This window comes from Pipistrellus kuhlii, unplaced genomic scaffold (assembly GCF_014108245.1).
Source record: "Pipistrellus kuhlii isolate mPipKuh1 unplaced genomic scaffold, mPipKuh1.p scaffold_m20_p_8, whole genome shotgun sequence".
NCBI lineage: Eukaryota > Metazoa > Chordata > Mammalia > Chiroptera > Vespertilionidae > Pipistrellus > Pipistrellus kuhlii.
This window is the reverse complement of record NW_023425584.1, coordinates 69,217,979-69,492,243: the sequence shown is the minus strand read 5'-3', so window position 1 is coordinate 69,492,243 and position 274,265 is coordinate 69,217,979. Positions and strand designations below refer to the sequence as shown.

The 274,265-nt window shown below is 54.3% G+C and overlaps 16 protein-coding genes, 3 non-coding genes and 2 pseudogenes across 46 annotated transcripts in view; 7 read left to right on the top strand and 14 right to left on the bottom strand.

Moving 5' to 3' along the window:
- LOC118711781 (myeloblastin-like) overlaps window positions 1–762 on the bottom strand; it is a 3,974-nt gene extending 3,212 nt beyond the window's left edge. Inside the window, exons 1-2 of the mRNA XM_036425171.2 lie at window positions 676–762; window positions 245–401 (exon numbers count right to left, since the gene is read on the bottom strand). Coding sequence (XP_036281064.1) covers window positions 245–401; window positions 676–742 — 224 coding nt within the window. The 5' untranslated portion in view covers window positions 743–762. The remainder of the gene's footprint in view (window positions 1–244; window positions 402–675) is intronic.
- A 14,300-nt stretch (window positions 763–15,062) lies between these two features.
- Window positions 15,063–20,645, top strand: PLPPR3 (phospholipid phosphatase related 3). 2 transcript variants are annotated; one of them, XM_045576820.1, is made up of 8 exons: window positions 15,063–15,179; window positions 15,493–15,602; window positions 17,760–17,945; window positions 18,028–18,169; window positions 18,272–18,467; window positions 18,563–18,620; window positions 18,791–18,964; window positions 19,186–20,645. In XM_045576820.1, exons 2-8 carry the CDS (start codon window positions 15,528–15,530, stop codon window positions 20,533–20,535), a joined length of 2,181 nt encoding a protein of 726 aa, XP_045432776.1. In that variant the 5' UTR covers window positions 15,063–15,179; window positions 15,493–15,527; the 3' UTR covers window positions 20,536–20,645. The 2 variants fall into 2 exon arrangements, with proteins under 2 accessions (XP_045432776.1, XP_036280963.1); XM_036425070.2 differs by having other exon boundaries at window positions 15,161–15,179; window positions 15,508–15,602.
- A 342-nt stretch (window positions 20,646–20,987) lies between these two features.
- PTBP1 (polypyrimidine tract binding protein 1) lies at window positions 20,988–34,583 on the bottom strand. Of its 6 annotated transcripts, XM_036425103.2 has the most exons (15): window positions 34,432–34,581; window positions 31,271–31,301; window positions 27,676–27,751; window positions 27,206–27,378; window positions 26,957–27,103; window positions 26,699–26,869; window positions 26,517–26,627; window positions 26,261–26,435; window positions 25,927–26,004; window positions 25,095–25,243; window positions 23,882–23,915; window positions 23,371–23,463; window positions 23,072–23,288; window positions 22,658–22,735; window positions 20,988–22,570 (listed from the first exon to the last, which is right to left on the bottom strand). In XM_036425103.2, exons 1-15 carry the CDS (start codon window positions 34,437–34,439, stop codon window positions 22,438–22,440), a joined length of 1,674 nt encoding a protein of 557 aa, XP_036280996.1. In that variant the 5' UTR covers window positions 34,440–34,581; the 3' UTR covers window positions 20,988–22,437. The 6 variants fall into 6 exon arrangements, with proteins under 6 accessions (XP_036280996.1, XP_036280995.1, XP_036280998.1 ...); XM_036425102.2 differs by having other exon boundaries at window positions 26,699–27,103; window positions 34,432–34,583; XM_036425105.2 differs by lacking the exon at window positions 25,927–26,004.
- Window positions 34,584–60,233: 25,650 nt separating this feature from the next.
- On the bottom strand, window positions 60,234–70,202 carry LOC118711756 (mitotic spindle positioning). 3 transcript variants are annotated; one of them, XM_036425078.2, is made up of 6 exons: window positions 70,069–70,202; window positions 64,661–65,248; window positions 63,394–64,531; window positions 62,511–62,641; window positions 61,534–61,572; window positions 60,234–60,996 (listed from the first exon to the last, which is right to left on the bottom strand). In XM_036425078.2, the coding sequence occupies exons 2-6, from the start codon at window positions 65,192–65,194 to the stop codon at window positions 60,907–60,909; spliced, it is 1,932 nt and encodes a 643-aa protein (XP_036280971.1). In that variant the 5' UTR covers window positions 65,195–65,248; window positions 70,069–70,202; the 3' UTR covers window positions 60,234–60,906. The 3 variants fall into 3 exon arrangements, with proteins under 3 accessions (XP_036280971.1, XP_036280972.1, XP_045432638.1); XM_036425079.2 differs by lacking the exon at window positions 70,069–70,202 and adding an exon at window positions 68,462–68,589; XM_045576682.1 differs by lacking the exon at window positions 70,069–70,202 and having other exon boundaries at window positions 63,394–64,015; window positions 64,049–64,531.
- PALM (paralemmin) lies at window positions 69,148–96,377 on the bottom strand. 5 transcript variants are annotated; one of them, XM_045576684.1, is made up of 11 exons: window positions 95,202–95,275; window positions 85,494–85,545; window positions 85,019–85,099; window positions 84,713–84,843; window positions 82,649–82,775; window positions 81,023–81,044; window positions 79,773–79,835; window positions 77,496–77,627; window positions 71,775–72,342; window positions 71,513–71,519; window positions 69,148–69,160 (listed from the first exon to the last, which is right to left on the bottom strand). In XM_045576684.1, the coding sequence occupies exons 1-9, from the start codon at window positions 95,258–95,260 to the stop codon at window positions 71,810–71,812; spliced, it is 1,200 nt and encodes a 399-aa protein (XP_045432640.1). In that variant the 5' UTR covers window positions 95,261–95,275; the 3' UTR covers window positions 69,148–69,160; window positions 71,513–71,519; window positions 71,775–71,809. The 5 variants fall into 5 exon arrangements, with proteins under 5 accessions (XP_045432640.1, XP_036281015.1, XP_045432639.1 ...); XM_036425122.2 differs by lacking the exons at window positions 69,148–69,160; window positions 95,202–95,275 and adding an exon at window positions 96,120–96,377 and having other exon boundaries at window positions 70,250–72,342; XM_045576683.1 differs by lacking the exon at window positions 69,148–69,160 and having other exon boundaries at window positions 70,250–72,342.
- LOC118711907 lies at window positions 75,805–75,907 on the bottom strand. Its single transcript, XR_004985866.1, has one exon. It is a non-coding gene; the product is annotated as a U6 spliceosomal RNA (small nuclear RNA).
- FSTL3 (follistatin like 3) lies at window positions 94,533–113,979 on the bottom strand. 2 transcript variants are annotated; one of them, XR_004985829.2, is made up of 6 exons: window positions 113,766–113,979; window positions 112,217–112,402; window positions 109,985–110,200; window positions 108,902–109,386; window positions 94,778–94,783; window positions 94,533–94,545 (listed from the first exon to the last, which is right to left on the bottom strand). XR_004985829.2 is itself a non-coding variant. In XM_036425165.2 (4 exons), the coding sequence occupies exons 1-4, from the start codon at window positions 113,866–113,868 to the stop codon at window positions 109,013–109,015; spliced, it is 879 nt and encodes a 292-aa protein (XP_036281058.1). In that variant the 5' UTR covers window positions 113,869–113,979; the 3' UTR covers window positions 107,911–109,012. The 2 variants fall into 2 exon arrangements, 1 of the variants encoding a protein (XP_036281058.1); XM_036425165.2 differs by lacking the exons at window positions 94,533–94,545; window positions 94,778–94,783 and having other exon boundaries at window positions 107,911–109,386.
- LOC118711908 lies at window positions 98,802–98,906 on the top strand. The gene has a single exon (XR_004985867.1). It is a non-coding gene; the product is annotated as a U6 spliceosomal RNA (small nuclear RNA).
- Window positions 102,185–107,461, top strand: PRSS57 (serine protease 57). Its single transcript, XM_036425168.2, has 5 exons — window positions 102,185–102,310; window positions 102,742–102,895; window positions 104,083–104,227; window positions 105,890–106,153; window positions 107,155–107,461. Exons 1-5 carry the CDS (start codon window positions 102,232–102,234, stop codon window positions 107,365–107,367), a joined length of 855 nt encoding a protein of 284 aa, XP_036281061.1. The 5' UTR covers window positions 102,185–102,231; the 3' UTR covers window positions 107,368–107,461.
- Window positions 113,980–119,367: 5,388 nt separating the features above from the next.
- On the top strand, window positions 119,368–130,353 carry RNF126 (ring finger protein 126). Of its 6 annotated transcripts, none has more exons than XM_036425146.1 (9): window positions 119,371–119,552; window positions 125,919–125,977; window positions 126,341–126,404; window positions 126,926–127,170; window positions 128,223–128,291; window positions 128,365–128,434; window positions 129,063–129,156; window positions 129,384–129,499; window positions 129,587–130,353. In XM_036425146.1, the coding sequence occupies exons 1-9, from the start codon at window positions 119,478–119,480 to the stop codon at window positions 129,734–129,736; spliced, it is 942 nt and encodes a 313-aa protein (XP_036281039.1). In that variant the 5' UTR covers window positions 119,371–119,477; the 3' UTR covers window positions 129,737–130,353. The 6 variants fall into 6 exon arrangements, with proteins under 6 accessions (XP_036281042.1, XP_036281043.1, XP_036281045.1 ...); XM_036425148.2 differs by having other exon boundaries at window positions 119,376–119,552; window positions 126,959–127,170; XM_036425149.2 differs by lacking the exon at window positions 126,926–127,170 and having other exon boundaries at window positions 119,368–119,644; window positions 126,278–126,404.
- FGF22 (fibroblast growth factor 22) lies at window positions 121,374–135,493 on the bottom strand. Of its 3 annotated transcripts, none has more exons than XM_045576994.1 (3): window positions 135,197–135,493; window positions 130,346–130,484; window positions 121,374–121,888 (listed from the first exon to the last, which is right to left on the bottom strand). In XM_045576994.1, the coding sequence occupies exons 1-3, from the start codon at window positions 135,408–135,410 to the stop codon at window positions 121,480–121,482; spliced, it is 762 nt and encodes a 253-aa protein (XP_045432950.1). In that variant the 5' UTR covers window positions 135,411–135,493; the 3' UTR covers window positions 121,374–121,479. The 3 variants fall into 3 exon arrangements, with proteins under 3 accessions (XP_045432950.1, XP_036281089.2, XP_045432951.1); XM_036425196.2 differs by lacking the exons at window positions 121,374–121,888; window positions 130,346–130,484 and adding exons at window positions 130,739–132,397; window positions 132,484–132,590; XM_045576995.1 differs by lacking the exons at window positions 121,374–121,888; window positions 130,346–130,484 and adding exons at window positions 130,740–132,397; window positions 132,484–132,587.
- Window positions 135,494–142,670: 7,177 nt separating this feature from the next.
- On the top strand, window positions 142,671–165,314 carry POLRMT (RNA polymerase mitochondrial). Of its 2 annotated transcripts, XM_036425056.2 has the most exons (21): window positions 142,671–142,817; window positions 143,335–143,433; window positions 147,504–148,099; window positions 155,955–156,085; window positions 156,245–156,437; window positions 158,945–159,094; window positions 159,351–159,515; window positions 159,605–159,775; window positions 160,045–160,269; window positions 160,528–161,316; window positions 161,775–161,897; window positions 162,212–162,334; window positions 162,584–162,763; window positions 163,060–163,146; window positions 163,217–163,330; window positions 163,415–163,467; window positions 163,583–163,681; window positions 164,647–164,719; window positions 164,875–164,966; window positions 165,043–165,101; window positions 165,201–165,314. In XM_036425056.2, exons 1-21 carry the CDS (start codon window positions 142,730–142,732, stop codon window positions 165,248–165,250), a joined length of 3,660 nt encoding a protein of 1,219 aa, XP_036280949.1. In that variant the 5' UTR covers window positions 142,671–142,729; the 3' UTR covers window positions 165,251–165,314. The 2 variants fall into 2 exon arrangements, with proteins under 2 accessions (XP_036280949.1, XP_036280950.1); XM_036425057.2 differs by lacking the exon at window positions 162,584–162,763.
- A 79-nt stretch (window positions 165,315–165,393) lies between these two features.
- HCN2 (hyperpolarization activated cyclic nucleotide gated potassium and sodium channel 2) lies at window positions 165,394–197,388 on the bottom strand. Its single transcript, XM_036425059.2, has 8 exons — window positions 196,729–197,388; window positions 186,169–186,592; window positions 185,344–185,505; window positions 183,877–184,095; window positions 182,569–182,715; window positions 168,924–169,164; window positions 168,536–168,700; window positions 165,394–166,750 (listed from the first exon to the last, which is right to left on the bottom strand). The coding sequence occupies exons 1-8, from the start codon at window positions 197,370–197,372 to the stop codon at window positions 166,056–166,058; spliced, it is 2,697 nt and encodes an 898-aa protein (XP_036280952.1). The 5' UTR covers window positions 197,373–197,388; the 3' UTR covers window positions 165,394–166,055.
- A 6,940-nt stretch (window positions 197,389–204,328) lies between these two features.
- On the bottom strand, window positions 204,329–213,367 carry BSG (basigin (Ok blood group)). Of its 5 annotated transcripts, none has more exons than XM_045576606.1 (9): window positions 213,181–213,367; window positions 211,313–211,315; window positions 207,546–207,699; window positions 206,795–206,880; window positions 206,503–206,639; window positions 206,158–206,431; window positions 205,432–205,456; window positions 205,211–205,279; window positions 204,329–205,119 (listed from the first exon to the last, which is right to left on the bottom strand). In XM_045576606.1, the coding sequence occupies exons 1-8, from the start codon at window positions 213,245–213,247 to the stop codon at window positions 205,219–205,221; spliced, it is 807 nt and encodes a 268-aa protein (XP_045432562.1). In that variant the 5' UTR covers window positions 213,248–213,367; the 3' UTR covers window positions 204,329–205,119; window positions 205,211–205,218. The 5 variants fall into 5 exon arrangements, with proteins under 5 accessions (XP_045432562.1, XP_045432561.1, XP_036281051.1 ...); XM_045576605.1 differs by lacking the exon at window positions 211,313–211,315 and adding an exon at window positions 212,354–212,356 and having other exon boundaries at window positions 205,202–205,279; window positions 213,181–213,365; XM_036425158.2 differs by having other exon boundaries at window positions 205,202–205,279; window positions 213,181–213,365.
- An 8,853-nt stretch (window positions 213,368–222,220) lies between these two features.
- Window positions 222,221–236,371, bottom strand: GZMM (granzyme M). 3 transcript variants are annotated; one of them, XM_036425162.1, is made up of 5 exons: window positions 236,241–236,371; window positions 224,549–224,708; window positions 223,358–223,493; window positions 222,973–223,236; window positions 222,221–222,521 (listed from the first exon to the last, which is right to left on the bottom strand). In XM_036425162.1, the coding sequence occupies exons 2-5, from the start codon at window positions 224,641–224,643 to the stop codon at window positions 222,348–222,350; spliced, it is 669 nt and encodes a 222-aa protein (XP_036281055.1). In that variant the 5' UTR covers window positions 224,644–224,708; window positions 236,241–236,371; the 3' UTR covers window positions 222,221–222,347. The 3 variants fall into 3 exon arrangements, with proteins under 3 accessions (XP_036281055.1, XP_045432558.1, XP_045432559.1); XM_045576602.1 differs by lacking the exon at window positions 236,241–236,371 and adding an exon at window positions 226,859–226,963; XM_045576603.1 differs by lacking the exon at window positions 236,241–236,371 and adding an exon at window positions 226,859–226,963 and having other exon boundaries at window positions 222,221–222,459.
- LOC118711980 lies at window positions 229,198–229,300 on the top strand. The gene has a single exon (XR_004985917.1). It is a non-coding gene; the product is annotated as a small nucleolar RNA U13 (small nucleolar RNA).
- CDC34 (cell division cycle 34, ubiqiutin conjugating enzyme) lies at window positions 231,344–240,575 on the bottom strand. Its single transcript, XM_036425181.2, has 5 exons — window positions 240,399–240,575; window positions 237,402–237,488; window positions 237,183–237,280; window positions 236,241–236,375; window positions 231,344–232,461 (listed from the first exon to the last, which is right to left on the bottom strand). The coding sequence occupies exons 1-5, from the start codon at window positions 240,573–240,575 to the stop codon at window positions 232,254–232,256; spliced, it is 705 nt and encodes a 234-aa protein (XP_036281074.1). The 3' UTR covers window positions 231,344–232,253.
- A 2,280-nt stretch (window positions 240,576–242,855) lies between these two features.
- Window positions 242,856–250,659, bottom strand: TPGS1 (tubulin polyglutamylase complex subunit 1). The gene is made up of 2 exons (XM_036425164.1): window positions 250,286–250,659; window positions 242,856–243,668 (listed from the first exon to the last, which is right to left on the bottom strand). The coding sequence occupies exons 1-2, from the start codon at window positions 250,621–250,623 to the stop codon at window positions 243,131–243,133; spliced, it is 876 nt and encodes a 291-aa protein (XP_036281057.1). The 5' UTR covers window positions 250,624–250,659; the 3' UTR covers window positions 242,856–243,130.
- LOC118711997 lies at window positions 244,792–244,887 on the bottom strand (annotated as a pseudogene).
- A 982-nt stretch (window positions 250,660–251,641) lies between the features above and the next one.
- Window positions 251,642–258,050, bottom strand: MADCAM1 (mucosal vascular addressin cell adhesion molecule 1). The gene is made up of 5 exons (XM_036425198.2): window positions 257,900–258,050; window positions 257,157–257,429; window positions 255,691–256,006; window positions 253,844–254,232; window positions 251,642–251,978 (listed from the first exon to the last, which is right to left on the bottom strand). The coding sequence occupies exons 1-5, from the start codon at window positions 257,958–257,960 to the stop codon at window positions 251,869–251,871; spliced, it is 1,149 nt and encodes a 382-aa protein (XP_036281091.1). The 5' UTR covers window positions 257,961–258,050; the 3' UTR covers window positions 251,642–251,868.
- Window positions 258,051–267,406: 9,356 nt separating this feature from the next.
- On the top strand, window positions 267,407–268,320 carry LOC118711790 (annotated as a pseudogene).
- The last annotated feature ends 5,945 nt before the right edge of the window (window positions 268,321–274,265 follow it).

Sequence of the window (274,265 nt, the reverse complement as noted above, 5' to 3'; positions counted from 1 at the left end):
CCTCAGACCCTGGAGGGCCCCCTCCCCACTCAGACCAGGCAGGGCCCCCTCCCCCACCAGACCCGGGAGGGCCCCCTCCCCCATCAGACCCGGGAGGGCCACCTCCCCCTCAGATCCAGCAAGGCCCCCTCCCCCATCAGACTCATCAGGCCACCTCCCCCATCAGACCCTGCAGGGTCCCCTCCCCCATCAGACCAGGCAGGGCCCCTCCCCCTCAGACCCGGCAGGGCCACGGGGCACTCACATGTTCTGCAGGCAGTGAGCAGCGGTCAGCACGAAGCTGGGGTGGATCAAGGTGCCCCCACAGAAGTGGGAACTCAACATCTGCAGGGACGCTATGTAGGGCCGCGAGTGGGGCTTAGCTGCCCGCCCGCCCACAATCTCTGAAGCCCATGCCGCACCTGCGAGCGAGGAGCATCAGTGGCCGTCACTCCCCCTGCCGCGCCCGTCCCACCCCCTCCCTGGGCGGGAGCCCCGGGCAGACACGGAGTCCAGGGCCCCGGAGCCCCCCCCCCCCGCCCTCGAGGCATTCATCCCGCAGCACAGGGGCCTGCCCCGCTCCTGCTCAGCCTCCCTCTGTGCAGAGAAGGTGCTGGGCCGGCCGGTGAGGGTGGATGTTCCCCAGAATCCACGAAGCCTGGGCAGATGGACGAACGGACGTGTGGCCCCACTCACCGCCCAGCAGCGTGGCCAGCAAGACAAGGGCCAGGGCAGGGTGGGAGGGCCGGGGGCTCGGGGTCATGGTCGGTCGGGGCTCCCTGGCCTCCCCAGCCCCTCTTATAGCCGAGGCCTGGGGGCCGTTGGGGTTGCCCCACAGCTGGACTGGGTGTCCTCACTTCCTCCTTTCACCGTGGGCCACAGGGAGCTGGGGGTCAAACCACACTCCAGGGGGACAGGGAGCACTGGGCTCCGGGTTCCAACTCCCCTGTGAGTAAGAGGAACTTCTCCTGCCCACCCCAGGCCTGGGCGCATGGACGCGGGCCAGCGGGCCCGGGCGCAGAGGGGCGCACTCCGCCCTCCGCGCCTCCCCACAGGCCCCTGCGGCTGGCGTGTCCCGGAGCTGTGTGAGCCCGCTCCTGGGAAGGAAACAGCGGGGGGCCACGGAGCCATGTGCCCTCCTGGGACCCAGAGGGCTCACTGTTCCCTCAAAGGCTGGTAGTTCCCCGGGGGACACAGCCTGGGGCAGTGACTGAGATTGTCAGGATGGACTGACTGGGGATGCTCCTGGTATGGAGGATGTGGGGCCAGGGACCATTCTCAACCCCCCACAACGCCTAGGGCAGCCAGCTCTCCAGGGGTGATCCGCACGTGTGCACACACACACACACACACACACACCAGTGTAAATAGTGGAGAAGTCCTAGTTAATTATTTGGGGACATTTTTAAAATATATATTTTATTGATTTTTTTACAGAGAGGAAGGGAGAGGGACAGAGAGCTAGAAACATCAATCAGCTGCCTCCTGCACACCCCCCATTGGGAATGTGCCCGCAACCAAGGCATATGCCCCTGACCGGAATCGAACCCGGGACCATTCAGACCACAGGCCGATGCTTTATCCATTGAGCCAAACCAGTCAGGGCTATTTGGGGACATTTTGATTCCACTTCCTGCTCAGAGTAGCCGCCAGAATAAATCATGACGTTCAGACGATATAAACCAGGGTGACCCCAGCATCTGCGAGCCACATCCCCCTCCCTCCCACTCAGGCTGTTTATTTACACATGGGCAGCCTCCCAGGACTCAGTGGTCAGATGGTCACGAAACGCAGAGTCTCCTGGGGTCCGCGGGGTCCCCCGACCCAGGGGTTAAAGGAACAGGGCGCTGGCCTTTGCTGCAACGTGGATGAACCCTGCAAACACGTGCTCGTGAGAGAAGCCAGACCCAAAAGGACAGATGCTGTGCGATTCCGTTTATGTGAAATGTCCAGAACACGCAGATCCAGGGGCAGGAAGTGGGCTGGCTGGTGGTTGCAGGGCTGGGGGAGGGAGACGGGGAGTGACCGCTGATGGGGAGGGGGAGTTCTTTTCGGGGCGATGGAATGTTCTGGGACTGGGTAGAGGAGGTGGTTACAGTTACACAATATTGTGGATGCATCAAATATCACTGAATTGTTAACTGGGTGAGCCGTACGGTTTATTAAAGGATATTTCAATAAAGCTTTAACAGTAACAAAATGAAACGTACACACAAACCCCGCTGTAACTCGCCCACCCCGGGGAGCCTCCCTGGAGGTCTCGGGGTGCTCCTCTCCCAGCGCTCTGCTCCGGGTGCACGCTCCCCAGGGCTGGGGGGCCAGGCAGGGAGTGTGCAGGGCGGGGGCTGCCTGGAGGTCTAGGGGATGGGGTGTGGGAAAGCTCCCAGGGGGGCTGTGGAGAGCCCGGGGGGGGGGGGGGCGCAGGGCAATAGGAATGACCCCGTGGCAGGGGGGCTGTGGCAGGCGGAGGGGAAGTGGGGCTGGGAGCTGTTGCCCCGGCCCCTGTCCATTCCAACCGTGGGTGGCACAACAGGCAACCGCCGCTGCCGGCACCCGGGCTGTTGCGTCACCTGGACCCGAGGGAAGGAGAGGGAGCAGGAGGTCCAGCCTCTCTCCTCTCCGTCCCGGCCACTCTCTCCTCTCCTCTCCTTAAAAGAGAAAAATATGGCCCTCAGCGGTTTGGCTCAGTGGATAGAGCATCGGCCTTCGGACATAAGGGTCCCAGGTTCCATTCCGGTCAGGGGCATGTACCTTGGTTGCAGGCACATATTCAGTGGGGGGTGTGCAGGAGGCAGCTGATCGATGTTTCTCTCTCATCGATGTTTCTAGCTCTCTATCCCTCTCCCTTCCTCTCTGTAAAAAATCAATAAAATATATACTTTTAAAAAGAAAAATATGCCAAAACCGGTTTGGCTCAGTGGATAGAGTGTCAGCCTGCGGACTGAAAGGTCCCGGGTTCGATTCCGGTCAAGGGCATGTACCTTGGTTGCGGGCACATCCCAAGTAGGGGGTGTGCAAGAGGCAGCTGATCGATGATTCTCTCTCACGATGTTTCTAACTCGCTATGCCTCTCTCTTCCTCTCTGTAAAAAAACCTCAATAAAATATACTTAAAAAAAGAAAAATATGATTTTCTTGAGTACATAGTGGTATGTAATAAATAATATGTTGTTAAAATTTTTATTTTAGTAAACTATATCATGTAATATGTGATTCTATGTATTGCTTTCATATAGTTGCATTTGTTATTTATTTTTATTTTTTATTTTTTAAAAATATATTTTATTTATTTTGTACAGAGAAGAAGGGAGAGAGATAGAGAGCTAGAAACTTCAATGAGAGAGAGTCATCAATCAGCTGCCTCTTGCACACCCCCTACTGGGGATATGCCCGCAACCAAGGTACATGCCCTTGACCGGAATCGAACCCGGGACCCTTCAGTCCCCAAGCCGACGCTCTATCCATTGAGCCAAACCGGTCTTGGCTGCATTTGTTATTTAATAGCTGTGTTTTAGGTCTTTCTGTGTTAGTACATTAGCCTCTGTGAGTCCAGTAGCAGTCTTTGGCCAGTGTCTCGTGTGCTCCTTGACTTGGCTGCACAACATCTTTTGGCCAAAATGAGAGGCGGGTGAGGTGCCTGTCTGAGAGGGAGGGATAAGGACAGCCCTGGTTCTCAGGGCTGTGAGTGAATTCAGCACTGCCCCAGCCCCTGCCAGCCTGGCAAAGCAGAGCTCAGGTGCAGAGAGAACAGGTGGCTTCTGTATTAGCATCCTAACGGCACAGGCTGGGGTGGGAGTGGGGGACAGGCCTGGAGATGAGAGGTCACAGTCCCCCCACCACGGGCTAAGCTCAGGGCCTCCCAGGCCAGTGTTAATCCAATGAGGGGGTTAGAACAGAATCCATCCAGTATCCAGTCTGTGTCGGTGTTGTTTTTTTAAAAATATATTTTTATTGATTTCAGAGAGGAAGGGAGAGGGAGAGAGAGATAGAAACATCAATGATGAGAGAGAATCGCTGATAGGCTGCCTCCCGCATGCCCCCCACCGGGGATCCAGCCCACAACCCAGACATGCGCTCCTGGCAGGAATCGAACCCAGGACCCTTCAGTCCACAGGCCGACGCTCCATTCACTGAGCCAAGCCACTAGGGCCCGTACCCGGTCTTGGGAGAATGGCACTCCGGTGAAGAAGTGAGGGCCCTGCCACAGGGGCTCCATCGAGGAAGCTATGCCGCACGCCAGACCATTACAGATGGGGGCACCCGTCACCAGCCCATCACCCTGGACAGGTGGCAGGCCAGCCAGGGGGCCCCAGGCCTACTCGCCCACTGTCCTCCCACCACAGAGCCTCTGAGCTGGTAGCTCCCCCCACAACTTGAGCCCTTCTCCTGCGACCCCCAAACCTGTCCCAACCCCACCTGTTCTCATGCTGCTCAAATGCTCAATGGTTAGCCACCCAGTTCTAATTCCGTCCTCAGCATCATACTGTCCTGGACTTGCTCTCTCCCACACGGGAAACTCATCATCTCTAAGACCTCTCCTCCCACTAGGCTGCACCTGGCCTGTACCTGGCAGATGCCACCCAGCAGGTAAAATGCCAGTGCACACGTTGTTGGGGTGACACTAGTCCAAGGGGTCATGGTGGCATTGGGAACCCTTGGGAAACTGGAGATATGACCCCCTATGCCAGTGGTTGGCAAACCGTGGCTCGCGAGCCACATGCGGCTCTTTGGCCCCTTGGGTGTGGCTCTTCCTCAAAATACCACGGCCTGGGTGAGTCCATTTTGAAGTGGCGTTAGAAGAAGTTTAAGTTTAAAAAATGTGGCTCTCAAAAGAAAGTTCAATCGTTGCGCTGTTGGTATTTGGCTCGGTTGACTAATGAGTTTGCCGACCACTGCCCTATGCCGTTGGCTCCCCCAGCCTACCACCCGGAAGCTGGTGTTGGCTTCCACCGCGGCACTCTGCCAGGGCAGTGGTCCCAGCGCCACGCTGCTGGTAAGGTTGGCCTCACCCTCCAGCTGGGGAGGGAAACCAAGTCAGAAGGGACTGGACCCTCATGGGGCCCCGTTGGGAGCCAGAGTGGCAGCGAAATAAATTCTGGTCTGTAAAGTGGTTTGGGTTCAAGTCCCAGCTTGAGCAGTAACCTGGCCCGGTCCCTTTACCTCTCTGGGCCTCTGGTCGCTGCACCATAGAGAAAGAATAATCAGCCCTAGCCCTAGCCAGTTTTATTTATTATTAAATAAAAATATAATAATAATAATAATAATAATAATAATAATAATAATAATAATAAAAGAATAATCAGCCCTAGCTGGTTTGGCTCAGTGGATAGAGTGTCAGCCTTCAGACTGGAGGTCCTGGGTTTGATTTCAGTTAAGGGCACATGACAGGGTTGCAGGCTCATCCTCAGTAGGGGGTGTGCAGGAGGCAGCTGATCAATGATCCTCTCTCATCATTAATGTTTCTCTCTCTCTCTCTCTTATCTCACTCTCTCTCTCTCCCCTCCTTTCCTCTCTGAAATCAATAAAAATATATTTTTGAAAATGTGGGCATGTCTGGCCGAGACCGGTTTGGCTCAATGGATAGAGCGTCGGCTTGGGGACTGAAAGGACCCGGGTTCGATTCCGGTCAAGGGCATGTACCTTGGTTGCGGGCATATCCCCAGTAGGGGGTGTGCAAGAGGCAGCTGATCGATGACTCTCATCGATGTTTCTAACTCTCTATCTCTCTCCCTTCCTCTCTGTACAAAATCAATAAAATATATTAAAAAAAAAAAAAGAAAAAAAAAGAAAGAAAAATAGCTGTTAATTAAAAAAAAAAAAAATGTGGGCATGTCTGAAAATAAAAGATCATGATATCCAGTGTTGGTAACACTATGGAGAAAGGGGCAGTTTTTATTTAATTCTGCTGGTGGAGAGGGTAACTATTGGTCTACCTGGGAGAAGCTTTTGCAGGACACAGATACAAAGAAGCTCAGTGTAATTCTATCTGGAAACAACTAAGTGTCCACCAACGAGGCTAAACAAGTGGTTGTGGGATGTCTGTGCGCTTTGCTACATGAGGTGATCGAAACGCAGGCTCTCTCCCTGAGCCCTCAGCCTCTGCCCTTTCCCCACCGCAGCCCCAGCAGGCCATCGGGTTCTCCTGAGGATCCAGCCATCCTTGCTGACGCCCCTGATGGAGAATGTCTGCCGGGCACTCTCTCAGCCTCAGGTCACGGGCCCCAGCACCAATTCCGGGGCTCCTGGGAGTGGGTGGAACGCAGGAGGGGAAGACACCGGCTGGGGCAGCCCTGGGGGTTTGTGGAAAAGCCCCAACTCAACCTCCACTTCCACCCTGGGATCTGGGCCTGGCCTGAGAGCAAGCTTGCAAAGAAGGTGGGGAATTACCGGCCCCGGACCCAGCAGCCAGGATGGCCAGGCCTCCTTCCTTCACAACTGTGTTCCCCTCCGCTCAGAGTCTCCTGAGCCTCTCTGGGACCCCCCATTTCCCTCTCCAATCCCCTAACCGTCCCTGGGCCTCTCCTCTCATCTACCAGGCAACCCCCTATGAATCCTGAGGTACCTCCCTCCCTGAGAACCCTTCCCACTCTGAGCCCCCCACGCCTGCGGCACCATCTGCACCCCGTAGCCGCTCATCACTGACTCCGGAAGCAGCTGGCTGCTGTCCACACAAAGCGTGTGGTCCAGGGCACCTTGCAGAGGCGCCAATTCTGCTGCAGAAGGGAGGCCAGGAGCAGGCGCTCCAGTGCCTTAGCCTTCCTGTCCCCCCACCCCGAGGATGTCCACAAGGGGGAGCTGAACCACGGGTGGGGCATTGTGCAGCTCCTCGTCTCATCCCTGTCCCTGGAGAGACACCCGCCCCCCCCCCCCCCCCCCCTTTCCCTAAAAAGACAGGTGGCCTCAGGCCCGCTGTCCCCTTCCAGGACTGTTCAGGGCCCCAGCAGTCCCCTGGGTGTGACCTGAGCCAAGTAATTTCCCCTCCCTGAGCCCTAAGGCAGGGGAACAAGGAACGGCTGCTGCTCCCTCCCCTCGGGGCCCCTCCCTCGGCACCCGGACCCCCGGCAGAGGTGGGCACGGATGGGCACGCCGCCTGGCATGGGAGTCTGCATACTGGCGTGGCAGGGCAGCCGGGGTGGCTGGGGATGGACCCCCCTCAGACCTGGGCAGTACCCCAGCACGGGGTCAGCCTCTCCGGGTGAAAAACAAGACGTTGCCCAAGGCCTCCGCTGCCAGCTGCTCCTGGAAACTGCCTAGCCCCTGCCAACTTGTTAGATAGGACAAGGGTCTCAAGGTCTGAGCCATTCTTATCAAATATCGTTCTTACTAAGTGTTAGAATGCAGCACAGTATTTTGCAAATCAACTGTAAACAGAAACATGACAGGAACCCAACCCCATGAGTGTAGCCAACAGCAAAATAGAAAACATGTGATGGACCAAGTGGTGCATATAAGCACTGGCTAAGCCGCCCTTTGGGGAGGCAGAGCTTTAGATATGAATCTTCTGTCTCCTTTACTTGCTGCAAGTAAATAAAACTACTTTGTGATAGCCAACTCTTTTTAAAAAAAATATTTTATTGATTTTTTACAGAGAGGAAGAGAGGAATAGAGAGTTAGAAACATCGATGAGAGAGAATCATCGATCAGCTGCCTCTTGCACACCCCCTACTGGGGATAAGCCTGCAACCAATGCCCTTGACCGTAATCGAACCCGGGACCTTTCAGTCCACAGACCAATGCTCTACTACTGAGCCAAACCGGTTTCGGCCCAACTCTTGATATATATATATATATATATATATATATATATATATATATATATATCTGTAGCCCTGAGCAGGAATCCGTGTGCCAGTAGCTCTGCAGGGCCTGGCCGCTCAGTGCCCGCTGCCAGAGGCTCTCCGAGGCCCAGAGGCCCATCTGCGGCCAGGTGTGGAACACTTGCCTCGTCACCAGGGTGACAAAGCAAGCATTCTGCCAGGCCGTTCATGCTACCTGCTCTCAGTGGTTGCTCCCCAAGGACTGGGGGACTCTGGCGGAGATGAGAGGACTGGGTGTGGCCATCTTATGGCTATGGGCACCACCATATTTGTGACTGAGTGACATTTAATTTGCATATCACCCTTTTATTAGATAGGAGATATATATATATATATATATATATAATTGATTAACTGCTTTCTGCATGCCCTATACTGGGGATCAAGCCAGCAACGCAGGCATGTACCCTGACCAGGAATTGAACCCGCGACCTCTTGGTTCCTGAGTTGATGCTCAACTGCTGAGCCACCCAGCCAGGCCAAGTCTCATTTTTTTAATAGAGCACCCCGAGTGGCAAGCCCCTTGAGTTCGGTGCCAAACTGGCAACTCCAGATGGGACCCTTCTAAAAGGATTTCCCCTTGGCCTTGTGTGGACACTCGGCCGAGTGGTCAGCAGCAGCAGTTCGCACCCAGGACTAATTTGCCTGCATCTCCCCTGGACGAAGCACCTGTTCCAGTGGATACTCCCACTTGGTGCCCACAGCACCGGCCGCCTGGTCTGCCTGGTGGCAAAGCCGAAAGGACACCTGGATCTGTGTCATTCAGCTCCTGTGGTCTCTAGAATTGGTGTTTCTATTCCTGTTTTGGGTATCGGTTTTCGGAAAGGTAGTTTTGGTTGGTAAGTGCTTGGTTTCTGGTTGCTTAGGCAGGAACTTATCTCTGGGACCCCAGATTCAAGGCCTGACCGGGGGCTAACGCTGGAGGGCTGAGGAACGCTGTGAGGCACATCCCTGGGTGGCAATCTCTGGTTTGGTGGTCTGGCCATTTGTCCTGCAAGAGTGAGAGTTTGTTCTTCGTGTGCACATTGGTGTTTGCCTTGTTCGCCTTCTATGTAAATGTCTCGGCTGTGGGAAACTCAAATTTGATCCCTCAATGCAGCCTCTTGGGGTGCATTCTTCAGAATTGGATAAAAAGAGCTTGGTTTAGCCCTGACTGGTTTGGCTCAGTGGATAGAGTATCGGCCTGCAGACCGAGAGGTCCCAGGTTTGATTCCGGTCAGGGGCATGTGCCTTGGTTGTGGGCACATCCCCAGGGAGAGGGGTGCAGGAGGCGGCTCATCGATATTTCTCTCTTTGGTGTTTCTGGCTCTCTGTTCCTCTCCCTTCCTCTCTGTAAAAAATCAATAAAATACATTTTTAAAAAAAAATTTTAAAGAGTTGATTTGAGCCTTACTGTCGACATATGCTGGGAAGCAGAACCTCAACGGATTGAGATAATGCTCCCAATAAAATACATTTTAAAAATATATATATTTTATTGATTTTTTTTTTTTTTTTTTTTTTTTTTACAGAGAGGAAGAGAGAGAGGGAAGGAGAGTTAGAAACATCAATGAGAGAGACACATCGATCAGCTGCCTCCTGCACACTCCCCACTAGGAATGTGCCCGCAACCAAGGCACATGCCCGCAACCAAGGCACATGCCCTTGACCGGAATCAAACCCGGGACCCTTCAGTCCGCAGGCCGACGCTCTATCCACTGAGCCAAACCGATTTTGGCAATAAAATACTTTTTTTTCTTTTTTTTAAAGAGCTTGGTTGATTTGACTTAAATAAATTAAGCGCTTAAAATCCATGAAGAAATATAACACATGGACTAAGGGAGGGAAACTGCCCGTCCTGTTTAAGGCAGCCTTGCTCAAAGCCGGGGTTCTACTTTGGACTTAGGAGGCATGGTTTTCTAAGTGCAGTTTTTCTGTAAGGAGCGCACTTTCTGGAGCCGCTGCAGCCGGGGGGAGCTGGTGGGAAATGGGGATGGCGCCCCGCAGCTCCCTGAACAGCCTCCAGGTTCCCTCAGACCAGGCCACACCTCCTTCTCCGAGGAGGGCAAGCAAGTGAGCTCCTGGCTCTGATCTGGGACAAGCAAAGCTTTGGCTGTGGGACTCAGGGGCCAGTCTATGGCTCATGATGTAAAGAGATATGCTTGGGGTTATATGGGAAGAATCACTGGTTTTATATATGAGCTGTTTGAATAAGACTCCCAATTTATGTATCTGTCTGCCTCTCTCCCCCACTTCATCTGCGAAATCAATTAAGAAAAAAGAAAAAAGGATATCTGAAGGATAAGGGGAAAAATTACATGCCACATCTCTTCAAGAGTCTCATTGATATAAAGAGATGTTCGTCCGGCCGGTGTGGCTCGGTGGATTTGGCACCGTCCCAAGCACCAGGAGGTCACAGTACAATTCCCGGTCAGCACATACCCAGGTTGTGGTTTGATCCCTAGTTGGGGTGCGTACGGGAGGCAGCCAATCAACGTTTCTCTTTCACATTGAAGTTTCTCTTTCTCTCCCTTACTCCCTAAAAAATCAGTAAAAACATATTAAAAAAAAAGAAAAGGAATTGACATTAAAAAAGCTGCTTGAATCAGCTTTAATGGACTTGCAATATGAAGCGAGTAGAATCAACCACATGTATTTTGAGTCACAGAAACCAAAAGGGTGGGCTCGCTAGCCACATGGTGAGGGAGGACGGTGCAAATGACACAAGAAAATGAATTCTTTCAGGAAGACTTCAGAATGGTCTTAAGAAGCCAGCTCTTAACCAGGCGTCCTGGGCCTGTCCTGCCTCTCACAGTCCCATTTGTGGAGAATATTGGGGGGGGGGGGGCTTCTCAGTTCATCTTCTCTAACAGCCCAGACGCCGGAGGACTGCGAGGGGCCGGGATCGGTAACTGCGGTGGAGACTCCGCTGATGTGGGCGTCTGCGGCCAGAGAGGAGGGGAGGGCGGCCGGTGCTCCTGGGAGCAGCTCCTCATGGCATTGCCGACTCCCTTTACTCCCCCCCCCTCCTTTCATTACAACCTGCCTTCACTCTAGTCTTGAGCTCCTAATGTTTCCAAACGGGGGACAGGGGGTGGAGGAGCCACAGTCCGTAAGAGCTGGAAATTGTGGGTTCTATAGACCTCGGGTGGTCTGCTCAAATCGAGGCTCATCCCAGTGCCTGCAGGGCAGCAGGTTTGGGTGACAAAGAGGCAGCGAGTGACTGGTGCTTTCTCCCTGTGTCCTCTTTTTCAGACGGGCTTTAAGTCTCTGAATTGCAGCTGTGTGGCTGGCTAACTAGGGGATGGTCTCCAACAGGACGGCTGGTTATGGAGGGCCTTGTGCTGTGTGGGCGTGTTTGACCTTACACACACAGACACACGCGCGTGCGCACACACACACACACACACACAGTGTGTGGTCCCCGGAGTGCCTCCTGCCACCATGGGGTGTGGGCGGGGGCTTTCCCTGGCGCACTGTCTGCTGCACAGCTGGTTCAGAAAGCTGTGCCAGGACTTCCTCCCAAACCGTCTCCCCTCCCCAGGCCCAGGTGCCTCATGGGATGCAGCTCTCCCCTCAGCCATGTAGAAGCATCTCTGTGCTTGAAAAACCACGGGACACCCACTGGGCATGGTGTACAGCGGTCATACCCAGTGTCCGTACCCCCTCTGGGACACCTGTGCTTCATCCCGCCCGGATCCTACCCTCCCCCAGCGTCTTGGGTAGACGACATGGCGTGCGGACATCTCACTGAGGGCAGCTGTCCCTCTGCTCTCTCTGGCGCGTTAGATCCCCCCGGAGTGTGAGTTTGTGAGTGACTTTTGTCAGTGATTTTTAAGCTCTGTGGGTCTCAGCTGCCCCATTCGTCAATAAGGGCCCAGGCCTCAGTCCGTCCCCACCCTACAGGGCTGTGTGTGGTGAGGAGGAAGGGACTACACACAGGTAAGAGCTGCCTAATTGTAAGTCAAAAAATTCACTGGGAGCCCTTGATTTTTCCCTCTTCCTTCTGCCTCACCTCTGATGGCTCCTATCTCCTGTTAGAGCCGTGCTGCCTCCATCCACTCCTCTTCTCGGGAATCTCAAAACCGAGGGGACCCCGTGACTTTCTTAAGTTGGGCAGCCAGATCATCTCCCTCCTCTGGCTCAAAGACACACTGGGTCCGTGTTCAGCAGAAAAGTTACAGAAGAATGACCCTTGTCCCCATTCCCTCGAAAATGAGAAGTAAAAAAACCCCTGGGGGAACTGTTGGATAGGACAAGGGTCTCAAGGTCTGAGCCATTCTTATTAAACGCCGTTCTTGGTAAATGTTAAAATATATAGCACAGTACTTTGTAGACCAGCTGTAAACAGGATAAACTTACAGGAACCCAACCCATAAGTGTAGCCAACTGCACAGAAGAAATCAGCATGTGACGGACCAAACAGTGTATCTAAGCAATGGAAGCCTCCTTTGGGGAGGCAGGGCTTTGGACAGGAATCCCCCGCTCCTTTTCTTGCTGTAAGTAAATAAAACTACCATGTGCCAACCATGTCTCATTTTTTAATAGAGCACCCCAAGTGGTGAGCCCCTTGAGCTCTGCAGTAAACTGCCTGCCCCGTGCCTCAGTTTCCCTAAGGGTACAATGGGGGTATGAACAGCCCACCCTTTCAGTATAGCTATGGTATCGAGTTAATGCGAGCATGAGTCTCTGGGCAGCACCTGGCATGGTCACCCCTCTTGCCTGCTCTGACCTCTCGGCGGCTCTCTGATGCCCCAGACTCCAGGGCAGGCCCTCAGCTGGACAATGTGCCACCGCAATCTGGTCTTGCCCCATCTCCACCACCAGGAATGGATGGCAAGAAGGACATGTTCCTCCCTCTCCCCAGATCCTGATAATCCCCTACTGGTCGGCAAACTCATTAGTCAACAGAACCAAATATCAACAGTACGACTGAAATTTCTTTGGAGAGCCAAATTTTTTCAACTTAAACTTCTTCTAACGCCACTTCTTCAAAATAGATTCGCCCAGACTGTGGTATTTTGTGGAAGAGCCACACTCAAGGGGCCAAAGAGCTGCATGTTTGCTGACCACGGCCCTAGACTATCAAGCAGTCAAGAAGTTTCTCCAGCCCTAGCTGGTTTGGCTCAGTGGATAGAGCGTCAGACTGTGGGCTGAAGGGTCCCAGGTTCAATTCTAGTCAAGTGTACATGTCTGGATTATGGGCTTGATCCCCAGTTGGGGGCATGCAGGGGGCAGCCAGTCAGTGATTCTCCCTCATCATTGATGTTTCTGTCTTACTCTCCCTTTCTCTCTCCCTTCCTCTCTGAAATCAATAAAAAAATATATATTTTAAAAAACGTTTCTCGCCAAAGTTGGTTTGGCTCAGTGGATGGAACGTCAGCCTGCATACTGAAGGGTCCCAGGTTCGATTCCGGTTGGGGGCATGTGCCTTGGTTGCGGGCACATCCCTGTGGGGGTTGTGCAGGAGGCAGCTGATCGATGATACTCTCTCATCAATGTTTCTGACTCTCTATCCCTCTCTCTTTCTCTCTGTAAAAAATAACATATATTTAAAAAAAACACACAAAAAAAAACCAACACGTTTCTCCAGGACCCCTCTTCATGCTCCTGCCCCCAGGAGTCACCCAGGAGCGACTGCCACATCTTCCCCTCCTCCTCCTGCCTCCCAAAGGCTGGTGGGCTGGAGTCACCTTCCAACACCCACAATCTGGTCTTGCCCCATCTCCACCACCAGGAATGGATGGTAAGAAGGACATGCCACTCAGTCCATGGCAGCCCAGCCCCTCCCAGCCGGGAACACTGGGGCCTGTCCCCACCGGCCTGGTCCGCCCAGCTTCTCGGACAGCCTGGGCGGAGTGTGGGCGGCTGCCCAGGGGTAGAAACCAGTGGTGAGCTCAACAATGCAGCCCTCGTGCCCCCGACACGTAAGGACGGAGTTGACTGTCCAGGTCTGTCCCAGTTCCCAGGGGCCCCCAGGGACTGTTAGGGCCATGTATACAGTAGTTGCTCAAGAGATGGTGAATCTATGAACTGAATAATATCCTGCCGTTTGGGGGCCTGGTGACTGTTGTCAGTGATTTTTAAGCTCTGTGGGTCTCAGCTGCCCCATTCGTCAATAAGGGCTCAGGGCTCGACCGTCCCCACCCTACAGGGCTGTGTGTGGTGAGGAGGAAGGGACTACACACAGGTAAGAGCTGCCTAATTGTAAGTCAAAAAATTCACTGGGAGCCCTGGCCCGTTTGACTCAGTGGATATAGTGTTGGCCTGCAGACCGAAGGGTCCCGGGTTTGATTCCGGTTAAGGGCTCATGCCTCGGTTGCAGGCTCCTCCCTGGCCTGGGCAATAGGCAACCATTCGCTGTGTTTCTCTTACATCGATGTTTCTCTCTGTCTTTCCCGCTCTCTAAAAATCATTGGGTGAAGATATATATATATATGTAGTCAATGGAGCCATATTAAAAATTCATCGTGAGCCGAAGCCGGTTTGGCTCAGTGGATAGAGCGTCGGCCTGCGGACTGAAAGGTCCCAGGTTCAATTCCGGTCAAGGGCATGTACCTTGGTTGCGGGCGCATCCCCGGTGGGAGGTGTGCAGGAGGCAGCTGGTCGATGTTTCTCTCTCATCGATGTTTCTGGCTCTCTATCCCTCTCTCCCTTACTCTCTGTACAAAATCAATAAAATATATTTTTAAGAAAAAATCACCGCGAGCGCGGTGCCTGGCTGGGGCCTGGACTCTGGCGGCTGGTCTGCAGGTCGGAGGGTGGACCGGGCGGGCGCGGGGCGAGGCTGGGTTGGGGGAGGGCGAGCCCCCGCCCAGCTCCTTTGTCTGCGGAGGCTCCGCGGCAGGTCTCTCGCCATGGAAACGCGTGCGGGCGGGCGGTGGGCGCGGGCAGAGGAGGAGGAGGAGGAGGAGGAGGAGGAGGAGGAGGAGGAGGAGGGGTGCTGAGATGAGGGTTGGGGTGTGAGACCCGGAGAGACCCAGGAGCTCAGACCCGCGCCCCGCGCCCCGGAAAGGGGGGGCTCCGAGGCCTGCTCCGCGGGGAAGGAGACCGCAGCTCCCAGCCGAGCTCCCTCCTCCCGGACCCGGACCCCTGAGGCCGGAGGCGGAGGCGGCGCCGGGAGGGAGGCGGGCGCACACCGGGCGCAGACAAAGAGCCCCCGCCCCTCGCGCCGCCGCATCTGGGCCTGCGGGTGCGGGGTCTCCGGGCCGGGCGGCCCCCTCCGCCTCCCCTCCCCTCCCTCCCTCCCTCCCTCCTGCGCTCTCCCCTCCGCCTCCCCTCCCCTCCCCTCCCTCCCTCCTCCGCTCTCCCCTCCGCCGCCCGCGCCGGGAGCGGCTGCGCTTTGTGCTCGGTGCCTGGAGGGGCCGCCGCGCCGCCGGCTCCGCCCTCCGAGCAGCCGCGCCAGGTGAGGGGCCCCCGGCCGCGGCGGGGACCCTCCGTCCTCCCGGAGACCCCCGCCCTGACGCGGGGACCGCCCCGGACTCAACCCCCCTCGAAGCCAGGCCGGCCCCGCCCTCTCCGCCGGCCCCCGTCCGGAGCGTGGGGGTGCCCGCGGCCGATTGTTCGGGAGGGACTCAGTGCGCGGGGCGGGCCGCGGGGACCCCCTCTCCCTCCCCTGGCCTCAGTGTCCCTGGGCGGTTCCCTCGCATCCTGGCCCGCCCCTCCCCCGCCATCGCCGGGTCCCGGGTCCCCGGACTCAGGCTGCGCCTCCCTCCCAGCGCATCCATCCACAGCCTGTGGCTCCCGCAGCACCATGCTCTCCGCCAAGGAGAAGAATAAAAGCCCCAAGGACAGCATGACGCTTCTGCCCTGCTTCTACTTCGTGGAGGTAGGGTGGCGGGGGGCAGGGGGGCGCGCCGGGGCGGGGGGGGGGGCATGGCAGAGGCCTCAGTCCCACCGGGACCCCCATGCTGAGGCAGGGGCGACCCTGCTCGGATCACCCTCGAGTTGGGGCACAGCTAGAGAGGGCCTGGGGGTGGGGCTGTGCCGGGGGGCAAAAGGCTGTTCTGTGCTTCCCAACCAGTCTGGCCAAATGCTGGGAAAAAGGGGGGGGGGGGACCTTCAGTCTGGGGTTCAGGCCAGGAGCTCACCTGAGGGGCTGGAACAGGTATAGGGAGGCATGAGGGCGGTGCAGCGATTTCCTCCAGGACTTGAGCTCTAAAGCCTGAGGTCTGAGCTCAAATCCCTCTTGAGCTGATACCGGGGGCTGGTACACGATAGAACAGTCCAGGCACATGATGAAGGCTTAGTGAGTGCCTGAAACGTAAAAGATAGTAGGTTCAGCCTTGACATATGCTGAGGATGGCACCGGGTGACCCTTGTCCATCCTTTGAGGTTCAGTGCTGACTTGAGTCCCCCTCGACATGCCAACAGGCACTCAATAAAGGCTCCTTGGGGAGGAGACCTCCTACAAATCCAACTTTGGCCTTTCCCGCTGAGAGCCCCCACCCTGATCCCAGCCCTGGCCACGGGCCTGGGGTGGTCTGTCCTGCCCTGTGCCTTCTCCAGGGCTAGATGGATGGCTGAGGCCCCTCTTAAGGCGTCATTCAAGGCAGGAGTTAAGATGGGAGCCTCTCGTGGCTTTATTTGTGTCTCAGTTTCCCCGTCTGTAAAATAGAGGGGGGGGGGGTTTGCCGAAACCGGTTTGGCTCAGTGGATAGAGCATCGGTCTGCAGACTGAAAGGTCCCAGGTTCGATTCCGGTCAAGGGCATGTACCTTGGTTGCGGGCACATCCCCAGTAGGGGGTGTGCAGGAGACAGCGGATCGATCTCTCTCTCTCATCGATGGTTCTATCCCTCTCCCTTTCTCTCTGTAAAAAAATCAATAAAATATGTATTTTTAAAAATAGAGGGGGTTTCCGGAGGCAGCCAGGCCCCCTTAGGTTCTTTCCTATCCTCTGGCCCCCACAGTGTCACCCCTCCGTCTCCTGTGGTGTTTGATTTTGAGACCCTCGGACCAGAATGGGATGCAGAGAACACTAGGCGGGTTTGCTTCCTCAAAAGGAGTCTGCCAGCCCAGCCTGTGTGGCTCAGTGGTTGAGTGTCCACCTATGAAGTAGGAGGTCGTGGTTCGATTCTTGGTCAGGGCATTTTGCCTGGGTTTCAGGCTCAATCCCCATTATGAGGCGGGAGCAGATCAATGATTCTCTCTCGTCATTGATGTTGCTCTCTCTCCCTCTCCCTTCCTCGCTGAAATCAATAAAAATATGTATTTTTAAAAAAGATTTTGTTAGAATCTGTGCCCAACAACTATTTGTGGCCCACGTAAATGAGTGAGTGATCTTCCTTCAGGCACCACACCTGTGATGTGAACAGCTCAGCTTTCCCAAACTCAGTCTCACTTTCTCTACCTCACGGGGGGCATGAGCATGCAGGACTGTCATGTATGCTGTTTGCCCCACTTGTGCGGGGCACAAGACAGGCTGTGTGGAGGACAGTTGCATGAATTAGTGACTCAATGGATTCAGTTGTTCATTCATCCAGCACCTGCCATGTTCTCGGGGCTGAGTGGCAGGTTGGCACTTAGGATATGAGGCCGGAGGAGATAAAGCAGTACAAGGGATAGAGAGATGGGTAGCCAGGGAGGGCTCCACCGAGGAGGGATATCGAAGGGCATCCATCCATCCTTGAGAGAAAAAGCTGAGAGGCAGGATGGCAAGGATGGCTGGAGGGAAGAAATGGATGAATGGGGTGGGTGGGTGGAAGGAAGGAAGCATGGGTGGATGAAAGGATGGATGATGGGTGGGTGGGTGAGTAGGTGGATGGATGGACGGAAAGAAGCATGAATGAATGATGGATGGGTAAATCCATGGATTGATGAATGAATTCATGGGTGCAGGAATGGCCGTGATGAATGGGTAGACTATGGCTGCTACACAGAAGGATGGGCGGGCCACTGCATGATGGGTGAACTGCAGCATGGATAAGTGGCGTGAATTGGTGGGCGGGTCAGTGGATGGTGTGACTGAATAGCCTTCTCCCGTAGCTGCCCATTGTGGCATCTTCCATTGTGTCCCTGTACTTCCTGGAGTTGACCGACCTCTTCAAGCCGGCCAAGGTGGGTTTCCAGTGCTACGACCGCACGCTCTCCATGCCCTACGTGGAGACCAACGAGGAGCTCATTCCACTGCTCATGCTGCTCAGCTTGGCTTTCGCTGCCCCTGCAGCCTCGGTGAGTCCCAGAGTCCAGGGGTCGCGGCCAGCCTGTGGGCACCCCCGGCCAGGATCCAGCTGAGCCACCCCCCTGTCGGCAGATCATGGTGGGCGAGGGCATGCTGTACTGTCTGCAGTCTCGGCTCTGGGGCCGCGGAGGTGGCCCAGGTGGGGCTGAGGGCAGCATCAATGCTGGCGGCTGCAACTTCAACTCCTTCCTCCGGCGCACGGTGCGCTTTGTGGGTAAGTCCCCGGAAAGCACCCCGACCTCCCCCATCGGTAGCCAGGAGTGGGCGGGGGCGGGTCCCGGCCCCTGGACGGCGGCCCTGACCCTCTCACCTGCAGGAGTCCATGTGTTCGGCCTGTGTGCCACGGCCTTAGTGACAGACGTCATCCAGCTGGCCACGGGCTACCATGCACCCTTCTTCCTGACCGTCTGCAAGCCCAATTACACCCTGCTGGGCACCTCCTGCGAGGCCAACCCCTACATCACGCAGGACATCTGCTCTGGCCAGGACACCCATGCCATCCTGTCCGCAAGGTGAGCGGGTCCAGCCCCTGTGCCACTCAGGAGGGAGAAACTGAGGCGCAGAGGGGTCTCAGATACAGCAGGGCTTACCCGGGTGACTCTTACAGGAAGACCTTCCCATCCCAGCACGCCACGCTGTCGGCCTTCGCTGCGGTCTACGTGTCCGTGAGTCCCCAGGCCCAGGATCTGCTCATCCTACCGCCCCTCCCCTCCCCCTGCTAGGATGGCCCACACCCACCCGGCCCTCCTTCACTCCACCCACCTCCGCCCCAGCTCCCCTGGACCCGCCCCCCCTCCGCCGCTGCCCCACGCCCTGACTGCTGCCCCGTCCCCAGATGTACTTCAACTCTGTCATCTCCGACACGACCAAGCTGCTCAAGCCCAGCCTGGTGTTCGCTTTCGCCATCGCAGCGGGTGTCTGCGGTCTCACCCAGATCACACAGTATCGAAGCCACCCCGTGGACGTGTATGCAGGCTTCCTCATCGGTGCTGGCATCGCCGCCTACTTGGTGAGAGGCTGACCAGGGAGGCCGGCAGCCACTGGGCAGGTCTGAAGGAGCAGGCTAGCCCCCACGGGGGAGGTCAGAGGAGGGGAGAAACAGGTGCCAAGGCCTAGCCCTGTTCTGAGGAGACTTTGATAAGACTTTTGCTTCCCCTCAAAACCCCCCAAGTCTTTGCCCTGTGGGGTCCCTGACCTGGCCTCACAGCCATCCTGAAATCTCACCTCCAGGCCTGCCATGCAGTCGGCAACTTCCAGGCCCCACCCACAGAGAAGCCAACGGCCCCAACACCTGCCAAAGATGCTCTTCGGGTGCTGACCCAGCGGGGCCACGACTCGGTGTACCAGCAGAACAAGTCTGTGAGCACGGATGAGCTGGGCCCTCCAGGGCGGCTGGAGAGTGTGCCTGGGCCCGTGGCCCGTGAGAAGACCTCCCTGGGCAGCCTGAAGCGGGCCAGCGTGGACGTGGACCTGCTGGCTTCACGCAGCCCCATGGGCAAGGAGAACATGGTGACTTTCAGCCACACGCTGCCCCGTGTCAGCACGCCCTCGCTTGATGACCCTGCCCGCCGCCACATGACCATCCACGTGCCACTCGACGCCTCACGCTCCAAACAGCTCATCAGCGAGTGGAAACAGAAGTCACTGGAAGGCCGTGGCCTGGGGCTGCCTGATGAGGCTGGCCTGGGGCATATGCTGGTGCCCGCAGAGCCCATGGCAGAGGAGGAAGAGGAGGAGGAGGAAGAGGAGGAGGGAGGAGAGGAGGAGGGCCCAGCTCCACCCTCCCTCTACCCCACAGTCCAGGCAAGGCCAGGCCTCGGGCCTCGGGTCATCCTCCCACCGAGGCCCGGGCCACAGCCACTGGTACACATCCCTGAGGAGGGGGCGCAGGCAGCAGCTGGCCTGTCACCCAAGGGCAGCGTGGCTGTGCGGGCCAAGTGGCTCATGATGGCTGAGAAGAGCGGGGCCCCCGTGGCCCCAGCCTCCACCCAGCCCCGCATGGCCAACCCGCCCCGACTGCTGCAGGTGATTGCCATGTCCAAGGCGCCCGGTGGACCTGGCCCCAAGGCGGCCGAGACAGCCTTGTCCTCCAGCTCCAGCTCCGACTCCTCACAGTACAGGTCGCCATCAGACCGCGACTCGGCAAGCATCGTCACCATTGATGCACACGCGCCTCACCACCCTGTGGTCCACCTGTCTGCTGGCAATGGGCCCTGGGAGTGGAAGGCTGCTGGCAGTGGGACCAAGGGGCTGGAGGGCGAGGGCACTTATGAGCTAGGAGACCTGGCTCATGGCTTCCGCGGTGGGCCCAAGCCACTGGGTGTGTCTCCTGGCTCATCTGTCAGTGATGTAGACCAGGAGGAGCCAAGGTTTGGTGCTGTGGCTACAGTCAACCTGGCCACAGGGGAGGGGCTGCCCCCACTGGGCACAGACAGTACTCTGGGGCCAGCCAGCCGGGAATCAACGCTGAGGCGCAAAGCGGTTGGCCTGGCACTGGGTGAGCGGGACCCTGCCTCTTGTGAGTCAGAGGCTGAAAGCTACTACCATAAGATGCAGGCAGCACGCAGATTCAAGGACTGAGCGCCCAGGAGTTCAGCAGGGTGGGGTGGGGGTGCAACAGCATGGGGGTACTGGGGAAAGAGGGCCAAGTGGAAGCATTTTGCAATCAGACAATAAAAATTTGAATTGAAGTCCTGGCTGCAAAGTCATCCTGATCTGAGGGTCCCCCATGTAGGCAATGTGACCAGGGCCTGCAGAGCACTGAGAACAGGGCACCAGAGCAAGGTTCTAAATATGGAAAGGCTTTAGTGTGGTTTGAGCATCTGGAGAGTTGCCCCACTTGATTCATGCTTGCTTCCCAGGAAAGGCCACCCGCACTGGCATAGGATAGGCGAGACTCCCAAGCAGGGGCCACTGGCCCATAAAATTTCCCGAAATCCTAAAGTCATGGGGGTAGGGGGAGCACAAAAATGTCTGAATTCTCAAAGAAAACAGCAGTGAAGACAAGCAGGCCCAATAAAGAGGGAAATGAGTGCAGGATACAGAAGAGTTTATTCAAAGTCCAGTACAGACTAGCCAAACTGCCTTCTACAATGTGAATAGAAAGCCTGCAGAAAAGGCAAAAGTTGTTATAAAATCGCTTTTAATTCAGTTTTCTCAACATTACAAGCTGTAAGGCAGGCAACAGAATGTGCCATGCTCCACATTACAATACTGAGCCTGTAATTGCTGGTATCAAAATATACATCTGTGTCACCATAAAAAACTGTATTTGCTGCCCCTCATGTCTTACAACAGGTATAAAAAATTATAAATATTTAATCCCTTGTCCCCGCCCCAACATGAACACTTGGGGTCCAGGCCCAGGAAGAGGAGCCAGCCAGCACAAGGTTTGTGCACAGGGAAGCCCCTTGGACCCATGAGTAAGGACTATACAAGGTATAGGAGACAGTTAAGACTTGAGGGCTATTGTCCCACCTTAATGGGTCTGAGTTAGAGGCAGAAAAAAAAAAAAAGAGAAAAAAAAACAACTTTGGTCCATGATTTGCAGGAAAAAAGAAACCCTGAAAGTTTAAGAGTCCTTGTCCTCCCAGACAGAGGACAGGCTGTGTGTAAGGCATCTGAAGGTCGCAGGCCTGGGGCTTTCTAGGAAGAACCCAGGCTCCACAGTGGCCGGCCCCACTGCGTCTGCCCTGAAACTAGATCCTGCCCTGCAACTTAATTACAAGGAATAAAATAAAAAGTACAGTATACAGGTCATATAAGGAAGAAATTTAGATTACACATACCATTTTTATCATCTTGCTATATAAAAGGTTACTTAAAACTATTTCTTTTGCATATAAATGAAGATTAGAATATTTGGTCAACTGGAATATTGCTAGGCACAGATGTCTGCAACTGCATAAAAGCACAATACAAAGACTTATTATAAAACAAAGCTCCAAGCTGAAGAAGTGCCAGGGATGCACCCTAGAGGGTCTTGGCCCAGGAGGGGCACCTCAAGCCAGGGGCAGGGAAAGGAGAGAATCAACATTCTTGATTAAATGGAGGATTAGGATGCCTGCAGACCCTGCAGCTGGCAGCCTCCTGCCATGCTAGGCACATGATCCCTGTGGGGAAGCAGTCTCCTGTCCCCAAACCCCTATGTATTTGCTACTGCAAAAAAAAGGCCCTGCCAAAGCAGTGGGTTTTAAGGCACAAGAAAGCTGAATGGAGGCTTGGGAACACCCACCCTGCAGGCTGCAAAGGGGTATTGTCCGCGGGTCACCAAGAGCCTGAGGCTGGCACCCTATCTCCCAAAGGTGAGCAAGGTGAATTAGATTTAATTTTTTTAAAAACAGGTAAACTGATTTTCTCTTTAAAAAAATAAAATCTCTGGTCTTTTTAAGGTCACTTCAGCTGCTTTTTAAAGTGGCTATTTTCTGGAATGATGGAAGTTGTTGCCAGGACTACCCGGCAGGCTGGTCCTTGGTGGGGAGCCTAGATAGTGGACTTGGAGAAGGACACCCGCAGGTGGTGGTTCTCTCCCAGGTCGTGGTTGTGTAGGTCGATGAGTGCCTGGATGGCCTCCTCCACTGAGCCCATCTGGATCAGCGCCATCTTGCGATCCTTCCTGCAGGACAAGGGGTATAAAGACAGCATGAGGTGGAGGGGGGAGAGAGGGGAAGGAGGGCAGGTGGGGAGAGGGTTTCATGCTCACTGGAAGAACTTGAACCCTTTGACAATTCCGCCGTTGCTAGAGAAGAGCATCTTGAGGTCGTCCTCAGTTATGGAGGGCCTGTAGGGAGAGGGAAGACCTGAGCGAAACATCTACCACCTTGAGGACAATAATTCTCTCAGAGAGGTGAGGGAGAGGCCTGGGGGCTGTTCACTGTTTTAGGTACCCATAGATATTGCAGAACCACCTTATCTTAAGACAAAAAAATAAGACAAAAAAAATAATCCACTTGGCTTCAAAAAATGACACCAAACAGGTTTGCAAAAACTGCCAGCCCCTCCTTCCTTATTTGTTTTGGGAGTGTTTCAGGAAGTACAGAGGCAGCTTATAGCAGGACCACCTGTCAGAAGGCCCTCCTACCCCTTCCCTTTGCTCCCCCCACCATGTGCCACCTACGGGATGTTGGAAAGGTGCAGGGTGGCTGAGGGTGGGAAGATGTTCTGGAAGTTCTTGGAGAAAGGCTTCTTGAAGCGGTGGAGGGGTGAGTTCCCATAGTCTTTGGTGAGGCCCTGGTCCTCCTGGCCCTCCCGGGGCAGCTGTACGTTTTGGTGTTTGGAGAGGGTAATGCGCACAGGCTTTCCATGCAGCTTATGTCCGTTAAGGTGGCTTATGGCTGGAAAGGTAAGACCATTATGACCCAAGGCTCCAGGCACAGGCCTGGTTCCCCACCCCCATCTCGGGCCACCACCACTTACCCAGCTGGGCCTGGCTCCCATCTGCCATCTGTACCAAGGCATTCTCCTTCTTATTGAACAAAATCTTCACCCGTTGCACATCGCCATACACGCCTTCAAAAGTGTGGGGACAGGGCTCTGAGCCTAGGATCTGATTTCGCCTCCCACACCAGCCCCCATGACCCGCACACCCTCACAGGACTGGCTCTTCCTGAAGGTTTGCTATTCTGCCTCTGGGAACCTGCGTCTAGTCACAGGGATGTTACCAGGAGGACTACCTTCAGCAAAGAAGTCATAAAATCCAGGAAAGTCAATTGCCAGAGCCATCACTTTACATGCTACCAACACGCTTAACTCTGCGAGAGCATGCAGGGCAATAAACCATGCGTGTCTACAAAAATCCAAATAAATACACAAACCGAAGGCAAACCAAGTAATGAGGCAGAACTGCAAACTCACAGTATATCTTAGGGCATAAAAATAACCTCAATTAAATGAAAACAAGATAATAAAAGTGTGAATGATAACATACCGAAAAGAATAAAGAGGCTTTGGGGTGTGACTCTCTTTAGAGGACAGCAGAGCAAGGCAGCGGAGGGACAGGGAAAGGGAGAGGTCAGGGGGCGAGTTGCCATCGTCCACCACGAGGAGGCAGCCCCGCAGGCGTGCAGGTTGATGGATGATGAAGTTGTCAGGATGTTAATATTCAAGGGCAGGTTGGTTTCCGGAGAGCAGGGTTTGAGGGGGAATTTTGTTTTTATTTATTTATGGTTTTGTTTTGTTTCAAGCAACAACAGGAAGCAGAAGTACCGTGCAGTCAGTTGGCAAAGAAATTCCGGATCAGAAAAAAAATTGGGAAAGGGGAAGGGGAGAAAAGAAAAAAAGTAGCAAAAAACACAGGTCAGTAAATACATAAGAAAATCCGCAGTGTTCCATCAGTCAGATCTACACACATTACTAGTCACAGGACCACCTCGTGGAGCAGGCAGGAAAGCACCTGTCCGCACAGTGAGCAGGAGACGCTGCTGCCCCTCCAACCTCGCCCTGTTCCTGCCAAGCCCCTTGCTGGGCTCAGCTCCCCGGGAACCTGTCTCCTGCTGACTGCTGCGGGGAAAGTATAAACGCTCACACAAGCACGAGGGGTGGAGTCTGTTAGTGAGGCTTCTAGAGCATCTAATAACTCAGTCAGACAAGGCACCGGCTGCCCCAGGCCAAGAGATTATAGGAGTGGTCAGACAGATGAGAAAACAGTCTGAAATGCTAACAGGACATTAATCCCATCTCTGAATAGTTAAATATTTTGAGCCTTGATCTTACCCATGCTCTCTGAGCCAAACTTGGCCCTGAGATAAGTGTAGGTTGGCTATAGTAGGACTATGACTCAGTTGTGGGGGCAGCACAGACCATGGCCCTCCTGAGCAGAGGTGCCCAGAGACCTCCTCAAACAGAGTTGTGTTTGGCTCGAAATTTTGATTGCTTTCATGAAAGTATCAAAAACTATTTCAACTCTATAAACACTATGAAATTGGAAATTAAACTAGGATGTTCAGGGACAGAGCTTCCAGCACAGTGGGACGGGCGAGGAGGATGCGAGCACAGAGTGGACCTGCATAAGGATTGGCCTGTGTATGAGCTCCAGGAGTTACAGGAGCGTGGCCTGCTGACAGTTTGCACTAAGACCCGAGATACACAACTCCCCTGCCTGAGCCTCCAGGAAAAACAGCCTGAAAGAAAGAGCTACATACCTCAGGGTTGAGGTTGCTGACCAGCAGAACAGAATTTCCAGCCCCTCCCAGGCCTGGGATGGCGATCCGGCCAGCTGCCGCCGCCGCCGCTGCCGCTGATGGGATGGCCAGAGGGGCCAGGGCCCCATGCATATTGGGAACAGAGAGGCCTGCAGGAAAAGGCAGTAAGATGAGCAGCACAGCCTGCTTTCCACCAAAAGGGGAGCGAAGTCCTGCCCATCCTCATGCAAAAGACACACAGGAGGTGTCTGCACTCGGCCTGTCCTGGCCATATGGCTCCTTCATCTTCCTAAGAGCAGACTGTACTGGGTTTGGACCAGGCTACATGCGCCCATACAGCACAGAAGCTCCAGCTCCATGAATGCAGAAACGAGCCTCGGCCTTGTGTGCATGCAGGTACCCATCACCATGCAGATGGCACACTGGGCAGGACACAGCAGGCTCATGACTGTCACATGGTAGTTGTTACATTGTGGGGCGCCCAGCCCCCAGGAGGGACGCTCAGGTGTGCCCACCCAGCTCATGCTGACTTCTTACCAGGACACTTAATTCACCTACTAGGGACACAGCCCTCCAACCATTGTGTGTACACGTCCTTGCCCGGGAGGTGCTTGAAGGAATCAGACCAGAGACTGTGGGGTTAGAGTATTCTCTGCGTGGCCCTGTCCTACAACTACCCTGTCCAGGCTCCTCAGGGAACCCAGATGCCCGCGCCCAGGAAGATGGGCTCCCCCCGTGACTGCGCCCGTCAGCTCGCTTGTCGGCAGAGCTACTGAAAGGTGTGTGGGCATGCACAGTCAGTTATGGGGACCAAGACCAAGTGTTTGAGTACCTGCAGCTTGAGGAATGGCAAAGGTGGGAGGGAAACCAGCTCCTGCATAAGGAGAGGCTGACATTATACCAGGTGCACCTAGAAACAAATGAGACACTAATCATTGCACCCACAACCTCCGCCACCAGAGCCGAGTGAGCCAAGCCGGCGCACCCCACACCCAGCAGGCAGGTCCAATGTCCACCCAAGCTGGGTGCTATGGCCATGTAAGGTGCGATGGGCGCCAACCTCCCTGGGCGCAGGGCGGGCATCCTGGGGCCTGGCCACTTAGACTGAGCTGCGCGTCCTTGCCTATGGCACACGGCAGTAGTGGGAACCTTCCCAGAAATCTTACCAAAGGCTGCGGCCATGGTCTGGTCCAGAGAGGGTTGGCTGTCACCAGAGGGCAGGTCAGGACGGGTGTAGTCTCGGCTCTTGTCATTGTTGTACTTCACATTGAGGCTGGTGAGTTTAGAGAAGTCGATGCGGAGTGTACAGCAAGCATTGTAGATGTTCTGCCCATCCAGCGACTGCGGGGGAGGGGAAAGCTGTGAGTGGCTGGGGCCCTGGAGCTGAAGAGGGCAAGCAGGTGGCCCTGGGGACCCACTCACCAGCTTAGCATGCTGAGCGCTCACGGGTTCAGCATACTGCAGCAGTGCCTGGAACTGATTGTTCTTGGTGAAAGTGATAATCTTCAGAACTGTGCCAAACTTGGAGAAAATCTGTCAGAAAAGAATAGTCAGCCTCTGCCCAGGGTCTGGGTGGAAAATGGGGCACATGGACCCCACCTCACCTGGTGAAGCACGTCCAAGGTGACTGGGTAGAAGAGGTTTTCCACAATGATCCTGAGCACTGGACTCTGGCCAGCCATCGCCATCCCAGCATCCACAGCAGCAGCTGAGGCAGCCAGCGACAGGTTCCCAGACTGAACCGAGTTCACTGCCTGCAAGGCGGCCTGGGCCCGCTGTTGGGGGGAAAGCCATGAGTCCCAATGCCCCCAGGCCACACCAAGAGCCCAGTCCCACCCCAGACCTGAGAGGGGATGACGCACTGCCTGGTTGGGTGAGCTGTCAGTCTTAAGTTCCTTATGGTTGGAGAACTGGATGTAGATGGGCTGGCCACGGAGCACAGGTGTCACCGAGGTGTAGTAGTTCACCATAGTGTTGGCTGCCTCCTCTGTGTTCATCTCAATGAAGGCCTGGTGGGGGTGGGGGCGTAAGCCAGACCCAGATTCCTGAGGAAGCCCGGCACCACACTCCTAAAGCAGGCCTAGGGCCCCTCCTGACATGTGCGCACATACCTGGTTTTTCCCTTTCAGCATCAAGAGGTTGGTGACCTTCCCAAAAGGCAGTCCCAGGGAAATGACCTCGCCCTCGGTGACATCACTGGGAAGCTTCCGGATATGGATCACTCTGGAGGGCACACCTGTACTTCTGTTGTCACCTTTGAACTTTTTGCTGTCATTTCCGTTTGCTGAGAAGAAAGGTGGTAAGTCTAACACAGAGCACCTCCCAGGCTCTCACACAGCAACATTCCATTCCCCGCACCTCCTCAGAATCAGCTTCCTCCCGGACAGGATCCAAGCAGAGTGATCTCCACATCTGGTGCACACATAGCTCCCCAGTAAGTGCCCATGTATGTACCAGGGCTCAAGGTCACAGCCCACGTCAGTTCACCTCAGTGTCCTTGAAGCCCACTTGGGCACAGAGAGACCCGCTCTCCCCTCCCCGAACCCCGTGGCAGGGACAAAGGGTTATGGTCAGCAGTTACCTGCAGAGGCTGAGTTGCTGCTCATGATAAAGGGTCCGTTAGTGACACAGGTAGAGAAGAGCTCGTCCGATCCCCGCTGGAAGAGAGGGTGTGCCAAAGTGGGGCTGGGGGTGGCCTGGCACATGGCTGCAGACACCCTCCTCCCAGAATACCCTGCTGCTCAGATGTGAAGATACTACCCTGCACTGTGTCTGTCCCACCTCAAGATGGCCTCACAGCCTCAGATATGGCTGCTTTTCCACGGCGGGGGAGGGGGGACTGTCACCTACAAAGGGCTTTTCTGGGGAATCCTTACAGGGTCTGTGGACAGGCCTAGCTGGCCACCTTGAGACTGTTAGACTGTCTTTAGTTATCCCAAAGCTGCTTGCAAACTTGAGAACAAAGCCCCCTTGTCACACTGCAGCTATTCCCGTGGCCTCGGGAGCTCGGCCTATTTTCCAGCTGTGTGAGGACACCTGAGCTGCAGCCTCCTCACTCACTGACTAGAAACACTACCTCTCTGTGAGCCAGCAACACTATCCAATGACAGAAAACGGTGTGAGGGCAGCTCTAGACTGCTCATATGTAGGCAGACCCCTGTGACTTCTGACCTGCCTGTTTTCTTTTCAGAAACAACCTATTTACTCCTTAAGTCTCAATCTAATTAAATCAACTCCCTGAGCATGTTAGACTAACTCTGGGCTCAGAAAGCAGGCAGACAGGCATCCCTCCTGTGGACTGAGGCCCAAGGACAGGACTTTTATTTGGGGGGTGAACTGTATGAGACTGCCGTACACTCGTGCAAGTGGAGACTCAGGATGCAGCCCCCACCCAGGACAGGCTCTGCTTGGAACAAGAACGTGAGTACTAGGGACTGGCAAGCTCTAGGACCTGTCTGGGGTTAAGGGCGGAGCTGTGACAGTACTTCATCAGCATGAACTAGGACCAAGGGTGGCAATCAGGGGAGGGTATCTCCCCCCCACCCCCTCCCGAACTTCAGTGCCCCCTCAGGCCTGAAGCAGGAACAGGAAAGACCAGCTCAACTGGGCCTTTGCTCTCAGGGCTTACGAGCCTCGCCCCTCTCCCTCAAACTGCCTTTTTCTCAAGGACACCTTATCTTTGCCCTTCCTCCAAACTGCCAATATAGTTGTTAATCAAACAAGCATAACCATCACCCAGGGCTGCCATCTACCACTGGCAGAGCTGAGGTGCTCTAGAAGCCCTCAGAATCTCCACACACACACACACACACACACACACACACTCCGCTGCCACTACAGGCGGATGCCAGTACCTTCTGAAGGGAGACAAAGTTTACAAATTCTTCTTCAAGAAGAGGATCAGGAATGGCCACACCACCATTGGTCCCTGCTATGTGGGCATATCTCCCATCCCAGACCCCTGACTAGGCAAGCACCCAGAAGCCCCACAACCCTGCCTCCCCATAGCCCAAGGCTGTGAGGGCTGCCCACTCCCAGTGGTGCTTACAGCCAAGGAACAGAAAGTTAAAATTGCTGGTTTCTGAGCACTGGGGTCTACTATAAAAAGGTCTGTCAAGACTGAGCTTTTCCTGAGTGAATACCAGCTTCAAAGCTCAGTATTGCAGACAGATAGGCCTCAGTGGGGACAAAGTCACCAGGCAGAGTGCACCCTCTGAACCTCCTGGTGACACCAAGGGCAGATGAGTCCTACCTGGGCAAGCCTCAAGAAGGTTCTTGCCTATGGACTGGGAGTTCTGGCCCATATCCCTGCCCCCTTTATGCTCACAAAGGTGCCTCCCCCAAAGTTGGACAAGAGCCAGGCACTATGTGGCTCCACCGTGCTGGCTGCACAACCTTAAAAAGGGACTTGACTGCTGTCTCTGACCAATGCCAGGTGGGCCATCATTTAAATGGCAACACTCCTGACTCTGTGTTCCCATGGCAATATGACCTGGTGCTCCCACATTTGTGGACAAATTGTGACCACTTGTCTGTCCACATTCCCCTAGGCCCCCCCTTCCCCAGGACACAGGTCAGGTCTGCTAAACAGCAACTCCGCCCTCCCCAGAGCACAGGGACACTGAGATCATGACCTGGGCATTTGGGGAGACCCAATGGTTCCTTATCCAAAGTAAATTAAGCACCTATTGGAAAAGCCCCCAAGCTGCATGCTTCCTGCTGGGAACAAGGCACACCTGCTCCCAACAGTATGTTAAGGGGAACCTTTACTTCTTAATCAGTAGCTAAGCATTGTTAATCTCTGGACACTTCTAAATTATCGCACAGCTTGTTCTGTAGCTGGGGTGATGGTCAGTGGTGGCCAGAACCCAACGGTGCTGCCTCCTGGTAACAGGCTGTGCTGCCCTGCTGATGGCAAGTAGCCACCCACCCACTCACTGGAACCTCAGTCTGTCATGTACAGGTCTGATTCTGAAAGCAGCGGTCCCCTGGGGCTGGCCAGGAAGGACCACTCTTAAGGACAACCCCAGACAGAGCTGCTCCAGCTGGAAACAGGCAAAGCCAGGATTATGGGAAGGCCAGACATTTTCTGTGCTTCAGATGGAAGTCCCTCTCCCCTCCTCCTACCACTGAACAAACAGGTTTTATCTGCAGAAAGATCAGGACAGGCAGCATGTGAAGACAAGACTCCACCTGGAAAAACCCATCCCAGCCGCATGGCTCACTGACCAACCCACCTGCAGTGGATTCCCCAGCCCCCAATTCCTGCCAGCACTGTACCAAATCTATGTAAGCATTCAGTCAGCACCAGGCATCCCTGGATGCCACTTACTGCAGTGCACAGGCCTGGTCTTCACCTGAGGGGAGAACTGAGGACCACCATGGCCCCACTTCCTGTGGAGACAGCCGCTGCCAGCTCTGCCCTTTCTACAGCTTAAATGTCCCAAGTACCAAGGATGGCATAGAAAGGGGACACGGCACTTTCATCTCATAAGAAGCTATAAGATGTTTAGACCAAATCACAATGCCATCAAAAGTAGCACCTCTGGCCCTATCTGGTTTAGCTCAGTGCATAGTGTTGCCCTGCAGACTGAGGGTCCCAGGTTTGATTTCAGTCAAGGGCACATGCACAGGTTGTCAGCTCAATCTCCAGTGGGGGGTATGCAGGAAGCAGCCGATCAATGAGTCCAATCACTGATGTTTCTCTCTCCCCCATCCTCTCTAAAATAATATATTTTCTTTTCTTTAAGAGCAGCACCTCTATACCCTCCTATCCTACCAACCACCTCATAAACCAATAAACTACTTGGGGTACAACCAAGCTTCAACTTTTTCTGTATCAAACCAACAGTACTTAGAACACTTGACAAATATCCTGTCCCAATCACAGGACAGGGAGGAGGGGTCCCATATTAAGGCCAAAGGTGCATTTACCACTGAGAGGCCACGGAACCCACAGTTAGAAACACAGTGCCTCGAATTAGCTGGATGCAGGCAGGACAAAGGAAAGGTGCCTGAGTGCCCAACCTGCAAACTGTCAGCCCTACACACACTATAGACCATGGGAGTGCCGTTAGAAGCCCCAGTGCTCAGCAGCAGGAGGGAAGGGGCCTGCAGGGCAGCACCAGATCAGAGGCCATGCCAGCTAGAAGGGTAGCAGAGTCAGCAATGCCTACCTTTGTACCAACTGCTATGTCTGGGACAATGCTGTAGAGAGAGAAAAAAAAGAATGTTAGCAGGTGTACTACAGCAGCTGCTGCTAGGACTCTCAGGATAGGCCGGCCAGCGAAGGGCTCCTCTGGCTGCACAGTCCACCCAATGAAGTCCTCAGATAACTAGTAAGCTTAGGGCAGGGAAGTGAGCTGCCGCCCCTTTAATCTCAACTTGAAAAAGGAGCCATCATTGTCCTCTAGCTCCCCTCCCTCCCAGCAGGCCACCAGACAAAAACACCCCCTCCAAAAGCCCCAGGAGGGACACTTGATGCTTATTGTTAAAAGCTGAAGTGCTGTTGTTTGCTTTCTAAAAACTGGAAATGCTTGGAGAATGTTTCAAGCAGAGGAGACTAGTGAGAAGGTAGCTCACAAGGCCTTGGGGTCATAGCTCCAGGGAGATGAGAAAGGGGCTCAACAAGGGAACTCTGTTCAAAGAATGGCACCCTTCAGAGTAAGGAGGCAGCAAAGATGAAATAATCAGATAAAATTAACACAAGTTACTCATCAACCTGGCTCCATGTGACCGGACTTTCTCCCTGCTCCAGGCCCGGCTAAGGAAGGTGAGAAAAAACCATGGCTGCTGAGGTCCCTGCATTCCTCAACTGCACACCAGCTCTCAGTACAAACATAAAACCCTCCTACGGCTTCTAAATGTAAACTCACAAGGTCCTTCATGACTCAAGGAGAGGAACTTCCACCCTCCACCAGGTCACCTGGCTTAGTGGTGTGTGACCAGAGCCTCCATGATGTCACACAAAGATGTCCCCCTCACTAGCCAGGAAAGGCTAGTCTCAGAATGAGCAGAAGATCTGACACTCCTGCCCCCAAGTGCTACACCCTAGTCCAGCCATTTGCTGCACATCTCACTGGCTCATTCTAACCCACTGCCTCTACTGTAGGGCCTTCACCTCTTCAGTATAAAAAACACTATGGGCTAGTGTCAAGAGTTTTTAAAACCTTATAGCAATGGTTCTCAACCTTTCTAATGCCATCAACCTTTAATACATTTCCTCATGTTGTGGGGACCCCCAACGATAAGATTTTCGTTGCTACTTCATAACTGTAACTTTGCTGCTATTAATGAATCATAATGCAAATATCTGTGTTTTCCGATGGTCTTAGGCCTTACAGCAGCAGTTTGCAACTCATAGGTTGAGAACAGCTATCAGGGTTGCCTAAGACCATGGGAAAACACAGATATTTGCATTATGATTCATTAACAGCAGCAAAGTTACAGTTATGAAGTAGCAACAAAAATAATCTTATGGTTGGGGGTCACCACAACATGAGGAAATGTATTAAATGGTTGTGGCTTTAGAAAGATTGAGAACCACTGCCTTATAGAGTGTCAAGGAAAAACTCAGAAAAACGGAAAGAATGAAAAACATGCAGCTTCCCCTCTGCTAACCCAGGGCAACACATTGCTCCCTGGGAGGGAGCCTGAGGCAGTTTTACATAAAATGGCTCTTCTTAAAAAGGGTTTCAAACCTTCCAAAGAGAACCTGGCTGCCTCGTAATACCTCACAATTCAAAAGTAGCTGCAGATGGAACTGGGCCACCAAGCCACACGTGGGGGACAAAACACTCAAAAGTCCTTGAGGGAAGAAAAACAGAACCAGACCAGACAGTCCCCACTTTCCATCAAGATTTCTCTGCAGGGCCCCTTAAACTCCCACTCATGTGCACCCACAGTGCAGGCCAGCTGGACTGGCAATTCCCTGGGAGATCCACCCAAAACGGAAGGTGGACCCCAGATCACATTCCTCATGCACCAGCAGTTTCTCTAAAAGGCTGAATTTAATTAAGCCTGAAACGTATCATTTAAAACCAGAGGCACAGAGATAGTGACCGTCCAGACATTCTAACTACACACACCTCCAGATCTAAAGATAAGAACTGCCTTTGGAATCTTCTGGCTCCCTTTTTAAAAACCAGAACCTAACCCTCCCAAGGGGAAATGAAAATAATCACACTAACACGAAAGAAGAAAAGGCCCTGTTTCAAGTTAGTTTCATTTTTAACAAGTCCTATCATTTTTTCCCTCAGACCAGAAAAAAAAAGAAAAGTCCTTAAACTGGACAGACTCATGTCCAGTTTAAGGACTTTACAGCTTTGTGCGTTGGCCCTAAATCTCAACCGTCAAGTGGATAAGCCTTTTTGCAACCTCAGATCTGCTTAAGGTTATGATAATCTACAACATAAAATCTAATTACCCACCGCCCTCCCCATTTCTCTCGTTCCTGGAACACACGCAAGCCCCGGAGAGACCCCTTCCCTCTCCCAAGGCGGCCGAAAGGCCGTTGGCCGGCCAGCCGGCCCCACTGCCCGCGAGCTCGGGGTCCGGTCGCGCCGGCCCACGTGGGCCGTTCCGCGGACTCCAGGGCCTGTAACTCCGCGGCCCGAGGGAGCCAACTCGTGCTTAAAAGGACTCCCGTACAAGGAGCTCCGGGACGGCGGGAACAAAGGGAGCGCGAGGGCCCCTCCCCGACACCCCCGGTCCAGGAGCTGAACCGGGAGCGCGGCGGTTCTTTGTGGGAAGCCGGGGAGGGGCCGGGCGGGGGCGGAGGAGAGCCCGCGCCCTTCCGGACAGAAGGGCGGCGTCTCCCCGGCGCGCCCGGGACCGCCGCGGGCGGGGGAGGCCGAGAGCAAAGTCGGTGCGGCGGGAAAGGCTGCGCACGCGCACCGGGGCCTGAGAAGAGTCCGAGGAACTGCGCACGCGCGCGTGGGGGCCGGACGGGGAGCGGGAAGAACCGGACGGGGACCGGGAAGGGCCGCCCGGATAGCAGGAAAGGGCACGTGGAAAGCGCAAAAGTTAGCGCGGGGTTGGGGAAGACCAGCGGAAAGGGTCGCGCGGCCGCCCCGTGTGTTCGGGACAAACCGCGGAGAGACCGGAAACGAGCACGACAGTGGGAAGGGCTGGGCCAGCCAACCCCCGGCTCGGGAAATACCCGAGATCTCTCGCTCCAGGGAGCTTCCCTTACCGCCCGCGGCCGGGAGAGAAGAAAGATCCCGGAGGCGCTGTGGCCCCGGCAGGCGAGCCCTTTCTCCGAGGAGGCCCAGTCGGCCGCAAGAGTAAGGCTGGAGCGCGAGAAGAGGGGCGGGAAGCGCGGATAAACATGACTCACCCGTCCATTGCACACAGAAGAGACCCGCTAGGGACGGAGTGGAGGCGCTGGAATAGCAGGAACCGACCCAACGGCTCCGAGTTATAGACTCACAAAATGGCGGAGACGCCTGAACACGTCCCTCGCGCGCTCTGCCCATTGGCTCCCTCTGCTCAGGGAGGCGGGGCGAGCGCTGCGGACCCCCACCAGCGCCGCCCAGTGGCTAGGAGGCCGTCTGAGGGGTGGAGCTAAGAGGAATGGCAGGCGACCATTGGAGAGCGTAGCCGTCCGTCAGGGCTCAAGGCGGAAACGGCCCATGGAATCGGGGGAGGGGAGAAAAGGTGGGAGCACGTGACAAAGCCTGAACCAATGAGCCAGCATTCCTCCTGCCTTGGGCTTTGCGGGAGTAGCCATCTTGAGAGTGGGTACGTGGCGAGTCTGGCGGCGGAAAGCGTGCTCCCCTTAGGTTGCCACCATCTTGCAAACGGGCAGGTTGTTGTCCCTCTCACGCGGGAGAGCAAAGGGAGGCTTGTCGCCATCTTAGGGTCGGGCGGGACACCTAGTAGGCTCCATCTTGCTTGTGGGCACGTGGCAGAAAAGTCTGATTCAAATTGAGACGCTGTTCCTAGATTAGCAGGCGGGGAGGCAGAGGCTGCCAGCTTAACGTGTCCCAGACACCAGGCCCCAATTCTCACTGCTGGCCACCGAGCCTGCAGGCGCCTATGGACAGGGATCGCCCGGACCGGCCTGTTTTAGAGCAGCGAAGGCCCGGTGCACACGCGGAAATTGAGGCTCGGGGGTGGGGTGGGGTGGGGCGGCACACAGGGGACAGCCTCTGCCCTGCACACCGGGAATCTGAGCCGGGGCTGCAGAAAGCAGAATCCTGCCATCACGGGAAATTCAGAACCGGGTGCGGCTCCATCTCAGCAGCAGGAAAAAAACACCCTAAACATATTCCCAAGAGTGCTGATTCCAGGACTTAACAGGGTTGTCTGTGACAGGGTTGCCCCTTTGGAGCGATGACGGGAAACCAAGGCCAGAGAGGTGGGGAGGGGGAGTTCCACGTGCGACCTGCGAGGCCGAGCCGGGAGGCTCGCGCGGGTGGGCTCCCCCGGCGCTGCAGGTCGCACAGGCGGCGGAGCCGATGGTGAGGTTCTCGGTGCGAAGTAGAAACTCAATAAACAAAACAAAACAAAACAAAAAAAAATAGAAGCTCAATAAACAGAGGAAGCTGAAGCTGTTGTGATCATAGCCCCCCGGAGAGGGGGGCTTTTAAATGGCACCAGCCTCGAGAGGGAGAGGCCATGACATTTTTCTCTGCCTCTCGGGTTGGTGTCATGTCACCAGCCAGCGCCCGTGGTCCTGGCAACAGCACTGCCAAGGCCGGCGGCCTGGACGCAGCCCAGGGGTTGTAGGAGCTGGAGGGCTGCCGCGGGCGAGGGGCGGCCTCGGGTTTACAGGGAGCCTCCTGCGCCGCGGCTTTCTCTCGCGTCTCAGAATATCTGAAGCCCCAGAATCACTAATCATGAGGAACGTTCCAGGGGATTCTTGGGTTTGCTCCCTCCCAGACTCCCATCCAAGCTGGGACGTGGGTACCACCAGGGCCAGTTGCTCATCTTTTGGTGACCAGTGCCAGGGCTGCCTCCCCACCCCCAACCCTAAATGGCAGGAGTGTCTCAGCCCAGAGAGAGGAGGGGCAGCTGACATTGGTGGGGGCCTAAGCCATCAGGATTGTGTTATAACCCACTTCTGAGCATGACCCTCCCAGGACTCGCGTCTTGCTCAGAGTTCAAGCCCAAATCAATCTTGCAGCCCAGGAGGCCCCACCCCACCCCATTGGCCACCTTTCTCGTTTCTGACCTCACTTCTGTGGGCCTCCTTTGTGCAGCAGTTCCCTTCTGGAAGATTCTTCCCTAAACCTACACAACTCCCTCCTTTATTCTCTCGCTTTCTGAAGGCCAGAAGCGTGAAATCAAGGTACCAACAGGCCCACGCTCACTCCGGAGGCTCCAGGGGAGGAGCCTTAATGTCTCTCAGGTTATGGGGCTCCAGACTCTTGACTTGTAGGCACATCACTCTAGTCTCTGACTGGGATCACATGGCCATTTTTCTCCCTTATTTTCTCTGTCCCTTCTCTGTTTCTCTAACATAGACATTTCTCATTGGATTTAAAGCCTGTCAGGGTAATCCCGGAAGATCTCACCTCAAAACCGGACAAGCTCAGGGAGGGCCTGCATGGCGGTCTTGGAAACTCTGAGACCTAAAGTAACCACAAAGGATGGTCTGAAATTAAATTTAAAAAGCAGTTATGGGGGATAGTCACGTTCTAGGCCGGTATCTTTACTGACAAGGTCAACCTTTACCTTAACTGAGCCTGTCTGTCTTTTTCCATCTATGATAACATACCCTTGAAATGTCTGGGTAACTTGTAACTTTTTCTGGACCTCTTGGGGCACAACCAAATGTGGTGGGCACCAGGACAGATACCACAAATTCCTTCATTGTTAATTATTCCTGCACCCACCTAAGTATGTGTCTATCATTTTACTTTTTAATCCAATCCCAGAGGTTTCTCTTCTTTGCTTTCTCCCGTCTCTCTAATTTATCACCAATGGATTTCATGTTACCCCACCTATGTGCCTCCTTAGATTGCAAAATATAAAAATAGAGGAAAATCCACCATTCTCCGGAGCACTATCCCAATTCGTTGAGATATTGCTTCCTGGCAATTGTCAACAGTTTGGCTCAAATAAACTCACAAAAATTCTTTACAGGTTTGAATTTTTTTTTAATGTTAACATCAAGACCCCCTTTCCCGAATAAGGTCATGCTCATAGGTTCAGGGATTAGATGTTAATATAATCTAATATGGCCCCCTAACCCAACAGTTCACAACGCCATCTGAAACTTGGGCCAGCAACAAAAGGATGCTGGCGGGGCCTTCATGGCTGCAGAAAAGGCTCGGGGCAGGGCACAGACAATTAGATCTGGGCCCCTGGTTTGTTTAGGGGAGCCAGCCTCCTCTCTTTGTCTTCCCTTTCCCGTCTCAGTGCTTCCATCCTAATCTTGCCAGCCAGCTGCTTCCCTCATGAATGATTCAGGGTGAGTGCAGCCACACGCTCACCTTGCAATTGTTTGATAATTTTGAAAACGATACTCTGTGGCAGGAGCAAGGCTGGCTGAGTGGGAGCCAGATGGGGGTGAGGGCAGGTATCCCAGGGCTTTAATTCTCTTCTCAAGTCAGATGGAAGTGGAAGATGGAGCCTCAGTTTATCTTTGTCAAAATAGAGGGGCATGGCCAGGCCTGTCCCTCTTCCCCTCCCTGCGGTTTACCTTCCTGTTTCCAATAGAAATAGCTTAATGGTTTTGGATTTAGTCCCGTGTTTGTTTATCCATTGCCTAGATTACAAAGCCATGGTTGTAGGGGATCTGGGTTTGTGCTTGGGCAAGTCTCTCACATCTTCTCTCCCCCCAGACGGCCTCCCAGACTTTCTGACCCTTCTTGCACATTTCTGTTGAACTGAAGTAGAGCAGAAGGGGATTAAAGAGACTACTCCCAGCTCCTCCAAGCTGGAGCTCCTCCCCCAGCCCAGCTGGGTGGCCTGAACCCTCTCCTGGACCTTCTGGAACTCTCTCTGGCCTGAGAATATTCAAAATCTGCCTCCTGCCTGGGCCCATCAGGGAATAGCTGACTCCCCAGCTTACCAGACCTCAGCAGGTCCCCTCCTGCAATTAGGCCCCAGGCTCTTCCTCCACTACCCCGGCCAGGCCCTGCCCAGCCCACTGTCTCTGTAAGGTAGGGAGTCTCCAAGGTGCTACCTTTGAATTTCCTGGCCACCTCACAAGGGTCTTATCATAGATCCCACATCCAGGGCTCAGACTCCCTCCCCTCAGGCGGTTAACTCCCTAGCCCTTCCTCGCCCAAACCAGCCGGCTTGCCCCTCCCCTCAGGAACCCACCCTCTCCCCAGGCCTTGCCTTAGGGCTAGAACTTTGTTTCCGCCTTCAGCACCACACCACCCCCCGGCTGGGAGCTCAGCTAGTGCTGGGTGCCTTCCAGTTATAACTCCTTTTTCCTCCCCAATATATTTTATTGATTTTTACAGAGAGGAAGGGAGTTAGAAACATCAATCAGTGAGAAACATCGATCAGCTGCCTCCAGCACACCCCCGACTGGGGATGTGCCTGCAACCAAGGTATGTACGTGCCCTTGACCAGAATCAAACCTGGGACCCTTCAGTCCGCAGGCCAACGCCCCAAACCAGTTAGGGCCAGTTATAACTTTTTAATCCTCTGAGTATGAAGTATTATCAATTCCTTTCCCCAGCCCAGAGATCAGAGACTTTGAGTCAGCTGCCTGAGCCTCTTAGCCTGTAAGATAGCTCTCCCCCCCGCAGGCTGCTCCACCTTCCTTGGGGCAAACAGGCCTGTCCACACAGAATGACCACCTGACCCAGCAACACTTTTAGGTATGTGCTCAAGCGAAATGAAACTCACATTCGCACAATCACTTGGACAGGAGTGCTCACAGAAGCCAAAAGTGTTCATTGACAGACAAACAGACAAAACGTGATCCAGCCACAACACAAACACAGTGGAATATTACTAGTCAGCCACGAAAAGGAATGAAACACTGGCAAGCCAAAACGTCATCAGAGTCCCTGCTGTCACCTGTGGCTCCTCAGGGCTGACACCCTTATCTCCTGGCCTGTGTGCTGGTCATTTTTCTCCACTGGGAAGTCTGTCCCTCAACTGTCCTCTCAGGAGGGGTCGCCATGTGCAGCCCGTGGAGAGGGATGGGCCAGGGGTCTTTCTGTCAAATGGTCAGGAGCCCAAATGGCTCAAAGTCAGGTCAGGGCTCCTGTTGGGCATGGGCTGTGCAGGAAGCCGGGGCCTCGGGAAATGGACGGTAAACACAAAACAGAGGGCAGCAAACACCAGCCGGCGGCTGCTTTGAGCCCAGCAGGAAATGGCAGAGAGAAAGGCCGGAAGGGGCTGCGACAGATCAGGGCAGCCTCCCTGAGCAGCCACATTTAATTTGAGGGGGGAGGGTGGGCACGGGACTGCTGGGCCAAGAGTGTGGAGGACGGAACCACAAAGGTTGAGTCAGGGTCCCAAAAGATGTGTCCACGTCCTGACGCCCCGCACCCACGAATGTGACCTTGCCTGGAAATGGGGTCTGTGCAGATGGAAACCGTTAAGACAAGGTCACAAAGGAGTCCTAAGGCAATGACTAGTGTCCTTATAGGAAGAGGGAAATTTGCATACAAACAGGGAAGAGGCCACAGTGACAAGAGAGGCAGAGACTGGGGTAATGAGGTCACCAGCCTGGCATGCCAAGGTTGCTGGCAACACCAACATCTCCCCTCACAGCCTCCAGAAAGAACCAGCCGGCTGGCACTTGGCCTCCAGAAAAGGGAGAGAGTGAATGTGTGTTGTTTTAAGTCACCCAGCTCGTGGCTCTTGGTCATGACAGCACAGGAAACTCATTACGCCTTTGAGAAGCGTGGCCAGGGGGGTGGGCAGTGGCCTCCTGTCTGGGCTGGCAGCTTTGCCTGGTGACAGGAAAGTTGGCTTGCTTCCGTGGCCCTTGCAAAATTGATGAAAAGGAGGATGTCTTGATAGGGAGAGGGAATGTGAGCTGGGTGGTAAGTGATCCTGTGGCCATCTGTTCACTCCGATGCCCGCCTGCCCACAGGGTCACGGGGCCATGGGAACCAGCTGAGATGGAACAGATCAGGGGCTGTGGGCTGCCCAGCATGTCCTGACCAGGGTAGGGGCCAGACCCAAGTCCTCACCCACTGGGGGTGAGGACGCCATCCTGGTCACTGCAGCAGAGCCTTCCTACATACAGGAAAGCAGCCTCTCTCACCCAGGAGATTCTTCTTTTTTTATTATTAATTTTTTATTGATTAAGGTATCACATATTTGTCCTCAACCCCCCATTCCAATCCCCCCCCACACACTCATGTCCCCACCCCCCTATTGTCCTTGACCACTGGTTAGGCTCATATGTGTGCACATAAGCAGGAGATTCTTTTTTTTTTTTTTTAATATATTTTTATTGATATTTTACAGAGAGGAAGGGAGAGAGATAGAGAGCTAGAAACGTCGATGAGAGAGAAACATCGACCAGCTGCCTCCTGCACACTCCCCACTGGGGATGTGCCCGCAACCAATGTACATGCCCTTGACCGGAATCAAACCTGGGACCTTTCAGTCCGCAGACCGACGCTCTACCACTGAGCCAAACCGGTTTCAGCAAGCAGGAGATTCCTTTTGCCCCTGCTTGGTTACTGGACCATGTCTGAGGACATTTGTGGCTGTCACACTGGGGGTGTCCCTGACATCTAGTTGGGGGCCAGGGACACTGCTCTCTATCCCACAAGTGCCCAGGGTGGCCCCCACAGACAGTAACTGCCCAATGTCAGCTGTGTTTAAATAAAGCCCCAGAGTCCTCTGCAGATGACCCCGGAGGAGGTCAGGCTGCACAGAGGGGGGATCCGGAATCCTGGTGAAAAGCTAATTCTGGAAGGATCCAGGCGCTTGGGAAAGAGCGTGCCCCCAAGGCAGGCAGATAGGACCTGAGGACACAAGGAAGAGTGGCCCTTGCATTTCATAACAGGTAACATACGACACCCCAGACAGCCAGACTTCCAGTGGTGACAGCGCCGGCATCAATAGTTTATAGCAGGAACGGACACTTGATCTGGAGGCTCGGGCAGTCGGCTTGGATGGCCTCGGGGCCACCTGCCTGGGTAGGCTCCTCACGACCCACGGAGGGTCAAGACGGACCCTGCCCCTCACCTCGGGCTGACTACACAAGTGTTTGTGCCTGGTTCCACAGAAGCCACCCCTGCCCGGCGTGGAGACACTCTGTCACCAATGCGTTTCCATTTGGATGGGCTGGAGGGTGGGGCTGCTTAGGTGTTAGTCGGAAGAGGAGGGAGGAGAAGGGGCCAAGGCCACTGGCTCCAAGTTCCTTTGTAGTTCTGAACAGACATCTCCGTAGAAAAGATGGACAAATGGCCAACAAGGCCATGAGAAGATGCTCAACAGCATGAGACATGGAGGAAATGCTGACCAAGCAAACTCAGTGAGAGGGTGCCTCACACCCACAGGGTGGCCACTGTTCAAATGGCGATCACAGGGGTGGGCGAGGGTGTGGAGAGGTTGGAGCCCTAGTCCACAGCTGCTGGGCTGTGAAACAGGCAGCTGCTGTGGAAAACTGGCAGTTCTTCTAAAGGGTGACCAGAGAGTTACTGTCTGACCTAGCAATTTCACCCTAGGAATTTCACCCCACGAGAAATAAAAACACATCCACATAAAACGGTACACAAATACAAGAGTGTACACAGCAGCATGATCCACAAAAGCCATAAAGAGGGAACAACGGGTGTCCATCAACAGATAAATGTGCTCCATCTGTACACTGGAATATTACTTAGCCATGAAAAGGAGTGAAGCACAGATATGTGGATGGACCTTAAAACCATGATGCTCAGTGAGAGAAGCGAGGCACAGAAAGTCACATAGTGTGTGATTTCTGTGAAATGTCAAGAACAGGCAGACCCAGAGACAGGAAGTGTGTTAGTAGTTGTCAGGGGCTAGGAAGGGGGATGGGGAGTGACTGCTGATGGCGGTGGGATTTCTCTTTTGTTCCTGAGGCTTTTCTGCATTATTTTTCTTACTGAGTTTAAAATGTGTGTACGTTATGCTAAATGCTCGTTGTAGCCCTAGCAGGTTTGGCTCAGTGGATAAAACAGTCGCCTGCAAACTGAAGGGTCCCAGGGTTTGATTCCGGTCAAGAGCAAATGCCGAGGTTGTGGGCTCTATCCCCTATAGGGACGTGCAGGAGGTAGCCAATCAATGATTTTCTCTCATCACTGATGTTTCAATCTTTCTCTCCCTCTCCCTTCCTCTCTGAAATCAACAAAAATATTTTATAAAAATGAAAAGAAAAGGTTTTTTTAAAAGTTTACTCTAAAAAATTGGGTAACCAAATAAAAGAAAATTAAAAATTACCTGACACGCCGAAGCTGGTTTGGCTCAGTGGTAGAGTGTCGGCCTGCGGACTGAAAGGTCCCAGGTTCAATTCCGGTCAAGGGCATGTACCTTGGTTGCGGGCACATCCCCGGTAGGGGGTGTGCAAGAGGCAGCTGGTCGATGTTTCTCTCTCATCGACGTTTCTAGCTCTCTATCTCCCTCTCTTCCTCCTCTCCATGAAATATAAATAAAATATATTTTTTTAAAAATTACCTGACACTTCCACTACTCAAGTCAACAGTAACCACCTTTAACCTCATAAGCCTTTCTTTCAGGTTTCCTATATTTATTTACCTTTTTTTTTTAATTGATTTTTTACAGAGAGAAAGGGAAAGGGATAGAGAGCTAGAAACATCAATGAGAGAGAAACATCGATCAGCTGCCTCCTGCACACCTCCTACCAGGGATGTGCCTGCAACCAAGGTACATGCCCTTGACTGAAATCAAACCTGGGACCTTTCAGTCCGCAGTCCAGACGCTCTATCCACTGAGCCAAACCTGCCAGGGCCTTTTTGTTTGTTTTTTAATCCTCCCCCGATGATATTTTCCCCATTGATGTTTGTTTGTTAATCCATTGATTTTTAGAGAGAGTGAGAAACATCAATGTGAAAGAGATACATCGATTGGTTGCCTCTCACATGTGCCCCAACCAGGGGCAGGGATCCAGCCTGCAACCGAGGTACGTGCCCTTGACCGGAAATTGAACCTGAGACTTTGGTGAGGAGACCAAACCTCCAACTGCTGAGTCATGCCTGCCAGGGCTCTGTCTGTGTATGTTGTAAGGAAAATAAGTGGATATATAAATGTAGATACAACTATATGTACAATATATACACATACATAATGTCTATATACACATATACAGTATAATCCCAATCATGCTAATACTTTCTAAAAATTGGTTAAAAATTAAGTATCATAGTAACCAATTCACACCCCCCCAAAATAATATAAAATAAACATGCAGCTCTAACCGGTTTGGCTTAGTGGATAGAGCATCGGCCTGTGGACTGAAAGGTCCCGGGTTCGATTCCAGTCAAGGGCATGTACCTTGGTTGCGGGCACATCCCCAGTGGGGAGTGTGCAGGAGGCAGCTGATCAATATTTCTCTCTCATCGATGTTTCTAGCTCTCTATTTCTCTCTCTTCCTCCCTGTAAGAAATCAATAAAATGTATTTTAAAAATAAAAATAAACAAACATGCAAAGCTCCTCTGTCCTGTTCCTTGCATATTCCAGCCATTCCAAGTTCACACTATTTGCTCCCCGGCATTTCCAAGGCCCTATTTCCCACCACAGAACCTGAGAGGACATACAGTTGTTTTTGGGTTTTTTTTGTAAAGTGACATCATGCTCCCAACCCCTATGCATCTTCCATCCTTTGAGTTGTTGGTTTTTTAATATATCTTTATTGATTTCAGAGAGGAAGGGAGAGGGAGAGAGAGATAGAAACCGAGGTACATGCCCTTGACCGGAAATTGAACCTGAGACTTTGGTGAGGAGACCAAAGCTCCAACTGCTGAGTCATGCCTGCCAGGGCTCTGTCAGTGTATGTTCAATGATGAGAGAGAATCATCGAATGGCTGCCTCCCACATCCCCCCTACTGGGGACAGGACAGAGCCTGAAACCTGGGCATGTGCCTTTGGCTGGAATCGAACCTGGGACCCTTTGGTCCGTAGGCCGACACTCTATCCATTGATCCAAATCAGCTAGGGCACCATTCATTTTTCCATGATGCATTTTGCATTTAACAACCAACTCAGTTTCCCATGTTAGTGTAGCAACAGATTTAAAAATAGAATAGAATAGAAGAGGAAATAAATGTCCCCAGGAGCCCAGAGGGAACAAGTGCTGGTGTGTTGAGCAGGGGCTTTGAACTTTATTCGTAGCTTTATTGTGTTCACCAAAGTGAGACTTGCTTCCTTGTTTAGCAGATTCCTTTCCCCTTATTTTATTTCCTGAAACTTTCCAGTTGATATTAACATTTCCTCTGAAACATCATTTTTTTAAATTGTAAAATGTTTGTTTGTTTGTTTTTTTAATTAGTAAAATAAATAAATCAATCTCTAAACTATGCAAACCATAACATTTACCCCTTTCAGCATTTTCAGTCCTGGGGTCAGTGGCATCAAGTACATTCACACTGTAGTGCAGCCGACACCACCATCTGTCCCCACAACTCTCCCATCTTCCCAAACTGCAATTCCGGAAACATCTTCACCATTTGCAGGGCTGTCGGCGCTGACCGTCTCGCGTCCTCCTCCTGGTCAGCGTTTCTGGGGCTCCCTCTCACGTGGGCAGCAGCTCCTCCCTGGGCTTCTTGAAACTCAGGACGTGCTGGGGGCCCACAGGCATGTCCAGCCCTAAATCTGGGTGCCGGGTCACTGAGGACAGGGGTCAGGCACAACGTTCCTGGCTGCCCCACCCACATTCCAGAGGAGCGGGAGCCCTCCCAGCCCAGCTCACCTCAGAATCCTGCTCCCCCGAACCTCCGACCAGCCCGCGCCCAGCGGAGTTCAACAAACAACAACAACAAAAACCCAGAAAGACTGAGATGATAACAATTCTTCTTTCCCTAAAATCTACATCTTCTGTTGTTTTGTTAGTCCTCACCCGAGGATATTCTTTCCATTGCTTTTTCAGAATGTGGGAGGAAGGGAGGGCAGGGAGAAGGAGAAAGAGAAACATGCCTGCAAGCGAGAGCCACATGACCCACTGCCTCCTGCACGAGCAAATCGCAACGCAAGTGCGTGCTCTGAACTGGCAATTGAACCCGGACCCCTCAGTGCTTGGCCCGAGCTCCAGCCACTGAGTCACACCGGCCAGGGCTGCATCTTTATTCTTTTTTTTTTCTTTTCTTTTTTTAATAATATATTTCATTGATTTTACACAGAGAGGAATTGAGAGGGATAGAGAGTTAGAAACGTCAATGAGAGAGAAACATCGACCAGCTGCCTCCTGCACACCCCCCACTGGGAATGTGCCCGCAACCAAGGCACATGCCCCTGACCGGAATCGAACCCAGGACCCTTCAGTCCGCAGGCCGACACTCTATCCACTGAGTCAAACCGGTCTCGGCTACATCTTTATTCTTTGAAGAAAGCCACATTTCCCTCCCCTGCCCCAGCTTCTCTGTCCAGCTAGCAGAGTTTAAATCTCCCAACATGATCTTGGAGGAAAATTCTAGAATTAGGCAAGCACAAGCTCCTTCCTTTTTGCTGAAGATAAAGCAGATCCAACCAGAAAACACACACACATACCAAACGCTGGTGCTTATCTCCAAAGTGTGGAATGTCCTGTCATTTCCAGACATTGTATACGGTTCCGGGAGAGAGGCCTCCCCGCACCAGGCCAAGGCTTAGGAACACTGCTCTTAAAATGCCGGTGTTCCTCCAGCAGCCTGCGACGTTCATGCTTACTTCTCCCCGTGAAGCTCTCTGGAACCTTCCACAGGGTTCTTTCACGCCCAAGAATTCAAACTCTGAGGGGTCCCCACTCAGACCCCAAAATGTCCCTTACAATAAACACACGCCAGGAGGGAGCAATCGCAACCCCAGTAAAAACAGCAAAATTCCTTAGTGTTAATAATTGTCTTAGTTCCCTCCCACGAGCGCAGAGGCTGAGGGAGCCTGGGTGGCCTGAGGTCCCACACGGTCAGCCTCAGCCACACCCGCACCCGCACCCGCACCCACACCGGAAGGGGACCTGGCCACATTCCCAGCATTCCTGCCTTTGTCCCCACTTGTTTGTTTGCTTGTTTTAAATTAGATGCCCAGGAACGCCTTTTTCCTTTTGTTCTCTGCTGCCGCTAGCATTTAGGGACTTTGCATGTTCATCCAGGAACCACCAGTGGCCAAGCCCTGGGACATGCTAGCACCCTTCCATGCTGCACCCCCTCCCGCAGAGATGCCACACGGTGATTGCGTCTGAACGTGCGTGGCTGGCCCTGGGCCCTGGGCCGCCGCAGGCTGGTCGTCCACGGCCACTCCCATCAACGCTGTCCACTCTGCAGCCAGGGCGTTCGTGCCTCCCCTCACTTAGCCGTTGGGAGGAGGGAGGTGGGAAGAGATTTCAGCTCATTGCAGGCCAGGCTGGATGGTGGACACACAGGCCTGGACTCGGGGGAGGCAGCAGAGTTTCTGCTACCGGTTATGAAAGCAGACAACCACTGGGTCCCGGCTGCCTGTCACTGACTGAACCCCCTAAGCAGATATAGGGTTGAATCATACATGAGTGTTTATTCCAATAATGCCAGCGGTATGGGAGAGCTGCCGGTCATCCACAAATATCTGTTCTGCACAGCCCTTCCCACCCCATCAACCAACTGCTTGTATTGGACAGAAGGACAAAGAGTACGTGCGAAAGTAGGAATTACAGGCATGGGGAAGTGGACACGGTGTAATGGTTACTGGTTACCGGCCCTGCGGGCAGGGGGTCGCCTAGGGCAGGTGCCTCCGCGTCCAGATTGTTTCAGCCACAAGGTTGTAAATCATTCCATGATGACAGGCAGTTCTTGGAAAAGGAGAACAGCCCTGCATTCCTGTCCCCCGGCATACAACTCTCAGCCCCGCTTAGAATGTCTTTCTCTAATCAGAACAGAACAATCCTGGTTAACAGAGCATGATTAATATTCCTTGTCATTATAGCTAGTCCCCACTATTCTATTTCTGCCCCTAACAGTTAGACAGTGGCCAGCCTTGGAGGCCAACCAGATTCCCGGCGGGGAAACTGAGGCAGGAGTTAAAATCACTCCACGCCAAAAATAAACTGATGAGCAAAATAGATCCAGAGACATAGAAACATGGAACAGACTGACAAATCTCAGAGGAAAGGGGTGGGGGAGGAGGGAAGAGATAAACCAGAGAATTTATTTGCACGTACACATAACCCTGGACACAGACAATAGTGAGGTGAAGGCCTGGGGTGGAGGGGATCAATGGGGTGAAAATGAGGGACATCTGTAAGGCTTTAAACCATAACGATAAATTAAAACAGAACAAATCACTCTCCCAGGTCCTCAGCTGGATCCACCCTACGGAGTGTGTATTTCTGTCGGGGTGCCTGGGCCTGTGGGCTCGCACGTGGAGGCAGACTGACCTGGGTGGGGCCCTGGGGGATTTCAGGGGCTGTTCCCGAGCCTCCGTGGCGTCTCTAAAGGAGCGGCCGGGGTTGCCCTGTGTGGAGCTGAGGTGCTGCTCTGTGGAGAGCCTTCGGCCCTCAGAGAGAAAACCTCCCTCTTGTGTGACCGTGACCTCCTCCAGGAAGGAAAGCAGGACAGAACCAGCGAGCACGGGCCAGGCCTCAGCATGGTCCCAGGCACTCAGGGGGCTTCAGCTGTTCCAATGAGACTGGGGAATTGGGATCTACTCCAGTCCTCATAGGTGCTATCCTTGGGCCTCTACTGTCACCCAGGCTCATCACTGTGCACAGCACAGCAGACACGCCGTGGCTATCACAGGGTGTGAACAATCTGGGAGCAAAGCTACTTTAAGCACAAATCTTTTTTATAAAAAATAGTAGAGGCCCGCCAAAACCGGTTTGGCTCAGTGGAGAGAGCATCGGCCTGCGGACTGAAGGGTCCCCAGGTTCAATTCCGGTCAAGGGCATGTACCTTGGTTACGGGCACATCCCCAGGAGGGGGCGTGCAGGAGGCAGCTGATCGATGACTCTCATCGATGTTTCTAACTCTCTCTCTCCCTTCCTCTCTGTAAAAAATCAATAAAATATATATTTTTTAAAAATACTAGAGACCCAACGCACGAAGATTCACGCAAGAATAGGCCTTCTTGCCGCCTTCCATCTCTCGCCTTGTCATGTCGATTTGCATATCCCCTCCTTATTGGCTGTGGGCGCAGCCATCTTTGTCGTGGAATTATGGTCAATTTGCATATTCCATCTTTATTAGCTAAGATGCTTTTATTGACTTTTCAGAGAGAGGAAGGGAGAGATAGAAACATTGATCAAATCCACAACCTGAGTATGCGCCCTGACCAGGAATCAAACTTGTGACCCTTTGGTGTACAGGACGATGCTCCAGCCAACTTGGCCATGCCTGTCAGGGCTCTAGGTTTGGCTTTTTGAAAGAACTCCTGACTTTCCTGCAGTGGCTGGCTTGTCTTACTTCGTTCCCATGGTGAGCAGGCTCCTTCGTGATGTGGATGCACACAGAGCCTGGTGCTGGCCCCTGAGGCTGCCTGGCTGAGTCAGGGCTTGCTGGTGAGGGTGCGTGTTACACCACGTTCCCCTTGTTGCCATTTGAGAGCTACGTGCTCTGCGGGAGATGGAATGAAGCCCCTGCATCTCTCTCCTTGTGCCCAGGTGGAGGGTGCATCCAGATGAAGCTGCTGCTGCTCAGGAGACACCATAAGGCACGCCATGGAAGAGCATCTTCTGCCGTGTTACTAGGGAGCGGAAACCAGGACCAAAACATCCTGGCCTAGTTTTTCGAATACCAGACCACGCGTGTGCAGAGACAGCACTGCCTGGCCCTTGGCACTAATAAGATCCCCTTTCCGTAAAAACCCTCACATCGCCCGCTCACCTCCTGCAGATCGGCTCCTCGGCTCTCCTGTGGGAAAGTTCACCGAGGACAGAATCTTTCCAGACTGAGCCCAGCCTGGGGCCGGCCTCCACCTCCGTCCCTTCTGTGAACCTGGGATCCTCTCCACCACGATGACGTCACCCACCTCACCACTGCAGCTGGTGTGCAGAGCTTCCACACACATCCCCTTGTCTGCCCCTCCCCAGAGCCAGCCACCGATGCAGTGAGTTCCTCTTCCCCCTCTAAGCTCCATGGCCCCACACGAAGCCCTCGTCTGTGGTGACTGTGCCCTCCTCCGCCACCACAGCCACCACAGGCACCACTGGCACCACTGGCACCACGGTGGGTGCACAGGCCCCGCTGAGAGGCTGGCCGGCAGCGGAAGCCTCAGCCCCTCGGCATCTTGGTGCCAATGAGCGCACACAATTGTTACAGGTCCATCAAGCCTCGGTAAAGCTGGGAAAAAGGAGTGTGGAAAGGGTTTGCTCCCAGAAAGATGAATTGGTTAAATAAGTGAAATGGTGAGTTAGAGCAGACTTTTTGTTTTAGTTTTTATAATATTTTAATTGATTTCAGAGAGGAAGGGAGAGTGAGAGAGAGATAGAAACATCAATGATGAGAGAGAATTATTGTTCGGCTGCCTCCTGCACACCCCTCACTGGGGATTGAGCCTGCAACCCGGGCACGAGCCCTAACTGAGAACTGAACTGTGACCTCCTGGTTCATAGGTCGACGGTCAATCAATGAGCCACGCCAGCCGGAGTGGAACAGACTTTTTTTTTTTTTTTTTTTTTTTTTTTTTTTTAATATACCCACCTGCATTGTTCAAATTGTACCTGGGGAATATATATTTTAAACTATGCAGAGCCCTTAGCCAGGGCAGCTGGTTGGAGCATCGTCTCCTACACCTAAAGGTTGTGGGTTCGGTTCCTGATCAGGGCACTTACCTGGGTCGCAGGTTCGATCTTTAGTAGGGCCTGGGAGGCAACCAATCATTGTTTCTCTGTCACATCGATGTTTCTGTCTCTCTTTCTCCCTTCCACTCTCTCCAAAACCAATTAAAAACATATCTCAGCTGAGGATTTTTAAAAAACCACAACTATGCAGAAGAAATAAATTATAGAATGCAACGGTTTCTAGCATATTCATAGAATTGCCCAACCATCAATACTATTAATTCCAGAACATCCTCATCACCCCCACCCCCCCAAAAAATCATTCCCATTAGTAGTCACCCCCATCTCCCTCCCCAGCCTCTGACCCACTTCCTGTCTCTGTGGATGTGCCTGCTCTGGACATTTCACAGAGATGGAACCACACACGGTGTGTGGCCTTTTGTGTCTGCTTCTCTCACTGAGCGTCTTGTGTTCAAGGTCCATCCACGCTGTAACCAGTGTCAGTGCTTCCCTCCTTTTCAGGGCTGAGTGCTATTCCCGTGTGTGGAGGGACCACATTGTGCTTGTCCATTCACCCATCGATGGACCCGTGGGTTGTGTTCACCTTTGGCTGCTGTGAACTGTGCTGCTGTGAACTGCGAGTTTTGAACATGGGTGTGCAGGTTGTTGTGTGTTCATATGTTTTCAGTTCTCATCTTCATTTCCGCCGAGGAGGGGAATGGCTGGTCACACCGTAATTCCCTGTTGGAACTTCCGAGCCCGGCCTGGCCAGCAGTTTTGACGTCCCCACATGGCCCATCCAGGGCATGGAAAGGGAGAGGGGCTGCCTCTCCGCTGCTCCCTGGGAGGGATCATCCATCCTGCCAATGACTTATTGATGAGAGCCGCTCCGTGGAACCAGGAGAACTTTCCATGGGTTCCTGGTATAAACAGGGCTGGTGTGCTGGGCAAGGGGGGAGGTCCTGGCCCCACTTCCTGCCAGGCTCCGGGGCAGGGAGCTCTGCTTCAGATGCTGCCTGTGCCACCTGCTAGCCACCTGGAGTCAAGAGAGGCTGTGGTTCGGGCTGACCTGCCCCTCAGCCACCAGCCAGTTTCCAATTCTTTTGTGAGGAATTGCAAGACCCCAGCCCGGCTGGCGTGGTTCAGTGGTTGAGCGTCTTACTATGAACTAGGAGGTCACGGTTGGATTCCCCATCAGGGCACATGCCCAGGCTGTGGCCTTGATCCCAAGTGTGAGGGTGTGTGGGAGGCAGCTGATTGGTGATTTTCTCTCATCATTGATGTTTCCATCTCTCTTTCCCTCTCTCTTCCTCTCTGAAGTCAATAAAAATGTTTTGTTTTTTTAAAAGAAGAAGAAGGTGGCCCTTGGGGAGGGACTGGGTGAGACTGGCTGGACGTTCCCTGGAGCCAACCTCCCGCGGGGCTCAAAGGGGCAGAATGAGCGAGGTCACCTTGGCAGGCGGGGTCCCTCGGCCTGGCCTGCGAGGATGGAGAATCGGGCTGAAACCCGCTCTCCGACATCCCCCAAGGGGTCCTGGAGAGTGAGAGGGCGCTCTGCAGAATTGCTGTCACTTGGCCGCTCCTGCGTTGGGCATTTGCTCCCTGGTGGTCAGTGCACGTTATATCTCCTGGCTGGTCAGACAGTTGGTTAGATGGTCGGTTGGTTGGACAGTCGCTTAGCCTTTTATATATATAGATATTTTTAAAAAGAAAGAAAGAAAAGAATTGCAAGACCCTAGCCATTTAATGCCCAGAAAGGTTGGGCACTGATGACCCAGGGTGAACACACAGCTTCCAGCTGCCCGCTCTGGCACCGCCCAGCATCCATGGCCCCCTGGGGACCTAGAAGTGGACAGGCATGGGCCACATCCTCAGGGAGCCCCCTGGGTGGCCATGTCCTCATTCCACACCACAGAGCTACACAAATGATTGACCTACGAGGCAGCTAGCCAGAGGGGACAAGACATAAATAGTGGCCTTCCGTCTCCAGCCTTTTCCATTCCCTTTGGCAGGAAATGAGGTTTTGTAACTTGAAACTGGGGGTTTCATGCCAAACCTGAAGATTTGCTAGAAATATACTGATGTGGGCGGCTGCGGCGGCAACAGGGAGTGTGGGGAGGGAGGAGGGGGGAGGGCGGTGCGTCTTCCAGAAACATCTCTCCCAGGCTTCTACTCAGATCAGGGGCTGCTGCCTCAGGTGACCCAGGATAAGTCAGGATCCTTCTGAGAACTTTGGGCTCTTTGTGAATGAAGCCAATCGCATTTTCTCTGCCCTTCACATGGAAAAGCTGATGCTACTGTTGGCAAACTATCTCCTCAATGACTCATCTGCTGAGCCTCCTTGCCTGTAGAATGTATTTCTAATTAAAATATTTACTATTTTATTTTAAACAATTTGGTTTATTCAAATACACCATTAGGGGAGTCAAAAGGCAAAGCACAGGCTGGGAGAAGGTATTTGCAGAACCTAATACAACAAAGAACTCAGGTCTAACACATGTAAAGAACTCTCACAAATCAATGACCTGAAATCAGCCAACCCAAGTTAAGAAAATGGGCCAAGGGCTTGAAAGGGCAGGTCCTGGGGAAGGACCCCCAAGGCCATGAGCATGTACTTGACAGCGCCAGCCCAAAGGGAAGTGCAGATTAAAGCCCCAGAGAGGGACCACGGCCCTAGGAGAACAGCTGAAACCAAGAAGATCAGTAGTGCCCAGTGCTGGCCAACACCTGCCAATGGGAACCCCGATATCGCAGCAGACAGCGAATGCAAAGGAGGCACCACCTTCTAGCGAACTTTTAACTGAGATGTAATTGCAACCCATACAAATCCACTATTTTAAAGTGGACTATCCAGTGGTTTTTAGGACATTCACAGACTTGTGCAACCCTCACTACTGTCTAATTCCAGAACATTTTCATCATCTCACAAAGAACACTCCATGCCCACAAGTTGTCACTCCTCACTCAGCAGGTCCCAAGCAGGAAACCAACACAGGAAACCTAGTTTGCAGGAGCAGGACTGGAAGAAATGTATGATTCTGTTTGGATCATAACTACAAAAGTATACATTTAAACCTAAAATAGTGCCATGAGGTGTGTGTGTGTGTGTGTGTGTGTGTGTGTGTGTTTGCCAGGAGTTTTTAAAAATATATATATTTTATTGATTTTTTACAGAGAGAGAGGAAGAGAGATAGAGAGAAACATCAATGAGAGAGTCATCGATCAGCTGCCTCTTGCACGCCCCCTACTGGGGATGTGCCCACAACCAAGGTACATGCCCCTGCCGGAATCGAACCCGGAACCCTTCAGTCCGCAGGCTGACGCTCTATCCACTGAGCCAAACCAGTTTTGGCTGCCATGAGTTTTAATACACATACTTTTTGTAACTCTCACTCGAGGATGTTTTTATGGATATATGAGAAAGAGAGAGAAACATTGATGTGAGAGAAATATCAATCAATTGCCTCTTATATGCACCCCAGCTGGGGATTGAACCCGTAACCTAGTTATGCACCCTGACTTAGAATCGAACCTGCAACCTTCTGTTGTATGGGATGCCGCTCCAGCTAGCTGAGCCACCCAGCCAACACATCCTTTTTTAATTTTTCAAAAATTTCAACTACTTGAATGTGCTGGGGAAGAAATCCATTAAAATAGGTTCAAAAACATTAAAATGTATTAGAGGGTGTGCTTTTTTCTCTGTAGTATGGCTTGATGGATCGTCCACCTCCACTCCCCTCTCTGTTGTTCCCAGCAGCCCAGGGGCGTTTTGTGGGGCTGGGGCTGTGCTTTCTCCAGTTGGGCGTTCAGGGGCGCTGGGGAGCCTAGGCCAGGGAGAGGATCTGGAACTTGCAAAATGCAGAGGGCCGGCGTCTCTGGGCTGGTGCGAGCAGATACCACATTGCTGGTGTTTTGCTGCCCTCTGGTGGTAGCTGCAGTTGCTCATCTCGGCCTCAAATCAGGAAATTGCTTTAAACCCCTGGTTGTCCGGTGAGGATTAGTTTATTTACTTGATCTATAGTAACTAGAACCAACATTTATTCAGTACCGATCATGCGCCTGGTGCCTGGTAAACCTCATACGTAATGCCCCTGGGGGTCACCGAGGCTGGCAGAGAATGGGCAGTGATGATGGACACCTGAGCCAGCAAGCCAAGGAGCCCAGCCTGGGGACACATGAGCTTCATGTCCAACGTTTGGCATTTGCAGTCACTAACAACCCATCATGTCCCAGATAAGCGCACTGAGGGCCATAAACCACTATATCACCTACTCAGTCTGTCCTGCCTGCAAAGGCCTTGTTTCCTAGTGATATTACATTCGGAAGTTCCGAGTGGACATGAGTTTGGGGGAACCCTATTTAACGCAAGATAGCAAATGCCTTTGCTAAGCAGGGTACAGGGGCCCTGCAAATGACCTCATATTCAGATCCAGTTTTCACCCCAGGTAGGTCCTACTGGAAAGACAACTGGAATTTGCTTCAGGGACCAGGCTTAAAACCCTCTCCCCACCCTACTGTGTATTTTTATTGATTTCAGAGAGGGAGGGAGAGAGAGAGAGAGAGAGAGAAATATCAATGATGAAAGAGAATCATTGATTGACTGCCTTCTGCACACCCCACACTGGGCATCATCTGCCCCAAACTGGGGATTGAGCTGGCAACCTAGGAATGTGCCCTGACGGAATCAAAGCATGGCCTTTTGGTTCATAGGTCCACGTGCAACCACTGAGCCACGCCAGCTAGGATTGGAGGATATAGTTGTTAGGTCGAGGCATCTGCAAGGTGACAAAGATAGCTGGCGCCTTCCTAGGGCCTTCCTAGACCCCTGGCCCGAGGCAGGAATTCCACGCCTCTCATGCCCTCCACCCTCCCCTCCCTAAACAGCTGTATAAAAGAAGTACCTAAGCCGCCTTTTGGAGCAAACTTCCCTGGCCCACCCTCAGACCAGCGAGCTTCACCTGGGAGCACAGATTAAAACCTCCCTCGTTTTTAATCACCTGGACTCCGTGTCTTGCTTCTGCGTGGCAGACCTCTCAGCTGGAACCTTACAATCGTTTTAAAGAAACTGCTCTCACAAGGCCATCGCTGGTTTTTATCCAATTACAGTTTCTTCAGTACTCTTGTAAAATCCACTCTTGTGGATGTGTATGGGATGCAGAATAGGCAGGTGTTCTCCCTAATGATCCACTCAGAGTCCCCTGGAGCGAGGTCAGGAGCGTCCCCGGGGCCTGGGGCCTGTCTGCTCTACTCTGGCCCCAGTGCGGCTCCATAAGACCCTGGCCAGCCTAGCCAGAGAGTGGGGACTTCTCGAGAGAAGTGAGAAATCCAGATTTTTTTTTCTTTTAAAAATGACCTGCTTTTTAACTGTTGGCAACTTCTTTTCTTTTTTGGCTAATCCTCATTTGAGAATTCCACCCATCCACTCTCCCCATTTATTTTGAAGAAGAGTGGAAAGGAGGAAGGGAGGGGGAGAGAGAGAAACATTGACCTGAGAGAGACGTATTGATTGGTTGCCTCCCATATGCACCCCAACTGAGGCTAGGGATTGAACCTGCAACCCAGGTACCTGCTTTTGACCAGGAATTGAACCTGTGACCCTTTGGTGCACAGGCCAACGCTCCAACCACTGATCCACACCAGTCAGGGCTGTTGGCAAAATCTTTAAAACAAACAAAGTAGCGCGCTGATGGCCAAGGAAGAGAAGTCTGTGTTCTGAATTCTCCAGTTTGAGACTCAAGGGCAAGTAACTACCATTCACCTCATTTCATGGGCCCATCCGTTCTGTGGGCTCAAGGGTCATCTCCCCTTTACTGAGGCTCAGGGAAACTGAGGCTCAGAAGGGGAACATAGCTGGTTAACTTAAGACAGCCCAATGATTAAGTGCTGGGGATGAGGTTTGAACCCAATTCACCCTACCAGAGCCCATGCCCCAAATCCCACTTCAGGTCCTCCCAAAATGGCCAGAATTCTGAGGTGGCCCCAGGAACCTTGTCCCCGTGTACACACCCCGTGTACACACCCTCTGTAACCCCCTGGAGTGTGTGTAGAACCTTATTTGGTAAAAGGTGGAGAGGGCTTTTTTAGATGTTAATTAATGTTCCCAAATCAGTTGACTCTGAGTTGACCCAAAAGGAGATTATGGCGGGTGGTCCCGACCTAACCCGGCAAGCCTTTTGTAATGGCCTGGGGAGCAGCCAGCAGCCCTGAGTGAGCTACTCATCGAGAGTGCCATGTGGCAAGCACCTGGGGAGGCAGCAAGAAAACTGGGAGCCACAGGCTTTTTGACCAGGAGGGGTCAACCTTGGGGCTATTTATTCCCTGCCTTCTCTCCACAAACATTTCTCATCCACCTGCACCAGCAAAGCATAGGGACTCCACCAGGGACCTCCAGCTCCGTCCCCCTGTCTAGCTCTGCCCTGTCCTCCATGGTCTGTCCTCCCCAAAGTCACCAGAGGGCGCTGTGAGCACTAACTCTGTTCTGCTGGCAGGCTTCATGGCTCCCACATCCCAGGGGTAAAAGCCCAAGTCCTGCCCTATCCATCATCTCCTCCCCATCACCTCCTCCCTCTATCCCCCTCCCTCATTCCACTCCAGCCACACAGGTCTCCTTCTGTTCCCCGAACATCCCGGGCATGGTCCAGCACCACGGCCTTTGCACGTGCTGTGCCTGCCTCCTGGTTATGTTCCTCTGGCTCATCCTTTCACCCAATTCTGGCCACTGCTTCAAGGTCACGTCTTCCGAGAGGCCTCCCCTGACCCCCTGGTTCAGGAAGCCACCTCGTCACGCCCTGTGTCCTGTTCCTGCTGACGGTTTTCATTGCCTTGTTTTATGTCACCATGTAAGTGTCATTGAGCTCTGTGGCAGGGACACCATGCCCATAGGGCAGTGATCAGCAAACTCATTAGTCAACAGAGCCAAATATCAACAGCACAACGATGGAAATTTCTTTTGAGAGCCACATTTTTCTAAACTTAAACGTCTTCTAATGCCACTTCTTCAACATAGACTCGCCCAGGCCGTGGTATTTTGTGGAAGAGCCACACTCAAGGGGCCAAAGAGCCACATGTGGCTCGCGAGCTGCAGTTTTCCGACCACGGCCCTAGGTCATGGCTGGGTCACAGTGATTTGAACAGCACCAGACACTTAGTAATTGATGAGAGGCTGATATTTATTGAGCACCTATGGTTTGCTAGGTGCTGGTCTGGGCCCTGGGTACATGACAGGGACAAAACAGACACTTCCTCCCCCCACCAATCAGGTGGCCAGCCTGGTGGGACAATAGATATAAATCAAATGATCACACCATGGTTAATCAGAGCCAATACTCATTTGGAATGTATTGTATGTGTACCAGGTGGTAGTACACTGTTAATCAGTTAGTCCTCACCACTGTCCTGTGAAGGTGATGCCATACCATTGATATCCTATCGTACAAATGAGGAAACTGAGGCACAGGGAGGTTAAGGGTCTCCCCAGCCCCCACGGTCTGACAGGTTATTCCAGGAATAGTCCTGGTGGCCCGGCCTCCCATGCTCCTATGTGACCTCTCGTCCTGACTCAAGCCTGGCATGTGCCGCATGCAGCTGGAGGGACAGCGGCGCGTGACACATGCATCTGAAGTGCTTATGTTTCGGGACCTGCCTGCCTGCTGGTCCTGGGTGAGGTCCCTCAGGGGAGGAGCCGGCCAGCCTGGCAGTCGCCCCATCAAGGGCAGCCAGATTTAGTAACTAAACATACAGGGTGCCCAGGTACATTGAACTTCAGATGAGCAGTGAGTGGTTTTTCTCAGCATGCCGATGTCCCAGATATTGCATGGGACATGCTTATACTAAAAACGTCATTTGTGCCCTAGCTGGTTTGGCTCAGGTGATAGAGCATCAGCTTTCAGACTGAAGGGTCCCGGGTTTGATTCCTGTCAAGAGCACATGCCTCGATCCCCAATGGGGGGCATGCAGGTGGCAGCTGATCAATGATTCGCTTTCAGCATTGATGTTTCTATTGCTCTCTTCTTCTCCCTTCCTCTCTTAAGTCAATAAAATATCTATCTGTCTGTCTATCTATCTATATTAAAAGCCTACGCGACCTTTATGACCAAATGACCAGAATGACTGGACGGCTAGCCGATAGCTATCACACACACTGACCCAGACCTTGCTGCTGGGAACCTGACAGCTCTAAATCTGGTTCACCCACACCCCAGACCCAGACCCAGACAGGGGGGAGGAGGGAGCCTGATTCCTCGTGGAATCGGTCATTGATTAGTTTGCTGCTGGGGCCAGCCTCCTGTGGTCCCTCCCTCTGCTGGCCACCTGCCCCCCATCAGACCCGATTGTTGGTCAGGCTGAGGGGCCCCACCTGTGCATGAATTCGTGCACCCAGCCTCTACAGTAGGGGTGTCGAACTCAATCAGAGAAGGGGCCAAAATCTAAAATCCAGCCTAAATCGTGGGCCGAATGGTTTACTGAACAGTCATAAACTGTCATTGTGATGGAAATGCAGCGGAATGCAGTGATGACAGCGGTGCGGGCCACATTGCAAGGCCTGGCAGGACGGATTTGGCCCGCGGGCCTTGTGTTTGACACATGTGCTCTACAGTGTGTGTGAGTGTGTGTGTGTAAAGTCATTTGTTGCCCAGCCAGCATAGCTTAGTGGCTGAATATGAACCAGGAGGTCATGGTTCAATTCACCATCAGGGTACCTGTCCAGGTTGCTGGCTCAATCTCCAGTGTGGGGCATGCAGGAGGCAGCCAACCAATGATTCTCTCTCATCATTGATATTTCTATCTCCCTCTCTGAAATCAATAAAAAAAAAATTTTTAATCTGCTATTATTAAAAAAAAAAAAAGTCACTTGTTATTGGCCTAAAATTTACATTTAACTGGGTGTCCCGGTTTTATCTCATAACTCTGTCCCCTCATCAGATGGCAGTCCACCTGCATAAGAGGGGTTCCCTGGAGGCATGGGGCCCTGTATACCAGGACCCTGCAGAGGTCATTAACCAAGGATGCTCAGAGGAGAGGGGGCGGGGTGCTGCGAAAAGTGCTGAGAAGCAGGCCTGGGAGGGAGGGAGGGAGTCAGGGTTCTGGCATTTCAGTCAGGAGCTTGGTTTGTATTTCAGCCTTTCTAATAGCCTGGGGGGGAGGACATTCCTCCCTTCACAGATTACAATACAGGAGCTGGGGAGACCAGGGGAAAGTGCAGCTCACAGGGAAGTGAGGGGCGGCCGAGCCCAGATACCAGATCTGAGAAGTGCCGACCGCTGGGCCGCCCGGTTTCGTTTCACCCTGAGAGTCCCCACTCTCTCCAGACAGACCCGTCCTCCGCTGGGAATTCCACTAAGAATTTATTTAAACCTTTTACCAAATACCTCCTGGGCAGCCAGCCGGGCTGTGGATAGGATTCTCCCGCTGCTTTCTAAGGGAGCTGCCTCATTAAAAGAATCAAAATGAAACATGCATTTGAAAAACATGACCGTTCCAGTGGTTGAACTTCTGGCCTCCTCAGGACATGCCAGTCAGGACAAGTCAAGAATTTCAGAGGGCACTGCATTTTTTGGGCACTTCAAGTGTGTGTGTTTTGTTAATCCTCACCTGAGGACATTCTTCCGTGGCTTTTAGAGAGAGTGGGAGGGAAGTGGGGGGAGAGAGACACACACACATTGATGCCAGAGAAACACATCTACTGGTTGCCTCCTGAATGGATCAAACCTGCAACCAACGTCAGTGCCCTTGACTGGGAATCGAACCTGTGGTCCTGTGGTGTGCAGGCTGACACCCTAACCACTAAGCCACTGGCCAGGGCCACTTCTAAATTTTTTAAGTCTCCCTGATGGTCCCCAACGGCCTTCTTATGTCTTCAAGAGAGCCACTAATCCCCCACCCCACCCCCGACCGTTTATAGTGTTAAGATACACATTAACAAAACTTACTGTCTTAGCCATTTTTAAGTGTTTGGCTCCGTGGCATTACACTGTTGTGCAGTCAAGCCCACCACCCATCTCCAGAACTTTCTCATCTTCCCAAACTGACACTTTGACCCCATTACACACTCACCCCCTCCTCCCCAGCCCATCGCCCACCATCGGCTCTCCGGCTCCGTGAATCTGACTCCGCGAGGCACCGCCTGTGAGTGGAACACACACTCTTGTCCTGAGTCAGCGCTGACGGGCTGCAGGGCAGTGCCCGGCTCAGTGGGATGGACGGCGTGGGACGTCTGGGCCTGGCCTTACTGCAGAGGCCACCCCACCAGCACCGATGGAGCGCCTACTGCGTGCCGCGCGCCGGGAGCGCCGGGAGCCCCCACACCCCGCGGGCTGGGAGCAGGGAGTGTCACCGAGAGGCATGAGCCAGAGGGAGGAGGGTTTATTCACGGTGGACGTGGACACAAGAACCCCTTTGAGCCCACAGATCAAGCCCTTCCTCCGCAGGCCACGTGCTGTCCCCGGGGCTTTGCCGAGCGGCGTTGGCGGGGACGGAGGGCCGTGCGGAGGCCCTCAGGCTGGGCACTCAGGTTTCCTTCCTCAGCCTGGACGGTTTCCCCGGGGTGGAGCGGGGGCACGTGAAATGGGCACGTGCCCCCACTTAGATTGGGACGTCGAGGGGGCCGAGGGGGCCGCTCAGACCTGCGGCTCCTCGAGGTGCCAGGACACAAGCCTTCCCCCACCCACCTCCCTGCCCTCAGACTGGTGGGAACAATGACGAGCGGGGGGGAGGGGAGCTGGTCTCCGTTCTTCTCGGACGGAGAGCATTTGGCAAAGTCCTCGAAGCAGGAGGAATTGACAGAGGTCCCGTTTTACCCCCGGCTTCAGAGCCAGAAAGAGCAGAACGATTTCTCTAGGAAAATAAAATCAGAACAGAAAGCCCTTGAGTCCAGGGCCACACCCGCCCTCAGGATTGTGGGCGTGTCATTAGTGGTCCTCGGACTGTGGGGTTAAATGGGGACCTGTTTCCTGAGGTGGGGGTCTAAGGGATGGTCTTGGCAGTTCCCGCAGGGTCCAGGTGCCCCCTCTTCAGGCTCAGTCCTCATCCTCGCTGGCATAGACGCCGGCTTCCCAGCGTTCAGCCATGGCGTTCTTGTGGCGGGTCACCCGCGTGGCTTCCAGGAGCTGCAAGAGGAGGTACAGGGTCCCCATCAGCGTCCCAACCCCCCTCTCCCACTGCCAGCTCATAGGATGGGCTTAGCACAGGGGCAAAGCAGGGCCACCCCCTCCTCTGTTTCAGACTTTCTACTCCTACTTATGCCAAGCTCCGTAGCAGGGGAAATATCCGGGTCTGGCTTTGTAGGCTCAGCTCAAAGGTGGCCCCAAATATATTCCACAAACCCACCGAGGTAGCTGGCCTTCTCCACACGCTCAGATGAACCCCTCCCTCAAAGAAAGCACCCTTGTCTTGGACCCAATCTGGTCCAAAACCTTCATCATTTGGCAAAGAAGCTGCAAATGCACCCTTTTTGCAACAATCCATGCCCATGCAGGCATCACAAGCAGCTCAGAGCAAAATCCACCGCGGGAACGCACTGCCAACCCAGGAGCTGCCCAGTGACGTTTCCACATCCCAAAGAAAAGCCTTCGGTGGCCCCGGTGCCATGGGGCAGGGCACAGACGGGGAGGAAAAGACCGCCCCCGCCCCCGGAACGCACTCACCTCCGAGTTGACATGGTCCAAGGGGTTGATGCCGGCATACTGCAGGAAGGAAACATGCGTGAGCCCTGGGCCTCGGGCCCTGCCTGCCCCACAGCCCGCCAGGAGCTCGATGCGAAGTCCACTCGGTCAGCCCTGAGGCAGGAGGGAAGGTGTTCCATACCCACACGGACCTCTGAGGGGCCCTTGATGACCACAGATTCAGCCATCCACCATGCTGCTCCCTCATGCTAACCCCCTGCCCCCCCCCCCCCCCCTCCGCCCCGTGCAGCCTCGGGCTGGCATTTGCAGTTTTGTTTTGTTTTTTAATCTTTCTGTGAACTTCAGCTTAATAAAGACAGTCACTATGTATGGAACTTTTCCCACGGCCGGGCCCTGTTGTAAGGCTCGGAGATGGCTCCTTTCATGGTGATTTCACAAAGGAGGAGCTTGCTGAAACCGGTTTGGCTCAGTGGATAGAGGGTCAGCCTGCGGACTGAAAGGTCCCGGGTTCGATTCCGGTCAAGGGCATGTACCTTGGTTGCAGGCACATCCCCAGTCAGGGATGTTTAAGAGGCAGCTGATTGATGATTCTCTCTCATCGATGTTTCTAACTCTCTCTCTCTCTCTTTCTCTCTGTAAAAAAATCAATAAAATATATTAAAAAAAAGAAAAAGGAAAAAAAGGAGGAGCTTGAGGATCAGAGAGGGGCAGGGACTTGTCCAACGTCACACAGCAGGCAAGTGGCAGAGCGGAGAGTGGAACCCAGTTCTCTGTGCCCGAACCCAAGAGGCCGGGCTATGAGTTCCGGGTGGGTGAGGCTGGAGCTGGTGTTACTCTCCATGGCGCCCCCAGCGCCCCACTCCGGGAGGAGCTGGCCTCATCGTTACAAAGGGTGGTGTGCACTCAGGCCTGGGCTCAGGTCCCGGCTCGGGAACTCTCAGGCCACTCGACCTTTGACAAGTCTCCCTCCACGGGCGTGGCCAGGGTTCTAGACTCACCCACTGCTCCTTCTTCTTTCCCTGCCCAGGAGCAGCCTCCGCGGGGGCCTCTGCCGTCCACACCAGGCCCGAGTGCAGGCGGATGGGGGTGAAGAAGTGTGACTCGGACACTGAGTAACTCCCGGTGGTGCCTGCGGGGGGCAGGGGGGAGGATGGAGCATCAGGAAGGGTGCCATAGCCCCGTGAGGGCAGAACATCTATCAGACCAAGGCCTGGGAGACACAGAACATCTGGACCACTTAAGGAGACAGGTGAATGAACAGATGTGCAGGGCAGAGAGCTTGTCAGGAAAATGGATAGAACGACCAAAACAGCCAGCCAGAAAGAACTGGACAGATGGATGGGCAACCATGCCAGGTGAAAACATGAAAAGTGACACAGTGGATACAGCGTCAGCCTGTGGACTGAAGGGTCCCAGGTTCAATTCCGGTCAAGGGCATGTACCTTGGTTGCGGGCACATCCCCGGTAGGGGGTGTGCAGGAGGCAGCTGATCGGTGTTTCTCATCAATGTTTCTAACTCTCTATCCCTCTCTCTTCCTCTCTGTAAAAAACCAATAAAGTATATACATATTTTTAAAAGCGACATAGGAGATCTCTCATCTGACAAAGGGGAATAATTGACCAAGAGGATGCAGCACCTGTAACCTTTTTATGCGCCTAATAGCAAAGACTTCAAACCCACAAAGCGAACGCCACGGGGCAAAGTTGACATCTCTCTCCAAAACCGACATTTACACAGGCAGAGAGACCAGCCAGCTGGGGGAGTGGACAGAGCCCCCCAGATGTCCCTCTAGATAGCCCAGGCTCCACCGCTCCACCCTTCTCTGCTGCAGTCACCGAGACCAGGTCGAAGCAGCGGTCCCCGCCGGGACCTCTCCTCACCCGACGCCCGGGAGGAGCTCCTGGAGTCCGGGTCGCCGTCGCCGTCGCCGTCGGGCTGCGGGGAGAAGACCTCGGGGAAGAGAGCCTGGCGCCGCTCCTCTGCCACCTCCTGCTCCCGCCTCAGCACGCTCTCCACCTCTCGCTCCAGCAGCTCGGAGGACTGGGACCTCTGCAGCCTCAGAGCCGGGGCCCCGGCCACCTCCCAGCCCCAGGTGCGGGGGGCCTCAGCCTTCTGGGGCGCCTCCGGGACCCCGAACCGCAGGGGGCGCAGGCGGAAGTACTCCCACCGCACGATGCCCCTGTGTGCGGGCGGGGGACCCCCGGGGGGCCTCCAGGTCTCCTGCTTGGTGCCCGGAGGCTTTCTGGAGGGTTCCGAGGGCAGCCTCTGCGGCCCGGCGGCCTTGGCCTCGCCCGCGGGGAGCCCGCCGGGCCTGCCGGGTGCGGGGGAGGCCGGGACCTGCTGCTGGGGGGCCCCCAGGCCCAGGTACGGCTGGTAGGCGTCCGGGGGGATGCGGCTCACCTTCCTCAGCTCTGGGGTGGGGGGGTCGGCTGCCCTGGGGGGGTCTGGGGCCTGGCCGAGGATGGAGTCTGAGCTCAGCGCTCTCCTGAGTCCGGGCTGGGGACCCCCGGGTTTGCCCTCGGGCTTGGGCGCCCAGCCCCCCTGCAGGCCCTCCCGCCGCCGGTGGTCCTCCTCCCGCTGCGTCTCCTGCGCCAGGTCGCGCTGCACGTAGAGCGAGGGGCGCCCCCGGTCCCGCCGCGGGGCCGCCGGGCTCAGCGTGGCCAGCAGAGGCCGCGCGGGGATCTGCACCAGCTCCTGGGGGGCCCCGGCCCGCCGCAGCCCCCGCTGCTCCCGCAGCGCCTCCTCGCGCTCCTGGGCCTGCCGGATCTCCCGCTCGATGGGCGTCTCCGGGGGGGCCTCCGGGGACCGCGCGGGGGGCCAGGCGCTGGGGTCTCCCATGGCCTGGACACCGGGCCCCAGGGGCAAACCGCGGAGCCTCTTCTCTCCCACGCCCACCTCCTTCACCCGGGGCTGGGCCGAGGCGGCGTAGCCATAGCCATTGGCTACGAGGAGCGGTGGGTTCGGGGCCTGGGGGGCCTGGCTGAGCCTGGTGGGGGCGCGCTCCGGAGCCGCCCGGGCCTGCGGGGTCAGCGGGGCCCAGGCTGGCGGGGTTTGCGGGGCCCGGGCCGGCGGGGCCTGCGGGGTCTGCGGGGCCCAGGCCGGCGGGGTCTGCGGGGCCCGGGCTGGCGGGGTCTGCGGGGCCCAGGCCGGCGGGGTCTGCGGAGCCCCGGCGTTGGCCTGCTCCAGGCTCAGGAACTGCTGCCTCGCCGCCAGGAAGTTAATCTGCTCCCTGTCCACCACGCTGTCCTCCAGGGGGGTGAGCGGAGGCCGTCCCGGGTCAGGGGCGCCGTGCAGCGTGGCCACCGTGCTGCTCCTTCTCACCGCCTGGCCCTGGATGACCGCCCGGCGCTCTTGCTCCAGGTCGGGCGGCCGCCTGGGCCGGGCGTCCCCGCTGTGCAGGCGGTAGGCCTTCACCTCCTCGTCCTCCTCCTCGTCCTCGGGCCGCAGGGACGGCTGGCAGAGGCAGGTGCGCAGGCTGCGGGGCGCCCTTGCCCGCAGCACGTCCGGCTGGGCCTTGCGGTCACCGCCCCACCCTGCAGTCTGGTCCGGGCCCCAGTCGCTGTCCGAGGCTTCCACATGCACCAGCTGGTACGTGTAGCAGGCGTCCCCATTGAGAGCCAGGCCCGCCATGCCTGGCGAGTCGGGGATGCTGAAGATGGGGTATCTGGTCACTCGGTCCATGTTCTCGGGGGTCTCAGCCACCACAGGATCAGGGGTGGAGATGCTCTCAGCTCCCTGAGGATGAGAAGGAAGCACAGCTGCCAGGTAAGAGCGCTTGGGGAGGGGCACAATGTCCAGTTCTTTCAAGGGCAAAGTCCTGCCCCAGTGGCCTCTGTGATTGGTCCAGGGGTAGATAAGTGACCCCGCCTGGCCAATCAGAGCACCCCCTCCCCTGGCCTATGTGGTTCCGGGCTGGACATATGACTCAACCTGGTCAACAACGATGACGTGAAATCCTGACACTTGACTGTGGAAACTGGACCCTCTTCCTGTTAGGCTTGTTGGGTTGGTGGAATGAAACGGACAAATTCTGGGGGCCATACATGCCCCCTCCTTGTGGACACATCCTGCTCAAGAGCAACCCCAACCCCAACACAGCATCCTAAAAATGTTGTTTGAACTCCTGGATCCAGCCATACCTGAATCTCACCCCTGTACTGATCCAACCACTGGCCTCACGTATATCTGCCATTTGCAGGCACCCCTGCTCACCATCTCCCAGACACTGCCCATCCAGTCTTGGGGATCCCCTGCTGCCCGAATCCTACTACTCTCCTCTTTTACTCAGTTCACCCAACCCCCCTCTCCCCCCACCTCAGCCACATAAAAGCCAGGATAGGCTAGGAATGCTTGGACCTTATCCTGCTAGGCAGACCACGCCCTAACCCAGTGCCCCAGGGAGGCCCAGAGCCGCCTCCCTCCTCCCTTGAGTGTCTGAATGTCCGGGAGCTTTCTACAAGGTCACACACCTGATCTCATATCTCATATCATGGTTCCGTTCTCACTGCTTTTCCCAGGTGCTCGAGGCCTCCATCTGGCCTCAGCACAAATTCCCAAACTCTGTAGGTGCCTCCACCTCAAACCTGAACTGCCTCACCCCCCTGAAGCTCCCTTTGCCTGAAGGTCCATCATTTCTGCACCTCCACGGCCTCCTTAGCTGCAGCCTACAGGACACTTCCTCCAGGGAGTCCCCCAGATTGCCCCATGGTTGGAGCTATCATCAAAGCCTGGCCCACCACCTAATGTTAGGCGTCACCTTTTCATGGCTGTGAAAAGGAAGGCAGGTTGTTCCCGACTCCTCACACAGCTCTTGTTCTCTGCCCTGGGCCCTGGTTCCTCCAGAGCTATGCACGTCCGCTACCTTTTTTAAAATTTATTTTAAAAATTACTTTATTGATTAATGTATCATATTTGTCCTCACCCCCCCCCATTCCTACCCCAAACCCCTCCCCACACATTTCCCCACCCCCTTCCGCTACCTTTTTATACCAACTAGCTTATAAAGGCTAAATGCGGTTCTGAAAGGAAAAACACAGCATGTCCTTGAACTGGGGAAGTGTTATCAAGCAACATAAAACCTGATCATGGGAACAATGTTACAACTAACGAGGTTATCTATCATCCAATCTTTTGTATATATCAATTGCTGAAACTATAATTAGAAAAACAATATTTAAAACAGTGGCTATGATAGTAAATCGCAAGACTCTGGGCTGAGCCACCATACCAATGACAGAGCAGAGGTTTTCTCTCTGGAAGTGATTGAGGGTAAACATGTCTTTGAAAGGGGAACACATTTACTTAAGGCCTGTCTTCCCCCACCTATCAGCCTAGGACCCTCTCTCCCAGGGGCCCCCTGAGCATCTCTCCGGCAGCCCAGCCAGAGTCTGGTTTTCAGCAGGAATTTAAGAATGGCTGGCGGACAGGGTGTGGTCTCTGCAAACATTACTCGCTCCAGGTTCTCAGGAGGTGAGGGCTGGGCTATTTTAGCTGCAGACCTGGCTGCCCCTCTGGGGCTCCCCTAGAGACCACAGCTTGTCCTCCGGGCCAGCTCCGTCCCCACGCCCCGGGGCTGCCGGGAAGGACAGGTGTGGCAGGGGTGACTCAGGGGTGTTTGCTGAGTGAATAGCTGGATGCTCATTCACCAGGATTTATAACCCACCGGGCACATTGGTTCCGGAAAAGAGATCTGCCTGCCCCTGCTGGGTGTCTCCTTCAGGGCAGGGGAGGGTGGGACACTGCTTCCTCCTTCGCCCGTTTCTCCCAGGCAATTCACTGAGGATAACGAGGGGTGGGACTCCGTCTGGGTCTTGGGTTCAAGGCCCCAGGGTCCCTTTCACCTAGGATCTTGAGCAAGTCTCAGCTCACCCCTCACCTTCTTTGCTCCTCACGAGATCCTGTGATGAGGGGACCATCCCCAGTTTACAGCACAGGGAGCCAAGGCCCAGCGAGGAGAAGTGGCTCACCTCAGGACCCACGGGAGTGACAGGGAAACAGGTCCTGAAGTTCAAACCCTCACCCCGAGTTGGCCGCTCTTCTCCAGGAAGCCCTCCTGGATTGCTCCAGCCTAGCCCCACCTCCACACCCCTGTCAATACAAAACCAAAACGGGGGTTTATGGCCCCTGGGGCCACTCATTTGCTTGCTCATCACCGAAACCAGCAGGCCTCCCGCCACCGGGGCAAAGGCCGGCTGGAGAGGCGGAGGCTCAGACAGGGAGGGCCACGCAGCGGGAAGGGGCCCCAGGCATTCCTCCCTCCTCACTCAGCGGCGCAGCCTCCCAGGCCCGGGCAGGGCAGAGCCTCTGTCCCTTCGATACACAACCGAGTCTGTGTCTCCTGCTGGACAGAGCTCTATGCTCACACAAACACACACCCCTCCTCCCAAGTGCCCCCACCGAGCCCCGGCCCAGGGCAGTTGTTAAGTGTTGCCCCCCAAGCAAGGCTGTGGCTGGCGCTATGTGCCTCCCCATCAGCCTCCAGGATTCTCGGAACCCACAGGCGGAGGGGGACGGGGCCCCTGTGGACTCTGGCCATGGCGCCAGCAGGCCCCTCTCTTAGGGGGGAGGGTGTCAGGGCTCAAGGTTCTTAGATTGGAGGCCAGAAGCCCAGGGTGGAGACTGAGAGCTTAGCAAGGGCAGGGGGCAGGGGGCAGGGGCAGGGGGGCAGGGTGGGGAGGGCAGGAAGGACACAGACCTCAATGGCATCAGAGCAATGGGGCTGAAGAACGACGGGAGAACCCCACCAGCCCCTGAGACCCCAGCCGGTCCAGAGGGGAATGGGGTGAGAACGGACTGCCTCTCTCCCGGCTTCCCAAGGGCCTCACAGGTGAGTGGAGGATGCCAACCGACACAGGAGTCCCCACTCCAAACACAGAGCCCACTCCACGCAGACCCCACCCCGCGGCCGTGGCTCTGAGTGCATCCTGCCCCTCACGCCCCCCGTCTCACCCGCCAGCTCCAGCTGCAGCCTCCAAGCCCCGGCTCCGCTCTGGCGGCGCCGCCCTTCCCTCAGGTTGCCCGGGGAAGGGCCCCACCCAAGGGAGGCAGGTGCACTCCCCCTCCTCGGCCCCACCCGGGACCAGGAAACAAAGTCCGGAGGAGGAGGGAGAAAGCCGATCCCCGGGCGGCGTGGAGGGCAGGCACTGTGCCCGCTGCACTCTGTCCCCGGCCCGGCCCCCGGGGCTGGAACTCACCCGAAACCTCCCTGTCGCTGCCACCTGGCTCCCCTCCCCGTCCAGGGCCGCCCAGAGAGGGGGCGCCTCGCCCAGGGTCACACAGCGGGCACAGGAGTGGCTGCCCATTGCTGGGTGCGGGGGGGGGGGGGGGTCCGGTCCCACACCTCCATGGTGCCGCCTGGCTCCCCCCGCCTTCGGGGCGACTCCACCCGAGTCCTTTCTGGGACAAACCCGTTTGCCTGTCCGTTTCTGGGGGATCCGGCGGGTCTGGGTTCACTTCCCGGCAGCCTCTCTGAGCCTGTTTCCTTCCCATGAAGTGGGGCCATCACACAGCGGGGAGGAGGCCCCGGCTGCTTGGGAGTCGGACACAAAGAGCCGATTGAAGACTCAAAAGTGGTGGGAATGCTGGTGGGTGGGCAAGGCCCGGGTCCCGCTGACAGACAGAGCAGAGGCCCTTACTGGGCTGCGGGTGCTCCCAGGCGCTCAGCCGACCCGCCCGATTCTTGGTTGAGGTGCAGAGCCTGGCCAGGGCTGCGGGAGCCCAGGGTTTGCAGGGACGTCAGGCCACTGGGACCAGGTCTACGGGGCGGGGGACACCGTGGAGTGGGCTGGGACTCTGTCCTGCTCGTGGCTGGCTGCAGGGTCCCTCTCAACCTGTCTCTTCTTCCATCGCATGGGCCTGAGCCCACCCTGGCTGGCCTGCCTGGGATGAGGGTTTGAGACAGGCCCACATTGGGGGCCCAGCCCAGAATGACAGCCTGAGCGTTCAACCTGGGCCAGTTCTGCCAAACCTGGGGCGCACGGCCTCGCTGTCTTCCCTCCACACCGCTCACCGCACGTCCTGTCTGTTTGCAGACACGGAAACTGAAGCACAGTCCTGGCTACGGGCACACAGTGCTGGAGGTGGGGGTGGGGGGGGAGCTGGGACCTGCCCACCATCCTTACCGCCCTATTGGAGAAACTGAAGCCCCACATGGCAGAGACTGTCACCCAGCGTGCTGGGCGTCCTGTGGAGACAAGCACCCCCATGTCCTGCTCCCAGACAGGCGGCCCACTCAGGGCTCAAAGCATTGGACAGCCGGGCAACTGAGGCCCACGGGGACCGCGGCGGCGTTTCCCAGGCAGTGAGGGGACATGGGGTCGCAGCCCCATCAATGCGTCCTCCCCCAGGGCCCCGCCTGTCTTTCAGAGGCTGGTTCCCGTAGAGCTCGGGCGTGTCTGGGGGATCCTTTCGGTTTCCTGGGGTGCTGAGTGCCGGCACAGGCGGCCTCACAGCCAAGGGGTGAGAGTGGGGCAGGGCGAGCCTGGGACGGAGGGCTCCATGGGAAACAGAAAGCAAGTCCTGATCCTGGCTGCCGCCCCTTTCCCTCCAGGTCTTACCTGCCCAGGTGCTGTCAGATGTGTTCGAGCGTAGGTGTGGCCTCCGCCGATGTCCCCACCGCAGAGCCAGGTGAGCGGGAGGAGTGCAGGGCCCCAGACAGCCTCCCTTTAAGGCCACCCAGGCGGCCCCACCCACCCCCTGGCTGGCCACATCCTCCCGGCCCCAGAGAAAGCAAGAACTCCAGGGCGTTCACGGGGTTTATTTGCTTCTCTGGGAAGGTCAGGAACACGGGCCTGTCACACATCGAAAGCAGAGGGGGCGGCAAGGGCACTTCAGCGTCGGCGCTCGGCTCGAGGACCTGGCGGCTTGAGGAGGGAGGGGGTCCATGCCACTGCTGGGGGCCACCTCAGAGAGGGCCTCTCCTCCCACCACCAGGGGGCAGAGCTGAGGCAGGCCGGGCTGATTTCAGGCAGCCCTTGCACAGCTCCTCCTCGGAGGCAGTGGTGAGGGGGGGGCTACCTCAGCCTGGGCACCAGGTTTGGGGGCCAGGGGAGGGGCCCAGATGGGGCCCGGTCATCCTATAGCCTACACAGGAGAGGGCGCGTAAGCATGGGCATGAATGTGCCTCTGAGGATGAGTGTGGCTGCAACCTGGGAGAGGTGCGTGCACGCCTGGGTGGCAGCGGCCCAGAGCAGGAGAGGCCCTCACCCCTCACCCCTTCCAACGAGGTGGGGGAGGCTCCCATTGGGCTGGGTAGCCAATGGGGTCTCCTGCTGCAACTCAGGGGGAGCCCCCTGCCCCAGGCTGTGGGCCCTCCACTGCCCAGAATGTGCCAAGCCTAGCAGAGCTGGCAGTAGGCCTGATCTCTGGGGTACAGTTAGGGAGACCCAGGACTCTGGCCCAAGTAGACTGGAGAATGGGCTGGGGCGGCCCCCTAGGGTCCTCAAATTAGCACCAGGAGGAAGGAGGGCCCAGTGAGGGTGGGAGCTCCGGACAAGTGGCTCACGTGACCCCGCCTTGTGCAGGGTGCAACTCGAAGACCCTCACCTCACCGGCCCCATCCAGAGGACAGCACAGGGGTCACAGACCCCCCGCCCCAAAGCGGGGTGTGCGTCCTCTGGGCTCCCCCTTCCTAGGCTCCTTCGTGCACTGGTCATGCCACGGAGAGCATCCAGGGACGGGCACACTGGGCTGGGGTGCCGGGGGGGGGGGGGCGGCCCTGCTTTCTTCTAAGAACTGGAGCCTGGTCTCCAACGGAGGCTCCCCCATGAGGCACAGCCTCACCCCAACTGCCCAGGACCCCAACGCCAGTGCCTCTGCCGGGGAGCCCCATGCCCAGGGGCTGAGTGGGGACAGAAGAGGCGCCCAGGACCCCCCGCTCTCCAGTCCCTCTCTGCAGGATGTGCCCCTGCTGGAGGTGGCAGGAAGGCACAGGCAGGAGGCCCGGAGGTGGCGGGCTTGCCTGGGCGGCACAGAGGCCTGGGTCCCACCGGCCAGGAGCACTCTGTGGGCAGAAGCCCGTCGCTGGAGCTGCCGTGACGTGTGGGGGATCCTCGTGGTGGGGAGAGTGGGTCTGTCCGTGTCTCTGTCCTGCCAGGCACAGGCACACCGCTCAGTGGTTCAGGGGGAGTCGTCGGGGTGGCCATGGGTACGGGACCCCTGCCCCTCTCTTTCCAGTGGAAGGAAACTCAGAAGGAAGATGTGACAACAGAGCCTGTCCTGGGGCCGTGACTGTGGGTGGAGGGCGGGTGGGGCCCGGGGCCGGTGTGGAGGGCGGGGCCGGGGTCTGTGGCCTGCGGCTCACATGACGGAGCAGCATTTGCAGCGCTGCTTCTTCGTGTCCAGGTCCTGGGCGTCGCCGGCCGGGGCCTCGGCCCCCACCTGGTTCTCCTCGCTGGCGCCCGAGGCGGCGGGGGGCTCGGCCGCACTGCCGTTGGGGGGGGCGGCCTCCTTGGGCTCGGCCTCGTCCCCGATGACCACCAGCTCCGCCGTGATGGTGTCCTGCAGCCCCAGCACCTTCTGGCTCTCCGCCTCATCCTCCACGTTCTGGTACCCCATGAAGATCATGGTGACCGGGGGCTCCTGGCCGGGCTGGATGCCCGGGGGGCCTGACGTGGCCTCGCCCGGCTGCGCCTGGACGCCCGTGATCTCCCGCCGCGGGGGGGTGGCGGTCCGGGCGGCCTCCGCGGACGTCCCCCCGGCCTCCGAGGCCCCCGGCGCCGGCCCTGCCTCACTCAGCGTGACTTCGTCCGCCTTGTGGATGAGGTCGTCCACCTCGGAGGAGCTCAGCGGCTGGATCCCGTTCACCGCGGTGCCGTCCACGGCGTGGACCACTGGAGGGGGGAAGAGAGAGAGTGAGACCTGGGACCGGAGAGAAGGCCTGGCAGGTCTGCAAGCCACACTCCAGGCTGAAGGGAAAATCACAGCCCCCAGGAGTGGCTCAGGGGTTGAACACTGACCTATGAACCAGGAGGTCACGGTTGGATTCCTGTCAGGGCACATGCCCAGGTTGCAGGCTCATCGCCAGTAGGGGGCATGCAGGAGGCAGCTGATCAGTAATTCTCTCTCATCACTGATGTTTCTCTCTCCTCCTCTCCCGTCCTCTCTGAAATCAACATATTTTAAATATGTTTTATTGATTTTCCACAGAGAGGAAGGGATAGGGATAGAGAGTTAGAAACGTCGATGAGAGAGAAACATCGACCAGCTGCCTCCTGCACACTCCCTACTGGGGATGTGCCCGCAACCAAGGTACATGCCCTTGACCGGAATCAAACCTGGGACCTTTCAGTCCACAGGCCGACGCTCTATCCATTGAGCCAAACCAGTTTCGGCAAATATATATATATATTTTTAAAGAGAGAAAACGATAAGCCAAATTAGATGGACAGTCTAAGCTTCCTGTTGGGATCTGTGGGCACAGCCAAATCGGAGTACACAGGAAAATTCCTGTGGAAAACACCCCAGCAATTCCTCATGAGGTTAAAGAGTCCGCATATGACCCAGCAATTCTTTATAAACAAAGAAAGATTGGAATTCAGTGAGTTGCAGGGATCCTTTCTTCCTTCTTCTGGTTTATGTGGTTGATCCGGAATTAATTTAGTTCATTCACCCAGTCTTTCTTGTTTTCCTATAACTGCCCAGAGGCTATACCTTCTCCTGAGTTCAGCTTTGGCTGCACCCATGTATTGAATTACTTTGTCCTCTTTCAAGTTTAAATATCTTATAATTTCCATTTTGACTGACTGTCTCTCTAAGCCAAGATATATTACAAAAGATGTTTTTAAATATTGGGGAGTGAGGGATAAATATTGGGGAAACAGAGCATAAGATATTACAGACACCTTTGCAGTTCAGAACATGGTCACTTTTTGAAGATGCTTTACCTGTGTTTGACAAGAACAGTCATTCTCCATAGGGCAGAGTTTTATTCCTGCAATCAATCTCCCCCCCCCCCCCAACCCCTGCAATCAATCTGTGAAATGCACTTTCCAAATCTCTCCAACCTTCGTGCTCCGTGTCTCTTTCTGGACTGTGTTGCGGTCTCTAAGGATGGGGTTTCAGCACCAAGGAGTCCCAGCCACAGTTGGACGCCAGCCCCAGATCACAGCCCTAGCAGCACAGACAGCGGCCCGGCTGCCCGGGGAGGGAGGAGGGACTTACAGAGCCTGGGATTCGCTCCTCCCTGGACAAGGGTCAGGGCTCCGATTCCTGGCTCCTGGCCAGACGGAAAGTGCTCTCAGCTTTCAGTTTCCAGAGGGGGGTGGGGGGGAGGTCCACGTTTCAAGGCCTCTAAGTGACTTTGAGCTGGAGGCCCAGAGGACGGGTATGCCCAGGTAATGCAGAATCAAGCTGAGTGTTTCCCAATGGCCATTGCCCCAAGATAGGAATCTGAGCCCTCAGCTGCCTTGGAAGTGGATCACCTTCCCATTGCTAAGCAACCAGAGTCCAGTCTGGAGGGTCCTGACTCCCCAGGGGCTGGGCCAGGCTGGGCAGAGTGGCCATGGTGAGGACCTTCCGCTGGCACAGAAATCTTTGCCCCTCAGCCTCATGCAGTCATGTCTGCCAAGACCACACAGCTGGTGAGAGCTGGACCAGAATCCTCCCCGGGTCTATCCTCAAAGGCAGCAGTCGCCAATCTTTTGGACCTCACGGGCCACCAGGGGTCCACGGACCACCGGTCGGTGACCGCGGCTAAAGCGTGGCAGAGCTGGGCTAGCCCAGGACCCCCACGATAGCATTCTGGACACCCCAGAGACCCAAATAACTACTAAGAACAGGAGGCGTTGGAAAACAGAGCGGCAGTGGAATGTCTCTTCACACCCAACAAAGAAAAAAAACCCCCACATGAACATGTCGAGGATGCGGAGAAATTGGAACCCTCATGCACTGCTGGTGGGAAAATAACGTGGTCCGGCCACTGTGGGAAACACCCCAGCCATTCCTCATGGGGTTCGAGTCCCCACATGACCCGGCAATTCCACTCCTGGGTGTTGGCCCAAGAGAAAGGAAATCATTCACTCACACAAACGTATAAAACCATTCCCTCCACGGGCGGCTGGATAAGCATAATGTGGTCCATAAAACAAGGATATCGTTCAGTCACAGGATGTGAACATGGATGGACCTTAAAGACGTGACGCTTCGTGAGAGAAGCCAGACACCAAAGGCCACGCCGCATGCGACCCCCTTTATGTGACACGTCCAGGAGGGGCACAGCCACGGGGGCAGGAAGTGGGTCAGTGTTGTCAAGGGCTGAGGGGTGGGCAATGATGAGTTTTTTGGTGTGTGTTTTTTAAAATATATTTTATTGATTTTTTTCACAGAGAGGAAGGGAGAGGGATAGATATAGTTAGAAACATCGATGAGAGAGAATCATCGACCAGCTGCCTCCTGCACACCCCCTAACTGGGGATGTGCCCGCAACCAAGGTACATGCCCTTGACCGGAATTGAACCCGGGACCCTTCAGTCCGCAGACCGACGCTCTATCCACTGAGCCAAACCGGTTTCGGCCATGATGGGTTTTTTATTTGGGGAACAAAAATGCTCTGGAGAGCCTTCGCTCACCTCCCGCGTGCTGTCCGGCAGCCTCGCTTCGCTTCGCCCGGCTTCACCTCACCCGCCGCTGTCATGCCCCGCCTGATTATTCTCTGCCTGCACCACCGCAGCCGCCTGAGTCCGCTTGGACCCCGGCTGGCCCACTCGGGGCCTGGTCGCAACCGGCAGCCGTTGTCCGAGATGGACATGGCTGTTGGACTCGTGGTGTTTTTTATGACTTTCTTAACACCGTGTGGGTATATACTGAACAACCTGAGCCAGTTCAGAAGACAGTAGGCGCAAGAAGATGCAGAGCAGCTGTTAACGACCAGCAAGATTTCAGAGAAAAAGCTGCTCCTTTAAATGAGTAAAAGTGCCAAGTTGGATTGATGGGCATTGTGGGGGTATTCAGTTTCATGACCATATGTTTAGAGTCAATATTTTGCACTTTTTTAGGACCGTGCATTATATAAAGTTGAGCTGTTTAGTCATTTAAAAATGTTAAATAAAAAGGAAGCACTTAAAAAAAAATGCTCTGGAATCAGCTGGTGAGGGTGTACAACGTGGTGGACGTACCAAACCCACTGCACTGTGCGCCGAGCACTTCATACGCCATTTCCTCACCAGGGAAAGGTTGCGGACGTGCTAATGGGCTCTAGAGCTGAACTGTATTCACCTTATACTTGGCTCAGGGGACTTGGTCCTGTGAACTCCATTCCCTCAAGAAAGATAATGCTTGCCTTGATTTTTATTTTTTTTAATATGGAACGCTTCACCAATTTGCGTGTCATCTTTGCACAGGGGCCATGATGATCTTCTCTGTATCGTTCCAAATAAATTTTTTTTTTTTTTTAATATATGTGCTGCCAAAGCGAGCACTGCTTGATTTTTTAAAAAAATACATTTTATTGATTTTCCTCAGAGAGGGAGAGGGATAGAGAGCTAGAAACGTCGATGAGAGAGAAACATCGACCAGCTGCCTCCTGCACACCCCCCACCGGGGATGTGCCCGCAACCAATGAACATGCCCTTGAGCGGAATCGAACCTGGGACCCTTCAGTCCGCAGACCGACGCTCTATCCACTGAGCCAAACCGGTTTTGGCTTGCTTGATTTTTTAAATGTACCTTTTAACATGTCTTCTTAAAACATATTTTGTTTACTAAAGTGGATTTGTTTGCTTTTACTAGCATCACAAAAACGTTGCCAGGACTCCCCCTCCCCAGGGTCCTTTACATATATCCTACCACTCCTGCCGAAAGTGGACACAGACGCTTGTGAAACTGCTCTGTGGCCTGACCAGTGTGGCTCAATGGTTGAGCATCACCCTATGAACCAGGAGGTTGCGGTTCAATTCCCAGTCAGGGCATATGTCTGGGTTGCGGTATAAATTCCCAGTAGGGGGTGTGCAAGAGGCAGCTGATCAATGATTCTCTCTCATCATTGATATTTCTCTCTCTCTCTTTCTCTCCCTCTCCCTCTCTCTGAAGTCAATAAAATATACTTAAAAATATATATATACTTAAAATATACTTTAAAAAAAAAAGGTGGGGTGGGGCATATGTGGGGAGGTGTTTGGGATGAGAATGGGGGGAGATTAGGACAAATATGTGATACCTTAATCAATAAGAAATAATAAAAAAAATAAAAGAAACTGCTCTGTAAATACTGATGGAGTGTACAGTTTAAATAAACATTTTCCTTATTTAAGTAAGAGTGAATTTGATGGTAAATGAGTTATATTCACACACACACACACACACACACACACACACAGGGACTTCGGCCTTTTGCCCCAGCTCCCCGGCTCCTCTGTGTTCCAGTCTTGCTACTGGGTGTCTCCCACAGCCTGTTCCCCTCCCAGTCACTAGGGGGACCATAAAAAACAAGTTAGATCTCACTGCCTGCTCACCCCTCCCAAAGTTCTCTAGTCCCCTCCCTCCACTCCCTATCAGCCCACAGGCTCTTCTCAGTTCCTCCGGTCCAGCAAACTCCATCCCACCCCAGGGCCTTTGCACGTGCTGTGGCCTCTGGCAGGTGCACTGTTCCCCTACACGGAGTGTGCACTCAATTAGCTCCTGTTTACCTCCCCTGAGCATCCTTCCCTGGACCCCTCCTGCCTGAACAGCTCATGACCTCCTCTATCTTTGGGACTTTTGTAGCCTCTATCACAACAGTAATTATTTCAACAAGTTATTTGTGATCTCGGAATTGAAGGGCTTGGCTCACTGACCGGGGAGTCCCACCGGGGATTTGCTTTCCGGACACAGTCGGGCACCTGGCACTTAGTCAGCCTTCAAGGCAAGTGCCTGGGATGAAAGAAGGACTGGGCCCCGGGTTCAAGCTCAAAGCAACAGAGGGGGCTGAGGCCCTGTCAAGTCAGATGGGGGTCGGGCTCTGGCTCGGGCAGCGAGAGGGGGTTTGGGGCAGGGCGTGGGGGTCTCGTACCTTTGGTCTCGTCCTCGTAGACCTTGACGCCCTGAAGGAGCGGCTCCCGAGGGAGCGAGGTGGTGCTGGACAGCACCCGGGTCTCCCCGGTCACCTTGTCCTTCTCCACCGTGATCTCAACCGAGTACATGGCTGGCACGAGAGGCACAGGTTACGCCATGGCCACCCGCTCAAGTGCCCCCCGCGGGGCTGCAGCCAAGCCGAGGAGGGGAGCTGGCAGCACAGAGCCAAGCAGCAGGGACACCTGAAGCGCAGACCTCACCAGCTCAACATCCTTCTGTGGCTCCCCAGTGCCCTGGCCGCAGGTCTGTATTCCTGCGCTCCACACGAGGCCCATCCTTGCCACCCCATCCTATGTGGGAAGCCTTAAACGGTCCCATTTGCTCCGAGGAGAGAGTGTGTAAAAGGAGGAATGCCTTGCCCATGGTCGCAGCTACAACACGACTTGGGTTAACGGGCCAGCCCCCGCATTATCTGTCCACCTCTCCGTCCAGTGAACTATGGAATCTGCCCTCGTCTACCTCCATGAAGAATGGATCACTTCCTCTCAAAACGAGTGAATGTCATTTTACCCCTTAGGGCCACTATTCCATGCCCAGCGTCTCACCCACGTTCTGTGGAGCTCATTGCCACAACACTGCATGGGGAGACTGAGTCCTGGCACTGACCCCTAGGACCTCACCCCAAAACCCAGTACCACACTACCTCCCTCCACCCTCCCCATGGGAATCACCACGCCCAAGAGCCCCTCCCAACCTGCCCCTCCCACCTGCCCCTCCTGGGTCTTACTGCCCCAGGAATATCAGCTCCCACCTCTCCCTCTCTCACCCTCTTCGCTGTCCATCAGAAAACCCTAAACCCATACACTTCTCACCCCCTCGGCAAACCACGGTCTGTTCTCCCCAAAGCCACCAGAGGGCACCTGTGAGAACTCGAGTCAGGTTTGGCCTTGGCCTCCCACAGCCACCAGAGGACGCCAGTGAGCACCCAGTGGGCATATCCCTGCTCTGTCCAGGGCCCTCCCTGGCTCCCATGTCCACAGGACCCTGTAAGACCTGGCTTTCACCCCCATGGCCTCAGTTCGTCCCTCTCCCTCACATATTCCACTGCCACAGCACAGCGTACCAGTGTCAGGGCCTTTGCCTCCACCGGGACCACATTCACCCCGGTGTCTGCATGCCTTGTTCCCTCACTTCTTTTGGGTCCTTGCCCAAATGTCACCTCCTCACTTTGGCCTCCCCTGAACCCTCTTATTAAAATTGCCCCCCCTTCAGCACCTCGTGATCTGCCTATTTCCTCTGTAAGTTAATTTTATGGGCTGTGGACCCATCAGCATACCAGCTGTGTCACTCAGCAGGGGCTCAATAAGCACTTGTTGAAAGAATGTCATTTAATCTCATGTCCCTACACAGCCTAACACCCCCATCTCAGACACAGAGTTGGACAGGACGACAGGACGCACACTGCACGAGATTGCCAACTGAGGGGACAGGTGCTGGCCTCGGGGTGGCCAAACTGGCACAGAAGCCCTGAAGATACCCCGTTCTTCTCTGGAAAACAGTGCCCTCTGCCTCCTGCCCGCTGGGGCAGAACTCCGCCCGGACCTGCAGGAGACCCTGGGCCTCTGCTGCCGCCTCTGCCTTCGAGTGCTGTCACAGCCCAGCCCCCTGCCCCTAAGAGGGCCTTCGCCGCCCGTCTCGCCCCAAGAACAGCAGGAGTAGCAAGAAGGTTCTGTGACTTCTGTGGTTCCCTGCCAGGCCTTCGGTGTGAGGTCACTGCAAGTGCACCCCTCCTGTGGGTGGAGACTCAGGTGTTGGGGGGCAAAGCAGGGATTTGAACCTGACCTCATAGACTGCTTAGCGCTAAGCCTGTCTCTTCCTGCTTCCTAGAAGGCATGGCTGAGGCCCAGCGTGGTCGCCTCCATGGGCAGGGCACTCACGCCCCCCCCGCCCCGGGGCCTGCGTGTGGAGGAGGGTTTATGGTGTGTGTGCGTGTGTTTGGACATGTGGGCCGCCCCTCGGGGCGCCGGGAGCGAGTGGCGTGGTTAGGGGGATGGGAGCTGTAGAACGTGATGGGTTAGAGCAGCCATGCAAGGGGGCCGTCTTCCTGTGGAAGCCGGACGGCATGTGACCCAGGAGCCAAAGCAGAGGCATCGGCCAGGCTCTACCCAGGCTACATACAGCCTTGGTCCACCCTCCTCCCGCCCCCACAGGCTCCCAGGGCCGACACCGGCCCAGGACAGCAGCTGGACGAGGGCCGAGGCCCGGGCCGACCTACCTGCCTTCATCATGGTGGAGCCTTCCACCGTCCGCACCGGGGTGTTGGAGACTGACTTCGCTGCTTCGGGAGCAAAGAGGGGGAGAGAGGTGCGGGTCAGAGGAGAGAGGATGACACAGACCCCCAGACACACGGACAACCGCCCCGACTCTGACGTCCCCCAGACACGCAGACACCTCCTAGGCACAGTGCCCAGACGCCGGCCCCTCCCCCAGACACACACACACACACACACACACACACACACACACACCCGACCACTCCACGTGCCCGGCTCCCAGGCACACGTGGAACCCCTCCCCTCACCGAACACCCATCGGCCCGCTGTCCATTTCCTGTCTCTCGGCCCAAGTGATTTTCACAAAGTCCCTGAGAAGCCTGCGTAGATTTTTTTTTTTAATTATAAATTTTTAATTCCCCAGTAAGACAAGGAGACTCTCCTTATGAATAATTAACACAAAAGAAATCAGGCTGAGGCACTTCTGGCCGCCGCCTTCACTTCCAGCTGGTGAATCTCCTGCCATACTCCCCATAGGAAAGTAGGCAAGTTTAATGTCTATTTTAACAATATAATTTATAGGAAATCATTTTAATATAATTAACTATCATATTTATACCTAAGCATACACATGTGAAATATTTGCGAATTGTATAATATACCTATAATAATTTAGCGGGGAGTAAAATGGGTCCCAGGGTTCAAATTTGGGGCTTTTTTTTTTTTTTTTTTTTTTTTTATCTGTCTCCTGGACTCTTGTTCTTTTAAATGGTGCCTGATCTCCAGGAAAGCGGGGACCTTGCTCTCCTCATGAGCCCCTCTGAATTCTCATCCCCACAGAACCCATTTTACAGATGTGAAAACCAAGGCACACCCCCTCACACACACACACCACCTGCCAGAGCAAGTGGACAGAGAGGGTCAGCCAAGGCCAGACACCCTCAGTGGACAGGATGGACCCACAGCATCAACTCCAAGGCGAGGACCGCGCCCAGTCACAGCCCTGCAAGGCCTTGGTTTCCTCATCTGTAACGGGGGCGTGTGGGGAGGACTGCCGCAATCCACCCCAGGGACGTTGTGAAACTAAATGCAATGGTGATGAGGGCTTGGGGCCAGGCTCCACTGTGGGTTCCTTGGGAATAGTAGCAATAACGGTCTGGTTGCCATTATTGTTACTTATTAGCAACGAGGCCCTCTCCCCATGTACACCATCCCCACTCAGGGCAGCCGAGAGTGCATTCCAGAAGCATACCTTTGGGTGTGCCCACCGGGGTCTGTAAGAAAGAACGGAGAGGGGTTAGTGGTGCCCGGGTCCCCCGCCCATGAACCAGGCCCCACCCCCGGGGGCAGGAGCCTGGGAAGGTCTGCCTCAGCCGTGACCCCACCTCATGCCATCTCCTCCTGGACCCATCCCCCACCCCTAGCCTGACAGCCAGGTGTCCCTGCCCAGCTCAGCCGTATCAGTGGCTCCGAGTGCCCCGAATCCTCCCTGACACTGCCCTGGGCTCTGTGCGAGCAGACCCGTGCCCCCGGCCTCTCCTCCCGCCCTCTCCCTGGCCTCCCATGGTTCCGTGGGCACATTCCTGTTCCGGGGAGGGCCTCTGTGTGCCCCCTCTGCCTAGGAAGGCCGTTCCCTGGACTTCTCTTGTCCGGCTCCTCTCTCAGCTCCCTGACCACCCAACCACAGGCAGTCCCCAAACACACTGCAGTCTCTCCGGTTAGTTAATACTGTGTATGACCTGCCCAGCCAGGTTTCTTTTTTTCATTGTTTCCCCCGGCCAGTTTCTGACTTTGCCCCCCATCCCCCAGAATATGGACAGCATGAGGGCAGGGACCATGCCAACAGTCTACGTTCAATCGATCTCACTGAAAGCCCCCTCTCATCTTGTGTCTGCATCGGGAGAACTCCTACTCAACCTTCAAAGCTCACTTCCTTCCCAGAAGCTTGCCCATTCCCTCTCCCCTAGGAATCAGATGCCTCCTTGGGTATCTGGGGTGAGGATAACAAGGATTGGTGGGGGAAAGGAAGAAGGTCCCATAGGCCCCTTGGGTCCTAAGCACAAATGTGGCTCCTGGATTTGCATGAATGTAATGTAGTGACCACAGGCTTGGGGCCCATTGTTCCAAGGTCTGGTATCAACAGAACCTGGTATAGACACCGGGCCCTCAAATCAATAGCTAAGTCCCATAAAGACCACTCTTCACAGTCTATCCTTGAACCCCTCTCTCAGTCTCTCTGGGCCTCAGTTTTTGTCTCCCGTCAAACGCGAACACGGTCTTCCATCGAATGGACCAGGCCTGCACAGGTGCTCAAAGTAACGGCGAAGATGAGAAGGGGTGGCGTCCGTGGGAAGCTCCTTAAGCGTCAGGTCTCGTAGGAAGTGCTTGTCGTCCATGGATTCATTTATCCCCTGTGACATCCCCCGCACATGGGTGCTCTTACGGGTGGGGAAACCGAGGCCCAGAGAGGCAAGGCCAGGTGTCCCAGGTCACATGGCTGGGCAGTGGCAGGCTGAGAACTGTTTGTTGTTGTTGTTGTTATTTTTATTTTTAATTTATTTATTTTTTGTTATTTTTAATCTTCACCCAAGGATATTTTTCCATTGATTTTTAGAGAGTGGAGAGAGAGAGAAAGACAGAGAGAAATATCCACGTGAGAGAAACACATCGATTGGTTGCCTCCTGCACATGCCCCGGTGAGGGCCAGGCCAGGGAGGAGCAACGTAGGGACTTGCCCTTGACCAGTATCGAACCCAGGACCCTTCAGTCCACAGTCCAACACTCTATCCACTGAGCCAAACTGGCGAGGGCATGAGGCTTGAATGCAAGCTCTCAAACCCGGCCCCAGCAGGGGTGGGGGCCCTCGGGGTCTCCTTACCTGCTGAGAATTCAGAACCACCGCTGCCTTCTGGGTCTCCTTGGCCGGGCTGGGGGCTGCCACGTTCTCCTGGGCGGCGGCTGGGCGGGCGTCTGTGTTCTCCAGCACCTCGATCTCCTGCTCCAGCCTGGGGAGAGGGCGCAGTGCCAGCCGCACCAGGCCCCCCGCACGCCATAAGGGGACTCCTAACACTCTGTGAGGTATTCCTGTCACTTCCCCTCAGGGTTGGGGAAACTGAGGCAGGGTGACGCGTGCACACAGCCAGCGAGTGGCAGCAGAGCTGGAACCTGAACCCAGGCTGCTCGGACCTTTCATTGCCCAAGCTGTTGCTGACTTCATTTACTTCCAACTGACGCTCCTTTCCCCCCCACTCAAATACATTTATTTTTACAGGAAGCTTTATCTCTACAGGAAAACTGGAAAAAACATGTCACTTTCCAAGTATCAGAAGATAAACATAAACCCGTGGAAACAAAGCTGGGATGTTAAATCCTGCCCCGCTGCCCCCACCCAGGATGAGCCTGCAGCCCTCTCACAAAATGAGCCCACGTCAACAGGATGGACCAGCGAGGGTCAGCCTGGGGGGCTTCCTGGAGGAGGTGTCCAGTCAGGGGACACCAAATGGGCAAAATTCGGCTGCGAGAGCTACCGGGGAGCTACTCTGAGGAGAAAGCCAAGGCCCCTCCACAGCACTCGGCATGCACTGAACTCACAGCAGTGTTCAATCTAGCCCCTCCTTATCCCAGGGCTGCACTCAAGAAGTCCACCTTGTCCAGCCAGTAATCCCAGTGGCCAGTCATTTCCACTGACTTCCCACCCCACCCAGCACATGCTGCTCTGCCTGTCAGTTCTGACGGTCTCTACATAGACCTGTCTCAGCCCTCAGCTTAATGTCTGCTAGAATGAAGATGCACAGCCCGGCTGGCATGGCTCAGTGGTTGAGCGTTGACCTGTGCACCAGGAGTTCAGGGTTCAATTCCCGGTCGGGGCACAGGCCCAGGCTGTGGGCTCGATCCCCAATGGGAGGCATGCAGGAGGCGGCCAATCGATGATTCTCTCTCATCATGGATGTTTCTATCTCTCTCCCTCGCCCTTCCTCTCTGAAATCAATAAAGATATACTTAAGAAAAAAAGAATTAAGATGCACAGGAGGACTTCTGCCTTCTCTGTTCACAGGCAGGAAACTGGGGCCCAGGGAGGGAAATCCCGGCCCACTTTCTTCCAAACCGAACACACCAGGACAGGATCCCGAGTCCCCACTGCAGGGCCCGCTTCCCTGGGCGATGGCCCAGTGTGCTATGGGCCCTGGGCAGGTCTCCCCGCTTCCCTGGGCGATGGCCCAGTATGCTATGGGCCCTGGGCAGGTCTCCCCGCTTCCCTGGGCGATGGCCCAGTGTGCTATGGGCCTGGGCAGGTCTCATGCCTCTCAGCCTTTCCTTGGCCAAGCGGACGTTTGGAATGTTGGCTGTCATTTCCCTCCCCCCCTGACCCCGCTACCCTGGAGCTGAGCCTGGGCCTCTCGCCTGCCCGGAAATTCTGGGCCTTTTGTCCCAGCCGGGGGGATGGTCACTTTCCCCAGCCCGCCCCTCCCGGCCTTCCTGCAGGCCCAGCTGCCAGGGCCTCTGTGGCCTCCATTAGATCGGAGCCAGGAAGAGCTCGTTGGCTGGGCCGGTGCCAGGAAGCCCCTGGGGAGGCCACTGCTGGCAACTCCCATCCTCAGGGACTGAGGGATCCGCCCTGACTCCGCGTACCTCCTGCACCTGCTTTGCTGGCGTGTCCATGGAAGGGAGGGGTCGAGCAGGACCGCCGATGCTCCTGACAGCCCACACTGCCTCCCTCAGCCACCTTAAGCCCCATTACAGCACTGAGGTGTGGCATCAAAGCCTGTGCACCCCATATCCAGCATGTGCAGGTCTCCCTGCTCCCATCATACACACACACACACACACACACACACACACACACACACAGCAAGGTGGCCACACCGCAGCCCAGTCCTCGGGGCCCACTGCTCGGGGTTCCCACACCCAGACTCGGTGCAGGGCGGTGTGGCGCCCCATTTACCTGGAGATGGATTCCTCCAGGTGCCGGGCCTTCTGCTCATCCTCCTGCATCTGCCTCCTCATGTCTTCGTCCCCCTCCGAGGCCGAGGACGGGGTCCCCTCCAGCAGCCATCGCTCCCGCAACGCCTTGGACTGGGGGCAGCAGGAGGCGGGGCCAGAATCAGGGTCGGAGTCCGGATGGGGTCCCTTCAGCTTTCCTGCTCTCCCGGCCCCCACATTCGACTGAGACTTGGGGTCTCTGGGCACCGCCGCCCCCTCCCGCCCCCGGCCAAGGCCGGGCTCCGCAGGGGCCGCACGAGGCCGGTACCTTCAGATGCTGCAGCTGCCGCCGGTCGTCCTCCAGCTGCCGCCGCTTGTTCTCGATCTCCGCCTGTTTCTTCCGTTTCTCCTGACGGACAGACGGGCGGACGGGGTGGGTCAGAACCAGGCAGGGGCACCGTGAAGACCTCACCAACCCACCGAAGGCCCTGGCTACAAAGAGCCTGTTTTTTCTGTAAATGGCACCCACTTGGCCCGCTGACCTCCGACCTGCCCCCACCCATTCCCCTAGCCTGGGTATAAATAAGGGCAGCATTCTACCATGCCTCAGTTTCCCCACCTTTAAGGGGCTCTAAGATGGCTAGTGCTCTGACATTCCACATTCCAGGGATTAGGGAGGCTGCTGTCTGTGGGGAAGCACCAGCAGGCACCACGGAGCCGCAGGGCCCCTGTGCTTAGTGTAGGACCCCATGAGAGCCCGGCCCCCCACTGGCCACACCATCCGAGAGGTAGGAAGAACTCACTGCAATGGCCTGCAGCCGCTCCTGCTGGAATGTGGTCTCCCCGGCCAGGACCCTGGGGGAGGGGGGAGACAGACAAGGTCAAGCCAGGGGTCCACCCCACCCCTACTCTCAGCGGATGTGGTTCAAACCCCCGCTGCTCTGCCAGCTGGGTGAGCGTGGCCAGGGCTTGGCTGGCCTTCCCGAGTTCCCCTTCTGTAACTCAGGACCTGCCTGCCTCCATCCAGCCTTATGGCCGCATTCATTCTCCCCTCAGGTCCTCCTGCCTTCCCTCAGGGCAGAACCAAGAGTGGGGAGGGGGTGGGGAGGCTCTGTCTGAAGCCCCAGGAAGGACTGGGGAGGCTGGGCTGTAAAGGACAGATAGGGGTTCACCAGCAATCAAAGGCTGGAGGGCGTTTCAAGACAAGCCGTCTCACTTCCTTGCCCGGGACGGGAGACGGATCAGGACAGCCCCTGCTCAGCCTGCGCCTATGGAGCATTCTCCGGTCCTGGGGTGGTGGTTCTGGACCTCTGCCCCAAATCCCAAACGATCCGGGGCCCCTCAGGGAGCCGGGAGGCGTGGACAGGAGGCCAGGCCTCCAGGGCCAGGGCCAGGGCCAGGGCCAGCTGGGCACAGTGGCGGCGGTGGGATCTGTCTCCCTTCCCTGCCCAAAGCCCCTTATCTTCACAGGGACTGAAATTACAGACTTTCTTTGGATCTACTGCCGCCCCAACAGCCCTTGGCCTGTATCCGAGCCCAGAACCACCCTGTGGTCTCCTCTGGGTCTCAGTTTACCCACATGGATGGTTGGAGCAGACACCCAGCTCCACACCCTCCTGTTAAGCCCCCCTTCCCTTGTGGTTCACAGTGTACTGGGCTCGCCCTGGGCCAAAGCCCCGCCCCCAGCCCCGCCCAGGCGCCCCTGGGGTAACCTACCCTGGACCACAGTGCCCGTCCGCCTGTCCCCTCAGCTTCAGTTTCCTGGCCTCACTGAGACCTCTGAGGTCAGCTGGCTCCCACGCCCCAGCCAGGTGACCCCACTCAACTCTTCCCTTCCTGGCGGGTGGCACCTCCCCCCCTCCCTTCACCTCCTAGGGCCCCAGCAGCACCAGCTGCACCCTCCGCCTCTTCCCTCCCTCCTTTCTCAGGAAAAGCTGCTTCGCTGGATGGAGTTCAGGAAAAGCTTGATCCACCTCCCCAGCTCACAGGCCGGCCCTGAAGGGCCAGATTGGCTAGGCTTCTGGGCCTGTCCCCTGCCCTGAGTGCGGAGGCAGGTGCCACACCTGTGTTCCCAGCCCCTCACTTCTCACAACCCCACATGTCCCACCACAGCCCAGAACCCTACCACCGCCTGCCAGCCCCCTGCACAGACAGCCCCCCTCCACCTCCTAACCAGAGACAGCATCTCAGGAGAATCAGACCCCGCCACGCTCCTGCTCTGTCTCCCTGGCTCCCGTCACCCTTGGAGAGAAATGATGAAACTAGCATAACCCAACCCCCATCCGCTTCCCTGCCCTCACCCCCTCTTCTCCTTCCTCACTGTTCCCGCTAGCAGGACCTCTTGGCTGTGCCTCGTCGACACCAAGGCCATTCCTACCTCAAGGCCTTTGCACGTGTTGTTCCCTCTGCCTGGTGTGCTCTTCCCATGGCTGGAAACTAAGCCCAGAGAGGGCAAGGTCTTTGCCCAAAGTCACACAGCTTCAAAGGGGAAGAGCTCGGATTCAAACCCATTGCCCAGCTCTGGAGACACACACACACACACACACACACACACACACACACACACGCCAGCCACCCGGTTCCCAGCTCCAACCCAGCCTCCAGGGATCCCTCCAGAAGGAGGCGGAGCTGAGGAGGGGTCATACAGCAGGTGAGACCCCAGGGCACGCAGGGCCTGCTGGGCAGAGGCACCAGCCACCTAACGCCATGGTGGGCAGGTGATCATTCAGACCGGACACAGGGACACAGGGACGGCTGTGAGGCCAGCTCCACAGGCTGCAGACAAGGCGGGCAGTGTCCCTCCTCAGGCGGCCGGTCCCTGCTGGCCGAGCCAGGGCAGGGGGAGGTCAGGGGGCTGGAAGAGAATGCTCACCCCTCCCCATTGCCCCTCCCTGTCACAGCCCAAGGGGCGCAGGCTGTGCACCCTTCCCATGGCCCCTCCCAGGCCCGGGGGCGCCTCTGCCTCCTGGTGATGGATGGCAGGCCCGAGGAAGGCGGTTGCCCTGGCAACCGCGCCATCCCCAAGGCAACTCGGAGGCCTGTGAGAGGGTGTGGGCCCGCCACGCTCCTCCCACCCCCAGCCCCAGCTCCAGGGGCTGCCGAAAAAGGATGGGAGGCCGAGGTAACTGCGCCCCCCCCCGCCCCCCCCTGTTTGGGGGATGGAGTCCCATCTTGGGTCCAGGGGCACCCGCCCAGGGAGGGGCTCCTACCACCCCCCTCCTTTCTCACCGCCCCCCCCCTCCGCCCCAAAGGGTCTGGGCCCGCCCCTGACGCAAGGTAGCTAAGTTGAAGCCAAGATAACGTTCAACATCATAAATGAGAAAAACTGAACGAAGTAGGGCCCTAGCCCTCTCGCGAAACAGCTATAAGTAAGAACCCCCTCCGGGAGCTCCCCACCTTCCAGGCGGGTCCCAGCCTCATCTAGCAGGAGGGGAAACTGAGGCTGGGGAGGATGGAAGTCTGTAAGGGACACATGCTAAGTGCCCACCCTCCTGAGGGCCCTCAGACCCATTTTACCGGTGGACGGAGTGAAGCTGCCCAGCGGGGACGGTGGGACCTGTGCTCCGGCGGGCGCAGGGAGCAGGGGGCCCCCCGGGGGTCTGGCGGGGCAGGGGTGGGGCAGGGGGGTGGCTGACATGCCCTCTAGGGCTCAGTGCGGAAAGCAGCGGCCGGATCACAAAAGATCGGACAGGCTGGGTGGAGAAGCTCCGTTTCGGCTAAAACACAAGGGGAGGATTTAGAACTGCGTGGCAGCTGCCCCCCCCTGGCTTCACTAGGGGGGAGGGGGGTAGTCGCTGGGCTCCTCTGTCTGCGCATCGCCATGGGCCGCAGCTAGGGCGGCTGGTGGGGGGACACGCCCTCTGCCTGGACGCCCACCCTCGGCCTGCGAAGGCTCCAGTCCCCGCGCGATTATTTTTATGGCGCTTGGAGCAAATTCTGGGCTCAAAGAGGGAATGTGGGCGGCTCAGGACCCGGAGAGGGTGTGGGCCGTGAGCGCGTGAGATAATCCCGGCCCCTGAGGATGAGCTAAGGAGGCCCCAACCCAATGGGCCGGGCGTTTATGTCTTAAAGAAAGACCAGAGAGGTTATGCAACGGGCCCAAGGTCACCCAGCGGGCAGAACGGGCGGGCCCTGGGCGGGTGTGGGGATCGCCCGAGTTCCTCCAAGAGCCTACGCCTGGGCAGCTCCAGCCAGAACGAGGGGGTCCTGGCCCAGGCAGGCTCACAGCCCCGTGCTGGAACATTCCTGTGTTAATTGAAAGGAAACAGCTGACGACGACCTTGGCCATGAGGGGCGGGTGGGGCAGAGTCACGCGGGCTGGGAGGAGGGGAGAGAGGGAGCCCTGTGGCCCAATGGGCCCTTTCCCTCATCGGAGGGAGGGAAGGGGGGATGGAGAGGCGGGAAGTCCCCATCCCACTGGCTGGCTCCCCGAGGTGGGTCCTTTGTCTGCCCAGCACCTTCCTGTCCCCAAACCCTCCACAGCTGTCACCCTGAGAACGCCTGGGCCTCCCAGCCTCCCCAGTTTACCCGTCACTCCTCATCGCCTCCCTCGGCCTCCCCTCTCCCTCCTCCACCTCCAAGCTCTGCCCTCTTCCAGCAAGCCTTCCTGGTCCCCTCCCTCCCCCGGGGACTCCCAGGACCACGACTGTCGCTAACTAACGAGGTGGACAGCCACGAGCCATTCGCTGCCTCGGAGGTTCAAGGCGGAGACAGCACCCCCGTGGTGGAGACAGGTCAGGGCAGGACACAGACCCAGAGGAGCGAGCCTGTTGCCCATTAACCTGGGCAGAGAGCAGGGAGGGCTGGACCCTGCCCTGGGCCCTTCAACAGAGGGCATCGGAGCAGGAGTGAAGGCCACAGAGACAGAGCCTTCCCCAGGGGCCACAGCAAATCCAGCTGCAGAGACCAACCCCAAAGACCATGGTTCCTGCCCACCCCTCACTCGACTCCAGCCATACTCAGGCGTCCAAAGCACGTTACAACCCAGGGCCTTAGCCGAGGCCGGTTTGGCTCAGTGGATAGATTGTTGGCCTGCGGACTGAGGGGTCCCGGGTTCGATTCCGGTCAGGGGCATGTGCCCTGGTTGCGGGCACGTCCCCAGTAGGGGGTGTGCAAGAGGCAGCTGATTGATGTTTCTCTCTCATAGATGTTTCTGGCTCTCTGTCCCTCTCCCTTCCTTTCTGTGAAAGAATCAATAAAATATATTTTTTAAAAACAACAACAAAAAACAGGGCCTTTGCACTGGCTGGGTGCTCTGCCTGGCGCAGGCTGTCCCTGCATCCGGCCTCGCTCGTTCCCTTAGGGCTTCCTTCAGACGTCACCTCCTTATTTAGGCTTCCTCTGATCTCCCTACTCAGGTTCAGCCCCTGGACCCCCCAATGCCCCTGCCAGCTCTCACCCTCCTGCAACTCCCTGGACCTTTGCTTATTTTGTTTTTTATTTCCTCACGAGGACAGTGACTGTCTCTTCTTGTCCCTGCCACGTACCCAGCACCCAGGGTACAGCAGGTTCTCAATGAACAGTCACTGTGCCAGCAAGTCAACTAGGGTATTTCCACTTTCAGAGGATGCCCCACCTGTCCCCTCTTCCCATTCCTGCCACCCCCTGGACTGACCACCTGTCCTACGACCACCTCCATGTTTTCCTTTTAAAGAAACACTGTCACATCGACCGAAAGCAGGATCAGGGTTGCCCCCATCTAACAGAGGACACGGGATAGGTTCTGACTACCTTCGAAGTGACTGTACAAATTAATATTTAAACAACCCAAACACCCACCAGTGATGAATGGATAAACACAATGTGTCTGTCCACTCGATGGAATATTACTCAGCCATGAAAGCAAGTGCTGATACAACGTGGATGAGCCTTGAACATGTGATGCTCAGTGGAAGAAGCCAGACACAAAATGCCGCATAGTATGTGGTTCCATTTACGTGAAATGTCCAGAACAGGCACATTCCAGAGACAGAGAATGGGTTAGGGTTGCCAGGATGGGGATGCCTGCAAAAGGGGACAGGGCCTGTTTTAGGGCTGATGGAATGTTCTGGAATTAGTGGTGATGGTTGTACAGCTCTGTAGATGTGCTGAAACCACTGAATTGTGCACTTTAGTGGGGTGGGTTGTGTGGTGTGTGGATGATATCGCAATACAGCTGGTAAAAATAAACATATGCCTTTCTATAGCAGAAATGCCCTCTCACCAAGGGCCAGGCCAGGGTCGGAGCACAGGTCCTGCCGGAGACTCTCCATGATCGAAAGGATGTGAACACCAACTGACTAGGACATCATCTCCTCATTCCCTGCAAGCCCTCTGCCAAGCCCCTTCCCTTCACTCCGCCTTCAAGGAACCCACATCGCTGACCGCCCCCCTCCCCCCCCCCCGCTCACCCACGCTGGGCTCCGAGGCGTGGCCCGTCCCACCACCACCCGTGTCCACGCCGTGACTCCCATGCAGCCTGGCCTCATTTGGGTCCTTACCTAATCTGCCCACCACACGGCCTGGTTTGGTTTCTAGCTCTCCATTTTCAGCCCAATCCATTCTGTCCCAGAGACGGGCTTTGACTGTCCCTGAACTCTTGCTTGAAAGAGGCAGGAGACAGGTATCCCAGCCCAGTTCCACACTCCTGAGAACCAAGACCTCTCTTTGGCCATCGTACGCTGCACAGAGACCCTCTCTGAGCATCCAGGGGCTGGGCCATCTCTCTCTGACCAGGACAGCCTGGCCCTGTGCATGGCTCTGACACCACACAACTCTGAAATCAGCTACCAGCATGGCTCAGTGGCTAGAGCGTCGGCCTGCGGACTGAAGGGTCCCAGATTTGATGCTGGTCAATGGCATGTACCTTGGTTGCAGGCACATCCCCAGTAGGGGGTGTGCAGGAGGCAGCTGATTGATGTTTCTAACTCTCTATCCCTCTCCCTTCCTCTCTGTAAAAAAATAAATAAAATATGCATTTAAAAACAAAACAAAACAAAAAACCTCTGAAGTCAGTACTATGCTCACCCAGACATTGGGTCCTGCTCCCCTGACTTTGGCCCTTGTCTCTGAGCTGCCCTCACCTGCCCCATCTAGACTAAACCCTGACTAGCTCCTCACCAACCTGGCCCCTCACCTGCAAGAGTCTCTTCTGGTGCCCGGCATCAGCTCTCCCTTCTCCCCTGCTCGGACCCATCCACGGCTCCCGTGGCCCCCGCTGGGCACTAGAGGCCTGTGAGGACCCAGCCCCAAGAGCACAAACCACAGCGTGCTCCCCTCTCCCACCTCTAGCAGAAACGCACAGGCCACTCTCTCCTACCAGATGCTCCCTCTGACCACCTTTCCCAGAAAAGGCCCGTGACGGGAAGGACTGACGCCTCCCTCCACACCTCCGAGGAGACCGTTCAGGGGCTGCCCCGGGCCTTCTGACCCAGCACGGGGCTCGGACGGTCAGGAGGGAGTGCTCCTTACACGAATGGGTAAGACACTTCCTGGGTGGAGGGAGGATGGATGGGAGCAGGGCTCCCAGGCTTGGAAAGAGGACATGTAATTCCCGCCCCCCCACCCTCACCCCCCAGAACTTCAACCTATTTCCCAGCATCAAAATCTGAGACCCGTGAGGGTGGGTCTCGTTTGGGGTTGGTATTACAAGATCCAAGTCCATAGGGCACCCTCTCCTCTCCCAACTGTGACCCCCCCTGGGAAGGGGCTAGGTAGGTTCACGTCTCCACTCACCTAGTGTGAAAAGTGAGCCCAGGGGAGGTGAGTGGCGTACCCATTCTCACAAGGAGTCAGGACACTCCCTTCCCATGGCCTGCTCTCAAAGCAGCAGTCACAGAAGAGGTCACAGCGGGGGTCCAGGGGCAGGTGTCCCCAGGAGCCAAGACGACCAACCAGGTTGGAAAGCTGGTGCCAGAATACCTAGGAACCCTGTAGACCAGTGTTCGGCAAACTGCAGCTCGCGAGCCACGTGCGACTCTTTGGCCCCTTGCGTGTGGCTCCTTCCACAAAATACCACATGCGGGCATACACGTACAGTGTGATGGAAACTTTATGACCCATGCATGTGCAGAAGTCGGTTTTCGGCTCTCAAAAGAAATTTCAATCATTGTACTGTTGATATTTGGCTCTGTTGACTACTGAGTTTGCTGACCACTGCCGTAGACAAAAGCCCCTGGGACATAGGAAGGTACAAAGATTCCCTTCCTGCCCTGGCCACTAAGAGGAAAGCCCAGCAAGCCCAAGCCCTACCCCTGATCAGCTGTGGCCTCCAGCATGTCGTGTCATCCCTCCATGCCTCAGTTTCCCCACCTTACAGGGCTGCTGTAAAGATGAAGGAAATGAATTCACAGGGACAAGGCGCTCCATCCAGGCCTACAGCAAGGGCTGACGAAATGAATTTAACTTAAATAAAGGATGCCAGCGCTTCTCGAACCACATCCCCATGTTCCTGCCACTACCTCTAGGATTATCTGCTTGTCCCTTCCCTTCACATCACTCACCGTTTGAATCCAACCCCCTCGGTTTTAGATGGAAACATTTCATTGTTTCCAAGACTGGGAAAATAAGAAGCCACGGCCACAGAGTAAAAACATGGAGAAACAGACACAATGAAAACGAAAGCTTCTTATTCAATTACCACTGGATATTGCTGCTTTTTAACTGGCTGGGCCTCTCATTAACAAGGGAGATTAGCAAGTGTGAGAGAAACATGAAGGATCCGGTTAGCACCCAACAGAGACTCCTTAAAGATGTCCAGGCCCGAGGGTGGGGAGAAATCTGGGAAGGTCCGGCCCCAGCCCTGCTCTCTGTCTCCTCTCCCCGGGCTGCAGTCCTGCCTTCAGCCAGGATAGAGCCTGGGCATTTGAGAACGGCCACCCTGAGCTACTGAGCTAAGATATCGTTACTTTATCAGCCAGACCCTGAGGCTCCGGGAGGAGCAGTACCTCACAGGGCCCCCACAGCAAATCCTCCCTCCCAGGCAGGACTGGCGTCCAGCTCTCCCCACCAGGAGTGTGTCCTGCTCTGCCACTCCCACCCTTGTCACATTTTTAAATATATATATTTTATTGATTTTTTTACAGAGAGGAAGGGAGAGGGATAGAGAGTTAGAAACATCGAGGAGAGAGAAACATTGATCAGCTGCCTCCTGCACACCCCCCACTGGGGATGTGCCCGCAACCAAGGTACATGCCCTTTGACCAGAATCGAACCCGAGACCCTTCAGTCCCCAGGCCGATGCTCCATCCACTGAGCCACACTGGTTTCGGCCCTGGTCCCATCTTTGCAGCATCAGCCATCTAGCCCAATAGCTCGGTGATCAGCTGCTACTTTTCAATAAACCCTTAAAGTCTTAAACCAATGAAAACAGGTTTAATCTTTACATTCCTAAACGACTGAAAACCTGTTTGAGCCTTTAATAACATTTTGTGAAATTCTTACGTTTATTTTTTCAGGTTCTCTTTTTTAAATTTTGTTTTTAAGAGAAAGTTTCCAGCACCACCATAAGCCTTACAACCAAGATCTCCTGTGACTCTGATGGCAAAATCCATGGAAACGGAAGGAGGGGAGGGATGTGTTCTGGGGGCTGTTGCCTCTGTGCCTGGAGCCTGCTCTGCCCTCGTGGGAAAGGACCACGAGCGAGGAATGAGCGGGGGCAGGTGTCCCAGCCAGGGCAGCCCGCGGGCAGCCTCTCCTCACCACCGTCAGCCCAAGAGCTGGGGAAAGGCTTCTCTCAAGTCTATTCGGGCCGGGTAATGCCAAGTCCCACCCCACATCTGTACCCAGAAAAGCCAGTGACCCACCTAACTGGGGGAAAGGGGGCGCATAGCACCATATCTGACCTGTGACCAAGAAGGTCCAGGACAGGGCCCCCGCCTTGTGCTGTGTGACGCTGGGGCGGTACTGCCCCTCCCAGGGCCTCAGTGTCCACACTGAGAAAGAAAGGGGTGGTGGGGAAGGAAACAATGAGATCCCATCAAACAGCCCTCCTAGCTCTCCTCTCGTTCTCCAGGGCAGCCCCCTCCCGGAGGCCACACCCTGCCCGGCGGCGCCTGCTGTCAGGAGGCCTAGAGGCTCCCCCTGGTCCCTGGGAGCAGAGCAGGTAAACAAGTGGGGGATCGTAGCGCAGACAAGTCTGGGCCCTGGCTCCCCTGAGCCCCTGGCTGGGCTCCCGGGGCGGCTTGAGGAGCAGCTGAGGCCTTTGTCTGGGTTTTCAAAAGCAGAGGACACTGGGTGTCACATTCCGAGGAGGGCAGGAGGCGGGGGCTCCCACCCTGCGGAGGGTGTGGTGGGTCACGGGTGAATCCCTGGAGGGAAGTTGTATGTTCAGAAAACACACCCAGTGGGAAGGGCAGGGGGAGCTGGACTGGCTAGACCTACAAGGCCAGGCCCCCTGCCCCATGGGGACCTGCCCCAGTGCCGGACAGCAGATGTCCCCCCCTCACACACAGTGAGCAGGCCGCCGGGACCCCAGGCACCTGCTGCCCACTCCCTGCCCTGGCAAACACTCGGTACCACCTCCCGGCGCCCACCTGTGGGAGTGGGGGCGCGGGGCCCCCCTGACGCCAGAAAGAAGGACTCTGTCTGACATGACCGTGCACACTCATTCAGCACCTGCTTGTGCAAGAGCCCTGGCCCAGGCACTCCACACCTCACCCTCCACAGCCCCAGGCCACCCATCCCATCCCAAGCGGCGGTCAGGGCACTCTTGGCTGCACCATTTGGGGGCACTTTCCCCGGAGGGGATCAACTCCCTGCTCCCCTGTTGGAAGGCACCTGGACCCCAGTCTCACACACCCCAGACCGGAAGCCTGGAGAGAAAGCCCCTCCCTCCAGTGGTAACTCGGGACAACATCTGTCAGCCAACCCCCGGCCCCCCACCCCCCCACTCCGCCGACCCCCGCCTTAACAGGGGCTCCAGACAGAGGCCGGTGGGGAGGGCAGCCAGACGGAGGGAGGATTGACCTGTGGGCGCGGCCAGGGCGCAGGGAGCAGCGAGCTCAGGCTGGGACGTGAGGGGGTGAGGGGTGGCGGGTGAGCTCAAGGCCTGGCTGTGCCATGGGGAGGGGTCGCTCCATCACCCCAGGGGGCCCACTTGGGAGCCCACAGGTGGCCGAGGCGAGCCCAGGGGGCGCGGGCAGGGCGCGGGCCGGGCAGGAACAGAAACGCGCGCCTCCCCCTCCCTGTGTCCTGGGCTGCCCCCCAGCCGCTCGCGCCCGTGGGCCCCTTGGTGGAGTGGGGTGGGGTGGGGTGGGGTAGGTCTCAGGATCGGCGCTGCCCAGCCCGAGTCTTTCCGGGGGAAACACTGAGCTGGGGGTCCTGGAAGCCCCTCGCCACCTCCCCCTCCACGCGGGGGCGGCGCCGCTCCGGGTGGGGGCGGTGGAGAGGCCTCGCCCCTGGCTGCGCCCCCGCCCACAGCCCCCCGCCCCGGCCCGGGCGCGCCTACTCACTCCATCTCCCTGCGGAGGTCCGATCGGGTCGGCGATGCTGAGCCGGGGCGAGCTTTAGGGGTGCGCTTTGGGGGCGGGAGGAGGGCGGCGGGCTACGGCCAGGCGGCCCGGGCTGCGCGGCGCGGGGGCGCAGGCGCCGGCTCCGGCATCGCCCCGCGCGCGGCTGTTTATTGTCCGGGCGGCGGCGGGCGCGGGGGGTGGGCTGAGCGCGCGCGCCGGCGCCGCCGCCACCGCGTTTCGCTGTCGCTCCCCTCCCCGCCCGTCCCCTCCCACCTCCCGGCGCCGCGGCCGGCGCTGCGCCCCCTGCCGGCCGCCGGCGACACCGCAGCTCCCCCAGCCCCGCGCGCGGGCCGTGCCCGCAGCCTCCCCGCCGCCGCCCGTGGGCCTGGCCTGGAGCCTCCCCGGAGCTGCGCCCCACGCCCCGCCCGGAGTCATCCATCCCTTGTCCTTGGGGCTTCATCCCAAGGAACAACAACAGCCTGTGATTATTGGAATGGGGAGTCTAGAGGGTTCGATGCTGACGGCCAGGCGGAGTCTGTGCGCTAGCCCTAGACTTGACCTGGACAAAACCCTGTCCCTCCCAGCTCCGGGTCCAGAGGGAAGCGGGGGAGGGGAGGCTGAGGGCAAAGGACCCGGGGGATGGGTGTGTGTGTGTGGGGGGAGTCCGGGAGGCCGCTCGGAGGAACTGACGCCTCTGCTGCAGCCTGGCGGTCTGCAGGAGGAGCGTTCAAGGCGGAGGGCGCTGCAAGTGCAAAGGCGGGGCTGTGGGACCCAGCCAGGCCCGGGTGAGGAGGAATGATAATAACACAGCAATTCCTTAAGCTTCTCAGCGTTTGCTGGGCGCTGGGCGCTGGTCCTGGAGCTGGAGTTGGAGGAGGGTAAATGATTTAAATCTGCCTCAGCTCTCACAGCACACACTGCAGGCCTCTGTAGCCAGAACGAGTGAGGTGGCTAGAGGAGGGAGCCAGGAGAGCTCAGGCTTTGTCCTGAGGGCACTAGGGAGCCACAGCAGAGTTTAGAGCAGGAGATGAACCAACCTGATTTATTTTTTATGATGGCCCCTCTGGCTGCCAGGTGGGGAGTGAATTAACAAGGGCAAAGTGGAGAGGCGTGGAGGCCTGGCAGAGGCTGAACTGGGATCCCACCCCTCTTTCAGGCTGAATGAGATTGAAAGGCAGGTGGATTGTGGATGGATCTTGAAGGGAGAGCTGACAGGATTGCTACCGATGGGTTGTGGGATGACAGGCATTGGGGTCTCCCCATTTCCAGACTGAGCCATTTGAAGGACATGTTAACATGATGGGGTTGGGGGAGGGGAACAACAAAGAATGACATTGGGTGGGCAGCTGGCCCTCTGGGTTTAGGGGGAGGCCTGGGCTGAGCTAGGGGAAGTCTGGACAAGATCATGTGAGAAGCAGGCACAGGCAGAAGACAGAGGCAACCAGTTCTGCCTACCCCTTGATGTCTTGCAGGCTATCTTGAGTCCTTCATGCTGCACGTGTCACCATATGACCCACAGACCAGGAGAGAGGCAGGACCTGTCACTGCCAACATGTACTCTGCAGCCCTGACTTCCAGGTTCTTATTAGAACTCTAGTCTCCTGGCCCCAAACACACTTACTTACTGGGGTCTGACTTCGGGGAGGGCAGGGAAGAGAGATTCTCCTAAAACACTTCTAACTATTTTCTTTTTCTTTCTTTTTTTAAAAAAAATATATTTTATTGATTTTGTACAGAGAGAAAGGGAGAGAGAGAGTTAGAAACATCGATGAGAGAGAGTCATCGATCAGCTGCCTCTTGCACACCCCCCACTGGGGATGTGCCGCAACCAAGGTACATGCCCTTGACCGGAATTGAACCCGGGACCCTTCAGTCCCCAAGTCAGTGCTCTATCCATTGAGCCAGACCGGTCTCGGCTAAACTATTTTCTTGTAAGTAAAATAGTTCTACTCAGCAGGTGCTTAATAAATTGATGTGTGTGCAAAGGGAAATAGCTTTGGAGGGGCTCTAGAGAAGTATCAGGATGCACCCCAGAGGGGACAGGAACACTGCTATTTCTTTGTTTATAGGCCTTTTCATCCCCCTTTTTACAATGAATGTGCATTCATTTAGCATTAAAATAATGAGATAAATTAGCAAACTTAAAAAAAAAAAAAAAGACCCAGAGAAACATCAAGGGCCCTGGGTTTGAGTCCCAGCTCAGAGCCACATGTGCTGTGTGACCCTGGGTATGTTTCTTAACCTCTCTGAGCCTTATTTCCCCATCTCTTAGGGCAGCTGGGAGGGTTAACAGAGTGAATACACAGGAAGGGCTTGAAACAAGGCCCAGCACACAGTAGCCCAGGGTTTGGCAAACTATTCCTATAAAGGGCCAGGTGATAAAGATTTTCAGCATTGCAACCGCAGGACTTGCATTGCAACACGGAAGCAGCCAGAGGCAATATTTAGTACATGAATTGCTCAGCAAAAGGAAGCTGTGAGTAATTCCATCTCTGTCCTCTGTCCCTGTGTTCATTCAGCCCAAAAAGATTTATTGAGCACCTACTGTGCAACCAGCAGAGTTAGGTGTCAGGGATGCAGGAACCTCGTCCTCAGAGAAATGGCATTTTTTTTTGTCTCCTAAGTAAATGATTCAAGGTTCTAGGGATGCTGGATGCATTTTGTTTAAAAATAGGAGGAAGAGTGCTGGCTTTGGCAGCACATACACTAAAATTGGAAGGAGACAGAAAATTAGCATGGCCCCTGTGAAAGGATGACAAGTAAATTCATAAAGTTTTTTGTTTGTTTGTTTGTTTAAAAAAGCCCGTCAGTGTGGCTCAGTGGTTGAGCATTGACCTATGAACCAGGTCACAGTTAGGGCACATACACAGGTTGCCCAGTAGGGGGCAATCAGGAAACAGCAGATCAATGATTCTCTGACATCATTGAGGTTTCTAGCTCTCTCTCCCTCTCCCTTTCTCTCTGAAATCAATAAAAATATTTTTTTAAAAGAAAGAAAGAAAATAGAGCCAAACCAGTTTGGGCTCAGTGATTGAGCATTGGTCTTAGGACTGAAGGGTCCCAGGTTTGATTCCGGTCAAGGACATGTGCATTGGTTGGGGGTGTGCAGGAGGCAGTTGGTCAATGTTTCTCTCTCATCCATGTTTCTGGCTCTCTATCCCTCTCCCTTCCTCTCTGTGGAAAATCAATAAGATTTAAAAAAAAAAAAATAGAAGGATGGAGAGAGACTGTTGGGAGCATCTCTCCTCCCACAAAACATTCTACACCTTTCTCAGCCCTAGACTTTCAAGGGCTCCCACCTCCCTTACATCAAAAGTGAAATTCCTTCCCACAGTTCTCAAGGCCCTGCCTAGGGGCCCCAAGAGCCCAACATTCACACCCCAGACTCAGGCATGCAGGCAGTTGCTTCCTAGAGATAGTGACACATGAGCTGGGGAAAGGAGGTCAGGCAGAGATGGTGGGGAGAAGCATCCCAAGTAGCAAGGACAGACCCCCAAAAGGCATGGAGCTGGGACAAGGCAGGGTGTGTCCGGAACTAGAGCAGTAGGCTTGAGTTGACCTTTCACCCTCCAGAGAGGCAGCCACATCACCCACTTCTTAATCCTCTGCTCAGGGTGCTGCAGCTCCCATTCCTCTGGCCACAGCCCCTTCCTGTACCACTTGCAACCACGATTTCCATGATGATGCCCCTTCTCCTTCCACCTCCTTAGCCACCGCGGCCCAGCACCCCTGCCCCTGCTCTGCACTCACCTCACAGCCTGCTGCTCCGGGACATCCTCTGGGGCCCTTGGACTCCTGGGGAAGCTTCACACAGGCTCTGTGCAGGCCCCCAAAGCCTCCTCTATCCCTCAGTCAGAGATCCCTTTCCCTCCCCTAGCCCTGACTTCAGCTCAGGCCTGTGTCTCCCACCCCAAAAGGGGCTAAGGAGGTGTAAGCTACACATAGAGGGACTGTATCCCAGAAAGAAAGGGGCTCAAGCTTCCCCACCCCAGCTTTATAACCCCAAACCTCAGGCCCAGACGAGGTCAGGCCCTTGACAGACCAACATGCCAGAGCCTTTGCTCCTGCTGTCTTCCTGGCCTGTTCTGTGACCCTAGGGTGCCCGGCCTTCACGGGCAAGGGGCATGGGGACCTGATGGGGTACCCAGCTCTGGCTGGCTCAGCATTGGTCCATCTGCAGATCAACAGAACCCAAACTCACTCCCCAGGAGGGCTGTGTCCTCTGCACCTGAGAATTCTCAGAAAAGAAATTAATATGACCATGAGTCAATCTCTTCAACATATAAAGAGCTCTAACTAATCAATAATAAAAGTAAGGCCCTAGCTGGTTTGGCTCAGTGGATATAGCATCCGCCTGCAGACTGAACGGTCCTGGGTTCAATTCTGGTTAAGGGCACATGCTCAGATTATGGGCTCCAACCCCAGTAGGGGGCATGCAGGAGGCTTCCAATCTATTCTCTCTCATCATTGATGTTTCTCTCTTCCTCTCTGAAATCAATAAAAATATTTTAAAAAAAATAATAATAGTAAGTGTTTAGTAAAGGGAGCTATTGTTACCATTACTAGAGACCCGGTACAAAAAAAAAAAAAAAATTCATGCACAGCGGGGAGGGGGGTCTCCTCAGCCCAGCCTGCATCCTCTCTAATCCAGGACCTCTTGGGGGATGTCTGACTGCCAGTTTAGGCCTGATTCTGGCAGTCAAACATCCCTCTCACAATCCTGGACCACTGGCTCCTAATCGCTCACCTGCCTTCCTGCCTGCCTGCCTGGTCACCCCCAACTGCCCCCCCACCGGCCAAGTCATCCCTCACTGCCCCCCACACCAGCCTAATCACCCCCCACTCTCCCACCACCTGCCTGGTCTTCTCTTTCTGCCCCACTACTGGCCTGGTCACCCATAACTGCCCACACCTGCTGGTGTGGTCGCCCCCAACTGTCACCCCTGTGGACCTCGTTTCCCCCAACTGTTCTCCTTCCCCCACCTTCGCCTCCCCCCTGTTTGGTTGCCCCACACAGCCTGCTGTTCAGTCATTTGATCATTTCTCACTAACCCCCCCTCCCCACCGGCCTACTTGGCCCATGCAGCCTGCTTGTTCAGTTGTTTGGTAGTCCCTCACTGTCAGCTTGGTTGTAGGCAGCCATCTGTGAGGGCATGAGGTTAATTTGCATACTACATCATCTTTATTATATAGGATTGTTGTTATTATCATTGTCACTGTTGTTGTTGTGTCTGCTCTGACTGGGAAAGCCACCCAAATCCTCCATGGGAAGAACAGTCAAGGACGATAGTCCGAGAGTCCTGGGCTCACGATCATCTTCCATGCAGCCCCAGACAAAACAGACTCCCCTCTCTGCACCTCGGGTTGGAAAACGGAAATATTGACCCCCTTCCAGCCCATTTTGCAGGGCTTCTGAGAGCTTAGTGAGGTGGGACCATGAAGGACAGTTGTCTGTTTCACAACTGCTTATCACATGGGGAGGAAACGGGCCTGGATGTGGGTAGAACTGGCCCCTGGCAGGAGCAATAGGAGCTGTCTTGAGGCTGCAACCCTGGCCTCTCACTCCCTCTCTGTATGACCCTGGCCAAGGCACTTAACCTCTCTGTGCCTCAGTTTCCCCATCTGTAGCATGGGGATAGAAACACTACTGACATCCTCGGGTCACTCCAGGACTAAATGAGGTTCCACACACCTGCAGCTTCAGTGATGCTTATACCAACCCCCTCAAGGGTGTGTGGCTGGGGGACATGACCAAGGCCTGAGGAAGATGCTGGGTAAACTGAAGCCCATATAGAGGCCCCACCAGCACAGCAAGGGTAAGTGATCTCCAGGGTCCCAGGGACTGGTGGAGCCAGGGTTTGCCTGGGCAGGCAGCCCCCTGCTCCCCCCACTGCTGTTTCCTCCTGTGCAATTACGATCAACAACCCCAAGGCAGTCAAATCATCAGTTTCCCAGTATCACCAGCTCAGATCTGAGCGTTGCTGGTGGGGGCTGAAGGGGCCTCCAACCACAGACCACAGCTGAGTTCCCCCTTTCCAGGCCGTTGGGTGAAGGTAGGTGCCTTAGTCCTCAAAGCTCTCAGGGAGACTTCAGCCTTGAGAAGTCTGGGGCCATGGGGCCTGGGGTGGAGGGCTGGGACCGACTTTTGCTGACGGTGGCCACTGCTCTGATGCTGTCCATGAGGCTTCCAGGTGAGGATCCCCAGGAGTCCCCATATAGAGGCCTCCCAGGAACTCCCCAGGTGCCCCAAGGCCCCCTTCCAGACCTCCCCCAGAAAATGCTGAGGTACCCCACACGCGGACCCGAATTGGTGCAGCTACACAGCCCCTGGCTGGTCTCCCTCCAGGGCCTCACCGGGGAGTGAGGTGGGAGGCCCAGCTGGGATCTTGACCAGGCACCGGCGCAGGTGCAGGTTTCCTGGGGTCCAGTTCTCCTCCTGGCACATGCAAGGGCTTTCTCTGGGCTCCTCATCACTCTGAGTCCTTCTGCATCTCTCTTTCTACCTCCGTCTCTGTCTATCTCTCACTCTCCCTTAACTTGACCCCCATCCCATCCAGCGCCTAAGCTGTCCCCATTAACCCATCTTCTGCCCTTCCCAACATACCCCTCCTCCCCTCTGCAGGCTCCTGGGGGGCTAGGATCATTGGGGGCCGAGAGGTGGCCCCGCACTCCCGTCCCTACATGGCATCGGTGAAGTTCCAGGGCGAGCATCACTGCGGCGGCTTCCTGCTCCGTGCCCGCTGGGTGGTCACAGCTGCCCACTGCCTCAGCGACAGGTGAGCCCTCCTGGGGCCCTCCTCCTGCCTCCTGCCCCTTGGGACCCCAGGATGCTCTGGCTGTATTTCAGGGGTGGGAGTGGTGAGGGGTGTTCCTGGTGTGGGCATTGCTACATTCCAGTGGGGGCGGGTTGGGATGGCCAGATCCCACCCTCTCCCTTGAAGGAGGAGGCATCTCTGGGGCCAGCTTTCTGGGACAACAAAGGGGAAATGGTGGGGCTCCACGACAATAAGTAGATGTTGTCATCGCTGTGCTTGGTTTATAATAATTAATAACATTAACATTGAAAATTATTGAAAAAAGAAAATTTCCTCCAGATGCTTCCAATGGTCTAAGAATTAAATCTACATGAGACAGATTAACAAGGGAAAATAACCAAATGTAATACATGCATACATGTGGATGACCCACGTACAGAGGGAGTCAGAGAGCCCACATCCATAAGAGGTTCGAGAACAGAAAGGACAGATGAGGTACACATGTCACCTGAGGTAGGGATGAGGCATCAGAGGGAGGAAGGGTCATCCTCAAGACCTTCATAAAATGTTCGTTGGTGGTTAAGTCTCATTATGAGCCAGGCCCCCAATTTAGATTCATGTAGGTGGTTAAGCAAGAGGCAGAAGTTTCTTGTGAGCCCAGAGGGTCTTGATGGCCTTTAGCTCAAAATAATCCACATGCCAGCCTGGCCAGTGTGGCTCAATGGTTGAGCTTTGGCCTATGAACCAGGAAGTCACGGCTGGATCACCAGTCAGGCACATGTCTGGGTTGCAGGATCGATATCCGTAAGGGGACATGCAGGAGGCAGTCAACCAATGATTCTCTCTCACCATTGATGTTTCTCTCCCTCTCCCTTCCTCTTTGAAATAAATTAAAAAAAAAAATCCAAACGCCAAAGGGGCACATCTTGGGGAGGCATGTTCTGAACCCCTTCAGAGATAATGTTATAATTGAGGTGGGGATTATAATAAATATAAACATATCCAATCCATCCTAACTATAGCTTGGTTATTAGAATTAGCATTTTGATGATTAGCACTCATACTGTAACTGAGGTGGGAATGAAACAAGCATCATGATTATCAAGGTTAGATAGATCGCTGTGCACCGGCTTTGCCAAGGGGGCTACCAAAGCCTGTGACAGGCAGCCTTCCCCCAGCCTCACTCACCGTGCCCCTCTCCGCTGCAGAGACCCACGGACCCTCCTGGTGGTGCTGGGGGCGCACAACATCAGCACCTCAGAGCCCACTCAGCAGGTGTTCAGCATCTCAGCTGTCACCAGGCACCCCGACTACCAGCCCACAACCCACGCCAACGACATCTGCCTGCTGAAGGTGAGCTTCGTGGGGAGGAACTAAGTCTGGCCTGTCCCAGCTACTCCCGCGATGGCTGAGCCTGTTTTAAAACAGCTGAAGGATCCTGAAACACCTGAGTCAGGTTAAGTCTTTGCTCAAATGCCTCCTTCTCGGGAGACCTTCTTGGACGACCCCCTCATCCTATAACCTGTCCCTGTCCTGCTGTTCCTTCTCCCTGCTCCACTTTTCTTATGCCCAGCACAACTGTCACCTGCTAGCAGCACCTGCACATTTGCTACCTCACCATTGTTCACTGCCTCCTCGGGACCCGAGGACAGGAATGTTTACCTTGTGTATGGCACACAGCAGGTGCTCAATGTTCAGGCTGGTAGGGGGAACAGATAAGGGCCATGAAAGACCTCAGTCCCCTGCCACTTGGGCTCTTCTTGGGGTTTTCTGGCCAGGAAGTGGCTTCATCCATCAATGTGAGTTTCCTTCGGCTTCCCCGTGAGGCGCGCCCTTTCAAACCACCCCCCTGCAGTTCCCACCCAGGCACCCCAAATCCAACTCTCGGAACCCCCAGGGCCTCTGTTTCAAAGGGAGGATGTCCCAAACTTGCCCTCCAAATGTGTTGAAAAATTAAAAAGGAAGAGATACTCCATATGACTGAATGGGTCCCTGGGAACAGGAAGGTCTGGGGTGTGGGGCTCTCTTGGCATATAGAAAGGCGGCAGTGGATGTCAGCAGCCAAAGCCTGGATTTTCCTCACATGTGGGACCCCAGAGCTTGGAATCCACTGCTCTGACTCACCCATCCCATTGTGCATATGGGGAAACTGAGGTTGGGAGTGGTTAGGGATGTGCCCAAGGTCAGGGGGTGTGTACCAAAATGAGGGGCCCGAGTCATTCATTCAAAAACTGTTGATTGAGTGCCAACTATGTGCCCGTTAGCAGGGACACAGCCAGGAACAAGCCATGGGGCTGACCCCTTAAAGCACATGTGTCAAACACAAGGCCCTCGGCCAAATCCGTCCCGCCAGGCCTTGCAATGTGGCCCGCACCGCGCTGTCATCACTGCACTCCGCTGCGTTTCCATCACAATGACAGTTTATGACTGTTCAGTAAACCATTCGGCCTGCGATTTAGGCTGGATTTTAGATTTTGGCCCCTTCTCTGATTGAGTTTGACACCCCTACCTTAAAGCCTTCAGTCTAAGCGGGTGGCAGCTGGGTAAACTGGCCTTGGCAAGGGCACATGGCTGCCCAGAGGAGGCACCTGCCCTACCCTGGGCATCTTGGAAAGCTTCCTGGAGAAGGTGGTGTCTAAGCTGAGATCTGAAAGTTGGATAGGAAAGATGCTCCAGGTGGGGGGTACAGTATGAGCCAAAGTGTGGGGGTGGGCCCAGGACATGGCAGTAAATTCATTCTTGCTAGAAGGGAGGACTTAGTGGGGGGTAAGAGTTTTATTCCAAGGGCAATGGGAGGGCTTAGAGCAGGGAAGGAGATGCTGTTTAGAAAGACCATTTGGGCTGAGCAGGTAAGGGCTGATGGACAGGGGGCATGCCGTGGCAAAAGCAGCGGCCTTCTGACAGCCATTGCTTTCTCTCCATAAGGCCAAGAGACCAGGTGTCACAGACGGGTAAACGGAGGCAGGAGCAGTGGTGACGGTTTGGGTGGTCCAAAACTCGGTGTTCTCCCCGTAGCTGAACAGCTCCGCCATCCTGGGTCCTGCAGTGGGGCTGCTGAGGCTGCCACAAAGGGGCGCCAGGCCGCCCAGAGCCGAGACGAGGTGCCACGTGGCCGGCTGGGGCTCTGTGTCCAACTTTGAGGAACCGCCCCCCGGGCTGATGGAGGCCGAGGTCCGTGTGCTGGGCCTGGACGTCTGCAACAGCTCCTGGAAGGGCCAGCTCAGCCCGGCCATGGTCTGCACCCACAGTGGTGACCGACGGCGGCGAGGCTTCTGCTCGGTAAGACATTCGTCGTCCATCCCTCCCCCTTACCATATGGGGAAACCAAGGCCCTCGGAGAAGGTCAGAGCTGGGCAGAGCCTTGGGAACCAAGTCCAGCTTACCCTACACCAAACCATGTATGGCTGTGCCGTGCACAAAGAGCTACAGATTTGTGTGTTTATAACAGGATCCAGCACAGGCAGTCACAGCTCCTGCTCCTAATACCCTGGCCCTGGCCAGAGGAAGAAACTCAGCCTGGAGGATCTTTTGTTTTAGGCAAGAGAGCTCAGTGGTTCAGAACACAGGTTCTGGAGCCCAACTGCCTGGGCCCCAGTCCAGACTGTGCCCCTTTCCAGGCCTTGGAAAAGTCACCTCGCTTCTCTGGATCTCACTCCACCTTCTCCATCTCTAGAACTGTCACCTCCTAGGAGCAGAGCTCATTCCAGATGACCATTAGGGTGCCAGGACCAGGAGGGGAGGGGAAGGGAGAAAGCAGGAGTTTCAGGGTGAGTATTCAGGAAGGTTTCTCTGAGGAGAGCACCTTTGAGCTGAGACTTGAAGGAGCCTTAAGACCTGAGGGAAGGCATGACAGGCAGAGAGACAGTCCCAGAGCTGTGCATGGCAGTCCCAGGGCTGCCATGCACAGCTGTTTAGGTCTGCACTGCACAAACAGCTGCAGACTCCTAGGTTTATACAAGCAGTGTCCAGTAGGGGGCAGTGACAGATCTCAAAGGCACGCAAAAGCTTAGAGGCTGATGAAGTCTGGCTTGCTCCAGGAAGGCTGGTGTGGCTGGAACCCGATAAGGGAGAGAGATGTGGGAGATGTGGGTAGAGATGTAGACCTTCAGGGTCTTGAGGGCTGAGGTGAGGGTTTAGTCTTTGCTGTAAGAGCACGAGGGGGTCATGGAAGGATTTTGAGGGCAGGAAAGGGTCCTGGTGGGCGTTACATGTAGAAGTTCCTTTCAGGCAAAGTGAGGCTGAGAGGAGATCCCCTGACCTCGCCTCTCCTTTCATCCCAGGCGGACTCCGGGGGGCCCCTGGTGTGCAAGAACCTGGCCCATGGCCTCGTTTCCTTCTCCGGCCTCTGGTGTGGCGACCCCAAGACCCCAGATGTATACACACAGGTGTCTGCTTTCGTGACCTGGATCTGGGGTGTGGTTCAGCATCGACCCCACAGCCCCCAGCTCAGCTCCTCACCCAGGACCGCTGGGGCCCCCACAGGAGCTTCCTGAACCGCAGCAGCACTGTGTATGCAAATGAGATGACAACCAATGCAAACAGCTTTGGCCTGGAAAAGTCTGTGGCTGGGGCAGGGGGTCCACAGAACCTTCCAGGGAGCTTGGGGTGGGGGGAGGGGCATAAATTCCAAACAACAAGGGCCAAAATAACTGAATAAAATGTTAACTGACAACCAGACATGATGGTCTACGCACATCCCTTGAGTTGCTTCTTGGCCTCAAGGTGGCTGAGGGTCCAGATGAGCCACTTCCTCCCTGAGCCACTTGCTCGGCCTCCTTTCTCTTCCAGCCACGCCCACCAACTCTCTACCTGTCTCAGCGCTCTCTCTGGGGGCCGCCCACTGCCCAGAGATAGACACTGAGGCCACGATGGACAGTGGCTGCCCTAAGGACATAGGCTCATGATGCTTCCAGATGCTTCTAGAGCCCCCATTTACTACCCTAATACTAACCCAGGCTCCAGACTGGTAACCTCTACCAAAGTGGGCAGCACAGAGGCTCAGACAGAGAGGAGCAGACCAGAAATTGACCACAAGGTGGCTTTTTACAATCTTTATTTCTTTGGTGAGGCAGGACCCCAGGGTGGGGAAGATTGCCTTATTGGGTGGCTTGGGCAAACTCACTTACTCAAGGACACTTTTCTGGGTGACATAGGTAAGGCACTTCCTGGGGGCTGGGAGCGGGTGGACACACCGCCCCTGGAGCTCCTTGCCCCAAACTCGAGGAGCTGAATTCCCATATCTGGTCTGATCCTCTGGTCTACACAAAGGCACAAGGAGGTGGCATGGGGTGACGGCCCAGGAATGCAGGGAATTGGCCCGAGGCTGGTATCGGCTGGGGTGAGAACCCTGAGCCTAGCTGGTGGGCAAAGAGGGTTCACCTAGGAATGAGGCCTAGAGACCCAAGAGCGGCCTCATGATACCAGGGGGTCCTGCGTCTGGACCTCCCCTGTGGACGGGTCAGCAGGCACTAGGGGTGCTGTGCAGACACCTAGCTCCAAGAGGTGTCTACATCCCTTAGGGTGAGTAGCGGCTCCTGGGCCCCAGGAGATCTCACCAGAAGTGGATTGGGCCCTGAACTGAGCTAATGCTGAGCGGAGGCTTGTGTCGGGAGGCACAGACAGTGCCTCCCCCATCAGGGGGTAAGCTGGGCTTTTCTCAGGGGCCTTTACAGGACCTACTGGGTGCGTGGAGGCAGTGGGGAAGGAGAGCCCTGACTATTGGGTCGGTAGGGGACAGACTGCTTCCTTGGCCTGTCCGGGGTTCTGAGCATGTTCTGAGCATGTACTCAGGTTGTAGACTCCTCCTCATCCCTTGGTTCCTGTTCTAGAAGGTTAGGGTGCCTTTTCATTCATTGCTGGCAAAGAACCCCAGCCCTCTCAGCAGCAGTGATAATTATAGTTATTCCCCAGGGAACAGAAGCAAGGTCCTCTTGAACATGATGCTTCCAGATGCTTCTAGAGTAGGATGTTTAGGGTGGAGGGCTCACCTACCAGCACTGCTCCCAGGCCTCCTCCCCACCCAATTCTTCCAAGGGTCCTGGCTCTGGGGAGTGTCCATGGGACATAAATTAGGCTTTGCTCTGGCAATAAATAAAACTGGGGAGGCCTTGAACGCCAGGCCCAGGCCACCCTGTTAAGTCACACAAAGTTCTCCTCCTCTTCCTCCGACTCAACCTCTGCTAGCTCAGGGGTGCCTGCTGAGTGGGAGGGATGAACAGAGAAATGGGGGTCTGGAGAGGGGCTGGGGCCCACAGTCCACCACGGCTCCCCGCTCTGCCCCGCCCCAGCGCAGCTGCCGGGGTGTCGCACGCCGATAGACCGGCCCAGGAAGCAGGTGGCCTGGCGGAGGTGGCACGAAGACATGTAGGTGACGTTGTTGTTGCCGCAGAGCTCCTGGCCAGGGCTGGAGGGCGCGGGGCAGGGCGCAGCGCGACACATCACGCAGTGGGCGCTGCCTGTCTGGTCCACCACGCACGACTGCGGCCGCTGGCACACCACGTGTGCGCAGGACTCTGTGGACAGGGCGCCAGGGTGGGTCAGGGGCGCCACCTGGATGACGAACCCCTGCTCACCACACTGAGGGCACCCTCAGGCCCCACTTTCTCGGTTGTGGCAGAAGCCACACCTCTTCAACGAAATCCATCCCACAGCCCAAGTCCACCCTCAAGCTCTGTCCCCTCTTATTGCACTCTCAAGCCCCTGAGTCAAGCACCCATACTTCACACCCCATGTGAGCCCCGGAACCCCTTTCCAAACTTCCACCCTACTCTTCCTTATTTTCGATCCCACAAGAGACCCAACCCATTCGGAGGGGGGCAATGGTAAGATATGTACACAGATAATAATTAAAAAAAAAAAAAAAAAAAACCAAAAAACTACAGACTACAAAAAAAAAAAGAGACCCAACCCACTGATACTCTCAGCGGCATAAAGACTCCCTTTATTAGGCTCCGCCCACGACCTCGCCACCTAGGCCCCGCCCACCACAAGCCCTGCCCCAACCCTCATACCTACACTCAGCGCTGGAGGCCCCGTCCTCCAACAGGCCCCGCCCCCACTGCGCCCCGGGTACTGAGGCTCCACCCCCCAGCAGGCCCCGCCCCCACGTACTGCGGCAGCGGCCCCGGTACATGACGCGCAGGTCCGGGTGGCCGCGGCAGCGCGCGGCGCGCAGCTCGCACTCGTCGCGGTAGGTGGCGCCGTCGGAGCCGCAGACCTGCAGGCGCGCCGGGAGCTCTTCGCAGTCCGGGGTGCACTCGCAGCGCGGGCGGCCCCCCAGCATGCGGCAGGCCTTGCCGGGGCCGCACTCCACGCCCTCGCACGAATCTGCGGACACAGGACATGCGCCCGTGGGCTGGGGCTCATGGCTGTGGCCAGAGGTCCTCTGAGTCCACGGCGCCTCGCCCCCTTTTCTGAGTGGGGGGGGCGTACGAAGTCGGGGCGCACGGCGGCAAGGATACTGGTTTGGGGTCTGGGGGTGGTCTGTTGTGGGAGACATTCAGCCACTGTCCGGGTGGACGCCTGGGGCTGGGGGCTGTGTCTGGAGGCGGGGCTCAGTGTGGGCGGGAAGGGCGTCTCTGCCCCAATCTTGGGGTCCAGCCCGCTCTACTGACGTCTGTTCCCTGACTGGACTCGTCGGCGGGAGGCCCTGCTGCGTCAGTCCGGGGGTAGGGTGGGGGGCTCCACCCCATCCAGACAGTGTCCTTTCCCCATGCCTGCCAGAATCTCCCCAGAGGAGGGGACAGGCGGGGCGGGGCGGGGCGGGGCGTTGGCGCCTGGCTTGAGTCTCATTTCCTGGGGAATGAGACTCAGCCCGAGCCCTCTGAACTGGGAGTTATCCACCCCTCGCAGCCCCATTTCTCAGGTAGGGAAACAGGTCTGACCAGGGGGAGTGTGCCTCTTGGGTACCTGCCCCTACTCAGGCCCCGGGTCCTTCGGAAATGCAAATCAGACCCCACTAATGGCTGCTCCTGCCTCTCGGGCTCTCCCAGGCTCATTGCAGCCTCCCACCCACTGTACGAGGTCATGCTGCTTGGAAAACTGAGTCCCCTCACTGCTGTGAGTGGAGAAAAGCCAGGAGCCCCTCAGCATAACTCCAGGCCAGATCCTGGATGGACATTCCCGCCCTCCCAACTCAGTTCTGTTGCTGGTGGGTCTAGAGGGCAGACTCTGGGCAAAGTTTACATTCTGGCCTCAGTTTCCCTGTGTGTAGAGTGGGGCTGATGGGGTAACCCACCTTACAGGGTGAGCATAAAGTAAGTGGATGCTACTAAGGGAATGGATTGTGCCCCCGCCTTGGTTACCCATGCCAGGGCATGTGGGCTGCACCTGGGCGCCGACCGCCCACATCCACATCTGGAAATGCTCTGCCTGTGTGGCTTCATACAAGAGGGAGAAGTGGGGGCTGAGTTCCTGTCCCCAAGGCCAGAAGGGGGGTGGGGTGGGGTCCTGGACCATCTCATGTCCAGGCCAGGCGTTTTTTGAAGTCTGTCTTCCTCCCAGAAGCCAAAGGGGGGTTCTAGAGTGAGCCAGGGTACATGGCGTTGACTTCAGGACCACCCAGCCAGGCTGATCTGGGATTAATCACATCTCAGAGCTCAGCCAGCCTCCTCAGCTTGGCCTTCTTCAGGTCTGCAGCCCTCAGCTCCAGCCTCCTCCCTGCTCCCCTGCCCTGACCCCACCCACCAGGATCTCGCCCCAGGCTATGGTCTCTGCTGATGCTCTTCCCCCATACTTTCTACAGTTGACAAACTCCTAATCATCCCCCAATAACCTGTCTCTATTGCCCACCTCCTTCAAGTCATGTTCCTTCAGGGTCCCTGCAGGTTCAGCCCTGACCACAGGGGTGTGGGAAAGCCCTTGAAGAACTTGTCTGATGGAAGAACTTGGCAGCATTTCTCAGAACATGGTCCAGAAGGCACATGATTACTAAACATGCAACTGGGGTCCACCACAGTTCCCTGGGATCCGTGGGGTTAAGGGCAGATAAGGATAGTTGGGACACTGAGTGTGGGGGGTCACAAACATGGAAAATCTACTTTCCCAGGAGCTGGTTGTGAGTTGAGTATACTTCCACCAGGTGGGGTGCAGGGGGGAAAGGCCATCCTGGCAGAGGGCTTGGGATAAGCAAAGGCCTCGAGGATGGAAACCAAGCTGGGGAGTCCTCAGAGCTTCTTCCTGAATCCTCAACTAAGGGACGCTGAGGCCGGGATCCCCTCCACAACTGCTCCTCTCAGCTGCCTCAACTTCCTCCTGCATGCCCCCGAGACAGGAAGCTCGCTTCCAGCAGGTCCACCTTCCACCATAGTGACCCTGGACTGTGGCCGATGCCCGGGGTCTCACCTTTGCAGGGGAGGCAGTGGACAAGGCCCAAGAAGCCCAGGAGGCTGATCTTGTTCCCTGGGTGGGTGAAGTTGGACCAGGCGGTGTCAATGTTGCCGGAGGCACAGCACTCAGCCTGGCTCACGTCGGTCTTCAGCACCAGGCTGCAGGTGGCCTCTTTGCCCTGCTGGAGCCAGCAGACACCACCTGTGGACCAGGAGGGCAGTTCCTATGGGACCAGAGGTGCCCTCCTGTACCATTCCTGACACCCACGCCTGGACCTGCCACTCAGCTCCCAGCCCTGGGGATGCATGCAGTTGGTACTCAGTAATTACTACGAGGGTGACCTACTCCCAACCTGGGAAGGGGGAGCTCCAGATCCTTTTGGGATCCTCCTCTCTGAGCCTCATCCCCCAACTACTCCACCACCAACCTCTAGCCAACCCCCAACCATCCTGGAAGCTCTCTTCTATCCACGCACCTCCTTAATTGCCCCCTTACCCACCCAGGCCTGGCATCTTGCCCAAACACCCAGAGCTGGATGTGTCATGGTCAGTAGGCTCTGGAGCTGCCTGCCCTTTGTCTAAACAGCACCCGAGGGCATGCAGAACCCCTTCTCCTTGCAGCACTGCCACTCTCCCCCCCCCCCCTCCATAGCCTGGACTGCCTCTTACTCACTCCAAGTTGGGAACATTCCCTTTGCATGAGCTCACTGTCTCCCCGGGGACATGGCCTTCGGGGAGGGGGCTCCACTCTCCCTCCCTTCCCTCCGTGCAGGGCTGGGTGGAGCTGCTGGGTGTGTGTGTGTGTGTGAGGTACATAGCCTCAGTTTCTTCACCCTTAAGTGGGGGTAGGACTAGCCATGGCCCCCATCCCAGAGAATTCACTGGTTCCCAGGTGCCGTACTAAATGCCTCCCAGGGACCAACTCTGGGAAGTCAGCACCTGGTACTCATAAAAAGGGAAACTGAGTCCAAGAGTGGGGATGTTCCTTGCCTGGCGTCTCCCAATGAGTGGCAGGTAGGACGCTCTAAGGACCCGTCTGCCTAAGCCAGACCCAGGGAAAACCTGAAGCCCCTGCTGGAGGTCCTGTGTCCGGCCACCCAGCCCTGCCTCTCTGAGGTGTCAGGACCCAGACAGTACGGGCTCCAATTCTGGCTCTGCCACTTACAAGCTGTGTGATCCCAAACCTCCGTTTCCCCGTCTGGAAAACGGTCACGATGAGTTCCCACACCACCAGACTGCTATATGGATTCAGGGAGATAAGAGACTGACACTAAGCGCTCAATAAATGTCAGTCCTTGTTACTGCTATTGGCCCTAATTGTGACAGAGTCACATCTGTTCTGCTGACCTCCTGATTACCCTCTTCCAGGCCCTTTGGGGCTGGAGGAGGGGGAGCCCCAAGCCCTCCCGGATCCAATCTGCAGCGGCCTCTGGTCATCGCCCTCCACCTCCCAGCTGCCACCGCTGCTTCGACCCCCAACATTCCCCCCATTCTCCCCGTCCGCATTCCGGGCAGGCCCACGTGGGTGGTCCACCCCACCCGCCTCTTCCGGCCACCCCACTCACCGAGCGAGGGGTCCCCCGAGCCCACGGAGCCCACGAAGCCCACGGCCCAAGCCAGGGCCCCCCAGGGCAGTGGCCACAGTGGCCCGGGCGCCCTGGGACGCATGGCGAATGCAGAGACGGCAGCGGCGGCGGCGGCGGCGGCCCCCGCGTCGGACCAGGACGCGCAGGCGGGCAGCAGGGAGGGCGGCGGCACCGACTTCCCAGTGCTCCGGCCCGGCGCTCCCTATAAAGGTCCCGCGGGCGGGGCTGGGCTGGGGCGGGGCGCGTGCATGGCGGGGCACGAGGCAGAGCCGTGCGCGATGTGTGCAGGGGCTGGGCCTGGCCACCCGGGTGGCCGCGGGTGGGTGGTGGCCCCGACCTGGGACCTTAGTATGGCTGCAGCGAAGTCTAGGGGGCCAAATGGTGATTGAGCTGTGAGTTCGAGGCGTCACCGTGAGTTTGGGCTCTTCCTCTGAAGAGCTGTGGCTGAGCTGACTGGTTACTCATGGGGAGTGTGTACCACCTTCTGGGCTGCATGCGGTCACTGGTATGGCTCATATGTGATCCTCTGGTCCCTATTCGACCTCATGCCCACACTGGGGGACCTCAGCCCCAGACTGGCTGCTCACACCCCAGGCCACCCTCTACCTAGCTACCTGGCTGCTCTAGCCAGCGGGCACAGCTGGGGGTGAGCAAGTGTTTTGGGGAGGGGAGGAGCTGGGGGCTGCAGGGAGAGACCAGGGACAGAAATGGCCCCAACATCACTGACTGCAATAAGCACAGCATCAGACTTCCAAAGTGCCTACTGTGCACCTATTTTTTGCCCCTCACACCCTGGGAGACGTGCACCCCTCCCAGACCTCTGCGGAAAGTGTGCCAGAACCACACCCACAGTAACTTACTGTCTTGGGGGAATTCCCTCCTCTCCGCTCAGGTTCTGTGCCCTGGAATCTTGGGTGTCCTGCAGTTTATGATGACATCCGTGTGGACCTGGGAAGTGAGTCCACGGGGGCCTTGGTGCAGCCAGACACTCTTCCCTTCTACCGTGGGGGCCTCCCAAATTGTTCAGGGCACCCTCAAAGTGCTCATGGGTTCTGTGCAGCTCCTCTATGCTTGTGCTTCTAAGAAATAATGAGCCGAAACCAGTTTGGCTCAGTGGATAGAGTGTTGATCTGCGGACTGAAAGGTCCCAGGTTCAATTCCAGTCAAGGGCATGTATTATACTTTAGTTGTGGGCACATCCCCAATAGGGGGTGGGCAAGAGGCAGATAGATGTTTCTAGCTCTCTATCCCTCTCCGTAAAAAAATCAATAAAATATATTTTTTTTAAAGAAAAAGAAATAATGAATGACCACCTCCTGGTGGCAGGGACTGTTGTAGGGTGCTGGGCTATCAGGGTGACCAAGGCAGACCGAATCTTGTCATCCCTGAGCTCACGGTTTGTAGGGGCCATAGCCAATAAAACACATAGACAAATAAATTGATATATAACTTCAAAGAGTGGTAAATGCTTTCAGGGAAAATTTTAAAATGGAGCACAACTGAATATCTCCCAGGACCACATCTGCTTCATCGCTCCCCATTCCTGCATCTGCCTGCTCTTCAGGGGTGGAAATTGAGGGTCCCTGTGGCCACATAGCACAGCACCTGTTCTGCATGCTTAAGAATCCTGCCATCAGCCGAAACCGGTTTGGCTCAGTGGATAGAGCGTCGGCCTGCGGACTGAAGGGTTCCGGGTTCGATTCCGGTCAAGGGCATGTACCTTGGTTGCGGGCACATCCCCAGTAGGGAGTGTGTAGGAGGCAGCTGATCAATGTTTCTAACTCTCCCTCTCCCTTCCTCTCTGTAAAAAATCAATAATATATATATTTTTTTTTAAAAGAATTTCTATCATCAGGTGCCAAGTCCAGACCTTTTCCTCCACCTTAGCAGCCAGCCTGACCCATATCCTCAAGCCAGTGGCCAAGGGCTATGTTACTGCCCAGAGGACTGAGGAAGATGCCCAGCTGTCTTGACCTGGCCTTGGCCTCTAACAGTCTGAGGAGATTCTCTTTTGGTTGGGGAATGGAGCAGGGATAAAACTCTGTGTTCTCACCAACGATGTGTGGGGGCTGGACAGAGCGACCTTGGCCGAGACCTGATCTCAGACACCCTGGCCTGGGCTGTGCAAATCAACAGGTCATTGTCAGCCTGGTATGGATTCCAAACAGAGGCCAGCTGCCAGTGGCCTCCTGCTCCCAGCCTGGTGTGTCTCCCCACCCCAGAGGCCATGTGCTGGGTGACCTCAAACAAGTCACTGGCCCTCTCTGGGAAGCCTCTACCTTCCCTTTTAAGTCTTTTCCTCTCTACCTTGACCCAGCCTCAGCCTTACCTGCTACTCCCAGCTCAAACAGCCACCATGACTCCCCATAGTCCCTGCTTTCCATTCCAGGCTTCTCTCTACCCCAACCCCACAGGTAAATTGGCAGTAACAACTGATGTGATCAGAGTTGTGATGAACACCCCAAGGCCTTACTTGACCCAGCCTGGGAGAGACCAAGCAAGAAAGACTTTTCAGAGGAACAGGACATTTAAATTGAGACTTGGGAGTTGGATTGAACCATGTGTAAGAGTGGGGTGGGAACAAATGCACAGTACTATAAGTAAGAGAAAGCCCAACTCAACCAGAGACACCTGATCCTAATCCCTGGACCTTCGATAGCAGAGACACTTTGCATTTTAAGGACCTTCGAATGGGAGATAATCCTGGGTTTCCTGGTGAGCCCAGTGTCATCACAGGATCCTTAAAAGCTGAGACAAAAAAAAAAAAAAAAAAAAAAAAAAAAGTGAACACCTTTCCCTCTGTGTCCAGAGAGATGATACGTAAGAAGGACATGACCTGCCATTGCTGGCTGTGAGGATGGAGGAAGGGGCCAAAAGCCAAGGAATGTGGGCAAGTTCTAGAAGCTATAAAAGGTTGGAAACAGATTCTTCCCTGGAGCCTCTGGGAAGGAATGCAACTCTGCTGATACCTTGATTTTAGCTCTGCAAAAATTATGTTGAACTTCTGACCTCCATAACTGGAAGAGAAAGACTTGTGGTTTTTTTATGCCACCAAGTAAGTGGTGGTGACTTGTTACAGCAGCAATAGGCCAATACAGATGGACCTTTGGGTTCGGTGTGTTGACACAACGATACAGTCCCTGCCAGGCTGGAAACAAACAAGGTGTGAAGATAGGTGGCAGTATGGAGACTCTGGGAACAGGAAGGTTGTGGGGTCTCTGAAGAGGTGACCCTGAGGCCTAGGGGTGTCTGTAGAAGCCCAGTCCAGACTGTGCCAACGTGGCCAGGCCCACAACCTTTTGGTGTACGGAACAATGCTCCAATCAACTGAGCCACCCGGCCAGGGCCTGAACTCGTAGTTTTAGAACATGGAAACCATGTGTTCTTGTTCCCTCTGCATGGGTCTGGCACCTAGCAGGTACTCATTAATGTTTAGTTGCTCAAGACGTACTGTATGTTGGGTGTTGGCCTCACATACTGGGAGATACCATTGCTAACTCCTGGCTTAGGAGATGGCTGTGGTGGAAGAGATCAGGGTGCTGAGCAGCAGGATGGGGGATGGGGCTCCCCCATGAAGGGGTGGGGGCAATCTCCTGAGAAGCAGAAAAAGAGAAGGGACAGTGGAAAGGCACTCCCAGCAGAGGGCATGCCCAGGCAAAGGCTCTGAGGTGAGATCCAGCTGGGCCATCCCAAGGGGGCCAATGAGGCTGAGCTGCAGAGGGGATGGGTGAGGGGCAGATGACCTCAGGGCAGGCAGCAGGGCCCACTGAAGACCAAGGAGATGCTATGGCTATCTATGTGTGTCCCAAGTCTCATCCAAGCTTTGGGAGGCAGTTTTTGCCTCCTGCCCAGAGAGGTCAAGCAACTTGCCCAGAGTCACACAGCCAGTGGTTTGTGATATTTGAACATGAGCCTACTGGCTCCAAGGCCTCTTGGGTAGTACTTCATACACTTCTGCAGAATTAAAGAATGAATGTCGGCAGTATGATGGGAGCCAGTAGCTGGGCATGAGAGGTCTTAGGCAAAGGATCTACTCCTCCCTGGATCTGAAGTTCCTGGATTCCCTGCGATGGGGCCAGTGCGCACTCTGGTGGTCAAAACAGGAATCACCCCAAGCCTTGAGTGAGACTAGAGTCACTAGACACTGGCAGACAACTCTCAGCCTCTTGACATTCAAGACTTAAAAAAAAAAAAAAAAAAAAAAAAAAAAAAATATATATATATATATATATATATATATATATATATATATATATATACACACACACACACACACACACACACACACACACACATAATTGGTTTTTTACAGAGAGGAAGGGAGAGAGATAGAAAGCAAGAAACGTCGATGAGAGAGAAACATCGACCAGCCGCCTCCTGCACACCCCCTACCAGGGATGTGCCCGCAACCAATGTACATGCCCTTGACCGGAATCGAACCTGGGACCTTTCAGTCCTCAGACCGACACTCTACCACTGAGCCAAACCGGTTTCGGCCATTCAAGACTTTTTACACAGAGGGGGCACTTTTTATTTCCTCAACACCCTGGCTAATGCCCTCTCCCCTAGGAAGCTCTGACTGTCTCCCCAGGAAGAGCCAGGGCCACCTTAGGGTTCCATCCTCTGGCTCAACCTCAAGCAGCTAGAGGTGTCTGGGCCTATCTGTGTTTGCTCCAGCCAGAGAGTACCCTTTTCACTGTTGTTTCCCATGCCGTGTCCTTGCAGCCAGGTGCTCAATGGATATCTGCTGAGTAGAGAAAGAAATGCTAGTAAATGCATGATTGAGCCAGGACCTTCTTTGATCCAGGAATGGGTCTCTTGTCTATATTCACTCAACAATTGTTTAGGGAATGTCATTGTGCCAGGCATTGTTATGAGTCTAGCCGGAAACAAAATACAAACATCCCATCAGCTGTGGAGCTAACCCAACAGTTTACTAGGTGAAAATAAGTGCTAGTGCCAAAACCGGTTTGGCTCAGTGGATAGAGCGTCGGTCTGCGGACTGAAAGGTCCCAGGTTTGATTCCGGTCAAGGGCATGTACCTTGGTTGTGGGCACATCCCTGGTGGGGGGTGTGCAGGAGGCAGCTGATCGATGTTTCTCTCTCATGGATGTTTCTAATTCTCTATTTCTCTCCCTTCCTCTCTGTAAAAAATAAATAAATAAATAAAAAATAAGTGCTAGTGAGGAGGGCATCTCAATTGATTAGACATTTCGAAAGAAATGGAAGACATGAGGAAGAATGCCTCTGTATCTAGGAGAACTGTGCGCCCAGGAGAAGCACAGCCAGTGCAAAGGCCCGGAGGTGAGAGCGCGCCGGTCGCGTTCCAGGAGCAATAAGGACAGTGAGGGGAGATACTGGGACTTGAGGTCGGAGGAACAAGGAGGGGAAGTGAGTGGCCTTTGCAGGTTAAAAGAAGCTCGCCCTCGCCCCATTCAGGCCCCGCCCCTCTGTCCAAAGCCCAGCTCCAGAGGCGCCTGCACCTAGTTTGCCCCTCGGCGGCCACCGTCGACCGGGCCACCGCCCGCTGTGCGCGCCGCCAGCCCGGCTCCCGCGCTCCCCACTCCGCCCCGTGCGCCGTGCGTGCCGTGCGTGAGCGTGCGCGGGCCCGTCGGCCGGCGAGAGAGCAGCAAACGGCCGGCGGCGAACGCCGCGCGGTGGGCGGGCGGCGCGGAGGAGGCGGCGGCGGCCATGGCTGAGGCGTCGCCGCAGCCCGGACGGTACTTCTGCCACTGCTGCTCGGTCGAGATCGTACCGCGTCTGCCGGTGAGCCCCGAGCCGGGCGTGGGGCGGCGGGCTCGCTCCTGCGTCCTGCGGCGAGCTGGCCCAGATGAGGAAACTGAGCCCCGGCGGCGGCGGCGGCATGGGCCCTGCGGGGGTTTCCGAGGCGGGGCCTGTCTCCGGTGTCGCAGCGGGGGCCGGTGATCCCGGTCCGCGGCCTCCCGCCCCGTGAGGGCCGCTGGGTCCCCGGCGGGGAAACGGAGGTTCGCGGAGGCCGCGTGACCTGCTCCGGCGCGCCGCCCGGGAGGAAGCGGGGCCGCGGAGGAAAGGTGACCGGGGGCCGTTCCCGGCGCTGCGCCTCGCTGCGGGCCGCCTGGTGGGAGGCCCCCCACCACCTGCGTCCGTCCCGGGGACGAGGGGCTGTGGCCCTGCGCCGGTCTGACAGCTGACCCGAGCCCGCGTTCTTGCGCTTCCGTAGGCCTTGAGCCCACCCAACATCTTGCTCTTTGAGGCCAGTGTTTCCCAAGATGGCCTGACCGCGCCGAGTGGTACAAGGAGGGGGCTTCTCGGTAAAGGCAGTGCTCCAGGCCCCTCATCCCGGAGATTCCGAGTCAGTAGGTCTGGGGTGGGACCAGTGTTCCCCTGCTCTTGGCTGACCCGGTCCCATTTCACAGGTGGAAAAACCGGCCCTCGGCGGCTCACGCCGGCCGCGGCCCTGACTGACGCTCGCTGCCGGGCCAGCTCACCGGGAGCCGGTGTGGGGTCTGGAAGTGGCCAGGATTTACCTTGTACTTTATCTCCTCACAGCCACCTGGCTGGTGGGTGGAGGAGCCTGTTTTGATTTCAGAGCTACACTCAGTCCTTCCTTTCCAGCTCCAGGGTTCCCTGGGAAGAGGGGTTGCTGCTGGGAGAGGGCCAGGAAGAGCCAGGAAAAGGAGTCTGTTTAAATGATCCTAGAGCTGGGGTTTGGAGAGCGGTGCCTAGGGTCCAGGAGGAGAGAAACTGTAGGAGTGCTGTGGCTTCCAGAAGCAAGGGACTTTCTGCCCTTTCTAGGGAAAGGGGAGAATAAAATGAAACCGGAACCGGGGTGGGTGAGCACACACTTGGGGAGCTGAACTCCAGTCTTGCTTATGTCTCTCTGGCTTCCTGAGCCCCAGCTCTTGGTTCTTTCTTTCTCCACGGTGGCAGGAAGGGGCTGGTCGCCCGACAGCCCACCAGCCGCCAGCCTGGATTAGTTGGATGCAGTCCCTCACAGTTGGTGTGAGCCCCAGGGTAGGCCCTGGCTGGAGGCTGAGGCCGAGGCTGCAGCTGGGCATCTGCACAGTTAGCTGTCCTATGTTTTCCCGTTCTGGGGCCAGCACAGGGCCTGGGTCCTGGCCTGGTGTGGCCACTTCCTGACTCTATGGCGTCGGACCAGAAAGACTCTGACCTCTTCTGACTGTCACTGGGCTGATGAGGACTTTCCTAGTCACAGAATCCAGTGGTGTCAAGATAGCCATCACCTTTGCCCTCAGGGTTTATAGACTGGTCAGGGAGTGAACCTTGAACACTGATTGCCAAGTATTTAGTCAGGAATGGTGGTAAATATCCTAAGAGCAAGTATGGCAGGGAGGGGGTATCTGGGTGGACGGGAGGGTGCTTGGCGTGGGATTCAGTGAGGCTCAGTAGACAGGGTGATGTGTATCGTTAAGGGGAGCACCTGGTGTTCTTAGAGAGGGAAAGTTGGTTCTTGGTAAGAGCAGAAGGTCCCAGCCAGCACTCACCTTCAGAAATGGGGACTTATGTTTGTGGGAAACTAGCTCTACTGTATCTGCTATAAGATACTGCAGTTGTGACAGGAAATGGCTGTTGTCACGTAGCTCTTTCTCAGGTACCCTGGACTCATGGGCTCTATCAGCTGGGCTGGATGGAATCTAGGATCCAGCTGAGGCTGCCCCCAGCTGCATGTCTCCGCTGTGTGTGGGTGAGGTGTTCAACCTTCCTGGGCCTCGAGGCTCCTCGCTGTCAGATGGGTTTGATGAGATAATCCACACTCGCTCGATGAGGTCCTCTGGGAGTATCTTTGTACAAAGGAGCCCAGCACCTGACTCCCAGAACGCAAAGGGAAAGATGGGTCGCTTAGCTGTGGCATGTGAGAGCAGGAACCAGACAGGCAAGCTGACTTGGAGGCCTTGAGGCTAATGCACAAGCCCAGACTCGATCTTACCCGGAAACTGGAGTGCTGGGGACGTGGTAGGTGTGCATGACTGCAGGGTCCTGGATGTGGACCTGCTGCACCCTTGGGGCTTGTGCAGAGCTCAGTTCTCCAGGGCAGGTTCTTGCACACCAGTTGCATCGTGGGAGATGGGAGTCTCAGTTCCTGTGATGGTGTCAAAAGCAGCCTGGGAAGATTGAGGAAGGTTGGGTTAGAGAGGTTCCAACCCACTTCCTGCCCCTGAGTTAAACTATCTGCTGAGGTCTGTGTGTGTGTGTGTGTGTGTGTGTGTGTGTGGCTGATGTGAAATGGGCCTTAGATGATGCCAGGTACTGGCAGGGCTTTGCATTCCGGCATCCAGCTGTGTGTGTAGGGCTCACGGAGACAGATGGGGCATGACTGGGGTGTAAGGGACAGGGATGGGATTGGGATAGTTCCCAGTGACATTTGAGGAGGTTTACATGGGATGGAGGGAGCAGCAAAGAGGTCTGGGGGCTATAGAGGTCTCATTTTGTCTGTGTTTGGGTCTGAATCCATGTCCCCCTGCTACACCTCTGCACCAGCCCTTTCTGGGGTCTCTGCTGCACCTGGAGCTCTGCTTTTTCCCGAGGGCCTGGGCCGCTGAGGCGCTCTCACTGTAGTGGGTGATCATATGGGGCAGTCATCTCTCCAGCTCCTGCCTCAGTTTTCCCAACTTCACCGTCGGCCCTCTGCCTGTGTGTGGTGTGAAGGAGACTTAGACAAAGGATAGTGTCTGTCCTGAGCTGGTCCAGGTGACATGGGCCCCCATGTTAAAGCCCCCATGTCCTTCCCATCACCAAGGAGGAGCCAAATACCGTAGTAACTTCTGACCTAGTTGCCCAGTGTATGGAGTGAGTGCTCAGTGAATTTAGCATCTATGTGTCATCCTTGGTGCTCTGGCCACTGTTGTTGCTATGGTGATGATGCTGGGGGGAGAAGTAACTAATTCATGACAAGTCATTGGCTAAGGATCAGTGCTCACAAGTTAGGGCCCAGCGAACGGGCTGTTTCCCCCACCTAGAAGAGGAGCAGTTGCCACCTTGGCCCTTGGAGATAAGTTCTGCCGGTGGGAGGATTCATTCCATCTCACAGTCCCCTTGCTGGATGTGGGTTTCTACCATTGGCCACCCTGATTTAATTAAAATGTCTGGGATATGCTGAGAAGGAGAGCATGGGAGACTCCTGGTTCTGGCTCCTCCCCATCTCCTGCAAACTGGCTGGAGCCCTGCCTCAAGTCTAGGGCAGTCTGTGGCTCAGAAGGGCCGCTCTGGACTCTGCACGGAGCACAGAGGTAGGGCCTGACCACGACCTAATGTCAAACCACAGACCTTGAGTCCTCAGCTGCTGCTGGATTTCAGAGCCCTGGGGTTGAGGCCATCCTCCGTTTACAGGTGGGGAGACCGAGGATTGCAGCCGGGAGGTGACTTTTGAGCAGAGACCCAGCTTCCGTGAGGGGGCCAGCCAGGTAGATATATGGGGAAGAGTGCTTCTCCAGAGGGGATGGTGTGTAGGCCCTGAGATGGGCAGGACCAGCGTGAGGCGGCAAGAGGGAGGGCAGAGGCAGCCTGGACTTGGGTCTGGAGGAGGCGGAGCTGTGGGAGTGGCCTTCCCAGATGGTTCTGGACCTGACCATGTGCTGATTGTGCTTAGTGCTGAGATAGGGCTCCATAGTGACCTGCACAGAGTGGTTGGGTTCAGGCAGCTTTTGGGACGTTGGAGGACAAGGACGATGGGACAGGAGAGAAGTGAGTGCCCAGGAGCTGTAATGACCCTTAAAAGTGGGAGAATAGGTTGCTCATTTCCAGCAGGTCAAACTGAAGTTCATTCTGAGGCCACATGGCACATCTACAAGTCTGTGGTGAGGGCTCTACTAGGATTTGGACCTTCCTGTGAACCTGGAGCTGAAGGGTTCCCTGGGCAGACTCCTGGTGATGGGCAGGCTTGTCTGATGTTGCCATGTTTATCGGGTGAATGCAGACCCCCCTGCAGCCACATTTTCCGTGGCCCTGTTCACAAAGCCTCCTGTAGCTCATGTGAAACTGTGAAGTAAACAACAGGCTGAGGGCTGGCAGGTGGGTGGTAGGAGGAGCACCTGAGTGACACCCCACTGGCTGGGAATCCCGTGTTGGGTTATGATTATGGTGATCACTCTCTGTGGTAGAGCTGTCCCTTGGCCTCACACCCATTCTTAGGAGGGCAGAGGACTGTTATCCTCACCATTTCTTATAACAATTTTCTGAGATACGACCCATTTAAAATGTACACTTCAGTGTGGTTAGTATACTTGGAGTCCCGCACCAAAGCCTTCCATCCAATTTCTGAATATTCTATCACCCCAAAAGAAACCTGTCCTCATCAACAGTCACCTCATCTCCCTCCGCTGACAACCACCAACCCACTTCCTGCCCCTGTGGATTTGCCTGTTTTGGAGAGAGCACATAAATGGAATCATGCACCGTGTGTAGCCTTTTGTACCTTCTCCCACTGAGCTTCGTGTGTTCGGGATCCATCCTTGTTATAGCGAGTGTCTGCATCACACTTTTCATGGTTTAGTAATGTTCCAATATGTGGGTGACCACATTCAAGCATGGATGGACACTTGGGTTGTTGTGGCTCTTGTGACTTGAGACATGTCATAGTTGGATAGAATTTTTTGTAGGTGTGTTTTTATTTCTCTTGGTGGACACCGAGCGTTGGCATTTCAAGGTCATGTGTGACCTTCAGAGGAACTGTTCACTGTGTTAGAGAGAGACTGCCCATTGCACTTTCCCACCAGTGTGATGGAGGTTCTGATTCCTCCATATCCTCGCCAGCACTTGTCACTGTCGTCTGTTTGAGTGTAGTCGTCCCATGGGTGTGCAGTCTGTCTCATCGGTTGTGACCTGCATTTCCCTGTTACCAGTGGTGTCAAGTGTCTTATGGGTAATGGCCATTTGTGTATCTGAAGAAATGATCCTTTGGTCATTTTTTTAACTAGGTTGTTTGTCTTTTTAATGTTGGATTGTAAGGATTCTTTATATATTTGGGACACAAGGCCCAATGACCTGCCCTCCCCCCTTGGCTCCGGCAGCTTTGCTTTTGGCAGCCAGGCAGGTGAGAGGGACCAGGAGTGCACTGTGGAGTGCCCACTGTCCAGATGAAGGTGTCCAGCACCCCATCATGGGGCTACTCCTGCAGAAAGTGGTGCCACATGGGACTGTAAACAGCTACCCCTTCTCTCTCAGCACATGGGTCGTGCTTCTGAAAGTCACCTTGGGCAGAAGCAGGTCTTGCACACGTCTTGTGTCCTTTTTATGGCTTTAGGGACACCTGTGATAACCCTGAAATCTGCACACACCCAACAACACGATGTAGGCGGGGCTTGTTTGAGGGACATGGCATGGTTTCAGGGCTCATATACATTGTGCCTGAGGCTGGTCCTTTGCTCTCCCCTCAGGACATCATAGTCTCTGCCACCAAGCTGTGGGCGGGAGGAATGCAGGGGGCATGGCCAGTGTGGATGGGGTCACACTCCAGCTTAGGGTCACAGATCCTCTGCCAGGGCTGTTAGTATGTTCCAGAAATTCCATTGTGGGGCATCTACAGGCCGGTCCCTCTGCCCTCAGTGGCCACCTTCTGGGAGCTGAACGTCCTCTGAGCCCATATAGCCCTGGAGTCCCATACACAGTCTCTTGTGCAGCCATCTAAGAGTATGGGTCAGGCGCCTGCCCGGGACCACATCTCCTTTATGTGTGAGTAGAGGGGTCACTTGAACATTCTCTTAAAACAGCTTTACTGGACTCTCATTTGCTGGCCTGTGGCTGCTACAGGCCTTGTCAAAGCCTTCATCGGCTAATAGGCTGAGTGGACACTGAGACTCTGTGACTGGGATGTGGGCGGCTGGGTGAGTGGGGAGATCACCTGCAGAGGAGCAGGTCAAGACACAGGTTCTAGCTCCGGTTGATGTGTGCCCGTGCCCAAGCCCTGTCCATACCCACCAAACTGGACCTCTGCTGAGTCTGCCCCTGGTATGCAGCAGTTTCTTGAGGTGACACCCATTCTGGGCTCATTCCTATCCCTCTGCTGCTTGCTGGGGCTTCAGACCAGGGCCCAAGATGTGTCCTGCTCCAGGCAGGGATGTCCAGTAAGCCCACAGAGGCAGAGTCCATGGGGGCCAGGATCCTGAGATCACACTCACCTGCTCTCTCCTCCCACAGGATTACATCTGCCCACGATGTGAGTCTGGTTTCATCGAGGAGCTGCCAGAAGAGACCAGGTAATGCAGCCCCTTGGTCACAGAGGCCTCGGGCCCGGGTGCATGCCGGTAGGATCCAGGCTTCTGGGGTGAGAGGGCAGAGTTGTGCCGAGGGGACATTGGGTGCTGCACCCAGTGCTGGTTCAGAGCCGTTTCGGTGAACAGATCCTGGGAGGGTGATCGTGGGCATGGGGTGGGGTTGGGGCAGTGCCCTGAAGTCCCTGGGCAGCCAGAGATTAAGATGGTCTTCACTCTCCTGACTTGGGATGAGGGCAGGGGCTGCTGAGGGTGGAGAGTGACCCTGAGGCCCGTGGGGGTCAGGCGGGGGTCCTGCCTCTTCTCCAGCGGGTCGCCCCACTGCTGACTTGCACCGTGTCCACCCAGGAGTACAGAGAACGGTTCCGCTCCCTCCACAGCCCCCACAGACCAAAGCAGGCAGCCATTTGAGGTGAGTTGACTGGCCTCCCCTGACAAAGGATCATGCCCTGCATGGCTGAGGAAACAGACTCAGCCCCTCGTCCTGCAGGTGGTTGCTTCCCCCCCCCCCCCCCCCCCCCGCACCCCAACAGGCAGGGTTGTCCTTCTCCCCTACTACTGGGGCCTCTTTTTTTTTTAACTTAAAAAAAATTTTTTTTAATTGATTTGAAAGAGGGAAGAGGGGGGCGGATAGAAAGAGAAGCAGTAACTTGTTTTTCCTCTTAGTCATGTATTCATTGGTTGATTGTTATATGTGCTGTGGCCTTGGATCAAACTTGAAACCTTGGTGTATTGGGATGATACTCCAACCGAGCCCTGGGATCTCTTGAACTCCCCATCCTTGTCCCTCCTCCGAGAGCCTCCTGCATGTGCACCAAAATTTCTCTGGTGTCTTCCTGCCCCTTGAAGCCCTGAGTCTAGAACAGTGCCCACAGTGGGGAGGAACTGTGGCGCCCATGCAAGGGGCCCACGGTCACGGCCTTCCTCCTGCAGAACGTGGACCAACACCTCTTCACGCTGCCGCAGGGATACGGGCAGTTTGCTTTCGGCATCTTTGATGACAGCTTTGAGATCCCCACGTTCCCCCCAGGGGCACTGGCCGACAATGGCAGAGACCCCGAGAGCCGGCGGGAGAGAGAGCAGCAGTCCCGGCACCGGTATGGCGCCCGGCAGCCCCGAGCCCGCCTCACTGCAAGGAGGGCCACCGGCCGGCATGAAGGCGTCCCCACGTTAGAAGGGTGAGGGGGCTGTGGGGGGCAGGTGGGTGGGTGGGTTGCTCTTGGAGGCTCCTGGCCTGCCCACCCCACTCGGAGACCATCTGCCCATCCAGAAGATGGTGCGGATGTTGCTTCTTGACAGGGCAGATCTCCCATGAGTTCTGGCAGAGCCACCCAAGCCCACCATGCAAAATGGGGTATTGCAGATAGGGGTCGGGGGGGGGACTCGGGGGGCTCAAGGACCTGGACAGGGCTGGGAGAGCCTCATGTCCACTGAGTGTCCCCATTGTCCTTCTGAGCAGGGCTTCATTGGATGTGGCTGATTCACCTTCAGATCTTTGTCCCAGAGCAGCAGTGAGCTGGTAGTTCCTGATATCTCTGCCCTGTAACGGGGCCCCTTGCCCCCTCCTGTGTGCAGGTACCCAAATGGCTTTTTAGCTTGATGACTGCACAGGAAGGGGAAAGGCGCTCATAGGACTGAGAATAAAAACATTGTTCCTTGCAGGCCCATCTCTCCAGAGGAGGCAAGGCTAGGCTTCTCACATATCTCTGAGATAGACTTGACTGTACATGAAGCCCCTGTGTCACTTAAAATGGGCTTAAATCTACATACAGCCCATCCATTTCCCTCACTGAGCTGGAGGCATTTCTAGCTTGGCCCAGCCAGTCCCTGATGCCCTTGCTGTCTCATGTCTGAGCAGCACCCATACCCTACAGACCTTGGGCTCTGGTACAGCAGGGTCTGGATTGGATGTTTTTGGCCTGCTGCAAACAGCAAGGTTGACCCCAGGGCTCTCATGAACTCCAGGATGTTCCCCCAGGTTGTATAATGGTGTCACAGCCATAGATTCCATCCGGGCCTTGGGAAAACCTGGCCTGGAACTCCAGAGGGGGATGCTTCTCTGGGTCCCTCTCATGTTTCATTCTTCCTCATCACAAATCTTACTGGTCTAAAGCACAACCTTTAAATGTTATGGATTTAGAAGCGGGCTCCAGTTTTCTGTGTGTCCTCCTTAAAGGGGCCCTGACCCTGGGAAGGCACTGACCACAGGCCTGGCCTTGCTCTGTTCCAGGATCATCCAGCAGCTGGTCAATGGCATCATCACTCCAGCCACCATCCCCAACCTGGGCCTGGGCCCCTGGTGAGTAGGTGGGCGGGTCCCCTAAGTGCCCCCCAGTCCCTCTGCTACTTGAACCCCACACGTCTCTGCCCAGGGGTGTCCTGCACTCAAACCCGATGGACTACGCCTGGGGGGCCAACGGGCTGGATGCGATCATCACGCAGGTACAGGGTGGGCCTCCCCAGGTGGCACTAGGAACACCACCATCGTTTCAACAGGCCCATTGCCCCCCGCCAGCCTCCCAGCATTGAGAGGATGAGAGGGTTGTAGAAGTATTCTGGTGGATTACATCCCTGGCGTGGATGCTCAGTTTCCTAGTGCCCCAGAACTCCCATCCTGAGGCTGGGGCACACCAGCCAAAATGCTTTCTCCTGGCATGGCACCACTGTAGAGCAGGAGACCGCGTGCCAAGGATGGGTGTTCACCATAACCTCTGTGGCACTTGTGAGGCAGAAACATTGCCACTTTCGGGGCTGCTTGCCAGTGACCCCTTTGAGTATTTTGTCTTTGACGGGATCTGGCCCTCTGGTTCTAGCTGATGCCTCACAGGACACAAGACCGCATGAGCCCAGGGCCCTGTCTTCCTGCTCTGGCTGTGAGGTGACACTAACTAGATGAGCAGAAGAGTGGGCAGGAGCCGGTGGCTGGGCCTCATGGGGTGACTGACCTCTAATCCCTAAATGGAGGATCTGGGGAACCAGGACAAAAGCGGCCTCAGTGCTTTTGCAGGTAACCTAGCCTTGCATTTCAGAGTCGGGCAGGGCTCCTGCACTCTGGCCTCTTGTCTTTCAGCTCCTCAATCAGTTTGAAAACACAGGCCCCCCACCCGCAGACAAAGAGAAAATCCAGGCCCTCCCCACCGTCACTGTCACCGAGGAACACGTAGGTACGTGGCCCTCAGTCACCAGCTTCTTTTATTTTCTAGGACTTTTATGTTAGACCAAAGGTTGGCTTGAAGGGGAGGCTTTATCAGTGTCTCCTCTGTTCCCCTGGGACATAAGACTCAGGACATAGCCTCTGTCCCTCCCCTGGGTCCAAAGTGGCTCTGGATGGGCAGTCTCCCCAAAGGGACACCTTTGATTGGATGTGTCACGGGATCCCCACTCCCCGCAGGCTCTGGGCTGGAGTGCCCTGTATGCAAAGACGACTACGAGCTGGGTGAGCGTGTGCGGCAGCTGCCCTGCAACCACCTCTTCCATGATGGCTGCATTGTGCCCTGGCTGGAGCAGGTGAGCAGGTGGGTGGCCATGGCCACTGGCCCTCTCCGCCCCTGCCCCCTGCCAGCCTCTGAATTGCTCCCCTCTCTCCCCACAAAGCACGACAGCTGCCCTGTCTGCCGAAAAAGCCTCACAGGACAGAACACGGCCACCAACCCCCCAGGCCTGACCGCGGTGAGCTTCTCCTCCTCCTCATCGTCGTCCTCCTCCAGCTCGCCCAGCAACGAGAACCCAGCAAGCAACTCCTGAGTCCCCCCACCAGTCCCCAGAGTAAGCACAGGACCCCAGCCAGCACCAGGCCCTGTGGGCAGGGGGGACATGGACATCCCAGAGGCCAGGAGGTGCCCCCCACCTGCCTCAGCTCTCACACCACCATGGCTCCCATGGACTCCGGTGCCAGCTGTGCCCCAGCTGTGGGCAGAGGCTCGGAGGATCCACTGCCTCCAGGCTGTGGAGGAAGTCCGGCCCTCCCCCAGGGATGTCCCTTGAGGGGCTGGGCACAGAGGGACGCAGGGCATATGTCGCCCTCAGGCGTCCCCAACATCCCCTGTCCCATTTGTCTCTAACCTCACCCTCTACATGTTCAACAGTGGAAAGGTTTTTATAATTTTAAATTATTACTGCTTTGAAATAAATGGACGTTAGCTCACATGCGGTCCTGCATGATCTGTGGAAAGACGGGGTAGAGCCACTCAGCTGGGGTCTTGGCCCCACCAGACAGGCCAACAGTCCCCGCCTTGAGTGCAGGGGGCTCGGGACCACAAGAATGACCAGCAAAACAGAACTGAACTGCTCTGACAGATGTTTTTTAAAGGAAAAAATATATGTATCTTGGAAGTTATTTAAAAATACACCTACTTAGAGAAGCAGGTGGTTGGCGTTTTCCTTCTGCGCCGGACCCTGGGTTGTGCCTCTTGGGCACCAGCCAACACCGCTGTCCCAAACCAGAATCCTGGAAGTGGACTGGTGACGTTCGACCAGGAGGTGCAGAGGGTCACTGCGTCGTTGGAAACATGAAACAGGAAACCCCAATGTGCTGAGCTGTCAGGTGGGGCCTCCCAGCCTGTGCTTACTGCAGCTGATGGTGTTCATGTACGAAGGCTATTCTGGAGTGCAGGGTCATCAGGGTGGAACCATTGGCCCTGACCACAGTGAGTGTCCACTCTGTACTACCACCCCCTCCCACCCCAATCCTCCACCCCCCGTAAGTGACCCCTGGCTTTGTGTTCTGTATTTTAAGTGGCAAGAGGCTGGGATGGGTGGAAGCCCTCACCTCACTCCCCAGGGATTTCCTGCCCCAAGCAGAATGTCCCACCTTAGTTTAGGAGGAGCTCCCACGTTAGTCCCCCCACCCCATAAAACCCCATGGGGTAAACGGCATCATCATTCTCAATTTATTTTTTTAAATATATTTTTATTAATTTCAGAGAGGAAGGGGGAGGGAGAGATAGAAACATCAATAATGAGAATCCTCAATCGGTTTCCTCCTGCATGCTCCCTACTGGGGATCGAGCCTGCAACTCTGGCATGTGCCCTGACCAGGAATCGAACTGTGACTTCCTGGTTCATAAGTGGATGTTCAATCACTGAGCCACACCAGCTGGGCAATCATTATTCTCACTTTATAGGAGGAGAAACAGGCCCAGAATGGAATTGTCTGACCCAAGGCTCCAGAACTCAGCCTTGTGGTGGGGGGTTCTGGGAGAGTGGTGGGCACTCCCCCAGGCACAGCACTTCCCATGTACTCCCCTCCATCCCCAGCCTATGGAGGACATTGACCTGAAGCCCCTCAGTCTGCACATGGCACCCCTCCTCCTGAAGAACTAAGAAGCTTTGAAGACATTACTCAATTTCAGACCCTGTATGTGTGTTTCTATATCTGCTGTGACCACACACATTTATTCTTGAACATATCTGGGCTCAGGAGTCTTGCATAAGTCTCAGGGGCTAACTAACCCCAGGTGTGGGCAGGACTGGTCCTTCCTTAGGCTCCAAGAAGAACCATTTCTGGCCTTTTCCAGCTTCTAGAGGTGCCACACCCTGGCTCGTGGCCCCTTCCATCTTCACAGCCAGCAGCGCAGCCTCTTCCATCTCTGACTCAGATGCTCAGACCTCCCTCTTAGGAGGACCATTGTAATGATAATGCTCCCTCCCATAATCCAGGATCATCCCCATCTCAGGGCCTTGACTTAATCCTACCTGCAAAGTCCCTTTACAGTGTGAGGCAACATGTCCACAGGTCAGGACCTGTCACCCTTGGCATGTCCATGTTGTCCTCTCCCTCCTGGTCCCTAGACTCCCTGGTCCCTAGCTTCCCCTCTCCTCTCTATCTCAACGCCCCAATGGGTTCCCATTGCTGAGTCTTTGATAGGTTGTATCCCAGCCCAGAATACTCTTCCAAGGCCTCGTGACCTTCAGTCTCTAGTCCAGGAGGTGCCTGATTGGGGACTCCTCACTCCCCAGCTCATGGCTCAACACTTACAGCCCCTACTCAGCTCAGTGTTCACCTGCCTCAGATTTGGACAAGAGTGGATGTGGGGTTCCTGCAGGGTCCCCAGAGCCCTGCAGATCGCAGGCATTCAGTGCTTGTGAAAGGAATGAGTGACCAGACATGGTTTGGCCACAGCCTGGGCCTCCTCCAGCTTCTGGTCCCTGGCCACCTGCCCAGATGTCTTTTGGATCTTGTCTAGCTGTTCCTCACAGCCCCTCGGGGCCTCAGGAGACCATGACGGGCAGGAAATGAGTGGAAAGGTGGTGCCGCCGTGTCCGGCCACCGCGTCGAGGGACCCCCCGCCTGTCCAGCGCCAGGAACATGGGCCGGCCTCGGTGACGCCAGCGAAGTGAGGCGTAGGTGTTGTAGCCGTTCTCCTCAATGCGCTCCTGGAACCTACAGTGAGCAGTGTAGATCCGCTGCGGGGGGTCAGGAACATGAGGCCACTGGACCCTGCTTCCTGCCAGTGCCTGCCCACCCCCGGCCGCCCCCACCATGCACTCACCGACCCATAGAGGTGGCCCCGGCGGCTCATGGCCACGAAGAAGCCGGTGTGCACAGCCTTGAGGGCCACGACGCCCACGCGGATGGAGCGGATCTCAATGATGCCTGCTGGGAAGGGCTCGGTCAGGGCCCTCAGCCCCATCTGCTTCCCATTTGCTCATTCATTCATTCACCAAGCACCACCTGTGTGCCTGGCCCTGTGCTGGGAATGGGAGCACACTGGGGCCCACCCAGTCTCATCTGTGTGGGCCTGTCCAGAGGATGTGCCCTGACACATTGGAGGATGTAAGTGGTGGATAGTTGGGCTTTCTCCAAAGGGTACTGGGGAACCAGAGCAAGCTGTGGAGCAGCGGGGAGTCCTGTTAGGTCAGGGTTGAGAAAACCAAGCCAGAGGAGTTAGGTGCTTGCCTGAGTGAGCTGTCAATTTCAGTAAGAACAAGTATTGAGTGTAACCGTGACCGTGGGCTGTGCAGCTTCCCCCATAGTTCTCATTGCCTTTGCCATGTCTGGCCCTGAGAACTGCGCCAGCTGTAGCCACTCAGTTACAGGGAGAGGAAACTCCAGAAGGGAGCACTGCCCAGGCAAAGGCCTGAGGGGGGACATGGGTGTTTACAGCACAGTGCATTCAACTTGATAGCTGTTAGCCCTGTTTGAGTGCCAACTCTGTGCCAAGCACTGTACCCCACTAAGCCCACACAGTTCTGGGGTCAGGCGTCTTACATAATCTTAGGGGCTAACCCCAGGTGTGGGCAGGACTGGTCCTTCCTTAGGCTCCAGGAAGAATCATTCTGGCCTTTTCCAGCTTTAAGAGGCGCCACATCCCTGGCTCGTGGCCCCTTCCTCATCTTCACAGCCAGCAGCGCAGCCTCTTCCATCTCTGAGCTGACCCTCCTGCCTTCCTCCTCTGAGGGCCTTTGTGATGATACTGGGTGCTGACTGTGCCCACTTCCCAAGGGGGAAACAGGCCTGGGAAGGAGCAGAGGCAGCTTCAGGCCCCACCTGTTGGTGGGCGGCCCTGGGTGGGCTCTGCCTGGCTCTGAGCCAGTGTTTCCTGTCCAGTGAAGCAGGACTTCAGGATGAGCCACACATACCCTCAGCCATGCACTGGGGTCTAACCTGGGTACCTCCTCTATGCTGTGCTGGGCATGAGGGACAGTGGTGACCAGAGACAGCTCACCTTCATGGGGTCAAATCTGTGCACGGAGGTCTAATCTGGAGTCAAGGTTTTGCCCTCCGGTCTTCAGTTTGTACTTGGATACCTGAGATAGCAAGGAGCTTACCCCACGCCCCATCGGGCCTTGTACCTGCTGTTCCCTCAGCCAGGCCCCTGGCTCCTCTTGTGCATGGTCAGCTCCTTTTCTTGATATGAGGTTCAACTCAAGCCCACTTCCTTGGAGAAGCCCCCAAGACCTCCCAGATAAAGCAGTCCTCCAGTCACCTCTTGTACATTGCCCTGTTTTCATTTTCTCTGCACCACATGTGGTCCCCTCTGAAATTATATCACACGTCTAACCTCTTTACCCTCTGTGCTGGCACCACGTGAAGGTGAGCTGTCCCGGTCACCCCTATGTCCCTTGTGCCCAGTACAGCATACTGAATTAATAATGAAGGACATAAGACCTCCAAGTCCAACCCACACAGAGCCATCAACCAACCATTTATCATTCCATCACTGCCCAGATGGGGAAACTGAGGCTGGGATAGAAGAAGCAGTTGTCTCAGGTCACCGGCAGAGCCAGGCCTCATCCCCAGCCTGAGGCCACCCTGCCTGGCTGTGTCCACCACCAGTCAACCGGCCCAGCCAGTCCCCTGTCATTGCCCTGGTCTAGTGACTCTAATGAGGGCCTTGGGAGCCCCAGATGAAAGCATCTGGGAAGGGCAGGGGTGATTATCTGCCCTAATGGTGGTGATTCAGGCAGTGGCCAGCGATTAGCTTCATTCCTCCAGCCCCCCACCCACCCCCGCCCAGGGCTCAGGGTTGCGGGGAGACTGAGGCAGGCTCATGGTGTCACCCACCACCCTGGCTTCCCAACTGTCCCCAACCCCCTCTTTGCCCCTGCGTCTCCTCTTGCCTCATGCATTCCACAGATACTTATTGAGAGCCCATTGTTTACCAGGCGGGGCAACTGGGACAGTGACTTCGTCTCGATGAGGTTCTGGGAGCATCAAGGAACCCCAGCGATACAAACCCCCAGCAGTGTGACCCTGGGCAGGTCATTTCTCCTCTCTGTCTCAGTTTCCTAGAAAGAAATAGAGGGGTCCCTAACCCATGCAGATGCTGAGTTTTGTTCTGTATTGTGGGAGTCAAGTTCAGAGCCCAGCTCTGACCCACACTGCATTATGTAACTTTCTAGGGCCTTGGTTTCCCCTCTACAAATGGGCCCAGTGACCCCAAACTCAACTATCTGTAAACACCCTTTCTCTGCTGGTGAGCCAGGCCTGGAGCTGGGAGCTTCCTCTGTGACCCTTAAGGTTTGGCCGATTTTACTGCGGAGGAAAATGAAGCCAAAAGGGTAAATGACTTGACCAATGCCATACCACCACAGGAGCCCCCAGGACCATCTGTCGCATGAGGGAGGGCCCAGCTCATCGTTAAGGTTACTGCTGCAGTTGTCATTGCCCGCCTATTTGTCCAGAACCTTCCCGCGCCCCGCGCCCCGCGCCCCCCGCCCCCGCCCCCCATCCCAGTCACCCGGCAGCCGCACGCGACTCACTGTCGGGGCTGTGGCACCAGCGGGTGCCTTGCACGAGGCCGCTGGGGTCGACGCGCAGGAAGAAGTGGGTGGAGGAGAAAAGGCGCCGCCAGCGCACGTCGCCCTCCAGGTGCGGGTAGCTGCGTGGTCTCCGGAGGCCGCTCGAGGTCCTCGCAGCGCCGGGAGCCCGTGCCAGCAGCAGCCATGCCAGGCCCAGCCACAGGCGGCAGCGCATGGCCTCGCCGCCCGCTCTCTGCCGGCTTTTTGCCTCCCGCAGCAAGTCCGCGGCTCTGCCATTGCTGAGTCAGGGGCGGAGAGTCCGAAGGGACCGCCCCGTTCGGGCCAATGGGGAGCCTTCGGGCTGGGGACCAGGCGGGGCCCCTGGAGTGGCGCCAGGACGCAGTGGGCGAGGGGCGGGGGCGGCCCACTTAGGAAAACCTGCTGGGGCCTCGGCGTGTGTTTGTCTTGCGCTGTGGGGAGGGCGGTGCGTGTCTGTGAATCACCGGGTTGGCCTGCAAGTGCTGCGGGGTGTCAGTGTGAGACAGGCAGAGCACAGAGACACAGAGAGACAGAGATAGACAAAGAAACAGAGACATAAACGCAGAGTCAGAGAGACTGAGGGACAGAGGCAGGGACTTGAGACAGACAGTTAGAATGAGGCAGAGAAAGACCTGAGAGACATGCAGAGAGCGAGATACCAAGACTGAGAGGCAAAGAAACTATGAGACAGAGCTACAAAGGGAAACAGACTGAGCTGGAGAGATGAGACGCGGGAAGACGGTTAAAAGACAGAGAGAGAGACAGATGCTGGAGAGACAGAGGATAAGTCGGAAGGAGAGACAGAGTAGAGTGGATTAGGGGTCAGAGATTGGGTGGGAAGTTCTGGCCTGAGTGTTTGCTGTCTGTGCCAGCCAGGCCCCTGGGCTGAGCATGTCCAGATGGAACTTGTCTGCCCTCCAAACTGGAGCTTCCTGAGAGCCAGGCCTCTGGGCAGGAGGCTTTGCTGAGGGGTGGGTCTGAGGGTGGGGGAGCATGTGGGTACAAGAGCCAATGATAGCTTGCAAGACAGTGCACCCAGGCATTTGAGCAGGTGGGTGAATGGGGTGTTGCGGGTGGGGGGAATGGGGACTCATGGGCATGCCTGTAGCCAGTGGATGGTGACTGAGGCCAGCACCCCATCCCCAGCGTCTGGAGCTGCATGTCCTAAGCATGAGGAGCGGGGTGGCCCCATTTATACCCACATCTGCTCATCATTTACAGAGACTTCCAAGCCTCACTGGGAACCATCCTGTGCCCTTGGTCCTGCATGGTGAGTACAACGAACTTCACAGACTCAAAGCCAAGAGGCGCCATTGATAGGTGGGGAAACTAAGGCCTGGGAGGGGCAGCAATTTCCCCACAGGCCCTCAAAGGACACATCCCAGGGTTCCAATCCCTGACCCTCTGGCTCCCATCAGCCCAGTCCCATGGCCAGAGCCCCAGGTGGCACCTTTATTTTATTTTTAAAAATATATATTTTATTGATTTTTTACAGAGAGGAAAGGAGAGGGATAGAGAGCTAGAAACATCAATGAGAGAGAAACATCGACCAGCTGCCTCCTGCACACCCCCAGTGGTAATGTGCCCGCAACCAATGTACATGCTCTTGACCGGAATAGAACCCAGGATCCCTCTGTCTGCAGGCCGACGCTCTATCCGCTGGGCCAAACCGGTTTCAGCCAGGTGGCACCTTTCAATAGCACCAGGGTGAAGAAAAGGTGACAAGCCCACCCTGCTGGAACACTGAGGGGTAACTGATCCAGCTGGAAGCTGAGTCATCTTCCTAGAGGTTCTGGGAACCTCTAGGAGGGCCCCAGAGGGGCTGCCCAAGCCCCAGGACTCCGGATGGGGGAGGATGTTCCTATGGCCTGGTCCAGTTCATCCTGTCTCCCCGCACTGGGGGCCCTGAGGCCTGCACCTGAGGCTCCTGCACAAGTTCATCACTTCCCCAGGCCTCAGTTCCTTCTCTGTGAAATGTGCCGGACACGGAAAGGCTAGAAGGATGGAATGCGATACTCTACACCTTGCTGGGCAGAGGTGCAGCACACAGGCTCGAAATAACATTCCCCACTTGCCAGCCAGCCCGCCAGAAACGTAGTCTTCACTTCCTGGAGTGTTTCCAAGCCCCTCCCCAGGAAGATGATGCGGGGGGCCTTGTGTGACTAGGGAACCCACGCCTGGGAAGCTGGCCCTGCCCCGAGTGTTGTTGGAGTTTAATGACAGTTTCATTAAGATATAATTCACATACCACACAGTGTTTGCAGTAGTTTTCAACCACCTCCATCTAGTTCCAGAACATTCTGTCACCCCCAAAATGAAACTCCTTCCCCTTTAGTACCTACTTCCTACCACTTTACCCAACCCCTGGCGCCCACTAACCCAGCTATGGATTTGCCTGTTCTGGATATTTCGCATCAGTGGAATCACACTGCATGGCCTTTTGTGTCTGGCTCCTCCCGCTAAGTCTTGCGTTTCTAAGGTCCATCCACATTATCGCATGTGTCAGTGCCTCATTCCTTTTCACCTCTGAGTAAGTGATATTTCAGTGTGTGGATGGGCCACACTGTGTTTATCTATTTCCCTATCGATGGGCACGTGCTTGTGCCTACCTTTTGGCTGCTACATATCATTGCTGCTGTGGACATGTGTGTACAGGCATTGGTGTGAACATATGTTTTTATATCTCTCACGTGTGTACCTCGGAGTAGAATTCCTGGGCCATATAGTTATTCTATGATTAGCCTTTTGAAGAGCTTCCAGCCTATTTTCTTTTTTTTCCCCTTCTTTTTTTCTTCCCCCCACCCCAGCCTATTTTCCACGGCACCTGCACCATTTTACATTCCCTCCCGTCCACAGTGCGTGAGGGTGTCAGTTACTTCATATTCTCACCAGCACTTGTGATTGTCTGTCATTTTGATTAAAGCCGCCTTAGTGGGTAAAGCACAATGCATGCTCTGTTCCTGGAGTCCCCAGTTAAACATCTTCTTTTTTGCTCTCCATCAGCAGTAAAATGGGTTAATGTAGCAAATGCACCCAAGAGAGTACAATGCCGCCTTGAAAAAGAATAACCTCCTGAAACACACAACATGATGAACCTCAGACACCATATTAAGAAGAAGCAGCCGGGCACAGAAGAGGTCCATTTCTGTGACATTCTAAAACAGGAAAATCAATATATGGTGTGAGGCATAAGGATAGGGGTGTGTCACCGCAAGGGCAGTGACAGGGAGGGGCGTGAGGGGATTTGGGCAGCTGGGTGTTCTTTGGAACACCTATGGTGAGAGTTAACTGAACTGTATTCTTGATGTATGCACTGCTTACATTACACCTCAAAAAATGCACACATGTAGCCCTAACCGGTTTGGCTCAGTGGATAGAGTGTCCGCCTGTGGACTGAAGGGTCCCAGATTCGATTCCGGTCAAGGGCATGTACCTTAATTGTAGGCACATCCCCAGTAGGAGGTGTGCAGAAGTCAGCTGATTGATGTTTCTCTCTCATCAATGTTTTTAACTTTCTATCCCTCTCCCTTCCTCTCAGTAAAAAATCAACAAAAAATAAATTTAAAAAATGCACATATGTAATATTTTACATAAGTGGATAATGGACAGTGAGCCCCAGGAATGGTGCCACTTCCTCTGTAAGCACATTAGATGTGTCTCCTAAAGGCTCAGTCCTTTGTCATAACCACACTGCAATCTAACTCACCATCCATGCTCAAATGCCCCCTAGTGTTCCCATAGTGTCCTTGAATAGCTTTTTTTCTGTACCCAAACCATGAAGTACATTCATTTCTCTAGTCTCTGGGATTGGCTGAACAACAGCTCCCAAAGATATATTCACATTATTTTTAAAAAAATTTTAAGAACATTTTTTAATTGATTTCAGAGAGGAAGGGAGAGAGACAGACAGAAACATCAATGATGAGAAAGAATCATTGATCGGCTGCCTCCTGCATACCAAACACTGGGGATCAAACCTGGAAACCAGGGCACGTGCCCTCTACCGGAATCGAACCTGGGACCCCTTCAGTCCAAAGGCAACACTCTATCCACTGAGCCAAACTGGTTAGGGACAAATTCTAAGCTCTTGATACTATATCCGCCCCCCTATTTTTAAAAATATGTTTTATTGATTGGAGAGGGACCGAGTTAGAAACATCGATGAGAGAGAAATATCCATCAGCTGCCTCCTGCACACCCCCTACTGGAGATGCGCCCGCAACCAAGGTACATGCCCTTGACTAGAATCGAACCTGGGACTCTTCAGTCCACAGGCCAACACTCTATCCACTGAGCCAAACTGGTCAGGGCCAATATTCCCCATTTAATTACATTTATTTCCACATACCTTATGTCTTATTAATGTTTTGTTTGCTAAAGTTTACAAGGAAACTAACTTGTTAACACCATTGGGAGTGGAAGCTAGTGCCATATATTGACACATTGACATTAAATAGAAATACAAGAAGAAGTTTCAGATCAAAAAGATCACAGCCAGGGAGCTGAGAAAGGAGTTAAATATAGGTGGACACCAAGTGAGACTTCCCATGTTTTAGTGGGACTGAAAGAAGAGTAGTTTTCTTGAGGCTAAGATCCAGGAATCCAGGTCTTTTTTCTTTTTTTCTTTCATTTATTTATTTTTTATTGTTTGAAGTATTACAAATAGTAGTATATATGTGTCCTTTTTTTCCCAGTGGAATCCACATCTTGGGGAAATACTGGTTTAGGGCATCTGTTGTCCCACAGAATAGAAGAAAACCTGAGGCATAAGGAAAGATGAAAGAATTCAGAAGTCTTGGTTTCCAGCCCAGGTTCCTGGCTCTGTCAGACTTTTGGAGTACAAGGGGGTGTCTTTAGGTCTTAGGGTACCAGAACCAGCTGATTCAGTCACCACCACCCCTGAACCAGAAAGGCAACCAGTTTGAGTCATGTATGAAGTCAGTGCCCCTCAGGGCTTCTTGGAGGGCACTGGGATAGGATTGGGAGGATGCTGCCATCTGTTGAAGATATTTCCAGCAGTGACATCACTGTGCCTCACAGCACACTTGCCCATGTGGGCAGTTGCATCTGGAATGTGCTGTCAAGAGGCCTCCAGGCCCAGGAGTCTGGCCCTTCCAGAGCACAGATTAAACCTCCATTCTGAGCTAGTGGGGAAACAGAACTCATGGACATGCCTGTAGCCAGTGGCGAGTACAATGAACCTCAGAGACTCAACGGAAGTAGGAGCATAAGGGGACTGGTGGCAGCTTGAGCTGACCCCTAGGCTCACTGGGGTCAGGCTCCTGAGGATCACCAATGTCCTTTTTGCTTCCTTTCTCCAACTTCACTCTGATTGAGTTCCCCTAACTATCCATGCTTGTTCCAGCTAAGGGCCTTTACACTTGCTATGACCTCTGCCTGGAACATCATTACCCCAGATAGTCTCATCCTCCACATTGGCAGCTGATCCCCTCCCCTGGCCTCAGTTTTCCCAACTGAACGATAGGTGCTGCTAATTCCCCAAAGGAATAGACGCTCCAACAAGGACTTTGTGGTTAATTTGGCTCAAATTCATAACCAGAGTCTAGCAGCCAATGTCTACAGAGGACTCTCACCCAAGCTGCATATCAGGGAAAAGCCAGACTAGGCTGCCAGCCTCCTGTATTATTCTCCTGCCACTGCATTGAAATTTGACCAATGGCTGAAGACCTGCCCCATCCAATCTATATACATGTAAACCTTATATACAAGTAGACCGAACAACCGGCCACTATGATGTGCGCTGACCACCTGGGGGTGCACGCAGAACATGGCAGGCATCAGCAGCAGGCGGCAGGGCATGGAACATATGCGGCAGTCCCGCCCAGTGCTCACACCTACTGCCAGCGCCATTCCCGCTTGCACCTGTTACGTTACTAGCGCCGGAGCTGCTGCTCGCACTCACTGCCGGAGCCTGGCGAGGCCCAATTGCTTGGTGCCCTGTGCTATCAGTAGGTGCAAGCAGGGTGGTGCTGTCAGTGTGTGGGAGCAACAGCGGTGGGAGCGGGGCTGCTGGCAGAGAGGGAACGGGGGGGAGGGGGGAGTGTCATCGCGGGAGGGGCCAGGCATGGAGGATGGGCCAAGACCTGCACCTGTGCCCACTGCAGCCTCATGGCCCTTTCAAGGTGCATGGGTTCATGCACTGGGCCCCTAGTATTTGCATATTTATTGACCAACTATGCAGCCTACCAATCAGGACAGTGCTATATAGACCAATCAAACTGAACAAATTTGGAGCCCTCATTTGCATAGGTGTGGACCAATCAGTGAGACTGGGGATGGGGGAGGTGGACATTTATCTCTATATAAGCCAGCCTCACCTCACCTCTGCTTCAGCAGAGCACCTGGCTACATTTTCCCCTGATTGTTACTTAGCTGTAATGTTTGATCTGGTTTACCTGAGCCATTCCCTCAGGAGAGCTGTTTTTACTGAATAAAGTCTATCCTATGTCATCCCCCAAGTTGGGGACTCCTGATATTGAATTGGTAGCAGTGACCTTCGGTTGGTCAACAGTGGGGATACCTCAGGTCTGATTCTAAAGCTCTGGCCTGGAAGCCAGGGCTGGGACGCTCCAGGTTTCAGGGATTATTTCCTTGCATTTTTCATGTCAATTTAGTATGTTAGTCCACTCTTTCTGCCCATTATGCTCCTGTTCTTGGAGTTTGGGGACTAGTGGGTAAATCAAAGCCAGAGAAATGGAAGAGGATAATGTCCAGGGAAGTGTCCCAAACACATCTGTCCGGGGGACAGACAGATCTGGGCTTTCATTCCAGTCTCCCTAATTAACGTTCTCACTGTACCTTTGGACAACTTGATTTATCTCTCTGAACCCCAGCTTCCTTCACACTAAACTAGGTATAATAAAAGTTTTTGCCCCAAAGATGTTATTGGATTAATGAAGATTTCAAACAGAAATCTAAATTGTGCCCGGTTGGTGTTGCTCAATGGTTGAGCTTCAACCCATGAACCAGTAGCTCGCCACTCTATTCTCGGTCAGGGCAAATGCCTACCGTAGGTTGGGGGCTGGATCTCCAGTAGGGGGCGTGCAGGAGGCAGCCATCAGTGATTTTTCTCTTCTCATAGTTTCTCTCTCTTTCTCCCTCTCATTTCCTCTATCTCAAATCAATAAAAACATACTTTTTAAAAATAAATTTCTAAATTGTAGAACGCTGTCCTAATTATTATGCGATCTTAATAAAAAAATTAAAAAAAATCAATCCAGGTTCTGCATCCTCCCAAAGACCGCCCAGCGTCGCCCAAACAACTACTCTGATCACCCTCTCTTGGCAGAGGAAGAGCCAATCAGAAAGCTGTATCTGCGCCTGTTTCCTGGGCCTCGCTGCTTCTGGGAGTTGTAGTTCCGAGGGTGCTTTTTGCGGCCAGGAGTGCCTTCGCAGCCGCCGTAGGCCATGGAACTACAACTCCCGGCAGGCACGGGCAGGCACGGGCAGCGCAGCCGCAGAGCGGGAGGGTAATTGAGTCCTCGTGCGGCCGGCATGTCGGCGCTGCGCTGGGGCCGCGGCGCGGCTGGGCTCGGATGGGCCTTGTGGCCGGTGGGCCGCCCCGGCCTCCGGGCCGAGGAAGGTAACACGGGGGGAGTCTCAGGGGCGACGTCACGGCCACTGTCACTCCCAACCCTTAACATTCGGCCGTGACCTTTGGCTTTTCCGCCCTGGGATCTGGCTACAAACCCACGACCTTTGCCTTCTGAGCTTCTGGGGAACCCATTAACACGACCCCGTTTTCACTTGCCCTTGGCACACTCTTCTGACAGGGGTCGGCAGGACACTTTGACCTTCGACTCTTGGTTTCTTTTGGTGCCTTCTGAGCCCCTGTTTGCTCTTGACATTTGAATTTGCTGTACCTTTGGTTGGAGGAACTCTATATCCTGTTCCCTCACCGCAATTTTCTTAGCGCGTGCGGTCCCCTTTAACTTTGATTTCCCCCCCTCCCCACCCCCCCAATTTGAGACCTCTGATTACTGAGCTTCCACTGAAAATTTAGGGCTTCTTTGCTCCTGGATCCTGCAATATCTGTCCATGTGAGTAGCCCCACTCCTCCCGGCGCCAGACCCCCTTTAACTTTCCCCTCTCTCCCGCAGGGACCCTGGGTGGCCTGCGGGGCTGCAGAAGGCGCTCGTCTGCCAGCCCTTGTGAACAAGACCGCCGGAGGGACTGGGGCCACGCGGAGCTGTTGGAGGGTGAGCCCTAAAGCTTGAGGCCTGAAGCCCCTTCATTGTCCCCTCTGCTAGGGGTCACCTTCCTCGTTTCTCACAGTGACCCCCACAAGTAGGGATGTCAGCCTGTAAAACGGTGTAACTAATGTGGTCCTGCCTCTCTGCTCTGGTGGTCCTGAGGGCTCACCATGATGATTCCCAGCCAGGGCACATGCCTGGGTTGTGGGCTCGATCCCTAGGGGTGTGCAGGAGGTAACCAATCGATGAGTCTCTCTAGTCGTGTTTCTATCTGTCTCCCCCTCTTCCTTCCTCTAAAATAAAAAATATTTTTTAAAAAGCTTCTATACAAACAAAATGCTAAGTCCAATATGAAGACTAGATCTGAACCAGTGGTGATACCTGAGAGAAGTCAGCTGAAGATGTTACGGAACCATGAGGTGTCAGTGGGCACTGTTTTTAATCAGACTTGTGCCTGGATTTTATCTACTTTTTTCTGTATTTTACCCGAGGTGTTTTATCCAAGTACAGCAGGAGGTACTAACAGAGGAAGCCCCACCTTGCTCAGCTAGGATATGGTCAAGAGCAGTTCTGTTGTATAATATAATTCACACAGGGAACTTAAAGATTTTTTTTTCCTGATTGGCTATTGTTTTAGCGGTAGTTCCAGCAATTTCCTCTAAGGTTTATTTTATATATATATCAATGAGAGAGAAACATCGATCAGCTGCCTCCTGCACACCCCCTACCGGGGATGTGCCCGCAACCAATGTACATGCCCTTGATCAGAATCGAACCCGGGACCTTTCAGTCTGCAGGTCGATGCTCTGTCCACTGAGCCAAACCGGTTTTGGCATTGATCTTGATTTTTTTGTTAGCAGTTTTGTGAATCCAGTTTTTCTTAGAATTCTTTAAATCTTCATTGTATTCAATGTTGTGATCTGAAAGTTAATTAGAAATCTGTATCTTAGAATGTCAGTCTTCCATAAATTTCTCTGAAGAAGAAACATTTTTAGAAACATTTTACCGATCAGAGCAAAATAATAACTTTCTATAAATGACAAAAAAATATATATATATATATATTTTTTTTAATATATTTTTATTTCCGAGAGAAAGGGAGAGGGAGATTGAAACAGCAATGATGAGAGAATCATTGATTGGCTGCTTCTCCACCCAGGCAGGTGCCGGGACCAAGCATTGAACCACAATCTCCTGGTTCAACTCAACCACTGAGCCACGCCAGTTAGATGACAGAAGATTTTTAACTGACCATGATTAAAGATCTGATGAGAGTTTATACACATATACATACTAGTGACCCGGAGCATGAAATTCATGCACATTAAAAGGGGATTAATTAGAGGAAATAATTTAATATTGCTATTTGCCCTGCCGAGTGGGAGGGAGTGGGAGGGGGCACAGCCGAGTGTCAAGTCCTGTCAAGTCCCATGGCGTTGGAGAGGGTAGCCTCAGGTCCCTATTGATTGATCGTTAAGGCTCCTTGGCCTCAGCTGTGGGTGCAGTCATCTTTGTAACGGTCAATTAGCATATCCCCTCTCTATTAGATAGGACAAGTAATGCAACAGACTTAGTTATCCATTTCAATCTTAGTCATATATAAATTTCTTTGCCCTCACTCCCCCCTTCCCAAAAAACTCAATGTTTTAAAAGACAGACAAAAAATGATAGCAGAGGGAGTCTAGACCAATTAGAACTAAGGCAGCAGTAACAAAAATGAACACTTGACCTTATAAAGGAAATGACCAATTAAAATAAAATTTCACAAGTCTTCATGTTTATAATATATTAATGAACAAAATACCGAAAATACAATGTTTGAATTTCCCCCTTTAGGTTTATAATAAATTATCCAATCTTTGTTTAATACATTTACTTTTTATTATTACTATTATTATTATAATTATTTTAAATAGGCCGATGCTCCATCAACCGAACCAAACTGATTAGGGTTATTTTTATTTATTTATTTATTTATTTATTATTTATTTTTTGTACAGAGAGGAAGAGAGATAGTTAGAAACATCGATGAGAGAGAGTCATCGATCAGCTGCCTCTTGCACACCCCCTACTGGGGATATGCCCGCAACCAAGGTACATGCCCTTGACCGGAATCGAACCCGGGACCCTTCAGTCCCCAAGCTGACACTCTATCCATTGAGCCAAACCGGTCTCAGCTATTTTTATTTTTTAAAAATATTTTTATTGACTTCAGAGAGGAAGGGAGAGGGAGAGAAAGATAAAAACATCAATAATGAGAGAGAATCATTGATTAGGTGCCTCCTACACACCCCCTATTGGGGATTGAGCCTTTGACTGGAATCGAAACTGGGACCCTTCAGTCTGCAGGCCAATGCTCTATTGAGTCAAACCAGCTAGGGCAGCATCCATTGATTTTTAGAGAGAGTGGATGGAGGAAGTGGGGGAGAGAGAAACATTGATTGGTTGCCTCCCACAGGAGTGAGGGATTGAGTCTTCCAGCTCAGCTTAGATGTCCCCAGTCCCTCTCACATCAGCCTCATTTCTTTCTCGACATGTCCCAGCCTGCAAGTATCTCCTGTGTGTTTGATTCTCCTGAATTTCAGCCACTCTGAGGGCCAAGTTTATGCTTGTCTTTTCATTTCCATGAATCCTTTTATTTTTTATTTATTTATTTATTTTTTTAAAATATATTTTTATTGATTTTGTACAGAGAGGAAGGGAGAGAGATAGAGAGCTAGAAACAACGATGAGAGAGAGTCATCGATCAGCTGCCTCTTGCACACCCCCTACTGGGGATATGCCCGCAACCAAGGTACATGCCCTTGACCGGAATCGAACCCGGGTCCCTTCAGTCCCCAAGCCGACGCTCTATCCATTAGCCAAACCGGTCTCAGCTCCATGAATCCTTTTAGAGCCCCTTTTGTGGGCTGGCCCATTACTCTGGGGCTTGATGTTCTAATCAGAGGTGCAAGCAGAAGCTAAATGTAGTTGACCCACTGATTGCATATTTGCAAGGCAGTTAAAATTTATTTGCAACCCCAAATTCTTGGGGAGTTTTCACGATCATGTAAAGACGTGCAGAACAGTGAACATTGCCGTTTCCTGATGTGCGTGTACCCCACTGAGGTGGAACCAAGGACGTTCTGCTGTATTTCAGTACATCCTATAAAAACCAGCCATGGGAACGCCTTTTCATTGTGTACTTGGTGCCATGCTTTTACATTTTTGTGCTGTTTGTTGGTGATTTTGCTGTTTAAGTGGCATCGGGTGTAAAGCTGGGGTTCTGTCCATTGATCCTGAGCAGGAAGGCAGTGCTGTGCCTTTTGGAGAAAATGTTTGCTCACTTTGTTGAGGTGTGAGTGATAGTGCTGTTTACTGTGAGCTTGATGTTACTGAATTAGTAATATATGTGAGGTAAGGGCTCTTAAACAGAAACATACATAAAACATGTGCTGATCAGCGGGCAGAAATGTGATTGGAAGCTCTCAGGAACCTTGTGTTTCCCCAGGAGCAGAGGCTCTGTATTTGCTAGTTCAGTGTCTTGGCAACTCTGAGAACAGAACTGCAGAGAACAGAGCTGCTGGTCCTACAGAGCAGGGCTGGGCTGGGAATCCTTGGTAAGGACCTTTGAGTCAGCAAGAGCAGCAAGTGCAAAGGCCCCGAGGCCATTATGGCTGGACAGAGTGAGTGGTAGGGGCAGTGGAAGGCCATGGGGGCACCTGGGTAGATTTTGAGAACAGCCCTGGAGATGTGCTAACAGAATGGACTTGGAGGGAGGGCAATGTGGACATCCCTGGGGTTTGGGGCTGAGCACCTGGGAGACAGAGCTGTGGTGATAGACGCGGAGGGCACACCAGGAGCTTGTATGGGAAGTGAGTGCTAAGGGGATTGGGTGGAGAGGTGCTAAGTAGGTGAGTGGGGTGCATATGCTTAGAAGTCCAGGGACATGGGGGAGTTATCAACCAGTACATAGAAGGGAGGCCTCAAGAGCAGGTGAGACCAGCTGCCTCCTATCTCCTGGCTGGCAGGGTGTTTGGAGAGATCAGGATTTGAACCAGTTTCCCCTGACATCCTTGCCCTTTGCCTCCCCACAGTGCTTGAGGCCAGAGTGCGGCAGCTGCAGACCAACAGTGTTTCAGAGGTGAGGGCGAAGCTGGTGGATGTGGCTCGACTCCCAAAGGCCGATGGCTCCCAGTCACCCAGAAAGGTGGAGGCAGGAAACGAGGGTGCTGCCCTGGGGTTCACCAGCCACTGGGCACAGAAGTTGCACAAGGAGAAGCTGGTGATGCAGAGGCGCAAGCAAAAGCTGGAGGAAACCCTGCAGAAGGAGAACCGCAAGCATCAGCTGCGTGTGGAGCCCCAACTGCTGAATAGGGAGCTGGCAGACTGGCTGCAGCGATGGGAACACGGCTCCCCCAGGAGTCCCTGGGAGGAGCAGCTGGCTCAGCTGCTACAGGAGGCCCCTAAGCAGCTGAGCCGCAGTGAGGAGCATGGTCACACGGGTAGGATCTCCAAGGTGCGGTACGAGGCCCAGCAGCAGAGGCTCCTGTCCTTCTTGGAGTGCTGCCTGCTGGTGGACCAGCTGCCCCTCGCCCACCACGTGCTGGTCAAGCATCACAGCAAGCTCCGGCAGCAGCGGGCGCTCACCCTGCCCATGTACAACACCCTTCTGCTTGGCTGGGCTCGTAAGGTGAGCGGGGCTAGGTGGGCCAGGGAAAGGCTGGGGGGCGAAATTTGCCTGTGGCTGCACTTAGATTTTTTTATTTTTATATATTTTTGATTTTTCCACAGAGAGGAAGAGAGAGGGATAGAGAGCTAGAAACATCTATGAGAGAGAATCATCGATCAGCTGCCTCCTGCAACCAGTGTACATGCCCTTGACCGGAATCGAACCTGGGACTCTTCATTCCGCAGACCGACACTCTATCCATTGAGCCAAACCGGCTTCGGCTGCACTTAGATTCTTATGCTTTTCTCTTTTAGATCCAAAGTTCAAGTGCTTTGTTACTACTCTAAATCTTGTAGGCTTGATGGATATAAATCTCATGTGGCCCTCAAGTTTTGAAAATAACCAAAATGAGGGAAGAAATCCTGCTCATGTTTTTGTGCATTTCCTTCTGGTCCACTGGCTAGGGCAAGGGACACTTTTGGTGTTTAGAATACCCTGCACACCTCACCAGGATAATGACTTTCATGCTTTGGATATAGTTTGTTCCTTTTCTTTGTTTCCTAAGGTGAAGTGTAGGTGATTGCCTTAAGACTCCTCTTTTTGAATACAGGCATTCGTAACTATGGACTTCCCTCTGGGTGCTGCGTTAGCTGGCTTCTGTGTTTCTCCCTTTTCTTCATCTCGAGTATTTTCCAGTCACCCTGTGATTCCTTCTTTGACTCTGGCTGTTCAGGAGAATGTTCTTCACATGCAGCTTCAATTCGTGGAACTGTAGGAAAAACGGTTATGCTGAGGGGACAAAGGAGCCAGTTTTGTGTACACATGCACCAACATGTGAGAACATCTATGGTGGAGACGTCCATGTGCTTGACTGATGTACTAAGTGAGGCCCAGGAGTCCCTGGGAGGAGCAGCTGACATCTCCCCAGGTGACAGCCAGCTGGTGTTTGCTTGCATCATTGTGGGAGATGTACTCAGTTCCTTGAGTTAGTTGAGATGAGTCCATGAACCTTCCAAAATTGCCAGCAAAGAGCACTGTTACAGCAGGATGTGTTTGATTAGCCTGGGCCCATGACACTGCAGGGCTGCATGGCGTCCTAAGTAATGTTTCTGGGTGGCCGGCCTGTGTAGGATGAACTTGGCTGTCATGCCACTCACTTCTTTTTTTTTTTTTTTTAATATATTTTATTGATTTTGTACAGAGAGAAAGGGAGAGAGATAGAGAGTTAGAAACATCGATGAGAGAGAGTCATCGATCAGCTGCCTCTTGCACACCCCCTACTGGGGATATGCCCGCAACCAAGGTACATGCCCTTGACCGGAATCGAACCCGGGTCCCTTCAGTCCCCAAGCCGACGCTCTATCCATTGAGCCAAACCGGTGCCGGCGCCACTCACTTCTTTATGAGCCTTAGTTTTCTCATCTGTAAGTGGGAACCGTTCTGCTAGTGTCTTGGGAGGAGTGAGGCACTGAACCTAGGACTTCCTCCACATGTGTGTAGGAAAGAGGTGGGAGAGTATGTGAGGTGTGTATATGTGTGTGAATTCTTTATCTTTTTTTTTTAATTAAAAAAAATCTTTAGGTATGCGATATTTTAAAATGTGTTTTCACATGGGTGATGATACTACTAAAAATTTTTTTTGGCCAAAACTGGTTTGGCTCAGTGGATAGAGTGTCAGCCTGCAGACTCAAGGGTCCCAGGTTCAATTCTGGTCAAAGGCATGTACCTTGGTTGCGAGCACATCCCCAGTAGGAGGTGTGCAAGAGGCAGCTGATGAATGATTCTTTCTCATCGATGTTTCTAATTCTCTATCCCTCTCTCTTCCTCTCTGTAAAAAATCAATAAAATATATATATTAAATGTTTTTGGAAGGTGCGATAGATATGCTTACTTTAGACCAGTGCAATCCAATTGGAAATAATCTTTTTTATTTTATTTTATTTTATTTTTAAAATATATTTTATTGATTTTTTTACAGAGAGGAAGGGAGAGAGATAGAGAGCTAGAAACTTCAATGAGAGAGAAACATCGACCAGCTGCCACCTGCACACCCCCCACTGGGGATGTGCCCGCAACCAATGTACATGCCCCCGACCGGAATCGAACCTGGGACCTTTCAGTCCGCAGACGGACGCTCTACCACTGAGCCAAACTGGCTTCGGCTCTTTTTTATTTTTTATTTTGTACTGCCATCTTCCCCTTTGGCAAATATCAGCTTGTTCTCTATTTATGGGTTTCTTTCTGTCTTGTTTTCTATTGTAGATTCCACATATAAGTAAGGTCATGCAGTATTTTTTTTTCTCTGTCTGACTATTTCACTTAGCATCCATGTTACAAATGATAAGATTTCACTTTTTTTATGACCAAGTAATACTTCATTGTATATATGTATCACATTTTTATCCAGTTGTCTCTCGATGAACACTTAGGTTGCTTCCAGATCTAAGCTATGAATATGGGGGTGCATATGTCTTCTCATATATACTGGTAGTCTTTGGATTTCTTCAGATAAATACCCAGAAGTGGAATTGCTGGTTCATAAGGCAGTTCTATTTTTATTTTTTGAGGAACTTTTATTCTGTTTTTCATGGTGGCTACATCAATTTGTAATCTCACCAACAGTGCAAGAGTGTTCTTTTTCTCTCCACATCCTTGCCAACACTTGGTATTTGTTGGTACATTGATGATAGCCGTTCTGTCAAGTGTGAGGTGAGAGCTCATTGTGGTTAATTTGCATTTTCCTGATGATTAGTGACACTGAGCATCTTTTCATGTCTGTGTATTCTCTTTGGAGAAAAGTCTATTCAGATCCTCTGCCAAATGTTTAATTTGATTGTTTGTTTTGGGGTGTTAAGTTGTATGAGTTCCCTATATATTTTGGATATAACCCTTTATTGGATGTGTCATTGACTAATATATTCTCCCATTCAGTAGGTTGTTCTTTTGTTGATGGTTTCCTTTGCTGTGCAAAAACGTTTTAGTTTTGTTTTGTTTTGTTTTTTTTAAATATATTTTTATTGATTTCATAGAGCACATGTGTCAAACACAAGGCCCGTGGGCCAAATCCGTCCCGCCAGGCCTTGCAATGTGGCCCGCACCGCGCTATCATCACTGCACTGCGCTGCGTTTCCATCACAATGACAGTTTATGACTGTTCAGTAAACCATTCGGCCTGCGATTTAGGCTGGATTTTAGATTTTGGCCCCTTCTCTGATTGAGTTCGACACTCCTATCATAGAGGAAGGAAGAGGGAGAGAAAGAAACATCCATGATGAGAGAGAATCATTGATCGGCTGCCTTCTGCACGCCCCCTACTAGGGATTGAGCCCAAAACTTGGGCACTGTGTACTTGACCAGAATCAAACTGAGACCCTTCTATCTGCAGGCTGACACTCTATTCACTGAGCCAAACCAAGTAGGGCCTTTTTTTTTTTTTTTTGAGAGAGGAAGGGAGAAGGAGATAGAGAAGAAACATCAATGCGAGAGCAAAACAGCAATTGGCTGCCTCCTGCACACCCTTTACTAGGGTCAAGCCCACAACTTGGGCATATGCCCTGACCAGGAATCGATCAGCAACTTTTCAGAGCATAGGACAGCACCCAACCAACTGAGCCGCACCAGCCAGGGTTCCCTTTGCTGTTTTTGCTATCAAGCCCCACCCAGACCTTCTGGGGTCCTGAGACATCTAACTCAAATAGCAGGCCTGCTTAGGAGAGTCCAGGAACTTCAATTTGGAGGAACAGTGTTTTTGCTTTCTCAAAGGTAGACTGGACTCTTGTTCAGCTCCCCAGTCCCATATATGCCCCTTCTAAACTAGGAGAAGGCTGCCGAGACCTGTTTGGCTCAGTGGTTAGAGCGTCAGTCTGCGGACTGAAAGGTCCTGGGTTCGATTCTGGTCAAGGGCATGTACATTGGTTGTGGGCACATCCCAGGTGCGGGGGGCGGGGGGGGGGGCAGTGCGGGAGGCAGCTGTCAATGTTTCTAGCTCTCTATCCCTCTTTCTTCCTCTCTGTAAAAAAATCAATAAAATATATTTAAAAGTAAATAAATAAATAAACAAGGAGAAGGCTTTGCACTAAACGGGATATAAATGTTCACTCGTACCCCAAATTCCTATAAGAGCCTGTACCTCTTTTACCTTTTTTTTGGTGTGGGTAGGCTTTTACAGAAACTTTACTGTGGTGTCTAGACCTTGAATTCTCTGCATATTCATTGCTTATCCTTTCTGTTGTAGATGATCCAGTAAAGCCTACAAGGTTTTCTGTAGCAGAGGCAAATTTTCACAGGTTAATGTTATGTCACTAACATAATGAATCCATTTCACAGGGGTCAGGAAGCAAAACAGTGACTGTCCCGAGCCACCATTCCTAGGTGGGGCTAGGTCAATAGTCTTGAAGGAGCACTTGAAGGAATACTCCAAGTGGGAGACATTTTCTAATAGTCTCTTTGTCACTGTGAGGGCATCAGCCTTCACTAGGACAATTAAAGACCAGCATAAATGCACTGTGATGCATGAAGGAAAGCAAACTTGGAAAAATGGGGCTTTCCAGGGAAGCTGGTTATTTGTTCAACTTACAGTCATTGTGTACCCATCTTAGTTTCTCTCGTTCAGGAGTAGACTGCTGCCATGTTACCAGGACATCAGGATGGCAAAAGCCTGGCAATGAGGGTCCTTTTTTTTTAAATTGTCAACCAAAGACATGCTTTTTTCATTGATTCTAGAGAGAGGAAGGGAGAGGGCAAGAGAGAGAGAGAGAGAGAGAGAGAGAGAGAGAGAGAGAGAGAGAGAGAGAGAGAAATAGAGAGAAACACATTGATGTGAGAAGTAAACATTCATCAGCTGCCTCCCATATGCACCCTAACCAGAGATCGAACCTGCAGCCTGGGTATGTGCCCTGACTGGGAATCCAACCCGTGACCCTTCAGTGAACAGAACTATGCTCTAACCTCTGACTGAGCAGCTGGCCAGGGGAGGGGCTGTTTTTGTTGAAGCATAATGGACTTTATCCACATGCGCCACATGCTCATACTCGAGTTAGTGTGTGCCTCAATTTTGATGATAGACATCCTATGCCAGGACATCTCAGATTCCGGGAATTTCACACACTTTCTGGAATACTTCTAAATTACACTTATACAAATATAACACAAAGTTTAATATTATTATGTATTTGATAGTACTTCCCAAATAAGTCTAATTGCTAGTAAAACAGCTCTTACTATTAAGATTCAGATTTCTTAAGTAATGGAGGACCTGAGTAAGACAGCATAAAATACAGTAAATTATTTTGATAAATCGTAGAATTTTTGCATTTTGGCAGAAAACTTTTCACATAAATCTTAAAAGAATCAGACCAGTAGTACCGGAGACTTTTAGCGTGGAGAGGGAAAACTGAACTCTCATTTTGCATCAGCTTACTTTTTTTGTTTTGTGGCCCTATGTTGGGTGCATAGGTATTCACCATTATTATATCCTCTTGGATTGACCCCTTTATAACTATGTATTGTCCTTTTTTTTTGTTTTAAAGTCTATTTTGTCTGATATGAGTATCCAGCTTTCTTTTTGTTTCTATTTGCATGGAATATTTTTTCCCCCATCCCTTCACTTTGAGTCCCTATGTGTCTTTCAATTTGAGGTGAGTCTCTTATAAGCAGCATATAGATGAGTCCATTCTGCCAACCTATGTCTTTTTATTGGACCATTTAATGTAATTATTGAGAAGTGTTTACTTATTGCCATTTTGTTCATTGTTTTGGGGTTCATTCTTTTGCACATCCCCCTACTGGGTCCAGAGAGAAACTTGAAACCTAGGTACATGTCCTTGACTGGGAATCGAACCCATGACCCTTTGATGTGTGGGCTGACATTCTGACTACTGAGCAGCACTGGCTAGAGCATCACCATTTCTTTAAATATTTAATCAAATTACTTATCTCTGTTTTCTTTTTTAAAAAATATAGTTTATTGATTTTTTTTACAGAGAGGAAGAGAGAGAGAGAGCTAGAAACATTGATGAAAGAGAAACATCGACCAGCTGCCTCCTGCACACCCCCTACTGGGGATGAGCCCACAACTAAGGTACATGCCCTTGACTGGAATCAAACCCTTCAGTCCACAGGCCAACACTCTATCCACCGAGCCAAACCAGTTTCGGCTATCTCTGTTTTCTTTCTTTTTTTTTAATATATTTTTATTGTGTGTGTGTTGTTTTTTTTTTTACAGAGAGGAATTCGGCTATCTCTGTTTTCTTAGGGTTTCTTTTTTCCCTGAAGATTTTTCTTTTTATTTTTTTAAAGTATATTTTATTGATTTTTTTACAGAGAAGAAGGGAGAGAGATAGAGAGCTAGAAATGTCGATGAGAGAGAAACATTGACCAGCTGCCTCTTGCCCACTCCCTACCGGGGATGTGCCCGCAACCAAGGTACATGCCCTTGACCGGAATCGAACCTGGGACCTTTCAGTCCGCTGACCGACGCTCTACCACTGAGCCAAACTGGTTTTGGCAGATTTTTCGTGTTTCCTCATTTAAGAAACATTCTGTCTTTTCATTTTGTTGACTTTCTATAATTGTTTATATTAATTAAAGAAAACAGCTCTCTCCAAAACCGGTTTGGCTCAGTGGATAGAGTGTCGGCCTGCGGACTGAAGGGTCCTGGGTTCAATTCCAGTCAAGGCCATGTACCTTGGTTGGGCACATCCCCCAGTAGGGGGTGTGCAGGAGGCGGCTGATCGATGATTCTCTCTCATCTATGTTTCTAACTCTCTATCCCTCTCTCTTCCTCTCTGTAAAAAATCAATAAAATATTATTAAAAAAAAAAAAAGAAAGAAAGAAAACAGCTCTCTCCCAGTCATGAAAAGTGGCCTGATTAGAAGTGACCTCTGCATAGGCTGGGTGTGCTGGGTGGTTTTTGGAAGTCAGTAGGCATCCATGGGCACTGGCCCACAGGTTGGGAGGCCAGGTGGGTGTGGTGCTGTCCCCTCTCCCTTTGTGCAGAGGAAAAGGCTCTGGCGGTGTAGTTGGGAACCATTGTGTAATCCCCATGGCCCTGGGAGGTGGAGGGGACGTGTACAAAGGTGCTCCAGGCTCCTCCGCCCAGAGGGCTCCTCCCCCTCAGCCTTCTCTGTTCATCTCTTTCTCTTGTTTGTTGTCAGAAGCCATTCATAGTCCTCAGTTGTCTCACAGAAATCACTTGTCTACTTACTGCTATATTTGAGTTTGGAATGGGAGGGGGCAAATTCCACATTGCCTCATCTCAGACTCCCTGTGGAAATGTTTATTTTTCCTACATCAGTCTGTGTAGTTACTAAGCATTTGAATAACTGAACATTTAATTGAAATTTAACTAAGTGACTGTACGGGTGCAGTGGAGCCATGCTCGGAAGGAAGACAACAGCTGTCTCCAACTGGTAGCACAACTTCCAGGTTGGAAAACTAGGGAAAAGAAGCAAATGAAACCCAAAACAGGTGGTCAAGGAGAAATACAAAGGCCATGATAGAGAAAAGAAACAGCAGGAAACCAACAAACCTGAAAGTGGGTGCTCTGAGGAGGCAGTAGAACTTCAGGAACTTCTTGCAGTTCAGTAACCTGGAAAGGGGTCCCTTTTTAGCTGCCCTGAAATTGTGCATGTTCAAAACCACAAAACCAAACAGTATTAACACTCCTTCCTGGCACCTAAGCTTCCTTTGTGACCCAGCCAGGATTTTACCGTTGTGTTAGCACTTCTGCTGCACACAGAAACCTTAGATGGGCCATCAGCTGAGTTCGCCACTCCCAACTAGTGGCCCTTTTCAGCTCGATTCTGTACTGCAGAGAGGGGTCTGGGGCCAGCAAGCTGGGCCATCCCAGACCCTCACCTGGCTTGGTCTCCCCAGGGCTCCTTCAGAGAGCTGCTTTATGTGTTCTTCATGATGAAAGATGCCGGCCTCGCCCCAGACCTGCTGTCCTATGCGGCCGCCCTGCAGTGCATGGGACGGCTGAACCAGGAAGCCAGCGCCATTCAAAGGTGGGTGGGTGTCCTGGTGGTCCTGCCAGGAACACAGTGACTTGTTGGACCTGGGGGGGTGGCATAGCCTGCGCAGGGGGCCCAGATTCCTGGTGCTGAGACCTCCAGGTTGGTTGGGGGTGCCTCTGTGCGTTGGGGCTCACCATGTATCCCCCACAGGTTTTTGAAGCAGATGGCACAGGACGGACTGCAGCTGCAGGAGCTCTTCACGAACTTGCCCCTGTGCAAGGAGGACAAGGCTGTGCTCCTGAGGGCTGTGCGCAAGGCGGAGCCCACCTTCCTACCTCCACAGCCGCCCCTGTCCTCGTCCAAGGTCAACTCCTCCCCACTGCTCAAGGAGATCTACAGCACGGTGAGCGTCAGCCTGCAGGTGGGGGCCTATCACGTGTGGGCTGAGTGTCGGTCATCCTGTCCCTCTGGGGCATCAGGAGCCTCAGCCCTCCCTTTATTTCTCCTCACTGAGCTGCCTGCATATTTGGGACTTCCTCCCTGCTCCTCGGAGTTTGAACCAACTCAGAGTTGGCAAGTTCCTGGCCCCCAGCAGGGCCATCACCCAGGGTTGAAGCTGGGAGGCGCCAGAAGGAGGAAAAGCCACTTCGGGCACCACAGCAGTCACTGTCCTGCTGGAGACTCAGTGTAGGCTGAGCACAGGGTGCTAGCAGAGCAGGGTGTAATTGTCAGTCTGAAGCAGCAGGGGCAGCTGGTGGGGCAAGACCTCAGCACCGCTGCCCAGGACAGAGGACAGCACTAAGGGTGGGTAACCACCTGGATGCCTTGGGTTCTTACTTGTTTTTATTGGGATGTAATTCACCAACCATACAACTGACCTTTTAAAGTATAATTCAGTTTTTGTTTTTTTTAAAATATATTTTATTAATTTTTTACAGAGAGGAGGGAGAGGGATAGAGAGCTAGAAACATCGATTAGAGAGAAACATCAACCAGCTGCCTCCTGCACACCCCCTACCAGGGATGTGCCCGCAACCAATGTACATGCCCTTGACCGGAATCGAACCTGGGACCTTTCAGTCCATAGACCGACTCTCTATCCACTGAGCCAAACCGGTTTCGGCGAGTATTTTTTTTTAATAGATATTTTTATTGATTTCGGAGAGGGAGAGGGAAATAGAAACATCAGTGATGAGAATCACTGATTGGCTGCCTCCTGCATGCCCCCCACTGGGGATCGAGCCCACAACCTGAGCATATGCTCTGACTAGGAATCGAACCGGTGACCTCATTGTTCCTGGGCCGACGTTCAACCACTGAGCTACTCCCGGCTGGGCTAATATAGTATGTTTTAATAGGTTTGTTTCTAATTCCAGAACATTGGATCATCCCAAAAGAAATCCCAACCTCCTGGCAACCATTAACCCGCTCACTGTCTCTGTGGATGTGCCTGTTCTGGGCATTTCACATAAATGGAATCACACACTGTGAGGCCTTTTGTGTCTGGTTTCTCTCACTGAGCATCATGTTTTCCAGGCTCATCCATGTTGTAGCGAGTGTCAGAGTCTCACTCCTTTTCATGGCTGAGTCATACAGGGTGGGGCAAAAGTAGGTTTATATGGAGAACAATATAGCAAATAAGAATACAAGAATCAAATCTAGCCCTAACTGGTTTGGTTCAGTGGATAGAGCATTGCCTGCAGATTGAGGAGTCCCAGGTTCGATTCCGGTGAAGGGCGTGTACCTTGGTTGTGGGCACATCCCCAGTGAGAGGTGTGCAGGAGGCAGCTGACCGATGTTTCTCTCTCATTGATGTTTCTTACTCTTCATCTCTCTTCCTTCCTCTCTGTAAAAAATCAATAAAATATATATTTAAAAAAAAGAAAAAGAATAAAATCTGTATTCACAACTATAAACCTACTTTTGTCTCACCCTGTATTGTAGTGTGTGGATAGACACATTGTGTTTATCCATTCATTAGCTGATGGACACTTAGATTGTGTCCACTATTTGGCTGTTGTGAATCACACTGCTATGGGTGTGCTTATACAAGTGTTTGTGGGTTGTTGTTTTTTAAAATATATTTTATTGCTCTTTTACAGAGAGGAAGGGAGAGGGATAGAGTTAGAAACATCGATGAGAGAAGAAACATCAGTTGGCTCTTGCATACCCCCTACTGGGGATGTGCCCACAACCAAGGTACATGTCCTTGACTGGAGTCGAACCTGGGACCCTTCAGTTTGCAGGCCGACTCTCTATCCACTGAGCCAAACTGATTAGGGCTGTTTGTGGTGTTTTCAAAAAATCTTTTACAGAGAGGAAGGGAGAGGGAGAGGAAGATGGAAATGTCAATGATGAGAGAGAAATATTGATTGACTGCCTCCTGCACGCCCCTTACTGGGAATTGAGCCTGCATCCCAGGCATGTGCCCTGACCGGAATCTAACCATGACCTCCAGATTCCTAGGTTAAAGCTCAACCACCGAGCCATGCCAGCTGGGCAAGTTTTGTGTTTTTGATTATCAGCATGTTGACTTTTGCTATTTTTAATTTATCTATTTTGAAGCGGGTCACACATTCAGTTTCAAGTTTAAAAAGCAAAAAGCGATATCTGGGGATTTGAATTGCCTTCCTGGGCTGTGAGCATCTAGCCCAGTGAGGCTAGACAGATACAGAGCCTTTTGTTTTTAAACCAGTGTAGTTATTTTTCACGCTGTTCTGCACCCTGGGATGTGCAGGATGGATGATTTTCAGGAGAAACGGATGTTATCTGCAAGGGGCAGGGCGGTTCTGGGCAGCACAGGGCGGCAGCTGCTTTCTCTGCCTTGGCTGTGGACGAGTTTTTCCTACGAGAGATGCAGCCTGCAGAGGAGGCACCTGGGGCCTCACCACCTGCCTGTCCCCACTGGCAGGACAAGCCTGCGACCTATCCAAAGCAGCACCTGCCCTTGGAGACCCTGAAGGACCTGTTTCAGCAGCAGCTCAGTGTGGAGATGGCCACCGTTGTCACTGTGGAGTCCGTGGAGACGGCCCCGTCGCTGACCAAGGAGGTCCTGCAAGCGGTAAGGGACCAGCTGTGCTCAGGTTCCTCCTCGGCTAAACCAGGCATCCCCTGGACGCTGTGCCGCATCCCCTCTTCCCACCCCGCAGCTGTCCTGTCCTCCCTTTCCCTGAGCTGAGGTCACTGTGTGCCCTCTCTGCTAGAGCAGAGTGCTGAGCAGCTACTTGGTTCACCTTGGCACCACCTCCTGGTGGACTCCTGGGAGCACTGGGCTCAGCGGGCACTTTGGTGACCCTCGTTTGTACCCTGCCCCACAGCGAAAGACCCTGCAGGAGCTACGCACCCGTTGGGAGGAAGAGCTGTGCCTGGCGCTGCAACAGACAAAGGACAGAGAGGCCCAAGCTGCCCGCAAGGGCCGCCCCTCACTCTTCCCGTACCTGTGCCTGCTCAGCGAGGGGGAGCTTACGCAGCTGATGCTGCAGGTGGGTAGTGTGGAGACGGAACAGGAAATGGAGGGGTGGGTAGAGTGTGGGCACCTGTGGGGCAAGAGGCTTACAGCACCATCCCCCAGGCCTTGCAGGTGCTGCCCCAGCAGGGAGAGTCGCTTCTCTCCCTGGCACAAGAGCTGGGCATGCGCATCTTCAACCGACACGTGGTGCAAAGGAAGCAGCTCAGTGATGAGGTGCAGGCGCTGCAGGAGCGCTATTTCAAGTACCTACACCTGCTGGCATCAGACACACAGGTAAGGTCTGGAGGGGAGCAGAATGAGGAGCCGCTCCTGGGCCTGGGATTTTGGGGTTCCTCAGGGGTAGGAAGCCTAGGTTGGTTTCCAGGTGGGGAAACTGAGTCCCCCCTACTCCCTGCCCTCCCACCCTGGGGCAGTTGGATATGCCCCCAGCCCCTGCCATTTTTTGGCTGCCCCTACTTTGTTTCCTCCTGTAACTTTGCACCTGTGGGGTGGCTGGGAGTGAGCTCTATGCCCAGCCCCCTGATCCATAATGCTACCCACAGGTGGTGATGTCCCGTCTGCCACGGGAGCATTGGGAGGCACTAGGGACGTCTGAGGCCTCCCAAGACCAGCCCTGGCCCTTGGCTCTGGTGGTGCAGCTGGGGAAACAGCTGGCGGAGGTGCTCGTGCAGACAGTGAAGATGCCCAGCAACCTGGCCCAGCCACAGGACACCCAGAAGCTCATCCCCGTCCTCTACCATGTGTACTCCTTCCAGAGCTTTCGCCAGGTAGAAGGATGTGAAACTGGCTTCTGGGCCTAAAGAGCCCTCCCCTGATTCCAGCAGCAGAAGGCACTTAGAGTGTGGGGGTCTGAGATGAGGCTAGGGGCTCAGGGTGGTGTGGGAACTCCGGGCCATGGTGGGAATCTGCTGTCATGGCCTGATCTCAGGATAAGGCATTGATGGGGCCTTGGGGCCCTCTGCCTGCTGCTTGCCTTTGGGGCAGTTGACTCCTTGATCGGTGTCTGCCTTTTCTGACCCCCCCAGATTGGGATCCTGAAGCCACATCCAGCCTTCGTGCAGCTGCTGGAAACTGCGGCCGAGCGCACCATGACCTTTGAGGCAGCCGAAGTGCCCATGCTGTGCCCGCCCCTGCCCTGGACTTCGCCACACTCAGGTGCCTTCCTGCTGAGCCCCACCAAGCTGATGCGCTCTTTGGAGGGCACCATACAGCACCAGCGCCTGCTGGAGGGCTGCCCACCCGCTGAGCTGCACGGTGCCCTAGATGCCCTCACCCAGTTGGGCAACTGTGCCTGGCGTGTCAATGGGCGAGTGCTGGACCTGGTGCTAACCATCTTCAATGCCAAGGGCTGCCCCCGCCTGGGCGTGCCATCCCCTGCCTCTGAGGCACCCCGCCCATCCAAGCAACGCCTGCCAGCCAATGCCTCTCCGGAGCTCAAGACGGAACTGCGGCGGGAGCTGGCCCGCTGCCTGAAGGTGGCGCGGGAGATGCATAGCCTGCGGACCGATGCCCTCTACCGCCTCTCGCTGGCACATCACCTGCGGCACCATGTCTTCTGGCTGCCGCACAACATGGACTTCCGAGGACGCACCTACCCCTGCCCACCCCACTTCAACCACCTGGGCAGTGACCTGGCACGGGCCCTGCTGGAGTTTGCCGAGGGCCGACCTCTTGGCCCCCATGGCCTTAACTGGCTCAAGATTCACTTGGTCAACCTCACCGGACTCAAGAAGCGTGAGTCACTGCAGGCACGCTTGGCCTTTGCTGATGAGATAATGAACGACATCCTGGACTCAGCCGACCAGCCCATGACGGTAGGGGCGGCCTTCTCCCTCTGTCTGTACCTTGGCCTGTCCTCACTCTGGCTCCAGCCACCAGCACATGCATGGGACACCCTTTAGGCATCCCCTCTAGGCCAGAATCAATAACCCAAGCCTCCCGAGTCTTCCCCTGAGGACAAACTTCTCCTGGCCTTTTCCTTCGCCTCAGTCCATCTGCCAGCTCCCACTCTGTGTAGCCCTCTTTCCATCCCCCTCTCCTGGCTGCTCCCTCAGGGCTGGGCCCCGTCTTCCTCCGGGTCCATCACTCCTGTCCTCACCTTGCTGTCCCAGAGGCTCTGCCTCAGCCTCCGTGTGTCCTCGCATCACCTGGGCCAGCCCAGCTCCCATTCGTGCTCAGGAAGCCCCAGCCCACTGAGCACCCAGCCGCACCCAGCCACACCCAGCCGCACCCAGCCGCACCCAGCCTCACCCAGCACCCCACCCCCCTGCAGGGCCGGAGGTGGTGGGCGGAGGCAGACGAGCCCTGGCAAGCCCTGGCCTGCTGCATGGAGATCGCTCGGGCCGTGCGTGCCCCCAGCCCGGCTGCTTACGTCTCCCATTTCCCCGTTCACCAGGTGAGGTGGTGGGAGCCTGTGTGGAGGGGGGACTATCCAGTTGTCTCGAGTCTGAGGTTCTGCAGGACAGTAGGCAGCTAGCTGGTGTCTGTGTGGGGGCCAGCCCCATGGGTCCCCCGGGGCTTGTGCTGTAGCCTCATGCAGCACATTCCCTGTTTCATGTGCCTCAGTTTCCTCTTTGTGGTGAGTTAACAACACCTGCCCCTAAGCATTGCGATCCAGCAAGCTGGCACTATGAGCAGAGTGCTGGGTTCATTGCCAACGCTGCTCCTGCCAGCCCTGCCCAGACCCCTCACCATCTCCTCCTCGGCCAGGATGGCTCCTGTAATGGCCTGCAACACTATGCCGCCCTGGGCCGGGACAGCGTGGGGGCTGCCTCTGTCAACCTGATGCCCTCAGACGTGCCACAGGATGTGTACAGCAGCGTAGCCGCACAGGTGGGCACTGGCCCCGACGCGTTCTCTTCCCCAAAGCCTCCCCGGGGTCTCTGTCCTGTGACTGCCCGCGTGTTCCCACCCCATGGCCTCTCCTGTGTGTGACGTGACTGGGCCCCTAGGGAGGTGTCCGGAGGGGGAACTGCCAGGCCACCAGAGAAGGGACCTCATGGGGGGCCGCTGGCAGGGGAGGTGAGCCGACGGGGCGGCAGGCGGAGGGTCCGGGCCGCCGCTGACGGCCGGCACGGGCAGGTGGAGGTGTTCCGCAGGCAGGACGCCGAGCGGGGCGTGCAGGTGGCCAAGGTGCTGGAGGGCTTCATCAGCCGCAAGGTGGTCAAGCAGACGGTGATGACCGTGGTGTACGGCGTCACCCGCTACGGGGGCCGCCTGCAGATTGAGAAGCGCCTCCGCGAGCTCAGCGACTTCCCCCAGGTGAGCAGGTTTACCCCAGTCCGGCTGCAGCTGCCCCTGCCCCTGCCGGGAGCAGGCAGCTCTGAGGGCGGGGCTTGTCTCCCCCCGCTGTGGGGCGAGGGGGGTACAGAGGGAGGGGTCCAGAGGAGCAAGCTATCTTCTTGGGCCTCAGGCCTTGGTTTCTACACCTGAAAAATGGGGTGTGGACTTCAGGTATCCGGGACAGCCTTGTGAGATGTGGCCTGGGCTGTGGGGGGCACAGAGGCTGCCCCTTCCCTCCAAGTTTGCCCTACCACTTCTGCGCCTGCCCGTCCCAGGAGTTCGTGTGGCAGGCCTCTCACTACCTCGTGCGCCAGGTGTTCAACAGTCTTCAGGAAATGTTCTCAAGCACTCGGGCCATCCAGGTATGTCCTCCTCCTCCCCCCAGTGTGACTTCCCAGATTGGGCCCACACTGAGCCTGTTCCATCCCTCAGCGCTGGCTGACCGAGAGTGCCCGGCTCATCGCTCGATCCGGCTTGGCTGTGGAGTGGATCACCCCCCTGGGCATCCCCATCATTCAGCCCTACCATCACGACTCCAAAGTGTCGGTATGTATGGCCTCCACCCCCACCTGCACCCCCGTTGCCAGGGCAGGCCGCATGCCCCATTCTCCTTCCATCCCAATCCTACAGATCGGCGGAGGGATCCAGAGCCTCACCTTCTGCAGCAGTGGGGACACCAGCCAGTGAGTGCGCAGGAGGGGGCAGCTGGAATGAGACAGCTGGGCGAGGACCGAGGGGGTGCTGACCAGGGTAGAGGTACTGGGTCCTCTACCTGAGCATAGCCCAACCCACACACAGGAAGCCCAACACACTGAAGCAGAAGAATGGCTTCCCACCCAACTTTATCCACTCCCTGGACTCGTCGCACATGATGCTCACAGCCCTGCACTGTTACAGGTAGGTCCTGCCTCTGCACAGCAACATTCATCAACCTCCTGCAGGTGGCCTGGTGCTGGGGACAGGGGAGACCCTCAGAGTGCGGGAGGCAGGTAGTGCAGCTGTTCCTGCAGGTGGGAGTTGGGGCAGAGACTGCAGCAGGCGGGGAACCCAGCCGTGTGTCTTTTGGGCCAGATCATGTGCCAGCAGGTGCGATGGCCCTGGGCAGTGAGGTCTTAAGTGACGGGGGAGTGTGGGGCCATGGAGGGAAGGGGTAGTTCCTCTGAGTGTAAAGCTGGCCCTGGAGGGTCCCTGTGACCCCATCCACCAGGTGAGTGCAGGCGCACACGGCAAGGCCAGTTCTAGAGGCTTGCGTTGTCATGTCAGATGCGTGGGCCTGTGGCAGCTGGCGGATCTCCTGGTTTTCTGCCCTCAGCCTCTCAGACAGTGAGCCTGTGGTGGTGGGGCAGGTGTGTGGACAGTTCTTAGAAATGGCCTTTAAAGCCTTGGCCCTATGGCTCGGTTGTAGCATTATCCCATGCACATACCTGGTTTGCAGGTTCGATCCCCCCGTAGGTATGCATGTGTGAAGCAACTGATTGATATTTCCTTCTCTCCCTCCCCTCCCCCCCTCTCCCCCCTCTCTAACATCGTTTTTCCCTGTGCGTGTCATGGGAGCCCCTGGGGTGAAGCCCTGTGGGGGTGGTATGGTTGGGGACAGTATTCATTGATCCCTACAGGGAGCTGAGAATCAACCAGGCCGCGGTTGGGAGCAGGGTGAAGAGGATGTAGAGCAGTTTCATTCTGAGATGAGAACTTTTCATCTGTATGCTGAGGGGACAGTTGTAGGAATGGGGGGGAGGCGGGACGTGAGAGAAGAGGGTGGTGGCACATCCCTGGACCGAGCCCCCCAGACCAGTGTTCGGGAGCTGGGCCCTGAGTGGACCTAGAGGGCTGGCCCTCATGAACACCCCCCTCTGCTGCAGGAAGGGCCTGACCTTCGTCTCCGTGCACGACTGTTTCTGGACCCACGCAGCTGACGTCGCCATCATGAATCAGGTGCCCGCCATGTCCCACCTTCCCAAGAATGGATACTCTGGTCCCATGTGGGGCCTTGAACCCAAAGCCTCCCCCTTCAGGTGCTGGGGCCCGGTGGTGACGCCATCCCTCAGCCCCTATGCCCAGCTCCTGAAGCAGCCCCCTCTCCCCACAAGGTGTGCCGAGAGCAGTTCATCCGCCTGCACAGCCAGCCCATCCTGCACGACCTGTCCACGTTTCTGGTGGAGCGGTACTGCTCTGGCCCCAGGTGAGCCCCCGCCCTCTGTATCTCCCCCCCCCCCCATCCTTCTGGGACCTCACTCCCCCTCTGCTCTCTGCCTCAGGTCCACCAACGCCCAGGTCGTCAAGTTGCAGGAAATGCTACTGTCAGTGCCCAAGACAGGTAGGGTCATGGGCAGTGGAGGGGTGTTCCAATCGCTGGCTGTGCCTTTCTAGTCCATCCCAGGACCAGAGTTCATGGTCTGCCTGCTCTGTTCTGCAGGGACCTTCGACCTGGACCAGGTAAAGCACTCGACATACTTCTTCAGCTGATGCAGGCCCGCCAGGCTGCCCTGGGCCCTCTGTACCATAGTGTAAATAAAGCTCTGTTGCTACCCAGGGGAGCGCTGCCTTCTGCAGGGAGAGGGTGTGTGCTACCTGCTGTCTGGGCTCCCGGCAAGCAGATGCGGGCAGGCTGGGCGCCAATGCTGTCGTTTATTGCGCGGAATGGGGTGTGGAGGTTAGTGGGGCGTGGGGGTGTGGTGGGAGCATTGCTGCCTCGGCTAGTCAGTACATTCATCACAAAGGTGGGGAGTCCCCAGCCTTGCCCCCACACCCAGGTGTAGCCAGGACTGCCGACCCCTGGCGCTGGGTGCTGGAGGATGCTGCTAGTGCCCGCTCCAGGAAGTCACCACGGGGTGCGCATGGACAGGGGCCGGGCCGGTTATTGCGTGAGTGCGGTGTGGGCAGCAGGAAGCCAGCAGGCCGAGTATTGCACTTAAACAGAATCCTCATCGGACAGCGGGCCAGCTACGAGGGTAGGGATGGGCGGAAGTCCACAGCTATCTCCTTTCGGCACGGGGTGGCTCCCTCCCTGTTTCACAGTTGGGGAAACTGAGGCACCGAGGTGAAGGGAGCCCCCTCCCATGCCTGCGAGGCCACCACCGGGATGCGGGGGCGATATGGGTGGGCGCAGGGTGATGAGGGGGGACGGCAGGGCCCGTCCGTCCGACTACAACTACCTACGTCTCCTCTATGGCTTCTGGGGTGGGCGGCCGGGGCAGCGCAATGGCATGGCTTTGGTCTGATGAAGGCCCGCCCCCGGCCCGCCCGGGCCCGTGGGGCGGTGCGGCGAGGGTCACAAGTTGGACGAGAGGCGCGAGCGCGCCGAGTCCAGCGGGGCGAGGCCGCCTGTGGCGCTGGGCAAGGCCGAGTCCCTGCGGTCCGGGCTGGGCCCGGCCGCCCGCGTGGTGGGCACGGGCCCCAGGCGCGGCGTGGAGCTGCTGGCCGGGCGCGCGGGAGCTGCGGGGCCGGGGCCCGCGGCGCCGTGGGGCAGCGAGGGCTGTGAGGCAGACAGCGGGCGTGAGGTGCGGCTCAGGCGGCGCGCTGGAAGTGCGGGCCCCGCTCGGGGGGCGGCTGGGGAGCAGGGTGCGCCGCCGTAGGGCGAAGTCCGAGGTGCCCGGGGACTGGCAGGTGCGCCCGGGGGACTAGCAGCAGGTGGGGGCCCTGGTGAGGCAGTGGCAGCAGGCACAGGCCCCTGGGGCAGGCGCCGCACGAGGCGGGGCGAGCTGAGTGCCAGGGGCCCCACGAGTGGGCGTGCCACCTGTGGGCAGAAGCTCATGGCCACGGCCTGCTGCAGCGTGGCGATGGCCGAGGTGACCTGCGGCGGCGGTGGCGGCGGGAAGAGCCCGACGCGCTGGCCCAGCTCGGCCTGCTGCACCATCTCCCGGTCGTACTTGACGATCTCCTGGATGATGGCGTTCTCCTGGTTGTTGAACACGCCCGAGTTGAGGTCGTGTTGGACCTTGTGCAGCAGGATCGAGTTCTTCTTGCCTGGGGACAGGGGAGTTGTCAGTGCACAGGGGAGCGCCTCCTGGATACAGGGAGCGGGTGTATCCAGTAGGCACACGGCTGCATATACTAAACACCTCCTGCATACATCAACCAGGTATTGGCACAGAACACCTGCATAAAGCAAGCAGGTCAGGCACCTACTCTCTCGAGCCAGAACACACACACCTGTGTGTACCGCGGCCTCCTGCACGCAGCCAGCAGGTATTCTCACCTGCTCTCTACAGTCTGTGCATGTACAGATGTATAGCGATTGCCTCCTGTATACACCAAGCATCATGTATTGGACTCCTACTCTATAGCCTGCATGCAAAGCATACCACAGGCACTACTGAGCACCTCCTGCATACAGTGATAAGAATCAAGTGTATTGAGTGCCTCCTGCATATAGCAAGTGGGTATTGGCACCTACTCTCTATTGTATTGAAAGGCTCCTGTATATAAAGGGATGGTACAAGTGTCTGCTGTGTGTGGGAAGCAAAAATTGAGAACCTCTGTATATAGCAGGTATGCACGACCTATACACAAACAGGTACCAAGCACCTATTGTGTGTAGCAAGCGAAAAGCACCTGCTGCATACATAAAGCAGGTATGAGACACCTATGTAGACTGCCAGCATACATGGAGCTTTTCTTGTATGTAACAATCATGTATTGAGCACCTATAGTATACAGCAACATACCCAGAATACCTGCCTACTCACTACCAGAGTGCCAAGTGTATAACATAATAGGCATGTGTTGAGTGCCTGTTGTATTTAGCAAGTAAGTCCAAGCACCTCTCACTCATAAGTATGTTAAACACCTACTGTTTAGAGCAAATTGTTGAGTGTCTTTTGTATATAAACATGTATCGAGCACCTCCTGTATACAAAAAAGTCTTCCCTCTAACCCCGTCGGCCCCATCCAGTCCTGCTTTTTCAGCCTTTGTCTTTATTCCCACAAATACCCTGTTTCCCCGAAAATAAGACAATGTCTTATTTTTTTCTCCCAAAGTTGCGCTAGATCTTATTTTCAGGGGATATCTTATCTTTCCATGTTCTAGGTCTTATTTTCGGGGAAACGGGTAGCAGCGAGGGCCACTATCTCCCTGCCTCTAGTTGCCAGCCAGTCCTGAGGGCCCCACATCCCCACTGTTTCCGAGATTCCCTCTACTTCACCTTACACCCAAGCTACCACATACCACCCACCTGCATACCCTTGTAGAATATAAATTTGGTCAGGTCCTCCCCTGCCTAGAATTGTCTGTGGCTCCCTGTTAATCCTGATTTATAGTCCAAATGTCTTCCCCCAGCCCTGCCCACTAGGCCCTGTGTGCCTGGGTTCTCGCCTACCTCCCCAGCCTCCCTCCTCCTAGCTTCCCTGGCTCTCTGGACTCCAGGCCTCTTTCTCACCTCAGGGCCTTGCACATACCGCACCCATGTCATCCTAGCAGCACCTGCTAATGCTGGTTTCCAATAGCATCTGCAGGAAGCCTCACCGCTCCCACATGCCCTCTATGACGTAAGCTTCCAGAGGGCAGCGCCAGAGACATCTTCACGGCCCACCAGCTCTACCTCCTGGCACACATAGGTGCTCAGCAAGTGTTTGCCAAGTCTTCAGAGTTCTGCACAACTGGAAACCCCACACTTTCCTTCCTTGGGAAACCAGGGCTGTGCTTGGCCAGGGGAGAAAGCCGGTCAGAACCAATTTCCTGCGGGTCATCTAGGCCACGCCATCTCCCATCTCGGCACTATTCCTTCTATGACCATAACCAGGTCCACTCACCAATACGGTCCAGGCGGTCAATGGCAACCGTCTCGAAAGCCCGCCGCATCATGGGGTACTCCTCCAGCACCTCGTTGAAGTTGTCCACACTCAGGGAGTAGAGGCGGCAGTAGGTGTCAGCCCGCACGCTTGCTGTGCGCCGGCCACGCGTTAGCAGGCAGATCTCTGTGTGGTCAAGGGAGGCACCTCAGGGGCTGGGCAACACCCAGCTGCACCCATTCCTCCCTGGGGTGCTCCCCGCTGCCCTGAGCACAGTCTAGCCCGCCCTCTGCTAGCGTGGCCCTTCTGGTCAGAGTCCTTCCTGCCAGCACTCCGGGCCTCCCCACATAACCCTCCACCCCAGGAAGGGTCCGGCTGTGTATTCGTTCCCTGGTCCCCAGACACTAACCCCCGAAATAGGAGCCATCGGACAGCTTCATCTCCTTGTTGCCCTTGGTGAGCACACTGACCACGCCATGCTGTATGAAGTACATCTTCTTGCCAATGGTGCCTTCACGGATGATGTAGTCACCCGGCTGGAAGACCTCGAACTTGAGTTTGGTCAGCATGGCCGTGACAAAGTTGGGGTCAGCATTGGCAAACAGTGGCATCGAGGCCACCAGCTTCCGGCAGTTGAAGTTTACAATCTCCTGTAGGGGCAGGAGGCAAGGTTGATATCAGGACACAGGTTGAGCTCTTGCTTCCATCTCAATCTACCTTTGGGACTTGTTTCACCTCAGTTTCTTCATCTGTGAAAGGTGTTTAACACTTCAGCCCGAGAGCCAGCCTTTACTTAACGGACAAATACTAGAGGTTTTGCCACCAAAGAATGGAGCAAGGGCCAGGCCAATGTGGCTCAGTGGTTGAGCATTGACCGATGGACCAGGAGGCCAGGGTTCCATGCCCAGTGAGGCATATGCCCGAGGTGCAAGCTCGATCCCTAGTGTGGGACCTGCAGGAGACAGCCAGTGATTCTCATCATTGATGCTTGCATCTCTCCATCTCCCTTTCTGAAATCAAAAATAATTTTTAAAAAATATTTTATTGATTTTTTACAGAGAGGAAGGGAGAGGGATAGAAAGTCAGAAACATTGATGACATAGAAACATCAATCAGCCACTTCCTGCATACCCCCCACCGGGGATGTGCCAGCAACCAAGGTACATGCCCCTGAGTCCGCAGGCCGATGCTCTATCCACTGAGCCAAACCGGTTTCGGCCAAAAATAAAATAAAAGAATGGGTCAAGAAAATACATATACTAATTTCCTATAATTTAACACTATTGGCAATGGTGGCCATGAGACAATAAAAAGCAATTGCAGACATAAGAATTAGAAAGGAGCTGAAACAGGTTTGGCTCAGTGGTAGTCGGTCTGCAGACTGAGGGGTCCCAGGTTCAATTCCAGTCAAGGGCATGTACCTTGGTTGCGGGCACATCCCCAATAGGGAGTGTGCAGGAGGCAGTTGATCGATGTTTCTAACTCTCCCTACCTCTCTGTGAAAAATCAGTAAAGTATTAAAAAAAAAAAAGAATTAGAAAGGAAAAATTAAAACTATCTCCTTTAATGTGACTGCCAGGAATCAATAGAAAGCTATAATGGAAGTTAATCATACTAGCAAGTGATACAAAAATAAACATAAAGCCATATCCAGTTTGGCTCAGTTGATAGAGCGTTGGTCTGTGGACTGAAGGGTCCCGGGTTAAATTCCAGTCAAGGGCACATGCCTAGGTTACAGGCTTGATCCTCTCTAAAGTCAATAAAAATAAACAAAAAACTAAGAACATTAACATAAACCAGTGTGGAAGAAGTCAGGTTGACAGTTAACCTTGACAAAAAAGCTGGGAGACTTAAATGTTTCCTGTTTGAACTGGGTGATGATACATGGGGATTTCATCGAGTGTGCCCTTATGAGTTTTCTGTAAGATATATTTCAATAAGAAGGAAAATGCCTTAAAAGAAAATCAACAGCTTTTGTATACACAAACAGTAGCTTCTCAGAAGGTATAATGGATGAGCCCTGGCTGGTAGCTCAGTTGCTTAGAGCGTCTTCCCAATGCACTAAGGTTTCGGGTTCAATCTCCAGTCAAAGTGCATACAAGAATCAACCAATGAATGCATAAATAAGTGGAATAACAAGTGAATGTTTCTCTCCCTCTCTAATTTAAAAAGAAAAATAAGAAAATATAATGGATGAGAAGACTCCATTTACAGCAGTATAAAGAGCTACACAAACAGATGTGCCCTGCAGGTATTAAGACGTGTCCAAACCTAAATAGGAAAACCGAAAATGCTCCGGAAAGGCACTGAAGGACACAGGGACATACTGCGTGTTCTTAGACAGAAACCCTCATAACCTCACTGTCATAGGATGAGAGACATCCAGCCAGCACGGCTCAGTGGGTAGACCTGTGGACCAGGAGGTCACGGTTTGATTCCCAGACGGCCACATGCCCGGCTGCGGGCTAGTTCCCCAGTGTGGAGTGTGCCGAAGGGGCCACTCAGTGATTCTCCCTCATCATTGACATTTTTATTTCTCCCTCCCTCTCCCTCTATGGAAGTAATAAAAAATATAGATTTTAAAAAGAATAGAGCTACCACCATGACCCAGTAATCCTGGGTATTTACCCCCCAAAACTTTTTATAACTTTTCTTAAATTTATTACAGTATTACATGTGTGTCCTTATTCTTCTTTTACCCCCTTCCCCTCTGTTGTCTGTGCATTGATTAGGCTAACATTTATGCATACAAGTCCTTTGGTTGATCTTATCCCCACCGTCCCCCACCCTCCCTGATTTTTATAACTTAAATTTTTTTTTAATCAGAGAAGAAGGGAGAGGGAGAGAGAAATAGAAACATCAATGATGAGAATCATTGCATGTCCCACCACTGGGGATCAAGCCTGCAACCTGGGCATATGCCATTGAGCAGAATCGAACCCGGGACCTTTCAGTCCGCAGGCCAATGCTCTATCCACTGAGGCAAACTGGCTAGGGCTACCCAAACATTTTGAAAGCACTTAGTCATAGGACTGTATGTATCCCTATGTTGACTGTGGCCAATATATGGCAACAACCTAAGTGTCCTTTGATGGATGACTGGATAAAGAGGTGGTAGGGAATACTACTCGGCCATAAAAAGGATGAAGTATGGCCATTTGCAGCAAATCTTGCTAAGTGAGATATAGCATATAAAAAAGGATAAGAACCATGTTGGATATAAAATAAAAAGCAACAAAGAAAGTTATTAATACAGACAACAGGAAGGGGATTACCGGACGGGAAGACGTGTGGACAGAGGGTAAAAGGGTAAATATAAGGTGGGAGCGGGAGACTGGGCTTCAGGTGGTGAGCACACAATAGACTGTATAGATGTGTATTACAAGGTTGTGCAACTGAAATTTGTATGATTCTGTTAACCATGTTACCCCAAAACACTTAATTTTTTTAAAAAATAGCCTGGCAGCCGAAACCGGTTTGGCTCAGTGGTAGAGCGTTGGTCTGTTGACTGAAAGGTCCCAGGTTCGATTCCGGTCAAGGGCGTGTACATTGGTTGCAGGCACATCCCCGGTAAGGAGGTGTGCAGGGGGCAGCTAATCAATGTTTCTCTCTCATCGACGTTTCTAGCTCTCTATCCCTCTCCCTTCCTCTCTGTGGAAAATTAATAAAATAAATTTATTTTATTTATTTTATTTTTTTAATATATTTTATTGATTTTGTACAGAGAGGAAGGGAGAGAGATAGAGAGTTAGAAACATCGATGGGAGAGAGTCATTGATCAGCTGCCTCTTGCACACCCCCTACTGGGGATATGCCCGCAACTAAGGTACATGCCCTTGACCGGAATCGAACCCGGGACCCTTCAGTCCCCAAGCCGACGCTCTATCCATTGAGCCAAACCGGTTTCGGCAATAAAATAAATTTTTTAAAAATAGCATGGCAGTAGCATAAAAACAGACATATAGATGTAAGAGAACACGGAGCTGAGAAATCCTTGCTCATATGACCAATTAATGTAGGATAAAGAAAAGGGAAATACAATGGGATAAAGACAGGTTCTTCAATAGGTAATACTGAGAAAAAGTTAAATTTGGATCACTTTCTGCTCTGGCCCGTTGGCACAATGGATAGAGCATTGGCCTGCGGACGAAAAGGTCACAAGTTTAATTCTGCTCAAGGCACATACCTTGGTTGCAGGCTTCTCCTTGGCCGGACCCAGGTCAGGCACATGCAGAAGACAATCAATCAATGTGTTCCTCTCACATCAATATTTCTGTCTTTCCCTCTCTCTTCCACTCTCTCTAAAAATCTATGGAAAAATATCCTCAGGTGAGGATTTAAATAATGTGTAATAAAAGTAAAATAAATTGTATCACTATCTTACATTATATTGAAAAATAAACTCAAAACGGATTAAAGATTTAAACATAAGACTGGAAACCAAAATTATTAGAGGAAAACAGTAAACTCTTTGACATGGGTCTTAGCAATCTTTTGTTGTTGTTAATTCTCACCCAAGAATGTTTTTTCTTTTTAAATATGTTATTTATTTAATTTTAAATATGTTTTCATTGTTTTAGGGAGAGGGATAGAAACATTGATGAGAGAGAAACATAGATTGGCTGCCTCCTGCACGCCCCCTACTTGGGATCAAGCCCTCAACCAGAGCATATGCCCTTGACGGGGAATCAAACTTGTGACCTCTTGATTTATGTATCAGTGCTCAATCACTGAGCCACAATGGCTGGGTCTGAGAGAGGAAGGGAGAGAGGTAAGGAGGGAGGGAGGGAAAGAAACACTGATGTAAGGGAAACTCATCAATTGGTTGCCTCCTGCACATGCTCCAACCAGGGGTGGGAAGTGAACCCGTAATCCAGGTATGTGCCTTTGAGCAGGAATCAAACTTGAGACACTTTAATGCACCGGCTGATGCTCTAACCACTGAGAACACCGGCCAGGGCCTTAGCAGTCCTTTTGGGTATGTCTCCTTGGACAAGGAAAACGAAAGAAAAACAAATGGGACTACAGCAAACTAAAGTTTTGCATACTGAAGAAAACCACAACATGAAAATACAGCCTATTGAAGGTGAAAAGGTATTCATCAATAATACATCTGATCCAAAGTGATGACTTTTTAAGTGGGATTTTGTGTCTGCCGCCCTCCAGGTCTGGGATTCACGGCCACCTGACACCCCGCCAGCCACCGGTGTGGCTGCCCAGCCACCTGGGCTTGTCCGCCAGACCAGGTCGTTCCACTCCCCCGAGCGCCTAGGCCGCCTCATCCATTTGTTCCTCTCCTTCCTGGAAGGCTTCCTCTAAGTTTTACTTTAATTCCAAACGTCTGGCTGTTTTTGCAGTGTCTAGGGTGTTGAGCCCCTTGTTTTTTCATTCTGCTCCCCCACCCCATCCCTTTTCATGGAGTGATTATGTTGACAATAATGTATAACGCGCGTTCTCTTCACTGGTTTATCTGCAGAAATTTCTCTGGGCTTTTTTTTCCAGTGTATGGTTCAACACTGCGTTGAAGGGGGATGTTCCATTGAATAAAAGAGCAGTGTGATTTAAAAAATATAAATAAATAAAAATAATACATCTGATAAGGTATTGATATCCAAAATATATAAGGGAAAATAAACAGAGGAAGAAACAAAAACAAGACTTGTTATAATAAATATATAAGGAATCTATGCAACTTAACACCAGAAAAAACAATCGGTTAAACGATGGGCAGAAGACCTGAATAGACATTTCTCCAAAGAGGACCTGCTGATGGACGTGAAGAAGTTCAATGTCACTAATCATCAGAGAAACGTAAATTAAAGCCACAATGAGACATACCACCTCACATCTATCAGAATGGCTATTCTGAAAAAGACACAGTAAGTGTTGGTGAGGACGCGGAGAAAAGGAAACCCTGTGCATTGTTGGTGAAACTACAGATTGGTGCAGCCGCTGTGGAAAATAGTATGGAGGTTCCTCACATAATTAAAAATAGAGTTTCCACATGACCCAGCAATCCCACTTCTGGGTATTTATCCAAAGAAAGCACACACCAATTTGAAAAGGCATATGGACCTCTATGTTTATTGCATCATTATTTATAGGTCTAGTAATAATTAATGTCATTTTCTAATACATTTTTTAAATTGAATTTAAACAATACAACAAAATTTAATCAACAATATAGTTGCCGTTGTTTTCTCCTACTTGTGCCCAACGCTCAGGAAGCATTTTAATCCCTCTGTTGTAAAATTCTTGTGATTTTGATGCAAAAAATTCGGTCAATGCATTTTTGAGGCATTCATTATTAAATTTTTTTCCAAGAAGAAAGTTTTGCAAAGAATGAAACAAATGGTAATCGGAAGGGGCAATATCAGGAGAATATGCAGGTTGAGGGAGAACTTCCCATTCCAACTGGCGCAGTTTTTCAGCAGTGATTCTTGCAGTATGCGGTCGTGCGTTATCGTGGTGAAGAATTACGCCCTTCCGATTAATCAGCGCGGGTTCTTTTTCTCTTAAAGCTTGGGCTAACCTTTCCAATTGGGCACTATACACTGCACTTGTAATGGTTTGGGTAGATGGTAAAAGTTCATAATGAAGAATTCCTTTAAAATTCCACCAAACACACATCACTTTTTTCGCATGCAAGTCAGGTTTTGGCTTGGGCTGCGGAGCCTCATTTTTGTCCAACCATTGAGGCTGCCTTTTCAAATTAACATACAGCAACCATTCTTCATCTCCTGTAACAATTTGCTCTAAAAACGGCAAACGGTTTTGACGAGAGAGGAGCGAACTGCAAATTGTGACTCTGATTACGGTTGTTGTCGGTCAACTCATGAGGAACCCATTTTCCAAACTTTTGGACTTTGCCAAGTGCACGCAATTGATTGGAAATTGTTTCTTGTGAACAATTTAAAGTTGTCGCAAGCTCTTGTTGGGTAATTTGAGGATTTTGCACCAAAAGAGCTTGAAGAGCTTCTTGATCAAAATTGGACACACGGCCTCGACCACTCTTGTCATCTAACGAAAAATTTCCCTCGCGAAATTTCTCAAACCAACGCTGGCATTTTCTGGCGCTAACTGCATCTTGACCAAGAGCACTACAGATGTTTTTTGCAGCCTCACTTGCTTTTCTTCCTAATATGCTCTTCATCCGCCATCTTCTTAGCCCTAGTTTTGCACAACTTTTTCAAGCAAAACTTGTTAATTGCACTTCACACATTCGGTAGATACCACGTGTTTGAAGGTTATGTCAATACAAGTCAACGCCAAGCAAGATTTTAAACGAATGTTTAAAAACGACATTAATTATTACTAGACCCGATACAATAACCAAGATATAGAAACAACCTAGGTGTTTGGATAAAAAAAAGTAGTCTAGCTGATGTGGCTCAGTGGTTGAGCATCAACCTATGAACCAGGAGGTCACGGTTTGATTCCCGGTCAGAGCATATGACTGGGTTGATTTCTGAGAGGAAGAAGAGGGAAAGAGAGATAGAAAGATCAATGATGAGAGAGAGTCATTGATCAGTTGTCTCCTGCACACCCCACAGTGGAGATGGAGCCCAAAATCCAGGCATGTGCCCTTGACTAGAATCCAACCTGGGACCCTTCAGTCCACAGTCCGACACTCTATCCACTGAACCAAATCAGCTAGGGCTAAAATATATTAAAATATATTTAATAAAATATATTAAAATATATTGAGCAGAAACCGATTTGGCTCAATGGATAGAGTGTCGGCTTGGGGACTGCAAGGTCCCGGGTTCGATTCCGGTCAAGGGCATGTACCTTGGTTGCTGGCACATCCCCAGTAGGGGGTGTGCAAGAGGCAGCTGATCGATGACTCTCTTATCGATGTTTCTAACTCTCTATCCCTCTCCCTTCCTCTCTGTACAAAATCAATAAAATATATTAAAATATATATATATATATATATATTGAAATCTTGCCATTTGCAACGTGAACATGTATGTCTATTGTGCGCTTGCTCTTATGGGTATTATGTCAAGTAAAATTAAGTCAATACAGACAAATACTGTATTGCTTCACTTGCATATGGAATCTAAATAAATAAATAAATGAATGAATAAAAAAAAAAGAAACAGAACTACAGATATTGAAAACAAGTTAAAGATTGCCGGAGGGGAGGGGATGGGAAATGGGAATAAAAAAATAAGTGAGAACCAAGATAGTGGCGTAGGAAAACGCTGACACTTGTGGCCTCCCACAACCACATCAACATTACAACTAAAATGCAGAACCATCATTCAGAACCACCTTGAAAGCTGGCTGAATGGAAGTCTTACAACTAGAGAAGGAGAGAAGAAAGCACGCTGAGACTGGTGGGAGGGAAGGAGGCGCAGAACGAGAGGGTCTGGCACCCCAGGTGACCACTTTTCTCAGTCAGGAAGGAACCTGTCCCGCGGGGCTGCCTGTGAGGAGCAAAGGGCCCAGCCCGGCTCCCAGAGCTGAAAAGTCCCAGTAACTTGGGGCTGTAAAAACCAGTGGGGACTGGGGCTCAGTGAAACGGGAGGCTGCTGGAGACCCAGCTGCCCCTCTTAAAGAGCCAGTGCACAAACTTACTTGGACTCCATTCCTCTGAGCTCCAGCACCAGGACGTGTTGGGGGACCCAGAAACATACAGGGAGGAACTGGATTGTCTGGCATTGAGGCAGGAACTCGGGGGCTGCTTTCTCCCAGAGGGGGATTGTTCCCTGTGCTCAGACCTCCCCGGATGCAGGGCTGACTGGCAGGTGCCATAGTTGAGTCTCAATCAGCCTAGGCAGTGGTTGGCCCTTGAGGTGAGGCCCTGAGGTGAGGTTGGCGAACGCTGGCCTAGAGCACACTGTTTGCTCCACCTGGTGGTTCCCTGAAGACCCGCCCCATCCAATTTGCAGCCCCATCCAAGCTGTTTGCAGCAGCTTTTCCATATGAACGGCCTGTCCTGGCTCAGGCTTCAGACTTTGTTAAAACCTCTCAAATAAGCTGCAGCTGATAGCAGCATGCCCCAATCTTCTCAATAAAAGGCCAAAGACCCAGCACTAGCACCAGCCTGCTTTGCTTCAGTTAGGTCTCGCCTGGGCACTTCCTTGCCCAATACCGATAGCAGGCATCTGCAGGTCTCTCTGCAGCGCCTGCCGGGTGGCCCCAGGCAGTGGCTGACTTTGCACCTCCCTGGAGACCCTAGAGCCAGAGCATCAGTAGACGCCTTCAGACCATCCCAGGTTACAACTCTACCACCCGCAAGCGACACACAATCCACTCAAGGGGCAGACTCAGAAACCACCAAGGCCTCACTGAAGCCAGTCCTGCTCCACGGGGGTGTCTCCTGCACAGCAGCTCTCCCGCTGTAGTCACAGCTGTCCTCACAGCCAACTGGCCCGGAGGCCAATTCCCCCCAGTGACATCAGCAGCAAGCAAGGCTCAACCACAGCAAGACTCTGCAGCCCACAAAGGGGTGCACCTAGAGCTCCCAGCTTAGGTGGCGGGGGAGGCTGAGCCACTGGGCCTACAGGACAGAAGGCCACTCTTCCAACTCCAGGAGACATAGCAGCTCTCCCTGTTACACAGAAACAAACACGGGGAAACAGCCAAAATACGGAGACCAAGGAACATGTCACAAATGACAGAAACAGAGAAAGCAAACTACTGGATAGAGAGTTTAAAACCACGGTTATACTGGTTACTCAAGGGTTTCCATGGCAGCAGCACACTCGGAGGTCCTGGATCTGTCTCTCGCTTCAACAGTGTTTGGACAGAACAGACCCAGCGTCGCCCGGGCTTCCAGCCTCCGGCCACTCTCCTGCGTCTCATCCAGTCACCACCGTCAGCGCCACCTCCGGGGCCACACACCGTTGTTGTTTTTTTCTATTTTAACGCCTCATTGCTGAACGACAATGAGCTCCCAAATCCGTCAGAATTATTCCGCCGAGGCAGAGGCCTCACCTGACAAGCCTGCCCCTGCGGGCCCCCACGCCTGCCTCGGTCTGGGCTACTATTTCGACCGTGACGATGTGGCTCTGGAGGGCGTGGGCCGCCTCCGCGAGTTGGCGGAGAAGCAGCACGAGGGCGCGGAGCATTTGTTAAAGTTGCAAAACCAGCGAGGCGGCCGCGTTCTCTACCGGGAACCTTCCCAGGATGACGGGTCCAAAACTCTGGACGCCGTGGAAGCCGCCCTGGCCTTGGAGAAGAGCCTGAACCGGGCCTTTTTGGAGCTGCATGGCCTGGCTTCTTCCCGGGCGGACCCCAACGTCTGCGGCTTCCTGGAGAACCACTTCCCGGGCGAGGAGGTGAAACCGATAGAGAAGATGGGCGACGCCTGACTCACCTCCGCAGGCTGGCTGTCCCCGGCCGGCTGGGCGAGTGTCTCTTCGAAAGGCTCCCCCTCAAGCACAACTAGGAGCCTTTGGAGCCCAGAAACCTCTCAGAACACCCCCCCCCCCCCCCCATCCCTCTGGTGTCTCTGGCTTTTGCCTGGGCCTCTTCGCGAAACCACTAGCCATTCTTTTATCCACCCTGGAGCCCTGTCCCCTGCATCGGACCAAATGAAACAATAAAGCTTTCTGCAGAAAAAAAAAAAGGATCTGCATGAGAGCTTCAAGGATCTTAGTGAGAATGTCAAAGACATGAAAAAGGACCAGTCAGAAATTAAGCACACACTGACCGAAACAAAGAATAATTTACAGCCCTAGCTAGTTTGGCTCTGGATAGCATGCAGGACTGCAGACTGATGGGTCCCAGGTTTGATACCAGTCAAGCGCATATGCCTGGGTTTTGGGCTTGATCCCCAGAAGGGGACATGCAGGAGGCACCCGATCAATGATTCTCTCTCTTCCTTGATGTTTCTATCTCACTCCCTCTCCTTTCTTTTGTTCTTTCTTTCTTTCTTTAAAAAAAAAAAAATATATATATTTTATTGTTTTTTTACAGAGAGGAAGGAAGAGGGATAGAGAGTTAAAAACATTGATGAGAGAGAAACATCGATTAGCTGCCTCCTGCACACCCCCTACTGGGGTTGTGCCCTCAACCAGAATCGAACCTGGGACCTTTCAGTCTGTAGGCCGACACTCCATCCACTGAGCCAAACCAGCCAGGGCTTGCTCCCTCGCCTTCCTTCTCTGAAATAAATAAATATATTTTTAAAAATAGCTAAAACCGGTTTGGCTCAGTGGATAGAGCGTCGGCCTGTGGACTGAAGGGTTGCAGGTTGGATTCTGGTCAAGGGCATGTATCTTGGTTGTGGGCACATCCCCAGTAGGGAGTGTGCAAGAGGCAGCTGATCAATGTTTCTCTCATCGATGTTTCTAGCTTTCTATCCCTCTCTCTTCCCCTCTGTAAAAACTCAATAAAATATATTTTAAAAAATAAATTAGTAAAATAAAATAAAATAAAATAAAAAGAATAATTTACAGGTATTCAACAGTAGAGCAAAGTACTCCAAGAGTCAAATAAATAATGTGAAATATTAGGATGCAAAAAACATCCAATCAGAAGAGCAAAAAGAAAAAAAATATGAAGATAGTGTAAGGAACCTCTAGGACAACTTCAACTGTATCAACATTTGCATTATGGGGGTTCCAGAAAGAGGATAGAGCAAGATGTTGAAAACCTATTTGAAGAAACAATGACAGAAAATTTCCCCCACCTGGTGAAAGAAATAGACTTACAAGTCCAGGAAGTGCAGAAAGTCTCAAACAAGAGAAACCCAAAGAGGCCCACATTAAGACACATCATAATTAAAATGCCAAGGGTTAAAGACAAAGAGAAAATCTTAAAAGCAGCAGAAGAAAAGCAGTTATTTACCTACATATGAACACCCATATGACTATGAGCTGATTTCTCAATAGAAACTTGCAGGCCAGCCGGGACCGGTTTAGCTCAATGGATAGAGCGTCGGCTTGGGTACTGAAGGGACCCGGGTTCGATTCTGGTCAAGGGCATGTACCTTGGTTGCGGGCATATCCCCAGTAGGGGGTGTGCAAGAGGCAACTGATCGATGACTCTCTCTCATCGATGTTTCTAACTCTCTATCTCTCTCCCTTCCTCTCTGTACAAAATCAATAAAATATATTAAAAAAAAAAAAAGAAAAGAAAAGAAAAAGAAACTTGCAGGCCAGAAGGGAATAACAATAACTATTCAGAGTGATGAATAGCAAGGATCTACAACTAAGATTATTCTACCCAGCAAAGCTGTCATTTAGAATTGAAGGTCAGATAAAGAGCTTCACAGACAAGAAAAAGCTAAAGGAGTTCATCACCACCAAACCAGTATCACATGAAATGTTGAAGGGTATTCTTTAAGAAGAAAAAGATAAAGATAAAAATAAAAAATATGAACAATAAAATGGCAATAAATACATATCTATCAACAACTGAATCTAAAAATCAAATGAACAAGAAATCTAATGAACAAAAACTGGTGAATAAAATAAAATCAGAGGCATGGAAACATGGAACAGACGGATGAATCTCAGAGGTAAGAGGGGGGGAACGGGAAGAGATTAACCGAAGATCTTATATGCAGGCTAGTAGCCCTGCGCACGAATATGTGTGCCAGTAGCTCGCTGCCGCCCTCCAGCAGCTCCCGCCCACTGCCCCGCCTTCCTGTAGCCCTCTCCGCCTCCCCCAAAGCTTGCTGCCCTGCCTCCTCCTGTAATTCTCCGTCTGCTTGTAGCTCGCTGCCCCACACTCCTGCTGATCTGTGATCTGGTCATTATGCTGTCGGTCTTTACACATCAAGGTGTAATGACCATTTGCATATTACTTCTTTATTATATAGGATATGCATTACCTATGGACAAAGACAATAGGGTGGTGAATGCCCTCGCTGGTTTTGCTCAGTGGATAGAGCGTCAGTCTGTGGACTGAAGGGCCCCGGGTTCCATTCCGATCAAGGGCACATGCCCGGGTTTCGGGCTCAATCCCCAGTAGGGACCATGCAGGAGGCAGCAGATCAATGAAACTCTCTCATCATTAATGTTCCTATCTCTCTCTCTCCCTCTCCCTTCCTCTCTAAAATCAATGTGGTGAAGACGGGGGGTGGGGCAGGAAGCGGGTGGAGGGGGCAATGGGGGGAAAAGAGGGACATCTGTAATATTCTCAATAATAAAGATTAAAAAACAAAAATGAATGAAACTATACAAGCATTAGAAAAAAAAATCTTCCCTCCTCAAGGCCTTTTCCTAGCTGTGCCTCCACCTGGGATACCCACAGGGTCACAGAGCCTCAAGATGCCACCTCCTTCTCCCCTCCACCTTCCCATCCTTCCCAAAGCTCCTCCCTCTGGCTCGGTAGCTGCCTGGTGAGTGTTGTGGGTTGAATTGTGTCTCCCCAAAAGGTATGTTGAAGTCCTGAACCCGGGTCGCGGGAAATGGGACCTTATGTTGAAGCAGGGTCTTTGCAGTTGTCATTAGTTAAGATGAGGTCCCATTGGAGTGACTGGCATCCTGATGAGGACAGACACAGCACACACACACACACACACACACACAGGAGGATGGCCATGCGAAGCAGCGGTGGAGGTCGGGGGACACATCTCTCAGGCCACGGTCACCAATGACCACTGGCTACACCAGCAGCTGGAAGAGGCAGGAAGGACCCTCCCTGGAGGCTCGGTGGTGAACACAGCCCTGTGACACCTGGATCTGGACTCCTGATCTCCGGAATCTGAGACACTGAGTTCCTGTTGTCTTAGGCTGCCCAGGGATGGCCATTCCTCATGGCCGCCCCAGGAATCTCGCCCAGGGTCGCACAGGCGGAGGGACCGAGCTGGAATCGACTCCACAACCCGCCTAAGCTGCCTGGCTCCAGCCTTCCTTCCTCTGCCTCCTCCCTCTGTCTGTCACAGCCCCAATCAAGGTAAGCAGGACGGGGGTAGGGTTCGGAGCCCAGGGTGGCTGGGGCATCATGGGAGTGCAGGTGACAGAGGCTCAGGCAGGGACACTGGTGTGTGTACACGTCTAGCCTGAGTCCTTCACGTGGCAGCTGGGCCAGGCTCTCCTCGGCTTGGGGACCGGGAGCCGGAGAGCAGGGGGCCCGGGGCCCGGCCTCACCTCCCGCAGGGGCCCGCTGAGCTCGCCCAGGATGCTGTCCTCGTCGAACATCTTGCCCTGGTAGCGGTGCTCGTAGTAGTCGTGGATTTTCTGCCGGAAGTCCGCAGGCAGCTTGTGGAAGGACATGTACTGCTCCACCTGCTTGTACTGTGGGGGCATGAGGGGCCGAGGTCAGCGGCTGCGGCTCTGGGAACCCCCGCCCCGGCCTAAATGGGGCTCCCGAGTGTAACCACCACCATCACCAGGAGCACAAGACCCAGTTACACCTGAATTTCCGATCAACAGCAAAAAACGTTTCGTGGGAGTGGATCCCGTGCAGTACTGGGGATGTGCTTATGCTAACAGAAGTTACTCCTGTGTCCTACATTGTCTGGCAGCCCTGTCCCTGACAGCGTGACTCCCGGCCCTCAAGATGCTGGTCCCCCATTTCAGGGCCCCCAAGCTCTGTCCATGGCCCTGGGGCTCCTCCCCGGGATCTTTCTATAAACCCAGGGGATGTGGCCGAGGTGCCAGGCCCTGCTATCCCCCGGGTGGCACCCACAGGGGTGCCCCAGCTCCATTTCCACTCCAGCCCCACCCAGCCGCAGCTGCCCTGAGCTCAGCAGATCCCGTGATGGTGGGCGGGTGGCAGCACCAGCTCATGTTTGGGTGTAAGGCCGTGGCTTCCGGGCAGCCAGGAGACCTGGCACTGGGCACAGCTGACCCGGCCAGCCCGGCTGGCACTGCTGGGGGTGCTCACAGCTGCCCAGCCGGGGCCAGTCATCCGGTAGCGGTGCAGGATAGATAGGGGCAGCAATGGGGTGGGGGCCAAGCTCACCGTTGGCCCTTAGGGAAACTGAGGCACGGGGTAGACATCAAGGCCATACTCCAGAAAGGGCTGGTCTGCGGGGCCGGCACCTGCTCTCCCTCAGCCTTTCCCTCGGGCCCTTGCACTAGCCCTGTGGAGGCTCCCCCAAACCCGAGGCCAGTCCAAGTGGCTGAATGTATTTGCTCCCCAGTGGCCTCCCCGATGGACCTGGCTGACCAGCATGCACTCAAGTGACCCCAGTCCCCTTGGACCCTGCTCAGTGCCCCCCCACCATAGCCCCTCCCAAGCCAGTCCAGAAACCCAGAATGTCACCTCCTAGAGAGGTCCCCTGTGTCCTCTGCCCCCAGAGAGCTCCCTGATGCCTCAGGGACTGGCCCTGCCCTGTCTGGACCCCTGACTTCCATCCCCCTCCTCGGCATACGTCCCTCCCAGGCTCCAGACTTCCCTCTGGGGTCCCCCCTCCCCATGGAGCTGGGGGAATAGTGGGGTGGCCCCCAGACCTTCTCCTGGTACTGCCGCCTGGAGGAGTCCAGCGACTGGATGAGGGCCGTGGCGTGTCCGATGAACATCGCGTAGCAGGTGGCCCCCACGATCATGCTCAGCATCGTCAGCCAGATGTCGGTCATGCTCTCGGGCGCCTGCCGGCCGTAGCCGATGCAGAGCATGTGGCTCATGGCCTTGAAGAGCGCGAAGGAGTACAGCTCGCTCCACGAGTGGTTCTGCAAGGCCACACACCGGGGCCGGTGGGCGGGCGCTCACAGCCCCGGGAGCTCCCTGAGCCCAAGGCCCCGCCGCCCATCCTCCCCCAGCACCCAACGTGGGGAGCTTCCCGTGCCCGGAGACAACTAGGAAACTAGACGCAAGCAAGCTGAAACCGGTTTGGCTCAGTGGATAGAGCATCTGTGGACTGAAAGGTCCCAGGTTCGATTCCGGTCAAGGGCATGTACCTTGGTTGTGGGCACATCCCCAGTGGGGAGTGTGCAAGAGGCAGCTGATCGATGTTTCTCTCTCATCGATGTTTCTAACTCTCTATCCCTCTCCCTTCCTCTGGGTAAAAAAATCAATAAAATATATTTTTAAAAAAACAAAAACAAAAAAATCTACAACGCAGGCGGGTGTGTGACGTGTGGCGTGTCAGTGAGTCAGCAGCAGGCGCAGGCCTGGAGCTGCTTCCTCGCTTTACCCCTGGGGAAACGGAGGGTCAGAGGCCCCGCCCCTTTGCAGCCTCGGGTCAGAGTGGGTCAAGAGGAAGTGAAAGTTCCAGGGACCCCGTGGAGGGTGAGCTGGGGACACCAGAATCCGATCCCAGCCCAGGAGGGTGGAGGCATCTGGCAGGGCCAGGAGGATGCTCTCCCCTCCCCCACCCCCAGCCCCAGTCCTCAGTTAACCCGGCGGTGGGAGGGGGCGGGGGGCCCATTCAGGAAACAGGACAGCATGCCCGGGTGTCCGGCCAGACAATGAGCTGCCTCAGCCAGGCAGCTGTGCCAGGCGCTGGGTGCGCGCCTGAGGATGCTCCCTCGGCTGTCTCTGGCCCATCAACGCCCCCAGGCCCTCCTCCCACTCCTGCCAGCTCCCGGTGCAACCCACCCCCACCAGCGCCAGAGGCACAGCCCTCAGGGTGGGAGAAAGGCTCCTGTGGTGCTAAAGGGCACCTGAGACTCGCCCTGTACAACAGCGGGCATCTCAGCGAGGCAGCGATGGGTGCCCGGGCTCTCCAGGGACTGTTATATCTTATGGCCCATGACACTTCCTTCTCATCTGTCTTTTTTTTTTTCTTCTGAATAAGTGATGTACATTAGAAAGCAGACTCAATGGCGGGGCAGGGAGCAGATGATATGATGTCTGGGGGACTAAAGTTGTTCCAGTCCCTGGAATGACCAAGGAGCTGCCTGTTCCTGGCCCCAGAGGGGCGCTATTCTGGGTCCCCAGGACGAGGCCCGGGGGCGGGGCCCAGGGCGGGCACTCACCACCATGCCGTTGATGGACACCCAGCAGTTGCGGGGAAAGTCCTGCAGCATGGGCACCAGGAACTGCAGGCAGCCGTCCCAGTGGCACAGCAGCAGCATCATGCTGATGAGGTTGCAGATGCGCATGACCGCGCTCGCCAGGTCGTAGGTCATGTGGAAAATCTGGGGCGTGGACGCAGAGAGGTAGAAGGGAGCTCCCCACCCCACCCCACCCTGGCCACAGCACAGCCCCACAGATTCCCGCCCAGCACCCCACACTCCCAGGAGGCCCCGCTGCCCTCCTGGTGGGGAAACGTCCTCAGAGCGTGTGGGCAGGACCCCTGACCCTTCCTGTAACCCTGCCCCTGCCCGCTCCCCCCTCGGAGCCTGTCGCTGCCCTGGAAACGGGGGTGACATCACTGGGCATGGGCGACCCAGAGGAGGTCCCGACTTGGGGTACAAGGACTTGACTTCGCTTCCCTGGACCTCGGTTTCCCCACTGCCAAATGGGGCTATGGAGTCCTCTTACGGGGCAGGATGACGGAAAGGGGGGCGCAAATGCATCCAGAGTCCGTGCTGTGTTCCCCGTGACCACAGCCCGTGGGGCCGCCCTGCGGGGGCCCCTGAGACCCCACCGTGCCCCACGCCACGCCCGAGTCCTAGCCCCTGTGGTAGCCTTGGTGACCCCACCCCAGCCCTCAAAACCCCTCTCCGGTGCCTGGAACCCCGCCTGCCTCCTCCCTGTGGCCCCGCCCCTGGGCCCTCACGGCCCCGCCCCTGCAGCGGCGCCCCGCCCCCGGGCCCTCACGGCCCCGCCCCTGCAGCGGCGCCCCGCCCACGCCTCACCTCCTCCCACTGGTGGATGTAGCGGATGAGCCGCGACAGGCGCAGCAGGCGCAGCAGGCTGAGGATCTTGGTGAAGCGCACGATGCGCAGGGCGCGCGCCGTCTTGTAGACCTCGGAGTCGATGCCCTTCTCCACGATGAGGAAGATGTAGTCCACGGGGATGGAAGACACGAAGTCCACCACGAACCATGTGCGCAGGTACTTCTTCTTGATCTTCTCCGGGTCCAGGATGATCTCCGTGTTGTCCTCGATCACGATGCCCGTGCGGAAGTTCAGCACCAGGTCCATGAGGAAGAACGTGTCCGAGACCACGTTGAACACGATCCACGGGGCCGTGGTCTCGTCCTTGAAGAAGGTGATGCCCACCGGGATGATGATGAGGTTGCCCACCATGAAGAGCAGCATGGTGAAGTCCCAGTAGAACCTGGGGGGAGGCCTGGCGTCAGCCCGGAGCCCGGCCCGCGCCACGCGCTCCCCCACTGTGCACATGCGCCTTCGGGGACCAGCCCAGATCTCCCCTCCTTCAGCAAATCCCAGACTGTGGCCCCGGTGTCACAGTCTCTATCTCCAGGAAGCCCTCCTCCACCCAAACCACTTACAGAGCCCTGCAGCCAGCTGGGCTCTCCCAGCCCGAGGCCCGCTCACTGGCTCAGTTCTAACCTTCCCTCCACAAAGAAGCTCCAGAATTCACAAAGCCTAAAAAAGAGGTCACTCAAAAATGGACTAAATGTTTCCTTTGACCAAAAAACACCCAATGTGCAAGGCATAAGGGTGGAGTCCAAGGGACACGGAGAGGGAGCTAAGCAGAGAGAGGCCAAGGTGTGGGGGGGAGTGGGTGGTGGTGGCAGGGGAGGAGGAGCAGGATGGTGGGTTCAGGGGGGCGCCAGGGGTTGGAGAGGGCAGGGTGGGAGCTTGACCTGGTGGGTCCAGGATGCCAGCCTCAGCAGGTGGGCTTCCCCAGGCCTGTACTTCCATTTCAGGAAGCGCCCTGAGCGCCACAGACAGGGAGGCAGCAGGGGTGCCAGTCCAGCGGGGGAAAGAGGTGGGCGGGGGCAGAGGGCCGGGCCTGTGGCAGGAACCTTGGCAGCTGCACGGACATTTGGCGCCATAAACACGCCTGGAAAAGTGATGATGGGTTGCTTCTATTCCCACATACAGGACCCCAAGGTCAATTCCGAAATTCCACCTGGAAAGTGCTCTCAGAAAAGGGCCCGTCCACTCAAGGAATATCTGCAGACGGCCAAGCATGGTGTCCTGAATAAAGAGTCATGAGGACATACAGACACAGCAACAGGCCACCTGGACAAACTGCCGGCCCCGCAGCCACCAAGAAAATGGGAATCAAAGTCACTCTGAGCGAGAACTGCCAGTTCCTCAAAAAGTTAAACGGAGTCACCATATGATGCAGCAATTCCATCTTAAGATTGAAAGAAGGGCCTGGCTGGAAGGCTCAGTGGTTGAACCAGGAGGTCACAGTTCGATCCCAATCAGGGCACACGTCCGGGTTGCAGGCTCGATCCCCAGTGTAGGGTGGGGCATGCAGGAGGCAGCCAATCACTGATGTTTCTATCTCTCTCTCCCTTCCTCTCTAATATATATATATATGTAATTTTTTTAAAGATTGAAAGAAGGGACTCAAACAGGTGCTGTGCTCCATGTTCACAGCCTCACGATTCATAACACCGAAAAGGCGGGAACAACCCAAATGCCCATCACTGATGGCTGTGGTCCACCACCTGCAGGAATATTACTTGGCTGTGAAAGGGAATGAAGCACTGACACTAGAACATGTGTGTAAACTTTGAAAAAATGATGCTCAGTGAGAGAAGCAGACACAAAAGGCCGCTCAGCGTACGATTCCAATTATGTGAAACGTCCGGGACAGGCAAATCCACAGACACAGGAAGTGGGTTCCTGGCTGCCAGGGGTGAGGAGGGGGATAGGGAGTTTCTGTTTTGGAAAAGGAAAATGTTCTGGACATGGATGGGATGAGGAGTGCACAACACATTGTGACTGTGCCTAATGCCACTCAACTGTACACTTTCAAATGAGTAGATGCCCAATTTTATGTCACACTCACACACACACACACACACACACACGTTAACATTATAAAAAATGAAACGAAGCCTGGGATCTCAGTGGTGAGCAGCTGCCCCAGATCACAGGCCTGAGCCCACACCTGCTGCCTAGATTCAGGCAAAGGAGGGTCTCCAATTTGAACAATTGTGTGATTTTGCCTTTAATGTGGAGGGAAAGGCCCCTCTACCCCCCATCATGTCAGTCCTCTCAGGTGCCTCTCGAGGTCTTCACTCCGCAGTGGGTTTGTGCGGGTTCTCCTGTAGGACCAGCGCGCTCCCCCTCAGGGCTGGAGACCCCACGGCTCACTGGGGGAAGGCTCTGTCCCATGTAGGTGGGCCATTGCCCGGAAGGACCCTCAAAGCCTGCAGCTCCCTGGGCTCCTCCCAGACGGACAGAAGAAGAGACCGAGGTTCTCAGTGGCCGGAGGGACTCGCCCTAACTAGCACACATCAACAAAAAGCCCTGAGCCCTCGCACCGGCTTGGCTGCAGGGAGCTCCCTGCTTTGGTAGCTGCTGTAAATTGGCTCCTTGCTGGAGGCACCGAGAGAGCTATTAACACCGCGCCTGCCGGCTGGTGTTCCGCTCCAGGGAATTGATCCCAAGGAAACTGTCCAAGAGGAAGAGAAAAAAATTAAAAAGTTATTTGCACCAACATATTCACAACAGCTCGGCCTGGGAGAGCCAAAGGCTGGAGGAGACCCAACGTCTAACCCTGGGGTGGTGGCAGTAGCAGAGCTGGCTGATACCCGCTTTTGCCCACGGGCAGGTGTGACCTTGGGCACGTCCTTCCAGTCCTTGGGAACCCCAGTCTCTCTATTCGTCCGGAGGAGCCCCAAGCGTGGCAGCCTTGGAGGGTCCTCCTAGGGAACTGCCCCACCCATGTGTGATGGGACCCTCTCGGAATGGCCGGCCACGATGGGGAGGGCACCAGGCCTTTGGGGGAGCCCCGGACAAACCCATCAGGGTTGGGATAAAGACCTAGAGCACATGTGTCAAACACAAGGCCCGCGGGCCAAATCCGTCCCGCCAGGCCTTGCAATGTGGCCTGCACCGCGCTGTCATCACTGCACTCCGCTGCGTTTCCATCACAATGACAGTTTATGACTGTTCAGTAAACCATTCGGCCCGCGATTTAGGCTGGATTTTAGATTTTGGCCCCTTCTCTGATTGAGTTCGACACCCCTAACCTAGAGAGAACTGAAGGGCTGACTTGACCTGGGGGTGGGTGTGAAGGGCAAAATCAAATGACTACTAGAAATTCCAGACCTTTTCTCACCTGAATCTGGACAAGGTGTGGGGCTCAGGCCTCCCATCCGAAATACCCACTCATCCTTGAGACCCCAAGGCCTCAACATCCAATGGAATGGAGGAGCCCCACCTGCTTGCTCCTTCTCATCTCGACTCTCAATACCCAGAGCATCCACTACAGAGCTCCTAATCCCATCCCCACCTGAAATGAGAACTGCTGCCCCCATTTTGGGGCATACACCCTGTTACAGAGCAAGCAAGGAAGAGTAAAGAAGGCGGAGGGGGGGGGGGCTAGAAACCACCAGAGGGTCTAGAAACTATCTAAATGGCCACAGAGCCCTGACTGGTTTGGCTCAGTGGATGGAGCGTCGGCCTGCGGACTGAAGGGTCCCGGGTTCGGTTCCGGTCAAGGGCATGTACCTCATTTGCAAGCACATCCCCAGTGGGGAGTGTGCAGGAGGCAGCTGAATCGATGTTTCTCTCCCATTGATGTTTCTAACTCTCTATTCCTCTCCCTTCTTCTCTGTAAAAAAGCAATAAAATATATTTAAAAAAAAAAAAAAAAAAAAAAAAGGCCACAGAGCATGAGGGCATCCTTGACATGAGAATTCTCCAGACATTCTTCCCTTTCATCCTTGGGGTGGGGGAGGCAGGGACAGGCACACTCCCCCACTGACAGACGAGAGAGGTGCCCCAGCCAGGAAGCCGGGCAAGGCACTGGGACCCAGAACTGCCACCCCAGGGCCTGTCCTCTGTCTACTCTCCCGCTGTCTGGAACTCGGCCCGCAGGCTGAGCCCCAGCCCGGTCACATGCTGTGCACGGTCCTCCCACACTGCGTGGTGTCCTCTGGGCTTTAGGTGCTGGCGCAGAAGGCAGGGGGCAGAAGAGGGGCTGATGGGCAGGGTGACCTGATACCTGCTCCAACTCGGTGCCCCCAAATTGGCCTGGGGCCTGGACCCTTGTTCTCTCCAGCCAGCCTGGTCCCCCCCCAAGGGGAAACTGAGACTGGGGGTAAAGGAACTGGGTGGAGGGTAGAGGAACCCAGGGTATGTGCCCCAGCACCCTCACCTTTTCCTCGCCCTGCCCACCCCTTGAACCATGCAGCCAGGGGCTAATCGCTCTCCTTCTCTGAGCCCCAATGCCTCATCACCCAATCCCAGGAGTCCCTTCCTCAGCGGGCTCCCAGGTACCACCCGGATGCAGGGACTGCTGGGCCATCGTCAGGCAGCAAAGCGGGAGCAGATGCACAGTCAGCCCTGGTACCGGCACCTCCAACGACCACAGGTAAGTCCTGTGTGTAAAATGCTCCCTAACAAATCACACTGGGCCCTTGCTTCTGTGGAGGCACCCATATCCTGGCTGCTCTTCCAGGAGGGCAGTGGACGGACTGGCCAGTTCACACCTTGTTCACGGAGAAAAGCAGGCCAGAGAGACACAGCGAGTGGAAGGCTCAGCAGCAACGGCCCCTGGGCCCAGACCCCAGGCCCAGGCTCCGCAGCCCCCGCGCCCTATGGATGGGGGAGGGCCTGGAGCCTCTTCCAGGAGCTCCCCACAGGCTGGTGACCTCACGGGGGCCCTGGTGGCTGCCACCACCATGAGCTCAGTTCTCCTCTAGCAGCTGCCCAGCTGTTCTCTGGGCGCAGACGGACCCTCTGAGGCGTGGCCGGTGCCAAGTGACAGGCTTCCCGGCAGGAACTGGGTTGAGGCCCCCACAGCCACTGGTGGGAGACACGGCGGACAAGGCAGCCGGCTCCCTCCCTCCGGGACGCGAGAAGCCAGAGCCGTGGGAATTACAGATCCGGCAGATCGGAGGGATTAGGGGTCACGTCGGTGATTAAGGGAGAGCAGGGACGGAGGATTAGGGGCCTGAGCCCTCGGATGCAGAGCGACAGGGGAGGCGAGTGTCAGGGATTAGGAAAGGGATACTCCTGCCAGGGAAGAGGCCGGGGCGGACTGGGGGCTGACGGTGCGCCAGGCCATGAGGACACACGGTGACCAGCCAGACCTGTCTCCCTCAGGCCCAAACTCGGGCGGGGGAGACCGGTGTTCCACACAAACAGATAAATGAAAGGGGTGCTTCTGGGAGGCCTTCCTGAAGCAAGTGGCATTTGAGCGGATTATGGAGGAGGACCTGGTTGGGGCTGAGGGGCACTGCGCCATGGCAGAGGGAGCAGCGAGTGCAAAGGCCCTGTGGCTGCAGTGGGGTTTCCCCTTTCAAGCTGGCTGGGCGGCTTGGGGCGGGGGCGAAGGGGAGGAAAGGAGCGGAGAGGAGATGAGGGGAGGGCACAGAAGATGGCTCTCCAGGGCCTGGGGAGTTTGGGCAGGGAGGCTTGAAGGGAGGGGAGAGATGGACTTCTATGTGCCTTGAGATGCCCCTCCTGGCAGCCAGGAGGCCAGGAAGTGGGCAGAGGATGGCATGCAGACAGGAGGGGAGATAAGTGTGCTACTGGGATGTGAAGTGGGTTTGCTGATGCGGGCAGGGTGGCAGGGTCTGGCCTAAGCAAGCGAGAGGCTGAGGAAGCTCCTCCCTCCCAGCCCCAAGCAGCCCCTGAGAAGCTGGGGGAGGAGAGAGTTTAAAGCAGGGACTCAGGGACCAGGGATTTGAAATTCTCGCAGGAAGCCTCTGGAGAGAGGAGAGAGGCTTCGGTGAACCCCAGCCCTGACCCCGTTACAAGGATCATGGAGTTAACTTCCTCCAGGTGGGGGGTGGGCTGGGCCTCAATCCTCCTACCTGGGAAATGGGTTTTTTCACTGCTCCCATGCTGGCTCTGGAGCCAGGGAACCCTAGCCCTTGGCCCTTGGCCCACCCACGCTGGAAAAAGTGGGGTTTATTCCTCTGAGATAATGTAGGATTTGCAGAGAGCCCGCCCCCCCCCCCCCATCCTGATCTCCAGCTGGTCCTCTGGGCCCTCTCGGGGGGGCAGGGTGTCGAGTCCTGTAAGTTTCTTCAAGTCAACCTCCTCTACACCCCATCTGGGGGACCCCAGAGGACATGACTCAAAAACAGGTCAGCACCACGGATCCCGGCTTCGGAGAAACCTCTCTGAGGGTCAGGAAAGGGACCCTCTCATCTCTTTCCTCCCATACCAGGCCTCCCAGCAACAGACAGTTCAAGAACATTATATGAAAATCAACAGCAGTAGGAAAGACTCAAGTCAGATCTCAGAGGCACTTGGACTTAAGAACGGATGCAAGGCAGCAAGGAAGCCACTTGCCTAAACTCTGTCTGGGAGATGACTCCATCCCTGGATCAGAGCTCCCCTCGACCTGCCCAGCACCCCAGCAGGCCCCTCAGGGAGGTCAGAGATGTCGTGGGCACCCGCTATGGCAGGGATCTCTTGCCCATGGTGGGGGACTGAGGGGCCGGCAGACAACCCCAAGGGAAAAGGCAGCAGGCACAACGCAGGTGGGAACAGCAGGTACATGTGCTGAGTGGGGCCGGGGGGAAGCGGCTTGTGAATGGGAGCTGGAAATCAGAAGCACTGGGGGGAGGCAGGGCACCAGCTTGTAAAAGGCCATCCTTCCCCAGGAAGGAGAGGAGGACAGTGTGGGATCTGAGGCCGGGAGCGATGCTGGCATAGCTGTGAGAGCCAGCACCCCCTTCTGCTCCTACCACCACCACCTCACATTTGGGGAAACTGAGCTGGGAGCTCCAGAGAGGACTCAAGGCCGGCGATAGAGGACACAGGGGCTGGAGGAAGACACCCTCCGCAGTGCCTCCTGGCGGAGAGGCCTCCCTCCCACGGGCCTCTGTGAACGCCTCCTCCCCGGACACGCCATGCAGCCCTCACAGGAGGAGGCCAAACAGTCACTGTCCTGTTCTCGGTACCAGGCAAGTGCCAGGCCGGCGTGCAGGGTTGGACTCCACTGGCAAGCAAAGGAGTCGCAGCCCAAGGAGGTGGAGACTCTGTGGCCCAGGCCCAGGCCCAGGCGGGCTGCTCAGGAGGGAACCCCCGCCTCACCGCCCCAATTCCCACTCAAAATCAGGAATGGTGAGCAGATAGGGAGGGACACCCCCGGAAGTGGTATCTGCATCTTCAGGGTTTGAGGGACAAGGAAGCCAATGTGGAAAAGTGGATCCAGACAGGCCCCTCCCCTCCCCACAGCTCCCTGAACTGTTTGTTTTGTTAATCCTCTCCTGAGGATTTTCCATTGATTTTTAGAGAGAGTGGAAGGGAGGGAGATGGAGATAGAATCGCTTCTCGGTCTTTTGGCTAAGATCAAGTGGAAATAGAGATAGATATAGAGATAGAGATAGAGATAGAGAGAGAGAAACATCAAAATGAGAGAGAGAGAGAGAGAGAGAGAGAGAGAGACAGACAGACATTGATTGGTTGCCTCCCACACTCACCTGACCCAGCTGAGATCAAATCTGCAACCCAGGTCCATGACCGGGAATTGAACTTGCAGCCCTTCCTTGCGAGGGACAATGCTCTAACCCAGTGGTCGGCAAACTGCGGCTCTTGAGCCACATGTGGCTCTTTGAGTTTTTAGCAAAGGCCAGCTTTGGAGTACTCTAATTAAGTTAATAACAATGTACCTACCTATATAGTTTTAAAAATTTGGCTCTCAAAAGAAATCTCAATCGTTGTACTATTGATATTTGGCTCTGTTGCCTAATGAGTTCGCCGACCCCTGCTCAAACCACTTAGCACACATCCAGGTGCTCCCAATATCTCGATCAATTCCCCCGAAAGCCTTCTCCTCCCATGGCTTCTTGGCCTGTATGTCTCATGGCCAGAGGCCAGGCTGCCCAGCAGTCAAGAACATGGATGGGCCAGTCTGTCTGGGTGTAGATACCTGATCTGCCCTTGACTAGCTGTGCGGCTTTGGGCAAGTGACTTCACCTCTCTGTGCCCCACCTATCTCGTATGTGAAATGCAGGCAGCTGCAGCACCTCGCACAGCTGATATGAGGACGGAATCAATATTCCTAAGGTGCTCCCACAGCACCTGGCCCAGGTGGGGCTCAGGAAGAATTGTTTTGGTGATGTGCTTGGAGTCTGTCTCGTATTGAATCAGAGGTTCTAGACGTGGCAACGTTCTGAAAGCTGGGGGGCTGGGGAGGTCCTGCTGCACCCCAGCTTGGCAGCAGCCTAAGTTTTTCTTTTTCTTTTTTTAGTTTTGTTGTTGTTGTTTGTTTCAAGTATTACATATAGTAGTACATATATCTCCTTCCCCCCCCCCACTGACCTTCCCCCAGTCTTCCCTACCTAAGTTTTTTAAAAATATATTCTATTGATTTTTTACAGAGAGGAAGAGAGAGAGATAGAGAGTTAGAAACATCGATGAGAGAAACATTGATCAGCTGCCTCTTGCACACCCTCCACTGGGGATGTGCCCACAACCAATACATGCCCCTGACTGGAATAGAACCTGGGACCTTTCAGTCTGCAGGCCGACGCTCTATCCAGTTTCGGCCCTACCTAAGTTTTTCGGTGGCTCCCCTAGTCCCAGCTACAGGCTACCCTCCATTTGCTCGTTCTATTTTATAATTATCTAATCAGCCCAGACCTCATGGCCTGCCCAGGATCCCACAGGCGACTGTGCTCAAGGGACACAGGCTGAGGAGCCCAACTGCTCCTCCCAGCACCCCTCAACCACACCCCACACTACCCCTTCTGAGAAGACGAGGAAGCCCAGGACCACCTGAGTGCTGGAGGGATGAGGAAACGGTCACTTTCTGCAGCCACCTCTCCCTGCCTTCCATGTCCTCAGGGCACTGTCTCAGCCAGCTGGCACCAGCTCCCCCTTTTCACAGACTGGGACATGACCCTTCACAGCTGAGACCCCAGCTCTCCCAGCCTGTACCACCTACAAAGGAATGCGGAGCCCCCGTGCAGGTCAAGACCATCCAGATGCATACCCTCTGGGCTGCCCCTCAGCCCCCGACCCTTCACCCCTCCATAGCCTCTCTCAAAACTCAAGCCACTGGTTAAGGCTATAGTCACTTCACAGGGAAGGTCTGAGGGCTGAGGAGTCGAAATCCCAGACTTTCTCCCAGCCTTGTCCCAGATTTGTGTGCCCCTGGGCTTCCCCAGTTGTCAAGTGGAGACCTGGGACGCGGGACGTGGCGGGGAGGTGGAGAACCTCTGTGGGGAGCTCTGGCGGGAGGGCTGGGAGCCGGGCTGGGATGCTGTCCGTGGTGCTGAAACCGCGCCTTTTCTGAGAGCTGGGCTGGGAGGCCTGGAAGCGTCCCGCATGGACCCCACTCGCGAACACAAAACTTCACACACACGGTGCACACAACTCACAAACACTGCCCACCGGTGCACGCCCACCCGGGCACACGCACACACACCCCTCCATTTCCCCCTAACACATCCCAGTGACCCACCACACAGACACACCCCTAGGAGCACGCTCCTCCCCACTCCTCGGCCCACGCCCCCAGGACCCCCCGCCCCCCAGTCACATGCTCGTGATCACACACAAGGTCTGCAGTGTCCATGCTCGCAGGCCACAGAGCACAAGCCAAGGAACAAGAACAGCAACAACACAGGTCTTGTAGGTTGGCCCTAGGATTCCTCTCGGCTTCAAAAGGGACAGTAGGGGGGCACGGTGGTGACCCTGCGCCTAACCTCGCTCTGAGCCTTTCCACGCATCAATCAACCGGTTTTATCCGTAACATCTACACACCCACTGAGACATGTGCCTACCACCCAGAGGCTGGGCGGCTCAGAGAAGACACAGCCGGAGACCCCGGGATGCTCAGCGCCCCCTCCTCGCGCAACACCCAGGCTCAGGACTGGACGCGCCTCCCAGGGGCGCGCAGCGCAGGTGGAAATCGTGGAGCGGGCCGTGTCCGCTTAACCCTCTCTCTGCCGGCCTTTCCGAGGCGCGTCCTTCCAGGGCGCACTTCCTTCCTCCTTCCTTCCGCTCTGCCGCCTCCCCGGCGCTCACGTTCCCCTCTATTCGTCCTCTCCGTCCCTCCGCGCCCAGACCCTAGTTTTGCGGCTGTGACGTGCACCCTCCCGGCGGGGCTGGCAATGTGTGGGTGCGTGAGAGGGCGCGCCCCTCCCGGGGCCCCTCCAAGGGCGGAGCCTCTCGCGCGCCCAGGTCCTTCCAGCGGGTCCCGGACGCGCCCGAGGTCACCAAGGGGCCCCGAGGTCAACCGCGGGGCGACCGCCCCGCCCTCCCGAGACACTCCAAGGACGACAGCCCCGGCGCTTCCGCCCGCGGCGCCCCCTCCGCGCCAGCCCGCCCGCCCGCCCCTCCCGGGGGCAGTACCTGAAGTCGCTGTACGGGTGGATGATCCAGGCCCCCGCCGACTTGACGCGCTCCTGCTCGCGCTCCACAGCCTTCTGGCTGCCGAACATCCGCAGCGAGAACTTGTTGACGCCCGGCTGCAGGAGCGCGCCGAACTGGCGCTGCATGAAGCTGGCCTGGCTGCCGCGCGGCTCGCCTCCCGGGCCCGCCTCCTCGCTGCCCGCCTCGTCCGCCGGGCCGGGCCCCGGAGCCGGGCCGGACGCGGGCCCCGCCGCTGCCCCGCGGCATGAGAACGACACCTTGGGCCCCCGCGCCGGGCCCTCGGGCCCCGCGGGGCTGCACTGCGGCTCGCCGCGCCCGCACTCGCCGTTGGGGCTGCCCTTGGCCGTGCTCGCCGCGCCCGGGGTGCCCGGGCGGCCGCACGAGCTGTCGCGGCTGCGGAGCCGGGCCCGAGGGCCGCTCTCGTCCGCCGCCTCCGGGGGCGCCGCCTCGGTGCGGGGCGGCTGCTGGAGGGGCGCGGGCCCGGCGCCAGGAGGGGGCGCGGGCGGCGGCGGGGGCGCCGGCTGCTGCTGGGGGGGCGCGGGCGGCGGCGGCGGCGGCGGCCCCGGCGCGGGGGTCGCGCCCGGGCTCTCCCCAGGCCGCCCGCCGCCCCCGCGCGCGTCCATGGCGAGGCGGCGCCGGGCAGTGCGGAGCGGAGCCGCCGCCGCCGCCGCTGGCCGGAGCCCGAGGAGGGGGAGGCGGGGGCGGGGCGGGGCGGAGTCGCGTGGGGTGGAGCCTGGCTCGCAGGGGCTGGGCAGGGGCGGGAATCCCGCCTCCGCCCGTGTGCGCGCCGGGAAACTGAGGCCGCGCGCCGGGGACGGCCCAAGGTCACGCGGCCCCGAGCCCTGAAAGACCGGCCCGGGTATCTTCCCAGAAGTGGAAACCGAGGCCTGCGGAACGGCAGGACGCGCTCAAGGTCACCGAGCCCAGCCACGGGGCCTGAACCTCTGCACGCGACCTTGGCCTTGGCTTTCTCCTCTTTCTTCCCAGAGCACCCGGCGGGGCGGTGACCGTTACCGGCGGGACGCGAAATGGGGCGTTCCCGCGCCAGCCTCTTTCCTGTCTTTGGGTTTGAAGATTTCCATAATAAAAGGCTGTCTTTAAAGGCGAGGAGAGCCTTGCTTGTTCACTTGAGGGCCCCCTCCAGGGAGAATGTGTTATGTCATAACTTATGTGGGAAGGGGCAAAGTGGGGTCAATGCCGCTGTTCTCACTCCTCAGTCGCCCCTTCCCCCCACCTTCATATAAGGAAACTGAGGCCGATAGGAAGGGCGCTGGTGACTCACACCCTCACACAGGGTCCTAAATCACAGTGGGACACAGTGTGAATTTAGTGGGCATTTAAATTTTTACTTACTGACTTTAGAGAGAAAAGCATCACTTTGTTGTTGCACTTATTTATGCATTAATCTGTTGATTCTTGCCCTAACTAGGGATCAAACCGAAACCTTGGTGTGTAGGGACAATGCTCTAATCAACTGAGCTACTCAGCCGGGACAAAATTAGTGGGCTTTAAAATCAGTGTGTCTCAGCGGTTGGGCGTCGACCTATGGACCAGGAGGTCACAGTTCAATTCCTGCTTGGGGTGCATGCCCGGATTACAGGCTCAATCCCTGAACCCCGGTGTGGGGTGAGCAGTTGGCGGCAGATTGGTGGTTCTCTCTTAATCATTCTTATCTCCCTCTCCCTTCCTCTCTGAAATAAATAATAATAATAATAATTAAAAAAAAAACACAGGTCCTAGCTCAGTGCATAGAGCATCGGTCTGCAGACTGAAGGGTCCCCTGGGTTCAGTCCAATCAAGGGCACCTGCCTTGGGTTGTGGGCTCTGTCCCCAGTAGGGGACATGCAGGAGGCAGCCAATCAATGATTTTCTCTCTCCCTCTCCCTTCCTCTCTGAAGTCAATAAAAATATATTTTAAAAGAATCGGAAGTCCCAGAACCTGCCATCCCTTCCCTCCAGATGCCCAATTACTCTGCCCCAGACAGGCTGCTAGCCTCCAGCCCACCCCTCTGCCTCCAGCTCCGAGAAGGCACCTGAGGTTCTGTTTCTGGGGCTGGAGCCACGTTGGTGTTAGGTGACAGGGGGCCAGGCCCAGGACTCTGTCCTTCGCCCCTCCCCTGTTTCCCCCAGCTCAACCAGGGTGTCATGAGGAGGATGGAGATAGCTAGAGATGGACACAAAGGAAAGACGGAGGAAAAGGAGGGGTCTCAAAGAGTGGGAGGAACACCCCAGCCTAGGACACAGGAGCCCTGACCTCCGGGGACCCTTCAGCCTTCATGGCACTTTTCAGCCTGATGTCATATTGGGTGCCTCCACCCACCACGATGTCAGGGCCATGAGAGTGGAGATGTGACTTGTCCCTGCACATTTGGACAATGGGTGAGCTGAGCTAGGCTGTCTCTTGCCTCCATCAGGCTGCCCTGAGCCCTGGGAATTCCTACACCTTTACCGGGGACCACCTCTGTGCTGCCCTCAGCCAGACCCTGGGGAGGCAGGCAGGGCCACTGTCTGTCCAGAGGCAGCAAGAGAGGCTGGGCAGACTTGGCAGTGCCAGGCTGTGCGCCGCACCCCCCCCCCCCCACAAGGCAGATGTGTGTTCCCGCTGAAGGGGGATCTTTTATGTGCGCCCTGGGAAGATGTCAGTCTGGGCAAGCCGCCAGGACCCCTGGGGTTGGTTGCTGAGTGGGGAAGTGAACTTGGTGCAGACCAGCCTGAGAACCCACCATGGCTGGCAGCCGGAGAGGCAGACCTGCAACTGCTTCCTAGGGACCTGGGATAGAGCCGCAAGTCAAGGGCTCTGGGGCCTACAGGTTCCAGCCTCTCTCTGAGCCTGTAGTTTTGTCCCCAAGTCCCGGTGACTCCTCCACGGAGTACAGGTTCCACCCTGGGTTGGGCTGCTACCAGCCTCCGGCATCTCTCCCACTCTCTCTACTTGCCAGGTCAGAGGATTCTCTGCACTCACTCACTCACTCATTCATTCATTCTTAAATATTTATTAAGCATCTGGTCAGGGGCTGACAGTTGAGAGGGGAACGCAGATAACTAATATTACAAACATATGTTTAGTAAATATAGTGTTTTTTTAATAAACATTTTATTTTTAAAATATATTTTGTTGCTTATTTACAGAGAGGAAGGGAGTGGAATAGAGAGTCAGAAACCTCGATGAGAGAGAAACATCGATCAGCTGCCTCCTGCACACCCCCCACCGGGGACATGGCCGCAACCAAGGCACATGCCTTTGACCAGAATTGAACCTGGGACCTTTGAGTCGGCAGGCCGACGCTCTAGCCACCAAGCAAAACCGGTCTGGGCTTAAACATTTTACATATATATTTAATATATATGTATTTTTTAATAAAACATATACACATACATACATAACTATACTAATAAAAGGGTAACATGGTAATTAGGGCAGATGTCTCCCAGACATCCATCTGGACAAAGCCACAGTGGCTGGCAATGACAGCAGTAGCGGGGTGATGGGGGCGGCGCCTTCCCCTGATCAACCTGGTTGCCTCCTGCAGAGGGAGCCAGACTGCAGCTTAGGCCCGCTCCCCAGGAAGAGTGGACCTAAGCCATCAGTAGGACACCCCCTGAGGGATGATTGTGCAGGCAAGCCTCTGATGGTGGCTGCCCAACCTCCTAGGACCACCAGAGGCTCAGGTAGCCATCGGTAGGACATCCCTGAGGGCTCCTGGACTGTGAGGGTGGGCAGGCCGAGCTGAGGGACTCCCCTCCAGTGCATGAGTTTTCGTGCATCGGGCCTCAAAAACATATTAATATATATATATATATATATATATATATATATATATATATATATATATATATATATATATATATATGTTTTATTGATTCAGAGGAAGGGAGAGGGAGAGAAATGAAAACATCAATGACAGAATTATTGATTGGTGCCTCCTGCATGCCCCTTACTGGGGATCGAGCCTGAAACCTGGGCATGTGCCCTTGACTGGAATTGAACCCAAGAACTTTCAGTGTGCAGGCCAACACGCTTTCCACTGAGCCAGCTGGTTAGGGCAACATATTGTCCTTTAGAAGGTGGTAAGTGCTACACAGCTATTAAGAGCCATGAAAGGGGTAAGGAAGGTGTGTGGTGTGATGTCCAGAGGCCCCAGGTGGTGCTGTCTGAATGAAGACCAGGAGGGAGGGAGAGACAAGTTCATCTGCAGGAAGAGTGGCAGATGGCCTGTGTAAAGGCCTGAGGCAGGTGTGCCTGCCTTGTGTGGGAAGGGATATTGAGGACCGAGGGCAGTGGTTTTCAACCTTCCTAATGCCATGACCCTTTATTACAGTTCCTCATGTTGTGGTGACCCCCAACCATAACATCATTTTTGTTGCTACTTCATAACTGTAATTTTTGCTATTGTTATGAGTCGTAATGTAAATAACTGTGTTTTTCTGATGGTCTTAGGCGATCCTGCTAGTGGTTGCGACCCACAGGTTGAGTTTACAATGGTCTAAGTTTATAATGGTCTGTTGCCTAAATCTGCTACTGACTCCCCAGTAGCTTTGAAAGGAGCCCGTCTCCCCCACCATCCAGAGCTCTGGGCCACAGGCCTCCGCACACTGAGACTCCAACAGGCCCCAGGCCCTTACTCTATTGTTCCCCTCCCTCAAGGCCACCCCACAGCACTGGTCATGACTTCTCAGCCCCCAGTTCACACTCCCTCAGCAGCTGGGGCAGGCCCAGATCCAAAGCCCTAAAGTCCGTAGTTTAGGGACCAGTGAGGAGCCCTGGAGTTTAAGTTTTAAGAGCTGGAAACCCATGGCCACACTCAAGAAATACTGAAGGGCTGACAGCCATGCATGGCAGGACTGGGACCGCACATCCACCTCTAGGAAGGGGGGTGGCACGTCTAAACACCGCTGTGCAGGACAGAGCCTTGGTGTCCACCCCGAGGCAAGTGCATCCCTCCCGGGGCCTCAGTCTGCACCCGGGGTGGGGTCTCCAGTCAGTTGTGCTTAGGACTCACTGGGCTTCCTTTCCCTGCTGAGCTCACTGCCCCCAGAACCTCTGCTGGGGGCCAGGAGGGGTGGGAGGCCCGGTCTGACAGCCCTTTGTTTCAGATAGAGGCACTCTTAGGGTCATGGCACCAGATGGGGGTTGACGCAGAGGCTCAGGGAGGGCCCACAGAGGCCTCCACCAGCCCGTGCTCACCGTGTCACAGAGAAGCAGATGGAACATTTCAAAGCAGTCTGGGGGATGGGCTCTTGTTCCTCTGACAGCCCTTCTGCCCTGAGCAGGCAGACCTGGAGACCTTGGTTCCAGAACCCTCCAAGCACTTGCCAAAGATGTTCTCATAAATCCAGATGTGGCTGCTTGGATTTCTCCATCTCACCCCCGGGGAAACTGAGGTAAGTTCAGTGAGTTGTCACCAAGAACACCCTGGTGGCACAGGGCTGCTTGCTGGGTGTGAGGAAAGGGACCCCAGGTGGTGCTGTCTGGCAGTTATGCTGCCCCTTTTCCCAACACCGGAAAAAGCTGCTGGCCCAGTTGCTAATTGTGTTTATTTTCTATGTGCATAGAAGTGGACGGCAACCTACACACCATGAGCACATCTCTCCCTGGAGGAAGGATGCTTTATGCAATACCCTCCATCTGCTGCTCTGGGCTCCACAAAAATCACATCTGACCCCACGGCACTGGTCATCTTTTATTTCAAAAACAACTTTTTAAATAATTTTAAAATTGATTTTAGAAAAGGAATGGCGGGAAGTGGAGGGAGCCATTGATGTGAGAAACATTGATTGGTTGCCTCCCATACTCCCAACCAGGAATCAAACCTGCAACCCAGGCATGTACCCCAAATCCACCCCCTTCTGGTGCACAGGTCAATGCTCCAACGAGCCACCCAACTATAGCAGCACTGCCCATCGTGAAGAACCCAGTGCAGCTGCCTCATCCGACCCAAAGCAAGCAAACACCCACTCAAGCCCTGAGTTGGATAGGCTGACCAGGAGGCCTAGCCAAGCCATCCCTAGTGAGGGGTCAGCCTCACTGTCACCTCATCACAGGTTAGGCCCTTCCCACCGGACCTCAGGCCTCTCCAAAGACTGCTCTGCCCCATGTATATTATTGGTGCCAACCAATGTTGCTGAGCATGAATAGGCATGTGTAACAACGGGCCACAGAATTTAAAGTGGTGGGTTCCCAGGGACCCCTAGGCTCAGGGAGGTTGGCATTCAGGTGTGTCCAGCGGGAAGACACACAGGACCAGGCAGTAAAAACAGGGGGCTCTCACCAGACTGGTGTGGCTCAGTGGTTAGGCATCAACCCATAAATCAAGAGGTTGCTGGTTGGATGCCAGATCAGGGCACATACCTGGTCTGTGGGCTGGATGCCCAGCAGGGGGGCATGCAGGAGGCAGTGAATAGATGCTGTTTCTCTCTTAACAATGTTTCGATCTCTCCTTTCCTCAATAAAATAAAAAACAAGGGGCTTTGTGAATTTACTTCCCTGGCTCATCCCACTCAACAGTGTGCAAGTGGCACCCTCTGGTGGTGGCCAGAGGATAGGGCCTGGCAGGGACAGTCCCCAATAATCGGGCTTCGGTTTTCTGTGAAATAAGGGGTGACTTTTCCCAGGCTGTGGGGTGCAGGACAAACAGGGTGAGGGATCCTTTAAAGAACCTTCTATTCTCTCCCCCCACCTCCAGAAGCTTGGGGAAATCAGACTGGTAGCTGGCAGCTGTGTGGCCTCAGTGAAGTGCCTGGTCAGTGGATAGGCACCCGGTGGCTGATGGGCATAGCCGGTTGTTCCAGCTTTGTGGCAATTATGCCGCCCCTTTTCCCAACACCGGAAAAAGCCTGTTTCTCTGGAGACCCAGGAAGACCTGGTCCAATGCTCCCCACAGCCCTCACTCACCCAGACCTGCTTCCAGTCGGAGCCCGTGTCCAGTTCCCTAGGTGTGGAAATGGGTTTAGCCTGGACAAGCTCTTTCCCCTTAGACTCAGTTTCCCCACTATGCCAGGCGGGAGCCCATATGGTACCTGCTAGTCCAGGGTTCAGTGAGGCCGTCCCTCCTGTTACCCCCTGCTCCTTGGCCCTTCAACCTGTCTATACCTCCCCACCTGTTGGGGTGCCGTCTGGATGAGCAGGCCCCCCTTCTTGCTTTCTAGGCCTAAGCCCTCTTCAGCTGTAACAGTCCCAAAGGGCCAGGCTGCAGGTGCTCCCACTTGCACCTTCCCCTACACAGCTCTGGAGTCCCGGCTGCACCAGCCACACAGGACGGGAGAGTAAAGGCTGCCTATCCGACTGGGGGAAGGAGCCAGGGGGAAGGATCCCAGGAATCACTCAGAGCCTCTAAAACCTAGTGACCACTCATTCCACTCAGACCTGGTACGGGCCCCCATGGTTCTGTGGCTGCCCACCCTCCTTTTACCCCTTGTCCTAGGAACAAAGCTCCCAATCCAAGTGCTCAGCTTCATTCCACCCTGAACTGTCCGGCCCTTACGTGCACTGCAACCTCTAGGCCTCAGTACAGCTTAGCTCTTGCCCCGTGAACTCTCCTGGTAAGATTCAGGACAGGCACAGACAGGAGCCAGGAGAGGAAGAGGTGGGTCAGCCTTTATTGGTGAGCAGGCAGGTGGGGTTGGGGGCTCCCACGTAAGTCAGGATGCCATGAAGGAAGAAACCTCAGGCCCGACTGGGGAGGGGCTCTCTTCAGTCACCATGGGCACAGATGCGAATGGGACTGTTACAGCAACTCCCACCCATGATGGTCACCCAGACCCCCTCCTCCAGAGTGGGGATGGCAGGAGCAGGGAGGGGGATACTCTGAGGGGTGGCCATGAAGTCAGGCTGTACCAGGTCACACAGACCTGCAGTGATGTGACGGGGCTTGCTGCAGGCAGGCAGGACACCAGGCATTGTGACCTGTGCCCTCCTGAAGAGGGCAGTGAAGTGGCAGAAAGCAGCCGCAGGAGGTGAGCTGTGGAAGGAGGCGTCTCAGGGAAAAGCCAGTCTGCCCTCCACAGCCCCCGGCATGACGGACTAGAGGCTAGATTAAATGGCCAGGGGACACCAAGAGTAGGGTTGGGGGTGCAAGGAACAAGGAAGGGATAGGCAGGGGACAGCAGCGGCTTCCCACAGAACCTCACAGCTCCCCTGGAGTGCTCTTAAAATTAAAAAACAAAACCCCTAAGGAATGGAATTCTACATAGAGGAAACCCTAGCTTAGTTTCTTTTAAAAATAAGAGAAAACATGTGATTTGAGTCAACAGTGTGGTCTACTTTGCAGGGTAGGTTTCCTTTAAGGGGAGAGGACTTGGAATGGTGTGAACACCTGGACCACCAGGCTCCTCTGGACAGCAGCTCAGCCTGCGCAGACTCCTCCTCACTGTCTGCAGGAAGGAAGGAAGGGGCACTCAGACGCCAGCTCTGGCAGGGCGGGAGCCCTCGCTCGCATCCTGCCACGCTCCTCACCTCACTCATTTGCTCACTCAGTTGGCGTTCCTCTGGCGAACGTTCTTGTCTTTGTCATTCATGTTCCCGCTGCTCTTCCTGGGGACAGGAGGGGGCTTTTCAGTGCTCAGGAGGACAAGACAGCTGCCCCCACCCCCAGTCACAGATGGAGGGGCATCCAGGTCAGCAGCTCCTCCAATCCCGCCCACACCACCTCCCCACCCCCCACGCTCAGCCAGGCCGGGACTCACAGTGGAGCAGAGCCCATGTCTTCATCTGTGCGGACGCGCAGCCAAGCCATGTGAAAGAGAAGAACAGGTGTCAACGTGGTTCCTGTGCTGCAGGGACTGGTCATGGGGGAGGCAGTCCATCCCTGGGACCTGTACCCTCAAAATGAGCTATGGGGTCAGCCCAAGGGCCTCCGGGAGCCCTGCCTGCTCTCCTTGTCCACCTGCAGTAGGCATGCAGATGCCCTCACCTGGCCAGGGCGGCTCAGGTTTCCTGAGCTTCATCAGGTAGTCTCGGCCTTGCTTGGTCCTGGCCCTAGGACCCAAGCAGCTGATGTGAGGGAAGGCTAAGCAACTGAGGGCAGATGCTCCCTAGAGGACACCTGCTAGCAGCCAAGTGAGGCTGTGGAGGCAGCAGGTCCCAGCCTCAGAAGGTGGGGCAGGAGACCCTGGCTGGGTAGCTCAGTTGGTTAAAGCATATGCCAAGGTTGCAGGTTCAATCCCCAGTCAAGGCACATACAAGAATCAACCAATCAATGCATAAATAAGTGGAACAGCAAATTGATGTTTCTCTCTCTAAAATAAATAAAAACTAAGTAAGGTAGAGCAGCTCCTGAGAAGCCTGGGGACCTGATCCCGACCTGTAAGAGGGGGCTGTCCCTCAACCCAAGCGCTCTCCTCTACACAGCATTTCAGGATGGTGTCCAGGTCCCCTGCAGGTGGGGAGTCGAGGGCGTGGGGCAAGCTCACCATCCAGGACCTGGTCTGGCTTCCGCCGCTTCTCATAGATGAAGATGATGGTGACAAGCACGAGCACCTCAGCCACGATACCCAGGAAGGGCCAGAGGGCAGCGAGGCGGTTGCGTACACGCAGAGTGATGACGGCCTGGTCAGTGCCCTCTGTATTGGTGCCATTGCAGGCATACACGCCAGGGTCTGCCTCCAGGACTAGATTCTGGATGTGCAACTCCGTCTTGGTCTCCGAGGACACCACCAACTTGTTCTTGGACACGTTGTTGAAAACCTGGGGACAGGCAGACCTTGTAGGGCAGAGGCCCAGGCCTTTGCCCCCCCCGAGGCCGGTGCAGCCCTCACCTCGATCTCATCGCCCTTTATCTTGTACCACACCCATTGGGTAACTGGGGGGAAAGACTCAGACTTGCAGGCCAGCACAACTGTCTCTCCTTCAGTGGCATGCTCGGACTTCTTCACAGCCTTAATCTTGGGGGGACCTGGTGGGGAGCAGAGCACAGTGGAGCCTGAGTCCCACAGCCTGGAGGAGCCGACCCTCCTTCAGTGTGCGGGCTCCTCTCATCCAGGAATGGATGAGTCTGCCCCTTCCAAGTGCTCTGGGGCCACAAAGCCGCTCCCCTTCACGTTCACTCACCCTTCACATTCACGCTGGCGGTTCTGTCCGTAGGTTTCGAGAGGAAGGTGCAGGAGTACTGTCCCGGGCTTTCGAGTGTGTCGACCCTGCAGGCAGATGCAGCCGTGAGTTGACCCTCTACTGGTGACCCTGTGGGGCCAGAACAGGCCTCAGAGGTCATGATCAGGAGATCCTGCAGGAGGGCACTAACTGACCATATCCCATCAAGAAGGGAGGTGATTTTGGGGATGGTAGATGGGTCTGACCCCACTCCTGACCTGGCACCCAAACCAATGGGCTTCTGTACTGTGACTCTAGAAGCCCATAAACAGAGCTCAGTGTTTCCAGAGCTGGCTTGGGCTCAGTTAAGACAAGGCTTCAACTTGGGCAGCCTTGAGTGCCCAAGACCTTAATAAACGGGGAACACAGGGGTTCCAGGCTGAGGGGAACTCATATAGTGCCCCTCTCCCTTTCAGCGCCTGGAAGAAAAAGAAAGGGTCATGGAGGCCGTGATGTCTGGCAGCTACTGGTCTCTCCCTGGCTCCTGAGTTTTTCAAAGCTGAGGGATATGAACAGAGCTTGTATCTAACGTCTGTCTAAAGTGAGCCCACGAATCACAGCCTTCATTCCCGCTGACCACACGGCTGTTATCAGCGAGACCACATCAGAGCAAACAGGGCAACAGGGGCCCAGCTCCCTGAAAGGAGGCCCACCCTCCTCTGCCAGGACCGGCGGGACATGGGGCCTGGCTGCTTCCATGGGCCTCACGCACTCGAACTGCGTCGTCAGATCGGCCTCCGAGTCCTCCTGCAGCACCTTGTCCCCTTTCATCCAGCGGTGTCCCAGGATGGCAGTGTCACTGGAGTCCAAGGTGCAGGTGAGGCGTGTTTTGGAGCCAACATCAAGCATGGAAGTTGAGATATTGCCTGTGTGGCCAAAGGAGAGATTAGCCAAGGGATCAGAGCCTGCCTACTTGCCCCACAGCTAATTCACAGTGGCTCCTCCACTCACAGCCTTGTTACAGGCCTGAATCACACGGGCATGTTCAGGAAGGCTGCCTCCTACAGAATTAATGGGCTTTGGTGTGACGGGCTGCTGGGCAGGATGCAGGGCTAATGCAGGTTTTGTCACAGAGACATGGATCTCAGGCGTGGGAACAGAGACCAATACCCACCCAGGGTCCCAACTCGTGGGTCCAGACCAGCATAGATCCCAATTTCCTTGAAGCTCAAGAGTTCCCACAGCCCACTCACAACAGCCACAAAACCCTGTACAGGAGACAATATGTTGTCCTGCCCAGGACACTGAGGGTGGATTCAAATCGAGTAAAGGCCCTTCAACTCGATTTCCAACTAGGCAAATCTTCTCGTTAGTTTCAGATGGTCTCTTGAAGAATCGAAATGTGAAAATCACTAGGAATCCGAAAGTGAGAAGCAAAGAGAGGGGAGGTGAGCCGGGAGAACTCCTCAGGGCCCAGCCCTCCCCGTGTTCAGATAAAAAGCCAGGAAGGTGTTCCACGGACCGGAAGTTGAGGGTGAGGGAAATGGAGACCTCTGAGGACAGGCCTGCCACTGCCCAGCCATGCCACCATTGGTGAGGCGGCGAGCACACCCATGTCCACACCAGAGCTTTGTCCCTACGTTAGGACAGGTGCTGTGGGTACACCCCTGCCCACCATCACAGGGTCCAGGCACCACAGGGCTGTCCACACTGGCCTCCATTTGTCTTCTTTGGAATCGCTTCAAAGCAGAGCTTTACTCAGAAGTGCCTGATTTTCCAGAATGGTCACCCACAGACTGGAACCTGGAGGTGTCCTTGATTGCCCTCTGCATGCACTCCGACTGGGGCCAGTGATTGAGCCTACAACTGAGGTATGTGCCCTTGACCAGAATCGAACCCAAGAACCTTCAGTCTACGGCCAATGATCCAAACTGGCTAGGGTTGTTGTTGTTTTTTTTTAATGATTTACTTTTAGAGAGAAAGGGTGAGGGAGAGGAGAAACATCTATGGGAGAGCAGAACATGAGCTGTCTCCTGCACGCCCCCTACTGGGGATTAAGCCTTCAACCTGCACATTGACCCAGTCATCAAACCAGCAACCTTCTGGTGCTCAGGGCGAGGCACGTCTTCTAAAGCTCCAGTGGCGCAATCGGCTAGCGCGGTACTTATAAAAGCCATGCCCACAGGACTGAGCATAAACAAACCCAGCCACACTGTCTGCAATGAGCTTCTTTTCCTTGTAGTTTGTGGGGAGAAGCCTGTGGTATAAAGCGAGGCAAAAAAAAAAGAAAAAAAAGAAGAATACGAGACTATATTTGAACAACTTCTGCTCAGAGTCAACCATTCCAGAAAAGCAGCTATAAGAAACCCAGCAGTCTAGCAGCCATTCAGCAGGTCTGCTCCCCCTGGACACTTGCTTCCTCACTGGGGACACAGAGTGACTTTTTAGAGCAAAACTGTGAAATCACAGAACAAAACACATGAAACTGGGCAGAATTGCTAAGATAGTGACCCCTATCTGAATAGTTATCTTAGCTGTATGGAACTCAGCAACAGTATACAATGATTCCTTGGGCAGCAAACCTCTGGCTCAGGCCTAATACTGCCATCCAGAGGGAAATGACAGGAAAGGTATTCTGCATCCATGGACAGCAGCTTCTCACTATGTAAGCAAAGCTTGCTCAGCCTCACCCATCCACAGACAGACCGGGCTAGTCATTAAGAAAATTAAACCTCAAGCTATGGTCAGTGTGCTCAGTATTAGGGCATCAGCCTGGGCACCAAAGGTCACAGGTTCCACTACCAACCCCAATGGGGCATGTGTGGGAGGCAACCAATTGATGTATCTTTCTTACATTGATGTTTCTCTCTCTCTCTCTCTCTTCTATTATCTTTAAAATCAATGGGAAAAATGTTAATCCCGGATGATTAACATAAGAAAAATAAACCTCAAAACCCACAGGGCAGTAGGAAAGCTTTATTCAGGAGACATTACAGCTGTAATGTCTGACATGACCCATGCGCAGCTGAGATGAGCATGCCCTGAGGGTGCAGTACTGGGTATCTGCACTGGGTCCCAGGGCAATAGCTAGGGGCCTGGCACTTATGTCCTCAGTGGGCTATTGGCACCCCCATTCTGTCCCACTGCGAACCTGACACATGCAGACCCAGCTGCCCAGCTGTGTCTACGTCTGGGAGGATGGTGGCCTGCCTGTGAACAGGACACATGCACAGCCAGGCAGGCTCTTCCTGAGCAGGCCAGTCCTCCTGACCCACCACTGGCCACCTGCCGACTCTTTCTTTAAAAGAGGACACGGTGATTCAGAATTCCAGGCAAGCAGGGATGAAGCAAAAAGTTCAACAGCCAACCCCAAAGCCCCAGGGACAAGTGGGCCTTCAGGTCTCCCCACCTGCGTTGGCCTAAAAGCAACTCACAGGACTCAGGACAGGCACAGTTACAACCAGACAAGGGTGTGAAGCTAGAAGCCCCACTGTCACACTTCTTAGGAATCAAAATTTCCAAGATTATAAAACAAGCAGCTATATGAAAAGCTGGGAGCAGTGAGGAGAGGAATTGAGGACAAGGCAGCCCTACTCTGACAGGCCTGCCTCTCTCTACAGTAGAGCTGGGACCCCCATCTGTGCTCTCATTCCCTCACCCAGGAGCTGCTAGAAAGGAGGTCAGTCAGATCTTGTCCCAGCGGCACCTGCCTCCCTGGAGGAGAATGAGGTGGCTCAAAAGCGAGCCTAAAGCCCCTTAGGCAGACACCCCTGCTCCAGCCTGAGGGCCGTGTACAGCAGGGGACCAAGGCCCACTGGGCCATCTGCCAGCCTTCCCGCCATGCTACCACATCGCTCTCGTGCATCCGCAATGGGGCCACAACACTCCCAGGGGGACTCGGGGGCAGGGGGGTATCTTAGGCATTACAAGGATTGTTGCACTACCCAGGGTCACCACACACACAGGCCTACTGCTATAAGTGATGCCAAAACCGGTGATATTAAAATATCACTGGGACAGGGCCATTAGGAAAAATAGTCTCAAAGGTTCCTGTGCAGGGTGGGGAAGGGGGTGGGGGTGGAGGGGATTGAGCAATGTTGGAGAAAGGTTGAAAAACAGATCCTCTGGCAACCCCTGACCAAACACAGTGCCCAGGTGACTTGGGGGAAGCACCCCTAGAATTCACAGGGAGAAGAGGCAGGAGCCTGCACCCTTAGAACACTAGGAGACCAGGGAGAGAAGAGTGAAAACTCCACTCTGTGATTCTGGCCCCGTGACCGTAACCCACGTTCTCAAGTAAAGTCACCTTCATCTAAAAACAGCCACCCCTCCTCCGTGCCCACTCGGCAGCCAGGCCGGGGCGTGGAGCCAGGCAGGCCTCGTGGTAAACAGCCAAGGAACTTGCAGGATGAGACAAGGCACCCGCCCTCTCCCCACCCATGGCAGCAGGCACGGCTCAGACAGGAGCCAAGAATGTTTCAGGGATACCGGCCGCGGCTCCTCACCTCTCCCCTCCATCCATCAGGAAGCAGCTCCAGCTCCCTTCACCTGCGGCTCAGAGAGGCCAAGTCCTCAGCCCAAGGAGGTGTCCCTGTCTGGCAACACTCCAGGGTTCTAGGTAATCTCAGAGAGGCAGGATAATCAACCCAGGGCCTCGGGGGACAGGGAGGTGCTGGTGCTGATGCTCAGGTCAAGGAACCTGTTCCTGGCAGAGCCCCCAAAGCATTTCTGGGGCGCTGACCTGGCCAAGAGAGTAAGTCACTTCTAGGCAGGAAAAGGACACGTGGTGACGTCCTCTGAAAGGCTTTCAGACCTTTCCAAGACACCCTGGGAAAAGGGGAGCTGTCAAAAGTGAAAGAGGACAAAACAGGGAGGAGTCCCAGGGGGGTCAGACTCAGGCAAATGTGCAAGAACAGCTCCAAAGATGCACAAATGGCACAGACCCGCTTGGCTTCCTGGCTGGGGCTCAGAAGCTCTAAGGAGAGAGGCACAAACGTAGGAACTGTGCTCCCAGCAGATGAGACCACAGGGGCTTCCAGCCACTGGCTGTCCACAGCCATCGAGGGACACCTCCAAAGGGCTCAAGCTGCCAAATGCAGCTGTGTGTCCTCCTAATTCACTTGTCTACAGGTTCCCGAGTCCTTCCAGAGAGTGCTGGCAGGAAGACAGGCCCTCACCCAGAAGCATTCAATAAATGGCTGTTTGGATTATAATAAAGACAAAAGAGGCGACTGACACCATAAAATAGATCAGGAACAACCAGTGAAGCTTCTACTAGAGGCAGTCTCTCTGGGCTCCTGCCCAGGGCAGCTGACCAGCCTCTCAGAGCCCAACAGGTCCTGCCTCCCCACAAGAGCCCCAGACCATTCCTGGTCTGCACTTTGTTCCCTACATTCTGGCCGCTATAAATCTTTAACCCAGAACCAAATGGGAAGCCTTTATCCGGGTGAAAAAAACATCTCTATCAGGCCTTCCCCTGGAAAACTCTACCTCAGTCCATTTCTCATGAGCATCCAAACCACACACCTGTCACCCCCAGGAAAAGCTCTAACATTTAACGACGGGATATTCGGCAAAAACTCTCTCCACTTCCTGCTCATCACTAGAGGCCAGGACGACCTTACGGTGACCTTGGAAAATCCCCCCTCCCTCCCCGCCTACTCCACCCCTGTAAAGGGAGGGAGGAGGATTTAGCCGCTTTATCAGTGCCGAGAAATCAGAAAAACAGGCAGCAGAACCTGTTGGCTTTCTACCAGGGTTTGAACGTAAAGTGTTTGTGCGAACACCAGGAGCCGGGGCATATCCGGAGCAAGACTCAGAACTAAATCCCGTCAAGAATGACAATCCCTGCCAAACCCCGGAGCCGCCTGACTCCGGGGCGCTCACATGCATTCGCTTTCAGCGACCACTTAGGAACAACAGCCTGCTTTCCAGAGGAGAGCCAAGGCTCCGGGCCAGCCCCCCGCCGCACCCCTCGCTCCAGCACACCCGGGCGGGAGCCCACCCTCAGGCTACCTCCCCAGGCTCCTCAGCTCCGGTTCAAAGGAGATTGTAAGACGCTGCCGGAAGGTCCGTTTCCTTCAGGGAGCGTAAGGGAGGGGCCGCCTCCAGAATCCCTCCCGAAGGGGCCAGGCCACTCCCGGACCCCGTCCCTCCCCCAGGCTGTCCGGAATCTAGGACTTCCCCTCCAGGGATCTCCCTGGTCTGATCTGTCCCCTTAGTCAAGGTTTCCCCACACACCACCCCGGCGGGGAGTCCCCAGGGTGCCTCCCAACACCTGGTGCCTGCTGAGCCCGGTACTCCCGCCCTCGGAGCTCTCCGGATATCGCCTTCCGCCCCGGCCGCAGGACCCCAGAGGCAAAGCCCGCGCCCGCCTGTGACCCTTGCCCGCCCATCCCAGTCCTCACCGGCCCCGAAGCCGCGCTCGACGCCCAGCAGGACGAGCCCCAGAACCACCAGTTGTGCCGCCGCCATGTCGCCGCCGTCCCCGTCGCCAACCGCGCCCGCGGCGCTTTAAGAACCCGGAAGGCGGGCCGGGCCGGGGTGCACAGGGAGGAGCCGTCTGCGCACGCGTGCAGACGCACGTACTCACGCACGCCCGGGCGGGCCCGCAAATCCGCTCTACGTAAGGGTGGAGGCCGCGTCACGTGACCGCCCTGGGGCCACGCCCTGCGAGCTGGGGTGTGGCTGCCTCGCTAGGAAACGGGGGCGGGGCCTTCGTTTGTCCAGAAAGTGGGTTTTTTTGTGTGTTTTTTTAAAACAAATTCACATTTTATTTACGTCGAAATAAACTGTACAAAATTGACTTTCTTCACCAAAAATAACAGCAATATTTTCTGTATTATTCCTAGATAAACTACAAAACACATTTTTGTAGGTTGTCTAGGTTTTGCTTATAAATCAAGATGAGGCAGTAGATATAATCATGGAAAAAGACAGAATAAAAAAGACCAATCTGTTGTCAGTATCCATGGCCTCTGATCCTGTCTTGACAATGAAACAGAAGTGTTCAACATATACTTGCTAAAAAGCTTATGAAGATATAGGCTCAACAAAGGAATGTAAACAGCAACACCCAGATGGGGAACAATGGCAGGTTCTTCCTTCAGTGTTTAACAGTAACTTGTTTAAGATTATCGAATAAAGACAAAATCTTTACTGAAATCTTTGGCAAGCTCACGTTTCTTTCACTATCTGATAATTTAGCTGTTCATTACAGATTTTTAATAGCATACTTAAAACTCTTGCTATTCAAAGGTTAGTCATGAGCTTCATTGTAAAATTTTATGAAATGTATTACCCCCCACACCTTCTCAAAATTTATTTCTTCCAATACCTGATAACCCAATACCCAACAACTGGATCCACAGTGATAATAAATGTTATGTCTATAATGACTTCACCAAAACAAGTCCAAAGTGCCATTAGCAGAGAATCATGCAGAAGTGCAACGTGGTGGCACTTTCAATGCTACCCTCTGGAAGAACAGTTAGTTCTCCAAAGCAAGAGAGTTCAAACGGGCCATTTAAACAGTCAGATTATCCATGGCTAATGTATTCAAGATATTCAGTGATTAAGTGGCCTACATGTATTTTATAGCTTTTCTATGTTTTCAAATTTCCTAGATTTTTTTCAGTATCAAATATAAGAGAACCCATTTTAAAAGTCTCTCAGGTATTTTCAATAGTTTCCGAATTATCTGTAGGAAGCTCTGATTTAGTTGTATAGAGTTTGATGTCCGTGTCCACCATTAAATCCAAATCATGTTTTATATCAAAATTTATGTTAAGCAAAGCTAAGTTACTTGATAACTAAACTGTGACTGTAGTTGAAATGCTCAGTCTATAGCCTGTGTATTTCACCGCACTCCAAAAAACACACAAGGCATTAAGGGAGGCCCTCTGGATCCCTGTGAGCAAGTGGGATAAGTCCTCTGGCTGGGACTGCCAGAGTTAGTGAAAACACCTTGAAGGCAGTTAGAAGTTGAATTTTAGGTAAAAAAAAGAAAAAAAAAAGAAAAAAAAAGAAGAGCCACTTATTAATGGGACTGTGCCATGCAATATTTGGACATAGTGATGCAAGGAAAGTATTCTTTATTTATCTAACATTCACTATTTAGTTGAAATTCAAATGTAACTGTCAGTCCTGTATTTTGTCTGGAAAACACAGGAGTTCCCAGTGTTTTTCAACAAACACTTTAAAAAGTTACAAAATAGCCGGGCTGGTGTGGCTCCGTGGTTGAGCATCAACCTATGAACTGGTCATGGTTCGATTCTGTGGACGAAAGGAGCCACATGCTAACTTGACAAGCTCAGGGGAGGCCTGTGTGGCAGACTTGCAAACTCAGAGACCCAAAATAACAAAAGATGGTTTGAAAATTAAATATTGAACTACAGACAGATTATAGTGGGTAGTCATGTCCTAGGGCCTAGGACTTAGGCCGATATTTTCCCTGACAAAGATCAACTCCCTCCCTCCCCTGCCCCTCCCTCTCCCTCTCCCTCACTCTTCCTCCCTTCCTTCTCTTCCCTCCCTTCTCTCTCTCTCTCTCTCTCTCTCTCTCTCTCTCTCTCTCTTGTCCTCAAGTGAAGATTAAAAGAACAAATAAGCCAAAATCGGTGTGGCTCAGTGGATAGAGCATTGGCCTGCAGACTGAAGAGTCCCGGGTTCGATTCCAATCAAGGGCATGTACCTTGGTTGTGGGCACATCCCCAGTAGGTGGTATGCAGGAGGCAGCTGATCGATGTTTCTCTCTCATCGATGTTTCTTTTTTCTTTTTAATATATTTATATATTTTTAAAATATATTTTATTGATATTTTATAGAGAGGAGGAAGGGAGAGAGATAGGGAGCTAGAAACGTTGATGAGAGAGAAACATCGACCAGTTGCTTCTTGCACACCCCCCACCAGGGATGTGCCCACAACCAAGGTACATGCCCTTGACCGGAATCGAACCCGGAACCTTTCAGTCCACAGGCCGAAGCTCTATCCACTGAGCCAAACCGATCTCGGCTCATCGATGTTTCTAACTCTCCATCCCTCTCTCTTCCTCTCTGTAAAATAATCAATAAAATATATATATATTTTTAAAAAGAACAAATAAATAAAAATTTAAAAAGCAGATAATAAATGTTGGAGAAGGTGAAGAAACTAGAGCCTTCATTCATTGCTGTGGGAATGCAGAATGGTGCAACCGATGAAAAATACCCCAACAGTTAAACACACAATTATTGCCCTGGTCAGGGCCAGGTGGCTCATTTATTGGAGCATGGTCCCGTATACCAAAAAGGTTCCAGGTTCGATTCCTAGTTAGGACACATACCTAGGTTGTGGGTTTGATCCATGGTTGGGGAGTGTACCAGAGGCAATCTATGAATGATATCTCTTCTTCCTCTCTCTAAAGTCAATAAAACATACCCTAAGGTGAGTATTAAAACACAAACAGCCAAGCCAGCATAGCTCAGTGGTGCAGCTTCAACCTATGAACCAGTAGTCCACGGTTTGATTCCTGGTTCTGGTTAGGGCTATTGCTCGCGTTGCAGGCTTAATCCCCAGTGTGGGGCGTGCGGAAGGCAGCCAATCAATGATTTTCTCTCACCAGTGATGTTTCTATTTCTCTCCCCTCTCCCTTCCTCTCTGAAATCTATACACTGAGTGGCCAGATTATTATGATCTCTGAACGTATAATAATCTGGCCACTCAGTGTATATCTTATATAATAAAAAGCTAATATGTAAATTGTCCCCTTGACCAGGAGTGTGACCAGCAGGCAGGCTGGCCAACCGCCCATGTCCCCTCCCCCTGGCCAGGCTGGCTGGACCCCACCCATGCATGGGGCCTCTAAAAAAAAAAAAAAAATATATATATATATATATATACACACACACACACACAGTATATATATATATATTTTTTGAGTGGCCAGATTATTATGCATTCAGAGTATATATATATGTATGTATAGTATATATACACACAATATATAAATATATATGTGTAGTATATATATAAAAGGCTAATATGCAAAGTGTCCCCTCAGGAGTTCAACAGGAGAATGAGTTTGATTGCTCCATATGATTGACCACCAGGGGGCAGTGTGGAACATGGGGGTGATGGGGACAGAGGTGCCGTGAGAATGCAGGGTATTTGCCCAGCTTGCTCTCTCACTCCCCCTGCTATTCTCCCCCTGGGTTCCAGGGCTGGCACGCAGGGGAAGCCCCCACACTCAGGTGCCAGTGAGGAGCCTGCCTCACACCCGCGCTGTATCTTCAGAGGAAGCTGGGCTGCAGCCGCAGGGACCACAGGGGCCAGTTGGGCTCCCTGTGGATTTGTGTAGGAGCCAGTCTGTGAGGCCAGCCTGGCTTTTGCATGGCACTGCTTGGTGGCCCAGGGGCCCACACTGCTAGCCAGCCCGCGGCATCAGCCACAATTTAAAAATAATTTCAGACTTTGCAAGTCTCCATGTGGGGACCCGAGTGCTCAGGTGCTGCCCAGGGCCCAGAGGTCAGCTGGGACCTGCTCTTTCACATCAGACACTCTTGCTTCGATCACTGGCCAGGCCTAGGGACCACACTGTGCATGAATTTCATGCACTGGGCCTCTAGTCAATAATCTATACTAATAAAAGCCTAAGTGACACTCACACATGACATCATCACAGGATGGCCCCCACAAGATGGCCACACTCACAGAGGAGGTGGTCCTGGCAGAGGAGGTGGGTTGCAGCAGGGGAGGGCAGTTGTGGGTGATCAGGGTGGCAGGAAAGCAATTAGGCATCAATCAGGCTGGCAGGGGAGCAGTTAGGGGGTGATCAGGCAGGCAGGCAAGCGGTTAGGAGCCAGTGGTCCCAGATTGTGAGAGGGTGCAGATCAGGCTGAGGGACACCCCCACCCCCATGCATAAATTTCATGCACTGGGCCACTAATAATAATAAAAATAAAATGGGAAAACTATTCTCAGGTCTCAGGTGGAACATGGACAACAACAAAAAAGGGTGGCCCTGGCAGCCCATCCATGTTTCTCTCTTACATCAGTGTTTCTCTCTCTCTCTCTCTAAAATCAGTAAAAACATATCTTTAGGTGAGGATTAAAAAAATAATAGGGTGATGTAAGGGGGCTGCTTTGCATAAGGGGTTAGGCAGTTTCTTGCTGTCAATGACATGTGAGGTGACGTAAGAATGAGGAGGAGGTGGGAGCCATGGGCAGGAGTAAGTGGTAGTCTGACAGCAGTCTGTCAGGTGGGGGAGGCAGCATTCAGAGAGGAGGCTGGGCAGGGCATGTGGAGTCCCAGCTACAGTGGACATTCAAGGAAAAGGCTGGAAGGATGAGGCAGACAGGCCACAACCTGCTGACGATGGGACTGTAGGGTGAGGATCCCGCTCCTGGGAGATCCACTCTCAGGCCCTGGCTTAACAGAAGCCCCAGGCTTAACAAGGCCACGAGGCTGCACAGATGGGGGTTGAGGGCTACGTGCAGAATGAGGGAGGAAGACAGCCAGCTGGCTTCAAAACTCCTACAGCCGGGGAGGTGGAATTTCTCCTAGCCTGCCCTCCGGAGGCCGGGCTGAGGCAGCTCTCGTGGGAAATAGCCTTTGCTTTTGTTTTCAAAATAAAGCTCAGTCTCCCGAAGACCCAGTTTTCTGATCCTCTCCCTTGAAAGCCTTCCCTGCCCCCTCCTCCTCCCCAGATCCCTGCTCTGCTCCCACCCCAGGGCAGAAGAATCTGAGTCCCCCTCTGCTTCCCACGGAAGGCCTTCAGGACCACTTGGTCAGGGTAACCAGACCTAGAAAGTAAAAACATAGGACTCCCTGTTAAATCTGCATTTCAGATTTTTTTAAAAAATCAGCAAATATATATATTAGAAATATATCCCACACAGTCACAGTATCTGGGACATACTTTCACTAAAAACATTATCTGCTCTATATCTGAAATTCAAATTTAACTGGCCAGCCTGTATTTCACCTGGCATCTCTGACCCAGTTGAAGGCAGCCTGGCTCCATCCCCCTTTGCAATTGTCCTCATGGCCCTGGTCGCCCTCTGACTTTGTGTGCGGTCAGGGACAACCACCTCATCTGGGCCCCCGCTGTGCACTCATCTGCACACAACAGCTGCCCTGCTTAGCTGTGGGTGGTCCTCACTCACTGGTTCCCCTCCCCTCCGGCCTCTGACGCCTGCAGCCTCTGGGATAGATCTGGACATCTTTCTCCAACGAGGGCAAGGCAAGCAACTCTCTTCTTTTAAAAAAGATAATCCGCTTATTACCTGGCTAAGGGCTATGGGTGTACCCCACACCTGCTTCAGGGTCATGGGTGTATCCCATGGTCTCAATAAAAGGGACAGCAAGGCCAGAGCCTAGCGGCAGTCCTCCCACTAGAGGTGGGCTCCCGCCTGGCCCCCCATATCAGATTAAATTTCTTCTAGTTTCTCTTTAATTTGCGTGTCGCCCTTCTCCAGAACCCTGAACTGGAACCCTGAATCCTGTGGGATGCAAGAAAGGGGTTCCCATACTGGGGTGCTTTGTTCTGGCCCCCCAGGGACAGCACCCAGGGGTACTGTCACCCTCCCCTCTATATCTGTCCAGTTGAAAGCATCAGAAGCCGGAGCTCAGCGCACTCGGCCGTGGACACCTTCAGAGACCAGCTGGGAGGTGCTCTGAGTCCCCAGGCAGGACGGCACCGGGTGCAGGACCTTGCTCAGCACCTTCCCTCCGCACCCGCCCGCCAGCCTGCCAGTCCGCCAGCCCTAGGGAGCTGCAGCACCTCATTCCATCTGGTGGCTTCCTCTGTCCCTTTAAGCAACCCCAGACCTCCTGCACACCTGGGGGTGGAGGACCCAGCGGGGCCAGGAAGGAACAGCTGAGAAGGCAAGATAAGCTTCCTCCCGAGGGGCTCCCACCCTGCAAACACAGGCCTGGCCTCCCCTGATCTTGGTCCAGGGGCGCCTCTCACATCTGCGGTGCCTCCAGATCCAGGCTCACTTGAGGAGGATGAAGAACAATAAGACCCAAAGCTTCTTGCAAAGACACCCAGGGGCCATGTGCTGGTTGAGGGGGGAGGGCAGGAGATGACAGCCAGTCTCTGGAAGCTGAAGTGGGGAAACCATGCACACAGCAGCCAAAAGGGAGAGAAACAGCCCGAGTGTCCCTCAGGGGATGGATGGATACACACACTATATCCATCTGCACGGTGCATATTATACAGCCAAGAAAAGGAACGAGGCACTGGCACACGATACAGAGTGGATGAACCTTGAACACGTGATGCTCAGTGAGAGAAGCCACAAGGCACAGCGAGTGTGATTCCATCAGTGTGAAGTGTCCGGAACAGGCACATCCAGAGACAGGAAGTGGATCAGCACTTGTCAGGTTCTAGAGAGTGACTGCAGATGGGGATAGGGCATCTTTTTTGGATGATGGAAGGTTCTGGAATTAGATAGAGGGGGTGGTTGCACAACATTGTGAATGAACTAAATACCACTGAATTGTGTACTTTAAATAACTACTATTGTCAGGGCCCTGAGCCGGCTGCCCCAAGATGTCCCACATTCATGGCACATAATAATTTTGCATCGAAGTTACTTAAGAAACTGCCTGTGGGAGAAGCAAATCGTGACCTCTTTGTCCCACCCTAACTCAGGATATAAGTCTCTTTACCAGAGCGAGGAGTCCAGAACCAAGGAGCTTCTATAAACACACTGCTGACTCCCCACCTCGCTCACACCCTGCTCAGATTCCCTTCTGCGACTTCTCACAAACGCACTGCTTCTTTGTCTAAAAAGTAAAGAAAGAGCCTGGTTCGATCACGTTTTTAGCCTCATCTTATGATCTGAGCATCATATTCTGACTCTCCCCTGCACATGTGTTGAATTGGTGTTTCTCCTGTTGATCTAGTCCTGGTGTAGATTTATTATTTTGTTACTAGTTCAGCCACAAGCACTACAGAAGGTAGAGCAGGAAATAGTGCCCCGTCGCCAACAGTTTGTTATGTAAATATCATCACAATTTTAAAAGATTTTTTTCCTTTTTTCTGTTAACTCTCTCCCCAGAATATTTTTTTCATTGAATTTTTTTTTAAGAGAGAATAGAAGGAAGGGAGGGAGGGATGGGAAGAGACAGGGAGAGGAAGGGAGAGAGAGAGAAACATCCATGTGAGAGAGTCACATCTGTTGTTTGCTTTCTGAATGCGCTCTGACCAGGGCCGGGGATCAAACCTGTAACCCACATATGTGCCCTTGACCGGGAATTGAACCCATGACCTTCTGGTGCATGGGCCAATACTCTCAACGTTGAGACACACCGGCAAGGGCTAAAAAGATATTTAATTTTTTTTTTATTGATTTAAGAAACATCGGTTTGTTGCTCTGCTTATTTGTCTGTTTGTTTTATTGATTTCAGAGAGAGGGGGAAAAACCAATGTGAAACATCAGTTGTCTGCCTCCTGTAAGTCCCACACTGGGGATCAAGCTCACAACCCAAGCATGTGCCCTGACCAGAAATGGAACTGGCGACCTTCTGGTGCATGGGACAAGCAATGATCAACCAACCGAGCCACACTGGTCAGGGCTTTTCTGCTTATTTTTTATATTTATTTATTTATTAAATTATTATATGTGTACATATCTTACCATTGCCCCATCTGCTTATTTTTTTAAAAATATTTTTATTGATATTTTTACAGAGAGAAAGAGAAAGGGATAGAGAGTTAGAAACATCAATGAGAGAGAAACGTCAATCAGCTGCCTCTTGCATACCCCCTACTGGGGATGTGCCCACAACCAGGTTATATGCCCTTGACCGGAATCGAACCTGGGACCCTTCAGTCTGCAGGCTGACGCTCTACCCACTGAGGTGATTGTTGATGGGGACAGGCTGCTGTTTAGGGTAATGGGATGTTCTGGAATTGAAGGTGAGGGTTATATAATTTAATGAACATACTAAAAACCACTGAATTATGCACTTTAAATAGACGAATTGTAAGCCATGTGAATTATATCTCAACACTGTAAATATATTACTTAAAAAATGAAAGGAAGAATATTCTGGAATGCTTGTTCAATGACTTCCACCCAGCTCCCCAGCACCAGCACACCCCCTGCCAGCCGAACTCTGGCTGTGGCCCCCAGCTGCGCTCAGTGCCATCCTCTGCCATCCATTAGGCTCCACCCATCCTGAAGCCACTCCTGGGAGAAGCCTGCCCTCGCCTGCTGCTGGCTCCTCACAGCAGCCTCAAGAGTGCAACCTCGTCCTGCCACATGGCTCAGTGGCTGAGCATTGACCTATGAACCAGGAGGTCATGGTTTGATTCTGGTCAGGGCACATGCCTGGGGTTTTGGGCTTGGTCCCCAGTAGGGGGCATGCAAGAGGCAGCTGATCAATGATTCTCTCTCATCATTGATGTTTCTCTCTCTCTCTCATCAATAATAATTAAAAAAGGAATCCAGGCAGGACTCTTACAATTTCTTTATTACAATTTATTGGTCCTATGAGCTGTGTCTGGTCCCCTCGCTGCCCCTCCCCATAATCCTGCAAGGGAGGGTCCTGCAAACAAAGGGGTCAGAAGCACCCATGGAGCATCAGGCGTGTGATGGGGCCGACCGGCGGCTGATGACCTTCCTGATCCAGGACACATAGGGGCCCACGGCGGTGGCCACAGGGGGCTTGAAGATGTCGGTGCAGGCTTTGGAGCTGAAGGACAGGATTCCAGCCACCCGGCCTTTGCTGCACACCAGGGGCCCGCCTGAGTCCCCCTGCCGGACACACAGGATACAGCTTACATTTGATGTCGCTTGGACAAAGCATGATTATTCCTGGGAGTGGGAGGCTGACTGTGTACCCTGGTCCCACATGTCACTATACACATCTTACCCCTCTACCCCACCCTTTTATCTTTCCTTCCTTCCTTCCTTCCTTCCTTCCTTCCTTCCTTCCTTCCTTCCTTCCTTCCTTCCTTTCTTCCTGTTCTTTTAACACTCTTTGCTTCTTCTCCCCATCCTAGGACCTTTGCACGTGCTATGGTTATCTTTGGTGCTAGAGCTCAAAGCACATCCCTGTGCCTTCTCTGTGCCTCACTTTCTGTGTCTGAGAATCTCCAGAATTCCCCAGAGAATGGACAGACCTGGGGTCCAGGTCCCCCGCTGGCCGAGGCTTCTGCCCTCCCCTCAGGCCAGGCTGTTCCGCCTCCCTGCTGCTGCCCCTCACCTTGCAGGGGGCCTGGTTCTTGGACTTGGCCTCCAGGCAGATCATGCTGTGGGTGATGCTGCCTTTCCAGAAGCGGCTGTTGTTGCACATCCTGGCATCCTGCACATGCACATCCAGCTCCTGCAGCGCTCCTGCCAGCTGCCCCCTCTCCTGGGTCAGCCCCCAGCCTGCCACGCTGCACCTTGCTCCTGCTGCCACTGCCTGGTGCCCTCGGGGCAAGCCCAGGGGCCGGACAGTCCTGCTGGGGCTCACCTTAGAGTCCAGCTACAGGTGACAGAAAGAGACAGGGGAGGGAGAGACTGGGGTAGCAGCAGGGGGAGAGAGGACCTGGGTGCAGTTGTCACTCCCCACCACCTCCGCCAGCCCCTGCCCCCAGCCCCCGCACCTGAAGCAGCGCGATGTCGCTATGCAGACTGGGTTCCGGCTTGTACTTGGGGTGCAGGACCGCTGCCCGGACTCGGAAGGTGAGGCCAGGGTCTCTGAGCTTGTGGAGCCCCAGCACCAGCCTCAGCTGATGGATCCTGTGGGCGGCAGAATCAGGGTACGGGCTGCCATCCTGCAGCCTGCGGACCCCTCCCTGAGCCTTCCTTCCAGGGTCCATCTAGGCTGAGTTCAAGGCCAAGGGGCACTCGATCCTGCCCCTCCTCTTGCTCCCTTACCTGGCCTCTCGCTGCCTGGTCCATCCCCTGCTCCTTCTCAACTGCCTCCCCCCACCTTCTCCAGGAAGCTGTCCCTGCTGCTGCCCCTGCCCCAGACTCCAGTTCATTCCCCACCAGAGGTAGGCGCTATGTGTCCAAAAATGATGACCGTCAGTCTGGGGCTCCCCTCAGCGGGGGCTCCAGCCTCATCCGGTGCCTATGCTTATCCCTCCAGCACAGTGCTGTGTCCTAAGGCTGCCACCAGGCCCAGGCAGGCTCACCAGTATCCATCCTCATAACTTTGCCCAAACTATAGAGAAACAAACTTCCCACAGGAATAAGGGCCCATCCTTGCCACCATGGGAGAACCTTCCCGATTATATGGGATGGGACAAAATAGAAGAGCCGAGGGGCAGGCTCCTGACTAGCTGATGCTAGCACCTGGATCAAGCTGTTCCTGAAGCCTGATGTCCTTTTAGACTTTTCAGTTTCATGAGCCAACAGATTCCCTTTGGTTCCTCCCACCAGTTTGATCTGGGGTCTTTATTACTGGCTAGTCCAGAGGAGGGGCAGCTCCAAGATTAATTGATTTGGTGGCTTCCTGGGTTATGCCACTCTCCACAGACCTGCTATATCCCCACGGCCACAGAGGGAGACACATCCTGGGTGTCACAAGAGGCCCGACTCTGTCCAGTTGGAAGGTGCTTTGTGGTAGCAAGTAAAGCTTCCCTAGGAATCCTGCCGTCTAATGTCACTTACGTAGGTCAATGCCACGTGCACACACCGTAGCAATCAGAGAGAGGGAAAGGGGACGCCCCTATGACCCTAGTATTGGCTTAAATCTGTCAGGACCCACCCCCTGGTGAGAATAGGGAACCACGAGACAGTTTCAGGGGTGCCTGGGGTGGCAGAGGGCTGGGCAGGGCAGGGTCACTCACGGCGGAGCCACGCAGTGGGCAGCTGTCAACACCCACCGCGGGCGCACGAGGACGCCCCCACACAGGTGGGCGCCGGCTCTCTGCAGGGACACCATGTATGGCCGGGAGTGGGGGGCAGCCTCACGTCCACCGATGATGTGGGTCTTAAACGTGACACTTCCTGCCGAGAGGAACAGAGTGCCAGGTTAGGGCTGCGTGCCCCGTCCCCACCGTGACCCTTCCCCCCCAGGCCCGAGGAGCCTGAACCCTAACACAGCCCCCTCTGCTGCCGAGACATTCAGATTGACAGGTAGGGCTGCCCTTGGTCCCGCCTCATCCTTCACTCCCACATCCTGGTTACCAGCAGGTGACCATCTGACATTCACATCCCATCCCTGAGCACCACAGCGCCGCCGCCTATGGCAGCAGCTGGAGGAGCTGTTTAAAGTGGAGAAATTAGCCTTAGCTGGTTTGGCTCAGTGGAGAGAGTGTCGGCCTGCGGACTGAAGGGTCCTGGGTTTGATTCCCTGTCAGGGCACATGCCTGGGCTCGATCCCCAGTGTGGGATGTGTAGGAGGTAGCTGATCAATGATTCTCTCTCATCATACCCTGTTTCCCCGAAAATAAGACAGTGTCTTATATTAATTTTTTCTCCCAAAGTTGCGCTAGGTCTTATTTTCAGGAGATGTCTTATCTTTCCATGGGCTAGGTCTTATTTTCGGAGGATGTCTTATTTTCGGGGAAACACGGTAGATATTTCTCTCTTTCCCTTTCTCTTCCTCTCTAAAATCAATAAAAATATATTTTTAAAAGTTTTAAAATGTAAATCAGATAAAAATCTTCCCATGATTCCCCTCATGCTTTAACTATCCAAACTCCCCATGACTCACAAGAGCCATATCAGCTAGTCCTGCCTCCTTCCCACACCTCCTCACTCCCCTCCAGCCACACCACCCGGGGCTGCTCCTCCAGTGCGCTGCCTTCACTCCCGCCTCAGGGTCCTTGCACATGCTGTGCTGGCAGCCTTTCCTCCAGGCATTCCCAACTCTGGCTTCCTCTCTGGATATCTGCTCGAAAGCCTTCTCCTCAGAGACCCCTGCGCCCCAACTTCCTTAATATAACCCTCCTCCCCTCACTCTGCTCTGTTCTCTTCCTAGCACTCAGTCCTTCCTGCCAGGGCCCCCAATTCATCACAGGGTCATTCTCATCCAGCCCAGTGAGAATTCTGGGATGCCCATCTCCCACCACCTTCTATCTCAAGCGCCCGGGCATCGGGTCCTGGCCACGCATATGGTTTGGCGAGGCAGCTAGCAGGGGCTCAAATTCCAGCTTTGTCCTTCCCAACCAGGCGATCCTGGGCAGGCTGCCTCACTCACTAGGTTGTAGTTTCTGTACATATGTTTATCGGGACCCTGCCTGCGGGTGCTGCCAGGAAGCAAAAAGCCTGCATCTGCCCCATCGTCTGTGGTGTTCTGTGAATCTAGCTCCAGGGTGAGATGTGAGGAGCACAGGATATTCTCAGAGTCCTAGAGTCTCCCCATAAAACAACTACAGGAGGGAATTAATGATTTTACTCTGGGGAGCCAGGGGAATGCCAGCGTCACCACGTGATCTAGATAATGGCACCAGGAAGCAGGCGGGAACCCTCTGTGACTCCTGCAGAAAATGCACAATCTGAACCCATCCTCAGGGACATGGCAGGCAGACCCACGGGCATCACAGATACCAGGGCCACAAGACCCAGGGGGAAACGAAGACACTGCTGTGGAGGAGGAGGAGGAGGAGGTCTGTGCCCACAGGAAAGCCATGGGGACTTTTGAGTAAGGCCTGGAGATGAGCTAACACGAATGCACGGTGTTGAGAATCCTGCTATGATTGTGCAGAGACTGTCCTTGCTCACAGAAGACACGCCATGGCATTTAGGAGTGAGAGGCCATGCACCTGAAACTTACTCTCATTGGTTCATAAAAATAAGACATACATTTATTTTTTGCACACACACCCAGGGGCGGGTGATAAGGCAGCATGTTTTCAATTGAGAAATCTAGGAGGAGGAGATGGGAGTTACCCGTAGGATTCTAGTGATTTTTCTGTAAGATCAAAGTTAAGTCAAAATGAAAAAAATCTTAAAGTGTCTGCCCTGATGTGACCTGACTCCGCTACCTCAGGGCCCCTGCTCAGCCTCGCCTCCTTTTTGGAGCGGCCGACATTTCTTCCATCAGTCACCTCCTGGGGACAAGGGACTTGTTTCCGATCTGTTGTGAAGCCCACCCATGAGCACCCGGGGCCCAAAGCTTCAGGCGTTCCCCCCCTTGCTTAGCTCCCACTCACCTGCCCAATGGGCCCCCAGGTCCAGCAGCAGCAGCAGCAGCAGAGAGAAGGAGGCCTCCATGGCGCTGGGGAACTCAGCCTTGGGTGGCGCCTGGGCCCCCAGCACCTCCCACCCGACCTACCCCTTCCTATAGGAGAGATCACATTCACAGCTTCACTCCCCACAGCACACACACACCACCCCCAGCTCACTGCTTTTCACCCACAAGCATTTCAGAAAAGTCTGTAAAAGGCTCTCCGAAGAGAAAACCACACCACACTTCACACCTGAAAAATTAACGAAAGTTCCCCCTCATCATCTATTATAATATCCCATCATGTTCAACCCCATCTCACACCTCTGTGTGTGTGTGTGTGGTTTTAATGTGTCTGTTTTCTTGGCCCTCTGTTTCTTATCATGACGAAATACATATAACATATAACATAAAATGTACCATCTTTTTAAAAAATATATATATTTTATTGATTTTTCACAGAGAGGAAGGGAGAGAGATAGAGAGCTAGAAACATCGATGAGAGAAATACCTCAACCAGCTGCCTCCTGCACGCCTCTCACCGGGGATGTGCCCGCAACCAAGGTACATGCCCTTGACCGGAATCGAACCTGGGACCCTTTGGTCTGCAGGCCGTTGCTCTATCCACTGAGCCAAACCCGTTTCGGCAAAATGTACCATCTTAACCATTTTTAAATATACAGCTCAGTGGCATTAAGCACATTCATGCTGTTGTGTAGCCACTCAACCCTGCCATCCATCTTCAGTACTTTCTCATCTTCCCAAGCTGACAGTGTGTTCCCATTACACACTACACCTTCCTTCCCCCACCCTCCCAGTCTCTAGCACCCACTTATCTACTTCCTGTCTTTACAGATTTGACTTCTTCTGTGTCTGGCTTATTTCACTGAGCATGTCTTCAAGACTCAGCCATGTGGTAGTATCAGCATGTCTTTCCTTTGTAAGGCTGAATCATATCCCATTGTATGGATGGACCACATCTTGTTTCTCCATTCATCGTTCCATGGACCTTTGGGCCGTTTCCAACCTTTGGTTATTCTGGATATAGATGATAGGAACACTCGTGTGCTATGAGCTTTTGGGGGGTGACCACAAATCTGGGGTTCCTTAGTCAGGCTCAGCTGCATGGAGTGCTGTATTGAGCAGTGATGTCTGTTCTGGGCCAGGCAGGGTGGGGGCAGGTATGAAGGCTCCCAGGGGCTTCAGTCCTCCCTCCCTCCCAGGCTACTCCTCAGCCCTCCCCATCCATGTGATCCAAATTGGCCAATCAGATTGCTCCACTCCCCTTCCTTCGGTTCAGGACAGAATGTTCTAAGCAGGCTCATTGAGGGCCATGGTGTGGGTTTCTTCTACAAGCCTCACCCTCTCCTGGACTTGGAGCTGGAAAGATGTCAGCCTGGAGGTGGCCCCAAAGTGAGAGTTCATCTGGCAATGAGGCTCACACAGAGAAAGCTGAGTTGGGGGATGTTAGTTTCCTCTTGCATCTGTAACAGATTAAGGAACCTCACATTCAGTGCCTAAAACCACACAAATTAATTCTCTTAGTGCTGGAAGCTGGAAGTAGCAAGTGGGCCTCACAGGGCTAAACCCAGGTGTAGGCAGGGCCTCCAGGGAATTGTTTCCTGCCTTTTCCTAGACGGAAAAGGGATTAGGGAATGGACATCGTTGGGGCTGTTATCCAGCTGACCACAGGTCAGGCGAGACAGAGAGAAACATCGATTGCTTGTCTCCTGCACTCGCCATGACCCTGGCCCAGGCTGGGAGGAGCCTGTAACCAAGGTGCCTGCCCTTGACCAGAATGGAACCTGGGACCCTTCAGTCCAAGGCCTATCCACTGAGCCAAAATGTCTAGGGCTCAACTCTAATTATTAACCCCATTCTGCAGCTAGAACACTGAAGTTCTGCATGTCAAAGCCACCTGTCCTTGGCTTGGTCAGTGAAGATGATTCAGAACTGGAGGCCTCAGATATTTTAGTCACATCTGTGTGAGCAAAAGCTCTGTTGGCAATCATGTGGAGTACTGACTATGGAGGAAAAGGGGGACAGATTGTGGTGGTTTTATTTAAAAAAACAAACAAAAACCCTTCATCTGAGGACATGCTTTTATGATTTTAGAGAGAGAGGAAGGGACAGAGAGACAGACACTGATATGAGAAACAAGGATCGGTTGCCTCCAACTGGGGATTGAACTTGAAACCTGGGTAAGTGCCCTGACTGGGAATCAAACTGCGACCTTTTGGTGTCTGGGACAATGCTCCAACTGATCCACACTGGCCAGGGCAGATTGTGGCGGTTTCATTTACTTATTTAAAAATATTTGCCGAGATCCTTTCGGAGTTCATAAGCGTGATGATTGGGTGTTCACGCGGCTGTGTGAGGTGTGCCGCCCATTAACCTTGTTACGCTTTGGCACATGACCCGTCTGACGTGAAAAAAAAAAAAAAAAAAAAAAAAAAAAAAAAAAAAAAATATTTGCCGAGACCGGTTTGGCTCAATGGATAGAGCGTCGGCTTGGGGACTGAAGGGTCCCGGGTTCGATTCCGGTCAAGGGCATGTACCTTGGTTGTGGGCATATCCCTAGTAGGGGGTGTGCAAGAGGCAGCTGATCGATGACTCTCTCTCATCGATGTTTCTAACTCTCTATCTCTCTCCCTTCCTCTGTACAAAATCAATAAAAATATATTTAAAAAAAAATAAAAATATTTTTATTGGTTTCAGAGAGGAAGAGGGGGAAGATAGAAACATCAATGATGAGAGAGAATCAGATTGGCTGCCTCCTGCATACCTCCCCACCCCCACTGGAAATTAAGCTCACAACCCAACCAAGCACGTGTCTATAATGCTCTGACTGGGAATCGAACCATGACCTCTTGGTCCATAGGTTGACACCCAACCACTGAACCATGCCGGCTGGGCTTGTAGTGGTTTTAGACCATGGCCACCGATTCTCAGACATGCTCCCATCAAGAGATAGTCTGTGTCCCCTCTCTTTGAATCTAGGTGGGCTTGTGCCTACTTAGACCAATTGTGTGCAGCTGAAGCGACATGGTTTGACCTCCAAGGCTGCTCAGAAATGACCTTGCTTCTGGGACGGTCATCTTGGAGCCTGTGCCACTATGCTGAGAGGAAGCCCTGGTGATGGATGTGGGGGCATGTGTGGGCACTCAGTCCCTCTGAGCCTGGGCTCCAAGTTGCCCCAGCCCATTCACCCAACCCGAGTTAAGATGCCTCCAGAAGACCCCAGGTCCCATGGTTTAAGTCACCTAAGACGTGGTGAAGAGGGGACAAGCCGCCGGATTCCTGACCCACAGAAGCTGCGTATAAAGTGGCAGTGGCCCTATGTCACTAAGTTCAGATGGCTTGTTCGGCAGCACTGGGTGTGGAGACAGGAAGAGGCCCAGAGGAGAGGTTGAACCAACAAGCTGGAGAGTGGCAGTGGGTGCTGGCATGACTCTAAGACAGAGGCTGACAAAATTTTCTATAAATGGCCAAACTATGTTTTTGGGCCACTCCTCAGTACTGAAGCTGCGGCTCATAACCAGCCAGACCCAGGTAAAGTGGGTGTGGCTAGTTTGGCCAAGGATCCTAGTTTGCTAATACAAGGCTTTCTGGTGCAGGCTAGTGGCTCCTGGGCCCCTGGAGGCCCTGCCCTTTCTTTTTTTTTTCTTTTTTTTTTTAACAGCTGCTTTGTCTCAAGGAAAGCTTATTTATTTTTTATTTTTTATTTAAAAAACCCCCACATTTTATTGATTTTCCAGAGAGAGGAAGGAAGAGGGATAGAGAGCTAGAAATGTCGATGAGAGAGAAACATCAACCAGCTGCCTCCTGCCCAGCCCCTACCGGGGATGTGCCCGCAACCAATGTACATGCCCTTGACCGGAATCGAACCTGGGACCCCTCAGTCCGCAGAACGATGCTCTATCCACTGAGCCAAACCGGTTTCAGCGGCCCTGCCCTTTCACTGCCATTCTGAAGGCTGCCACCAACTTGCTAGGCACACAGGAAAGAGCCCCAGAGAGCAGCTCACACTGTGGGTGACATCTTCCCCCTCACCACCCGCAAGGTGCAGAGGCTGACTCAGCTTCCCCCTCAGGAAATGCCTCTAACTTAAAGAGGAAGTGAAGAGAGGCTGTACATGCCCAGGCCTGAGCAGCAGGAGGTGCCTGCAAGTTAGAAACACAGGCTGCTGTCCTGGCCTCAGTGCCTGTAGAGGGTCGCACATGTGGGGGGTGGGAGGTCTACGAATACTCATGGGTGCTCTGCGGGCTGCCTCACCTGTAATGCAAGCGGGGCTGAGGCTCCTGGACAAGGCCCAGGGAGAGGGATGGGCGTGGTTGCCATGGGGGTGGGAACTCTGCTCAGATCCAGTTGAGAACCCTGGTGAGTGGGTGTTTGTCAAGAGTAAAGCCTCACTGGCCCTGTGCTGCCCTCCAGCTGAGTTTAAGGAAAGCAAGAAATTAAAACGACTGGGTGAAACTTCGCACATTTTAATGTAGGAAAATCATTCATGTTAACAAACGAAATTGTGAGGGCCAACTATAAAAGCTGTATCTGTGGCACCGGGGCTGTGGCGCATTCGTGGAGCAAGCAGACCAGGTGCGTAGGCTCTACGGGGTCCACCACCTGCGAGGGGGTCCTACAGGCTCCAGCCACAGGGACCAGTCAGGCCAGAGCTCCCTCGGGCCTTTGCTCTGATGTCACCATCGGACCCTGAATCCAGCTTGCTCCGGGCTTTTCAGTTACTCAGAAATAAAGTCAGAGGCTTGGGTGACACTGGGTGTAGCATCTGCAGGCAGCAGGGTGGAGCCACCTGAGGGCTGGAGGTTGCAGGTTGTTTTCAGCCTCGGGCTCAGGACCTTGGGCCCACATCCTCAGCCTCAGGAGTGCACCCCAGGTGCTAGGCCTGCCCCCGGGCTCCACACACTTAGGTGCTGCGGGCATCAGGCCCGGCCACTGTACCCTGTAGGGGAGGCCAAGGAAAGGTTGGTCTCTGGGCTTCTCATAAAGTTGTTTTATTTAGATTCCAAACACACCAAAGCCGAGAGAAGAAGTGATGACAAGTTAATCTGTCCACTCATGAGCTGGGAGCCCCAAGTTTCTGGCTCCAGCCAGTGGGGCAGTAGACAGGGCTGGAGTCCGGGCCCCTCAGGCCACCTTTGCCCCGAGGCCCACCAGGTGCCCAGCACTAATGGGGCCCCTCCTCTCTGAAGCAGAGGAAAACCCAGAACAAACATGGGGAAAGGAAAGCGAGACCAAGGAGACAAGGCAAGAGCGGGGCCACCTCCCTGAGGTAGTCTCGGCGTCAGGAGGTGCCCGAGCGCCCACAGAGTCTGGGCCTGGTGAGGTAAAATCTGTAAGTTTATTCGGCGTGGGACATGGTGTCAGGATTCCTCGTTGCCAGAGTCATCCTCATCGTCCCCAAAGCAGCTGTCGGCTTCGGCCTCGGCATCCTCGTAATAGTCATCGTAGAAGAGGTCCGAGCCCTCGTCGGGCGCCGGGGCCTTGGTCTTCACGCAGTACTCAGCCAGCGTGGTGGGCACCTTTACGCCATCCCGCTCCGCGTCCACCTTGGTCCCCAAGACCTGCTTCCTGGGGGAGAGACAGGGAGGGAGCCTGTCAGGATCCACAGCCAGATGCCTTTGGAGGAAAGGAGGTGACCAGGCAGCTTTGTGGAGGGTGACTTGCGCACTAAGCCCCGGGGAGGGGCCTGACCGAGGCCAAGCCCCAGGGGACACTGCAGCCGGGACCAAGGACCCCCGAAGGTTGCTACACGAGGTTTAAAAAGATGCCATCAAACTATACACTTAACCCAGATGACAAAATATCAAAGGGGGGGTTGGTCCTCCAGGGCCACAGCTGAGGAGCCTCAAGGCAGGCAGAGGGGAGGAGAAGTGGACGGTGGGGGCAGCACTCTGGGAGAGAGAGAAAGGATGGGACGGGCTCACCCAGGAAAGAGCGGACTCAGCACTGCACTGCTCACGAGGCAGGAGGCGGGTTAGGGAAATGCTCCTGTTTATAGTGAAAGGGAGGACAAATGAGGTGACAGGGTAGGAACATCCCATGGGACATGCACCTGACCGTCAACACCCTAGCCCCATATCACGTACATCTGAAACTAGAACGTCACAGCACCAATCCACAGATGCTAAAACCTCTAAGCCCACCAGGGGCTCTGTCTGGTCATGCTGACAGAACATGTGGGAATGCAGATGGGGTGAACAAACAGGCAGAAAGCAGCCATCACAGCTACCCACGTGGGCACATGTGAGCTGGCCCACAGGGAGTCTGGAGAGATAAAAATAGTCTGGATTTTATTTCAGCATCATGTGGGAGGTGGCGGGGAAGAACTGGCAAAGGAGTGGGCCACGTGGGCAGGATACTCTGAAGGTGCCACCCAGCACTCACTCTGAGACCCTGAGGGTTGTGCGCAAGTATCAAATGAGGCTGGCAGAGCAGGTGCTTGCCAAGCACCTCCTAGGATGGCTGGTGGGGGACTAGTGTTGCTATGTCCATCACAGTTCTTCATCAGCTCCAGAAACTGGAAACTATGACTGCCCAGCATCAAGGACAGCTTTCCCGGGACCATAGGGGGATGCAGAGAAGGGTGCACCCTGTTGCTCATGGATCCCCTGGGGGCTGTGTGTGTCAAAGTGGTTTAAAAATTATTACATAAACCACTACAGAACAACCAGCAAAAACAGGCCAGACTAAAAGAAGCCAGCAGAATTTAGTCAAGGAAAATAAAACAGAAGTAAATAGAGAAGGGTACCACAGGAGAGGTAGAAGACCTGACACTGCAAGGCCACCAATGCCATGTGTGCATGTACATCTGCTCACAGGTGCACACACACATGGGTAAGACAGGGATTAGTCAAACTGCAGGATGAGGTGAAATGGAGAACTAAGGGCTGTTTAGAGACAAAAAAAAAAAAAAAAAAAAAAAGTTGGTTTCTTAGGAAAGGATAAGCAAGTTATGACAAATTAAGCACATGGACAGCCTCGTAGGTCAGGCACCAGGAAGCTACTAAAGGCTCTTTCCTACTTTCTAGGTAAGAGCAGGTGGTAAGGCTGGATTTGCACTGCAGCAAGGAGATGATCATGTTAACTACCAAATCTCACCAAACTGAGTCCAAAAAGGATGAGTGAGCTCTACTGCACATGACATCTCAACAAACCTGACTAAAAAGTTGGTTACCAAGTGGCCTATACCGCATGGTCCCATTTTTTGGATAAAAATCTGGAAGGATACACCCAGACATTAACCATTAGGTATTAGGATCATGGGTGTTTTTTTTTTCTATTTGCACATAAATGTTTTTGCCTTCTTGGTATTTGTTTTGTAGCTTTATTAACACAAACTGTACCCATGTGTCAGCAGTGAGCTCTGACCCACGTGTGCCTCCTGAAAGCACCCCACAAATGAGATCACAAATGTACCCATCACCTCCAGATGCCCCTATGCCTCTTTTATTTTTATTAATATATTTTCATTGATTTCAGAGAGGAAGGGAGAGATAGAAACATCAATGATGAGAGAGAATCACTGACTGGCTGTCTCCTGCACACCCCCCACTGGGGACTGAGCCGCAACCTGGGACCCTTGTTTGCGGTTGACGCTCTGTTCACTGAACCAAACTGGTTATGGCCCCTCTGCCTCCAAAGCTCATATCCCCGATGGCCACAGATGCACTTCCTAGGATTCCTGTCCAGGAGCATGGTCCCTTGTTTGCCTGGCTTCCTTCATGAAGCTTAACTCCTGGAGATGTGCCCACATGGCTGGTGAACAGGCCACAGCTCGCTCACCTTAACCCTGGATGTACATTTGGGTTGTTGTTTGTTTTTGGCGATTTGATGCTGTTTTGAACATTTGCATAGATGCTGGTGTAGAATGTGCCTGTTTTTCTTGAGTAAGTAAGTCTGGAATGACTGGGCCAAAGGCAGGGTGTGTCTAACTTCTTATTTTTCTAATTAAAAGGTAAATGAGCCCTAGCTGGTTTGGCTCAGTGGATGGAGCGTCAGCCTGTGGACTGAAGGGTCCCAGGTTCGATTCCGGTCAAGGGCACATGGCCGGATTGCAGGCCCAATCCCCAGTAGGGGGTGTGCAGAAGGCATCCAATCAGTGATTCTCTCTCATCATTGATGTTTCTATCTCTCTCCTTCCTCCTTCATCTCTGAAATCAATAAAAATATATTTAAATAAATAAAAAATAAAAGGTAAATGACAAACTGAAAGTATTTGGAAAACACCTAATAAAGGGCTATTTGTCATAAAAGAAGTCAGTAAACTCCATGATAAAAATTGACAATGGACAATGGACACAAGAGCTCACAGAATTTGACAAAACAGAACATGCAAAAGAATGGGTCAGACAGCTCGGACAGAAAGCCAATGGCTTGCACACCCAGGGCCCTGAACAAGGTTCTGTCCCCGATCTGGCATCTGCACTGCTGAGAATCCACTATGTAAAGTTTGGAAGATGTTTGGCTGCTCATTTGTGAGGGGAGAGCGCTGGGAACAACTATGAGAATAAGAGGCTAGTTCTGGCAAATCCTTAATATGTTGCTCTTAGAACCAAGAAAAAAATTGTTTTTTTTAAAAAGGCTATTTTCTAAATATGCTAATACCGTATGTTTTTTCTGCCTTTAAATAATGATTCAAAATTTCAAAATTACAAACTTAAGTGATGTTCACAGCAGCAAATTATTAAGTGCGAAAGATAAACCATCACACAAGGCATAATCTCAGTAACATGAAAAATGACCATATGAAAAACTGATGAGGAACAGAAGCAAGCAGTGGACACGTGTATGCCCAGATGTGGGTCAGGAAGCACCTAAAAGTGGATAGGCAAACCATACCCCATTAGCTGGACACACTTACCACAGGCCCAATGCAACAGGCCCCCGTTTTCAGGTGCTGCCCTAGAGAGAGGGGAGCAGCAAGGGCCAAAGGGAACACGGGGAGGACCTCTGGAGCTCGCTGCTGGACACCTGGGTGTCTATTTCTGTGCTGCACTATTATGCCTGTGTGTGTGATACACCCACATCCCAACACACACACACACACACACACACACACACACACACACACACACACGATGTCTGTTTACTACATTAAATACATGGACCTGTATGAAAGATATTTCAAATTGCAAAACACACCCAATTTTCTTTAAAAACTTTTTTTAAAAAGGAGAAGAAGAAGAAAGAGAGAGAAAAGAAAAGAGAACAGGAGGAAAGAGCCAATGGGTTAGGCTTGAATCCGGTTGGATCTTTCCCACTGTCCAGTGGCCTAGGTTTCCCCATTAGTGACCCCTGCCCTGTGGACAGATGTGAGAAGCCAGGTTGGTCTGGGAGCCCTTCCTTACCGGATGATGTCTGTGTACTCCCGGTCCTTGCCTTTGCTCTCTTTCCACTTCCTGTACATCACAGAGGCGTCCACGTTAGCCGGGGAGAAGGTGTTAGGTTCGTTGAGGAGGGAGATGACGCTCAGGAGGATGGTCCTGGGGAGGGGAGCACAAAGTCAGCAGGTACAGGGTGAGGGTGGTGTTCACGGGATGCATCCTGGAAGCCAGGTCCGACGTTGTAGCAGGAACCACAGGCTGAGCACAGCCCCCTGGCGCCTGCCATTTATTGGAGAACACACGAAGTCCCAGTTTTGCAGCCTCTCAGGCCTGAATGTCACTGGGAGAGCCAACACTAACCCAGAGATCCCCTTGTACCTCCCTATCCCAAAAGCAACATTTGTCTGGACTTCTCACTGGGCCTTCCCTGACTACTCCTGCCCTCTGTTGCATGCCCAACTCCCTGGACAAGACGTGTGTGGGCAGCCAAGCCCAGGAGCACCTTTCTTCCACTTGAAACATGCCTCTCCCATGCCCAAGTGCCCTGGCAAATGGGTCCCTCTGTACTGCCATCTTTTACTATGGCCACCCTGCTACTGGACTAAGGATATGCAGACAAAGAGGCGGGTGCCAGGCCTGCGGACTTGGCTAGGCTCATGGAGGCTGAAGAAGGAGAGGACACCTCAGAGTACGGCAGAGGGAAGATCCTGTGGGCAGAAAGATATGGACAAAGGTTCCCATTTGATGGGGCAGTGAGTGTCAGGAAATGAGGGGAGAGGCCAGCAGAGATGGCCCTGGACCCCCAGGGCCCCAGCACGCTGGCAGAAGACCAGTTTCAACCAATGCCAAAGCACTGCAAGGAGCTGTGACCCCAGGGATGACACAGGTGTGTCTCCCTCTGTCTGGAGCAAAGAGGTCAGAAATGCTGGGGGTGGGGGGACACGTCTACCTGCTGACCAGCCTCACCTGACATTTTGGGTGGGGTTCCACCGCTCCGAGGGCAGCTCACCGCTCTGGGGGTCATCGACTGGGGGGTGGAGAATGGAGATGCACACGTCCCCTGTCTGTGCAGGGACAGGAGGGAGGGATCAGTGCCCATACCAGCACGCAAGGCCACACAGTGCCCCTCCCCTGCCCGCCCCCATTACAGAGGCTGGGAGAGATAAGTGGGAGAGGCAGGCTCACCTCATAGATGTTGGGGTGCCACATCTTGGTCAGGAACCGAAAGGCTGGTGGGGAGTAAGGGTAGTCGATGGGAAACTTGAGGCGTGCCTGGGGGGTGGGCAGAGAGCAGGAGGACTCAACCAGGGCTGGCCCTGTTGTCCCATCAGTGCCGAGTATGGGATCAGGCTGGATAGGACAGGATACCTCTTGAGGACTCCATCCACAAACACACAGACAAGGACATCAGGCTGGGACGGACACCGCCAGTACAGAAGGGCTGCTCAGCTGGGATGGGCACTCGTGAGTGCATGAGTGCACAATTGGTTGCCACAGGCTTTTTGGGGGGGCCCCCTGAGCTGATCCTGGTAACCACCCTGCTACTGGGGAGTGCAGGCAGTTGCCCAAGGAGCAGCTCCAAGCCCATCTGGCCCAGGCCTGTAGGAGGGTCAGGAGGCTGGGCCCCAAGGTGGGCTCACACCAGCAAACAGCTCCACTGAGGGGCATAGGCCTTGGCCTGGGAGCTGTGCACCTCAAGTACAGTGCTGGAGTCCCTGCCTCAGTTCCCAGGTTGTGGGGAGGATTAAAATAGATGTTTTCCCGACACCTCTGTGGGCCCTGTGGGAGGAGATGAGTCAGTGCTGGGTGGACACTCTCTGCCCGCAGGTGTCCATCTTGGGAGATCAGGAAGGCAAACAGGAAGGTCACATGAGAGACGGGAAGGGCCACCTGACTGACTGGGTGACAGAGCTACACAGTTTCAGTAGGTGTGGAAGCTTCGTTTTCCTGCTTAAGCCCCAAATCGCAGGTTTCGGGACATCTGGCCCAGGATGTCCTCAGGCTCTCAGTGGCGAAGAGCAGGGTAGGGGCCACAGAGGAACAGGGCGTCTCTGCTGGGGGGGGGGGGGGGCATTTGGGTCAAGTCCCTCTGCTCTCGGCTGAATGATGAGGTCACTAGCTATGGCAGCAGAACAAGTCTGGAACCTGGGTCCCCCAAGCCCAGTGCCGGGCTTCTAAGCGACAACCTGAGAAGAAATGGTTGAGGCTTCCTCAGTGGAGCAGGGGGACAGGCCTCCCCTGCACCAAGCACCCACCGGGTCTCATCACGTCTGTTTACCTCTGAGCAAACCAAAGCTCTGAGAATGAGGGCGCCTTCCCTAAGGCACACACAGTGGAGGGCGCTCCAGAACCTGGCTTCTCTGACCCGCGTTAGCACCCCACACTGTCCGGGGACCTGTCCTGGGCCAGTGCTTCCGAGGCTCATCAAGGAGAATTAGGGGCAGTTGGGTTAGGCCTGGGAAAGGTGCTGGAGGAAGTGGTTGCGAAGTGAAGGTGAGCCACAGGCATTTCCACATTTCCTGGGGAAGAGGGTTTTCCCCCCACTCCCTACCTGACCACAAGCAGACCTGAATGGGAGGACTGGGTGGGTGGCAGAACCACTCTGAACTCCATACTGGCTTCCTTGAGGCTAGACCCTGTGGCAGATATGATCAAAGTCTGGCAGGCTCCCTCCACAGTCCATTCTTTTCTAGGAAAACTAGATCATCTCCAGAAAAACCTGGGAGGCTCTACTCACAACCACTTAGTATGCCATAGCTAGACACCACATCCTCTACGCAACCTTACTTAGTCCCGGCCTGGCTTCATCTAAGGGTGGGGTCCTGGTTCTGAAGGAGCCCTTATCCTCACAGCCTGCGGCTCTCCCGAGCAGACAAAAGAGGCTGAGGGGGCTGGGTGAACCTTTCAGTAATAGGCCCCAAATCTGTTCCCTGCATGGGGAAGTCTGACTCCAGATTCAGAACTCAGACCAGGGCTGTTCACACTCCTCCTCCCTCTCCACCCCAGCAGGCCAGGCGGCTCCCTCACAGACAACTGAGCAGGTGAGACCAAAACATTAGTCAAAAGTGCAAACAGAGACATCTGTCTGGGCAGCACTGCCTCTCCCTCCCCACCCCCCAGCCTGGCCTAGCTGGTTTCTGCTCCCCACCCAGGCCTCCCAGCCAGGCAAAACCTGGCAGGTCTTAGCCATGCTCTTGGCAGGCTGTGATGGGGTGTGTTCCTATGCTTAATGCTCGTTTCTCACCTCTCCCACAGGGAGACCCCTCTGCCTCAAAAAGTCAAGTGCTGCTACCTGAAAGGGGTCCTTCCAAGGCCCCATCTGGGCTAAGATCATGAGGATGAGAAAGCTGCCTGGGTTTTGGCCCTAGTCCTTTGTCACCCCAGTCCCAGGGAAAGCACTAACTTCCCTTTACTGATCCCAACAACAAAAGGGAAATGCTTGGAATTAGACCACAGAATAAAAGGCCCAGAGTGTGAGCTTCTGGCCATCTGCTTAGGGGAACCTGAGAAAGGCCAGCTGGGGTGAGAGAGGAGCTGGAGCTTCGGAGGCTAGGGTCCTGGAGGCCACGGGGGCTCCTCTGGAGTGTGGCTCCGGGGGACAGGGTGGATAGGAGTGACACCTCCGCCTCAACCTTCCCCAGAGAACAGGTTTGTATAGCTCCGGATAAAGCTGAGAGGGCTTGGCCCGTTGCTATCGGCAAAGGGTGGCTGCTTTCCAAGCAGGTCCTGGCTGCCAAGGTCCCATCCAGGCCTTTGTTAGAATCTGAGCAAGTGGCGGAGCCAGACCCCTACCCCCACGCCGCTGGTCACCCTCCCTCTCTTCTTCCCTCTCCGAGGCCGGTGCTCCCCAACAATAGTGTTTGCGGTTCTGGGGGGGCCTTTGTCTCTTCTGGGCAGGGGGCTGGGAAAGCAGCAGCAGGATGGGCCAGCTAGGGCGGGGTCGGAGGAAGGGGGCACCAGGGGTTGAGACCTCCCAGGAGCGGGGTAAACAAGAACCCGCCCAAACAAAACAACGTTCATGCCTCCACTCTGGGGGAGTCTGAGTTTAAGTTCTCGGGGATTCCTGGGGCCTGAGAAGGAGGGACTGAGTAACCCCGAGTGACAGCGGAGAGCCTGGGTACAGGGAGAGGGGGGATCGCCAAGCGAGAAGGGTAGCGGCATCCGAATGGGCTGCGGACTCACCTTAAAGTAGCCGCCCTCGTAGTAGGTGTTGGGGGGCCCGAAAATGGCCACCTCCCAGTTGTACAGGTCGCCCTCGTCCACTAGGGTCACCCGGAAGCCCTCCACCGGCTCCTCCTGCAGCCCCTTGAGCTCGAGCAACAGCGCCTTCTGTGAGCTGGGTACCAGCGGCCGGGCCATGGCGGCGGCGGAGGAGGAGCCCGGGAGCGGGGGCGCGATGGGTGGCGGGGCCGCCGCGGGGGCGCGGGCCGGGCCGGGCCGCGCGCCGGCCGGGGGGGCGCCGCCGGGGCCGCCTCCGCCTTCCTCCTCTACGCCGCCGCCGCCGCCGCCGCCCGGGGCCCCCGAGCGCTCCACTCGCTCTGGCGCCGCCGCCTGCCCGGCGCTGCCTTCGGCCCGGCCCGCGCGCCCCGCCCCGCGCTGCGCCTGCGCGCCGCCCCCGGGCTCCGACTGCGCCTGCGTGCCGCGGCCCGGCCCGGACGACACCTGCGTTCGCCCGCGGGGCGCGCCGGGAAGTGGAGTCCCCCTCCCTCGGGCCACCGGGCTCGCGCCCAGCGCGACAGCCGGGAGGGAGGGGGCCGAACGCCCGAGGGCCTTGGTGCTGCCGGCCTGTGGGAGGCTGCTGCAGCCCCCCAGCTCGGACGAGCACCCCGACGCCTGTCCACCGCGAGGAGGGCAGGCCTGGGCTGAGCCGCCGCGGCCCGCACGCCGGGCTTTTGGGGTCTTTTTTTGTGACGTCCCCGGCGCGGGGCGGGGCCGGGGCGGGGAATTGGGAGCCGGGGCGGGGAATTGGGAACTGGGCCGGGCCGGGCCGGGTCCCCGCGAGGCTGAGTGTCCCGGTCGTGACCCTACCGTCCTGATTCTATTTTGCTGTAAGTGAGGGGAACTGGCTGATTCCCTTCCCGGATCGCACGGGGCGACCGGAAGGGGCGCCGGACCGATGGGGAGGCGGAGGACAGGTGAGAGCCCACGCTGGAGCTCACGCACCCGGTCCTCGGCGGGCTGTGCCTCAGGTTCTCGTCGGTGGGGTTGACGATTGGGCCCTCCGGGCAGATGCGAAGGCCCCCGCGACCGCGAGGGAGGTGAGGAAGACTGAGCAGAACTTTAGTCACCATTTGGATCCACCGAGTGGGATCAGAAGAGATGGAGAAACGGGAATCAATCAGTCCACTCCTCCTTCAGCATTCATTTGGCACCCATCCTGGAGGAATCCCCAGATTGATTGATCCCTAATCCTGGCTGGGCCCTCCTTCAGGCTGACCTTTGACTCCACCCAAATCCTGACCCAGGGCTTCACCCTGACCTGCTGGAGCTCTGATCTGGCTGAGTCCCTGGACCCAGGACACCTGGTCAGGAGAGTGAGGTGTGGTGCCCTGGTCTCCATTCCTCCACCTCCACAGGATGACAGCTCCCTGTGAGGGTGACCAACTTGTTGTTGTGGCCCAGGCTTCCTGCTGTGCCTGTGGCCTTCCCTGCAGGTGTCTTGGACAGCTAACACCTGCAACAACTGCAGGCTGTGCCAAAGTTACACCCTCCCCCAGCTGCCCCAGGACCTGACCCCTTGCCCTGCCCCGCTGACAGGCAGGTAAAGGGAAAGAAAACGTCAACAGTGGGGAAGGACAGAAGAGCCAGAGCAGCAGCTCAAATGGCTGCTCAGAGCTGGGCCTTGGCTTTCTCAACCATAAAGCTCTAGGCTTTGCCTGTGCCCTGCACCCTGGGGATCTGGATCGGGCCCCCTCATCTGTCAAATGGGCTGTTGCCTTTGCTGAATGGTCCAGGTGTTACCCTCATTGTCTGCCCATAAAACCAATGTCATAGTGTTGGCAGCTGGTCAATAAATAGTTATTAATCAATTTTTCAGAGAGGTTTCCCAAAGTTCCTCCCTAAGTACTGGGAAGTGCTGCTAATGTAAAGGAAGTGCTGGGCTCCTGCCCCCTGCCCTGGGTTGGCCCCACACGGCGCCTGGTCCCTCAGGAAAGCCTGCTCAAGCTCTGAAACTGCAGCGATGGATGGCTAGAGTTTCTGCCTCCCGTTTTCTGACCACAGCACCTGATTTTCCGGTGGGGTTTCCTGGTCTGTCAAATGTTCTTTCCTCTTAGGGCTGTGACATTGCAGGTCTCGAACATGTTAGCTGTGCTGTCATCATTGCCGGTAGCATCTGCTGTGAACTCTTCCTCTGATAGCTGGGAGAACGGAGGCCCAGGGAGAACTGCTTGGGTGGGGCGTGTGTAGAGCAGGGCTGGGGACTGGGTCATCTTCCAGAGCATTGGTCATGCAGGGCCTCAGCCCTGAGGCAGGGCACCTCACTGAATACCCGTTGCCCTCTGCTCCCATAAAGCGGCGTCCAGGGGCACCCTGGCATTTCCAGGTGGCAAATATGGCTTCCGGGCAGTGGTGGGCCTGCTGGGTGGAGAAACATTTCTGTGGCACAGGGCTGGAGGGTGGGGAGCAACACATGTCAGGTCTGCTTTGGATACAGATTTTATTACTGTTGCCGAGGAGAGGGGCCTTTACAGGTATGTGGGGAGGGGTGTCCACCTCAGGTACCCTTGGCCGCCCCCTGAAGGGGGCTAGAATATCATTCCAGGGCCGAAGCTGGCTGAGGGCTCTCCGCACCCCCCCTGCATGCAGAAACCCCAGTCCTGGTCCCATAGCCATGTTCTTCTGCCCAGGAGCAGGCGAGCCAGGCCTCAGAGGGTCCCCAGCTGTCAGGGTGGAGGAGGCAGGTGAGGAGGGGCTCAGCCCACTGGCTTGACTTTGGCGATAAAGAGGGCAGCAGCCTTCTCCAGGAACTCCTCTCGGGTCATGGGGGAGCTGGGCCGCCGAGCCACCAGAGCTCGGTCCATGGCCAGCGCCAGGCTGTCAGGCCCCAGGCGTGAGCCCGCCTCCAGGTAGTGGGTGGGAGCAGAGGCGCCGCTGCTGGCCTGCAGGACCCCCTCCAGGGTGTCCAGCACTGCCTGGCTCATGCGGCGGTCAGCAACGGCCAGCATGGGGTCCTCCAGCAGCTGGTAGAGGGCGCCAGCCCGCCCCACGAACTCCAGCAGCACGAAGCAGGTGAGCATGCCGGTGCGGAAGACGTCCAGCGGCACAGCCTCGTGGTCCCGGCACTGGATCTTGCGCAGCAAGGGGGCTACAACCTCCTCGGGGGCCTCCCCGTCTCGGCAGATGCGCTTGAGCAGTTCGCTGTAGGTGCGCCCATCGAGCCCCGGCTTCTTCTTGCGCCCACTGGCGCTCAGGCACTCATAGGCCACACCAACATTGTTGTTGAAGGCCGTCCTGCAGGCGGACAGGGGTGTTGGGCCAGCCCAGCAAAGCCCTCCACCCCCACGCCCACCAGCCTAGTCCAGCTCCTGTGCCCCTTGTTCCTCCTCCAGCAGGCCAGGCGTTTGCACAGGCTGTGACCTCCCCTGGGACGCCCTTCCCACAGCTCTCCCCAGGGCAACCCAAGTCGCCGTTCTGGTGGGGACCTTCCCTCCTTAATCTTTTCCTCCTCTTTTTGTTAATAATTACTACCACCGGACTCACTATATGGTGTCCTTATGAGTTTGTTTTTCCAACCTGAATGTCCAGGAGCCCACACCAGGTTTTATCTGTCAGTCACTGTGCAAAACCAGTGCCTGGCCCACGGCAGGTGCTCAATAAAGGTCTGCTAAGTCAGCTGACTAGCATCTGCCCCTCGGGACTCTCCAACTGCCCTTCTAAGGATGACACTTGCACTCACAGGGTGGCCATTCTTGGCCCAAACACTGTGCCTATCTCATTCCATTCCCCTAGTCCCACTGGCCAAGAGTCGGCAAACTACAGCCATGGGTCAAACCCAGCCCACTGCCTGTTTTTGTAAATAAAATTTTATTGGCACACAGCTTCGTTAACCCAGTGACATGTTGCTTATGGGAGCTTGCTTTCTTGCTGCAATGGCTGAGTCCAACGTTCACAACAGAAATCAGCCTGCAAAGCTGGGAGAGCTTGCCACCTTTACAGAAGTCTGTCAACCCTGCTCTCAGCTGTAAGGTGGGGGCTATGCGGGGGGTATGGTTCCTTGCCCCTTGAGCAGCCTGAGGTCCTACTATGTGCCCTGGCCATATGTGTTGTGAACTTCGTGAGCAAAGTAGGGCAGCACTGGTTAAGTGTGGGCTGTAGGGTGAGCCTGGAGCCCACACACTTAACCAGTTAGTGTACAGTGGGTGCCCAGTGTCTCACTCTCCTCATCACATCTACAGCCCAGTACCTGGCCTGTGGCCCAGGGAAGGATGGCTGGTGGCCTTTTACTGGTTTCACAGTCACAGCTGGGAAGTGAAGTTCAAGGCAGGCTGATGGTGGGCCAAGGATCCCAGGGAGGAAGGGCCTGACCTTAGGCCTTAATATTCATCCTTTCTGGGAGCTCAGCTCCATGGCTCACTGCAGCTCCACTCTTTCTTCCAACCCTCAAGGATGCCTTTCAAACTGATAAGAACAGATACTGCACTTGATCTTAGCCAAAAGACTGAGAAGCAATTCCAAGGATATGTTTTAGAAAGGAAGGGAGGGAGGAAGATCGGGAGGGAGGGAAGGGGAGAAACATTGGTCGCCTCTGGTAGGTGCCCTGACCGGGGAACAAAACCTAGGTATGTGCCCTGACCAGGAATCGAACTCACATCCTTTTGGTGTATGGGACCATGAGCCACCTGCCCAGGGCTGCAGCACCACTCTGATCTCATGGGTGACCTGGCACATCACCTCACCTTTCTATGGGTTAGTGTATAGTGGGTGCCCAGTAAGTGCTGACCAACATATAGGAGATGTCCAGTAAACTTATATTCTGGTCGCCTCTGCTGCCCAGCACGATGCTTATAAATAGCTGTGCTGACCTGATGAGCTATGTAGGTCAAAACCCCATTACACAGGAAACTGGCACAGAGGTGAGGGCAGTAGCTTGGGAGGTCTCTCTCCCAGCTGGGACCCGTCCGCACCCATCTGACCATCAACTCCTCTGCCTTCCCATTTATTGGGCCCTTTGAAGTGACTAAGACAATCCAGGGAAGCAGAAGGGGTGCCAAATGCAGCTTCATGTTCAACAAACATTTGTTTCCATGATTACGACTGTTAGCACATAATAACCCTGTGTAGGAGCTTTTATTAGCTCCTTCCCCGGAAGAAGGAAGTGGGGGAATCTGGTGTAACTGTGGCGGCCATGAGTGCCTGTATCAGTTACCCATTGCTACATGACACACTTGGTGTCCTAAAATGGCAACAACAGTTATGACGAGGTTTCTGTATGGCAGGAACTCGGGAGAGGCTTAGTGGGAGGATTCTGGCCTGTTCCCTTATAAGGTCGAGGTCAGGATGTCAGCTGTGGCCATGGTCCTCTGAAGCTGGACAGTGGAGGTGTTTCACATGCTGGCTCAGACAGGAGGCCTTGGGTCCCGGCCCTGGGTGTCCCCATGGAGTGACGAGCACCTCCACACATGGAGTGTGTGCTCCCACACACTCTATGTGTCCATGTAGATGTGGAAGACGGGTGCATGCAGGTGTGAATACCAAGAGGTGAGGGCCTCCAGGGGCATCTGGAAGGCTGGAAAGCTCTGTGCTGTCCAACCCTCCACCCTGTGACTGACTTGCTTTGGTGACTGAAATGTGAATGTGAGCCAGGCGAGGGCCACGTTTAATGGAAATTTTCAGAGCCGTCACATCATTCTCCATGGTCGCCTGCCACGGTGTAAGCTCACAGCAGCCCGGCGGTGTGAGGACACAAACCCTAGTTGTGTTGAGGCCACTGAGGTTTCAGGGCCCTGAAGCTCCCTCCCAGGAATCTGGGGGGCAAACATCTAGGTGCTTGTAGGTTCCCCGGGTGTCCCTGGACCCAGCTCAGACCTGCATGCAAGTCCTAGCCGCTGCCTCTCACTTTCCTCATGTGGAGAACGAGGGTTGTAATCTGAGCCCCTGGAGGCTTGTGAGGACAGAGGGTAGATCTTATGCCAGCGTTCCAGATTGTGCCAGCACTTGGGAGGGGCCCCATGTGTGCTTGTCATTTGCTATAAACCTGGGCTGCAATTCAGCTGGGCTGTCCAGAAGCTGTTTATCTTAGGCTCCTGGCCTCGTGGGGCAGGAAGGCATGCAAAGGGGTAATTACAGCCCAGTGAGATCAGAGCTATGACGAGGATTGGGCAAGAAGCCCAGAGGAAGGCAACAACCAACCTCTAGGCCGAGGCCTCATAACAGCCCCTCTGGGGGGCTCCCCAGGTGGTTCCCAATCATGAGGGGCAACCATGCCATCTGGGGGGTGGGCAAGAAGGCAGCCAGCACCAAAACCGGTTTGGCTCAGTGGATAGAGCGTTGGCCTGCGGACTGAAGGGTCCCGGGTTCGATTCCGGTCAAGGGCATGTACCTTGGTTGTGGGCACCCCCCAGTAGGGGGTGAGTAGGAGGCAGCTGATGGATGGTTCTCTTCCATCAATGTTTTTGACTCTCTCTTCCTCTCTGTAAAAAATCAATAAAATATATTTTAAAAAAGAAAAAGAGCCGAAACCGGTTTGGCTCAGTGGTAGAGCGTCGGTCTGCGGACTGAGGGGTCCCAGGTTCGATTCCGGTCAAGGGCATGTACCTTGGTTGTGGGCACATCCCCGGTGGGGGGTGTGCAAGAGGCAGCTGGTCGATGTTTCTCTCTCATCGACGTTTCTAGCTCTCTATCCCTCTCTCTTCCTCTCTGTAAAAAAATCAATAAAAAAAAAAAATATATATATATATATATATATATATATATATATTTAAAATAAAAAAAAAAAAAAAAAAAAAAAAAAAAAAAAAGAAAAAGAAGGCAGCCAGCTCTGAACTTGTCGGCCTGGGTTCCATCTTGGCTCCACCATGGAACTCTGGGCCTGTTTCCCTGTCTGTGAATTGGAACTGGGCACTTACTGAGGGCTCCATTCCTGTCAGCAATTTGTGAAATATGTGAGCATTTGTTAAAATAAAAAAAGAACATATTTACGGGGTGTCTCATAAAGTCATAGAAACTTCATTTTAGACCAGGGGTTCTTAATAGGGGTAATTGTGCCCCAAGGGCTCATGGGTAATATCTGGGGACATTTGTAGTTATTGTCACACTGAGTTGGGGCTAGGAATGATGCCCAGCACTCCACAGTACCCAAGACAGCCCTCAGAGGTGGCGTGAGCTCAGGAGCCTTAGCCTGGACCTGTTGGTGCCTGGCATTCCTGCAGTTACTATTAGCAACATGATGGCTTAGAAGTCTTTGGAGAGCTACACTGCCTGGGTCTGACTCTGGCTTTGTCCCCTCATAGCCATGCAGCCCTCACAAATCCAGATGAAACCCAGGGTCCTGAGGCCAGCAGGGGGGTGATGGGATGCCATCACCAGTCCGGCAGGCCAGCAATTCTGACTTCTCGAGACACCTGCACACCCTCTTTTGTTAATCAGCTTAACAATAACCCACAACCTTCGGACCAACTTACACCCTCTTTTGTGACGACGTGCTCAAGAGCAGCCTCATGACAGCCTGGTCAGCCTTGCAGCATCAGGTAAAGTTGCCTAACCTTGGAGCACCTGTCTCCCACACCTGGGACTTCCTGGTCACAATTCTACTCCTGACCTGACAGGCGTGATAAAGGGCCCCTGCTCACTGCTCTCCCTGTGCCCTTGCTGCTCCCAACAACAACAGCCCAATACCTTTTGTGTCCCCACAAAATGTACATCCATCTAGAACCTAGGAGTGTGACCTTATTTGGAACTAGGGTATTTGTAATTAGTTCAGGATCTGGAGATAGGGTGAGATGGCTCCCAGTCCAATGCCAAATGTTCTTAGGAGAGGACAGAGAGACATAGAGGAGATGGTAGCTAAGTACAAGACAACGGCTGAAGTGATGCTTCCACAAGTCCCGGGACATCCAGGAACTAGGAGGCAGGAAAGACCCTCCCCCAGAACCTCCAGAGGGAGCTCAGCCCTGCAACACCTTGATTTCAGACTTCTGGCCTCCAGGACTGTGGGAGAATATATTTCTGTTATTTTAAGCCACCAAGTTTGTGGTAATCTGTTATAGCAGCCAGAGGGAACTAATACATTTTCTTGTTGACCCTAAATCCAACAGATGCTTCTCAGCCTTCATTTACTGGACCATTGGACACAGGGCTACTGACCACATGGTGTTTTTGTATGAATTAGGAAAGAACTCTACAAAAAGCCTCATAAATATCCCTGTCTGTGATGTCTACGGGGAGAGTGGCTTGTGCATTGCTTCACCTGAACAACTGCACATGTGGCCCTGCCACTGACCACTTTCCCTCCTTGGAAGATGTCCTTGGATGCCACTCTCTTCTGGTTCCCACCTTCACAACTGGTCTGCCTTCACATACTTTTTGTGGGTTCTCTGAGGCTGGGGCTCCTCAAAGTTGGAGCCTGGGCTCTTCCCAGCTCTTCTGAGGCCTTCACCTTTCCTCCCAGTTGACAACCTCCTGTCCCATGTGCACATCTCAGTTTCAGACCTACTTGTCCACTTTCCTGCTGCGAGGTTCTCCCAGCTCCCTGACTCTGGGAACTTCCCCCAAACCAGTAACCTTCCAGTAGATACCTGGGACTGCCCTACACCCCCCCCCCCCCCCCCCCCGCCACCTTCCACCCTGGCCCCAGCAAATCCATCAGCTCGGCCTTCAGAGCGTGTCCAGAGCCCATGTATGTCCCACCTGCTCCTCTTCCCAGGTCCCTATCTCAGGGGTGGCCCCAGCACCCAGATACCCTGCTGCTCTCTTGTCTGGCTGTCATCTTGCATACCCTGCATTCTCTTTCCTCCTGTGGGAGAATATATTTCTGTTGTTTTAAGCCACCAAGTTTGTGGTAATTTGTGGTGGAGATGGGACTGCTCTGCTCAGATGCCTGCTTTCCACACCACTCCCACAGGAGCTCCCAGCACCTCTGTACTTTCCTTCATGTGTTTTGCACGAAGTGTGGGACTCTTTCTGGAGGTCTGCCCAGAAGCACCTGGGAATACCTTGAGAATCAAGCTGAAATGCTCCCTTGGTTGGCTTCTTCCTTCCTGAGGTCTCCTGGGAGCACACTCTTATAAGATCACCCCCATATGAATGCTTGCCTCAGGCTCTGCTGCTGGAGATGCCCCTAGCCAAAACCCAGTCCACCCACATCCAGTCAGTGACTTTGTCCGGTTGATGATGCTTCTCCTCAATCCACCTGATGCAGACCATGCATTCAATTTCAACACATATTCCTCAACCACCTTCCTTGGGCTTACAACTGTGGATAAGCAGGGACTTGAGGGGAGTGGGAAGGTGCCACCCCCTCTATCCTACCATGCTTCAGCTGGGAGAAGGAAGTGTGTCCCACCGTGCACCTGTACTGCCTCCAGGCAGGTGCATCTGAGGCACCACCTTTCTGTGTGTCACTCAGGGCTCTTCCTGGACACCCTCCTATATGCTGGGAGCCTCCCTTTAGGATAGGGCCATTGGGTGACTAGGTTGCTTTCTGTCTCCACAGCCCAACCCTATAAAATATTCCTTTTCTGGCTCAATGGACAGAATTTCTATGCTCATAAGGAGCTAGCTAGGAGGGACCTGGCTCAGAGAATTGCTCTGTGACCTTGGGCAAAGTCCTCTCTGGGCTCCATATCTTAAAAAAGTTGGGTGGGCTGCAAGGGGGACTCATTACCTACAAAAAGGCATCACAAAAAGTTGAAGCTTGCGCATAGCACGCAGGTCACTGCCAGAATACCCTGGGGACCTCTAACCCATCACAGTCTGGGTGGATCTAGCGTCAGGTAGGCACTGTAGACTATAGTTCCCAGCATGCCACGCATTCAAGCACCGGGACCCGGGGCGAAGAGCCGCGCGGAGCATGCTGGGAATTGAAGTCCGACCCCTCCACACCCCCGCCCAGGCCCGACCCAGTCCCGCACCTCTGGGAGTGGTGAGCCAGGCGAAGGTGCCACAGCGCGCGGCCCAGGCGCTGCTGCTGAAGCAGGAGCTGGCCCGGGGGCTCCCCGGCGCCGCTGTTTGCAGGCGTACTGAGGCCCATGTTCTCGAAGTAGTGCGCCAGAAAGGAGATCGGTTCCTCGGGCCGGGCCTCCAGCACCTTCAACAGGGCTGCGCGCAGCATTTTTGTCACGCCGAGCTGCTGCAGGAAGTCCTCCTCGCTCTCGGTCGTTGCTGCCGCCCCGGACACCGAGGGCCGGCTGCTGTCTATGAAATTGGCCGCCGGGGCCACGGCCAACCGCCGCTTCTCCACTGCCGCCATCTTCGCTCAGGGCAACGGGACCGGAAGTGCCGTCATATGCCACAGCGCGCTGGCGCCTCTTGGCGGCCATCTTGGTTAAGGGCAGAGGACGCCGGGTGACTCTTGGAAAAATTGGGAACTCAGTAATGCAAGCCACCCTTTCCGTTAGGTTCTAATGGGCATTCTCCGCTCCAGTGTCCTCTTTACGTGTACTGGTTGCCTTTTTTGGCGTAGGCCCTTAACTTTGCCAGACTGAAAAATGACTCCCAAGGAAGGGCTTGGTGCCTGACGGAAAGCCGGGTTGCTGGCGGACTCGGTAGTGGGCGAGTCCTTCCTGGCACGGTTCCTTAGCAACCAGTCTCCTTGGTGACCGGAGCAGCTGGCAGCGCGAGAGAGGGGATTGTTGCACCCGGAGTCAATGATGGAGCGCCGCCCTGCCCCATTTTTAATTTTTTGTCTTTGTGTCTTTGCCCCCCAGCCTGGCCTTCAACCCAACCCAGTCTTGGTCTGAGCTTATAGTTCACCGCTTGGGGGACCCTCGTCCCAACCACCCCCAGGCTGCGGTCTGCTCGGTTCCCACGGCCCCTAGACCCCTGTGCGTGTTTGAGGAGTCAGTAGCCCCCAGTCCCTTATCCCAGGTCACACCCCCATCCTAGGCTGTCTCCTCTAGGGCTTTCTACATCCCCATAGTTCCCCGGGGCTCACAGGTATCCGCTGATGGTGTATCTTCTGTTTCTGCTCTGTCTCCTCCCTAGCTCCCTTAACAAGCCATCTCTTCTGTGTCTTTTCCCACCCTGTCTCCCCATCCCCCACCGAATACATTCTCCATTTCTTTTGATGACCCCCAGTTATTCTTGAGTTCCAGGTTCCCAGTATCCAGGGAAAGGCACAGTATTTGTATTCTCCCTCCCCAGGCCAAGTGCACACTCCTCCAGCCCCAGGCTAGTGGGCCTGGGGCGTCTGTCTGTCCTGTTTCTCTGGGGAGTCGCCCAGGGCAGAGAAGTCCAGGGTCCTCCTACCACAACAGAAGCCACTGGGGTCAGACAGCATGCTCTTTATTCTCCCAGTTGGGGGCAGGGGCAGGGGCAGGTCCCCAGGGGTCCCACAGCGGGGAACCTGGCCAGCTGAGAAGCCTAAATGTTCTGGCCATCAGGGCAAAGTACCCTCTGTCAGCCCTCATGCTGTCCAGAGCCCTGCAATCGTCCTCTAGTCACAACTGAGTTGAAGGAAGGCAGGCCACTTCGGCGGTGCTGGTGGGCTCTGTGGTCACCTGGTGGGCTGGCGGCATCTCCACAGGCGACGGGTGAGGAACGCCAGGAGGAGCAGCCCCAGCACCAAGCTGCCCATCCACAGGGCTGCGGACATTGGTGGGGAGCCTGGGGAGAGAAGCATCGAGAGCCTCAACACCTCTTTGCAGTTTGTGGGGATAAGCCCAGCAGAACCTGCCAAGGGCTTCCAAATTTACCACATTCCCTAAGACTTAAGAAGGATGTAATGACTTAGAACAGCCATTTTTAACCTTTTTCATCCCATGACACACATAAATTATTGAAATCCTGTGGCACATTAAAACATATTTTTTGCCGATATGACATAAAAACAGGTGTAATTTTTATTCATTCAAACGGGACGGCTATTGTTTTGTTGGCCGTTGTCATTTTTAAATGGACAATATAAGGGAAAGGAGTTCGGCGCCCCTGACTAAATAGGTATTGCATGTTTTAAAAATTCTTATGCACGTTGATTGAAAATCACTGGCTTAATCCAGGCCCAGAGCAGCCAGGCCAGAAGCGGCTAGGCCCGGAGCAGCAGCAGCCAGGCCCAGAGCAGCTGGGTGTGGAGCAGTCCGGAGCAACAGTGGCCAGGCCCGGAGCAACCGGGCCCGGAACAGCTCGCTCCTCACCTGCCCATGCTCTAGGGCTGCCTCTCAGACATGGCTGGAAACTTTTCGGGGAACTTGAGGGTCTGCTGAATCAAATGATGAAGGCTTAAAAAAAAAAAAAATCACTGGCTTAGAATGTCTTTTGAAATGTCTAAAAACCACTGGCATATTCAAAGGACTTTGGAGTGAATCTTAAAAAAAATTTTTTTTTCATTGATTTTAGAGAGGAAGAAGGAGATGGAAACATCAATGAGAGAGAATCATTGATCTGCTGCCTCCTGCACACCCCCCACTGGGGATCAAGCCGCAACTCGAGCATGTGCCCTGACTGGAATCGAACCTGGGACCCTCCAGTCCACAGGCTGACGCTCTATGCATCGAGCCACACCAGCCAGGGCTGGAATGAATCTTTTGAAAGGTATGTAGGACCTTAGAGTTAGAAGTGGGCTGTCCACGGAGGCAGCCACTCACATGTCTATACTTGAAATGTGGCTTGTTAGGGTAGAGAAGTGCCTGCTGTCAGTGTAACATACACATTGTAAGAACATAAAATACCCACTCATACTTTTTTACATATTACACATTGAAGTGATATTTGAGTTATATTGGGTTCAATAAAATATATTATCTAGCCCGGCCAATGTGCTCACTGGTTGAATGTCAACCTATGCACCAAGAGTTTGCTGGTTTGGCCCTAACTGGTTTGGCTCAGTGGGTAGAACTTCGGTCTGTGGACTGAAGGGTCCCAGGTTCTATTCCAGTCAAGGGCATATACCTTGGTTACAGGCACATCCCCAGTAGGGGGTATGCAGGAGGCAGCTGATTGATGTTTCTAACTATCCCTCTCCCTCTCTGCAAAAAAATTAAAAAATATATTTTAAAAAAGAATTTGCTTGTTTGATTCCTGGTCAGGGCACATGTCTGGATTTTGGGCTTGATCCTCAGGGGGGCGTGTGCAGGAGGCAGCCAATTGATGTTAATGTTTCTCTATCATTGATGTTTCTATTTTTCCCTTTTCCTTCCTCTCTAAAATAAATAAAAACATTTTAAAAAATACATTATCTAACCTTTTTTTCTGAATATGGCTACTAAAAAATTTGAAATGACCTAACTGGCTGTATTCTATTTTTATTCCACAGGCTGCTGTAGTCTATACAGTTCAGTTTACAGACTGCTGTGGCTGTGAAATCTATGTATTGATAGTTCCTTAAATGTAATCCTTGCCATGCCAGGCAACTGTGAACCCATTGGACAGTGGGGGAAACAGACTGGGCAGGGCACCTCCTCATCTAAGGCCTGTATGCCAGCCTTCCTCCCTCCCAGGCTCCCCCAGGGCCCGCCCCACCCCGCCACACTCACAGACTTCCGGGAGCAGGTACAGACGGGCTGTGTGGCCCCCTGGGTCCAGGCGACACTGGAACCAGCCCTCAGGGTTGCATCCAGCCCACAGCACGGTCAGCCAAGCCTGGGCCCCGTCCTCCTTCCTCTGGTAAGCTGCCAGACCACCTGGCGCCCGGGTCCAACGTACAGCTACGCCAGGGCCGCAGGCTGCTTCGCACAGCAGCTCCAGACCCCCTGGTATTGGCGACTGGTGGATCTCAGGGTGGCAGGGCCGGGTGGAGCTGTTCCCAGCCTCGGGGCCAGGACTCCGGGGGCTGTGGGTGGAGGTCTGCTCCAGGGTGGCCTCCAGGGAGGTTGTGACCGGGGTCTTCGGGGAGGTCAGGACTCCCGAGGTGGTGGGTGGAGTTCTGCTCCAGGAAGGCGTCCAGGGAGGTTGTGGCCGGACTGGAAAAGAGGGCAGCGTTTTTCTTCCTGTCACCTCAGTTGCTTTCTTGCCTCAGTCTCTCTGTCTGGACCATGGGGTTGGGTCAAAACTGCTTCAACTCCCACCTTGGGCCACTTGGTGAATTGCAATGTATGTGAGTGGGTGGGAGTGGGGTTGGTATGTCGTGGCCCTCCCCACCCTCAGGGAACTTCTGAACCTCCGGATCTCACTTTCCTCACGTAAAGGAGATGAGAACCCACCACCGAGACCCACACATGCGCCCGGAGCGTAGGGTCAGTGAGCACGAGCATTGGATTTTATTATTATGGGACTAGGAGGTGGAGGGAGGGAGGGTGCATCTGACACAAACTGAGCACCTGCTGTGTGCCAGGGCCCGTGTTAGATATTACTCGTTCATCATTCAGCACCTGCTTATTGAATACCTGCTATGTGCTAGGCGCTATAACAGTTATTCATTCAGAGTGTATCTATTCAGCACCTATGTTCTAGACACTGTTTAGCCAATGAGAACACCACCATGAGTAATACACACATTCCTATCTCGGTGAAGCCAGGAGTAGGGGAAAAATAAAAAGAACATACGGGAAGTCAGATGTTAATAAAAATGTTTCAATAAACATTCAACAAGAGAGAGAAAGGGCGTGTGTGTGTGTGTGTGTGTGTGTGTGTAAACATGTCCATCTGTGAGGGGAAGGGGGAAATCAGGGGAAGGCTCACTGGAAAGGTGACCCGAGAGAGGTGAGTAGGAGAGATTGGGGGGGGAGGGAGCATTCCTAGTGGAGGACACAGCACATGCAAAGGCCCTGAGGCTGGACCGTGTCTGATGGAGGAATAGTGAGGACATCTGTGTGGCTGGAGCAGAGTGAGGGGGGAGCGAGGGAGGAAATAAGGGCAGGAGATGATGGTATAGGTGGTGCAGAGCCTTGGGGGTCCCAGGGAGGTCTTGGGCTTTTATTTGGAGGGAAGTGGGAGCCCTGAACTGCTGTGAGCAGAACAGGTTGGACTCAGGTGCTCTCAGGCGCCCTCTGGTGGCTGCTACCAAGAAGTAAAACTGTGGGGATGAGGGTGGGAGCCAGGGACCAAGGGAAAGGGCAGAGCTGGTACCAGAGTACATGGAAGGTAGGTGCTCAGTAAATTTGTTGAATGGATGAATAAACAAATGATTTCGAAGTATCTCTCTGGCTGCCAGTAAGGGACAGATTCAAGAGGGATGCAATTTCCCCACCTTCCTAGGGACTCTGACCTAGAGTAGGTCCTAGCTGGGGCCCCAGCAGCTGAGGGGCAGAATCAGAATTACAGAAGAGTTGCTTCACACCACTCATCAGGGCTCCTAGGAGCTGGGTGGTGTGACTTCGCCCACTTCCTGGGGGACACAAAGGTGCAGGGCAGGCAGGACCCTGCAGACTCACCTGAAATGGGCTTGCGGTGGCTCCGAGGCTCCATGCCCGGCAGCCTCATGGTCGCCTGGCAGTGGAGGGTGAGTGGGGCAGGTTTCCCCAGGGGGGGAAGCTGCCAGCGCTTTGTCACTTGGAACAACTGGCCCTCACCCTCCTGGGGCTCCTCGTCCTCCTCCTGGCCCAGGTCCTGCACCCCCTCCAGTTCCTGGTCCCCCAGGAGTAGGGACAAGGAGAGGACATCAGGGCTGGCAGGCGTGATGTTGTGGGCTGTGCAGGCCAACTCTTGGGCCTGCCCGGCCACCAGGGCCTCCGGGGAGACCGTCAGCTGGTCCGGGAAGGCTGTGTGGGGAGGTTTGGAGGAGCACGGGCTGAGCCTAGAGCAGTGGTTCCCAACCTTTTTTTTTGGGCCACGGTCCACCTGAGCATCTCTGAAATCCTGATGTCCCCCCTGTTACATACAACTTTAAAATATATATATTTCTTTATCGATTTCAGAGAGGAAGGGAGAGAGGAAGAGAGAGAAAGAGATAGAAACATCAATGATGAGAGAGAATTACCGATTGGCTGCCTCCTGCACGCCCCCTGATGGGGACTGACCCGCAACCCAGGCATGTGCTGTTGGCCAGAATCGAACCTGGGACCTGGGACCGTTCAGTCCGCAGGCCGACGCTCTATCCATTGAGCCATGCCGGCTAGGGCCATGTAATTCTCATTATTCAAAAAGTGAACTCTATTCTTGTGGAGGAAGCCTACAAGGCCATTAACTTGGTCTAAACAAGCTTTAAAGAACACGGCATCCATGAAAGACAAAAATAAAAGAACGAAAAGACAGTTGAAGTACTGAGAAAGAAATCACTAAGAAATTATTTTTAAAATAACATGAAGTGACATGAAAAAAAAGCAAATAAATTTTCAAAACATGTAATAGAGAGCTGAAATGCATAAATATGTCACTATATATATATATATATATATATATATATATATATATATATATATACATACACTATATATGAGGCCCCTAGCACCAAAAGAAAGGCAAAATATTCACTGTTAATAACTCATTCTCGAATTGCCCCCCTTAAAGATCAAATTGCCCTTTTGGGAACCACTGGCCTCGAGGGTGAAGACTGGGGCCCTGAGGAGGGTGATGCGTGTGGGACCAAGCAGGATGGAGGAGGGACTGCTGGTGCAGAGAGACAGGGAGGACCCAGTGGTCACACCTTGAGTGGCTATAAATGTAAAAAGGATGCTGGAGAGGGGCCTAGCGCAGAAAGAGGGTTAGTGGTCAGGTATGGGAGGTTTGGGGGTAGGTTGGGGTTGTGGGAGTGAAGGCTGGGAGCCTGGGGGGAGGGGGGATTTGTGGCGAGAACGAAGTGGGTTGCATTTCAGTTTGAGCTGGAGCAGGGTGGGCAATCTGGGAAGGCTCCCGGGCCGAGGTGGCATAGAAACAGATAAAGCAGGGCTGCGAGGAGGGGCGGGGGCTCACCGAACACCAGGAGCCGCACGGGGTGCCGGAGAGTGTGGGTCCCGCAGGTGCCCACACATGTGTGGATCCCCGCGGACGACAGTGAGGCGTTGTGCACGGAGAGGACGCTGCTGCCGGCGCCCGACTGCACGGCGCCCAGGCTGGTGTCCAGGCCCCGCCACTGCACCACGGCGGCCCGGCCGTCCGCACAGGCCCGGCGGCAGGTGAGCTGCCTCGATTCGCCCACGGCCACTGCCACCACGGGCTCGGGGGGCTCCACCTCCAGGCGCCCACCTGCAGGTAGACAGCGCTCTCGGTCCCACCCCCTCCCATCCTCAGACCCCTGCCCCAGCTCCCTCTCTGCCCCCAAGCCTCCCAGCCCCTCCAAAGCGGTCCTCTGTGGATCCCCATCACCTTCCCTGAGCCACCCCACCGCCCTCCACCGAGCTCCCTCCGCACCCTCCCTGCTCCTCCCTAAGCCCCCTGCCCTCTCAGAAACCCCTCTTTTCATCGAAACCCCCTCTTCTGAGCTCCCTCCGCACCCCTCCCTGCTCCTCCCTAAGCCCCCTGCCCTCTCAGAACCCCCTCTTTTCATCGAAACCCCCTCTTCCGAGCTCCCTCCGCACCCCTCCCTGCTCCTCCCTAAGCCCCCTGCCCTCTCAGAACCCCCTCTTTTCATCGAAACCCCCTCTTCCGAGCTCCCTCCGCACCCCTCCCTGCTCCTCCCTCAGCCCCTGCCCCCTCGGCGCCCCTCCCGTGCTCACCGCGGCCTTGCTGGAGGAGCCCCAAGAGGAGGGGGAGCAGGAAGGTCAGGCCCTGTTCCATGCTGGGCCCCGGCTCTGTCCATGGCCCTCGAGAAAAGTGGCTTAAATAGCGGTGCCTCGGGCTCCTTCCTGCCGCCCCAAGACCCCGCTTCTCCTCCCTCCCCCGCTCCCCCCGCCCAGCTGCTCCTGGGGGTTTCCCAGCCTGACCCCCGACCCTGCAGGCGACAGAAAGGCTGGGGCTGGGGGCCAAGGGGGCGGGGCCAAGGTCACAGCAGATAAAGCGGGGATGTTGGGGGGTGGGGGTGGGGTGGCGGGGCGTAGTTCTGAGCCAATTCCAAGGCTCCCTTTTGGAGACGGAAAGGTTGGGAGGTGCGGCCGGAGGAAGGAGACCGTGAGGTCAAGTGAGTGGAAAACCCAGCGAGGCTCCAGGGTCGGCGCCGCCCGCGCGCCCCGTCGGGCGAGTCTCGGCCTTCACTGCCCTGAGCCGCCGCACGGGGTCAGTGCTGAGCAGCCGCCTTCCCGCTCCAGCCGGCGGCCTGGGGTGCGGGAATCCCCTGGGGGGGGGGGGGGGGGGGGAGGGTCTTTCCTATGGAACCTTCTGCGGGAGCGGGTTTTTCTGGTGGTGGGGTCTCCTGGGGTGATGGAGCTGAGGCCCACCCGTGCCTGAGACACGTCAGGGCCTTCCTCTGAGCATGCTCCCCTCTGTCAGAGGTGCAGGCTGGTGGGAGCCTGGGGGCCCCTGGCCTGAGGGTGCCTCGTTCCATAGAGAGACTTGCGTCTGGGGGTCCACAGGAGTGGCCTCGGTGCCCTCCTGGCCTTTGCGGGACTAAACCTCCCAGGAAGAGACCCTGGCCAGACTTCCCATCACAGCAGTCATCCATCAGCCCGTCCTGAGGCCTGAATTTGCCTCTCAGCCTAGTTCCCGTTTCCCTGTCTGCCCTTTCCACCTGACACCCCTCAGCACACAACCTTCTGAGCACACAGACACCCCAAGGCTGTCTATGGCATAGAGCAGTGTTTCCCAAATTTCTCTCATGATCAGAATCAACTGGTGGAGTTGTTAAGACACAGATTCCTCCCGCTGAAACCAGTTTAGCTCAGTGGTAGAGCATTGGTCTGTGGACTAAAAAGTCCCGGTTTCGATTTCGGTCAGGGGCATGTACCTTGGTTGCCGGCACATCCCCGGTAAGGGGTGTGCAAGAGGCAGCTGGTCAATGTTTCTCTCTCATCGACATTTCTAGCTCTCTATCTCTCTCCCTTCCTCTCTGTAAAATATCAATAAAATATATTAAAAACACGCGCATACACACACACAGATTCCTGAATCCCAACTAAGAAGTGCTAAACTAGGATTTTTGAGAATTTATAGGTAAAATTGTATACTTAACTTAGTGCTCTGTCTTAGATTCTAGTTTAGCACTTCTTACTTGGGATTCAGGAATCTGTATTTTAACAACTCCACCAGGAGATGGGATTTTTAAGCACCACCGCCCTGCCTGTGTGTTTCTCCCCAGCCTTTTGTCAGGGGCAGAAACGGAGGCTCTGAGGGGCTGGAACAAAAGGGGTAAACTGAGGCTGAGGGACTGAGGCCTCAGAGGCAAAGGTCCATGTGTGTGAACTCAGTATCCACCTTCCTTGGTCCCAGCCCCCCTCTGCCCTGGTGCCGGGAAAGGCCGCACAGGAAGATGGACTCCAAGTTTCTGTCCTCCCCAGCCCGGAGGTGTGGGCCTTCTCGGGAAGCTGGGCCCTTAACCCAGCTGGCCTGGAGAATGGGCCTCTTCCCAGGCTCTGACCCCACTTCCTGCTGCCCTGGCAGTGGAAGCCCCTTGCAGGGCGTGCCCAGCTCTCTGGGCCCTGCCTCTCTCGCTGTTGCCCACCCCAAGCTCCCAGGTCTGAGCTCTACCTGTGTAAGCGGTGGGTGCATCTTCACATTCAGGTTCACGCCGCTGTAAGAGAGCACTGGGGAGAACCCCATGACCTGGGGTGGGTGGGTGGGTGGGTGGGTGGGTGGTCAGTGCCACCACCCTGAGGATAGGTGGGCTGAATAGATGAAGAAGGTTCTGGGCAGAGGTGCAGCCTAGGGAAAGGGAAAAGAAGGGGGTGGAGAAAGAGACAGACAAAGTGAGGGGGGAGAGGGGTGGCATGGGAGAGAAGAGATAGGGCAGGAGTCTGGGTGGACCTCAAGGAGGGGGGAGGGGGAGACCCCTGGAAGCCTGAGGGCAACAATAGCTGTGGACTGAGCCAAATTCACACCTGCATCTGGGACATGTGGTGCTGTCCCTGGAAGACTCAGTCCATGGGAGCCGGCGGGTTTTGGGCTGAGGTCCTTGCTCAATCCTTCCTCCCCGCAACCCTTGGCCTGGGCTTCCTGCAGGCTCTCCCCAGATCCCCTTCCCGGCATTGTCCCCACCAGGGAGGAAGTCCTCAGCCGCCACGGCAGGAAGCTGCCTTCCCACGGAGGGTCCCAGCCCCCTCTCCAAGACCCACCTCCTGGCCTTTCCTGCCCCAGGACCACACTGGTGCTCTGCAGGGACGTGGGCCAGGAGGGTGTCCAGGAGAGGGAGCCCTGGAGACGCCTTTTCCCTCCAGGAACACCTCGCCAGCCTGGCCGAGCTCCCCTCTCCGGCACCACTGGTCAGTTGGGGGCCTCGAGGCTCTTTCTTTGAGGAGGGCTGCAGCTGTGAGGGCAGGTGGGTCCTTTGGGACCGCTGTCAGATCCCCCCCCCCCCATCTCTGGTACTGGGGGACCCCATACCTGAAATGTCAGCCCAAGTCCTGCCCCTTGGGGTCACTCCCTGTTTTGGTGGAGGCCTGGGTGGGTCTGTGTAATAAATGACCACACAGAAGGCTCTGGAGCAGGAAGGGATGTTTCAGTTCATCAGGTCTTCCATCCCCTGCTGGCCCCTGAGCTAAGCTGAGGGGGCGTGGCAGGAGTGACACCCAGGGCACCACACTGGGGGGTCAGGACCCCGAATAACTAACTAACAGAATGCCTGTGGAGACAGCATTGTTTGATGAATCTGTTCGATGAAGCTGAGCTCAAGTTTGGCCAAACAGGTGGTGGCAGGTGGCCGTCCAATGGGTCTGCATGCTGCCCAGCCCCTCTGGCCGTCGGGGGCCCGAGATTTAAGTCCCCAGGAGTGTCAAGGGGAGCCAAGGCTTTGAGTGGTGACACCTGGGTTCAGACTGGTTGGAAGTGGCGAGAAACTCCCCAGAGACGGCAGCTGGCCCCCCACTGGGGAACACGGTTCAGGCGAGCAACTCCAAGGGAGATAGGTGTAGGGAGGAGCTTTGAGGGTGCCAGGGCTCCTCACTTGCCCCGCAGGGCAGGGAGGCACGTCTGGGTGGGAGCGGATTTGGGAGTGCTGGCTCTATCACCCCAAGGCAGAGGATCTGAAGCTTGATCTCTGACCTCAGGCCCCGCGGCTACCCAAGGCCTTGCTGTTCTTTAGAAGCAGCTCCTTACTGGGGAATTACAGGGGTGGGGTAGGGTGGGTGGGTGGGTGGGGGGAGAGGAGCCTCAGGGACTCATCACTGGGCTTCTTGTGGGCGCTTGTGCTGGCCGATGGAAGGGGCTCTGGGAGCAGGTGCAGAAGAGGAAGAGTGGCTGGACGTGGTCTACTTTGGAGCATGGGTGGTGGGGATGAATGAACACAGAAGGATTTGGCGTGGGTACCAGAGCTAGCTGTGGGCCCCATGTGTGCAATTTCCTGTCCCAGACCAGCTGGCCGCCCCTGGATAACTGACCCAGCAGAGAACAACCAGGTCACACAACAAACAGGGCAGGGCACAGCCCTGAGCCACTCTCGGCTACCGGCCACCTGAAATGTCATTTAACATTTATATTTTATTTTTATTTATTATTATTTTTTAAAATATGTTTTTATTGATTTCAGAGAGGAAGGGAGAGACAAAGATAGAAACATCAGTGATGCCAAAATCAGTTTGGCTCAGTGGATAGAGCGTCGGCCTGCGGACTGAAGGGTCCCAGGTTCAATTCCGGTCAAGGGCATGCACCTTGATTGCGGGCACATCCCCAGTGGGGGGTGTGCAAGAGGCAGCTGATCGATGATTCTCTCTCATCAATGTTTCTAACTCTCTATCCTTCTCTCTTCCTCTCTGTAAAAAGTCAATAAAATATATTTTTAAAAAAAGGAACATCAGTGATGAGAATCATTGATCAGCTGCCTCCTGCACGCCCCCTGCTGGGTATCAAGCCCTCAACCTGAGCATGTGCCCTTGACTGGAATAAAATCTGGGACCCTCCAGTCTGCAGGCCAACGCTCTATCCACTGAACCAAACTGGCTAGGGCTTATTTTATTTTTAGAGAGTGAGAGGAAGGGAGAGGGAGAGAGAGAAACATTAATGCAAGAAACATGGACTGGTTGCCTCCCATATGCACCCCAACCGGGCATGGAATCCACTACCTGGGTATGTGCCCTGACTGGCAATGGAGCCAGCAACCTTTTGGATGATGCTCCACCAATTGAACCACATGCGTCAAGGCTGTAAAATTTAATTTTAATTTCAACTTAAAAACAAATACTTAACTCAGTTACTGGAAAACTTCAGTCAGGGAAACAGTCCTTAATGAAAACTGAAAGTGCCCTCCACAGAGACAGAAGTAAACCTTTATATAAACAAGGGTTCCAGCCCATTCCTGATCGGTCAGTTCTCATGTAAATGAGGACTCCAGATCTTCAGTTTGATTGGTCCCAAGAGCACTGCATGGCCCTAGCCAGTTTGCTCAGTGGATAGTGGGTCTCCAGTTTGATTCTGGTCAAGGGCACATGCCCAGGTTTCGGGCTCGATCCTCAGTAGGGGGCGTACAGGAAACAGCCATTCAATGAGTTGCTCTCATCATTGATGTTTCTATCTCTTCTTCTCCCTTCTTTGAAATCAATAATATATATATATTAGAGGCTCAATGCATGAAATTCCTGTAAGTAGGCCTTCCTTCCCCGGCTGCTGGCAGCGGCTTTCCTCTGTCACCAGGGACCCGGGACCCGGGTTTCCCTCCCAGCCCCAGCTTCATCTGGAAGGATGTCTGGTCTAATTAGCATATTATGCTTTTATTATTATAGATATATAAAAAAAGGCACTGCATGGGGTAGTTGGAATGAAATGCTCTGGTTGGTCCGTAAGATGCAAATGCTACAGCTGCACAGCTCCAGTTGGGTGGGGAACATCTCAGTCCTGGTGGTCGCATTTTGGTCCTCGGAGTTCTCTCATAAGAGCGGCTCTGTTGCAGGAGCGCAGTGCAGGCGCCTGGCAGCCCAGTCTGTGGCTTTTCTCTCGTATGTAGCTGGGCTGAAAGCCCCTGTACACAATGGCTGCTGGACTCTGGCTATGAAATTGGGTCCACTAAACCACAAGGATTCCTTCTTGGCCAGGTATATTCTTCTCCAGGTCAGCATGGGTTAAGGAAAGTACATTTTAAAAAATATATATTTTACTGATTTTTTACAGAGAGGAAGAAAGAGGGATAGAGAGTTAGAAACATCAATGAGAGAGAATCATCGATCAGCTGCCTCTTGCACACCCCCTACTGGGGATGTGCCTGCAACCAAGGTACATGCCCTTGACCGGAATCGAACCTGGGACCTTTCAGTCTGCAGGCTGACGCTCTATCCACTGAGCCAAACCAGTGTTGGCCGGAAAGTACATTTTATTTTATATTTTCTAAAACTAATTTTGCTTATGCCACCCATTTCTTTTTTTGCTTTTCAACATGGCTGCTGGAGAATTCAAATGATCTTGTGTAGCTCAAATTCCATTTCCGGTGGACAGGGGTCTGTGGCCCTCCTGGGACACCGAATGGAAATATTCTTGGTCACGTGATGAGCTCCCCTCTCTACCTCACCTCAGGCAGAGACCTGGGAACCGCTGCTGTTTGAAGGGGTTGGGACAGAGGTTTTCACCAGGGGGTAATTTTGTCCACTCCCCACCCTGGCGGACACTGGGTGATGTTTGGGGACATCAGTGGTTATTAAGATTGGAGTTGCTCCTGACATCAGGGGGGTGGGGGCCAGAGGTGCTGCTGGACACCCCACAATGCCCTGAGAACAGTCAGGTCCCAATGCCAGCAGTGCTGGGAGTGTCAGGGGCTGGGAAACCCCGTGGGAGAGGCCTCACAGAGGGGGAGGGGCTGGGGGTGTGTCTCGGTCCGCGCCCAGACCAGAGCCCCTCCGGGGAGTTCTCTGCCAAAGGAGCTTCGTTCAGTCGCAGTGTCTACAGAAGTGGGGCCGGGATCGGGCGGGGTGGGAGGCTGGCAGCCAGGGCCGGCGATGCGGTGGGGCCAGATTCAGAGGAGGGTCCCGGTGGAGTTGGGTTGGATCTGCAGGGAGGGTGGGGAGCCGGGGTTGCAGGACTGAGCCTGGGTGGGCCAGGCTGGGTTTGCGGGTGCTGAGTGGGGAGTGAGGCCAGGGCTCATCTTCCAGGGCGGACGCTGAGTCTCAGCGGGTCCGGGTGGGCTGTGGGTGCCCGCCGTCAGCGGCAGCGGCGGGGGCCGGCCCTCCGGCTCACGGCACCGCCATCCTTGGATGACCTCCTTGATCAGCAGATCATTGCGGTCCATCCGCTTCCTCTCACGGGCACGGTGCCCCGGCCGCGGTCCCCGGCTCGGCCCTGTGGGGCGCCCGTATCTGCAGCCCGGACCCGGAGCCGCAGGGGGACTGGGGGGTCCCGGGGGTGGGGGAACTCGGGTCTGGCTTCGACCGCGTCAGCAAGACCGGCCGGACTCGGTCGCCGCTTCCGCTGCCATCGCCGCGCATCGCGCCCCCATCCCTCCCAGCGGCTCCGGGGCCTCCTGGCCTTTGCGGGACCAAACCTCCCAGCATGCTCCGGGGCGCGGGTCTGAGGCCAGGGGCTGCGTTTCCCACAAGGCCACGCGCACCGCAGGCCTCCCCCCCCCCCCCCCCCCTTCCCACTCGCCTGTCACCGCATCCCTGTGCCACCTGCACGGACCCAGCGCCACCGCACTTCCCTCCCTCCCTCCATTCATTCCTCCCTTCCTCCCTCTCCCCCTTTTTACAAAATCCCATGCTTCTTTCTTTCTTTCTTTCTTTCTTTCTTTCTTTCTTTCTTTCTTTCTTTCTTCTTTCTTTCTTTCTTTCTCTCTCTCTCTTCTCTCTCTCTCTCTCTCTCTCTCTCTCTCTCTCTCTCTCTCTCTCTCTCTCTCCCTCCCTCCCTCCCTCCCTCCCTCCCTCCCTCCCTTCCTTTCTTTCTTCCTTCCTTCCTTCCTATTTTTTAAAATATATTTTATTGATTTTTTTACAGAGAGGAAGAGAGATAGTTAGAAACATCAATGAGAGAGTCATCAATCACCCCCTACTGGGGATGTGCTCGCAACCAACATACATGCCCTTGACTGGAATCGAACCCGGGACCCTTCAGTCCGCAGCCCGATGCTCTATCCACTGAGCCAAACCGGTTTGGGCCCCCGTGCTTCTTTAAACCAACTTCTGCCCCCCAGTTCCCTGGCTGCAATGCATTTCCTAGAGGGACAAGGGCAGGTCCTGTTGCTTGGGGGAGGTCACGGGGAAGGTAAGAAGGTACTGCATCTCTCAGCCCTGAGGACAGGTGCTCGAGGTGCTGAATGAACGCACAGAGGATGATCCCGGGACCTGAGTCCGAGGCCATAGCGTTTCTCCTATGTCATCGCCCCTTCCCCCCGCCCCCAGGGCTGGGATCAGGACGCCGGGAGCTGCTCGGGCATCTCGCTATGGGATGATGATAAAGGCCATGTTGTTTGGATGGAGTCACGTTGCTAAGGCATCCAGAGTCTTATTTATTGCCTGGCCAAGGATCAAGGTGCTAGGGAGCAGCCACTGCTTTATCTAAGGTTGAAAAGATGCTTCTGGAATTGACACAATGGTGCCAGGGACCAAGGTATGCTGAGGAGCGATTTTGTCACGAGGGTCCTACTTTGTGAGCATCAGTTGCTACGGATGAGGGCCACTCATTAATTCAACAAATATTTATTTTAAATGTTTTATTTATTGATATTTAGAGAGAGCAAAGGAGAGAAACATCAATTTGTTGTTCCCTTTATTTATGCATTCCTTCATTGATTCTTGTGTGTGCCCTGACTGGGGATCGAACCCTCAACCTTGGATACTTTTGAGTGCCAACTAGTTGCCAAGCATTGTCCTAGGTGCCAGGGTGACAGCAGAGAGCAAGGTGGGCAGACCCCTGCCCCAGGAACTTAGATTCTAATGGGGCTCAGGGTAACCACAAACATTAGGCATAATAGACAGACAACTGCAAATGTTGAAGGACTGGCACTCCGGGGCAAAAAGCCCTGCTTTGTGGTGGGTCCTGACTCTTGCATCACAGCTACATCAGCCAGCTTGCAACACTGCATATTTTACTCCTCTGACAAATTCCGGCCCCTATCGTGCAACAAGTAACTGCCCTACAAACACACGTAGCTGGGTGCCCAGCTGGCAATAAGCGAGGAGACAAGGAAAAAGTGAAATGGAAGCGGGGGTTAGCAATATGCAGCTGGGGCAAGTTGTAGAATCAAGTTGGATGGTCAGAGGAAGATTTGTTCAGATCAACAGGGGTGAGCAACAACTTGCAGGAAGGGAAGAGAATTGGCAAGCTTCTGTGTGGGAAAGGATGTACCAGGTAGAAGGTACAGTGAGTGCGAAGGCCCTGAGGCTGGAGCTACCTGGAGCTTTTTAAGAAGTATTTAAAAAAAATATTTTATTGATTTTTCACAGAGAGGAAGAGAGAGGGATAGAGAGTTAGAAACATCGATGAGAGAGAATCATCGATCAGCTGCCTCCTGCACACTCCCCGCTGGGGATGTGCCCACAACCAAGGTACATGCCCTCAACCGGAATCAAACCCGGGACCCTTCAGTCTGCAGGCCGATGCTCTATCCACTGAGCCAAACCGGTCCCAGTTACCTGGAGCTTTTTTTTTTTTTTTTTTAAATCCTCACCTGAGGATAGGTTTCTATTGATGAGAGAGAGAGAGAGAAAGAAGAAGGAGGAGGAGAAGGAGGAGGAGGAAGGGAGGCGAGAGAGAGAGAGAGAGAGAGAGAGAGAGAGCGAGAGAGAGCAAGTGACATTGATAAGTGGCCTCCCCCAGGCACCCCAACTGGGGTCTAACCTGCAACCTGGGTATGTGCCCTGTCTTAGAATCAAACCCTCAGCACAGGTCAAGGTTCCAACCAACTGAGCCTCACCCGCCAGAGCTACCTGGTGTCTTTTGTTTATTTGTTTAGTTTTATTTTAAATTTTTATTGATTTTAGAGAGGAAGGGAGAGGGAGAGAGAAATAAAAACACCAACGATGAGAGAATCATTGACCAGCCGCCTCCTGCACACCCCACGCTGGGGATTAAGCCCGTAACCTGGGCATGTGCCCTGGCCAGGAATCGAACTGTGACCTTCTATTTCACAGGTAGACTCTAAGCCACTGAGTCACGCCTGGCTGAGTTACCTGGAATGTTTTTAAAAAGCAAGTGGGCCGCCTCTTTATAGAGGGTGCTGAGCCATGGGCATCTCTCAGGACAACTGGCACAAGCACCATAAGGCCAGGGGCAAGAGAAGGCCCTACCACAGAAATGGAATATATGAGCCGGGGAACCCTGCTGTTACCACTAAGATTGGCCCTTACTGAATACACACAGACTGCACGCAGGGAGGCTGGACATGCGCAACTTCTTCTGGGGCTCAGAGTGTTGTATGTGCAAAACAGGGGTTATTGATGTTGTCTACAATGCATCCAACAATGACCTAGTTTGCACCAAAACCCTGGTAAAGAACTGCTTGGTGCTCATTGACAGTGGTACAAATCCCACTATGCACTGCGCCTGGGCCACAAGAAGGAGGCCAAGCCAGCTACTGAGGTGGAAGATATTTTAAACAAACAAACAAACAAACAAAAAAATAAAAGAAAATTAAAAAAAAAATATGATGAAAGGGAAAAGAATGCCCAAATCAGCAATTTTCTAGAGGAGCAGTTCCAGAAGGGCACACTTCTTGCACACTTTGCTGCAAGAGCACGCCAGTGCCTCACCCAAGTGGTTCAGTGATTAGAGTGCCAGCTTGGGCATGGGGGGTATCGGGTTCGATTCCTGGTCAAGGGCACAGACCTGGGTGGGTGATTTTCGGACCCCAGTGAAGAGAGAGAGAGAGAGTGTGAGTGTGTGTGTGGCAGCCAATCAATGTGTCTCTCTTATCTTGATGTTTCTCTATCTCTCCTCCTCCTCCTCCTCCCCCTCCCCTTCCGCTTTAACAAATAAATGGAGAAAAGATCCTCACTCCTTGGATAAGGAAAAAAACAGCAGACCAGTGTGGCCATGCAGATGGTTGTGCGTTGGAGTTCTGGCTGAGGAAAACCAAGGCCCAGAAAGGCAGATAAATCCCCCTCCCTCCTATCTTAGTTCTTGTAATAAACGTGTTCATTGTTCTCAAAAATAAAAACAAAAAAGGGGGGTGAAGGCAAGGGGCAAGGGGCCAGAGGGGCTGTACCGGGGGGATGGATAAAGCCAGAGAGGAGAAAGCCCATGGTCAGTAGGACTGTGTGGCTCCAGGGAAGGCCGCTGACACCCTCTTCTGGCCCCCAGTCCTCTCTCTGAATGTGAGCCACCTCTTCCTTCGAATCTCAGGGTCCGCGTCTGTAAAATGGGGGCCTGGCAGCCGGGCAGCGGGGCACCCAGTAGAACAAAGCTGTTTTGGTCCCATATGCAGAGCCAGCTTTTTCTAGGATAAGGGGGGGGGGGGGTGGCTGGCAGGTTCTCTGCGTCCTAGTCCTCTGGGAAGAACAAGGCTTCCTTGTTAGAGGCTCACGGAAAAGGGGGCAGGCGGCCACAGAGGCACGTGAGTCTGAGTCAGGAGACTGGCCACCGGACAAAGGACAATTTTGAGGCACCAGGGAGGTGGGAAGTGACAGAGCAGGTGTGGGCTGACACTGGATGGGGTGGCAGCTCTTGGGAACACCTGGCCAGCCACTTCCTGTGCACCAAGGGCAGAAGACAACGGGTCACCCGATAAACCCAGCCTCCTGGGCGTGTGTGTGTGTGTGTGTGTGTGTGTGTGTGTCCTTACTTGCAGCCCCAAATGACTTTAGGAACGGATGCTGAAAACTCAGGCCAGCAGCAGCAACAATGTTGATGCGAGACCCCTTCATCCCTCTCTTCAACAGGTATTTGCTGTGCATCTGCCATGGACCAGTGCTGTTCTGGGCCCTCAGGACACAAGGGGTTCGGCTCCTGCCTCTTCCCATGCGTGTGCATGTGTGCCTGTGACATGGAGGAAGTGGAAAATGAACAACTAAAGAAATCAGCAGCCATTTTGACTCTTCCCTTTTTCTAACACCAGACCACGCCCCTCCTCTGCCCCAATCCTCCCTGGCTCCTGCCTCACTTGGGGTAAAAGGCTAATACAGGGCCAGAAACTGAGAGTGGCTTCCAGCTAACAGCCAGCAAGGAGGGGGGCCCATCCTATGACAACATGTGAATAAATTCCCCGACACCCTGTGGGAGCTGAGTGGGGACCTTCCCCAGTCTAGCCTACCTACCCGTGTTTCCCCGAAAATAAGACATCCTCCAAAAATAAGACCTAGCGCATGGAAAGATAAGACATCCCCTGAAAATAAGACCTAGCGCAACTTTGGGAGAAAAAATTAATATAAGACACTGTCTTATTTTTGGGGAAACAGGGTAGTAAGGCCCAGTGCTGGCCAATGCCATGGATGTGGCCCGAGCAGAGAATCCAGCTCTGCAGCCTGAAAACTGTGAGATAAATAATGTTGTTGTTTTAAGCCACTGCTTTTGGGGAGATTTGCTATGACGTATAGACAACCAGCCTACCGGTGTCCACATGTGATAGATCCTCCCTTCCCCCAACTGATGGACGGAGTATGACGTAACCTGCACCTGTGGCCCGGACATTCCTGAGCACCTAACCAGCCGCCTTATATGGACTGTACACTGAACCACCAATCAGCACCTGCCCAATACCCTAAGCCCCCATTCCTAAGTCCCTAAGTGCCTAATCATGTGCCTTATATGAAACCACCAATCAGCGCGTGCTGAGTACCCTAAGACCCACCCCTTCCCGATCCTCCCCTCAAAAGGCTTGTTGCCCTCTGCACATGTGCCTGTTCTCCCCTTTTGAGACAGCCCGGCAGGGTCCTTCTCCTCTAACAAGCCTGTAGTCCTGGTTTCTCGGGCCTCTGTCTGATCTTTCATTGTGCAGCTCCTAGCAGAGCCCCAAACGTACAATTCCAAAACTGAACTCTGGATCTTCTCCTAAAACCTGCACCTCCTCGGTCCTGCATCTCCCCCCTCCTCCTCACAGCGGCTCCGCGCTCCTGGTTCTGAGGCCCAAATCCTGGAGGCGGCCCGAATACATCTGATTTCCGCAATCTCCACACCGAACGCACACCGTCGGTTCCAGTTTATGAACACACCCAGAACATACTTGTTTATCACCCCCATCCTCCACCTCCATCATCTCCCCCCTCACCTCTAACCTCCCACCCCAGGTCCCCTTATCCCTCTCCCCCAACCTCCCCACTATCCCTCCTGGACCTGAAGTCAGTCCCCTCTACCAGGTGTCTCGGCGCCGGCCACGGCCTGTTCTCCCTCGCAGCCACCAGGAGGCGCCTGTGAGCAGCTGAGTCAGATTTGGCCTCGGGCTCCACCGCCTGTCCTCCCGGCAGCAGCCACCAGAGGATGCGATGAGCACGGAGTGGGCAGGCTCCTGCTCTGTCCACAGCCCTCACCGCTCCCACGTCCCTCAGGGTAATAGCCCAAGTCTTCCCGCGCCAAAAGGACCCTGCACCACCTGCCCTGTCACCTCCTTGCCCTCACTTCCTCCCTCTTACCCATTCACTCATTCCGTCCCAGCCACCTGGGCCTTCCTGCTGTTCCTCCAACCTGCCAGGCACCGGCCAGCCTCAGGCCTTTGACCGGCTGCGTGACCTCTGCTCAGCCAGCCCTTTCTCCAGACGCCTCCCGCACCTCTGTCAGGCCTCTGATCCAATGTCACCTTCTTAGCCAGGCTTCCTCTGGCCGCCCATTTCTTTCTTTCTTTTTTTTTAAAAAAGTATATTTTTATTGATTTCAGAGAGGAAGGAAGAGGGAGAGAGAGAATCATTGATTGGCTGCCCCTTGCAAGCCCCCGAGTGGGGACCGAGCCCACAACCTGGGCATGTGCCCTTGACCGGAACCGAACCTGGAACCTTTCAGTGAGCAGGCCGATGCTCTATCCACTGAGCCAAACCAGCTAGGGCCTGACCACCCATTTCAAACTGCAAGCTCCCCACACCTCCAACCCTCCTGTTCTTGATCTTTCTCCTCGGCACTCCTTGTCTTCCAAAGCAATGTGAAATTCAGTTATTGGCCACTCGCGACAAAATGGCAAGGAAGTGCTTTGTTCATACCTGTTTCCCCAGCCCTGCCAGTGCCCGGCGCATAGTGGGAAGACAGATAAATACGGGCTGAATTAGTAACCAGGACAAGGCTGTAAGTTAGGGAGCACCAACCGTATCAATCCTTCAGAACCCTGAGGCCCAGGGCGATGTCTTGGATCCTCATGCTCTCACACCCAATCCTGGTTCCTTTTGTCTTCCCCTAGGATCAGCTCTCTTCTGTCAATGAGCCAGACTGAATTAAAAGCATGGCTTGTTTGCCCGGCAGGTGTGGCTCAGTGGTTGAGCGTTGACCCATGAGGCAGGAGGCCACAGTTTGATTCCCAGTCAGGGCACATGCACAGGTGTCAGGGTCCGTTCCAGTAGATAGTCGATAGATGATTCTCTCCCATCATTGATCTCTCTCTCTCTCTCTCTCTCTCTCTCTCTCTCTCTCTCTCTCTTTCTCTCTCTCTCTCTCTTCCTTCCTCTTTCTGAAATCAATAATAAAAAATACCCACCATGGCTTGTTGGCACATGCTTTAAATGAAATAGCAGCTCATTTGCATGCCATTTATTTGGCAGCTGGGGAAGAGCTCTGAGCTAAATGTGAGTCATAGACAGAAGGGGTGCCATCGGGCGCCATCAGTGGGGGACCCGAGGACTGACGTGGGGCTGATTTCTGTCTGGTGAGGTGGCCGGGCCCTCAGGCCCTCAAAGCTGCCCTGCACAGGCTCAGGTGGCCATTCCACTCTGCCCTTGCCTTGGTTCCTTCCCTAGGTACAATGGTGAAACCGAGGCACCCAGGGCCACGGCCCAGCTGAATCCTGGGAGGTGGTCATAGTTTCCCTTCGGTGGGAAACGGAGGCAGTTGGGTCTAAGTTCCGGCTGGAACCAGGGACTCCAGGGATCTACACTGCATGCTGGCTGATGCGGCCTGGGCTGGTTTTGGGGAGCGACCTGCAGAGGGACATCTATCTTTTCTGTGCCTGGCTGACCTCAGTGGTGGGGTCCCTGCGCTCCTGCACTTCTGGCCAGGCTCTGATTGGCAGGAGGAGAGAGAGAGTTTTGGGTATTTTCTGTCATCTCCCTCCTCAGTGCCTGGATCTGTCCACAGCTCTGAAGTTTCTGCTGCTTCTGGAAAAAATCAAATGGCTCATCCAATGTGGGGGGCCCATAGGGGACAGAGGCTGGAGCCAAATGTGGGCTCATCCAGGTGGAGGGAGGACAAGTAGAGGCATCCAGGTGGAGGGAGGCCCTGAGGCGGAAACTGTCTTAGTGGTTCATGCGATAATAAGCCAGCTGACGTGGTGGGAGTGGAGGAGCGAGGGCTGAGGGGTGGAGGGGAGGGCAGAGGGGACAAGAGAGCCTTGTGTGACAGTGAGGACTTGACTCTTATTCTTAGGGCCACAGGAATCCACTGTGACTTTGGGGACCACCAGAAAGCTCAGCTGGGATTAGAACCTAGAAGAAGCCCTTCACTCTCAGGGTTGATTACAAAGTCCTGGGTTCAAGGCTCAGTTCTGCTGATGAGTTACCGAGGGACCTACATGTGTTATTTGCACCCTCTGAGCCTGTTTCTCCGTCTGTGACCACAGGTGGGGTTCAGTCACAGCGCCTTCCTCGGGGAGATGCTGTGGTCGTTAAAGATGATGCACACACTGAATGTGGATGTGGGCCGAGCGCTCACTCCCGTGTGTGGGTCTGCAGGGATGTGCCTCTTGTATTCCTGATGTTGTATCTCCTCCTCTTCTTCCCTTGGTCAGTCTGGCTAGAGGTTTATCAAATTTGTTGTTTCTTTTAAAGAACCAGCTTTTTTTTTTTTTGCTTTTTTTTTTTGTGTGGGGGGGGGTAGTTAACTTTTTCTACAGTTTCCTATTTCATGCATTTCTGCTGTTACATTTTTGTTTGTTTGTTTTGTGTGTTTTTTGTTAATCCTCATCTGAAGATATTTTTCCCATTGATTTTTTTTTGGGGGGGGCGAGAGTGGAAGGGAGGGGGAGAGACAGAGAAACATTGCTGTATGAGATGCACATTGATTGTTTGCCTCCAATACAAGCCCCAAGCGGGGGTTGGGGGTTGAACCTGCAACCAAGGTATGTGCCCTTGACTGGAATTGAACTTGTGACCCTTCAGTCCTTGAGCCAATGCTGAGCAAAATCGGCTGGAGCTCTGCTGTTATGTTTTTTATCCCCTTACTGCCACTTACTCTTCTTTTTCTAATTTCTAAAAAATTGATTTTTTTAGAGAGAGGAAGGGGGAGATAGAGAAAGAGAGAGAGAGAGAGAGAGAGAGAGGGAAAGAGAGGGAGACCTTGATGTGAGAGAGAAACATTAATTGCTTGCCTCCTGCATGCCCCTACCAGGGATTGAGCCTGTAACCCTGGCATGCGCCCTGACCAGGAATCAAACCCGCCACTCCTTGGTGTATGGGATGATGACACTCCAATGAACTGAACCACATCAGCCAGGGCCTTTTTCAAAATTTTTAAGGTGAAACCTTTGGTCATTGATTTTAAGAATTTTTTTTTCTTTTCTAATACAAGCATTTAAGACTTGTTTTATAACCTTTTACATAGACAATAACATTTTTACTAAAAAGTTTTAAAATGATGGAATGTATTAAAATTACTTTGTGGAGTGAATTGTGTGGTATGTGATTATCTTATACTAGAGGCCTGATGCACAAAGATTCGTGCAAGAATGGGCCTTGGCTGCCGGTACCATCTCTGCTCTGGCTGGAGCTGCCTGTCCGCCTTCCCACACTGCCCAGAGGCCCCCAGTGGCTGGAGCAGTGCATTGTCACCCGCATATGCAAATTAGCCTGCCATATTTGTTGGGTTAATTTGCATAGCCACTCCTGATTGGCTGGTGGGTGTCACAAAGTTATGGTCAATTTGCATGTTACTCTTTTATTCGTAGATAATGAAAGCCTAGTATGCAAATCAACTGAACAGTGGAACAGCTGGTGTAACCTGTGGTCACTATGATGCACA

Coding starts and splice junctions, on each gene's coding strand:
- MADCAM1 (XM_036425198.2), bottom strand. CDS start 257,960: ATGGAACAGGGCCTGACCTTCCTGCTCCCCCTCCTCTTGGGGCTCCTC. Junction 257,430..257,899: donor GCTCCTCCAGCAAGGCCGCG/GTGAGCACGGGA, acceptor GTCTACCTGCAG/GTGGGCGCCTGGAGGTGGAG. Junction 256,007..257,156: donor CGTGCGGCTCCTGGTGTTCG/GTGAGCCCCCGC, acceptor CTCCCCACACAG/CCTTCCCGGACCAGCTGACG.
- PALM (XM_045576684.1), bottom strand. CDS start 95,260: ATGTCAGACAGAGTCCTTCTTTCTGGCGTCAGGGGGGCCCCGCGCCCC. Junction 84,844..85,018: donor GGCAGCTGCAGCATCTGAAG/GTACCGGCCTCG, acceptor TGCTGCCCCCAG/TCCAAGGCGTTGCGGGAGCG. Junction 77,628..79,772: donor CTCCACCATGATGAAGGCAG/GTAGGTCGGCCC, acceptor CTCTCGTGCCAG/CCATGTACTCGGTTGAGATC.
- FGF22 (XM_045576994.1), bottom strand. CDS start 135,410: ATGCGCTGCCGCCTGTGGCTGGGCCTGGCATGGCTGCTGCTGGCACGG. Junction 130,485..135,196: donor CTGGTGCCACAGCCCCGACA/GTGAGTCGCGTG, acceptor CCAACGACGCAG/TGACCCTCTGCACCTCCTGG. Junction 121,889..130,345: donor CCAACCACCTGCTTCTCTAA/GTAGGTGTATTT, acceptor CAATCTTCCCAG/GCTGCTTTTGACACCATCAC.
- RNF126 (XM_036425146.1), top strand. CDS start 119,478: ATGGCTGAGGCGTCGCCGCAGCCCGGACGGTACTTCTGCCACTGCTGC. Junction 125,978..126,340: donor GAGCTGCCAGAAGAGACCAG/GTAATGCAGCCC, acceptor GTGTCCACCCAG/GAGTACAGAGAACGGTTCCG. Junction 128,435..129,062: donor TGGATGCGATCATCACGCAG/GTACAGGGTGGG, acceptor CTTGTCTTTCAG/CTCCTCAATCAGTTTGAAAA.
- POLRMT (XM_036425056.2), top strand. CDS start 142,730: ATGTCGGCGCTGCGCTGGGGCCGCGGCGCGGCTGGGCTCGGATGGGCC. Junction 156,086..156,244: donor GAAGCCAGCGCCATTCAAAG/GTGGGTGGGTGT, acceptor TATCCCCCACAG/GTTTTTGAAGCAGATGGCAC. Junction 165,102..165,200: donor ACTGTCAGTGCCCAAGACAG/GTAGGGTCATGG, acceptor TCTGTTCTGCAG/GGACCTTCGACCTGGACCAG.
- LOC118711756 (XM_036425078.2), bottom strand. CDS start 65,194: ATGGACCGAGTGACCAGATACCCCATCTTCAGCATCCCCGACTCGCCA. Junction 64,532..64,660: donor GGGCTCCGCAGACCCCGCCG/GCCTGGGCCCCG, acceptor CTGACCCCGCAG/GCCCGGGCGGCTCCGGAGCG. Junction 60,997..61,533: donor TGGACCATGTCAACTCGGAG/GTGAGTGCGTTC, acceptor CTCCTCTTGCAG/CTCCTGGAAGCCACGCGGGT.
- CDC34 (XM_036425181.2), bottom strand. CDS start 240,575: ATGGCCCGGCCGCTGGTACCCAGCTCACAGAAGGCGCTGTTGCTCGAG. Junction 236,376..237,182: donor AACCCCACCCAAAATGTCAG/GTGAGGCTGGTC, acceptor TCCCCTCCCCAG/GACCATCCTCCTGAGCGTCA. Junction 232,462..236,240: donor GAGTACACAGACATCATCCG/GTAAGGAAGGGC, acceptor TCTCTCCCCCAG/GAAGCAGGTCTTGGGGACCA.
- BSG (XM_045576606.1), bottom strand. CDS start 213,247: ATGGCGGCGGCACAACTGGTGGTTCTGGGGCTCGTCCTGCTGGGCGTC. Junction 206,881..207,545: donor GATCTGACGACGCAGTTCGA/GTGCGTGAGGCC, acceptor ATCTGCCTGCAG/GGTCGACACACTCGAAAGCC. Junction 206,432..206,502: donor TAAAGGGCGATGAGATCGAG/GTGAGGGCTGCA, acceptor GCCTGTCCCCAG/GTTTTCAACAACGTGTCCAA.
- PTBP1 (XM_036425102.2), bottom strand. Junction 26,005..26,260: donor GACCATGGCCGCAGCCTTTG/GTAAGATTTCTG, acceptor ATTTGTTTCTAG/GTGCACCTGGTATAATGTCA. Junction 22,736..23,071: donor CTGCACCTTTCCAACATCCC/GTAGGTGGCACA, acceptor CTCTCCCTACAG/GCCCTCCATAACTGAGGACG.
- FSTL3 (XM_036425165.2), bottom strand. CDS start 113,868: ATGCGTCCCAGGGCGCCCGGGCCACTGTGGCCACTGCCCTGGGGGGCC. Junction 110,201..112,216: donor CCACTGCCTCCCCTGCAAAG/GTGAGACCCCGG, acceptor CTGTGTCCGCAG/ATTCGTGCGAGGGCGTGGAG. Junction 109,387..109,984: donor GTACCGGGGCCGCTGCCGCA/GTACGTGGGGGC, acceptor CCCTGTCCACAG/AGTCCTGCGCACACGTGGTG.
- GZMM (XM_045576602.1), bottom strand. CDS start 226,919: ATGGAGGCCTCCTTCTCTCTGCTGCTGCTGCTGCTGCTGGACCTGGGG. Junction 224,709..226,858: donor CCTGGGGGCCCATTGGGCAG/GTGAGTGGGAGC, acceptor TCCTCTCGGCAG/GAAGTGTCACGTTTAAGACC. Junction 223,494..224,548: donor GCCCACTGCGTGGCTCCGCC/GTGAGTGACCCT, acceptor TGCCGCCCACAG/GATCCATCAGCTGAGGCTGG.
- PRSS57 (XM_036425168.2), top strand. CDS start 102,232: ATGGGGCCTGGGGTGGAGGGCTGGGACCGACTTTTGCTGACGGTGGCC. Junction 102,896..104,082: donor GCCCACTGCCTCAGCGACAG/GTGAGCCCTCCT, acceptor TCTCCGCTGCAG/AGACCCACGGACCCTCCTGG. Junction 106,154..107,154: donor GGCGGCGAGGCTTCTGCTCG/GTAAGACATTCG, acceptor CTTTCATCCCAG/GCGGACTCCGGGGGGCCCCT.
- PLPPR3 (XM_045576820.1), top strand. CDS start 15,528: ATGCTCTCCGCCAAGGAGAAGAATAAAAGCCCCAAGGACAGCATGACG. Junction 15,603..17,759: donor CCTGCTTCTACTTCGTGGAG/GTAGGGTGGCGG, acceptor CTTCTCCCGTAG/CTGCCCATTGTGGCATCTTC. Junction 18,621..18,790: donor TCGCTGCGGTCTACGTGTCC/GTGAGTCCCCAG, acceptor CCCCGTCCCCAG/ATGTACTTCAACTCTGTCAT.
- HCN2 (XM_036425059.2), bottom strand. CDS start 197,372: ATGGACGCGCGCGGGGGCGGCGGGCGGCCTGGGGAGAGCCCGGGCGCG. Junction 169,165..182,568: donor TCAGCGGGCCCCTGCGGGAG/GTGAGGCCGGGC, acceptor CTGCCCCTACAG/GAGATTGTAAACTTCAACTG. Junction 166,751..168,535: donor TGACCGCCTGGACCGTATTG/GTGAGTGGACCT, acceptor CCCTGTCCCCAG/GCAAGAAGAACTCGATCCTG.
- TPGS1 (XM_036425164.1), bottom strand. CDS start 250,623: ATGGCGGCAGTGGAGAAGCGGCGGTTGGCCGTGGCCCCGGCGGCCAAT. Junction 243,669..250,285: donor CTGGCTCACCACTCCCAGAG/GTGCGGGACTGG, acceptor GTCCGCCTGCAG/GACGGCCTTCAACAACAATG.